Source organism: Ictalurus furcatus, chromosome 9, assembly GCF_023375685.1.
Source record: "Ictalurus furcatus strain D&B chromosome 9, Billie_1.0, whole genome shotgun sequence".
Classification (NCBI taxonomy): domain Eukaryota; kingdom Metazoa; phylum Chordata; class Actinopteri; order Siluriformes; family Ictaluridae; genus Ictalurus; species Ictalurus furcatus.
Genome location: NC_071263.1, coordinates 10,180,082 through 10,468,439, shown reverse-complemented (window position 1 = coordinate 10,468,439; position 288,358 = coordinate 10,180,082). Strand labels below are relative to the sequence as shown.

The 288,358-nt window shown below is 39.9% G+C and overlaps 4 protein-coding genes and 1 long non-coding RNA gene across 6 annotated transcripts; 3 read left to right on the top strand and 2 right to left on the bottom strand.

Moving 5' to 3' along the window:
* Positions 1-53,965: 53,965 nt before the first annotated feature.
* On the top strand, positions 53,966-229,690 carry adam12b (ADAM metallopeptidase domain 12b). Its single transcript, XM_053633490.1, has 23 exons — positions 53,966-54,047; positions 97,011-97,117; positions 101,108-101,181; positions 140,583-140,655; positions 147,572-147,648; positions 152,147-152,333; positions 157,854-157,919; positions 158,819-158,890; positions 161,442-161,611; positions 161,803-161,887; positions 166,395-166,543; positions 196,918-197,095; positions 203,601-203,690; positions 205,328-205,523; positions 206,389-206,497; positions 208,282-208,480; positions 208,608-208,685; positions 215,248-215,356; positions 216,933-217,071; positions 217,709-217,817; positions 219,255-219,521; positions 227,218-227,393; positions 228,277-229,690. The coding sequence occupies exons 2-23, from the start codon at positions 97,034-97,036 to the stop codon at positions 228,314-228,316; spliced, it is 2,727 nt and encodes a 908-aa protein (XP_053489465.1). The 5' UTR covers positions 53,966-54,047; positions 97,011-97,033; the 3' UTR covers positions 228,317-229,690.
* A 9,619-nt stretch (positions 229,691-239,309) lies between these two features.
* On the bottom strand, positions 239,310-246,683 carry fank1 (fibronectin type III and ankyrin repeat domains 1). 2 transcript variants are annotated; one of them, XM_053633541.1, is made up of 12 exons: positions 246,493-246,683; positions 245,314-245,494; positions 243,495-243,614; positions 243,238-243,362; positions 242,832-242,913; positions 241,882-241,956; positions 241,671-241,736; positions 241,373-241,538; positions 240,034-240,174; positions 239,812-239,889; positions 239,596-239,640; positions 239,310-239,498 (listed from the first exon to the last, which is right to left on the bottom strand). In XM_053633541.1, exons 1-12 carry the CDS (start codon positions 246,551-246,553, stop codon positions 239,460-239,462), a joined length of 1,179 nt encoding a protein of 392 aa, XP_053489516.1. In that variant the 5' UTR covers positions 246,554-246,683; the 3' UTR covers positions 239,310-239,459. The 2 variants fall into 2 exon arrangements, with proteins under 2 accessions (XP_053489516.1, XP_053489517.1); XM_053633542.1 differs by lacking the exon at positions 243,495-243,614 and having other exon boundaries at positions 246,493-246,682.
* Positions 246,684-255,370: 8,687 nt separating this feature from the next.
* On the top strand, positions 255,371-276,935 carry dhx32b (DEAH (Asp-Glu-Ala-His) box polypeptide 32b). The gene is made up of 11 exons (XM_053633522.1): positions 255,371-255,912; positions 256,231-256,424; positions 257,479-257,857; positions 258,072-258,305; positions 258,425-258,518; positions 258,599-258,748; positions 260,854-261,045; positions 262,607-262,747; positions 264,413-264,603; positions 267,275-267,465; positions 275,823-276,935. Exons 1-11 carry the CDS (start codon positions 255,688-255,690, stop codon positions 276,001-276,003), a joined length of 2,172 nt encoding a protein of 723 aa, XP_053489497.1. The 5' UTR covers positions 255,371-255,687; the 3' UTR covers positions 276,004-276,935.
* Positions 276,936-278,690: 1,755 nt separating this feature from the next.
* On the top strand, positions 278,691-282,256 carry LOC128612850 (uncharacterized). Its single transcript, XR_008386812.1, has 3 exons — positions 278,691-278,801; positions 280,319-280,368; positions 280,825-282,256. It is a non-coding gene; the product is annotated as an uncharacterized LOC128612850 (long non-coding RNA).
* A 1,271-nt stretch (positions 282,257-283,527) lies between these two features.
* On the bottom strand, positions 283,528-286,721 carry klf11b (Kruppel-like factor 11b). The gene is made up of 4 exons (XM_053633289.1): positions 286,511-286,721; positions 285,582-285,839; positions 284,327-285,176; positions 283,528-284,219 (listed from the first exon to the last, which is right to left on the bottom strand). Exons 1-4 carry the CDS (start codon positions 286,550-286,552, stop codon positions 283,942-283,944), a joined length of 1,428 nt encoding a protein of 475 aa, XP_053489264.1. The 5' UTR covers positions 286,553-286,721; the 3' UTR covers positions 283,528-283,941.
* Between the last annotated feature and the right edge of the window lie 1,637 nt (positions 286,722-288,358).

Sequence of the window (288,358 nt, the reverse complement as noted above, 5' to 3'; positions counted from 1 at the left end):
AGAAACAGAGAGTGCAACATGTTAGGCCAGCACACTGTCATAGTTCATTACTATGAGGCAAACTGATTTGTCCTGTCAGAGTCATACACACTTTTGCCCTTAGCTTTGTCACAAGTCGTGGTCGAGCCAGAAGCAGGTGCAGATAATGACTTTTATTGAAGCAAATGTACTAAGAAACAAAGACACTAAGACAACTTGAAACAACACTGTGGCATGAAACAAAACACTGAGACATAAACAACATGAGTCTAAGACAACTTAACATAATACTGTGGCAAAACTAAACATAAACTAACAAGATCAAGAAACATGGAACACAGCGGTCTAAGACAACGAAAGACAAACACATAGTGCAGACCAAGACTATATATACACACATGAGTGCTCATTAACCAAAACGTGAATCAGGTGCAGGTGGTCATGTGACAACTAGAGCAGTGCAGTGGCTGATGGGAAGTGGAGTCCAGAGTTTCTTGACACGTGACAGAACCCTCCCCCAAGGGCGCTACTCCCGGAGCGCCCAAAATTATACGTCCTCCATCGGGTGGTCCTGGCCCCCTGGAAAACGTGTCCCCAGCATAACCAGGAGGCCGGCGGCTTCCACAACGGCACAGGGAGGCTGAGATACTTCCTCAGCTGAACATGAAAGCGGGGCGACGTCCTCGGCAGAGCATGAAAACGGGGCGCCGTCCTCGGCAGAGCATGAAAACGGGGCGACGTCCTCGGCAGAGCATGAACGCAGGGCGACGTCCTCGGCAGAGCATGAACGCAGGGCGACGTCCTCCACGGGACAGGAGAGGGGAGCGATGTTCTCCATGAGACTTGCGGGGGGAGCGAGGTTCTCCGCGAGGCCAGGAAGAGGAGCGAGGTTCTCCACGAGGCCAGGAAGAGGAGCGAGGTTCTCCACGAGGCCAGGAAGAGGAGCGAGGTTCTCCGCGAGGCCCAAGGGAGGAACGATGCTCTCCGCAGAGCATGAGGGGGGAACGATGTCCTCCGTGGAGCAGGAAGGGGGAGCGACATACTGAGAGAAGCAAAGAAAAGGAGCGACGTCTTTAGCGGAACATGGAGGCCGAGCGACGACCTCAGCCGTGCAGGAAGGCCGAGCGACGACCGCAGCCGAGCAGGAACGCAGAGCGACGACCTCAGCCGAGCAGGAACGCAGAGCGACGACCTCAGCCGAGCAGGAACGCAGAGCGACGACCTCAGCCGAGCAGGAACGCAGAGCGACGACCTCAGCCGAGCAGGAACGCAGAGCGACGACCTCAGCCGAGCGACGACCTCAGCCGAGCAAGAACGCAGAGCGACGACCTCAGCCGAGCAGGAACGCAGAGCGACGACCTCAGCCGAGCAGGAAGGCTGAGTGACGACCTCAGCCGAACAGGGAGGCTGAGCGACGTCCTCGGCGGGGCATGAAAGCGGAGCGACGTCCTCGGCGGGGCATGAAAGCGGAGCGACGTCCTCGGCGGGGCATGAAAGCGGAGCGACGTCCTCGGCGGGGCATGATGGCTGAGCGAGATCCATAATAGGGAAGGGAGGGTGGGAGATGGTACTAGCCCCGACCACAGACTCCCCCTTGTACCCGGACTCATCCTCCTGTTGGCGTGACATGGCGTAGTCCTCCGTGAACATAGGAGGTAAGTTGAAGCCCAGATAATTCCTGGCGACCTGCTGCTTTCGTAGCGCAGCTTGGTAATCCTCCGCCTGTTGGCGTAACGTAGCAAAATACTCCACGAACATCGGTGGCATCCTGACGCCCCAGTTATCCATCCTGGCGATCTGCTGCTCCTGATTGTGGGTCTTTCGTTCTGTCACAAGTCGTGGTCGAGCCAGAAGCAGGTGCAGATAATGACTTTTATTGAAGCAAACGTATTAAGAAACAAAGACACTAAGACAACTTGAAACAACACTGTGGCATGAAACAAAACACTGAGACATAAACAACATGAGTCTAAGACAACTTAACATAATCCTGTGGCAAAACTAAACATAAACTAACAAGATCAAGAAACATGGAACACAGCGGTCTAAGACAACGAAAGACAAACACATAGTGCAGACCAAGACTATATATACACATGAGTGCTCATTAACCAAAACGTGAATCAGGTGCAGGTGGTCATGTGACAACTAGAGCAGTGCAGTGGCTGATGGGAAGTGGAGTCCAGAGTTTCTTGATATGTGACAAGCTTCACCAAACCTAATCCTGCTCTGCTATTTCCATCATCAAGCCCCTATGCACCTGTCTGCCTTCCATGTGGTTGATAATAGAATATATAGAATATATGGCAGCATGGCATCCTCTATCAATCAACCTGTCATCATTTTGCTCATTCAGGCACATGAGAAAAAATGCTCTCTGACTGAAATTTGGGGAATCTATAATTCAGGTAAAAAGACAGCCTTGTTTATGCTAGAAACAACAGGAAGGAGTGAAGTTTGAGGAATGCATTTCTATAAGATTTGGAATGTTATCCCAAGGAGGCAGCAAGGAAGCAGTGATACATCTGAAGTGGGGCATGGAGGGTGGGAGATGGTTTTAGTTGGGTCAGTAGCCCCCTCAACAAAAATTTATTGATGGGGCGCATAGCATCATGCCACTCCCGAGTGTAGGTTTTTATTGAATAAGGTGCAAAACAAACAAACAAAACTGAAAACACGAACTACAAACGTAACAATGGACACAAGGCAAAAACAACGCAGACTATGAGAGCAGCTATGGCACACACAACAACACATGAACACATAACAACAAAAACTTGACAATTAGGTGCTAAAAAAAACTAGAACTTATATAAGGGTGTTTATTAGGGAAAACACAGAACAGGTGTGAGTGATCAGTGGATCATTTGACATGGTCATGTGATGTGCTGGGGATGAGGGGTAATGTATTCAGTGCTGATTTCAGCATAACCACATCTCTCCCATACAGAGAACATGGGCAGATTTGCTGTCTTGGATTCCCAGCTATGGGATTCAAATCTCCTGATGATAAATTCAGAGTAGACAATGCACTAATGTCCAGAAATAACAAGATCTTGAAGCAAAAATACCCCGCAAATATTAAATGAAAGGGCGACCATTAATGGGCACCCTCTATATCAGACCGTAGCATCAGACGGTATGACTAGTTGTCACTGTGCTTCCTGCTTCCAGCAGGGAGGTCTTCGTGCAGCTTGTGGATGTTTTGCCTAGAGGTCCAGGACCTCATTGTGACTCTTTTGTGCATGCCAGGAGCCACGCTATAAGGATGAGGGGGTAGGGAGTTCCCTCTGTGCATGGCGGATTCCTCACCACGACTCATGTAGCTCATACTTTGCATTGTTTCCACCTCTATGTGTTTTCTTGTTTACATTGTCATGCGTGTTTTTGTATTTTGTGTCTTGTATCCACCCCTGTCTTGTGATTGGTGTAGATCCCAATTTTACTAAATTAATTAACTAACTTAATTAGTTTATATATCTATACCTTCCTTTGTTTCTCATATGACTTTCTGGTTCTGACCCACACCCATATTTACATTGATGATTATACTAGAGCTGCAACAACTATTCGATAAAATCGATAATAATCGATTATGAAAATTGTTGTCAACGAATCTCATTATCGATTAGTTGGTCTGCGTGCAACACGGGGGAGATTTACTCATTACGTTACTTCTGTTCAGAAAACACGCTTTGGAGAGTAAATACTAAAGTTTTGTCCCAAATGAAGTACTATACACTTGCACTGTGCACTCTGCACTACCATCTAGTGTGTGGATTTTAGAAAGGTAATATCATCTCAAATATATCACTAGCGGGTTTTTTTTACTAACCAGAAGTATAAGCCACTTCTAGGCGACGGGGTATGACGTCATACACACGCTAGCATTAGCAGACACCCAGATTCACGGACAATGACTTTCTTCATTTTACTTTCTGTCAGAGTTACCTCTTATTCCCAACTAGGGCTGCACAATTATGGCCAAAATGATAATCCCGATTATTTTGATCAATATTGAGATCTCGATTATTTATTATGATTATTAATTGATTTTAGTGACAACATATTTTTATCGCACTTTCACATTTATTAAGTTTTCTCATGCCACAATATAACACACAAGTAGGCATGAGAAAACTTGAGCTGGTCAATTATGACAGAATTTAGGAACATATTGTGAGTCATGACAAATTAATTTACCTTCGGATAAACTAAATGTAACATTTTCAGTTAATTTTACAGACTGCATGCAAAAAAACCATTAATCTGTTCCACCTTGTAAACAAATACAATAAACATAAATATATTTAAAGCTACACTATTAGATATTTTCCACTGTCATGGTTCTGGGCTGGAGACAGTTCTCGAACCACTCTGTATATATTGTATATATATCTGAATAATCTCATATAGGATGTGGTTGGGTGAGTTCATTTACCCGTCAGATGCATAGCGCTTTAGTTTAATGGTGTTCATTACTGATGCGCCGATCAGGATTTTTACAGCCGATACCAATCTAGATACCAATCTTTTTTTTGTTTAAACTTTAATCCGGAGGTCTATCATAAACAGTTAAATGTAAGCTCTCTGCTCATGGTCACTGTTAATTGAGTTAAAATAATAACAATGGGATACTGTTGGTTAACTGATAAATAAACAAGCATAACATATTTATTTTTAAATATCTTAAACAATAAAGAGTCCTAATTAAAACTAGACTAACACAAATTAATCCATATATAGGAAAAAGGCTAATAGCTTTCTATGGAGCTAGCGAACTAAGCTTAATGTCAAGTTGATAGTAAATGCAACCCACCGTAATTAAACATTTCATTGCTCATTTTATCTATATTTTATTAAGTTATTATAATATCTATTTTTTATAGAATATATATATATATATTAAATTATTTATTTATAACTAAGCACATTTCACTGTCTTTACATTTTAGCAGTTTTATTTTTGTTTGTTTATCCGTTTTAGATCGTTCCCCCAGTACAGTGTCCATGTCTGCTGATAATATTGTGTTTTGGGGGATTCAATAAAAACATGGAAAGTGTAGTTGACTTTTCTAGTGATATCTGGCAACCATGAGTTCAAATGAAGTGAATTAGAGTTAGTGAATGGAGAGCTGCAGCATACTGTATGTTTACAGTTTGAATAGTTGCTACTCTTGCCTATGATTGGTGAGGAAATTTTTTAATAAAAGAAGTTGGAATTAAACCCACCTTGTAGCATTAGCATTATTATTAATTTACTCCGCCTGAAGCCGCTGTCTCTACACGAGCAGGTGCAAGTTCAGGTCATTTTGCGGGATCAATAAAAGATGGCGGTTGTGAGATCGGGAAGTTGAAGCAGATGATGTACAGAGTTACTTGTCATCATTGGCTTCTTTGTAGTATTTACACACTTGTTTGGTTGACTGAGGAGATGAAAAGCAGTGTGAAAGTAACTGTTGCTCGCTGTAGTTGCATTTTGGAGTTGTCGTTTTTATTCCGATTGTATTATACAACTCCGAACAGGTCACTCACACCGGTGCAAATAAATATTTATTCACAGTCGCACAAAATACTTTTCAGTCACAAATGCGATTGAAATGGTCGCACTGTAGAGCCCTGAGTTTATCTGCAAAGTTTTTTCCCGTTCGTCGTGATGATGTTTAATGTCCCCGACAACCTCTGTAGTGCCATTTAGCATCATGTTAATGTCATGATTTCCCCTCACACAAAGTGCTGGAGCTCGAGGCGAAGCTGGCAGCGCGAGGGCTAAAAGAGATAACTCCGTTTCGGGTTTTGGCACTACAAAATGACGTCATCCCTGTGCCGCTCTATGGTGATTAGCTGTAAGTTTAGGACGCGCTTGATTTGATCTGCAGCGGAGTTTTCTATTAGCGGAGGACAAACTTTAAACATTAATATCAATCATGTTCATTTAATCGTGGGCAGTCAAAATCGTAATCGCGATCGATATTCGATTAATTATGCAGCCCTATTCCCAACAAGACCTCAGTCTCCATCAGACGGAGGTGAAATCGTCACGTGACTGATGAAGAAAATCCTCTAAGGCAGGGAGCATTTTATATTAAAGACTGTGGAGATCAAACAGTGCTGCACAAGCACAAAGTTATGTTTATATCCAAAATGCCCCACATTGTGTAAGGGGCAGGGGAAACTGGTGCGAGTTGCTTAAAAGGTTTAGTTTAGTTTAAGTTTATTGTCATCATATGCTGTATTTGCGCGCTTGCATGTAACTTCTGTTGTTTATTATAACGGAAGTGATGTATTAGTAACGAGGCCATGTTGCTCCTCACGCGCAGTGCAGACGTGGTGATACAGAATGGAGCTGTAATGTAAGATCTGTAATGTCTAATTAATACATCATGATCACATTTAAAATAATATGTCTAAAGGCAGCGAGTAACAGAAACCACAAGGTGCAGTGAAAGTGATTTTTTATTATTCATTTAGGACTGTAGTTTAATTCGGTGCTTTTTGTGCATCCATAAAAAATAATGCATAAATACTTACATACAATATAAACTAAAATAAATGAATAAATTATTTATATATATACATATATATATATATATATATATATATATATATATATATATATATATATATAAATAATTGTAGCTTGCAGCCCTAGATTATACATTATTCTCATGTAATGCTGCCCCTGCTATGAACTAGGACCATTGTTGGACTATGCTTAATAAACACCACCCTGATTTCACACACTTGCATTTTGCCTTCACACAACACACATTACAATGGCTTTTTATTCTGCTGTGTGTGACCTTCCCTGATCTCTCTCTCTCTCTCCCTCTCTTTCTGTCTCTCACTCACTCACACACACACACACACAAACACACAAAAATCATAGCAGGGTCATTTGGTCTGCCCAAAAGCGCCACTCCCTTTCTCATTCAAATTGTTATCCTGGGTGATTTTCCCCAGAAGGGGAATGTGCAACCAAGTATTGTTTTATCTCATCCTGTTGTAAGATACACAAGTCTGGTCCTTATTTGATTATTCTGTTGCATAGGAACTCCAAAGAATGCTCATGGGAATAATAAAAAAAGTGTAATAAAAAGGTTAGCGGAGACTTCCATCTACTCCCACACAATTGCATGGTGGATATATTATTTCCAACAGTCTCTGAAGTCATTCCAGCTGCATCCTATGCTTTCTTCCTCTCCCTTCACTCCACTGGTCTTCTAATTTTCTCCACCTTCGCCTTATTTTTGTTTAACAGATTTCTTTTCTATCCAGGAAACAGTAGGAAACAGTAATTGAATTTAATGTTCTGCTAAACATTTGGTTTAAATGATAATCTGACCAACAAACGTAAAGGCTACTGCTTACATGTTTAAAATAAAGCATTGAGCTAATAAAGTTACTTTTCCGTACAATACATGTGTAGAAGGCTCTGAAACTGGTCACATTTTTGCGAAATGCTGATTATTACAGACTGAAATAGTTAGTCATGCAAAGCTCATATTTAATTCATAATTGAAGCTGGGAGGGAGAATACCTTTCCAACAATTTAAGTTCACTGTTTGGAATCCTTTACATTAACCTTATAAATTGGAATTTTATTCATTCATTCATTCATTCATCCATCCATTTATTTGTTCATTCATTAATTAATTCATTCATTCATATTCAGTATCTGCTTTGTCCTGGTTAGGGTCCTGGTAGATCCACTGCCTAGCCTCACTAGGCATGAGGTTGAAGAATTCACCCTGGATGGGACACTAGTCCATGCACACACACATACACAAACTTATTCATATCTTAGAGAAATGTAGCATTTCCATTTCACCAAACATGGGTTTTTGGGGTGATAGGAAAACTGAGAACTTGTAGGAAACCCATTTGCACACAAGGAGAAAATGTCTGGGTTGCGCATGTAAGAAGGGAACGATGTTGCAAGAGTTTCACGCTGTGGAAAGTGCCCTCACGCATGACTGGTCTCTGAAGTCTGTGTAAAATCATACCCATTTATAGGTCTGCCGTGGACAGGAGACCTGGCATTTAATGGTGACTATAAAATGGGGCCTGTAAACCACATCATCAGCCTCTATTATCTGAAGCGAAGACACAATTCACAGGCATGCCCTAGTATGACAAAGCTACACAACATCTCATTCCCTTCTCAGGGAACAGGGTTACATGCGTAACCCAGACATTCCCTTTCAAAGGGAATTCAATGTTGTGTGAGCTTCACGCTGTAGGAACGAGCATACCCACTCCATCATACTGAGGCTATGGCCTGTTCAAAAAGGTCCAAACCTGAGGGCCACTGCAAGACCTTTGAGCCCGGGGTGGAATCCATGTCCAAACTGTAATACCAAATTAATTTGTGTGGCATAGACCACCCTGCCGCAACACACACATCCTGTTAGGGTACCCCTTTGGATAAAGCCTTCACGGAGGTGACCCCCCCAGTGGAATGAGCCCTTATGCCCAGAGGTGAAGTGAGACTGTGCACCTCATAAGCGATAGAGATTGCTTCCACTATCCAATTAGAGATGAAATGCTTTGTCACCGCTAAAGTAGACATTGTCGGAGCAGTGGACATAAGTACAGAGAGCTCTTACTGGACACAGTAGGTACAATTTTTCTTGTTCCAGTGTAAGGAATGGAGGAGGGAAGAAAGTCTGCAAAACTTCCGGCTGGGCAGCAGACATCGGCACTTTAGGAATATAATCCAGCCTAAGATATAGGAAGGCTTTGGCTATTTCAGGGGCAAAATCAAGGCAGGAAGGGGCAACAGAGAGAGCTTGTAGATCTCCTACCAGCAGAAGAGCTACCTTTAGAGTCAGAAGCTTCTCTGAGACTGACTCTAAGGGCTCAAATGGGGCACCTGCCAGACCTTGCAGGACCACAGACAAGTCCCAGGAAGGTATGCGTGGTCTGCAGATGGGTCTCAGCTGCCTGGCACCACACATAAACCTCTATGTTAGAGGATGTTGCCCCACAGAGGCTCCATCAATAGGGGTGTGGGTGGTCGAAATGCCACATAGACCCTAATTGTAGAAGGAGCCAACCCTGCTGAGAACCAGCCCTGTAAGGACTTCAGGACTGTAGCTATTGCACAGTTTACTGGGTCTAACTGACGTTGTTCACACCACGAAGCAAAAAGTTGCCACTTGAACTCATATATAATTTTCTCGTGGATGGTGCTCTAGTGTTCAACATGGTCTCTACAACCTCGGTATAGAGACTGGAATCTATGAGCTGGTGCCCCTCAGGGGCCAGACCCACAGTTTCCATAGTCCCGGCCAAGGGTGATAAATCAACCCTCTGGCTTGAGACAGTAGATCCCTGCAAATGGGAATCTCCCAGGGAGTGCCCTCTAGCAGGAATATTATCTCAGAGAACCATATTCAAGCTGGCCAGGTGCTACTAGCAGCAGACGTCGACGGTCTTGGTCAAACTCTCGCTAGAACTTGTAGGAGCAGAGTGATTGGGGAAAAGGCATATAGACGTGACCTCGGCCACTTGTGTACCATGGTGTCCAGTCCTAATTGTGCTGGAGGAATGAGGGCAAACCACAGCAGGCAGTGTGTTGTCTCCATATCCACTTGGCCGAACCTCTACTATACAGACTCCACCACTTGTGGATGGAGCCTCCAATCCCCGTTCCTCAGCCCCTGCCTCGACAGGATGTCTGCCCCCACATTCCAGCTGCCCAGAATGCACATTGGACTCACAAGGGAGCCAGAGAGGCATCCATTCACTTTATGAAGGTGCAAGGGTATAAAGCTAGACCAAAGGGAAGAACCCAATATTTGTACACATTGCCTCCAAAGGTGAACCTCAGGAACTTCCTGTGACTGGGCAATATTTCTATGTGGAAATATGCGTCTTTTAGATCTATCATCACAAACCAGCCCTCGAAGTGGAATCTGTGGAACGATAAGTTTGAACGTCAACATCTTGAACCTGTATGTCCGAAGAGTATGGTTCAGATGATGCAGATCTAAAATTGGCCTCGTACTCCCATCTTTTTTGCGGACCAGGAAATAACGACTGTAAAATTCTCCCTCCCTCAGAGAAAGGGGTACATGTTCTATGGCCTCTTTGTCCAGGAGAAATCTTAATTCCTGCACTAACACCAGACTCTGCTCTGTGCTGACTACTGTGGAGAACACACCTCTGAAGCGGGGGGGGGGGGGGGGGTCGATCTATGAACTCGACCCGGTAACCCTTTTCTATGGTGGAGAGAACCCATGGAGACACATTTGTCAGTATGTTCCACATTGCCAGATGGTCTGTTAATGACATTAATGTTTCCATATTCTGTTGGAGGGAAAGCATCAGATTTTCTTTGCCCTGTGACAGCTCGCTGACTAGAGAAAACTGAAAACTTGTGATGACATTGGACGACAAACCCAAGTTGGACCAATCAGCTGTGAGCAAAGTGATATATGTCTGATACACGCAAGTTAACCCTTTAGTGTTTGTGTTAGCTTTTACTAATGACCATCTGTATGAAAGATATGAATTTTGGGCAGATGGTATAGCTTATCTATGCCGGGCACACCAAAGCCACACTCTTACTGTACCACAAACTGTATGTGTCGCTTTGCGGTTCTTTGCAAGTGATACATGTCATGCGGTGGCATTATTCATGTCCTAATATATTTTCACAAATTGATATTTATTTAATTACTATTTCATTTAAAAAATTGCATTTATATTAAATGAAATGACAAAATATGTTGGAGTTTGAAATTTTCAATCCGTTTATTCCCATTGTTAGCCTGTAAAAGTAAGCTTCATCATTTACACAATCGGCTATTTTCCCGAGCTTTGGCAGATGAAACAGTGTTGCTTTTTGTGGTTAATGTGGGTTCAAATTCCTCATATTTCAGCATAATAATTTCTTGCTCTCCTTCTGGAAGTATACACAACTGCTTCTTTCCATGTTGAACGCTATTGGCTGTTTGCTGCAAATGTCTGGCTTTTATGTGCACACACACGCTGAGTAAACCTTGATTCGGGGTTAAAACCTAGTTTGACGGAAAAAGTTGATAACCAGCATCATGAAACCTGTTAACCCTAATTAACCCGGAACAGATTTATTTGGTTTTGTCAACTCAAATGTTACTTTGCAGCTCTGAGTTTGTTAAAGTCACATCATGAAACAAGCCTCAGAGGGCAACCTCGACAGAACGCTATAGACTTTTTTTGTTTGTTCATTCCATTTCCAGTTTAGAGAGTATTTAAACTACAGGAGCACCTAGATATAACGTGAAGCCTTGCCAACAGTTTACTCTTCTGTAAATCCTGAGCCATTTCTTGATAGCTATCTCATGTATGACGTTGCCTATATTTTTTTTTCCAAGTTCTCTCATTTTTGATTACCCTTGCCTTGTTTGGATACTGATATTCTCTGCACAGATCTTTGCTTGTTACTGTTATACCATTTGGATATTGTGAGTTCCTGCTTTGCCTGTGTATGCTGGGAAGTTTTATGATTAAGTGTATAGGAATATGGATTGTGTCTGCAATAAAACGTGCATTTAGCCTCACTATTTCCCCAATAATGTTGTAGAACATTCAATATTCATTCATCTAAAGTTTTGTAGCTAGAGCTTATAGACAAGTTTACTACTTATGTAACAAAAATCACAACAACGGGGATTGTTGTCTCAAACAAGCTACAAAGCTGTCCAATTATTTTTTAAGTAATTAAAAAATTAAGAGGTTCAGCTTTCAGTTATAGCATTCAGTCCCTCCCTGTTAAGTTAGGTATGGTTAGCAGCTAAGCTAGGTAGTTAGAAAGACATGCTAGTCCTGGTTTTAGGAATGGCAGGCTGTTTAACTAATTTAAGTAATGCAGAATTTAGTTTTTTAGTGTATTTCTGTGGGACACTGAACTGTGCTCATTATCGTGGGCAGCATGAGACAAAATTAATTAAAAGAAGATTTGCCTTCAAGCTGAGCGCATTGTGACACAGAATCTTAATGTAAAACAGGAGGCTAAGAGTGAATTAATAGCAACATGTTTTTGGTCAGGAGTCACACACACAAAAAAAACTGCTTTGTCAAGCAGGAATGGAACTGTTAGAGAAGTTTATCTATGTAATTTGTCTAATGGCCAGATGGAGGACCGGATGTTTGGGGGGCTGCTTGATCATAAATCTGGGGAACATCTGCTATGACCTCTGGGTAATGGGGAAAGGAAAGGAGGGAAAATACAAAAAGAGACAGGTGGAATGGTTTTTCCATTAGAAGTTCTGCCATGCAGATGCCAATAATTATAGTCAAGGGAGCAGTTATGAGCTGTCAAAAACTATGACAGAAAGACAGATAGAACAGAAAGCATAAGAAATTAGCAGAAATGGATCAGGACCAAGGTTGCCAGATTTGTTTAACTGTTTAATGACCATTCATAGTATAAAACAAACCCAATTCACTACAAACAAGTCTAACCTGTAACTGTTCCAAATGAATTATAAATCGGAAAAAAAATGTGAAATGATCAGTAATCAGCAAAGAGCAGACCTTATAAACAGAATGATCCAATTTTTTTTAGTTTCAACTACACAATTGTGTCATTGTGGTCACCTCAAATGTCAGCTGTACAGTACATACCTGGCCTTCTGACTGAGCCAACACTGTCACCGAGTAAACTGGCCAAATTGATTACAAAGTTCAACAGCCAGAGCATTACAGAAGCGAGAGATATCACATTACTACCTTAGGTAATATCAACATCCGTGCAACTACCACCAGTCTCCACACCAGTTTCTTCCCTGAGGCATTCAGATTACTCAGCAGACTGCTGCATCAAAATAATCACCTGGCCTATTCAAACACCTAACCTAGTATTTCTGCAATCGCAAAATGCTGGAGGGACTGATTTTTGCAATAGCTTCTTCTGCGTATTCTGTTCTGTATATTTATTACCCTGCACTCATCTAACACTGTTGTGTATTTGTACTTTATCTTGTATTATCTACTGTATACACTGTATACAATCTCTATAGAGGGATGACAATAAAAACCCCACTTGACTTGACTTGATTACATCACCACCTACTGGCAGGGATACCTGGTGCTAAAAGATTTCTCTAACAGCATCTCTCAGTAGTCCATTTGTGTCCCTGCAACCTGTCAACAATCAATGTACATCAAGCTGTGGCCCCAGTTTGGTACCACCTACTCCAGAAGCATTCCTTGGTGCTGAAAGGTGATAGAAGTGTTATGCTAAGGTGTACTGACCACCAACACCAGGAAGTATTTGGAAAGTCAAACTCCTGGTTAGATAATCTGCAGGGGCCTCTTATAGGGCCAGGAAAATTAGTCAGAACCCATAAAGAACCAGCAATCAAGCAGTAAGAATGCTATACAAGCTTTTATTGGGTTGGTGGACTATTATAGAAGAATTATAGAAGATGCCCTTCACGTCTCCTCCCTAGCCACACCCTTTGAGAAATAGGCAAGAAGGACCACATTCTGGCAGCTGAAGGATGCCTTAAGATTCACAACCATTTGTCCTACAGACAGATTGGAAAAGGGACTGGGAATCATAGCAGTGGGATCTGAATTGCAGTGGGATCATAGCAATCATAGCAGGTGAAGTGCAACTGGTCATTTGCATCAGTGAGAATGAGCATCCACAGAGCAAAAATATGCAGTAGTCGAGAGGAGGACCTAGTGAGTAACTGCTTACCTGTTTGATAGAGCTGCAGAGGATTCTCCAGGGATACCAACAGAGCACCAACAAATCAGGCCCATGGACAGCAACGACAACACATTTGCACATTACATGTTAAGATTTGAGATGCAACAAAAAAAAAGTGATTTTTTTTTCTCTATTTCTACCCTATTGCTTGGTGATGAGAAAGCAGGTCCACAGAGCACAGCCAGAATAACAACGCACTTTACTAAAACCTGCAAGCAAGTTTTTAATGGCACTATTCCAATGGAGCACTTCAATTCTCACTCCTATTTCTGAAAATATGCAATACACCTATCCCTGCTTCCTCAGCCATCATTATCTGAGTGTGTTTATACTTCCTTGTACCACATCACAGTACCATAACCTGTGCTTTTGGTTAATGCTCATAGATTTGCCTGCATTAATTTTGTCTGTCATTTTCTAACCACTGTTATAGACATTGACAATGGTATTGGGGGGGGGGGGGGAAGGCTCCATACGAAGGCATACTATATGATTATAGTCAGGTAATGCTTGTAGATTGCTGATAATCATTACTGATATTAAGGGAATTATTACTTCACTGACATATAGAATTGAGTCCACTAATTATCTAAAAAATTACAGCAATGTACATGTGCACACACACACACACACACACACACACACACACACACACACAGACAGAGATCCAATTATTCCTCCAAGTGATTTAATTTGATTAAATTTAACACATGGCTTATCTCTGACTTTTTTCTACATTTACAATGAGATTTTAGACGTCCTCTAGTGACCCCTGGTTTCATGAAACTTGGAAATGGAAATATATATTTGTACTCCATCAAAGCTGTGTTTAGTAATGAATGTGGCCCAGTGACTTCTACGTTATAAACGTTTTGTTGCTGGGGGTATAAAGCTCTCCAGGAAAATGTGTAAATATTCATGGATTAGGACACAAAACAGTAACGTTGGTGTTGAATTTTATGTAATGGATTAAGTTTCAATATACAGTGCTCTCCACTAATATTGGCACCCTTGGTAAATATGAGCAAAGAAGGCTGGGAAAAATTGTGTTTATTGTTTATATTTTTTATATTTTGTTAATAAAATTCACAAAAATACTCTGCTCTCATGGATATCAAAGAATTGCAAACACAATACAGGTTTATAAAAATATCTTTGGGAACTATAGGTGTGCAACCTGAATTCATATGAGAAAAATATATTTGAAGAATATTCCCATTTATATTTAACATTTTTTAGTACACCTCGGTGACAAAGGAACAGGAAATTGTTCAACCATGACTTCCGGTTTCACAGGGGTATAAATATGAGGTAACACATAGGCCAAATGCAATTAGTCATTCATAACAATAGGTAAGACCAAAAGAATATAGCTGTGATGTGCAGCAAAAGGTTGTTGAGCTTCACAAAATGGGAAGTGGCTATAAAAATAGCACAAGCATTGAAAATGCCCATTTCCACCATCAGGGCAATAATTAAGAAGTTCCAGTCAACTGGAAATATTCTGAATAAACTTAGAATAGGATCGGGTTCTATGGTCAAAAGAGCTTTTTGGCAATAAACACCAGAGGTGGTTTTGGCACACACAGAGAGGTAGCCATATGGAAAAGTACCTCATGCACACGGTTAAATATGGTGGTGGCTCTTGAATGTTTTGGGTCTGTTTTTCTGATAGAGGACCTGGACATTTTGTTAGGATACATGGCATCATGGACTCTATCAAATATCAACAGATATTAAATGAAAACCTGACTGCCTAATGCACTAATTTAAAGTTATTAATTGGCAGAATTATTAACTAGATAGAAACTAAGCATTTATTTCTAGACAGAAGAATATTTACATATTTGCCAAAAGAATATCATTTAAATATCATAAAGAAGATCATTTAATCCTTCAAATGAGTAAAAGCATCTAAAAACAAGCTGAATAATATTATAGTTTATTTATAATAATCTCATAATAAGAAAGAGCAATATAAGATATCATTTTTTTGCAGTGCATGACCTGTTACTGTAGAAAAGATAACCTATTCGAATGAGCACATTAACATAAACCTGAAATTTAAATTATGGCAGTATATCTATATGCTCTATATGTCAGCCAGTGAACATTAGCTAATAATAATCTAATTACTTCATCTTCTCTTCTTCTTCTTCTTCTTCTTCTTCTTATTATTATTATTATTATATGATTTTACAGAACACACAGAGAATACTCAGATCAGCACACATTCCAACATTAGTCACTGAGGCCACATCTCAAATGTTTAATACATTATTTAATCCACAGTATGCGGAGAAGTTGTTCTTTTTGGCTCCCTTTATCTAAAATCATTTATCTTTTATTCTTTTTTTTGTATGTGTGTGCATTTACATAATATAAAGCTACAATATAATAGTACACACTAATGATTTCTGTCAGAACAGTTGCTTTCTGATAAGAATCTGCCTCTCCTGTATTTTTCATATTCACATTAAATTTTTACCTATAAAAAGGATGTCATGCTATATTCAGCTCCTGCGCCAACAAAAGAATGACATAAGGAGACATTATGTGCTAACTGTAACACATAAAACATGCTATGTATTTGGTTTTAGGTCTAGCACTTTAATAGAGAGTCTTCCACTTTAGGCAACTTGATTCCAGGGTACATTAGTACAGTGACATGGCACTGGCATTCCTGTGGCTGTTACATTGACACGTACCACCTACCTAAACACTGTTGCAGACCAAGTACACCCCTTCATGCCAACAGTATTCCCTAATGGTAGTGGCCTCTTTCAGCCGGAAAATGTGCCCCGCCACAATGCAAAAATTGTTGAGAAATGGTTTGAGGAACATGACAAAGAGTTCAAGGTGTTGACTTGGCCTCCAAATTTCTCAGAGTTCAGTCTGATCGAGCATCTGTGGGATGTGCTGGACAAACAAGTCCAGGATCCATGGAGGACCCACCTTGCAACTTACAGGACTTAAAGAATCTGCTGCTAACGTCTCAGTCCCAAATACCAAAGCACACCTTCAGAGGTCTTGTGAGGTCATGTGAGGCATCAGAAGCGGGTCAGAGCTGTTTTGGTGGCAACTACACAATATTCAGCAGGTGGTTTTAATGTTATGGCTGATCAGTGTATAAGCCAAAAAAAAATATGATGTGGTGCTTATGTGAGTACACAGAGACCTTCTGCTTCTGTGGAAGGAAAGGAGATTGACATTATATTATTACCGTTTGATTCAGCCTGAGTGATTTAAAGAAATTCACTATAGGATCTTATTTGGTGACAGAATGAGAGACTGTTTTATAGTCTATTAAGAATTGGAACAATCTACCAACACAAAGTCAATCCTCACTATAACTGTACAGTAGGTTATTTTGTCTTTTGTTTCTCTTTTTCAATTTATTTTACTCAAGTACATTAAATGGGCCTGCATTTACATACAAATGTTGGATGTAAGCAGTTTTAGCACAGGAATTGACTTTGGAAATCTTCATTAGTCAGAGTTTATCTCAGGGCAACCATCTTTTATAAGAGGAAAGCACAGGAAAACTTTGGACTAAAATAACTAACATTTCTTACCGGAGTTGCATAATAATGCATAAAGGCCAAGATATTTTTACAAATCTCATGCAAAGCTTGTCTTTTGTAGCATGATTCTAATCACTTGACATCAGACATTCCAACCTGACATCAGAAACTCAACAAAACAAACTGAAATAAGTCTAAAAACATATGGGCCAGTGTGTATGGTATAGCCTGCACTCATGAATAAATTGAAGCCTTTGTTTGGCAGGAATACTGAAACCTGACTCACGTTCACCTGAGCCTTTACCTGAGGCTGATCAGCAGTGAGTGCTGCTTCAATGTCCACAGTCAAATAAAACTTTACAGGAGGCGAATGCTGGCAAAGAAACATCTTGGGATACTCAAGTCCAGATGGTGGACATTTTAGCCTAGAGACAAAAGAAGAAGCACATGAGGACCAGAGGAGTCAAACTTGAAGAGCTGAAAGCAGGTTTCTTGGGGTGCTGCATTGCTGATTTATGAGCATTCTTTTATACTCCAACAGAATTAAAAATGAAAGGAATCAACAGAGCAGAGGTACTGACTTAATAACTCCTTAGTGCAAGTGCAAGGGTCCATGTGGGAGTCAGTTCTCCTGCTTTGACTTTATGAGCCGAGATACAACTTGTGACGTGGTCTTTCCGCCTGAACCACTTCACCCTGACTTGAACCTGAGCTGGGGCTCTGATACAAAGCTGAGGGATTTATACAGGACCTGAAAGGGAGGTGAGAAAACCAGCACAGAGTGGACAGATAAATCCCAGGACTGTGTCCAAGTTAAGGGCAGCTCCGTCACAGAGAGTGACAGACTGTTCACCCTGCACACAATGGGGAACTGCCATCTACCAAGAGTGTTGTAGAGCTGTATCTGCCCAGGATTGAGCAAACATCCACTCAGACAGGTAAGAAGATTTTAATATAGAAGCTAAAATCTAAAGGAAGACATCTCAAGCAGAATTGATCACTATATAATCAGAAAGTATGGATGTATAGAGTGTAAATAAGGTTCAACTTTATATTCAAAATAGAGTATAAGATGAATTAAACACAACAGGGCATGCAGTTATCAGTGTTAGGGTGGTGTGATGTGGAACCTGAAATTGATTATTTTCTAATAACAGCACATAAATGAAACGTTTTATTTCTCTTATACTGTAGCAATTTGTCAACAATTTTTCATTTGTTAAAGAACGTCACATACATTTTTATCCATATATAGTTACATTTAATGTTGTGTAACATCTGTGAAACAAGTTTGTCAACAGACTGCAATTTTTTTCACATCATATGTTTGATCCTTTTATAGTAATATTTTATGTTGTGTAATGTCTATGAGACGTTAGTTCCTGTTATCACTCTATGATATAGCAGCTCTAAACAGTCATTCCCCTTACCAAGTTGATGTTAATGACACATTGTCATGTTATGTTCCTGAGAAACAAGAAAATGATCTGTCCTGAAGACATTTCCATGGCAGAAAACCTACTCACCATTACAAAGTACTGAAAGTGTTGACTCCTTCCATAATTGTTAAATAATGTGCCCTTACAGAAAACTTAACTATATCAATGATACAGTTTTTTCTTCAATAATGTCTTTTTTTTTATCTACCATTCAAGTACCTGTGAATTAGTTGTTACTATAGAAACGTTAACATATTAGAACGAGCATGTTAATACAAACCTGATGGTTTGAAGTACAGTACAGCTGGAACTACAGTTTGAACCATGCTGTTATAGAAAATGAATCAAAGATTAAACACTTTAATTCTCTGCTCATTATTGCCTTATGGGTATCTATGAAATGACATAAAATAACAGACTCTAGATACATATTTATACTTTGAATGTGGTATAAAGTGAGCCATTGCCTTTACACAACTAGACAAGCTTTATAAAACATTAGATGAATATCCTCAGAAAAGGCATTTCAGACCCCAGTCATAATATGCAGAATAATTATCAAAGAGCTTCCTCACTCAGTATTAGAACTGCTGCTTGGTTTTATCTAGCAGACTGTGCCAGGTACAAAGCATATTATGTACAGTATGTGTGCTTGGAGTAGCTTTTAACCCAATATTCACAACATTTTCAGAACCGTTGCATAAACAGTATTCCCCCTCAGCTACTGAGGGATTATGAGGCTATGAGATGTATTGTATTGCCTCTGGCACAGCGCTGCTTTGTATGTTTTTTTTGACCCCCTACAGCAGTGTGTATCTGTCATACTCCCTCTGGGAAGATACCCCTTTTGGCTTCATTTCCATTACATACAGCCAGTTTGATTATTACATATAACAAGATTCACTCTAATTTTGTACTTTGTTCATGAGGCGATTAGTGTATTGTTGTGAAAGATTGTGATTATAAGTATAATTTTGTACATGTACAATTTACAGACCTACATATATAGGTATAGATAGAGTATTGACAGTGACATAGAACTATGTTACTCATAGTTACCATTTGTATACCACACATTGTAAACCTCATGTGGACTATGTCATATTATTTTCTACAACAAAGACACAGCAGGTACATTGTAGGTGTGAGACAAATTACAGCAATGACAAATCACAGAAAACCATGTTATTTAACTGATTAAATAATTATTCAATGACAGATGAGCTTACACATCCACAATGTTATGCAAACATACATATATAAACTCAGCAAAAAAAGAAACATCTTCTCACATTCAACTGCTTTTATTTCCAGCAAATTTCTTAACGTGTAAATATTTGTATTAACATAAAACATAAACTGAACAAGTTTCACAGAGATTTGATGAACAGAAATGGGATAATGAGTCCCTGAACAAAGGTGGGAGGGGGGTCAATATCAAAAGTAATAGTCAGAATCTGGTGGCCACCAGCTGCTTTAAGTACTACAGTGCATCTCATACTCATGGACTGCACCAGATTTGTCAGTTCTTGCTGTGAGATGTTACCCCACTCTTCCATCAAGGCATTTGCAAGCTCTCGATCACATTTGGGGGAACACATGGTTACATGTAATTTTCCACTGCGAGGACAATCAGCTGTCCTTCCTGTCTCCATGTAGGCATCTTACATTACAGACATTGCAGTGTATTGCTCTGAACTCATCTGCAGTCCTCATGCCCCCCTGCAGCAGGTCTATGGCATGTTCACGCAGGTGAGCAGGAACCCTAGACATCTTTCTTATGGTGTTTTTCAGAGTCAGTAGAAAGGTCTCTTTAGTGTCCTTAGTTATTGTAACTGTGACCTTAATTGCCTACCGCCTGTAAACTGTTAGTGTCTTAAGGACTGTTCCACAGGTGCATGTGCAATAATTGTTTATGGTTCATTGAACAAGCATGAAAAACATTATTTAGACCCTTTCCAATAAAGATCTGTAAAGTTTATTTGAATTTTACAAAATTATCTTTAAATTATAGTCTCCAGAAAAAGGGATGTTTCCTTTTTGGTGAGTATACATACTCACCATCCACTTTATTAGGAACACATCATTCAATGATGTGGCAGCAGCACAATGCATAAAATCATGCAGATACAGGACAAGAGCTTCAGTTAATTTTCACATCAAATATCAAAATGGGTAAAAGTTTGATCTCTGTGACTTTAACTGTGGCATGGATGTTGGTACCAGATAGGCCGGTTTGAGTATTTCAGAAACTGCTGCTCTCCTGGGATTTTCACACACAACAGTCTCTGGAGATTACACAGAATACTCTGTGTGAAAAACAAAACAAACAAAAAAAAATATGGAGCAGAGGGTCTGCAGGTTGTTGATGAGAGAGATCAGAGGAGAATGACCAGACTGGTTTGAGCTTTAGTAATTCAAATAAGCACTCTTTACAACCATGGTGAGCAGAAAAGCATCTCAGAATGCACACATCAAACACATCAAACTTTTAGGGGATGGGCTACAACAGCAGAAGATCACATCAGGTTTCACTCCTGTCAGACAAGAACAAGAATCTGAGGCTATCATGGGCAGAGGAAAACCCAAACTGGACAGCTGAAGACTGGAAAAACAGCAGATGATTTTTCCACCTAATCTTCAACGGCCCAGTTTCTGTGAGTCTGTGACCTCTCTTATCTCGTTCGATGTTTTTCTGTTTATTACACCATTCTGTGTAAACTCTAGAGACTGCTGTGTGCAAAAATCCCAGGAGTTCAGAAGTTTATGAAATACTCAAACCAACCTATCTGGTACCAACATCCATGCCATGATTAAAGTCACAGAGATTGGCAGCAGGTGAAGATTGGATAAAGACCAGGTGATGCTTTTCCAACAATCAACTGTCTGTCCCCACCGTAGCCTCAAATTCCTGTTCTTGGGTAAAAGAAGTGGAATCTGATGTGGTCTTCAACTGCTATAACCCATCAACCTCAAGATTTGACATATTGCACATTCAGAGATTCTTTTCTACTCACCACAGTTGTAAAGAGTGGTTATTAGAGTTGCTGTAGACTTCTGGTCTACTGGTCTTTCTTCTCTGACCTCTCATATCAACATGTTTTTACTCCCTGAGCCACTGTATGTTTTTCACACCATTCTGAGCAAAGTCTATAGACTGCTCCTCCTAAATCCCTGGAAATCACAAGTTTCTGAAATACCCAAACTCAAACAAAATACTCATGGTCTGCTAACAACAATCATGCCATGGTCAAAGTCACCAAGGTCACATTTTCCTCATTGTAATGTTTAATGTAAATATAAATTGAAGCTCTTGACCTGTATCTGCATTTTTTTGTTGTTGTTGTTTTATTTTGTTTTGTTTTGTTTTGTTTTTTTGCATTGTATTGCTTCCATATAAATTATTTGACTGGATAATTGAATAAATGAGCAGGGGTATAGATGATCTGATTAACATAACTTTAATTGAATAATGCCATCAGCAGCATCCTGTTATACTTCAAAAAATTTTTACCAGAGATTTTTTAGAGCACTGTGAGTGTTCATGTGAGTGTTCATTGAGTGAATTCTCTGTTTATGAGTGACGTGTTCATTCAATGGTTAGGGCATTGGTCATTGATCCCATCTTAATTGTAATTCACTATGGATGTAAAAGCATTGACCAAATGAAAGATACAAATGTTATATATAATGTGTAAAATATAACACAAATATGTCCTTATCCAATACCCTCTTCGTGTGTTTTTATTCCACATTCCCTTCTGTGTGTCCTACTGATGTTTGTTTTTTTTATATAAGAGTGGTGATGCCCCAGCTAGTTTCTCTGGCCTTGTGGAATGATCTTACTCCATTTTCATTCAGCATACTAAACACTAGAACATAGGAAACTATCCACAAACTGCATGCTGCTCTGCACTGAATTGGCCAGAAGTGAAATGTTGGAGGAGAAATAGTTCAGTCTTAATAAGCTTATATTGCCAGGAGTTGATAGGAGTCATATCATGATTTTAAATCTTTCCCTTCTGTTTGGGTGTGTAATGTATCTGTTTGTGCATGTATAAGATCAGCAAAGTCACAAAGCTCATAGTTTCCCCCAAAGGGATTTATTTTATCTGGGGCTCTGCTCCAGACCTGCCCAAATACACGTCATTCAAAGTCCAGATATTACTTCCGCAAACTTCTAAGTCACAGCGTGAACTATTACCATAATCCCACCCAAAGGAATTCGCGAAGAAAGAAGGTGAGGCTTCTGAATTCAGGTGCCATGACGTGGAGACACAGTGTGTTTCGGTGCGAAAGCAAAACCCCTTTGTTTAGCCTTCCGAAAACGAACACTATTAGGAATCAGTGGTTACTGTTTATTTATAACGCTGTTCCTGAGCAGTACAACCCAAACATTTGCTTGTGCACAGCTCATTTTACAGAGGACAGCTTCCTGAACCTGGCAGAGTACAAGGCAGGCTACACACAAAGGCTACTCCTGAAAAGTGGGGCAATTCCCACTTTGCTCAGACAATCTTGCTGAATCAGAATCTGTAAGTGTGTTTGATTATTTTATGAAGTGTCTGCTATTAACTGTTCAAATGCAGAGTTTTGTGTTGTGGCTCAGTTGTACACCTCTGTTAACGTGCTAGCTAAAGTTTGCTAAGTTGCCTCAGTGTTGTAATTGTTTGTTTGTATGTTGGTGGTCTGACAGAGATGTTGGTTATAGTTGCTGTTGTGATTGTATCTTGAAACTTCTTATATCAATCAAATCACAAGAATCTTAGCTTTCCAAATATATATCGCATGAGTACTTATGTATACACAGAAGCTGTGTACATAACAAAATTTTGCATTGCAGACCGCCGGCGGGGCGTAGGAATTTACATCGTATCTGAAAGGTAAGAGAGTTACAAAATAAAAACTTACCACTGTGAAACGTTCTGCTCAATGTTCTGACATGTTGCTTAGGAGCTTAGAATTGCTTTAGAAGCCTTGGAGGCTGACCCAAGGGGTGTTACATTTCCGACACACGCTTGAGGTTTTTGGCCAATCACAACACAGTGGGTCAGCTGGCCAATCAGAGCACTCTGGGCTTTTTGGAAGGAGAGGCTTTGGAGAAATCAGAGTGTTTCAGGCACCCTGGGAATAGAGGTAGTGCAATAATATACAGTATGTGACAAATAATGCATTTTTTAACATTTAAGCATGTTAACCTTTTCTATTACACCCAATAAACAAAATAATGAATGTTTAAAAACGTTTAAAAATCATGATATGACTCATTTACTGTCTTTATTTCACTTAATTTATCCTACATGGTTAATGCAGCATAGGATAGTTATAAAACTGATAGTGGGTAATTTAGAGTAAAGACATAAAGACATGCATATTAATTTTCAAGGTAATAGCTACTTCTTATTAAACTAATGACAATTCACAGTTAAAAGTACCGTTGATAGATGATAGTTTCATCCAGTTACTGTTCTTTTGTGAGGCAAGAACTCTTGACAGCTAATCATAAAAGGTGCCCATATTTCTTTGACCTGTTCTGCTATAGTGGCTGGACTGCATAACCTTAGCTGTCACATAACATAGTGCTGTAGGCCTACTTCTTTACCATATGAATCAGAAGGTCAGGGCAGTAGTGCAGACTGTTCAGTCTCCTCTGATCAGCAATCTGGCATCTCACTTAGGAGAAAGAGATAGGCACAGAGAAATAGACAGAAAGAGAGCGATCTGCTATTTGTCCAAATCCCCTCACTGGTTAAACACAGATAAAGCAGAACCAGTTAAAAAAAAGGCAATGGCACAGAATCCATAATTTTCTCTTTCAGTGGAATTGTTTACGGTTGCCTGCTCCACTCTCCCACAGGGTATTTTGGTGCTTCAGTGAAAGTTAAAGTGAAAATGATGAGTTGTTTCACTGGGGATTTGGGGTGGGGGGAATAAATGCATTTGGAGTGTGTACAAAGCTCGGCTTGGCATGGGTATTTGTTTAAAGTGCATGGGTGGCTGCAGTGCAAATAATTTGTCATTAAACGGATGTCCATTTAAAAGGCAGCCTCTCAGGATATGGATTTAATGCCTGTTTAAACCATTTGTTGGGCATGACAGAAGAGGACCAGTCTGATGAAATTACAGTGTGAGGGCATTCAATAAGATTTATTTTTTGGTCCATTAGTGGGTAATATGAAATGTTGCTCCATCTCTTAGTTCAAATTGATTTATGGCAGCCAAAGGTTACTAACAATATGATATTGTGTCTTAATTAATATATTTAGACAGATGCATATTAATTCTTATACCTTGAAATATGAGACACAAGGAAAGGAAGAAACCACATAGCAGATTTCTAATGGTTATGATACCAACTGGACATCTTAGTTTAAACTGGTAACTGATGATAATAAGGCCACATGGTGGTGCAGCTACTAATGGTGCTGCCTCACAGCTATAGCATCCACGGTTACATCCTGAGCTGTCTGTGAGTTTCTGAGTATGTTCTTCCAGATTATTCCGGGTTCCTCCACAGATCGAACATTAGGTAAATTATGTTACTGGTTTTTTTTTTTTAATTATGTACAGTAACACACTACAGGTGAATATGGTATTTTTTGAAACAATATAGTGGTGCTTGAAAGTTTGTGAATTTTCTATATTTCTGCATAAATATGACCTAAAACATCATCAGATTTTCACACACATCCTAAAATAGATAGAGGGAACCCAATTAAACAAACAAAACAAAAATATTATTCTTTATCATTTATTTATTGAGGAAAACGATCCAATATTACATATCTGTGAGTGGCAAAAGTATGTGAACCTTTACATTCAGTATCTGGTGTGACCCCGTTGTGCAGCAATAACTGCAACTAAACATTTCCAGTAACTACTGATCAGTCCTGCACATCGGCTTGGAGGAATTTTTGCCCATTCCTCAGTACAAAACAGCCTCAACTCTGGTATGTTGGTAGGTTTCATCACATGAACTGCTTGCTTCAGGTCCTTCCACAACATGTCTATTGGATTAAGGTCAGGACTTTGACTTGGTCATTCCTAAACTTTAACTTTATTCTTCTTTAAACATTTTTGGTAGAATGACTTGTGTAATTAGGGTCGTTGTCCTGCTGCATGACCCATTTTCTCTTGAGATTCAATTCACAGGCAGCTGTCCTGACATTTTCCTTTAGAATTCGCTGGTATAATTCAGAAGTCATTGTTCCATCAATGACGGCAGGTGACACTATGACACTACCACCACCATGTTTCACAGCTTGGATAAGGTTCTTATGCTGGAATGTAGTGTTTTCCTTTCTCCAAACATAATGCTTCTCATTTAAACCCAAAAGTTAATTTTGGTCTCATCTTGTCCACAAAACATTTTTCCATTAGCCTTCTGGCTTGTCTACATGATTGTTAGCAGACTGCAGAAAGTCAGCAATGTTCTTTTTTGGAGAGCAGTGATTTTCTCCTTGCAAACCTGCCATGCACACTATTGTTGTTCGGTGTTCTCCTGATGGTGGACTCATGAACATTAACATTAGCAAATGTGAGAGAAGCCTTTAGTTGCTTAGAAGTTACCCTGGTTTCCTTTGTGACCTTGTGGACTATTACAACTCTTGCTCTTGGAGTGATCTTTGTTGGTCGACCACTCCTGGGAAGGGTAACACTGGCCTTGAATTTCCTCCATTTGTACACAAGCTGTCTGACTGTGGATTGGTGGAGTCCAAATTCTAGAGATGGTGTGTAACCTTTTTAGCCTGATGAGCATCAACAACTCTTTTTCTGAGGTCATCAGAAATCTACTTCCACAAAGTTCCACAATATACACTTTTACAAACGTGTTTTGAAGATCAGACTTTGATTGATCCCTGTTTTTTTAAATAAAACAGCGCACTCACTCACATCTGATTGTCATCCCATTGATTTAAAACACCCAACTGTAATTTCACCTTCTAATTAACTGCTAATTCTAGAGGTTTCATGCTTTTGCCACTCACAGATATGTAATATTGGATAATTTCCCTCAATAAATAAGTGACTAAATATAATATTTTAGACTCATTTGTTTAATTGGGTTCTCTTTATCTACTTTTAGGACTTGTATGAAAATCTGATGATGTTTCAAGTCATATTTATGCAGAAATATAGAAAATCCTAAAGGGTTCACAAACTTTTAAGCACCACTGTAGATATCACAACCAATCCTCACCAGGTGGTAATATTCTAAAAAGTTTGTTGTTGTTTTGTATTGTCACTTGTTCAAAAATGTACATTTATTTATGCAAATTAGGCTTAGAGGTCTAGATAAATATGTGCAAATTTGCATACATAATAAAACCAAAGGTCTAGTCTTTGGATGATGTTAAATTTTTTTAATATTTATTTCACTGTGAAGATGATCTAAACAGAAAGATTTTTACAGAATTGGTTGTTGGAAAAATAAAATAATCTTTATTTTAACCAAGAAAACACCATGGACTGTAATAAAAATGCAAATAGTCAGTATAAAATCAAATGTAAAATATAACTATACAACATCCCACATCACTCACAACATTTTGGGAAATTCCTCAATGATATATTTCTAAATAGGGTTATGAATCTAATGAATCCAGGCCATCTCAAAATGTAGATTTTTAGTGCTGAATATAGGACTGATTTTGAGGAAAACAATAAAATAAATAAACAATGAAACCAATAAAATGACAATAAAGTGTTTCAAAAGTTTATGATAATGGCCCAAAACTGAAATTTTCTGTTGAGTTTTGAAAGTCTTAGAGAAGTTGAGTTATACACACAATGTACTGTTTTGGTTGATGTGGTCCACCTATAATGTCTTTTCTTAAGGTAGCTCTTAATAATGAGTATTTAAACAATACTCTGTCTTCAATAGGTACTTGTCGGTAAATTTTAACATTTACCATCTGGCAAATGTACTGGTTAATAATTTATATGAGACAGATGAAAGCTGATTATAGACAATTACATAAGCTCCTGTTACAATACACATGTCTTCAGGTGAAGACAGCATTGGTGGTGTCCTGTTCTGACATACTGTGTAGTACAGAATGGTTTTTTTTTTGGACAGAGGTGTAGAAAGTGGTATAAAGCCTGCGTACTCCATCTAAGTGCATGCAAAATTAGTGTCATTTGATTTATCCAGATGGATATTGATACAGCACTTTTTTTGTTTATTTATCAACAGATGGGAAAGTGATAGAGGTTTATTGAAACTTAATGGGACTCCGAAATTGGAGATTAACGAGACAGTCCTCACCAGACATAAGTGTGGTAAGTTTCTGACAGCCTGTAAAGTACACTAGTTTCACAGCAGGCCTTTTTTGTTCTTAGGTTTATGAGAATTGTCATAAATCATTTGGCTTGTGATAAGGATAATCATGCTAGCTAACAGTGTATTTTAAAATGTACATCTTGGGGTCAGTTGTCTGAAGGAATAGTTTTTATCCCTTGACAATGTATTTGTGTTAATAAAAGGAAGTTCCAAATACAAAACTTGAGATTATTCATTTTCTGACTCCCTGAATGCTGAAAAATCCAACTGGCGCTGAGCAGCTACCATCTGACAAATCACAGAGATAGATAGATGTTTGAGATTTTCTAATTGACTTACTGTTGTGCTATTTTCATAAAATAGCTTGTATGTGATATAATGTTAGCAGTAAAAACTCAAAAACTGTATAATTTCTACCAGTATTTACCAGTTGGTAGAGATGTTTGCAGCAGCTGCATGTGATCATGGATTGTGGTGGGGCAGGGCGACATTAATAATATTAAAAACAACATAGTTTCATACAAGATCAAGTCAAAATGCTATCCTACTTGATTTATATATATCTTATATTTCTATCTATATCTATATTAATATCTACAGGCAACTATCTACTGAATTTTTAATCCATGTAATAGGCAGCTGAGAGTCGACAGCATATAGTCATCCGGACTACACTGTAGATTCATTTTGAACAGTTTGTTCACCTATATCTGATAGAGCAGGTGTGTTCCCCATGCACGAGACAAACACAGAAGTATGAATATCATTAACCAGGTTTGCCAGGCTTCGGCAAAACTTCCAGTCCGACTACTCTTAAAATCCACACAAACAAGGCCAAAAAAATTCCGCAGTGAAAAAGAGAGACACATTTTTCATCTTTTTCATTTTTCATTTATGATATGCAGATGTTATCCACTCCATAATCCCCAATTCTCCCAATCATTGCAATATACAGTGTTTATAAAACAATAACAACCCTCCATAGTGGTACACTGCCCTCCACTAATATTTGCACCCTTGTTAAATATGAGCAAATAAGGCTGAGAAAAATTGTCTTTATTGTTTAACCTTTTGATCTTTTGTTTAAAAAAAAATCACAAAAGTACTCTGCTCTCATGGATATCAAACAATTGTAAACACATGTTTATGCAAAACTTTGTTAAATATTGGTGTGCCACAATAATTGGTACCCCTATGAATTCATATGAGAAAAATATATTTGAGGTATATTCCCATTGATATTTAATTTTTTTAGTACACCTGGGTGAGTAGAAACAGGAAATTGTTCAACGATGACTTCCTGTTTCACAGGGGTATAAATATGAGGTAACACATAGACCAAATTCCCTTAGTCATTCATTACAATGACCAAGGAATATAGCTATGATGTGCAGCAAAAGGTTGTTGAGCTTCACAAAAATATATAGAATATAGCAAAAGCATTGAAAATGCCCATTTCCACCATCAGGGCAATAATTAAGAAGTTCCAGTCAACTGAAAATGTTATGAATCAACCTGGAATTGGACGTGTGTCTATACTGTCTCAACGGACAGTGAAGAGGATGGTTCGAGTGGCCAAAATATCTCCAAGGATCACAGCCGGAGAATTGAAGTTAGTTGCGTCTTGGGGTCAGAAAGTCTCCAAAACTACAATCCGAAGTCACCTACGTCACATAAGGCATTATAGGAGAAGTGTCAGAACTGTATCTTGGCAAATGGAGGTAGCCCAAAGTATTGACTAAAAGGGTGCAAATATTTGTTGAACACCTATATATATATGACAGATATTTTTTGATAAACCTGTGTTTTGTTTGCAATTGTTTGATATCCATGAAAGCAGAGTATTTTTGTGAATTTTTTGCACAAAAGATCAAAAGGTTCAACAATCAAGACAATTTTTCACAGCCTTCTTTGCTCATATTTACCAAGGGTGTCAGTATTAGTGGAGGGCACTGTACCACTATGGAGGGTTGTCATTGTTTAACAAGTTTTGCCTGTGTTTTTAGCAGCTGGTAGCTGTTCAGACCCAGTTTTATTTTTTAGCAGGACCACCGTCTTAATTAAGTCCAGAGCCAAAACACTTTGAGCTACACCCTCAAAGCAAAAAAGAAAAGAAAAAAGAAAGAAATGTTGCTCATTAAAATGGTGAAAGATCTTGGCAGCATCTTGTGCCAGACTGGCAATATAAATACTGTCTGTCACTGTTTTAGACTTTGACAAAGTGAGACTGTCTGTGAGAATGCCACCAGTTTGTTCCCACAGTAAACAGACCATATGCAGGCTGCCGTTCTCTGCAAATCAGCAACTCTCTTAAGAAAATAAAAGCCAGATGCAGGCTGGGTAGATTAATAATGCTCAGCAGGTAATGGTGAAATGTCCTTGGTTTTGATTTAAGACCTCCAGTTAGATGTGTTATGTGTAGTTGGTCATGGTGTATATAGATAGTATAGATGATGTAATGTTACTCTTTATATGATGCCTTGAGACACTAATATTGAAGCTCCATCACCTTACAGGCAGAGAATAATGAGTCCTGCCCACTCCTTCAAACAAATGCACTCACAAGATTGAGGAGTTTGAGGAACCAAAAGAAGGAGAAAGAGCGGGACATCAAGCAGTGGAAGAGGATGGCAGCCTCTCTCTCAAGTGCAACCAGTGGCAACAAACCTCAAAAAACTGAAACCAAGCCTGTCTCAATTCCTGATGGTCCTTCCATGAGCTGGACTCTGATTGACCCTCACTGTTGCAGCCCCTCATCGGGATTTATCACCATCACCATCTCCACTCGGAAAATACCAAGCCCCCTGAAACAGCCAGGCCAGATCCCATCATCCTCTAGGGTTAGCTCAGCGGTGAAGAATGATAAAGCATGCAGTAATTCCCCAGTGCCATTCAGCTGCAGAGCAACCATGGTGAAGGTGGCTGAGTACAGAGAAAGATATGAGGCAGACCAGAAAAACACTTCTTCTCTCTCAGTCTCAAAACGACCCACCTTTTCCTCTTCTGTCCACCTGGACGTTTTCTCATGCCAGTCCCCCAGCTCTACATTTTACCTGTACAAATTGCTCTCTATTCCTCTCTGCAGTCCACAAGACAACAGGCATTCTGTACACAGGTCAAGTCTTTTTCTATCCATTAGAAAACTACATTTGTCCTCCAGCTTGGAAAGACCACAAGAAGCAACGAGACGCCTGCTCAAGCCCTGTGAACAAAATATTATAGACTATAATGGAACAGTAGAAAAGACCCATCGCCTGGACATGGTCATTGTCAAATCCAGGACTTCCAGGGGTGACACCTGCTCTGATTCAATGGTAGCCAATTTATCACCATTGCCATTCAGAGCAAGGTGCCACTCATCCTCAGAGGCAATCAGAGTGAATGAAAAGGCTAATGATGTCTCGGGTACTCTGTGGAGCATTCAAAGGGGGCACGTTGAAGGCCCAGGTAGGAATCTCTGCTGCTTTTCTTGTAGCAGTCACTGCAAATTGGGTCAAGCAGAGCCTCTCTTCCTCACTCAGGCACTTCCTTTCCCTCAATTTCCATACCATCAGTGATGATAATGAGGCATTGGTCAGTCCAAACACGCCACACAATATCTTAGCCAGTGTAGTTCCACTTTAAACCCTGCCTGCCTGGTCACCTTGTGATTTGCACCTCATGCATTTTTAATGGGATGGCCTAAGCAACCTAAGTACTCTCTTCAGTTAGCTGTACGTGTGTGTGTGTGTGTATATAATGAAATGATTACCCAATATAATTGCCTGTATAGACCTCAAGAGGAATACATTTTATTTCTTATTTATTTTCTTATTTAGCAGCTATCATTCTGTATTTGAAGAAGGTTTAGACTTTGTCTTGTGCTTTGATCGAGGAGTGGAATCAATCCAATCAGCATTGCAAAGGAAGAGATGGTTATCCAGTATAAAGATAAAGATTTTATTGCTCTGGAACAGAGCAATAAAAGTAGATGAGAGTTAAGCTGGCTTTGATGGTTTGAAACGTTTGTAAGGTTGGCTAGGGTGAGACTAAACTGTACATGAGGGATGATCCTGATATGGATGACAAAAGGATTATAGGGAATGAGATAACGGTTTAAAACTTTTAACATGTTGAATTAGTACACATGTTAATTGAAATTTCTGGATTGTATTTTGTAGTAGAGGAGAACTGGTGCAATTTATTTTTTGCTTTGTGTTAAATCACCTATCAGTGATTTCTATTACCACGCTTCTCACATAACATCATGCACACATTTGCTTTTTTGCTTATCAAGTGTAAGTTTACCCACAACATCAGAAAATGCTGTACGTTTTTACTGAAATCAAAGTGAGCCCCATGTTACAACTGTAATGGAAAAGTGGCACAATTATAACATCATGTGGGTCAGTTGTAACATAATTATAAACGCTCATTACATCTTTGTAGATATCTTGGAAAATAATAAGTAAGAAGAAAGATCATTGGATGTCCATTACACACATGCAGAAAAGTGTACACAGAACAAGCACACATTTAAAGATTTATTATAACTGACAGATAATGAAGAACTGAAAACAGACATTATAATTTTTTTTTGGTTTTGTTCTGATTTTGCTTATTTATATAGCATAACCATACTTGTATGATTAGATAATTTTATGAAAAAATGAACTGCAATTTATCCAATGCAGAAATTGGCATGTGTGTCATTCTGTGCAATTCAGATTCTGTACAATTATAATAGTACCGCATGTCACCTATGCTTTTATCATTTCTAGCAAACAGAAGCAGCATGCAGAAACTCAGCATGAATACAATGGTAACCGGTAGAGTGGAGTTAAGTGTGCACAACTGCATAGATTTCAGTTTTTGAAGAATGAGGAAAAAATAATATTAGAAAAATGCTACCAGTTTCATTTTTTTACATTGCCTGGCACAAATTGATTTTTTTCCACACAAATATCTCCAGCAAGCAAGAGTGGATGATTGGGGTTTTTTTTGGAGTGTTTTTTTGTTTTGTTTTGTTTTGTTTTGATTTGTTTTCAAACAGAGAAAGAGAAGTTATGTATCTGGCTGTACTGAAGTCATGATTGCATTTATGCATATAAAAAAATGTGTTACAGTTGTGCAGGCTGTCCCCTAAAATTAATGTAATCAGTTTTGCTTTTAAATGAGGAAATGGTCAATTAAGAGATTTACACATGTGTGTGTGTGTGTGTGTGTGTGTGTGAGAGAGAGAGAGAGAGAGAGAGAGAGAGAGAGAGAGAGAGAGAGAGAGAGAAAGTATATCAAAAGAAACAGAGAAGAGGAAATAGTAAGTGGGAGGGAAATAATACAATATATGAGGGTCTGTTGATGATATTCTACATCAACCATAATGCATGATCTTCTCATTTTCTAAACCTTCAGCTTCTCCCAGCAGCAGGTTTTGGTCTCCTATTCTAGCTCCCATCCTCATTCTCTGGCTAAATAAATTCCCCCTTCTTGAGCAGAGAATAATTGGCCTCTCTGCAGTGCATTGATCTTTTGCATGCAGTCTACAGGGCATGTGACAATCTGAGTGCGTGACTGTGCTCTGGAGGGCAAACCCCAGCAATCACTGCAGGCAGGGCACAGAAAAGGACATGTCTCCTCAAGTTGTCTTTTATCAATGTATTTTGAATGTATGTCCCGCTGTGTCTTATCCTCCTCTGTCTTTCCATCTTGTCTTCCTCTGTCTCTGACATTGTCTGCTTCTTATAGTGACTCATTCAGCAAAATATCTTAACCGTAACTTTATCAGCTTTGCTTCAGATCCTGCTATAAATAAAAGTCTAAGCAGTTATCAGAAATACCTCTGCTGTAGTCAGCATGAAACGCCTTAGCCGGGAGAAAAAGATGCAAAATGGCTCAGAAAGCTGCACTCCTTCCAGCTGCACATTGTTACTGCTGCAAACATGATACAAATCAAAATAGCAAATAATAGTCTGGAAAAGGTTTAATAGAAGGCTGTATTATTGTAACAATAGTAGAATCATAACATTGTGTGTGTGTGTGTGTGTGTGTGTGTGTGTGTGTGTGAAACCTAACTTGCTTCTCATTAGTGAAGTCTGGAGTGAGGGTGAGAACCTCTTCCCTGGGCAGAGTGCCATGTACCCACACTGAAATGGTTCCTAGACCACAGGAATGTGTTGTCTCTTCGCACCTGCTTAACAACTGTACCTATGGATCCAAAGTCACGGACCAGCTCCAGCTCTTGAGCCTTAAAGTATACAGTAATATTTACATTTACATGCTGTGATTATGGAGTGCAGTGTTATTGCTGCATTATTATCATTACTGTTGTGATATTGCTACTTCTATTAGTAATTAGGTACATGCTGCCAATGATATACTATAAGCTGTCTAAGAAAAAGATGGTTATTTTTATTTATATATATAATTCATTGTAATGAAATGTAATTAATCTATTTGTAAAATCAGGATTACAGCACAATGGATCTTGTGATATCTTGACACAAAATAAAAATTGTGTAGCTAACCATAGATTACTTAAGCACATAAAAATGCAGTTTAATTTAAATTATGAGCACATTAAAGTGTTTTGTGACCTTGGATGCATGTAAATCTATTGTATGAGACCTTTAAAACAAAATTAGGCACGTTAAAAAACCATAATAGGTGCGCTTTAAAGTGGTACATTTACTCAGTTTAAACATCTGATATGTTTTCTAAGTTCTTTCTATGTTTTTATTTACATAACAGAATCCAACTTTTTTGGAATTGGGGTTTTATATATATATATATATATATATATATATATATATATATAGGTCATGTGTTCTAAGTGGATACAAATAGAGAAATGAATAGGAGGGTGCAATTATTTTTTGGAAGCTTGTCTGAAATCTGGTTGAGAGTACAGGTGTGCAGCATCTAAATAATTTTGACAAAGTCTCAAAGACAGAGCACATTCATTAACATGAATGTGAGTTGCTACGAGATGCATTTACAATGTTCATTCATTCATCCTTAGTAACTTCCTGGTTAGGGTTGTGATAGTTTAAATTAAGGTGGTAGTTTGTTTACATTTTGGGAAATAGAATCAACTAAATTTGATAGAAAATGTTGTAGGCAGGTACAAACAATATAACTGCTCCCTAGTTGAGATCAGTTATGACCTCCAGTGATGTAGCTCAGGTTGAGGAACTGTCAGAGCCAGAACTCACACATCATGCTGACAGTGCTGGCATTTCTACCTCTGAGTTGTTTCTAGTAGTTTCCATTGTTTCTGTGAGAAAAATGTTATGTTAATTCACAAAAAATAACCCACTCAGTTTAGACCATGCTTTTATAAAACCCTTGTTAAATCTGAATATACATATGGAATTTTGGAGCACAAAAAAGTAACACCCCCCCCCCCCCCACCGCTCCCCATTCCACGCTGACTTACTGTTGAGATAATGTGATCAATATTTACCTGTTGTACTTGTGTATGTAAATACCGAAAACTAAAACAATACATGTTTAAATGAATTTTTAATATGCAAGTATGCGTTTGTTTTTCTTTACAGGAGGCTTTACAGTTCTTTCGGCCAGATTTTATCCTCCACTCTCAGAGACGAGTACATCGATTGGAGCAGAGAGCCAGAGAGAGGCGGGGCTTACAACCAGGAGATTCCACAGTGTTGTTGCAGACCACCAATAGGAGGCAGAACTGCACCAAGCCACACCCACTTAGAGGTATGACACTGGCTGTAGGTGAAAGCTTACTGAAGTGGCTGTTAAATGGTGTATACTGTATACTGCACCAGTATATACTGTATATTCAGCATTGCTCATAGAAGTATGCAGAATCGTATGCACTTTGTGATAACCACACTGCCAGCCAAAACACTTTATATTTCAGCATTTTTGTTATATGACCTAATTTTAAATACATTTTAAACTCTAACCAAAGTCTAAGTGAACCAAGAGATGTTTCATGAACTGAGAAATTACTTTACTTTATTGGCGCAATTTTTATTCCAATTTAATCTACTCGGAAAAGGCCCAAATATTTATCATTATAATTAGGCACTTGCAGCATTCCACATATTTATAAGTTAATACTATCTCTGTGTATGAGTCTTTTATCTATAGGCTTAACAGTTTTAGTCTCAGTGTGCACCTGTATTTAATAAAATACTCACTTAGGGTCCCATTAAGATCTGAGAGCGACATCATTAACTTCCATAAAGATTCAATTTAGAAAATATATTTAATTATAATTGTTTATTTAATATATGAATACACTATTCTGTACTTTCCTTCTTAGGAACAAATAACACTATTAGCGTTCTAGTTTATAGTTTGTTAAGGAATAACTCATGACAGATGTGCTGTTATAGAAAAATGAATATATCAAAGATGTGTTAGTTTGATGCGAATCTGGGGTATTGCTAACACCTAAAAGAATAGTATAATTTCTTTTATATTATAGCAATTTGTCAAGTATTATATATTTTTGTTAATCAAAGAATGACGTCATACTTTTTTTAAACCAGTTTATAGTTAAATGTTAAGTTTTAATGTTATGCAATGTTATAGAACGTCCACGAAATAAGAGAGTTCCTGTTATCACTTATGTTATAGCAGTTATAAACAGCCTTTTTTCTCTCCCACTATGTCAAAAAAATACACAATTTGTCATGTCACTGAGTAACCAGAAAGAGCAAACTCCTCTGTCCTGAAGACTTTCCAGTGGTGGAAAATTTACTGACCTTTACAAAGCGCTGACACCTAAGACTCCTTCCATAAATGTTAAATGATCCTGTCCTTACATAAACTTACTTGCAGAAAGTTTCACCATTATATCAACCATTGCACTTTTTCTTTGTTAAATAACAACACGTTTAAAATGTGCATATTCTTCCTCTTCTTCTTCTCCTTATTATTATTATTATTAGTAGTAGTAGTAGTAGTACTAGTAGTAGTAGTATTGTTGTTGTTATTATTATTAATAAGTCCGTGTGAATTATTAAAAACAGCATATTAGAATGAGTGCATATTAATAAATAAATAAATAAATAAATAAATAAATAAATAAATAAATAATATACCTTTAACTTGCCTTGCACTACTGTTGGCACTATTAGAATTGAGAATTCAACAGCTCTGTGGTACAAACTATAAAAAAACAAAAGTAACTCCAGGGGTCTCATTTAAAAGTGTGTGTAAAACAAGTACCAAATTTGTGCGTAAGAGCCGCCCGTACAGACAAGAAAATTAGTATTTATCACACGTGTTCACACAGCTCTAAGCAATGGATATTTTGATAAATCCCACACATTGTAAATTGATGTGCTTGTTCATGGCTGTACTCATTTGCATAAAGAAACGCCCTCAAATTGGCATTTATGGTATATATATGTATATATTACCATAAATGCCGAATTGAGGGTGTTTCTTTATGGCCACCAGCTGCTTTAGGTACTACAGTGCATCTCATCCTCATGGTCTGCACCAGATTTGTCAGTTCTTGCTGTGAGATGTTACCCCACTCTTCCACCAAGGCATTTGAAAGTTCTCGATCACGTCTGGGGGGGGCAAATAGTTACATGTAATTTTACACTGCAAGGATGATCAGCTGTCTTTCCTGTCTCCCTGTAGGCGTCTTACATTACAGACATTGCAGTGTATTGCTCTGAACTGATCTGCAGTCATGCCTCCCTGCAGCAGGCCTATGGCATGTTCAGTCACGATTTCCCCTCGCGCTAGCACAGGAACACGCAGCGTGCTCTGAAGCTCGACGCGCCAGCGCACGCTTTCTGGGTTTTACAATGACGTTGACTTTGTTTACGTTTGATACGTGTGCATTTGTTATGATTTCTGTCCTGTCTCCGCCCCTGTATTGTCATTGGTTCCCCTTTGATGACATCATTGTTCTCAGCTGATTTGTGTTTCACCCTTGATTTCATTTAAACCCCTCTTGTCTCATTATTCATCTCAAAGTATTAGTGTGCTTTCTGTATACCAAGCATTTGTTCCTCGTTTCATGTTTCATAGTTTTGATCTTGTTCTCACCCTCTTTATTCGTTTCTTGTTTAGCCTAGTTTATGCCCATTTGCCGATCGCCTGAACTTTAGCCTGTTTTTGACCACGCTATTGATTCAATAAAGTTCTTATCTGCACTTGCATCCATCTCAACATCCATTTCATGACCGGGTTCATGCATACACATGAAGTTTGCGGAATTATACGCACATCCTCACGCATAAACAAAACTTGATCAATCCCATTCGGTGCATAGAAAAATACATATGCATGGTTGATAAATAAGGCCCCAGGTGTTGAGTGAAAGTGTATTATAATGTATGCATAATATATATATAGTCTGTGTGTGCTGTAGTTTTTGGGATGCCTGCCATCAGTGTTGCACAACACTCTCTATTGTATTATTTAGTTGTTAGCATGGAATTGAAGAAGCCTGTTTGTTACCAAGGCTTTCACTGAGTCACTGGTTGCATTATTGTAGTTATATCCAAGCTTGCTGTATCAGCTTGCATTATCAATAGTGTAGAAACACATTATTGCCAGATAATCCTTTACATTGCAGATATAATCATACAGGATTAAACTAGAGAGTATGTTACCATAGTGATAAAAAAATATTAATCATGGTACTTTTGTTTTAAGCATACTTGGTTGCTATAGCAGCCATATTGCAGTAAGGCACTAGCAGCAATGCAGCTGCAGACATTAAATCAGTTCTGCAGTCACACAAATGCTGCAGTGGATCACAGATTGGTCCGAGACATTTTTTAAAATATTGAGGCTTACCAGTGAAAACAGAACAACCAGATACAAAGCTAATGAATATATACTTATAACTTGATCCAGTCCAATGCATATACAGTATGTGGTATTTTATATGCTTTCCACATCAGTAAGTAGCCTACAACTCAAACCTACTCAAAATACTACTGATGCTGACTGATTTGATCGTTTTTATGTATTACTTGAGGCCTTCACAGAGATTAAATGTTTTGGGGTTGAGGTGAGATGTTTTGATGTGAGCTTTCTTTTTTTCTTTTTTCTTTTTCCCCAACAGTGACTGAAAAATACCTAAAGGCATGTTTAGAGCCTGTCACCAAATCAGCTGACTCATGCCCCCTGCCGGTCATCATACGAGCCTACAGCCATTTAAAACCCCTAAAAGATCTTTAATAATGATTATCTCCTTCATACATCCAGTGTTTTGTGACTATTGTTAGAATAAATAATCATATGAAAGAGCCGTGCTTTATAAAATTATGACAGTGTGGCAGATTGCTTGCAAATGATGGTATCTTAGAATATGGTGCCAAATATCATTCGAAATGATTCCCTTCTCTTTTTTTCTGAATCTGTCCTCTAGATAATCTTTTTAAACCCAAGGACAGAGTGATCTCAGGCAAGGAGATGCATCTCCGATCTAGACGGTTAGTCCATGCAAACACAAAGATGACCATAGTGTATGGCATCCACATAAGTACAGTGAAAGTGCCATGAAAAAGTATTTGCCCCTTCCTGATTTATTCTATTTTTGCATATTTGTCAGACTTGTTTTTTTTTCTGGTGTTAGCACAGGCTCAGTATTAGGATGGAAGCAATTATTAAAAAGCTATGATCATGTTCTCTGTATTCTCTTTCTCTGATAGCAGGATTTACAACAAACTGCCCGAGGTGACCAAAAAGAAAGAAGAAGAGAGAAGAAGGCTGGTACTGCAAACCAACAGACTGAGAGCTGAAGCCTTTAAGAAGGTAGAGCAGGGTTTCCCATGAACTCCCTCAAGCATTCTAATCTATTATCAGTAATAAGTTATTACACAATGTAACAGCTTCAGGGTCAATCTTGAGCTCAGGTTACAGTCTGTGTAGGTTACAGTGTCTGGTTTCAATCCAAAAAATGTGCCTGAAGATTGGCTATGTTAAACTGCCCATAAATGTGAATGAGTGAGTGTGTGTGTGTGTGTGTGTGTGTGTGTGTGTGTGTGTGTGGTGCCCTATGATAGACTGGCATCACATCCAGGATGCATTTCCTCCTCACATCCGGTTTCCGAGGAACAACCCTGTAAATATGTGTATGTACTAAATGTATTGTCCCTATCTATTAACAGCTTGCATTATTTTAGTTATATTCCTTGCTTGAGACATGGTTACTTGCTGAAATCAGAGGAAAAGAAATCAGGCACAGTGGTTAACTAATATTTGTTTGTTTTTAGATTTGCATGTGTTAATTTAACACACACTTATCCAAAACAAGTTGGGAGGAAAGTGAAAGAATGTGATCCAAATGTGATCCAAAACTCCAGAGGCAGCCTTCATCAGAATGGGCAAATATAATTGCATTAAATAAACATTACATACAATGACTCAAATTTTCCACTCAAACAACTGGAGGAATTACTTCACTTTCTGCTAGCAATCTATCTACAGTGGTGCTTGAAAGTTTGTGAACCCTATAGAATTTTATACTTTGGCCACTTATTTATTGAGGAAAATGATCCAATGTTACATATCTGTGAGTGGCAAAAATATGTGAACCTCTAGGATTAACAGTTAAATTAAAGGTGAGATTAGAGGCAAGTGTTTTCAATCAATGGGATGACAATCAGATTGTGTTTTATTTAAAGAACAGGTGTCTATCTTCCGGAGTCTGAGCTTCACAACACATGTTTTTGGAAGTGTATTATGGCACGAACAAAGGAGATATCTGAGGACCTCAGAAAAAAGAGGTTACAAAACCATCTCTAAAGAGTTTTCAAACACCACTGTGTCTGTCTGTCTGTCTGTCTATCTATCTATCTATCTAGTCTATCTGTCTCTCTATCTAAGATATTAAGATATTAGGACTTGGCCATAAATGGATTGTTTAACTAGATGATGATCTCAAACATTCACACCAAAAAAAAAAAAAGAAGCAATCATGTTTTTGACATATGTTTTCAACCCTAGTGAAAACCTGTTGGCTAAAAAATGAAGTGAAATGTAAGAATGTAAAAGAGATTGAAATGTTCTGCATGGAGGAATGTGCAAAGTCCTTCCACACATGACTCCCACCTGGTTAGACATAACGAGAAACGACTCTGCTGGCAGGATTTACTCATTTTAGTTGTTGGGGTACAGATAAACCAACGTTTCTCAGTAAACCTTTTATGTTTTTTTGTTTTTTAAAGCAACAACATTTTATTGGAATACATTACAGCTATAACTGAAAACCTTACAGCATCACCATGTGTTTAAGCTCAAAATACTGTATCACTCATTGCAGAATTTTGTGCTGCTCATTTTTATTAATGGTGCGAATAATTCTGGAGTTGGCAGTAATATTTATGTTTACAAAACCAACAGTTAAAAAAAAAGCCTCAGATAATCAGAAGCAAGCTCAAAATGGTTGTAAGGTGAACAAAGAACCATAGGTTCTAAAAAAAAAAAAAAAAAAGTTACTGTTATGATATTTAGTGAAAATGTGTCCGATTTCTACTATTCCAGTATAATGTGATACAAAGCAATATTGCAACCTTGCCTATAGCACACCACTTTATTCCAAACGGGGCACAGATTACAGTAAACTCATCTCGGCCAGGTTTTTATATAGCCTAGAGTGTAGGAGCTGTTATTAGCGCTATAAAACTTTTCTACTGTGTAAGCTTGAGTGAACTTGGAAAAGGGCACAGCTGCTGAAATGGCTTGGAAATGTGATAAGAACAAAGGCAGGGGTAAATCACAGGGCAAAATAAAAATGTAATTGTCCAGTGAAAAGGGCATTAGAAAGTCAGCTGAAATGGTGAGATCAAATTTGAGTCACTTTATTCTTCTGTTCATATGTTGTAAGGCTGCTAATTATGATAATAGCGTAGAATCTCTCAGAGCTTAAACATTATTGAGCAAACAGATCAGTAATTATTTATTTAATGAATCCTGAGTAGGGCAGTCTTGTGAATTCAGATACTCAGAGAAGTATTATGTTGACACATGACTTATGTAATTATGTAAACTGTATTTGTAGCAAACCTTCGCTTCGAGAGCAAACCTGCTGTTGTTGTGTGAGTGCCACCAGCAAATGTCTTAAGTGGATCTGAAGGGTGTGCATTTGTGAAAAGCTTCCCTTCAGATACAGACAGAAAGTGCTGAGTGGTGTTATGGTGTCTGATCTCACTTGGGTCTAATATCAACTCTGAGCTCCTTAAGGTGTTTGAGAAGGTCACCAGTTTGAGGAAGGTTGATATCTTAGGCATATCCTTCCAAGATCATTCATAAAAAATCTATTATGTGGTTGTGCCATATTCTTTGCATTTGTTAATAATGGATTTAATCTGGATTTTTTAATGGTGCTTCATCTGACTTCATCTGGATATTTTTTATAATCAAATCTTGATCAATACTTTTCCAGATTTGTTTTGATATCTCCTTGGTCTTCAAGATGCTGTTTGTTTAGGTATGTTTTCTAACAAACTTGTGGACCTTCCAGGAGCAGCTGTATTTTTATTGAGATGTTACACTTTCACATTGCAACTGGTTGTACCAAAACTACAGTAATTTAGGAGTAGTGGGGGTGTATACTTATATGATCCAGGGGTGTAAGCCTCAAGGTATGATAGCAGTTTGAGTCGATATTTGAGGATACCACTGAATCTCCTGGGATGTGATAAATGTTGTTTTCCTTTAATAGCCTCCCAGAATCTGGGGTAGGTGTCACGAATCGTGACGGAGCAGAGATAGGACGGATGCAAGTGCGGTTGTTTATTAGAAAGAGAGACAGGCAGACAAATCCAAAACGTGATCCAAAACGTAATCCACAAACATGCAAGCGGTCAGGCGATTGGCAAACAGGCATACATGGGGCAAGGCAGGAATCTAGGTCGATAAACAAAACAAGAAACGAACTATGACGAGGCACTGAAAGCGGATAATCCAGCGCGAACTAACTCTAAACATGGACCGTAACTATGACTATGATACGAGCTAAACCAACTCCAAACATTTATTAATCTTCTGCCTTGTGTGCTGGGAGGCGCGCGGTATATATGCGGACATAATCAGCGTCTAAACTGCTTGCAACTGAGAGCAATACAGACCCACGTGAAATCCCAGCCAATAACAGAACAGGGAGGAGACATGACAGAAACATAAACAAAACACACGTGTCCAGATGTCACTACGGTCAACAACGGGAAAGCAGGTGCTCGCGCATTCGCGCTTAGAGCACGCTGCTTCAAGGGGGAATCGTGACAGAACCCCCCCCAAAGGCACTCCTCCCGGAGTGCCATGAGTCATCCCATTTAATTGGCGGACCCGGCCCCCTGGACTGAATGTCCCAGGCAGAGCCAGGAAACTGCACGGTGTTCTTGGCGGCGCAGGGAAGCAGAATGATGTCCTTGGCGGAGCATGAAGGCAGAGCGACGACCACAGCAGGGCAGGCGGGCTGAGCGAAGTCCTCGGCAGAGCATGAAGGCAGAGCGATGTCCTCGGCGTAGCATGAAGGCAGAGCAACGTCCTCGGCGGAGCATGAAGGCAGAGCGACGTCCACAGCCGGGCAGGCAGGCTGAGCGAAGTCCTCGGCGGAGCATGAAGGCAGAGCGACGACCACAGCAGGGCAGGCAGACTGAGCGAAGTCCTCGGCGGAGCATGAAAGCAGAGCGACGTCCTCAGCGGAGCATGAAGGCAGAGCAACGTCCTCGGCGGAGCATGAAGGCAGAGCGACGTCCTCGACTGAACAGGCGGGCTGAGCGATGACCTCAGCTGAACAGGCGGGCTGAGCGACGACCTCAGCTGAACAGGCGGGCTGAGCGACGACCACAGCTGAACAGGCGGGCTGAGCGACGACCTCAGCTGAACAGGCGGGCTGAGCAACGTCCACAGCTGAACAGGGAGGCTGAGCGACGTCCACAGCTGAACAGGGAGGCTGAGGCTTTGAGGTCACCAGGTGAACCTTGGGCATGGGCGGAGCTTGGCTGGCCGTGTCAGCAGACTCGGGCGCGGGCGGAACTTGGCTGGCCGTGTCAGCAGACTCGGGTGCGAGCGGAACTTGGCTGTGCGTGTCAGCAGACTGGGGCGCGAGCAGAACTTGGCTGTGCGTGTCAGCAGACTGGGGCGCGAGCAGAACTTGGCTGTGCGTGTCAGTAGTCTTGGGCGTGGGCTGAACTTGGGCGACCGGGTCGGTAGACTTGGGCGTGAGCAGCATTTGGTCATTTGGCTGGGATATTAGCAGAGCTTGGTCAACTGGATCAGCAGGCTTGGACGTGAGCTCAGGGACGGGAGGCTTGGCTCGGACCTCAGGGACGGGAGGCTTGGCTCGGACCTCAGGGACGGGAGGCTTGGCTTGGACCTCAGGGACGGGAGGCTTGGCCTGGACGTCAGAGCCTGGAGGCTTGACTTGGGCTTCAGAGCCTGGAGGCTTGACTTGGACCTGGACCTCAGGGACTGGAGGCTTGACTTGGATCTCAGAGACTGGAGGCTTGACTTGGACTTGGACCTCAGGGACTGGAGGGTTGACTTGGATCTCAGGGACTGGAGGCTTGACTTGGACCTCAGGGACTGGAGGCTTGACTTGGACCTCAGGGACTGGAGGCTTGACTTGGACCTCAGGGACTGGAGGCTTGACTTGGACTTGGACCTTAGGGACTTGAGACTTGACTTGGATTTCAGAGACTAGAGGCTTGACTTGGACTTCAGAGACTGGAGGCTTGACTTGGGCTTGGATCTCAGAGACTGGAGGCTTGACTTGGACTTGGACCTCAGAGACTGGAGGCTTGACTTGGACCTCAGGGACTAGAGGCTTGATTTGGACCTCAGGGACTGGAGGCTTGACTTGGACCTCAGGGACTGGAGGCTTGACTTGGATCTCAGGGACTTGAGGCTTGACTTGGATCTCAGGGACTTGAGGCTTGACTTGGACTTGGACCTCAGGGACTTGAAACTGGACTTGGACTTCAGAAGCTTGAGACTTGACTTGGACTTGGACGTCAGAGCCTGGTGTCGGTGCCTCCCCGCTGACCTCTTGCTGGAGCTCGGCAGGTGAGCCCACCTCGTGGGGCTCAGGTTTGAGCTCTGAGGTCGCCAGGTTAACCTCCGGCTGGGGCTCTGGTGCTAGGACCTCCGACGGGCGCTCCGAGGTCACCCTGTCGATCCCGGGCTGGGTCTCTGCACGGGCTCTCCGATGGAGTTTCTTATGCTCCCGCCAGCTGCTCTTGAAGCATTCCTGAGAGCAGAAGAAAGCTTCCTGGAGGCCCAGCTTCTTGCAGGTGGGACATTGAAGCTGAGTCTCTCTCCCGCAGCCCTCGGTCATACATCTCGGAGATTTCGCCCCCGCGTTGGCCGGAAACTGAAGTGGATCGCTGGTTACTGCCCTGTCCATCTCCTCATAATAGAGGTTGAATTGTGGGTCCACCTGGGGCTGTCCATTGACTCTCCACCCCAGTAAATCAAGACCACGAAGTTGTCCAGGCTGTGAAAACTCCTCCATAAACAGCTCTGCAAACTGAGTGACATCATGGAGGGCTGGCGACCCAGCACTCACCAGCTGCTCCGCCCAGTCACGGGCCGGACCGCAAAACCTGGACATGAGGAACCTGATCCACTCTCTCTTAGTAGGCTCGGGAAACGCCAAGCTGCAGAAATACACCTGGCAGCTGAAGAGGAACTCCAGCGGGTAGCTCCCCAATCCCGCTGTCTCTGGCGGCAATTCAACGGCGTACCTTTGGGGAAATTGCACGGATGAAAAATGCGGCCAGTAATCCGAGCGTTCCCCGATGAGGTATTGTCCTACTATTTCCCTGGTTTCTGTGGCGTGACTTCTCTCTCGTCCTCGTGCTACATTCATGTTTTGGCAGAAGATTCTGTCACGAATCGTGACAGAGCAAAGATAGGTCGGATGCAAGTGCGGTTGTTTATTAGAAAGAGAGACAGGCAGACAAATCCAAAACGTGATCCAAAACGTAATCCACAAACATGCAAGAGGTCAGGCCATTGGCAAACAGGCATACACGGGGCAAGGCAGGAATCTAGGTCGATAAACAAAACAAGAAACGAACTATGACGAGGGACTGGAAGCGGATAATCCAGCGCGAACTAACTCTAAACATGGACAGTAACTATGACTATGATACGAGCTAAACCAACTCCAAACATTTATTAATCTTCCGCCTTGTGTGCTGGGAGGCGCGCGGTATATATGCGGACATAATCAGCGTCTAAACTGCTTGCAACTGAGAGCAATACAGACCCACGTGAAATCCCAGCCAATAACAGAACAGGGAGGAGACATGACAGAAACATAAACAAAACACACGTGTCCAGATGTCACTACGGTCAACAACGGGAAAGCAGGTGCTCGCGCATTCGCGCTTAGAGCACGCTGCTTCAAGGGGGAATCATGACAGTAGGCCTACCGTTAATTTGCAAATGATGACATAGACAAGGACTATTATAATAGTATCAGTGTGACAGCAAAATCCCCTGTTAAATTATTTACACATTAGTTCAAAAATATGAAATATTTTTACACACTAGTTGTTTGTACGTTATTGATAACAATTGATTTATGATCATCGCATCGATTAAATTGAATGGTTGCCTTTTAAATTCATGTATTGATCCAGATTGTCATATCATTACAACCCTAAGGCAATACAGTTTTTTTATGTATATTTTTATTTGTAAATCATTTTGCAAACTGTATTGATTGTTTGTGTGTGTGTGTGTGTGTGTGTGTATGGGGGATGGAGTTTGCATATTCTCCCCGTGCTGCGGGGGTTTCCTCCGGGTACTCCAATTTCCGCCCGCAGTACAAAGACATGCATGGTAGGCGGATTGGCATTTCCAAAGCGTCCGCAGTGTATGAATGGGTGTATGAATGGGTGTATGAATCACTGCGCCCGGGGGCCATCTTCAGTCGTCAGTCTTGCCACTTGATCATGGTGGTCACCGGGAAGTGAGAGTGAGGTCGATGCTGCGCAAGTCTTCCTCACTTTAATCCAATTCACGCACATGTCGAGTTCCAGTTTGTGTTCTCCATAATGGAGGCAGAAATGGAAACTTCAGTCTTCGTCGAAATTGACGGACGAACTCCTGTATGGAGGATGTGTGATTGTGCGCTGTGATGGCATGGCACCCCGTCCAGGGTGTCCCCAAGTTCCGTGGGGTAGGCTCCAGGATCCCCCATGACCCTATGTAGGATACGCGGTATGGAAAACAGATAGCTGGATGCATGGATGGATGGATGGATAGGTGGATGGATATTGATTCCTTTGTTCTTGATTATTTTGGTCTGTTTTCTGTAAATGTATGATATATTATGCCAATTATGTCAACTACAGTTCTATATTGTAACAGTACAAAATGTAGAAAAGGTCAAAGGTCATAAATATTTATGCAAGGTGCTGTTTATCACCAAATAAACTTATTTTTTCCTTCTTCACCAGCAGAGGTCAGTATTGCCCTCTATATGAATTCCTCCTGTCAGTTCAGACTTTGCTGTTTAGATTAATTCGACTCCAGGCGATGATTTATTCATCCATTCTTTTTGTACTTTTTAATGATTGACAGTTCTCTCAGATTTAAGGTGGACTGTGTCTTCCCGCCACTCTGTGTTGATGCTGAGTATCAGAACAGTACCAATGTTCTTGACACGGTCTGATGTACATAGTGACAGGCTCCTCTGTGGATTGATAAAGAGCATGGACTTTCTGATGGGGGCTCCTCTTGCGTCGTGGTGCTTTAATAGGTATCAGATCCTCAGAGAGCTGAGCTCTATCATACACAGTCAGCTTCACTGTCTTTCCTGCAGCCTGCTATAAGAGCTACAACTCCGCGTGACAGTGACGACTGTGTGATCACTCAAGCAAGAGACAGAGTCACCGCATCAACACCAGGCAGGAGTGTCACAAATGCCAGATCTAGGGGTGCATCAGACGTTTTCAAGTGAGACAGCTGATCTGTGAACACTGTTTAAACTTTCATATCTAAATATAGTTATAGAACAGCATGAGGGCACCATGGTTTTTCTGAGATGCTTAGAATATATTGTGATCTAGACACTCTTCATGCTCACTCTGATTGTGATTGTAGGGCTTTTACTTAGAATTGAATCAGTATATGAGTCAATTCAAATACAGACCATACTTCCAACATATACAACATGGCAGCCCAACTTGCAGGAGCACTAATGCTGAGACATGACGGACAATAGAGCCCAGTTTGTATGACTGATATATGATACATCTTGATTTTCAGTTGGTAGTACTCCTTCTATTGCATAATGTAATGGGGGAATTAGGATTTGAATAATGTAATTAATTTCATTGGAGAACTGAATGCATGTGAAAAATGTTTAGGTCAATAAAAAGACAATATGTAGATAATATTTTTTGCATAAAACAACCAGGATAAAATGGTTAATGAAGACATACATGAATGAGCCATAGGAAGTTAGTGGTCAAGTCTAATTGTGTAATTTGCAAATTAAATGCAATACAGCAAGTGGTTAAAATTGTATCAGGTATTGATGCAGTTGAGATACAAGATGCATGAAATGACAAGAAATAAACATGATCTATAGGCAGTCCATCCAGGATTTTGCTGTCACAGAATTAACGCAAAATCAAGGGCACGCCGCAATATTCGGAGGAGCTTACAATTTTTCAAATTTACAGCAGATTTTCCAAAGATTTGGGCCAAGACGCATCATGTGACATGTCACATGGAGGGCAGTGGTGGCTTGGCAGTTAAGGCTCTGGGTTACTGATTGAAAGGTCGAGGGTTCAAGCCCCAGCACTGCGAAGCTGCCACTGTTGCGTCCTTGAGCAAGGCCCTTTACCCTCTTTGCTCCAGGGACACTGTATCATGGTTGACCCTGCGCTCTGACCCCAGCTTCCTAACATGCTGGGGTATGCGAAGAAAAGAATTTCACTGTGCTGTAGTGTATATGTGATCAATCATGTCATTATCATGTGACGCCATCAAAATGCACATTCAGCCAAATCCCCTTTTGATTCATGTGTGTCGAACATGAGTACAGCTAAAAGTTCTCGCAAATTTTGAAAAAAGCTGCACCAAAATCAAGCAATTTTGGCCACAACAATGACAAAAAACTCAGCAAAATCCTGTATGGACTGTTGGGTGATTTTAAAGCTGAAGTGAGATTGTACTGCAGGCACATAGCTGGAATCAACAGTGCAACAGTAAATGAGACAAATATTTTGTGCTGCAGTACATCTAAAACCGAATCACAAGTACATCCCTGAACATTTCCCGAAGGCTACAATAAAGTTTAACTGGGGGGAAAAAACAATATTTTAGTGTTCTTGAGCAACTCAGAATAGAAGTGATTTTTTTTTTTTTTTCTGTACTCTCCTTTGGGATGTGCGATGTTCAGTTTACTGTATTATTAAACAGCAGTGCTTTGGCTGGCAGCAGAATGGGAGATAAGTGAGAACAGGGTGTCCGGCCACGAGTAAAAACGAACTCCACACTGGGGGAAAAGAAGTGATAGTGCAGCACGGTGGGTGGACTGATAGCAGGTTATCACTGCCTTTCAGGAGATAACCATTCAAGGAAAGACCCAGACAGAATTCTGGGTAAACTGTATTTTACATTGCCAGCCCAAAGAGTAGCTATCACCTGTGAACAGGAGATTAGCTATTGTAGATCAATAGAAACGTTTTTTTTTTTTTTTTGCTTCCTTCACAGAAACTTCTAGACCAGATCCTACAACGAAACAGCGACTGAGGAGCGCCTGTGCACAAGAATCATGTCCTTCATGAACTCCTTGCCTGTGGCGAAGAACTTGAGACTCAGAAGACCTCTGAAGCCCCCAACTGAGATCAGTACAGGGGTTTTGCAAACATGACTCAAAATACAAAACACGTCTTGTGGTACTTGAGTTGAATGTACATGTTCCTGCCCTGATGGTGATGAAATGGTGATATATTATAAGGCACTTTTTCAGAGAAGACATAGCTTCATCATAGCAGACCTTATGAAAACAGCATGACTGGCTGTCATTTGAATGGACATGATAAAGTTTTATAGAGTTGATTATACTCTTCTCCTAGAGCACTAATGAAGTGTCTGCCCAACCAAATGAAAGAAATGACATTCCTTTTTAGCATTTGATGTGCTCAGAATTATATGAGCGTATAATTTGGGATAAACGTCTAGTTAATAGAGTGTCCAGAAAGAGACATATGCACATACATACAGCAGTCTAATACATTATTCATTTAGTGATTAATCACTCAATTATTTCAGCCAAATGAAATACATCACTCAAATGCTTTGGGATTATATTAGAGTTTTTAGTCATTGTTCTACAGCATATTCAGTTACGTCATATTTTGAGACTGATTTTTAATGAGAAAGGTATTTCTTTGATCAATTATATAAATTACATGTGTGCATGTTTGTGTATAGCAGATAGTCTTCCTTCTCTACTTTTCTTTCATGTACCTCACACAATAACAACTAAAGAAATGTTTGCTTTCAGCATGCCTACCTCAGAAAGTGCTACCTTGATATCTGCATACTACTTGCCTGTCTGTTTTCAATGCTACTTTATTACATTGTGGCCTCCTGTATAATTCAGATATTATTCCCCTCTTTCTCACATGGCCTCTTCCAATAAATTGAGCTGCTAGAACGAAGTAAAAATGTGATCTGATGCATGGTAGAGCATGGAATGAAATATCTTCTGTTCTACAACACTACACATTGACCTGAAAGTGTCCTTTTTTTGGTCCAGAACATGGAGTTTTGTGTGTGTGTGTGTGTGTGTGTGTGTGTGTGTGGTTGGGGGGGGGGGGGGGGGGGGTATCACTAAGCAGGGAATGACAGGATAACATCATGATAGGGGAATGATTTATGACCATTATTTACAACAGATAAGATCTGAGGTGAGAAAATAATATTTTGTTGTTACTTAAAGAAAAGTGCCTGGAGGACAAAAATAACTAATTATAATTTTTGGAGTATGGTATATACAAATTCTACAAATACACCTACCTACATGTCTTGGACAGTAGAAGGAAACCAGAGAACCAAGAGAAGACCTATGCGAACACAGAGAGAAGATGCAAAGACAGAAATCTCAAGATTGAACCAGGAACCCTGGAGTTGTGAGGCTACCCACTGCACCACAATGCTGCCTGGTTTTATAATAATTCTCACATACTGTGTCTGTGACATATTCAATAGCTTACACACTGAGGAAAAAAACAGCAATATGATTTGAAAATGACTATAAATTACTTTTCAGTTTTCAGCACAATAGTTATAACAGCTGTAACTAAGACTATTCCTGGAAATCTATGTTCCCACAGATTTCAGTTCCAAGACAAACACTCCTGCTAAATACTCTGTTTAATTAAAGATACGGCTTGAACTGAATTCCAGGTGATCGCTGGTTAGGAAGGGTCTATATTATGCTTGGGGGGAAAAAATCCCATTCATACAATTAATGTCTAAACTCACATTAGGAAGTAATATTATGACACTGTGTAGAATCTACTCTATAGTTTGTAGCTTTAGATGCCATGTAGCACTACTCACTGATGACTTATCCACACTAATATGGATACAAGTGCTTTTTCATACCAAATAAAACCATACACTATATGGCTTAAAGTTTGTGGAAACCTGACCTTCACACCCCTATGTGGTTCTTCCCCAAACTGTTTGCCAAATTCTGTGGAAGCACGTAATTGTGTAGGATGTCTTTGAATGCTGTAGCATTACACTTTCCCTTCACTGGAACTAAGGGGTCCAAACTAAGGTTTGACTGCAAGCACTATGCACAGAGCCCTGAGCTCAACCCCACTGAACACTTGGGAGGAATTGGAGCATGGACTGCACCCCAGGCCTCCTCACCCGACATCAGTCCCTGACCTCACTAATGTTCTTGTAGTGAATGAGCAATTCCCCACAGCCACGCTCCAAAATCTCGTGAAAAGCCTTCCCAGAAGACTGGAGGTTATTATAACAGCAATGGGGGACAAATCTGGAATGGGATGTTCATAAAGCACATGTAGTTGAGATGGACACAAACTTTTGGCCATAGAGTGTAGAACTGATAGGAAACTATTTATGACTGAATGGTCAAGTCACCATTATGTGTTTAGCATGTTTAAAAGACAACAAGTGACTGACAGCTGCTGCTCAATACAATCGAGTAAAGTCAAACAGAAATTAAACAAAATACAAAATAACATGAAGTAAACTGATAAATTTATGAACCAATAATGAACAGAATTAATGAATGGTTTCCCTATATATAATATAACCTGAAAACATTGTTTTAAAATTGTTGTTTTTTTTGTTTGTTTTTTTTGTTTTTTTTTACAGTGGGTTAAATCCTCAAAAATGATTATAACCAAAAGTTTGTGGACACCAGAGCATCACACCTACTGTATATTTGCTTTTTGAACATTCCAATCCACATTTGCTGTTATAAGAACATCCACTCTTCTGGGAAGGCTTTCCACTAGAATTTTGGAATTTTGAACTGGTTATGGAGATTTGCCCATTCACCCACAAGAGCATTGCTGAGGTCAGGGTCTGATGTTGGGCGAGGTGGCATGGGGCACAGTCAGCGTTCCATTTCATCTGTGCAGGCCACTCAATTTCTTCCACTGCAACTTTTTCAAACCATGTCTTTATAGATCTTGCTTTGTTCACAGGGGCATTGCCATGCTGGAACAAGTTTTGACCCCTTAATTCCAGTAAACAGAAATTGTAATGCTCCAGCATACTAGAAAGGCATTCTAGACAACTGTGTGCTTCCAACTTTGTGGCAGCAGTTTAGGGAAGAACCACATATGGGTGTGATGGTCAGGTGTCCACAAACGTTATAATGTAAAAAATGTTATAGTGTATGTAACTGGACTGTAATTACCTTTTAAAATAAAACTTTATGTACCTTTCTAGGTAGAAGGTACATACAAAGGATAAAAAAGGTGTACCCTTTTAGTACAGTTTAGTACCCTTTTTTTCTGAGAGTGTATCCTATTTACTGGACAAGGCCTGAAGTTGCAAGACCACTCCTGGTAGGAAGGCCTATGTTTTAATGAGTTGTTGTTTTTAAAAGGGTGGTACAGTGGGTAGCATTACTGCCTCTCCTGGGTTCCTAGTTCGATCCTGAGCTCAGGTTACTCTATATAGAGTTTTGCATGTTCTCCCTGTAGGTTTCCTCTGGGTTCTCCGATTTCTTCCCACTGTCCAAAAACATTCCAGTAAGTGGATTGTCTGTTTGGGGGCACAGTGGCTTAGTGGTTAGCACATTTGCCTCACACCTCCAGAATTGGGGGTTCAAATCTCACCTCCACCCTGTGTGCTATGTTCTCCCTGTACTTCGGGGGGGTTCCTCTAGGTGCCTCCTCCCCCAGTCCAAAGACATGTGTTGTAGGCTAATTGTAGGCATTTCCAAATTGTCTGTAGTGTGTGAATGTTTGTGTGATTGTCCAAATCTCGTGCCCCGAGCTCCCTGTTATAGGTCCCAGGCTCCCCACAGCCATGCGTAGAATAAGTGGTACAGAAAATGAATGGATGGATTGTGCATGGTGCCCTGCAAAGGTCTCATCTCAGGTGATTTCTGCCACTTTGCACCCAGAACTTAGTACCTGCAACCCCCGACTAGTATTGAATTTACTAACTACTGAATTTAAAACCAGCCTAAATTGTATCCATAGGTCCCGGTACAAAAGTAGTTCAACTGGGAGGGTTTTTGTGAAATCTGGCAACATAGCTGGTATCTCAGTAAGAGTGCACGTGGGGATCCAGCTGTTTAAGCAGCGCGGGGATTCAGCCCGTTAATCGAAGCTGCGGTCGCTCTCTCAGCGCTACTGTTTCTCTGTGCAGCACGCGCCAATGTTTCACTGAGGATTTCCATATTGCAGAAGGAGGAAACTTTTTTGAACTCAAACCCGCCCCTCTGCATTTTGGGATTTGATCGTGGGCTTTTGCAGGAAGTCCCTTCACATCCTGTATCCTGCATCTGTGGGGTTATTAGAGCTGGTCTCTCTCCATCTCTCCGGTAAACATGATGCACTGCCGGCGCGCGGACAACTGCTCTCTCCCTGCGGCGCTCCTGCACGCGCTCGCGCTGCTGACCGTTACTCTCGCCGCTCACGCGCCCTATGGTAAGCCTTCACATTTCTCCAGCTGTCGTCGTTTTGTTACTTTCTCGTTGTTGTCAGATTTTGTAGTGACGTTTTTGTCTTTGCACTACAGTCTGGAGAACTGAAATAAATGGAAAAAGTTAGGAAGATTTGTTTAGACGCTGTGTGTCTCAGTCACTGTGACAGTTGCCAGTTTATGTGCTATGAGATATATTTCTACACTTATACGAACTATTAAAAAAAAGATATACCAAATATTTACATATTTAAGACAGAAGTTTATGTATGCATTCAGTGAGGCGGAGGAAGAAAAGTGTGACAGAACAGTGAAGAAAATAATGCAACTGGAAGAGATAAGGCAGTGCTACTGTCAGTTGTGTGTGTGTGTGTGTGTGTGTGTGTGTGTGTGTGAATGGGGGCATGGTTTTATATCTTGATGAGAGACAACATAAGGATAGGAATATCTGACAGTCTGACCTTGTGGGGACATTTGGTTGCGCCCCATGAGTAAAAGTAAACATTACAAAAAAACAAACAAACAAACAAACAACAACAACAAAAAAACCCACCTAAAAAGCATGTATTTAAAAAAAAAATACTCAAAATGTTTCCTTCATGTTAATGATTAAGGTTAGATTTAAGTGCAGTCATAGCATTAATTAGGTGCATTAATAACTGTCAATCCCTACTGAAAAAAACAACAATAGAAACCATCACAGAAATGGTTTCCACTATAAATACCATTATAAACCATCAGCTAATCATTAAAACCATTACCATTATTAGTCTTTAATGTTATCCACTAGATATAACATGCCAACAATAGAAGGCAACAAATTACGAGTAGTGACCAACAGGGACCATTTCAGTTTCCATTAAAACTAAGGCAATTCCCATTATAACCATTAAAACCAATACAGATTCTATGAGCGTTTATATTGTTTGTTTGGTTTTTTTTTTTAGCAGGGATGGGAGTTCCTCACAAGGATAGTAAGACAAATTGTGTGTGTGTGTGTGTGTGTGTGTGTGTGTGGTAATCTACTATATGTATGGATCACTGGTCTGAATAATAACTTCCATCATGTATATGTCTGCTTGAATAAGAATGAACAAAGCACAATGGCAGGAATGAAAGTGGAGAGACACTGTTTACATGGGGCAGCTGCACGCTTCCTCACTTATCATGAGGAAAGATGGTTTTGTGTGTGTGTGTGTTAGCTACGTATATATCTGTAGTTCTTTAAATGGCGCATGCCAAGACCATTCAGCAAAGTCACAAAATTAACAGTGAGAAAGTATTTGCAGAAAATACAGCTGTCGTTAATCCATCTTTGCCACAATGTGAATATTGAACACAATGTGGAAAAGTATTTGGAGATGCCATACTCATGCTTAGAGAACTTCCAGATTACTTCCTGGAGTGCCACACATCTAAGCAATGTCCATGAGGAAGAGACACTCCTTGTAGTATGGCATGTTACAGTAGGGGTCATGTGTCTGACCTGCCTGTAGGCCATGGTGATGGCATCCATCACCCAGTGGGCCAGTTTCTGTTTAGCCAGGAGAGTCTCCTGTGTCTTTCCTTTGTGAGATAAATGAACAGTTGGTCTGAGGATCTGATGACCGCTGTTCTGTCCAAATAGTACCTGTAGCATAGTGTGCATACTGGGCATAGCAAGGAATGCTGAGTAGGTTTGCCTTTATGGAACGCTCACATTTTAAGGATTGATGGAAGAGTTTAATTTTCCTCTTTATGTTGTTGCCTGTGAGTAATCCCTGCACACACTTTCCTATAGAAATGGAAATGTTGTATATTGCATATCTTAAAAAGCTACACCTTTAAAAAATTTGCACATTTATTCAGTGACATGTAGTTCATGTGAACCAATGCAAGGAATATTGATTCTCATACATACAACACCATTTTATGAGAAGAATTGGATCATAGAATTAATGAATAACTTGGCTGTGTTTAAAAAGAAAAAAAAAAACAAGTGTGTGTGTGTGTGTGTGTGTGTGTTTTTCCAGAGCTTTTGTTAATGATAAAGTATGCAATGATTTTTCACAGGTTTTCTAGAGCCACTATTTGAACATCATATCCAAAGCTCACTGAATTGGTAGAATTGATATGGACCAGGGATGTCACGATACCAAAAATCTAGTAGTCGGTACCGATACCACCAAAAGTACACGATACTCGATACCAAAGTCGATACCACGGTGCGGTATAAAATTTAAAAAATAAAATAAAAAAACTCTCCTGGAGGACATCCTCCTCTGGCTGATACTGGCAAAGGGGGGGGGTATTTTATTTAGCAAACACTGTCTGATAATGAGCAGACGTGCACTCCTAAACGAGTGTGCGCGCACACACGCATACACACACACACACACACACACACCTTATACTCACCCCTTATATTAGTTTAAATTCACTGATATGGTGGCAGACCAAAAAGATTTATTAAAAGCATGAACATTTGAATAATTATTAGTGACATTAGGCTACATTTAGCTGACAGAACACGGGCTGAATGGCGATGCATGGTGGTCCATTAGGAGGTAGCAGACATTACATGGAGCATAACGTTAGCTGGTTTCACGGCCACAGTGCCAGCTGCCTCAAACAAACATAATATAGGACTGTCTTTCAGGTGCTTCGCCAAATTCCAGACGTTTCCTCGCTTTGGTTGAAACGAACAATGGTATCGGCTGCACACCGGAAACCGATACTAGCTTTCCTCTCTTTTCCTCTTAACGAGTCGGGGCGGAGCTAAACTTGTTAAGCTAAGCTAATCTTTTGTAGCACCCGTGTGCTTGTAATTGTTGTTGTTCTTCTTCTTCACCACTTGTGGACCGACTAAAACACTTGCGCGTATTTGCTGCCCCCATCAGGTCCGGAAGAATCGCAACCTCAGTACTTTCGTTACAATCAGTACCAACGGAAATGCAGAAAAACAAGTACCGTCACGTTTTAAGAATGTTGGTACCGACTTAGTACCAAAGTATCAGTTCTCATGACATCCCTAATATGGACCATAGTACATTATAATGATAATGAGTCTTTATTGATCACATATACATATGCACAGTGAAATTATTTTCTTTGCATACACCAGCATTTTGGGAAGCTGGGGTCAGAGCACAGGGTCAGCCATAATACAGCGCCCCTGGAGCAGAGAGTGTTAAGGGCCTTGCTCAGTGCTGGGGCTTGAACCCGCAACCTTCCAATCAGTAACCAGGAACCTTAACCGCCAAGCCACCACTGCCCCATATAACTGGATCATTGCTCCTGTTTGTTACTACAAAACATGACCAATAAACATTTAAGTACACCTTTGTTTTAGATAGCTAGAGAAATAGTTAGATATCAAGTCTATACCAGAATCAGTGTCCAACTACAGAACCCTTAATACCACGTGGCCTACAAACAGGGTCACAAGGACTCTAATGGTGCGTTCAAGTCACGTCGGAAAGATCGTATTTACGAGTTGAACGCACATGAACGCCACCACAAAGTTGTAATTACGAGTGGGAAACTCTGGATTTTCTTTGAGCTCCGAGTTTCTGAGTTGGGGGCTTGTCAGTAAGAAAACGTGGTGAAATCAGTGGATGCAATGTCTGTAGTTGACGCTAAATTTGTTGAAATTGAATGTTTACTCGTCTTAGAAGCTGATTTCAGTTATTATGTGTTCAGTATATGCAGCAAGTTATTGTCAGGCTTTTTAAAATTTACAGTAAAACAAGCAAATTGCCGCAATCTTTGTTCTTAATTTTCTAGAAGTGCAGTTAAAAAACCTTGCTGTGTTTTTTTGTAGTTAATTAAGAGAAGGTACATCACCATCTTGCTCTGACCAAAGTGACTTGAATGCACCTGACGTCATAATTACGACTTCTGAACTCATAAATACTAACTTGCCATGCGGACTTGAATGGACTATTATTCTCATCACACACATGTTAAAACTCACCCAGTTACTGATTAAAAGCACCTGTTACTGACTCAGTCACACAGCCACAGTATATAAAGACTCACAGTCATTCTAGTCATTGTGAAGTACAGTATATTCCCTGTGTTTTTGTATTAGTCGTTACCAAGTCTTATATTTATTCATAGTCTCTTATGGTGTTGATCTTGTTTCTGGTTTCTTCGTCTTTGCTCTTTGCCTAGCCTAGTTTATGGCGTTCATACATCGCTTGACCTTTGCCTGTTCACTGACCTTGTTTTTGTCTCACATTTTGGATCTGTCTACAAGCTTGCTTAATGAAGCTTTTGTTTACCTGCATCTGTTTATGTACAGCATCTGCTGCCTGACAATAGATAGATAGATAGACAGATAGATAGATAGATAGATAGATAGATAGATAGATAGATAAGGGAAAACATGCAGAAGACACCTGCAGAAATAATTTGGTAAAAGTCCAAAGCAAATGATTTCTCAAGAAAAAATTTGCAGTATGATATCAACTATTGTTTATTTGTTTGTTTCTTTGCTTGTTCAATTTATATAGCACCATTCTAACATCCAAGATCATTTAACAACAAGGTAACATTAAAGAAAATGTGATTTATTTCTATGTTATATCTTTTTTTTGTATTTGAAACAACTATATTTAGATTCCTAGGAACTTTGGTTTAATTAGCAGCACAAAATGAACTCAATATTTTAAAGCGCATTAAAGCCAGAGCCTGGATTTTACAAAGCTAAAGTGTCTAAAGGTTATGAGTTGGTGTGTGAGTCTTCGGTAATGGATATTAATAAATAACTGAAATACCAGGTAATATTGGCAAATGCCAGCTAATTATACTAAATCAGAGCTGGGTGATATGGTCTAGAATTATACCTCAAATTTGCATGATGATTGTATCTATAATTATATGTAGTGCATGAAAGAAAAGCTTAATTTAACCCTGACAAAAATATTGGCACTGCATTATGTTGCAGTTGTGAGAGTGTGTACTGCTGTTATAGGATCCCTGAGAGAGAGAGAGAGAGAGAGAGAGAGAGAGAGAGAGCCCATTCATGAGTGCTAACATATTAGGGCTATCAGACGTTTCAAATGTTAACTCATCTATCAATGTGTGTGTGTGTGTGTGTGTGTGTGTGTGTGTGTTATTTAAAACCAAAAAAATTAGAGACTCTCTGTTCTTTAGAAATGGATTATAAACCATTTCTTGATTGTAAAATTGTAAGATTGTAAAAAGCCAAAATACAGAAAATGAGTCATGTAGAAGGGTCAAACAGCCAGCAAATAGAACACTACAAAAATAAAGAAATAAGCAACATTTCATTAGTGAGCAAGACTCACTAATACACAGCAAAATAAAGCCAAGATTGGGGCATAGGTGTATGCAATAATTAACTGATATCTGAACAAAGGTGAAGATAGCACAGGCACATAACTCGATCAGAGCAGGAACCACAACATGGCCAGCATGATAATCTACCCTGTGTACCTCTGGGGTGCTCTCTGTAAGGAGTACACTGATGCTATCTGAGAAATGGAAATGGACAATGAGATTGGTTACCTGCCTCCTTTAGAATGTTGGTGTCACTTATGTATATAAGTGTTTAGTTGAATGTGTGTGTGCTGTCTATATTTAACCACTTGTCACTGACACCTGATACTCAGCAGGGAATGTTGTATAGCAACTGTCTTTTGGAGTTCATAGTCATTTATCACCCTCTGTCACCCTGAAAGCATTGTAATGTATTCTTGTGTATATTCGTGTGTGTGTGTGGTTGTGTGTGAGTATTCGTGTGTGTGTGTGTGTGTGTGTGTGTGTGTGGGTGTGTGTGTGGGTGTGTGAGTATTCGTGTGTGTGTGTGTGTGTGTGTGTGTGTGTGTGTGTGTGTGTGTGCTTTAATATAAAAAATGGTCTTGTACTGAACTCATACATTTGGACATTGATATTATTATTATTATTATTATTATTATAATTTGGGGGCATGGTGGTTTAGTAGTCTGCACGTTTGCCTCGCACCTCTAGTGTTGGGAGTTCGATTCTCGCCTCCGGCCTGTGTGCACACAGTTTGCATGTTCTCCCTGTGTTTTGGGGGATTCTTCAGGGTACTCTGGTTTCCTCCCCGAAGACATGCACTGTAGGCTGATTGGCATTTCTAACAGTGAGTGTGTAGTGATTGTGTGTGTGCGATTGTGCTCCCTGGGATAGGCTCCAGGCTCCCCACGAGCCTTTATATTGCACAGAAAAATATATTTGTAGAGTAGTATATTTCATACCTAGTTAATCTTAATATGAGTAAATATCATTTAAAAAATGTATATATTATATATTACCAGTTTGATGTCAATGATGAAGTAGAAATGCTTTTGTTAGTGGTGAGTGAATGTGAGACCAACAGGAGGTTTTTTAGAGTTCAGTCAATGTTAATATGAATTAATAACATTCAATAAGTTAAGAAATCTTACTTTAATCTTCAGAATTTAGTTCATGTGTTAATGTTAATTAGAGTAATGTGTTTTCTGTTTATGAGACCAGTTACTGTGAAACAACTTGTTGAAATTGAGAGAATAAAGTTTTTATTTGCATTTCTTTCAGAGTTGTGGAATTAATTATTATTATAATTTAAAAGAAGGCATAAAAGGCAGAACTATTGGTATCGGTTATCAGTATCGGCCGATATCACTCTGAATAATCAGTTATCGGTATCGGCTGAGAAATTTAGTATTGGTGCATCTCTATTTATTATTATTATTTTATTGTTATTATTATTTTAGCTATCTAGCACAGTATATTGGAGTTGAATTAAATAATTAGTATGAGCTCAAATTGCAGATTCTCAGCTTTAATTCAGGGTATTTAAATCCAAATCCAGTGAACATTTTAGGAATTTCACCACTTTTTATTGTGATTCCCCTTTTTAAGGGAACAATAGTAATTGTACAAACTGACAGTCGTAAATACTTGGTTGCAAATCCTTTGCAATCAATGAGTGCCTGAAGTCTGAATCATCAGTAAATCATCACTAAATGTGCAGGAACCAGTTCCATTGGCAGCCGTACATACCCATGTCATAAGATGAGGTGGTATGTTTTGGATCATGAGCAGTGCCTACCTTTCTCCTTAATCTTCTGTTCCTATCATTGTAGTACAAGTTGATCTTTGACTCATCTGCCCATATGAAATTGATACAGAACTGTACAAGCTTTTTAGTTTTTTGGCAACTCTAATCTGGTCCTGTTTTAGAGGGAATAATACACACCTGGCCATTGAACAGCTGAGCAGACAATTGCCCAATTACTTTTCTTTCCTTAAAAAAAACATTTTTATATTGTGTCGCATATGAAAAGTGCTGTAATTCCTACACCAGTCACCCAATTTGGATGTAAATATCCTTAGATTAAAGCTGAAGGTCTTCATTTCGAGCTCAATTTCAACTCTAATATACTGTGGAAGACTAAAATAACAATAACTGTAAGTATTTAAATATTCATGGACCTGACTATATGTACATGCTGCCATTGAAAAGTTTGGACTCATGACATGTTTTATTCAACAAAGTTTGTCATGGTTTCATGGTTCATATCAGGCAATAATCTGATGTACTTTGCACTACTGAATTGTGTATTTAAAAGTACTGATTAAACTGCATTTCCATGTTTATGGTCATTTTTGTAATTGAATGTTAAGCCATTTATTCCCAAATTTTTCCAAGACATGAAAATATCCAAATGATGTGTCATTAGTAACCCCTTTAAATAATTATTGTTTGAAATTTTTATGGAAAAGTGACTGGTGGGATAATGTGTATACTGAATTAACAGATTTCTGCAGTCATCAAAATTCTTATATATCTCAGCCCATTATTATCACATTTTAAACTCTGTTTCATCACATTCTAGGGTTACTATAATACATAAAAATAAAAAATAAAAATCCTTAAAAAAAGGATTAAAATGGATAAAAACCCTTATACAATACTGATAGTAATACTTAGATAAAAGACAAAAAATACAACCATCAACGTATTTCAAAATTGTTACTTTATTGTAACATAACATGTATATCATAACATTAGCTGCGTTTACATGGACAACAATAATCCACTCTTAATCCGATTAAGACCATACTCTAATTAAGAAACTACCATGTAAACAGCAATTTTTACTTACCTTAATCTAATTAAGGTCATAATTGAAGTAAGCAATAATCTAATTAAGACAGGTGGAGTACTCCTGTTTTAGTCGCATTATGGACGTGTAGTAGTGACATGTAAACACCTTAATTACATTATGAACGTCGTGTGGGAGTTTTCACCGCATTTTGCGACAGGACACGATCACACACGGCAGTTTTACGTTTTACGGCGAACAAGAGAGTTCGGCTGTGTCCCAAATCGCATACTTTCCTACTATAGGCCTGTAATGGGGAAAAATACATGTATCTCGGCTACTATATAGACGGTAACTACGCGATTTGGGACACACCCACCACTTCAAGCAGTTGTCTATTAGCACGTATAGCATGACAAATAATTAACTGCACTTAAAGTGTTCATAAAAAAAATAAATAAAAACACCCAAAACTGTATACGGTACCATAACGAAGACGAACTGTATGTCGATACGTGAAATTCTGGAGGGACGTCGGACGGCGTGGCGCGGTGACGTAATTACGCGGGTTGTTAATCTAATTATGTTCTAAAACATGTAAAACGGGAACATGACAGGAATATTCTAAAAGCGACTCATGTAAACACCTTAATCACATTATTATCTTACTCAGATTAAGGTCAATATTTAGATTACTGCTGTCCATGTAAACGTAGTCATTGTTATATTAGTGCAACCAGTATTGGTTCAATATTGATGTTCAAAAACATATAATAAAACTTATTTGTAACATCTGAACTTTTTAATTTAGTGCAATATTCACTGTAACTTTGTCATTGTGACATTTTAGTGCAACCTTCACTAACAACTGCAATTGGATAGTCCATTCATATTGAATATAAAACATAAAACATTCAGCACATACATTCTAACAGAGGCCAACAAAATAAAATTATACACCATAGAGGTATGTGTAAGAACCAAGTGCACAATTAGTACATCACAATTTTGAACTACAATCAGACAATTGACCTTTTCCAAAAAATAGCACATAATTGATTGTCTTTTTTCCTTTTTTGTTGACTTCTCTTCTTCTTATTAGTGTCTGTTGTACTGCTTCTACTCACCATTTATTGACTTTTCTTTTATCTTTCTTGCATTGGTTTTTCAGCCTCTTTTCACTCACTCTTCATCTCATTTTCTACTGCCCTTGGTATATTTTGAAGCACTCAATGTGTAGTGGTACTTTGCATTTCTCACATGCATAGATAATGCGTTTGTCACAATGATGGCATCTCTGGAACCGCTTCATTGTGTTGATCGGCCAGTGAGAAGATTTGTCATATCTTTCCTGATCTTGAAGAGTAGCAGCTAGTAAAGTTCTCCTTCCACAGCTAAGAGGTTTTGTGCCAAGAGATTGTGCCACTATTCATGAGAATATATGAGCAGGTCTCACATTATGTCTCTGTAAAATAAATAGCTGTTTACGAGTGCACTGTTGAGAGACCATGAAAAAAAAGAGGGGCCACCACCACTTCTTAGTCCTGATTGACTTATTGTATCTCGAAACCTGTAGGTTGTGAAGGTCAACACCACCCATGTGTTCATTGTATCGGTTAATGCAGATTATTTTATGGATGATCCTCAGATTATTAATTTGCCAATATTTAATATTAATATTAAATGATTATTAAATTCATATTAAATTATAAATAATATACTGTAATTGTTATTTCGCCTCTGTCACCTTGAAATTTGATCGCTGCTTTTTTCGGGATATACATGTCATCATAAGAGTCTACATCATTATGGACATCCTTCACTCCCACAGGCACACGAAGAGACACAAATATGAAAACACAACATGAAAAAGTCCAGCCATGCTATTGTGTGTGTGTGTGTGTGTGTGTGTGTGTGTGTGTGTGTGTGCGCATGCACTCACATCCAGATGTTATGTCTGATGAGGAGGTGTAAATTTTGATCTTTTTTACTGGAATTTTGTTCGTGGTTTCCCAAGTGTGTGGAGTCTGCAGGCATCCAAATGACTGTTTTAACACCTACATCTGTGGCAAAACAGGTGGGAATTAGTCTTTAAGTCTATATTTCCTCTGTCAAGTGAGTTTATGCAGGTGTGTGTGTGTGTGTGTGTTTTATTCTTCAGGGATTTCAGGAATGATATTTTGGAAGGGTGTGGTAATATGACCTAGAGTAGAGTGCTACTCCACTTGTGACCTCCCTGAGCATGAGTGTGTGTGTGTGTGTGTGTGTGTGTGTGTGTGTGTTTGTGTGTGTGTGTGTTGAATAGTTACAGGAGTACTCTGCAGTCATGTGAATTACCTCACAGTGGCTTTGCCATCCATGACTGTCACACCCGCACACACAAAAGCATTTGTTTCACCTGCTTTATTTTAATCTGCTGTCTAGTCTGTGTGCACAAGCTGTTAATATATGTTACGGTCAGCGTTGATTATCAATGTCGGCAAACTTGCTGAGTGTGCAGTAACTTCCTGCTCTGTTTTTTTCACCATTTGGGCTCGAACAGTTTAGGATAATAACTATAACTGCTGCAATTAACATTTTTGTCCATGTCTTTTGGGGAGAACATATCATATTGATGCTCAGAGAAGAACAACTTGCCTCCTGAGTCCTGAATGGTCAGTCTTATCCAGCTTAGAACACATTATTATTATTATTATTATTATTATTATTATTATTATTGATGTTAATGTTGTTGTTGCTGTTTAAATATCTGTTTGGTTATTGGGTATTTCCTTATATAATCAAGATGATAAAAACTTATATATATATATGACGTGTATATATATATATATATACATATATATATATATATATATATATATATACACACATGCATATATATATGTGTGTGTGTGTGTGTGTGTATATATATATATATATATATATATATATATATATATATATATATATGTGTGCAACAATTATTGCCACCCCTATGAATTCATATAAGAAAAAATATATAGATTTGAAGTATATTCCCACTGATATTTAATCAATAAACTGCTAGCTAGTTGATTGAAAACAGTCGTACTACCATAACCATGCTAGTGAAAAATGTACCTAGTTAACTTGGTGGTTTGAGGCAATCAACTTTGTACGATATCACCTTTCCTTTTAATGTTTACAGTCAATTATTTTCATCACACAGTTATGATTTGGTTTATGGTCAAATCTAGGTGTATAACTGCTTGGTAGGATCAAATGTCGTTGTTCATATTGGTACTTTATTAAGCTACATCCAAATAAACATCTGGCAGTGTTGTTTTTTGTCTAGCTAACTTTGTTGTGCACGTTATAAGTTTATAGTTTCAGAGGATGAGAGAAGTACACCAGAGCCTCAAAATCAAAATAACAAGAAAAATCAGTTTTCAATCAAAGCTCTCCAGGCACTTCATTCTCTTAATCTTTTGTGTTGTAAGACATTGTCAGGAAGGAGGACTTTAAACAAAGCAGAGAAGCGTTTAGTTCCAAAGAATAGGGCTGTCATGATTTTGAATTTCTTTTTAATTTCAGCTTAGAAAATGATGCATTATGACTGTATTATTATTTTTTTTAGGTGGGTGCAGAACGGGTTGTCAGTATTATTTTATTGCATAATCGTTGACATGAACAGTTGATGTACAGTCTGCTTTCTTTTTACTTTTCTATTGTATTCCATCTTATTTTATGTTCTGCCTAGTGTTACCTTGCAGGCAGAAATGGTATGACCATGTGAGCACGTGTGCTTTTGATTGCGTGCGTCAAATGTGACATGCGGCGACACGACATTCATGAGTGTATGTAACAAGAGCAGCAGCAGAACTGTAATACACAATAAGGTTACTACTTTACTGGTCAAAACTTGGTGAAAGAAGGAAAACAACACCATTTCAACATTTTTAGACTCATCCTTATGGAAACGTGACCAAATAATTTGTTATAACTGTTAGTTTCATGGCATTGCTGTTAATGTGACAGCTGTTCTGAGCAACATTTTGCCTATACAATAAAAGACATTCACAACACAGAGAACTGTTGTAAATTACAGACAGTCTGACACTGTAGGTCTTTTTGTTGTGAACAATATGGTTAAATTTCTCCCAGGGCCTGTCAGTGAGTCACGTTCTTCACACATACTTTTTTCTACTAATTTCAATCTAGCTATGGGATCATTTTTAATACTTACAGAATAATATTCTGTAATGTGAATAACTGAATACTCACCCACTCATAACCAAGTAGGTGCATTTTAGGGGTATTTAGGAGGAAACTGGAGAAACCAGAGGAAACCCACATGGGAACTGGGAGCAGGAGTGGCACCACTACTCCAAATATGGTGGGGAAACATTTTTGTCTGAGAGAAGAGGTACATCTGTTGTTTGTCTATAAAAACATACAAACTAACTATGTACAGTATTTTGCTTTGAGCACTATATGGAGCCAGGGTCTGATTATAGTCTGATTATAAAACAATAACATGGCACAACACACACTTTTAATGAACATCAGATTACAGTAGTTTGTTTTGACCCCACATGCTTCATTTTGCATTTTTCTCCTCAGGCAGCTAATAACAGCAAAAAATTAGTTCACAAAGTTAGATAGCACAAGTTCTAAAATATGTTTTAAAAATCGAAGACATGTTCACGTTCTGCAGTAGGCTATTTGTCACTGGAGTAACGGTCTGTTATGCTAAACTTTTTTTCCAGAAAGCCTTACTTTATTTGAGGGATGTTCATTTAATCGATTCAGAATATGTGTGTATTAAAATATAGAAACATTAGTGGTACTGAGGCAACACACTATTATTAAGCACCACTGAGCACCAAAGCATGGTTTATCGTTATTAGTAGATCGCCTATAGGAGAAATGTCCCGTCCTGTCCCTTAACACCCCCCCCCCCCACTTTATTTGGAAGTTTTGATTGGTTTTTCAAGTGAGTCAGACTTGACTGTTATTGCCTGAAGTGCTGGGTCACCGCCCCAGTAGTTTGACAAGTGACATCTCGCCCCCATTGCTCCGGCAGCCTTGACTGGGAGAATATGTGAAACTCAGCACAGACAGTAACCCAAGCTCTGTATTGAACCAGTGATCCTGGAGCTTTGAGGTGGCAATGCTACTCACTATAGCACAAATATGAAAAATATGTACAGTATGTGTACAATGAAAAAAATGCTCAAGTCTATCTAGAAGAAATTGGTTGCCGTGACCTCCTGGACAACCAAGTCATAAATGACTTGCCGTTAAACACACTGGCACTGATGAAATCATGAGCATAGAATTGCAGGCTAAACTTTCAAATGCTATATCACTCAGAAGGTTAGTGCATACACCCCTGACAACTCAAGCAACATGATGCTTGTCTTCAACTTGCATTTATTAAGCAAGTTGCTAGTGTGAGTTGTATTGTGGGAGCATGTGTAACATTTGTCTCCCAGTTCTATCAATGTAGTGGTGCAGCATGAGCAAACAAAGAAAACAAACACTTGTTCTTTACTGTCAGACAAGCCGAGTAGTGTAAAACCTGTGTCTCTAACAGAACTGACACCTAGCTCAGCGTGTTTGGATAGTTCTGTCCTGTTTATTTTTGTAATAGTATTGATTGTAATTCCGATTTATTCCAGTCATGTCTGTTGTCAGAGGTCTACTGGAGCTGCCTGTGTAGTGCTTGAAAAAAACCCTCCTGTTTTTGTTGTTGTTGTTGGTTTTAATCCATAATACAGAAGTGTGTTCACTCTTATTGTACAATTTCTGCCTTAACCCCCAAACTGGCCAACACATTTTAAGATCTTTGAAGCTTGCTGATTAACACGCTACATAAAAGTGTCATCATAAAACAAGTTTAAGTAAAGGTGGCTGAGGGAAATAATGAATCGCCATCATTCAAACACACAAGTGACTTGCTAAGTTATTATAGTAAATCATTAATTAAGCTACAGTTGTTTTGAAGCAAACTCTAGCATTATTTCCTCTTTCCGCTTTGCTCTGGGATTAGAAATTGATAGTCCTGGGTGCCTGGATTATAGATTATGGATTATGTCCACCCTGAGTACAAATTGCACTTAGAATTAACATCCACATACAGTAAATGACATAAATTTGAACTATCAGAGCATGGGAACACACCTTGAAAAGGGCTTTTCCTCATAGAGTCTCCGTTCTAAACTATAATTTAGAATTATAAAAATTTCTCTTTTAAATTTTACAATTTTTATAAAATTTACAACCCCAAATCCAAAAAAGTTGGGACAGTATGGAAAATGCAAAAAAAAACAACAACAAAAGGGTTATTTGAAAATTCAGTTCACGCTGTACTACATTGAAAACACATTATTAACACATTATTTGATGTTTTACTTTGTGAATTTAATTTATTTTTTAAAATATACACTCATTTAAAAACTGTAACATCACCTTTTCTTTTAATAACACTTAATAAGCGTTTGGGCGCTGAGTGAAGACACCAGTTGGTTAAGTTTAGCAAGAGGAATTTTCCCCTATTATCCATTATGCATTTCTTCAGCTGCGCAACGGTACAGAATGCTAGCACCCGCACTCTCTGCTTACGCAACCATGTGCTTGTAATCCAGGCAGAATGTGGTTTGGCGTTGTCCTGTTCTGGATGGCAGCATATGTTGCTCCAAAATGTGTACATATCTTTCTGCATTAATGGTGCCCTCACAGATGGGCAAGTTACCCATGCCATGGGCATTGATACACCCCCATACCATGACAGACGCTGGCTTTTGGACTTGACGCTGATATCAACCTCGATGGTCCTTTTCCTCCTTGGCCCGGAGAACACGATGGCTGTTTTGAAATGTTTGAAATGTTGACCACAAAACACAATTCCACTGTGCAGATGAGACTGAGCCGAGAGGAGTCGGTGGTGCTTCTGGACAGTGTTGATGTATGTCTTCTGCTTTGCATAGTAAAGCCTTAACTTGCATTTGTGGATGCAGCGGCGAATGGTGTTGACAACGAAGGTTTATCAAAGAGAAAGGTTTCCGGAGCCCATGTCAGGAAATCCATTACAGACTCATGACGTTTTTAAGACAGTGACGTCTGAGGGATCGGAGATCATGTGCATAAAGAAGTGGTTTTCGGCTTTGGCCTTTACGCACTGAGATTTTACCGGATTCCTTGAATCTTTTAATTATATTGTGCACTGTAGAAGGTGAAATGCCCAAAATCCTACCGATTTGTCTTTGGTGAATGTTGTCCTCAAATTGTTGGATTATTCACTGATGCATCTGTTGGCAGATTGGCAAGCCTTGACCCATCCTTGCTCTTGAAGGACTAGGCCTTTTTTGGAGGCTTCTTATATACTATGATTAGACGATTGCCTCACCTGTTTCACATAAGCTTCTTATTTCAATTTGTCACATTGCTATTAGTCCTAATTTGCCCCGTCACAACTTTTTTGGAACATGTTGCATGCATCAATTTCAAAATAAACGTTTATGATCAAAAAACTATGCCATTGATTAGGTAGAACATTAAATACCTCGTCTTTATACGTTTTTTGTTTAAATACAAGTCAAAGTACATTTACAAATGACTCCTGTCCCAACTTTTTCTGAATTGGGGTTTAACTACTTAAGTGTACAATTATTATTTAGTTCTTGTAAGCCCCCAACCCCCCCCCCCCCACACCATTTCAATCTTAACACCATTCATTACTAGTTGTACTAATATTATAAAAGGACTGACAAACAGAAAAGAGTTTCAGCAAAAGCCTAGCTGCACATCAGTTGTTTGTGTTTGAATCAATGAGTATATGAAAGCTTCTGTCTGTTATGCTATGTGTGTGGGAAAACCGAGATTGATTAACACCAGGAGTCCATTCAGAATGATAAAGGGAATTTACACAGGAAATTGAAAGCCATAAACAACGGCATTGAATTCCCCATGCCAGACCAACGTCACAAATGCCATGAAATGTAACTGATTGTCTTTTTGATCCAGAAAAACAAATCTCAAAGAGTAATGTGATGTCTGAATAAAATTTATACCACAGTGCTGTTGAAACCTCTGACCTGATGATTAATTAAGCAAGAGTTCAGTTATACTGAATATTGGCCCAGCTGTGATTCATCACTGACTGAGTGCTGTAGCTAATATTCAGTACAACAGTTCTATAAACAAGAAATGAATATAGAGTAACTGACATTTCAGACAAAACATGGCCAAATGTTTTGGTTATTTTTGCTCCACTAGTGGAAATAGATCCCGAAAAAGCCACACTCACATTATAGCACATCGGCTAGCTGGCTATCTAGCTCACACTGATTTGTACATCCCAGTTCCACTTCCACATTCCAGTGCTTCCAGTGTAATTGACTTTCCTTCTTCCTTTTCATCTCATGGGCTTTCAAATTTTAAGTCAAAAGTTATATTAATGAATGTGTTGTGTAATGTAATGAAAAATGTTTTGTCCGCCCGTGATGTCACTAAATGTACTGTAGTAACAGTTTCAAACTAGGAAGTGTAATTTTATGTGGTGAATGCAGAATGATACACACAGTGAAACAACTCAGTGTGGTTATACTAAATATAAGCACTCTTGGAATGCCACTTGACCAATCAAATTAGTGAACTACAAATAACTGTGGTTATTAAACAACAGTTGTGACAGTAATGGCAGTTGTAATTCAAATGACAGGTTTATATCAATGTGCTGTTTTAATGTGTTATAGTTTCTATAATAACAGCTAATTCACAGATAATTCTATGGCAGACCCTCTACATAACCTAATGCTAATAATAACTGGATTAACAAAATGTGTTTTGTTACAAAACATATCAACAAATTGTTGATATGGCGATGCTTTCTGTAAGTAGACATTGATTGGTTGGGTGACCATACGTCCTCTTTTTCCCGGACATGTCCTCTTTTTCGGCCTTAAAAAGGCATCCGGTGGGATTTCTACATCTGAGAAAATGTCCAGGATTTGGCTTTAGTTTCATTATGATGTGCTTGTGGTCTAATACTGCATCATGTGAGCGCATATTTACATTGCTTTAACCCCTCTCTGTAATTCCCGCCTTCTCGCACACCAATTGGTCGATTATAAAAGGCCTGCAGCAACTATTGGCCAAATTCTTGCCTCTCAACCATTAGCCTACTCTCAGCGAACGCGCGAAGGCGATGCGCTGTTGTGTACGGTGTCAAACAGTTGCTTGACAATAGCAGCAAATGCCAGCTGTCTTGAGTCGACACAATCCCCATGGCAATATAAGGTCATTTCATGTTTTCACATTGCTTCATATTACATGGCCATTCAAATTCGCAAATGATGGTTGAAGGTACACTTGTGGCATCTGATATTTTATTTTATACAATGGACAGTCAAAAGAATGTAGGGAAAAATGTTAAACGTGGGCAGGGTGAAACTAATTTTATTTATACAGGTGCATCTCAAAAAATTTGAATATCGTGGAAAAGTTCATTTTTTCCCGTAATTTAATTTAAAAAGTGGAACTTTCATAGATTCTAGATTCATTACACATAGAGTGAAATATTTCAAGCCTTTTTTGTTTTAATCTTGATGATTACGGCTTACAGATTGTTGAAATCAAAATTCCAGTATCTAAAATATTAGAATAAATAATTTATAATACAGAAATGTCGACCTTCTGAAAAGTATGTTAATTTATGCACTCAATATTTGCTCGGGGCTTTAATCCTTTTGCAAGAATTACTGCATCAATGCAGCGTGGCATGGAGGTAATCAGTCTGTGGCACTGTTGAGGTATTCTGGAAGCCCAGGTTGCTTTGATAGCGGCCTTCAGCTCGTCTGTATTGTTGGGTCTGGTGTCTCACATAGATTCTCTATGGGGTTTAGGTCAGGCGAGTTGGCTGGCCAATCAAGCACAGTAATACCATACAGTAAACCAGTTACTAGTAGTTTTAGCACTCTGGGCAGGTACCAAGTCCTGCTGGAAAAGGAAATCAGCATCTCCATAAAGCTTGTCAGCAGATGGAAGCATGAAGTTCTATAAAATCTCCTGGTAGACGCTGCATTGACTCTTGACTTGAGAAAACACAGTGGACCAACAGCAGCAGATGACATGGCCCCCCAAATCATCACTGACTGTGGAAACTTCACACTGGACTTCAAGCAACTTGGATTCTGTGCCTCTCCACTCTTCCTCCAGACTCTGAGACCTTGATTTCCAAATGAAATGCAACATTTACTTTCACCTTCCCCATGACTGTGGTTGTGTGTACTGAACCAGACTGAGAGATTCAAGGCTCATGAAACCTTTGCAGGTATTTTGAGTAATTAGATGATTAGAGCTCTTCTCAGGTTGACATTTCTGTATTAAAAATTCTTTATTCTAATATTTTGAGATACTGGATTTTTGATTTCCATGAGCTGTAAGTCGTAATCTATCATGGCCTCCAGGGATAATTCCATCTTTGGCCACAAGAGGGCACTCTGACTGCCATTGCAGAACTTCTTCTTCTGTTGTCTCCCTCCATGTCCTGTCTTAACCATTCTCATATGTTTTCATTTTCCTGATTGATTAGTGCTCTATTTAAGTTCCCTGGGTTTTCGTTTCAGTTGTTGGAGCATTGCACCGCACCCTGGTATGGTTATTGTTCAGTTTATGCACTGGTTTTATTTAGTGTCTTCTTGGGGTTTCTTTTCTAGTTTTATTAACTTTCTGATTGCCCTGGTACCTAGTGTGTGTATTCCTTGTATGTTTCCTTGAGCCTGTTCCCTGTGTCTGTCTCCCAGTAAACAAATTCTGCATTTTACATTTGCCTCTATGGACTCACATCAGGTATTATGGCTGCTCCCCAGACTCAGTCCCCATGCGTGCTCCCCATTTTCAGCCCTGAGTCCAGCCAAAAAGAATGTTAGCTTGAAAGCTACTCCCCACTGTACCTGCTTAGTCCTGATATGCCATGCACAGGAAAGGAAACTGCTGCTCATGCCATCTAATGAACAGAATATTTGGACTGTAATTTTAGAAAAAAGTCTTGCCTCCTCTGCTTTGTTGAAAATAGAGATTTTGGTAAAATGTTTTGTTTTAAAACTACATTTTCGTTAACAATATTGCATGTTGATGTAGTCACAGTTAGTGTTTAGTGACGTCGGTGTCTTCTAATCTGAGTTGTGGAAAATAAGGTTGTCGATAAACATTTTTCGTCATAGTTTTCGTTAATGAAATTAACACTAAAGCTGTTATTGGAAAATAATCAACTTCAGGGTAGTACCAGTAACTCCGCTTTGTGTCAGGCCTCATCATACCACCTTATAGGTGATTATTTTCATTTTTTTTCTTTAGATAAACTTCCAAAAGGATAGCCTAAATTTTCTTTCACTACATTAATTTAAGTATGTGGGAATAACTTAAGTGTAATTTGTGTATTGTCAAGCCTCTGCCCTTTTTGTTTTCCTGTATACAGTGGCCAAAATTCAGTTATGATACAAATGTAGAAGGAAGATAGATAGATAGATAACCTTGAGTAAACAGAACACAAAAACCTGTATACTTTGTAATTTTGTCATTTACACAACTTAATCTGTCATGGCTGTTACAGCTACTCCCTATCTTTAAACACAGAAACACAATTAAATGATGGTGTCAGCACAGAACCATAGGCTGAACCTGAACAGGACTTTTAAATTAGAAACCGAAATGATTAAAAACCAGTTGGATTCCTCAACCAATTTTTTTCCTCAATATCTATTTATTTTTCCAAAGAAGCTTTGTAAAACTTCTTCCTTTTGGATGCCAGAACACTCATGCAGTGGAAGAGATCAAGCACTAGAGAAGAAAAACAGGTTTGGCTCTTTAGAGGCTTCTCCATATTTGTCCAGTCCATGGAAAACATCACACTCTTAAAATCACATGCCTACAGATTTACAGACATAAATCATCAGATGCATACTGCATCATCACAAATGGTAAGCAAAAGCACATAAAGGTTCTTTCGAGAAAGAAACACAGAAGTAATATATACTGTAAAACATAGCAAGCCAAACACAAATCCCAGATATCTTGACACTTGACTGGACCCATAGATTATTTTCTTTGTTGTCAACTTCAGAGAACCATCTTTTATATTTAAAATAAGAGAAGAAATGGTTGTGGCTTATGTGCCCCAAACAAAAGAAATAACCAAGAATAAAATAAGGTGACTCAATAGCACCTGCAGTTTTTGGCTTTCAACTCAACTGAAATATTTTATGAGAGTTCCACATTTTTATTCACAGGTAGTAATAGGGCTGGGCGATAAAATGGTATCGGTATTTATTGACGGTACACCTTTATCCCTAACGATAGAAAAAATGTTCGGTATGACGCTCGATAAAATGTAAACAGACATGATGTTTGGTTGCAAGAGCAACCCTCATGCGTGTACCGTCCCTGGATCATAAACAGCCTATCATATCCCTTGATAAAGGAGTGTGCTACGAGTGACAAGCAAACAGCCAATAACAAGTTGCGTATCTGTGGGGTTCGGTTACGTCATCGCCATGTGACCTCAGAACACACGAACACATGCGGAAATGAGTTCAGAGCCTGCCGAGGAGATTGTGAATAAAAAAAGGACATGTCAGCTCACCAGTGTGGTATTTTTATTTTTTTTTTGGTTTCTTTTCCTCTGACCAACACCAGAACACTGCTGTGTGTAAACTTTGCGGGAGAAAAAAACGTCCCAGCCAAGTACGTAAACACAAGCTGCGAGAGACTTGCAGTGCACATGCGCAGTACTCCGCAACATGTACAGTGCGTGTGACTCTGAACAACGGGCGAGGAAGAAAAGTGACATGGGGACTCTGGGGAGGACAGTGAGTGTCCTCAGAGCAGGCGCTCGGCTCGTCAGACCTGGACCTCAGCACGGTGTTATCCGGAAGTAAGTGTTAAAGTTGAAATTTTATATGAGGCTAGGCTAACTATGCTAACAGGCTGAGCACGGCCCAGAGCACAAGGAGTCCCATTCTGCGCTATAATGTGATGTTGATCACCCTTAAAGTTTGCCTATTACATTGCACACATTCTGTAACATTTTATTTATTAAGCTCAAGAGTTTCTTTAACGCTTATTTATTTGATCTTCATATAACATATAAGAGAAGAGATTTGTTTAAATTCTATCTTGTTTTTGACTGTAAAAGTAAATTTGTCTTGAAAAAGTGGGTAAATTAAAAATACAGTGGTTAAATTCAAACCTACTGGTCTTTGTTTAAAAAAAGATTAAAATGTACCAATAATTATCGATACCGAATGATATGAAACATTATATCATGTTAAAAATTTTCGCTGTACCGCCCAGCCCTAGGTAGTATGAATAAATACTTTAATATATTATTCAAGATAAAACATTGGGTTATAATAGCATTTACAACATGTCAACAAAGGCCTCATTATATTCCATATTTAACCGCTAAAATGTCAAACAAACACTCCTTTCATTTATTTTCTCACATTGTATTAGCTGCCAGCTGCATTCTGAGTTCATGGATATCAAAATGACCATTCATGAAATACTGGAAATTTAATACATGAGAAGAAAATGAGGAATAGATATGCTTTTACAAGATAAACTGTCATATTAATTTAAAGGTAAGCTATGGTGATTAATATGGAAAGTTTGGTTGACGGCAGATGATTAAAAAGCAAACTGGTGTTATTACGGCGCCTACTACCATATGACTTCCAGCCAAAATGCATTTGAATTTAATTATATATGCAATACAATTGCATAGATAGTGCCATGGTATCATTTAATACAGTATATTCATTTATTCCCCAGTATATGTACTCATTCCCCTACCCTGGCTATACCACTGCACTACAGGTTAAAGTATTCAGTATGCCAGCAAGCAGGAAATGCATCTCCATCCTGAAAACCTTCTGATCTGATCTTCTGCATTGCTCTAAGCTTAGTCTTGTGCCATAAGCATTCCAGGTTCCAAGCACTGCAAAATCAAAAAGAGGAAGGGTCCTTAATTTAGTAATGAATAATGATTTGTTTGTTTGCCTGCTCGCTTGTTTCTGGAATTCCTCTTATGCAGGTGAGTAGATCTCAGACAAAGGTGTAAAAACCACAGACTCATAGAAGGACTTTTATTTATTTTCCCTTTATTATTCATATTTTATTATAATATCACGAAAAAATACATACTGACTTTTATGAAGTGTACTTTGTAGTGTAGCTTCCTCAGAATAGCACACACAATGCACAACTATGTGCTGGCTACTTACCGACACACTCCATCTCTTTTCTTCAAACACACACACACACACACACACACACACACACACCTATTGACCATTTGTCCTGTATATGAAAGTGCTGAGTGGACACTTCTTAAAGTGCTATGGGAAAGCAAATGTTTTCCAGTCCTACTTTAAAAAGCTGAAATCTCTGAAGAGCAGCAGTGTAAAAATATAAATGAGTAAAACTAAAAAAATGATTGTGATGACTGCAGTGACAGAATGATTTAAAGGTTGAAAGTAATAATCACTCAGATTGCTCACTGTGGTTTGAGTGTAAAATAATGGTAGCTAATATTAGCATCAGCATTTGACTAAATCTCGTAACTCAGAATTTTCGACCTCCGACAAGGATAAAGAAAAGAAAACGCCCCCTCAATTCCAAATTCGAACTCGGAAAGTCAGGAAGTTCTCCATGTGACATCATGTCTGCATAGCCGCTCACCCCATTAACAGTAAAGAAAACATCACTTCACTACTTTAAATGAGTTTATAGCAGTGTTTATTTTAGATCAATAGTTAGCTAAATCTATAACACTTACAATACAGTTCGCTGTTTTGAGAAAGCAAATGCATAATAAACTCTATCTAATGTTAGCTGGCTAGCTTGTGCGTCCATGTTTTTTCTTTTCCGCTTTGTAGCTCGAACTTGCCAAACTGAAAAATTTATTTAAGATCAGAATTCCCACTTCCGAGTTAAGTTGAAAGTGAATGCTTTAATTAAACGGAAAGTGAATGCTGCCGAGTCAAATGCTGAAGAAAAAAAAAACAAAAACACAAGGAGTGAGAATATCAGAAAAAGAAAAACTTATTTATTCATTAAATTTGCTCAGGGAGCATGGTTTTTTTGTTTTTTTTTTAACTGTCTTCCATTATAAAATCTTTGCACCAAGTAGCTGTGTATATTCAATTAATTTCTACTTTGCCCAAAACAATTTTAGGTTCTGTATTTTGAGCAGCTATCTCCACAGACACATAATTTTCATGCACATCACGTCTGCATTGCAATATCCAACAATAATATCCTGCAGTGTGGCAGTGTAAAAAATGTGCTGATATTAAATGAAGTATTTTCTGTATTTGACTGAAATATTTGATGGCCCTCCTGCATATGGTGCGTGTGTATACAGCGGGGGAAATAAGTATTGAACACGTCAACATTTTTTTTTTCAGTAAATATCTTTCCAATGAGGTTATTTCACATGAAATTAACTCAAGAAATCCGGAAATATAAAGACTTCACAACATTAAAGTCCATAAATACAGTTATGTGTAATAAAGTGAGAGAGAGATTCACATTGTATAAAATATTTAAACTAGGGATGCATCGAATGTTCGGCAACCAAAATTATTCGGCGGAAAATAGCAAAAAATGCATTTTCGGTATTCGGCCGAATAAGTCAAAAGGCCGAATAAATTTGACCGAACAATGATGTGTTTGATGTGACGCGAAAAAATAGCCTAACAACCAGAGTGAGACGCGCGAATGTCACGACCTCGATGAGGGGGCGCGCGCATGCACGAGCTATGTGCACGAGCTACGTGCTGTCATGATTCCCCCTTGAAGCAGCGTGCTCTAAGCGCGAATGCGCGAGCACCTGCTTTTCCGTTGTTGACCGTAATGACATCTGGACACGTGTGTTTTGTTTATGTTTCTGTCATGTCTCCTCCCTGTTCTGTCATTGGCTGGGATTTCACGTGGGTCTGTATTGCTCTCAGCTGCTAGCAGTTTAGACGCTGATTATGTCCGCATATATACCGCGCGCCTCCCAGCACACAACGCGGAAGATTAATATCTTAGAGTTAGTTTAAGTTCGTATCGTAGTCATAGTCACGGTCCATGTTTAGAATTAGTTTAATTCGTATAGTAGTCATAGTCATGTTCCATGTTTAAAGTTAGTTCGCGCTGGATTATCCGCTTCCAGTCCCTCGTCATAGTTCGTTTCTTGTTTTGTTTATCGACCCTGTTTTCCGTGACCACGACCTAGATTCCTGCCTTGCCCCGTGTATACCTGTTTGCCAGTCGCCTGACCTCTTGCATGTTTGTGGATTACGTTTTGGATCACGTTTTGGATTTGTCTGCCTGTCTCTCTTTCAAATAAACAACTGTTCATCCAGCACTTGCATCCGTCCTATCTCTGCTCCGTCACGATTCGTGACACGTGCTTTTCGGATGTTTACTGTGGACAGTAAACGTGCGTGGACGTGCGTTTGTTTTGTTTCTGTTCCGGAGAATTCTGTCACGTCGCGAGACGTAAGGGAGTAGAGTACGGAAGCAGGTAAAGAGGTATGTATTTAAGGACAGGCAGACAAATCCAAATCGTAATCCAAAAAAACGTCAAGACAGGCAAAGGGTCGGGCGATCGGCAAACAGGCATAAACAGAGGAAAACCAGAAATCAAAGTCGCGGTCACAGAAAACAGGGTCAAAACAAGAAACATGAACTAGTACTATGGGCTGGGAGCAGAAAAACCAGCGGGGACTAAATGAACTAATCTATAGTTCAAACTAACTAAATCTATCACGGTACATAACATTAACAACGTATCTAACTATACTATATCTACTATAATACTCCGCGAGGTGTACAGGGACGCGAGCGGTATATATCCCGAATATAATCAGCCGTATATAACCGATTATAACCATTTTTTGCACTCTTGTCAATGTACCTTTTAATGCACGTTTTTGTTGTAGGCCACAGAGTGTTACATTCTTTCAGCAGTCAGTTATAGGCCTAACATAGGCTATTCAAGGGGGGCTCAAAGATGACCACATCAAAATATTTTTATTTTACTCATTTATTTATTTAAAGTTATATTGTGCCTTGTTGGTAGCCTATACCTGATGGAATAAAAAAAATGTTCAGTGTTAAATAAATATTTTGAAATTGTAGTTTTTGTAATCGATTTTTTCCTATGAAAAGCTAGACAAAATAGTAAAAAGCATATTTTGACTATTTAATTTATGCAATGGTGAAAAAAATGGCAAAATAAATGGAAAAAACGTGTTCGGTATTTGGCTTTCGGCCAAGTTTTTCATTATATTCGGCTTCGGCCAAGAATTTTCATTTCGGTGCATCCCTAATTTAAACAAATATTATAACTTCTTTCACAGTTAGACACACGTGTTTTACTGTTAAACAGAGTCGTCGGACAGAGGGTAATAGTGGATCTGTTACGTAATGGACTCGATGCGGAAGCAAGGGCAGGTTCACGTATTTATTCATGATTAAAGTCAATGTACACGAAACGGGAAACAGGTCTAAACATGAAACTAGAACCGAAGCATGAAACGTGAAACAGGAACAGGGCATGGAAACACTACCGCTTAGCATCTAGGTAGCTAACACATACATGGAGTTGACCATTTAACTAGAACCGAGGCATGAAACATGAAACTAGAACAGGACATGGAAACACTACTGCGTGGCACAATTACATATTTACACATCTAATACTGCGCGAAGTGCGCAACAACACGACAGTTTTAAATAAGTTTTAAATAACCAATGTAATTTACCTTAAACGCTGACAGCTCTTAACAATTAATACACACCCTCGAAAAATAGCCAATGACTAAACAAGGAGGAGACAAAACGGAAACAAACGCACGTGTCCATTGTAAACAAAGTCTCCATGGTTCCATGTGCTCGCTCTGGTTCATGCACGCGCGTGCCCTCCGGCTCTCCATGCACGTTGCCGCCGCAGCGCCATCTGCCGGCGAGATCGTGACAGGATCCCTCACAGAACAGGAGCCCCACAAAGGTATATTCATAATCCATATTATTATCATGGCAGTATTACACAGTTATAATAACATGCTGTCGGTAGGAATAAAATTTTAATTCAATTTAAAAGACTCAATTTTGCGTCCGTAAAAATTTTTAAATTTTCTTATTTGCTTTCCAGCTGTGCCCTCTAATGTACCTGTGTTAGCGATCACCCCGTCAAATGCGAAGGTGGTTTGGTCTTTTAATCCGGCACAGTTGATCAAATTCAGTTTGTGTGGAAAGGAGTTGCTGGATACAAAACATGAAGCCTAAATCGGGTTATCAAAAAAGGAAGAGGGAGAGGGAAAGAAAGCTGCAGGAGGACAGACTACTTCTGACTAGTTTTTTCAGAAGAAAGGTGGGCAAAGTCGATACTGAAAATTTTTCAAATGTGACTGTGCCAAATTTTCTGTAGTACCAGTAGAACCGAGTACCAACTTAATTCTAAACTGACTTAATTGCTATGTGGTGTGCACGGTGGCTTAGTGGTTAGCATGTTCGCCTCACACCTCCACGGTTGGGGGTTCGGTTACTGTGTGCAGAGTTTGCATGTTCTCCCCGTGCTGCGTGGGCCCAACATTATGTGCTATGCCACTGCTGTTAACAGATGTGTTGTTATACAAAATGCACTACTGCACACCAACATATACAGCGCCACCAGTGGTGGCTCAAATGCAAACTGAAAAGTGAGTACACCCCTAAGTGAAAATGTCCAAATTGGGCCCAAAGTGTCAATATTTTGTGTGGCCACCATTATTTTCCAGCACTGCCTTAAGCCTCTTGGGCATGGAGTTCACCAGAGCTTCACAGGTTGCCACTGGAGTCCTCTTCCACTCCTCCATGATGACATCACAGAGCTGGTGGATGTTGGAGACCTTGTGCTCCTCCACCTTCTGTTTGAGGATGCCCCGCAGATACTCAATAGGGTTTAGGTCTGGAGACATGCTTGGCCAGTCCATCACCTTCACCCTCAGCTTCTTTAGTGTGTTTGGGGTCATTATCATGCTAGAAGACTGCCCTGCGGCCCAGTCTCCGAAGGGAGGGGATCATGCTCTGCTTCAGTATGTCACAGAAAATGTTGGCATTCATGGTTCCCTCAATGAACTGGCGCTCCCCAGTGCTGGCAGCACTCATGCAGCCCCAGACCATAACACTCCCACCACCATGCTTGACTGTAGGCAAGACACACTTGTCTTTGTACTCCTCACCTGGTTGCCGTCACACACGCTTGACACCATCTGAACCAAATAAGTTTATCTAGGTCTCCTCAGACCACACGGCATGGTTCCAGTAATCCATGTCCTTAGTCTGCTTGTCTTCAGCAAACTGTTTGCGGGCTTTTTTGTGCATCATCTTTAGAAGAGGCTTCATTCTGGGAAGACAGCCATGCAGACCAATTTGATGCAGTGTGCGGCGTATGGTCTGAGCACTGACAGGCTGACCCCCCCCCCCCCCACCTCTTCAACCTCTGAAGCAATGCTGGCAGCACTCATATGTCTATTTCCCAAAGACGATGCTGGATATGACGCTGAGCACGTGCACTCAACTTCTTTGGTCGACCATGGTGAGGCCTGTTCTGAGTGGAACCTGTCCTGTTAAATCGCTGTATGGTCTTGGCCACCATACTGCAGCTCAGTGTCAGGTTCTTGGCAATCTTCTTATAGCCTAGGCCATCTTTATGTAGAGCAACAATTCTTTTTTTCAGATCCTCAGAGAGTTCTTTCCCATGAGGTGCCATGTTGAACTTCCAGTGACCAGTATGAGGGAGTGTGAGAGCAATGACACCAAATTTAACACACCTGCTCCCCATTCACACCTGAGACCTTGTAACACTAACAAGTCACATGACACCGGGGAGGGAAAATGGCTAGGGGTGTACTCACTTTTGTTGCCAGCGGTTTAGACGTTAATGGCTGTGTGTTGAGTTATTTTGAGGGGGACAGCAAATTTACACTGTTACACAAGCTGTACACTCACTACTTTACATCGTAGCAAAGTATCATTTCTTCATTGTTGTCACATGAAAATATATCATCAAATATTTACAAAAATGTGAGGGGTGTACTCACTTTTGTGAGATACTGTACATGTTTATCTTTAATAGTTTAAAATATAATTGTGATAGTGTAATGGACAATAAGTTGTAGCGTTGGCGTACCCTGGGCAACGTTCAGTATCATACTGCTGAGCGGCTAATCCTTCCACCACGATGGTTCCACTATGGAATGGAACCTCGGCACGAGAAGAAGAAGAAGTTGTAGCGTAACTACGCAGCACAGTTCTTTTCTATAGCCTTTGTAGGCTATAGAAAAAAATAGCTCACTTAATGTACCCTTGAAATCAAAATTGCCATTTTTGAGCCTTATGTCTCTGTCCCTTGTTGTTATGGACAATAATACTACAATAATAATATGGATAGATAGTATATCTGAAAAAAGTTGTGGAAAAGTTGTCATATTCTCCATTATTTTTTTATTTTATACTTCATCATATCAAAGAAAATGAATGAACATTTTTGAGGATGTGACAATTTGCAATCCTATAATAAAATGAGGGCTGGACATCTATTACTATCGATATCCTGCCTCGTGCTGGGTCTTGCTATACAGCAGTAGCTTGTTATCTATGTTAGTAGTAAACATGGGTTATCAGTGCATATCTTCGCGCACAATATGATTATTATCTTTTTCAAAAAGCACATTGTGCTTTAGCCCTCAGCAAATGTTTTGCCGATCAGGTTTGGTGTTTGGTGTCTTGTATTGCAAGTAGAAATATTATTTCTCGTAATAAGTCTCGTTAGTGTCTTTATTTTCTCTCTTTTGTTTTGTAAGCTAGCTAGCTGGAGATCTATTTGACAACTTTGCACTGCACTTTGTTTTGTTCATGTTTCCACATACCATCATGTTCCTGATTCTGCAACATGGGCCTGTCATCCGTGCATGCTAATTATTCCACCTAGTAAAAATCCTTTACCATAAGCCAGATCAGGTCTCGGTTGATGTGTGTACTGCAGCAAGCAGTGAGATTAAGAAGCACATGCTGTAGTTACTTCATTGATGTACATGTTGAGGTGTGCTCTTTAAAAACGCACACCAAACATGAGACATTTTATTTTGCAAAAGTCTGTATGTTTTTTGGGGTTTTTTTTAACCTAAAGTATTTGTACACCAAGCAACTATGAATAAAAAATCTAATATCCCAAATGTGAAATCCCCTTGTCTTTGTCACCCGGGGTTATTGATTTGTCCACTGCTGGTTAATCACTACATACCACTAACTATACCTGGACAATACATTGACTAATACGCTTAGACTCCAAGCATCATTTACCAAGATAAAGTTTAAGGAAAACTTGTTTCTCATATGTTAATACACTTTGTTCCCTTTCAAAGGGAACTTCAACATTGCATTTAGCATAACGCTATGGGAACGCCTCTCGTGCGCGACCGGCATCTGAAGCTTGTGAAATTCATGCCTGTTCATAGGCCTGCCATGATCAGGTGACGTGGCAATTAAGCGCGTTGCGTGATATAAATATGGCACCTGTGAACCGCGCCATCAGCCTTTATCTTCAGCGAAAGACTGCATGTCGGTTGTTTGTGTAAAGAAACAAAAAGACGCTTCATTTCCTCGCTATCTTTTCTCAAAATCTCAGAACTTTTCCATCCCTTTTAATAAAAATTTTTTAAAAAATGAAAGAAAAAAAAAAGGAATGAGCGAGAGAGAAAAATATGAGTGAGAGAATTCAGGAAGTGTGTTACGCTTGCGGGGAATAGTGCACACTTTCTGGGTGAAGTGTCTAGGGGTATAGCATGCGATGGCAGCCTCGAGCGGCTGCACATGATAATGCCTACATTAAGCAGCTCGGCTCGTGATTCGCGCTCTTCTCGGAAGCCGAATCAAGTTGGGTTTCAGAGCCTTGCGGATCTGAGCCAGCCGCTGCTGAGGCAGCTAGCCGTCTCAGGTTCAGGGGATCTCTTATGGATCCGGAAGAGGAGCCGGAGACGAGCGCTGCTCTATCTATTGCTCTGTCTTCCGGGTTCGGCTGTCCGCCGGATTTTGGAGCTCGCCTCGCGACTCCTCCTTCTGCTATGTAAAGCCAAAAAGAAAAAAAAAACAAAAACACACACACAAATAATAGTAATAATTCCTCTCTGACTCTGAGGAAAAAACTCTGTGCTAAAAACTGAGAGCAGCATATAAAGAGCTGCTTGAAGTGATTACTAAGGCTGGATGAGCCTTTTTCTCCACAGTGAAAGTAAAGCCCTCACACTGCAGAAACTCCCCTTTCTTCCAGAAGTGCATGACAAAATATCAGGTTTCTGGGGGAAAACCATGCATAAGCCGTATATATAACCCCATGATGTTGGATTATTCGGCCATTTTGGGGAATGAACAGCATAGCTATTTAGCTATGCTGAAGGTGGAGGAGGTGCTTGCGAGCTATCTTTCTCTATCGACGGCAGGTAATTAGGGGGGCCAGTTTTGCCATCCAAGCCACCGTGTAAGCCACCATGGCATTGGTGGGCAAGGCCTATGTAGTAGTAGCCTTGCTTATGGGTCACTGCAGACAATGACAGTGTTGCAGGCCTACCAAGCAGACCTGCTGAGTGAGCTCGACATATGGCGGCATTCAGCCAGTTCCTTCCCTGTTGTCTCAAGTTCACCCGGGCATCCACGAGTGGAGCCCAGGCCAGCACTAGTGTGTGGGAGACCCTGAAGGCGAGTATGGCAGCCCGCCAACCCCCGCAGACAGCCAGGGGAACCGGGTGGCCACAGTCGCGGCCTGCTACTAGGCCTGATCTGAGAATGGTCATAAAGGCCAAGCAGGCAAAGAAGAGCAGTCCTGAGGGGACGTGGAGGGACGTATCAGGGGACATGAGGTTGTTAGGGTTGTTAGTTCCCAGTGCTACTGTAGGGCCTCCCCTAGCCAAGGCGGTCCCAAGTTTTCAGTGTTCTCTGGTCAGCGAGTTGTCACAGGTCAACGAAAATCTGATGCTTTCCCTACAATAGAATGTGGAATAGTTAACGTCACTAAAAGACCATCTGGCAGCGTGGAAACTACTGCCAAATGTGTCTCCATGGGTTCTGTCTACCGTAGAAAAGGGGTTCCGGGTCCAGTTTAGAGTTCGCCCCCCCCCCCCCCCCCGGGTTCAGAGGTGTGCTCACCACAGTAGTCAGCACAGACTAGAGCCTGATGTTAGCACAGGAAGTAAGATCCCTCTTGGACAAAGAACATGTACCCCGTTCCCTGAGGGAGGGAGGTTTTTACAGCTGTTATTTCCTGGTCCGCAAAAAATAGGAGTATGCGGCCAATTTTAGATCTGCATCATCTGAACTGTACTCTTCGGACATACAGGTTCAAGATGCTGACGCCCAAACTTATCGTTCCACAGATTCAGTTTGAGGACTGGTTTGTGACGATAGATCTAAAAGGTGCATATTTCCACATAGAAATATCGCTAGCTTTATCCCCTTGCACCTTCACAAAGTGCATGGATGTCACTCTGGCTCCATTGTGACTCCAGGGCATCTGTGTACTAAACTACCTGGACAACTGGTTAATTCTAGCACGATCCAGGGAACTGGCGGTTCAACATCGAGACGTTGTTCTCGCCCACATGAAGAGCTTGGGGCTCAGGTTGAACCTCAGAAAAGTATGCTTTCCCCAGTGCAGTGGACAACTTTTCTAGGGGTTATAAGGATTCTACTACAATGGGGGTGTTTCTATCCCCAACATGCGTAGGGTCAATCCTTTCAACACTGAGCAAGATAAAGCTGGATCTTGGGACACTATTGGTGCTTATGGGCCTATTGCACAAGAGACCGCTGAGAAGTTGGGGGTTTCGTCTAAGGATGAAACCTCCTGAGAATAATCAGTGTCACGCGTCGATGCCCACATGCTCTGAGAATTTGAGTGTCCCCGGTTTCTAGCCTTGGGTCACACTCTAGGGGTGTCTCCTTAGCACAAGACGGTAATGACAGACACCTCCCTCACGGGCTGGAGCGCGGTCTTAGACAGCTGTCCAGCTCACGGTCTCTGGTGCGGCCCTCATCTGGAGTGGCATATAAAATGCTGAAACTACATTGATCTGCTATTATTACAGAACTTACTGAAGTATGTGTTATGTGGTTTTAAAGTGTGCACACACACACACACACACATGCGCACACACACACACACACACACACACATACACACACACACACCAATTTCAGTATTGCACTAATGTTCTGGATGACTTTCACATTTTTCTTCTCAAACCTGCCACACACTTATCATTGCCTTACTTGACTCTCCACAGCTCCAGTGCTTCCCATTCATCTTCCCACCATTTAAACATTTTCCCACAAATCTGTGTTCTGTGTTTTAATCCTTAAAAATGGACCCATTAACAACAACAACAACAACAACAACAATAATAATAATAATAATAGTAATAATAATAATTTAGGAATTGCTTGAAGGGCACAGTGGCTTAGTGGTTAGCATGTTTCCTCGCACCTCTGAGGTTGGGGGTTCAAGTCTTGCCTCCACACTGTGTGTGTGTGTTTGCATGTTCTCCCCATGCTTAGGGAGTTTCCTCTGGGTACTCTGGTTTCCTCCCCAACTCCAAAGATATGTGCTGTAGGCTGATTGGCGTTTTCACATTGTCCGTAATGTGTGTGCGATTGTGCCCTGAGATGGGTTGGCACCCTGTTCAGGGTGTCCCCAGCCTTCCGCCCCAAGTTCCCTGGAATAGGCTCCAGGTTCCCCTGCAACCCTGTGTAGGACAAGTGGTATAAAATATGGATGGATGGATGGAATTGTTTGGTGTATTTGCCAGGATTATCCAAGATGGAGTCAAGACTGAGTCTTCAGGAGATCAGGTCAAGATTGAATTCCAACAAAAGCAAGAACTACACCATCAAATACGTTTCAAGGTCAAGCCTTTAAATCATCTAGTTAGCTTAATTTGTGCATTGCACCACTCATTAGGCTATGGTTTCTAGAAGAAGGAATTACTTATTGTTAAACTTTGTGTGTGCAGAAAGGAAAGACAACATCAACATTAAATTCACAACCATATTTACCGAGACCAATGCTGAAGCTTGAGTCCACCCACATCTCATCTTCATCTTCCTAATTGATGGCAGCAGATTCTTTTCAAGAATCTCCTGGTAAAGGGCTACATTCATCATTTCTTCAATTATATGAAGTCTGCCTGTACCATGCGAGGAAAACAGCCCCACACCATGATGCTTCCACCTCCAAACTTCACTGTTGGTGTAGTGTTTTAGGGAGATGTGCAGTGCCATTTCTTCTCCGAACATGGTGTGTAGTATGACAGCCAAAAAGTTCAATTTTGCTCTCGTCTGACCAGACTACACTCCCCCAGTATTTCATAGGTTTGTCCAAATGAGTTGTAGCAAACTTTAAACGAGCTTTGACATGCCTTTTCTTTAGTAATGGAGTCTTTCAGGGTGAGTGTGAGCGGTGGAGTGCATTGCCTATTGTTTTCTCTGTGACGATGGTACCTGCTGCCTCCAAGTGTTTCTGGAGCTCTTTCCGAGTGGTCCTTGGCTCTTGGGTTACTCTTCTGACTATTCTTCTGACTCCCTGGTCAGAAATCTTGCGAGGTGCTCCTGTGCATGGCCGGTTGATGACGGAGTGATGTTGCTTCTACTTGCGGATAATGGCCCCAATGATGTTTACTGGAGGATTCAGAATTTTTTTAAATACTTCTGTATCCGATTCCATCAATATGTTTTGCAACAATAAGGTTGAAAAGGTCTTGGGAGAACTCTTTGCTTTTAGCCATCACGAGATGTTTTATTTGGATTATAAACCAGCTTTTTTTGTTTGTTTGTTTTGTTTTTTTTCACTTTGTGATTTATAAGACAGAAGTTAGTTGTACTTTAAACAGCAGTTGCGCAACTTTCAAACAAGTCCTTCTGACCAATCATACATTTTGTTGTTCCTTAGTGGTAGAAATGTTAATCACAGCACATACACACAGGGTCTAACGCTTCCTGTCATGTACAGAAAGCCTTTGGGGACAGAGATAGTCGGCAAAAAATGCACTCTTTTTCCTTTGTGTGTGCATGTGTGTCAGAAAAGAAATAAATGTATAAATAAATAGAGTAAAATCAGCACAGATCTAGCATTTCTCTTGCATCAGAGGGATTCTTACGGTCAGGCTGCATGTATTTAAATTTAAAGTTTTTTTAAATTGATTTTATTTTTCTGACTGATTGACATATTGGTCATGTTTGTCATCAATAAAATATTGTAAAATTTAAAATTAAAAGGTATAAACCAGAATTTACAAGAGAAACATGACCAAGAGATAAACAAAGAGACAAAATGAGGGTGGATAGCCAAACCACAAAACACACAGGAAGTAGGGTAATTTGCGTGTGTGTGTGTGTGTGTGTGTGTGTGTCTGTGTGTCTGTGTGTTTGTGTGTGTGTATGTTTTTATGTCTTGGTGGTGACCAAATTTCTCCACAAGATTTGGAATAAATGATAGTTCTGACATTGTGGGGACATTTGGCTTGGCCCCATGAGGGTTTTTTTTCCAAACAAAAAACAAAGCTTTTATTTAAAAAAACTCACAAAGCCAGAAAAGTTTCCTTTTGGTTACTGAGGTTAAGGTTAGTGTTAGATTTAGCTGTAGGTACAGCATTAATTAGATGCATTCGTATTATTAATTTGAAATATCAATAACAACGTTATTAATTTTGTTATTAATATTATCTGTCCATCCAGGATTTTGTCTATCACAAAAATAAACGCAAACTCAAGGAAACACCACAGTATTCGCAGGAGCTTGCAATTTTTCAGAACTGCAGCAGATTTTCTGCCGATTTGGGGAAAGACATGTCATGTGATGTCATCAAAACATGCCATGTGACATCATTACAACGCACATTCAGCCAAAGCCCCCCTCGAAACAGGTGTGTCACACATGAGTACAGCTTAAAGGTCTCACTTACCAACAAACATCACTGCGAAAGACAATGTTGTGCAATTGCAATTGCGACAATTCACGTAGTTTTCTGCAAAAAAGCACGAAAATCTCTGCAAATTACATTGCACATTTGTATAAAAAGCCGCAGCAAAATCAAGCATTCACAAAAAAAAAAAAACAATCACAAAATACTCAGCGACATCCTGTATGGACTTTGTTCTTACTGTGTTTAATTTATAGATATAATTTGTGTGTGTGAGAGAGAGAACTTTATTTTTAAACAGGTAGATGAACTGTAAAGTAGCCTTCTTTCATATAGCCTTCATTCGTCTTTCCTCCAGGGAATCTACATATCCTGCAGCAGTCTGCCATATGATACCCTGACTGGCCCTTTTTTTTCTAGCCCTCAGAGTCCCTCATTATGTCTCTGTAGGGCGCAGTTTCCCACTTCCTGGCTCTGGGAGCAGAGCAATGGGGAATAGGAAGCGGCTTAACAGAATCTGGCAGTGGAGGATAGATTGTGCTTAGGATTCAGGGACTGTGCTCAGCTCAAGGAATTCTGACGTGCTGAATACACGAGGTGCTGAGTGTGTGGGAGCTTAATATAGCATGAGCAATTTTTTCCACTCATGTTCCATGCCCTTGTATTCATGAGTGCTGCCTCTCAGAGTCTTGTCTAATCTTAGACTCTATGTATATTAGTGGCATGTGAGTGAAAATGGGCTCATCACTGAAAACTCATTAGAACTCACACAAGACTTTTTATACAGTAAAAGTTACAAATGGTTCATTCATATAAAATTGATATTGAAATTACATTACATTACATTGCATTTTTACATTTTTTATGAGATTAGCAAAGGCACACAATTGTGTGGCCATGTTCTCAATAGGAATGCACCCTCTGCCTAATTTTAATATTTGAATATGTATAAGAGTTAATGGAATGGATAAATGGATATTCAATTAACGACTAGGGAGGAGAAAAAACATCCTGTAATCCTGTATAATCATCCACCGCATTCAAACTTTATTCCCATTGGTTTTGGTATGCACATTTATGTGTGAAAGTAAACAGAAATAAACACCCAACTAAATGTTTACTGAATATCCGCTCAATATTTCACCCTTTAGCTCTGCTGTAGAGGCTCTGCTATACCATTTAGCAGCATACACTCTGATGTCAGTTAAAACTCGGACATAAAAGTTCTAAATTGTGCATAGTTAAAGATCTCATTGAATTCTTTAGATATTTAAGTGATCACAGCGGGAATGCGTGTTTACACTAATATGACGGTCAGTACATATATTTGCACATTATAGTTACTGAACCAGTGAATAAAAACAATTCCATGAATCTTCCACTTGAGAGTGGCATCTGGTGTAAAATGAAAAGTGCCAGGGAACAGTTGCAATGTGCTGCAAGTGCTTCTCATGTACACTGGACTTAATCTGCAAACCTGATAGCCCAAGCTACCTGATTTGTGTCCATTGTAGTTTAAGCCTTTTAATGAACAATTCTAATGAAGTATCAGAAATGTATTATCCCTCCTTTGTCCCATGAGCTACATATCTGACTGCCCACTCGTACCCACATGAGTGTAAAAATTGCCACAAGACTTTTTTTTTTTGCTCCTGATGCAACTCTGTGCATCCAAATATTGCCAGACATGGCTTTTCATTTTCAATGCCATGTTTCTCACTGGTATTTCTCATGTTAATGTGAAATGAATACACTAATAGTGGTTTCAGTATTTCAATACTGGTACCTCAAACAGTTAACCATGCTTGGTATGTGACATCTAACATACACTATATGCCCAAACATTTGTGGACACCTGACCATCACACCCTCATGTGCTTTTTGAAGATCTCATTCCAGAGTTAGTCCACCGATATATCCCCTTTTCTTGTGTAGTAGCATCCACCCTTCTAGGAAGACTTTCCACTAGATGTTAGAGCATGGCTCTGGGGTTTTGCTCATTCGGCTACAAGAGCATTAGTGAGGTCAGACACTGACATTTGGTGAGAAGTGAGAAGGCCTTGAATTTAGGCAACACTCTAATTCATCCCAAAGGTGTTCAGTTAAGAGTTGAGGTCAGTTGTCTGTGCAGGCCACTTGAGTTCTTCCACACCAACTTGGCAAACAACTGGCTGTATGTATAAAGCCTCTCAGAGTAAAATATTAATTTTAAGTGTGTCAAAATTCCAGGAATTATATAATTTTAGTCTTATTCCGAGACTTACGAATAAGTGTATTAAAGGTTCCTATGTGTAAGACGAGGTCTCAGCTCTTACATTATTTAAGACTGCTGAAGAGGTATCCTAACCATTTTAGGAGTAACAAGTTGGCAGATGAGGGGTGGACCATGCACTTTCCAACAAAGAAAAAATTTGTTGGAATTATATGGTGACCGGGTGTTGATACAGCAATACAGGCTTGATCGTCGAGGTATTCTTTTTATTACTGACCCAGTAAGAAATTCATTAACTTCTCCCACTCTACAATGCTGTAGAAATGAAAGTAATAATGACTCTGCGTTTTTTGTCGACTGGAAAAATGCAGCATTGCACCAGTGATGTCTTTGGTCCATCATAGTCCACCGTAAGCAGGGTCTTAAATACCACTATTGTGCCACTAACCACAAACAGTTCATTGATTTCCCAACTGACCTTCAAACCTTATGTCAAACGCAAGCTGCTTTTATGAGTATTGTAGTCTTCCCTGGAGTTGTTGGAGCCATCAAGGGAACTCATGTTCACATTATTGCTCCAACTGGAAATGAGGAGACATACATCAATAGAAAAAAATTCCACAGCATCAATGTTCAAGTTGTGTTTGATGCCAATTACAAGATCCTGGATCTTGTGCCAAAATGGCCAGGGTCAACACATGATGCTCGAGTTCTTTCCCAGAGTGGCCTCACTGGGTTATTCAAACAAAATTATGTTCGCCCTGTATGTCATCTGCTGGATGACTCAGGATATCCTTTAAAACTCTGGCTTCTCACCTCTTACAGATGACCACAAGGAGAACAGCAGCTCAATTTTAACAGGTAATGGGCTGCACTGAACTGTAAACAAAATACCAATTTTGTTCACTGAGTGCATTCCTGACTTATCTGAGCTATGTACATTTATCCTTTTTTTGCATCATGAAGAGCATACAAAGTAACAAGAGCTGTGGTGGAGAGAAGAATTGAACAGCTGAAAAGGAGATTCCATGTTCTTCATGGAGAGATTTGACACTCCCATGAGCGTGCTAGTTGCATTATTATGTCTTGTGGCATTTTACACAACATTTGCAAAGCTTGTAACCTTCCACTGCTTGGTGATGATGATGATGATGATGTTGATGATGTAAAAGTGCTGGAAGAACTTTTAAAGCAGAATGTGCATGTGACACTGGCCATGAATTAGTACTTCAGGCCTCCATGTTCTACTACTTAATAAGGATGTGGACAGATATTCCTGCCTGAGATGTCAGTATTTGAATACTGAAATCACTATAGATTATGGATAGATTATGCTCAGTTCCACATGAAGTCAGTGAGAAAATATGAAAAAGAAAAATTGCATCAGTCAAGATAATGATGCATAGAGCAGTACGATCAGGGTGTGAAAGCTACAGGTGTGCATTTTGGGGGAAAAAATCTTGGGAATGGGCAGATTTTATTCTGGAAAGTGGTGGCTCAGTGGGTAATATTTTGGGCTATTGATTGGAAGGTTTGCATCAGACTGTCTGCTCTTGGGCTGAATTTGAAGGGACGGCCAGTCCTGGACTAATTTGCAGTCGTTTGACATCTGCACCACTTGTAGATGATTTTCTTTACAGTGGAATGATATACTTCAAATAATTTGAAGATCTTTTTAAATCCCTTGCCAGACTCATAGGCATCCACAACCTTTTTTTCTGAAGGCCTTACAGAACTCTTTAGATCTTGGCATGATGACACCACACACCTCAATAACAAAGGGAACACCATTTACATTTACATTTATTCATTTAGCAGATGCTTTTATCCAAAGGGGGGTGCTGTTCCAGACAAGGTCTTGTACGTCAGCATCAAGGCCTTGAATTTGAAATGTGCAGCTACAGGAAGCCAATGAAGGGAGATGAAGAGGGGTGTGACATGGGTTCTTTTGGGCTGGTTGAAAACAAGGTGTGCTGCTGCATTCTGAATCATCTGAAGGGGTTTGATGGAGCTGGCTGGGAGGCCCGAGAGTAGTGCGTTGCAGTAGTCCAGTTTTGAGATGACAAGAGCCTGGACTAGTACCTGTGTAGCCAGACACTAGATATGAGAGGAGTATAAATAAGACAGGTCCCACCTGCACTCCCTAATCAGGTTCTAATCACTGGCACCCAATCTTGAACACCTGGTTCTAATTTTATGGATTTCAAGGTGTGATAAATGTACTTAGTGTACTTACTTTTTCCATGTGACTGATCTGTTTTTATTTGTTAATTTAAATAGTTTAAAATGTACTTTAAAATGTATTGTAAAATTATTACAAAATATTTTATTATTATAAAAGAATATAATTATTATAAAATATCATTTTGATGCCATTTGATAGATTGTATCATCTTTATTAATAGTCACTGTTTCAAAGAGGATTAAATGTTTGCTTGTCCAAATATGCCAAAAAAGGCAGCAATTTCCATGAGGTGTACTTGCTTTTTTTCACATGACTGTATGAGGACTTTTTCACTCACTCTTTGAGAAGTAGACGCTCCATTCCTTGTGTTTGTGAAGATACCACGCCTGTTTATCACTCTGCTCATGTTTCTGTTCTTGACCCAGTTATACCTAGTGTTTTTTGACATTGTCTTGCATCTGATATTCTGTTTGTTGATTGCCCGACCATTGCCTGTTTTCTGGAGCTGATTATTGCATACTGTTTTGGATTTGTTTGCCCTGATCTCAATATGTCACGTACCAAGACGTAAGGGAGATCAGGACAGATGCAAGTGCAGTTAACAGGTTTATTAAAGGAGACAACGGCAGACAAATCCAAATCGTAATCCAAAAACGTAGTCCAAAAACATGCAAAAGGTCAGGCGATCGGCAAACGGCCATAAATAGGGTGAAACAATAATCAGGTTCGAGAAACTATAAACGAGGTCAGAGATCATGAAACAAAACGAGAACAAAGGACAACCGCTTGGTAAGTGAGTTAAACTCAATTCTACGCAAACTCATAGTGTTTGAGCAGTCTCTTATATACTGTGGTGTGAGTATGTGTGAGATTGTGTGAGTATGTGGAAACAGGTGTGTGTGATTAGTATTCCGAAGAAGGTGAACATGTTTGTGTAGGAAGGTGAACATGTTTGTGTGGGAAGTGTAGTCCATGGCGACCATGTTTGTAGGCCACTGTGCATGTGTCCACAGTAAACAATGTCACGGTTGTCAAAATCCGAAGAGCATGCACTTGCTGAGCACTCGTGCACGTAGCTTGTGCATGCGCGCGCCCTCTCATCTCTCTGAACGCGCTGCCAGACGGGGAGATTGTGACACAATAAACTCCTCTACCTGCATTTGGAACTGTCTGCCCATTCATTACATGACACCATCAAATTAATACGTGATGCTGCTGAAGGTTCATTAATCCAATGAGACTTATGCTGAAATAAAGCTTTGCTCCTGTTTAATATTTCTGTTCACTATTTCTCCATATAACGTCTGTTGAAAAATCACAATCACAATCAGTGCGCTGCCACAGAGAGGAGGAATGTTTCATGTCAGTGGGAAAATTATACATGATTGCACCATATTAATGAAGCATTTAATTTTTCCCTCCCTTTTTGTAGTTAACCAAAAAAAAAAAAAGAGTTAATTAACTCTTACAGATGTTCATATATTGAAATTAGGCAGAAGGACCATCCTTACTACTTCTATTCAATCCCTACATCCCTACTATTCGGAAACATCTGTTTCTACAGTATCATTAGAGTAAACTAACTTAATAGTGAAATTAACCAACTATTATTAATTATTAATTAATTGACTAACTTAATAGTGAAATTAGGAACATAAAAGACAGAAAACAATAGTTTTTGGTTTGAAAAGGCTGTTTTCATCAACCTTGTCTAGGGCAGTGCCTTTGCAGTTGCCTTTTGTTACATTATTGCATCAAGAATAGTAAGGCAAATCAAAATCCATATTCCAGTTAAACATTTCTGTCATGTTCTCCTTCTTTATATCTGTTATGAAACGGACTTGGACAGGAAGCAAGTGCATTTCAAAGTCTTTATTTGCAACTAAAGTCAATATACAAGAAATGGGAAACGAGGTCAAAACATAAACAAGAATTGAGGCATGATACATGAAACTTAGAACAGGACCTGGGAACACTACCGTGTGGCACCATTCAAACTTTTAAGCATATACTCATCTATCATTGAATTAGAACTAAGGCATGGAGCACGAAGCTAGAACAAGTCATGGAAACACTACCGCTTAGCACATTTACACAGTTACACATTAACTAGAACATGAAACCAAACATGAAAACCTGAGCAGGGCATGGAAACATTACCGTGGGGCACCATTACACATTTAACTTCGTTAAACCTTTAACATCTATAATACTGCACGAAGTGCACATCAACGCGAGGGGTTTAAATAACTAATGACATTTAATTTAACCGCTGACAGCTGTTAATAATCGAAACACACCCTCGCACCACCGCCAATAACTAAACAGGGAGGGGACAGAACAGAAACCAAAACAAGTGCAAGTGTGCATCGTAAACAATGTCCTATCGTCCATGCATACTTACAGCACGTGCACGCGTGCGCCCTCCGGCTGTCTGTGCACGTCACCGCCGCAGCGCCATCTGCCGGCAAGATCGTGACAATATCCTCTGGGAATTCCAGTCAACAGCAGCCAGGTCTTGGTGTAAGGAAAGCAAAGAGTCCTTGTTCCATAACAGTGCAAAAAAACATAACATGTGCAGTAACTGGACACATTTGAATGTCCAAGTGTTGTTATTATTATTATTATTATTATTATTATTATTATTATTATGTTCTTTGGTCTTTAAGCAGAACAGCTATTGTTTTGAAGAAAGGATAGAGGGAAAAAAATAGAGGTGTAGGAAATAATTGTGCACATAGTTTTTTGTGTTTGTGTGTCAGAGAGAAAGATGCTTGCAGTGCTCTGAGGAGCAGAAAATAATGCACTCGGTCGCCTTGCTTGCTTTCTGGTCTCAGAGCTGTTGCACTATTATGCTGTAACATATGCCTCTTTCATTCATAATGGATGTTGTAATGGATGGTTTTGGTGTTTGGAGCAGCCTATTGGGACTTAATGCACTACCCAAAGAAACGAGAGGAAAATTTTGATTAGGTTGAAGTAACAAGGTACTAGTATGTGTGTGTGTATATATATATATATATATATATATATATATATATATATATATATATATATATATATATTTAAACAGTGCAGGATTGCAGTAGTATTTCCATATGTAAATTCACATAATTCTCATAATTCACTGCGAATGGAGTTTTTTTTTAAACCCAAACATATAGTGCTCTTTTTTCTTTAATCCAGTTACATGAATCACTTGCTATTTGTCAGAGCAGAGGTGCAGTGAATCATAAACTAGGAAGGTAGGCGTGTGTGGAACAAGTATGCTTGTGCCTATCCTTTTTTTGGTGTCACATTCAGAATTTTTTTAAATGTAATTTTGCTTTGAGGTTGAGGGTGTTAGCATTTTCAGTTTGCAGTGGGAGATGTGGGGTGATCCTTTCTCTCTGGTTATGCTGATATTAATTTATTTCACCCTCACTGATTTGATTTGATTTAGCAGAGTGTTTTGACTGGCATCCAGTTCATTTTCTAAACTTCTTTTATGTGCCAATTTATTCTCCTGCAAAACAAAAGGTACATTTCTTCTGTACTTTTCACAGGGAGGCTTTTGAAAAGTGGGGTCATGAAGCTGGAAGAGTATGAGACTACGGTACCACTGCTGCTGGATGGAAAAAAGCAACACCCAATCAGCTGGCTTCGCTCTAGGGTAAGACCAATCAATATAAGACCAGCTAGTGCCAGTAATTACGTATATGGCATGACATATAAAACCCACAATCTAAAACCCATCTGAAGCCATATAGCAGCATGTTTGTTCTAGCGGCTCTGTATATGTGTGTGATTATTGATTTTTACATAATTGCTTTTCATTTCTGAACCAATAGGATGAGTAATTCTCATACAGAACATGTACACTATTAAGACAGATGTGTTCAAAATAGCACATCATGTGTTAATTTATAACACACCTGCATGTCTAGTTAAGGACAACACATTTTGTGTTGCTTTAAACGCAGTCAGTGTGTTAGTACATGTATCACATGTTGTGTGTCAAAGGCTCAAAGCAACAAACATTCACTTTGAGGCGAGTTCAGAGTTGAATGATGACGTCAGCAGTGCAGTCCGTAATGGGATACTTTATGTTGGTCACTCGTGTGAATGTTTTTTTTAAACACATTTATTGGATAATTTAATACAACATGTGTTGAAATAGTAATAACACAAAAAGTGTGTAGGATATTAACACATCCTTTCTGAGAATGTTTGTTTTTCATTAATAAAGGCATCAATACACGCATTGCTGATACTGGTCAGAAAGTTACACAGGTCATCTGATGCAGCACTGTTGTCATCCATCGCTTCTTTCTGTATACTTCCCTGTATTTTTACAGTATAGTTCTCGCTCTAAATCTGTATATAGCCGCTTTTCCACCGAAATTACCCGGAACAATTAATCCTGGGAACTTTTTTCAAGGGACCATTCGGCTCCTCCAGACCTTTGTTGTCTGCGTTTCCATTGTGGTCTGAAGTACCGTGAAGATTAGGCAAATTAGTCCAGTGATGTATATGATTGCGTGCGACAAGCCCTTGGTGAGGATATGAAGCCTCAAAGTATGCTACAATCAAACTGATTATTGACACAAAGTAAGCTGATTTTAATGATGTAATAATATAAAGTGTTTGCTCAGCCTATAAAAACACGTAGCAGGCTCTGATTGGAACAGAAAAATTTGAACAGTAACAAAAGAGTTTGCTGTGACTAAACCGGTGGTCAAGGGGTTAAGCTTCAGCCCGGGTTCGATTCCTGTTCATGGAATGAATTGCATTTTTTAAAATCTTTGAATAAATGTTCGTGTTTTAAAAACGGACAGTCTATTTTCTGGAATCGGATAATGACACTGCAACAACAAGAACAATAAAAAGCATGGAGGAGATTCAAGCTGTGCTTCTCTTGATTTTGATGTACTGCTTTGCTAAAGAGGTAATTGAGAAAATGCTGGACAAGAGACAAGCAGTGGTAGCAAAGCGAATTCAGAATGCTCGTAATGCTAGACTTAAAGTAAGCAAACGGATTTTATCAGCTATTGTTGAGATGACGGAGACGAACGCGCACGCACGAGCTTCTCTCTGCACTGTTTTCCTGTGTGAACAACGCTCAGCTTGCTTAACCCACTTGATATTTTCAAGTACACTTTTTCATTGCAGGTCGCCGTTTCCAGTTACTGCTGTATTTCGCCTTCGGCATAAATACTTATTAAGGTCTGAACCTTGTCGTCGGTCCACCTGTCGTATTTTTTAAGAAACTCCATTGTGTTGATTCGAATCGCAATAAACAACTGTAGCTGTATGCACCACAACAAAGTTTTAAAAATGGTAGTTGAAAAAATGCTGCGTGCATTCAGCCAATCAACATGTTCAGTACCCAAGTCCCACCCCCCAAAGTTCCTGGCTTTTGAAAAAGTACCACCTCCCGAGTAGGAACTTTGCAAGGGCTAAATATTTTACCTGGAACTTAATTTAGACCCATGTCCCTGCTTTGGAAACATGCATAGTACCTCCAAAAGTCCCTAGTTCCTGGGGAAAATTCCTGTGGTGGAAAAGCAGCATATGTCATTTTCCTGCACAAATGATCAGTGTGTGGCACAGAACTCCTAGTTTTAAGGTAAGTTTAGACCAAGCACATTTCTGAAGTGTTTTTTTTAGTTTCATGTACAATACCATGTTACAGATCCAATGGTATTCAATGGCTTCAATTTTAACCGTGTTTCAACTCACACAAACTTTGTGAGGCACATAATTTGCGCATATCAATGCAACTTCATCAGTTCTGCTGTTACTGTGTTGTTGTTGTTTTTGTTTTATTTCCATGTGTAAGTAAAGTGTATACTACTATTATCTAGTATCTATTTGGTTAGAGTAGTGGAAATTATCAAAATTATCATTATCAAAATTATTATATTTATTATTGCTTTATCAATACCCTTATAGTTGTCAATTCCCTTGCATAGATTAGGTAGTTACTCCAAAACTGGGTAGGTCTATAAATAATGTCACCTTGCACCTAATGTGTTTTATCAGATGAATGTTCAGGAAATTGAAAGCTCTGTGGTGTGAATAAATAGACAAGATGGTGTGCATGTATGCACATTTTAAATGCATTTAAATAATGTTCATGGAATAACTCTGTGCTGAGAAGATCCATAGAATTTATGGCTGTTTAAACCCCTGCTGTAATTTCTAAAACTGCTTCTCATAACTCACGACAAAAATGTGGAGTTGGTTATGAAAGGGTAAGGGATAAACCTCTATTAATTACTGTAATTTGCTGGAACTGTTCCTTATTATAGGGTCCATTTGTTTTCTGTTAACATTCAGCCTTGTATTAAGTCAGGAAAGGCTCTATTGTGTGGTGTACAGTGTGAACAATGTAAACACTTCCTTTACAGTCATGTTGTAAGATGGCAGAAGTTTATATTAGTTCTCAGCAACAGTCTAATTCCCTTATGTTAGTTCTCTCTTCAAGAGTTGTTGCATTTCTTTAGAAATTCAATTACGTCACATATTTAGTATTCAAATATGAATGAGCTAATCATTTTATGCTGCAGTAATTAGTGCAAATATGTTTTGGGGGTGCACGTGTTCAGCACTGAATTTATTTTAGATGTCACACTCCACAGTAGTGCTTAATGGCTTATATGAAAGTAGACACTCAGGGCTTTAAGAATTTGCAGGATTTAAAAAAAAAAAAAAAAAGTATTTCATTTTTCACCTACTGTAGCCTACTGGGATTAAATATTTGATAATAATTTGATTGTGGCAGTTGTGTATAGTGTTTTACTATCAAAGAAGCTTTAGTTGTGCTGTCCATTTTATCTCTGTACTGTACCAGTGTTATTGTGGAGAGGTGTGAATTTGTTTGCCCAGCTGTGGACTTACACTTCTTCCTTTTCCCATCGCTCTGCTCACCAGCAGCTAAACACAGAGTCATGATACATCACACACAGAAACCCAACAGTGTCCTGACTAATCTTAGACAGACTTGCAGTGGCTAAATAATTCATTTGTTCATTCACTGATTGAAAATATCTGATTTCCATTCTGCCAGCATTTTGGCTACCCAAAATCCTTATAAGTCTATGCCATCCCACACACAGCTAGACCAAATCCAAAATGGTTTCCTATTCACTATAAATGGGGACTACATAGGATGTAATGACCCTGAGTACATTATTTTTCCAAATTTGAGATTTGTACAATATGAAAAAGTGACTATAATATAACTGCTTTGTGTGCTTTTACTTACTTAGAAAACTGATACAAAATTTAAATAATTAAATAATAAAATAAAATAAAATGTCATAATTGAAACCCATTTTACATGCATCCAAGGGTCACTTGATGTAGACAAAGGCAAAACGTTTAGGAAGCAGCATTTGACAGGCTTATGTTGGGTTACTAAAAGTGAAATGTGGGATCTTAAATTGCATCAATATTAACGCATTTAGCATTGACCTGATCTGCCACATGTCCTTGTGGAAAATGTCAGTTGAAACTCTCCCTTTGGCTCCTATAAGGACCATCTTCAGATTTATACACCTTCAGGAACTTTTAAAGTAGATTTGGCAGATTTAAAGTAGAGAGGATTTGTGGAGAAAAGGAATATGAGGTCATGTATTTTTGTTTGTCTCTTCTCCAGAGTCCTCCAGCTTTACTTCAGATATTGATAGAGGCAGGAGGCCAGCAGTTGATCCTCTCACTGAAGAAGAATGAGTAAGTGCAATCCAACACGTTATAGCCTTATTTAATATATAACGATATATGAAATGTGTGAAAGTGTCTACATACAGAAGCAGCGTATATAACATATAAGCTGAGATGTTCTGCCATTGGTCAGAGATTTCTGATAGTTTACTTTGTTCTGAACTACTAGTCTAAACCGTGTGAAATGAGAGTGATGTGTGCAGCAATAGGATGTGTGTGTGTGTTCAAGTTCAAGTGGCTTTATTGTTTTTTCAACCATATACAGCTGGTACAGTACACAGTGAAACGAAACAACGTTCCTTCAGGACCATGGTGCTACAAAAAAACACACCCTCCACATGAAACGACAGAGAACTAAATAAGATCTACACATTTTTACATGAAGTGCACATGCAAACATGTGCTAACAACACAAGACAGTACAGTACTACTAAAATAGGACAATAGGTACAGTAAGTGACAGTGTAGCGCCGACCAGTACACAGTTCTGGTGTGGGAGTATCTAATATAACACGTAGTGCAAAAGATACTTGCCAAAGAGTAACAATATCATTTAAAAATGGTATAAATGTGAACATAACATGCTATGACTCAGTCTTCTGCAGATTAGCTTATACCAAACAAGGACATAGCAGTTATTGCAGTAGCAGCCAGGTAAACTGTATAATAGTGATAATAAAATAAATACTATATTTTGATAATACAGTAGCAGCAAAAATGCAACAGATTCAATGCAGGAATGTGCAAATATTGCAACGGGAGTGGGGTGGTGTTTAGTTCAGAGATTGTGTGTGTGAGTGTGTGCGTGTGTGTCAGTCCAGTCTCTGAGTATTGAGGAATCTGATGTCTTGGGGAAGAAGCTGTTACACAGTCTGGTTGTGAGGGCCCGAATGCTTCGGTACCTTTTTCCAGATGGCAGGAGGGTGAAGAGTGTGTGTGTGAGGGGTGTGTGGGGTCATCCAAAATTCTGTTGGATTTGCGGATGCAGTGTGTGGTATAAATGTCTATGATAGAGGGAAGAGAGACCCCAATGATCTTCTTGGCTGTTCTCAATATCCACTGCTCAGTTTTGTGATCTGATAAGGTACAATTTCCGAACAAGACAGTGATGCAGATGCTCAGGGTGCTCTCAATAGTTCCTCTGTAGAATGTTGTGAGGATGGGAGGTGGGAGATGGACTTTCTTCAGCCTTCACAGAAAGTAGAGATGCTGCTGGGCTTTCTTGGCTATGGAGCTGGTGTTGAGTGTGTGTGTGTGTGTGTGTGTGTGTGTCTCAAGATTTAGAAGCAATAAATTACAGCATGTTGGCACTTTTCACAAACAGCGACACAATTAAACAATCACACAGAGATACAAAAACCTCTGTGAAAAGACACTTCGCTATTAATTAAGAACTAATAACCCTAATAGACCTGGTAAAATAAATTAAAAGCTTTTAGTTAGTGTATATCTCTTTCAGAAAGGAAAACAAAACATCTAAGGACACTAACTGACAAGTGAAAAGCTTTTTTTGGCACCATAAATAAGCCATTCTCTGTATGTTTTGAGTTCAGGGAGTTCATTTCTGCAGTTGCTATCCAGGTCCTGCTGGTATAAATGAGCTAGTAGGGCTACGTCCCTCTGTCTTTGAAAGAAAATAAAAAATAAGGCGTAATTTTTGCATCCACATCGTCTTATTTAAGCTTGAATAAAAGCACCACCAATGGCTATACTGTAAGTAAAAATACACAGAATGGTATATGATTTCTTTCTAGTCCACACTGTAGATTCATGCAGCCTATTAGTTTGTTTCAAGGTACAGTATAACATCTGGTGAATTGCCCCCTGGAGTTCATGTGCATTGAGCAAATTTTTAAAAGCCTGTGTCGATGTCGAAAACATAACAAGTCATTAGCAGTGATCGCGAAGACGCACGTGAAATACAATAGCGATAAAAAACACAAATGAATCGGTTTGCTGTCCCAATCAATGAGTTTTCAAAATGCATTTAGAGAAACTAGAAGTGAGTAGACTAAGCTACCATTGTCCAGTCAAAGTGCAAATTACATGAAGGGACAAACCACAGAACGTTCAGTGAGGTTTATAGTAGTTTTATGCCTGTGAAGAGGCCACACGCTCAACCGTAAAGGTTTCATAATAGCAACGCCAAGCTATATAGCTGAAATACAGAAGAATTTCTTAGCTCTCCCATTCAATGATCATGACCAGTCTTATTTCAGATTTGTCAGCTAGGTGTGTGTGTGTGTACACTTTTGTTTGGGGGGCTTTTTCCGGATTTTTTGTTTTTTGTTTTTTTTTTGCTGGGCGGGGGGGGGGGGGGGCTAATATATATCACTCAATGTAAGACTGATGTTTTTTTTCCTGTCATTTTAATCTTGATCATTCAGATGAACAAACCTGAGATATCAACAGATACATCATTGCGTTATTGCTTCATACACTAAAATGGCAGATTTCAGAATAGTTACTTTATAATGTATTAAAATACCTTTTTTTTTAAATAATATTTGCTTTAAAAAAATCAATAGGCCGGAAAAAAAAATACATCACTGTAGGTTAATAATGTATGAACAGACATTCCTCAGTGTGTGTGTGTGTGTGTGTGTGTGTGTGTGTGTGTGTGTGTGGATACTCACAGATTAAAATCCTTTTCCTGCTATAGTTAAATTGGACGTGACGTGACATTTTGTGCACCTGTTGAAACTCTGCCTGTTACCATTAAACTCGATGTTATTAATTATGACTACTTACTGAATAAAGTGATTGATGCAGTGAATAAAGGGATGGTGACTCACTGCATCTGAACGATGGTGACTGTATCTGAATGAGGTGTGAGGGCATGGAAATCTTATAGAATGACGCGTTCCTCCAAGAGCTGCACTCTGCACTCAGTGGAAAACTTGCTGCATGAAAATCACATGCATATTTTACTTTGATAAGTAACATTTATTTTTGCTATCCTATAATTTGTGCGAATTGAAAATATGAAAGTATGTTTAAATGAAATGGAAGACCTGATGTGTTATATCATCTGCTTTACTCATTGGGAAAACTTGCTCAGCGCTGCAGTGAAATTTGGCTTTGCAGAAATGGATTTTGTGATGTAATTTTATATTTAGAAGAACCACAGGGGGATCTAAGATGGGTTGCAACAGTGGACTTGTCACCTCTTGGACCTTCCCAGACCCACTCCTTATATGTCTTACTCTTTTTATGCGCTTTAATGGAATTTCTTACTAAAGTGCTCATGAATTCTCAAATCTGATTGGCCAGAAGGACTTGATTAATTTTCAATAACAGCAGCTCTGACAGTACAGCTGTCTGCAGGCAAATCTCAGGATTATTTTAATGTGCTTATTCTAAGATGCTCTTGTTTCTATAGTAGCAACTTACACAAGTGGAAGTGCTGCATAATCGGATTACAAACGTGTGCACATGGTGATATGGTGAAGTTTGTGTGAGGAGAAAGGGAGTGTCAGGGTTTTGTAGCAGTCAAAGGTAAATCTATAATTTTAAGTTTTCAGACATGGGAAAGTTTCTCCATAACATGAAACTGCTTCTTTTTTTTTTTTTGGTCTTACCACTTCAAAACGTCCGGGTAACCCTGTTCCCTGAGAAGGAAACGAGACATCGAGTTCCCTTTGAAAGGGAACAGAAAAAAGATGCTAGTGAGGAAATGACTGTTTATAGCTGTTATAACATACACTATAAGGCCAAAGGTTTATGGACACCTGACCATTATGCCCATTACACCCACATTACCCCACTGAACACCTTTGGGATGAACTGGAATGCTGACTGCACCCCAGGACTCCTTGCCCAACATCAGTGCCCAAACCCACAAATGTTCTTGTGGCATAATGAGCACAAATCCCCACAGCCAAGCTCCAAAATCTAGCATAAAATCTTCCCTGAAGAGTGGAGGTTATTATAACAGCAAATGGGTGACCAACTCTTGAATGGGTGAAATGGGTTTCAGATATGGATATGTAATTGTGAGGCATACACATACTTTTGGCCATATAATGTACGTGATACAAATGTTCCATGGACATTACACATGGATATACACAATGGATATAAATTATGACGTGTTTTTCTTTAATAAAACATAATTGCAGCCTTGGCAGTGGTATAAGTGGAATAAAACACTTCAGGTTGTGGCGTTATTGGAAAATAATCAACTTTGGTGTTGACCATTTTCCTGCAACAGTCTGTCACATGTTACTCAATAAATTTACAACAGTAGGCTCAGTATTCAGTCATTGATACATTTTAAAAGTATTCTACCCATTCTTGCAATTGGCAGCTACTTCTTATGATAACACCACTAAATTATTATATCGTATGATGTAAATGAGATGAAGACTACACTTAAATACCAGTAGTCCTAAGTGTACAGGAGTAAGTCATTCCAATCTATTATGTACCTTTGACACATTAATAAGAATTGATGGCTGAATAACTTGCAGTAATTGCTATTGTATAAACTATAATGCCAACAGAAATAGAAGTTGAATACGTTACATTTTAACTCATCTTTTAAAATGCTTATAAAGTGCCTGGGACCCATAATTGCTTCTAGAATGACAGCTGTGACATTTCAAACATTTTTCTCAAACATTGCATCTGTTCTATGAATAAATTCTACCTATCAAACTTATCCTGTCATGCATCCTCTAGTGATAAAGGAAGATGTAGTGAGTTATAGTCATTGCCACAGATGTCACTGCTATTAAGGAAGAAACAGAGATTGTGCCATACGAATTCTTCCTCTCATTCAGCCAAACAGGAAGAAACACAACGGAGGGATACAGAAAACGTCAGTACTGCAGTCACTCAAAACATCTCCGCAGCAGCCAAGGCTGTGTGTTCGTGATTGGGAAGGTGTTCGGGTTTGTTCTTGCCAGAATGACATCACGTGGGCTTCAAGATCTAATAATACTAGATCTGCTACTCTGTTTAACCTTAAGACACATACGCACACACACACAGACACACACACACACACACACACACACACACACACACATCCCCCCCTTGTTTTTTACTCCACACAGTAAAATAGACAAGTACAGAATGAAAGGAATGAAATAAATGAATAGGTTTGATAAAGATAGTAAGGCTGATAAAAAAAAAGAAAAGCTAAAGATTGAAAGGCTGAAGATCATGTTGTCCTAACCTCACTTTTAGATAGCAGCAAGTTCGCTAGACATGTGTGATGGCAAATTGGCAAATCTGTCAGTGTCCAAGAAAAAACAAAAACCGAGTAAAGTACAGTGCTGTGAAAAAGTATTTCCTGATTTCTTCTGGTTTTGTGTATAGCTCATACTAAATTGTTTCAGAAATGAAAACAAAATCTAAGATAAAACAAAGGCAACCTGAATAAACACAAAATACAGTTTTTAAATGATAATGGTATTTATTGAGCAAAAACGTTATCCAATACCAACTGGGCCTGTGTGAAAATGTATTTGTCCCTGTTAGTAATTAGTTAGTAATTCCACAAATCTATAAAACTGCATTCATAATGGTGTTCAGCTGGACTGGACGCAACCAGGCCTGATTACTACAAACCCTCAACACTTAAATAGAACTTCTTCAACAGCTTGAAGTTGGTTAAAAGGTCTTAACCCAGTAACTCATTATGCCAAAATTGAAAGAAATTCCAGAAATGATGAGGAAGAAGGTGATTGAAATACATCAGTCTGGGAAGGGTTACAAAGCTATTTCAAAGGCTCTGGGACTCCAAAGAACCACAGTGAGAGCCATTATCTCCAAATAGAAAAACTTGGCACAGTAGTGAACCTTCCCAGAAGTGGCCGACCTTCCAAAATTCCTCCAAGAACACAGCAACTACATTTCCAGAAAGTCACAAAAGATCCAAGGACATCATCAAAGGACCTACAGACCTCTCTTGCATCAATAAAGGTCACTGTTCATGACTCCACTATCAGAAAGACTCTGGGCAAAAATGGTATCCATGTAAGTGTGGTGAGGAGAAAACCACTGCTAACCCAGAAGAACATTAAGGCTCGTCTAAATTTTGCCAAAACACACCTTGATGATCCTCAAATCATCATGATCCTTTTGAGAGAATGTTCTGTGGATTGATGATTCAAAAGTGGAACTGTTTGGAAGATGGTCCCATTACATCTGGAATAAACGTAACACAGAATTCTACAAAAAGAATGTCATACCTATGATCAAGCATGGTGTGGGGATGCTTTGCTGCTTCAGGGCCTGGGCAACTTGCAATAATTGAGGGAAACAAAAATTAATTCTGCTCTCTACCAGAAAATCGTAAAGGAGAATGTCTGGAATTAAAGTCTGTAAATTAAAACTCAAGTGCAACTGGATTGTGCAGCAGGACAATGGTCCAAAGCATAGGAGTAAGTCCTACTCCTAGAAGTAAGTAAAACACAGATGCTCCAGAAGCATTTGGTTATAGTTATTGCTGCTAAAGATGGCACAACCAGATTTTAAGTTTGAGGGGGCAATTCGTTTTTCACGTTGGTGTTGGATAACTTTTTTTGCTTCAATAAATAAATAAATAAATAAATAAAAACTGTTTTGTGTGTTTACTTAAGTTGCCTTTGTTTTATGTTGTATTTTGTTTGAAGATCTAAAACTATTTAGTGTGTGTCACGGTTTCCCCTTTAAGCAGCGCGCTGGAGAGCATGTGGGCGCGCGTGCATGAGCAAGGTGCGCGAGCACCTGCTTCTCGTTTGTTGACAATTGTGACATTGTGTACATTGGACATGTGCTTTTGGTATGTTTCTGTTATGTCTCCTCCCTGTTCTGTCATTGGCTGTTGTTTTACGTGTGTCTAGATTGGTGTCAGCCGTCAGCAACTGACGCTGATCATGTTTGTATATATACTGTGCGCCTCCCAGCACACAGCGCAGAATATTAGATTAGTTAAGTTTAGTTTTGATTTGATTTGTTACCATAGTTAGTCATAGTCATAGTTAGTATCCATGTTAGGTTCCTTGTTAGAGTTATTTAGGTTAAACATTAGATTTAGTCCACGCTGGTTTCTCCACTCCCAGTCCCTCGCTATTGTGTATGTTTCTTGTTTTGTATATCGACCCTGTTTTCCGTGACCACAACATTGATCCCTGCCCTGCCCCTTTTATGCCTGTTTGCCGATCGCCTGACCTTTTGCATGTTTTGGATTACGTTTTTGGATCACGATTTGGATTTACCTGCCTGTGTCTCTAATAAACTGTTAAACTGCATTTACATCCGTCCTATCTTCGTTACGTCTCGAGACGTGACAGAATGAGATATACACAAAAACAAAAGAAATCACAGCACTGTATGTACAAAACCATTACCAATAGTTCTGTCTTGGAGTTGCCTTCACTCGGACCATCAGATCTGTTTGTTTCCTTAAATTGCACAGGACTGTTAGTAACAATAGTTCATGGTATGGAAAAACTTCCTGAGATGGCATGAGGAAGAAACCTTGAGAGGAACCGCATGCAAAAGGAAACCCATCCTTTTCTGGGTGACACCTGCTAGTGGGATTTCCATGCCATTCTACAAACTTTGAAAAGTTGTTCTGTATAAGAATATTGTGAATAAATGTCCTGGCTTTAACATGGGACAGTCGTTAATTATTACAGCAGCAGTTTTATTCAGGTGAGATTATCCACTGAAGCAAGAGTGAGACTTGGGTATAAACTGTACCCATTGTAGATCATTCATAGCAGCATAAGGTGAGTCACAAGTGCAGAAAGCTTCAGGCAGGAGTAGAGCATTAGGATGAATCAGACAGGTCTGAAAGGAGGGGAGTGAGGAGTCACAGCAGGGGAAGTATGTCAGGATCAGGCACTGGCAACACATCAGGCAGCAGAGGAACACATATAGTCGAGTCCATAAGCATTTGGACAGTGACTCAACTGTCATAATTTTGCCGCTGTACACCACCACATTGGATTTAAAATGAAACAATCAATATATGTTGGAAGAGTAGACTTTCAGCTTTATTTCAAGGAATTTAACAAAAATATTGCCTTAACCGTTTAGGTTAATAATTATAAATATAAGGATTTTTTAAATACTTGAATGCAAATCCTTTGCAGTCAGTGACTGCCTGAAACCTGAAACCCATGGACATCAACAAATGCTGAGTTTCCTCCCTTGAGATGCTTTACCAGGCCTTTACTGCAGCTGTCCTGTCAGTTTTGCAGCATTTGTCTGAATCTGAGTATTAATTATAGCTCTATGCACTTAAGAATTCATCCTGCTACTTCAATCAGCAGTCACATCATCAAAAAACACCAATGACCCAGTACCATTGGCAGCCATGCATGTCCATGCCAGAACACTTCCTCCACCATATTTGACATATGATGTAGTATGCTTTGGATCATGAGCCCTTCCTTCAAATCCATTGTGGTGGTGTACAGAGGCAAAATTATGAAAATTGTGTCACTGTACAAATACTTATTTCTTGCATTTAGAATATGTGCTGTCAGATTAACATTGTCAGGTTTTTTTCTTGAAATTGTTATTATGGTTTTTGGCTATTGTGTTATTAGATGAAATTTATGGAAAGGCCTGTTTAAAAATCTGCTTCACAAACATCAAGACTTTTAATTATAGCCATGTCAGTATGTATAAAGCATGCATAAAAGGACGACAAAGAAAAAAGGAAGCATGAGCGAAAAGGTTATTATGGGTTAATGATAAAGTCTGTAGTTTCACAGTGAAGGTTTCCAGGTGTACATGAACTTTCCCTCTTTTGAAAATTACTCCTGCACAAGGCCGTCGGGTAATTTGTTCATCCAGGAGCAGAAATTAATAACAGACTCCAGCATTAATGTGTAATCAGGAGTTCTTCAGAGAGCAAAACTTCAATAGGACAGAGAAATAAGAGAAAATTATAGCATGTTTCAACCAGTAAGACACATCCTTGACAACAGTGTTAACAATAACCTTTTACATGGCCAAAAGAAAAACATTCCTTTGACTTCATATTTTTTAAATCATAATCACATGCCAGGCCATTTCATCCCTCCTAGACTAATTCTTGGGAAATTAATAACTTTTAAAGCATTGTATTTTATTTTTTTACCTTTTCTCTCTGCATCTCTTCCCTGTACACCTCTCACATTCTCCTTGTAAATCTCTTAGGCTGTGACTTCTGACACATCTCACCTGCTATTTTTGGTGTCTGACATTACCTATTACATACCATAGAGAGTATTGCCTCTAAAGCAATTCGCTCCTATCCACCAAGCCTAACATCAAATATGATATCAGCCTGAGCTCTGCTGCTTTTAACCTCTCAAATGGGTTACCTGTCAAGAGTGGGTGTCTACATAACTAGAGATGTGGCTACACAAACATCAGTGATTTCTGTCTAACTACATGTGTCTGTCTATGATGAACACAATACCTACATTAATTTGCTGGAAATTGCGAGAATTGAGAGACATATAGGTAGAGGAAACATTAAACTAATAAATTTTCCCTTCCTGTTTATGAGATATAGAAATATCACATTGATAGGCTTGGCATGAGCTGGGTGCTAAAATGACAAAGTACAGAGTGTTGCGACGGAAGGAAATGGAGCATATCCATGTGCATGATAAATTATGTATGGTAAAATAATGAAGCATAATGTTCAGATGAATCCATGTGAACCATTTTATCCCTGTCTTTTATCTCAAAAACCAAAAACATATTTTCCCATTTTGCCAGAATAGCATCAGATTCTTATACGTGTTTATGCTCCATGAAACATGCGGTAGGTTCAGCGCATTTTGTGCACACTGCAGTTTGTCAGATTTATAATCGCGAGATTTCTTTCTGTGGTACTCAGTCTGTACATCACAGTCTGTAAAAAAGAAGACTGGAAGTTTGTGTTGCGTGACATAAACTGCAGTCAGAGTGTCAGGATGGTGGAGAGTGCAGAGCTTGTACTCGAGGCTGTTGTCTCCTCCAGTAGAAAACTGAAGTAGCCCCCCTGCCCCCAATTTCTTGCTGTTAGCAGTTGGAAACTATGGTTCAGTCCATTTGTTTTTCGTATTTTGTCAACATGCTGAGTTCTAAGAATTCTGTGCGTTGAAAAAATGTATGACACCCCAGGCTGAAGCATTAGTTCCTTAGGATAGTTTCTCTGCATTGCATTGTGTTATTATTATCCATCCACCCATCCATCCATTTTCTATAATGCTTATCCTTCAGGGTCGCAGGGAACCTGGGGCCAATCCCATGGAGCATTGGGCACAAGGCGGGGTACACCCTGTACAGGGTGCCAATCCATCGCAGAGCATAATAACATACACATTCATACACCAATTCATACATTACAGACACTTTGGACATACCAATCAGCCTATTGTCTTTGTCTTTAGACTGAGGGAGGAATTCGGAGTACCCGGAGGAAACCCCTGCATGGGGAGAACATGCAAACTCTGCACACACTGGGCAGTGGCAGGAATCGAACCTCCGACCCTGGCGGTGTGAGGTGAACGTGCTAACAACTAAGCCACCATGTGCCCTATGTTATTACATCACATCATATCATGTAAATATGATATGGCACATGGATCAGTATCAGGCCAATACCAGCCCAAATAGATCAGATATTGGAGAAAAAATAATTAATTTAAACCAATCCTCTGGAATTGGAATTCCAAAAAAATTGGATTTTGAAAAAAGTATTTCATAACTGGAAAATCTAAGTGATTTTTACAATATCGAATGGGTATAGATGTCTGATGAATACAGTACACAAGTATTGGTAACAGTAAAGACATAGTGGTATTGTGCTTTTCTATTCTATTCCTCCCCATTTCCCCACCCCCACCATATCTCCAACCACCCCAGTCATCACTATCACAACCATACAGGTGAGACGACAGCTCACTAAGACCTGGATTAACAAGGTCAGATGTTGACCTGACAACATCAACATCTGTGTGCAGAGCAGCTGGCAGGAGTGTTCTGGTATCTTTTTAACCTCTCCCTGGGGCTGAAGAAGGTACCTAAGATCTGGAAGACATCCTACATAGTCCCTGTGCCCAAGAAAGGACGTCCCAGTGCTCTCAACGACGTCAGGCCTGTGACCTTAACTTCAAGTAATGAAGAACCTCAAGAGGTTGGTTCTGCAGCACTTCAGGCCCATGGTACATAACTGCCTGGATCCGCTGCAGTTTGCATACCAGGCTGATATTGGTATGGAGGATGCAATCATGATGGGCCGCAGTGTCAGGCTGCAAGGCTGCTTGTCATATGTGGTGACTAGCAACACTGGAGAACCCCAGGGAACTGTACTGTCTCCATTCTTGTTCACCCTCTACACCTCTGACTTCTGTTTCAATTCAGGAACGTGCCACCTACAGAAGTTTTCGGATGATTCCTCCATTGTTGGCTGTATCACAGATAATAAGGAAGAGGAGTACAGAGACCTTATCAAAAGCATTAAAAAGATGGTGCAACAAAAACTACCTCCAGCCCAAGGAGCTGGTGGTAGACTTCGCCCCACCACCCCTGTCACCATAAGAGGGGAAAGAGTGGAGGTAGTGGATACCTACAAGTTCCTAGATGTGCAACTCAATAACAAACTGGACTGGTCAGACAACACTGGGGCGCTCTATAAGAAAGGACAAAGCAGGGTGTTCTTTCTGAGGAGGCTCAGGTCCTTTAATGTGTGCACTAGGCTGCTATGGATGTTTTACCAGTCTGTGGTGGCCGGTGTTATCTTCTTTGCTGTGGTGTGCTGGGGAGGTGGCATTGGGACTTGTGGTGCCAACAAACTGAACAAGTTGGTGAGGAAGGCCAGCTCTGTGGTAGGGATGGAACTGGACAGGGTGGAGGAAGTGACTGAGAAGAGGATGAGAGGGAAGCTGAAAGCCTGGACAATCCTTCTTATCCTCTCTATGCTGAGCTGAGGAGGCTCAGGAGCACATTCAGTCACAGATTCATCCAGCCTCATGCCTCAAAACATCTGGGGGGCCCTTTCCTGCCATCTGACATCAGACTCCACAATGCAGCAATACCCACTACCTCCTACCCCACTGACTGAGTCTCACAGAAACACACACTCAACAGTTAATTGCCATTTCATAGATCTTGCACATGTATATGAATACTGAGGATATTGCACATGTACATATTCAAATAGAACTCTAGCATATGTACATACACACAGATCTGTTTTATTGTTTCTATTATTTCTATTGTATAGGTATTTATGGAAATCATTTTCTTTCTTTCTTTCATTCTTTCTTTATTTCTTCCTTTCTTTCTGTCTGTCTTTCTTTCTTCCTTCCTTCCTTTGTTGTTACTCATCCTACTTGTGCTGCTGTGTCAATTAGAATTTCCCCTATGGGGGATCAATAAAGGTACATCTTATCTTATTCTATTTTATTCTATTCTACCATAGCACAGTTGAATTCTGATTGGTGAGAAGGTGCTGATTAGTTTTCTATACACAGGTTTATATTAATGCACTCGTTCTAATACGTTATTGTTTGAATAGCAACAATGTATTCACAGGGACTTGCATTGTGGACAGTCCACTTAATCTATTAGAAAACCTGCTCTTATTTAACAAATAAAAACATGTAATCATTGATATGGTGAATTTTGGAGAGGTTTATTTAACTTTTATGGAAAGAATGTCATGGTTACATGCTTTGTAGCAGTCAGTAAATTTTTCTGCCAGGACATGACATTCTATGTTTTCTTACCTTATTAACTTCAAGAGAGAGAGAACAAAGTGGTGAGCGAGGGAACGTTTGTTTGTAGCTCTTCTAATATAAGTGTTAAAAGGTGGAACTTGTTTCGAGGGAATTCCATAATATTAAATGTAACTACTATAAACACTCAAATGGTATGACATACTTTTATTTGATTAGTACATACTGTAATCATTGGGAAATACTTTGAAACATGCTGTTGTGGGAAAATAATTACATTTCTGATAGTTACAGTAGTTCTGCTTCAAGTTGGGCTGCATCATACCACCTCATTATTTTCCTATAACAGCACATCTCATTGTATTTTATACCTTACAGATTAGATTAGATTAGACTCCCCTTTTAAAACTTTTAAAACATGAGAGTCTTCCCTATTTGTAGTCGTGTACACTATTAGGCACATGTAAAAATCTGTATAGCAACAATTCTTAGCAAATAATGAAATTAAAGGTTTCTAAATATTCAAAATTAATCTATATAATAGAGCAGTAAACAGCAAAATGACTCAGTATTTGGAATGAGCACACTTTGACTTTAATAATGTATCAATTCTCTCACACAGTTTTAAGAGGGGTTGTTCCAAGCATCTTGGAGAACACTGTTCTTCTGCAGAGTTGGCTCTCGCTTGAAACTGTCTCGGCAAGTCCCAGACAGCCTCGATAATGTTTTTATACTTTCTTTAACCTTTAACATCATCTTAAAAATATCTCTAAGATTGAATGTTTTTGGAATCTAATAGTTGGAAATCATAAATGTGCTTGTTTTTCTACAAGCACAGTAATGCAGGAGACATAAAATTCTGAAGCATATAAATTAAAAAAAGTTATGGTGCCTAAGAATTTTGCACCATTATTTATTTATTTATTTATTTTGCTTCTACAATTAATTTTAGTAGTAAACAATATGTTTGAGATCAGCTTTTGTCCAAGAACACCAAAGCTAATAGGTTAGTATAACAAAAACTGTCAAAGTCACAGTTTATTGGCAAAGCTCATGAAGGGTGTTTTTGTTCAAAACCCTTAGAGAGTAATGTAGTTGTGGCTAAAACATACAGTTAGAGACTTTAAGAATGCAGGATTTGGGTTTATTTGTACTGGTTCATGAGTGATGCATTGTATCTGCAACAACTTCATGAACCTGAAGTATTTATCTCCACAATACATCCCTCAAAACTTCTGTGAACGTTGGGTAAATCACTGTTATTGGCACTATTTCTTTAGTGATTATTTCTCCCAAATGGCCTATTCATAGACTGTAAGTCTGACTGTTCTACATTTCAATACTGACCTCATTTCCTTGTTCACTGGCAACTCTAGAACTGTTAATAAGGTGACACTGTCATAAAAAGAGCAAGATCTGTCCCTTAGAGAGAATAAAGACTGTTATGCTTTATGATATACACCTTGTTTAAACTTTAAATAGCTTGCTGCAGAATAACTTTAATGTTTGTGTGCTTCTGGGAGCAGCGTAACGTTTGCAGTGTGTATTGGACTAAATCATGTACGATTAATTAGTTATAATTCAGATGGATGGTAGATGGGCAATCCATGAGACTTGTAAAAATGAGGTGTGTGTATATCTGAATGAGTAGTAAACCCTTCAGTATGAATTCAGTGATGGTATAAAGTTTAATTCTTCTTAAAAGCATGATATCATAGCTCTGGATAACATAAATTTACTTTCATCTGGGGCTCTAACTACAAATCCTGCATTTATGTTTGTGAATGTACAACATATCTGTCTTAAATCTTCTAAATTACATCCCTTTGGCCATTTTTTTTATTTTGCTGCTCTCACTATTTCTGACTGAAATACTTGCCCAAGTCCCTCAGCTTTAACAAAGTAGCTAAGCTTGACATAGGACTAGAATTAATGTCTAAGGTGCTTAAAATAACATGGGAGAAACATGTCAAACATGCCCAAAAAATTAGGTACAGTAGCAGGCTGCATCTGCCAATGAGCAAATATGTGTAGCCTTAGACTGTGCCAAAATCGGTGATGCAGATATGCTTGGGCAAATTGCCAAATGGAAAAGCAACATGTCAAAAGAAAGTTTTTACAAACCAAAAAGTAAAATCAGATATATGCTTTTGTAGTAATCATGCTGTAGTTTTTCCTCAGTCAGCTGAGACTTTAAATTGTCGCTCTCACAGTCTCACTTCCTGTTCCCAGCATAGGCTTTGACCCTAATGACCTCATCACTGAAGGTCAACAGCCAAACCAGGAAGTGAGTACCCTCTTTATCAGGCAAACATGATAATGGCAAAAACATAGGAAATACACAGTGAAGGACAAGGGGATTTTGAGAGAGAGAGAGAGAGAGAGAGAGAGAGAGAATGAAAAGACAAACATTTAACAGAGCAGCAGGTCCAAGCGGAAATTTTTCAAAGGAAGCTACAGCACAATAAGTGCGATGTTTGATGTTGTGTGTCCACAGAAAGAATTTAGGTTTTTGAGATTTGGTGTGTTGGACCTACTTGTCCAAAATGTATTCAGGTGTGATAAACTAATTAATGTCACAACACTAAACACACTTGTGTTTTTTCTGTCTTTCTTGCTCTTTCTCTCTATTTTCTCCTGTAATTGTCCAACAGAGAGCTGACTTTACACTCTGTTAGTTCAGACATCTGGTTAAGCTAATAGAAAATGCATTGAAATTGACTACGTTGGCTCTTCTGTGGCGTTACTCACAGATGCTGAAGTAACCACACACAATCATGTTTATGTTGTATGCAATAATCAGTACACAACTGACAATGGAGTCTTGTTTTGGGGAAGAAAACTTTGATCAAATGCTTTTATTTTGTCTTGTTTTTGTGTTTTGTCTGTTTTTTTTTGCATTAATGACACAAGTTTTAAACATGACTCAAAACTGTCAGTAGTTGCCGCCTGTCTTTTGACTCTCTGTATGTCCTAGTCCACACTAATCACTCACATATCCACAGTAGTGGAATGAGTCAGGACACACACACACAGAACGAGAGAGAGAGAGAGAGAGAGAGAGAGAGAGAGAGAGAGAGAGATAGATCAGACCTGTGCAATGAGCTGAGGAGTGATGGATGAGGCTCCATTAGATTAGCTGAGAATTATTAGCATGGAGAAAGACAGAAAAAAATAAAGCAGTTAATGATGTGAAACTGACTGATGCCATGCACGAAGTGGAGAGGTGTTTCCTATTCCTAAATCAAGGAACCAATTATCACAAAAAGTTTTACAAACATATGAGAGAACATGATGGCATTCTCTGCCCAGGGATGGCACCACTACTCCAAAAGCGGTGGGGCAAAATTTTTGTCTGAGAGAAAAGAGGTACGTCTATCATTTGTCTATAAAAACATACAGACTAACTATGTATTTCGCTTTTAACGCTATATGGAGCCAGGGTCTGATTATAATACAATAACAGGGCACAACACACCTTTTAATGAACATCATAGTACAGTAGTTTTTTTTTTTACCCCAAACGCTTCATTTTGCATTTTTATCCTCAGGCAGCTAATATCAGCAAAAGATTTGTTCACAAATTTAGATAGCATGAATTCTAAAATATGTTTTAAAAATCTAAGACATGTTCATGTTCTGCAATAGGCTGTTTGTCTCTCTGGTAACGCTCTGTTTCGCTAAACATTTTTCCAGCAAGTCTTACTTACTTTATTTGAAGAATGTGATTTGAGGAATGTTCCTTTAATCAATTCAGAATACAGAATATATGCATACTTTATGTCACTTAAAATATTGAAACAATAGTGATACTTATTCAACACATGATTATTAAGCACTAGTGAGTACCAAAGCATGGTTAACCCTTTATGGTTCAAAGTTGAATTTATCTTTGCAGCTACACTGTAAGATTGTAATTACCTCTGTGACCTTTGCTGTGTGTACTTTCCCCCCAAATCTCTAAACTGGGTATGGATACCAGGGTCACGATCCCAGCATGTTTCATCAGGAGGAGAAAATGGTTATACTCTTAATTAGCTAACTAGTTTACTTTTGCAAACGTTAACAATTCTTGCTGCTGAAGATGTACGTAGTTAAGTGTATTTGGGCAGTCTTAGTATACGTGAAAATGAATCTTCTTAATGAAAGACAGTCACAATAACATTGAAGCTGTCAGCCCCCTACTCTACACTGACATTATACAGTCTGACATCACATGAAATACTAGGCTATTTGGAATAATGTCAGTATTAGCATTAGCAGTATATCTCCCCCTGCTGTCTTTACTGAATGCAGCTGAAATGTAAACCTGGTGACTGAATCTATAGATTCATATAGACTATAGATGCTCCTTTTCTTATAGGTAAATATAAGTTAAATTCTTCTTAAGTTCTAATCTAACATAACTAAACTGCTCTTATGTCAATATCAACATCTCCTACTTGTCAGGCTTTCCAGAATTATGGATTTATACAGCTTATACAGGATTTAATTATTTATTTCTTTATTTAGTACCTAGTTTTAGGACAGCTGTTCAGTTTCCTTCTTAGCTGGAGAGATGGATCTGTTTCACTCAGTGTTGTGGCATAGTTACTGGTTGTCAAAAAGTGTATAGTGGCTTGTTTTCTAATAAAATACTGTTCCAGATGAAGAGAAGTTATACAGTTACATTTAAATTTATGGCATTTGGCAGACGCCCTTATCCAGAGAAATGCTTTGAAGTCTCTATCATTCAATACATCCTGATACTGGTTCACTAGGTCACTGGCAAAGAATACTATCAGTCTATAAAATTAAAAATAAAAACTCTGTTGTGCAGGTAAAATATTAAGAAAAGCACACAGACAATACAATTTTTTGTTGTTTTTAGTTTAGACATCTAGATGAAGTTTATTCTGGCACCTAAGTGCCAGAACACAGAGGAGTCTTGATGAATGCCTTACTTGTACCCTGAGAGATGGTGGGGCCAGTCAAGCAGTGATAGAGGATCAGACTCCTGGTGCAGTGCGGGGTATGATAAGTGCTTTGAGGCAAGTGGGTGGATTTGGCTTTATAGGAAAGCCTCAGTGTTTTAAATCTGATGCGGGCAGCTACAGGAAGCAAGTGGAGGGACCGTAGCAATGAGTAGATGTGGGAAAACTTAGGAAGGTTGAAAAGAAGTTGTGCAGCTGCATTCTGGATCTGTGTCAGAGGCTAAATGGTGCTGTGCCAGGACTAAGTTGCAGTAGTCCAGTGACTGAGGGTGAGGGCCTGAACAAGCACCTCAGTGGCCTGTGTGGATAGAAATGGACGAATCCTACTGATGTTGTAAAGGAGAAATTAGCATGAGCATGCCAGATTACCAATGCGAGAGGAAAAGGACAGTTGATTGTCCATGGTTACCCCAAGGTCGCGTACAGTGATGGAAGATGAGGTCTGAGATATGATAGTTCAGGGAGATCACAAGATCCTGACTTAGGGATGAATCACCTGGGATGAATAGCAGTTCAGTTTATGCCTTGAAAAAGCAATGAATGTCTATGACTTAGTGACAGTGTATGACTTTACTGCAGCCATAAAACCAGATGCAAATAGATCTATAAACAAGTCGTAAAATGTTTTTAAATAATTATTCTAGTAAGTTTTCTAAGAGGGAAATTTAATAGCCATGCCACAATTGATTTGCATATCTAATGCTATACTATTTCCAAGGTGAAGCAGATCCACAATTTTCTCCTCACCCCAAAGACATGGTGTCTGAAGTATTAAACTGTGCAAACTGCATATCTAAATCATCACTTGAAGTCATCAATCACTTAAAGTAATCTCAAATAGACTTGCCCATGGGGTTTCTGACACTATGGCATACTGGTGTCTAAAATATGGTTATAAAAAGTCTGCACATCCCTGTTAAAATGGTAGGTTATTGTGATGTAAAAAAAAAAAAAAAAAAAAAAAAAAAGAAAGAAAGAAAAAGAAAAGAAAAGACACTGAGATAAATATTTTCCCACCCATAATGTGTAATTGCAAAGTGTAGAAATAAAGTGAAAAACAATCAGAAAAGAAAAGAAAAATAAAAAAAAAGGTACAATAACCTAGTTGCATAAGTGTACATACCCCTAAACTAATACTTTACTGAAGCACCTTTTGATTTTATTATACCACTCAGTATGGCACTCAGCATGGCACATCTTGATGTGGCAATATTTTCCCACTCTTTGATAACCAATGATATCTGGACAGAGATTAAACCCTCTGTCCAGTATGTATGTTTGCTTTGCTCTCCTGCACTGATCAGCATTCAGACCCGTTCAAATGGTTTGAGCAGTGAATCAGTAATGCAGGACTAGGCAGGGGGTGTCAGGTCTACTGTATCATAAGAATCATTTTCATGTTGTGCTACAGAGTGACCCAAAAGTTTCCAAACATATAGGGCAAATTATCATATAGGGCAAATCATTCTCATGGCTGGATCGGGAAGTTGTCACAAGGTTGTGATGGACTTTAACAGGGAGCATGACAAGCACATCACACATGACGCTGTGTAAATTTATTAACAAATTCAAAAAGACTAGAAGAGTTGCGGACCAACTAAGAAGTGGACTTCCATGAACATCCACTGATAATGATAAAGAGTCTTTATTGATCACATATACATTACAGCACAGTGAAATTCTTTTCTTCGCATACCCCAGCAGGTCAGGAAGCATGTCAGAAAGCGCAGGGTCAGCCATGATACAGCGCCCCTGGAGCAGAGAGGGTAAAGGGGCTTGCTCAAGGGCCCAACAGTGGCAACTTGGCAGTGCTGGGGCTAGACCTTCCGATCAGTAACCAAGAGCCTTAACCGCCAAGCCACCACTGTGCCACTGATGAAGGCACAAACAGACGTGGTGCTAGCAGACATAGTCCCCTATGTATAGAGCCTTTTGGGACACCATAATAGTTAATAAGAGATTACATACACACTAGGCAAATGGAATGACTTCAACAGTTTTTATGTGTATATGCTGCAGGAGTTTATATAGCCTATTGACAATTACACTTTATTAAACTGTATTCAGAGCAACTGAGCTTTACTCAACTGCATCCAGACAAACCATGCCAGGTGGCTGGAGGCGCAGAAGGAAGTCCCCACATAAGGGAGGGAGCATGTGGGGAAAAAAGGACATTCTTTCAAATGGACAGAAATGAACTTTTTCCCCAGTCAGGATGATGACATATGTATTGTGATGAAATGTAGCTACGACATGTTGGCGATAACAACTACAGAGGACTACTGCTGTTGCTGAGTACCATGCAACTACAAGACAATACATATATGTATATACTGTGTGTGTGTGTGTGTGTGTGTAGATATGTGTAACCAGGAACCTGTACTTGAACCTCAGCATACACAGTCTTACACTGGCTCCATTATGATGTTATTTCATCTCAGCTGGTTGTAGCAGCCATGTTTAAGAGCTTAAACCTGATTATCCCAAAGGTACGCGGATGGTCTGCTATTTCCATAAGATTTTCAAAGTGTGGATCCATGGACACTTTTTCAACTAATAATGCCCACAGCTCCTTGCTCAAGGGAGGAGGATTTTTGTGGCGGTTTGCTTTGCCGAATTCAAGCACGTGTGAGAGAAGTAAATGAAATAGTATATAGTATAAATTCTATAAGGAATAATGAATGAAGAAAAGCTCAAATGCCACAAGTTTGTTTACGGTGATTGTGTGCATAACTAAGCAACAACGTTGCCTCCCGTTACATGACATGTTAGCATGTCCTTGTACTTCCATACTCTTTTTATATGCTCTTAAAAGTATATACTCACAATAAAGGTACATACTGTACTTTTAGTACATAGTATAAATATGCCAATCGGGGCACAGGGCTGGTCATAGAAAAGGAGAAAGTAGAAGAGAGAGAGTAAAAGCATTCAAGCTAGCTCGCAGTGGGATGACTGAGTTTGCGCAACCTGAAGGATAGACTTGATGAATAGATGTTTATTTGTGTGTGTACTGTGAAAGAAGCTGAATCAGTCTTATTTTTTTCTCTAAGAACCAGGGTCCTGCACTCTGCTTGTTATGTATGTATTTATTTATTTATAATCATTTTATTACTAATGTACCCATAAAGGATGTTGCTTTATATTTTCCAATTACGGCAGTGTTTTTCCGTGTGTGTGTGTGTGTGTGTGTGTGTGTGTGTGTGTGTGTGTGCACAGAGAATCGGCACAATAAAATACCGGGCTGCTTGAGGAGCCATTTTCAGTACTTCTTATATATTAACAAATACAGTAGGGATTAAGCAGAGAGCTGAAAATTAAAGCTATTTAGCAATGTTTGCCTTCTGTTCCTACACACCATTAGCTTGCTTAATTGCGCAACCTGGCACTTTGTTCCAAAATGTAATTATTGTTGTCATCATTTGACTTTCTTTGGGTAAAAAGTGGCAAAGTGAATTATGCAGCAATATAGTGTAGTCTGAAGTAGTGCTTATACTGTAATTAACTGAACATTCACCCATGGACACAAACCTATACAGTCAACTCCATAATTACAGGTGCCTTTCAAAACAATGAGCAAAAATGATTCTATAAAATAATCATTAAACACAATGTTTCAAATTTTCCACTCTAGTAACTGGAGAAATTATTCACCTTTGCTTAAGCAAAGTCATTCTCAGAAGAACATATTAAAAACAGAGATTTAGAGTTCATGTGGTATAGTTTATTCTTGGGGTTGTCAGATTTCAAAACCCAGATTATAGATACCACCCCATAATCACAAGGGATGCACAAATTAAGCCCTTCCTGAGAGAAACCCACAAAATGCAGCACCTTCACCAACTTCACCAAGGGTCATTGGACGGGTCACTTTAATTCTAATCATGTGGTGTTGTCGCATTACACCAAAATCGAACTTTTTGACACGCAAAAAGTGGACTGCATACAATCTGATACCCACTGATCCATGTTGGTGGATTTTTGATGCTTTGGAGCTTGTGAAGCTATATAATAAGCTACTTAAGCCAAAAACCTGGCTGCTGCTGGCATTTTACGTTTGTAGTACAAAAAGAGTCACTTTTGATTGCGTTAAATCAGAACAGACAATGAAAAGGCCTAGAAAAAGAGTGGTGTGAAAAAAAGAGGTAAGAGGAGTAGGATAGTTGGAATAAGAGGAGGTAGGTTAGTTGGAAGAGGAGGAGGGCAGAGGACGAGGACAAGTAGCAGAGAAGTGGAAGAGTGGAAGGGGGAGAATGAGGAAGATAGAGATGACAGTAAGAGTGGCAAGGAAGAGTACAAAGATAAGATTTCAAATAGGGTCCATTGTAACTGATTATGTGCTCAAGCATGGGCTTTCCCAGAGTCGTGTGAGACAGAAAATACTGTATTAAGAGTGTGTTTTGATAGCTGAGTTAATTGTTTTGAGAGCATTTACTTTAGTTTGGAGAAATGTGCCATTGATTGGATAACTATCATGGTGCAGATCATTTTGAAGCCAGTATTTTACAGAAAAACCGCACTGCTTTAGAAAACTTCTGCTTGAAAAATGTAGTGCTCAAATAAAATTATACTGCGTCATATATTTAAGCACAAAATATTACTTATTTTAATTTAACTCTTAATTTAGTGCATTTTCATGAAGGGGGCCAATAATTGTGGAGCTGACTATAGACAACAGTATACAGTGTCAGAGAGAATAAGTGCTGGAAAAAATCTACAAAAGTAAATATGAACAATTACTATAAATACATTAATTAATCAATAAACCAAATAGCAAATGAACGAAAGCAGACTTGGTGTGAATTTTTTTTTTTTTTTTAATTTGTGATGCAACTATTGCAGTTTTTTGTACTTTTTTGCAGAAAACTACTTGAATTGGCAAAATAGGAAATGCGTGAAATTGTTCTGCACAGTCTTTCACAGTGATGTTTGTTGGTAAATGAGACTGTACTCATGGTTGACACACGTGAATTGAAGTGGGCTTTGGCTCAATGCGCATTGTGATGATGTCACATGATGCGTCTCGGCCCAAATATACGGAAAATTTGCACAATTTTTTAAAAATTGTGCAAACGGCGTTTGCTTGATTTTGCATTAATTTCTGTTATTGCAATATTGCTAAATCCTGGAGCGGCAGCTGTTCGTAGCTGTCGCCAAACATGCATTCACTAGTGCCTTGTTTTAACCTTTTTTATGTCCTAGACACTCAGCTTGGCAACAGCTAAACTCAAGTAAAAGTCTTTTTTACTTTTGGTAATTCATTGTAAACCCATCTGACTCACATCTGTATTACACTTAAAGGTTTTGATTTCGACTTGCCATTATGCATTTTTAAGCAGGTATATACTACATCCTAGTGGGTTTTTAGCAGATTTATTTTAGCTGTTTATGCCTGTATATTACACAGACTACACCTTCTGTCAGGTTAAATAAGTCTTGGCATCTTTTTTTGTTGGCAGTGGGGTTTTGTTTGTGGTTGAGTGTGCTGATAATGCCTGAAAGGTCAACAGGCTTGCAAAATTACTTGAGAATTGGATATCTTGTTATATACTGTATACACACACAGCATGCACTATATTCAGATGGTGGAAACGTAGGAAAATATTTGCTCACCTCTGAGGATTTCACCCCACCACCCGCCAGCAGTGTACAGATAAAGAAGGTAGAACTGGGTGATGCTGTATTCAAATCAGCTGGAATTATGGAAGTGTGTGGAAATAGAATTAGGATTTTGGAGCAAGCAATAAATCTGGGTAATATATGTGTGTGTGTGTGTAGGTTTAGTGGTAGAGCATATGTAAATCACCGACAGAGGGGGAAAGCTGAAACTAATGAGATTAGTGTGTGTGTGTGTGAGTGTGTGTGTGAGAGAGAGAAAGAGAGCGAGAGAGAGAGACAAGTTTCTGAGGGATGTTGTTTAAATGTCTAGTCATGATGGGTTTTGTGTGTGTGTGAGAGAGAGAGAGATATTAAAAAAAAACATTCATCAAGGTCTTGGTAAATATGTTTCCATTATCAGTCACTGTAATGGTAGAAAGTGTGTAGCTTTGCAAAATATCACTTCATAATAATATTCTGGACTTTTTCCCATATTTCTCCCTCTCTCTCTCTCTCTCTCACCCTCTCTCTCATGCTCTCTCACTCTCTCTCTCTGTGATGCTATACATTTATCTCGACTCATATCCAAACTACAGCTACTCCTGACACAGCTGACATTTTTTCCAGTGAGTGTTCAGTTAGTAGTCTTGCAGGTGTAGCTCAGAACAAACCAGGTATGTGAGGTTCAGAGCAGCACATATCTCACAGAGTAGGCAGAGGTTTAACGCTGGAGGACATTTTAAGCTCAAACCCACCTTCCACCAACTCATTACATTTCATCGATACAACACTAGTGCTAAACATACATGCTTTATGAGGAAATGTTGTATTAAGACAGACCATCAAGCTAAAGCTGAGCAGGGCCTGTTACTTTCCATTAATGGCAACCTTTTAAAATATTTGTGTCTTATCCTACCTAGCCAATATTTCAAGCTGATGATATTTTGCACTCACTACATGTAGAAATAGCTTTCTGTGCTACATCCACATTAATCCGGATGGATCTGAAAACTGCATTTTCGGTTTAAAACGCTCTCCATCTACACTGGTGTTTTCAAACGTTTTCCAAAAATGAAACCTTTGATAACTCTTGCATCCCTATACTGCATATGCGTAAAAACATAAAATGTAGCTTTGGCCTGCATCATTTCCGTCAGGTGTTTATTTAAAAATGCAGTCTGATAGTTGTACAAAGTGACATTAATCTTTAAAGCGCGCCTATTATGGTTTTGAAACATGCCTAATTTTGTTTTAAAGGTCTCATACAATAGATTTACATGCATCCAAGGTCAAAAAACACTTTCATAATTTAAACTGCAGCATTACCTTTTTTCCCCCCAGTGTGAAAATGACTCGTTAAATGATCCGTTCTAAATGAATCATTCTAAACTCCTTTCAGAGAGAATACTCTGCTCTGATTGGTCAGACGTTCCAGTCTGTTGTGCTTGGTCTACCGCTGTCGGCGTGTTTCAAAAAGGAAACGCCCACTAACATAACGAGTTTCATCCCCGTCTGTTCCCGAGCAGCCGATGAAAACTATGGGTGGGGCTTTTTGTTACAAACCTACGTAGGTTAGTACAGGAAGTAAGTCTGGAGTCACTAACGACTTGTTTCAGCTGTTCAGAATCGCTTCCTTCTGTTGGGAGTCAATAACTCTGTTTTTCGTGTGCTTTGATTTTTGATACTTTGCAGACTTTTTACATTCACAAACAGCTCTATAACACCAAACATGAAAGGTAATATCTGAAAAACCATAATAGGTGCACTGTAACGAAGCTATCAAACTGGATAGCAGGCACAACAACTGCATTACAACATCCGTCTCTTGTCTTGTTTGTTTTGTGTTGAATGGGTCACACGACTCTGGTATGTATGAATAAAATACTGAAGTTTACTTTGATATGTAAATAATGGGAGGAGTCATGTAGGATGACGAAGTGATTTGCTCCTAGAATGGATGTGCAATGTGAGCATTAAAGACGCAAGTTATGTTGTTCCTGAATCGGTATTCCCGACTCTTCTTTAGCGTCCTCTGTCTTAATGAATGATAAAAGGAATACATGACAGACTCCGTCACATGACTTAAAATACCTCATCGTTTTTGAATATCTCCCTTATCTTAGTCCACACTGCAACGTGAAAACAGCCTTTTCAAATTTCTTGCTAGTCAAAATCACCGTCTCAGTGTGGACAAGGGGCCAAAACATAGAGAAAAAGATGCATTTTCAAATTTATCTGGATTAATGTACACATAGCCTGATATAAAATACTCTAATTGTAATCTTACAATCCCTCTTATTTATGTGGCCCTTTGATCATATACCATGACTATCTACTGTACTTGAAAAAATACAAATGAAACAAAAAGGATTTATTGTTATTTTATTTATTGTTCACTTTGAGGAGTTATATTTAGGGCATAACGTTATACCTACTAGTGTGTAGGTTTAAGTTTGAACTAAGTTAGCTTATAACTTAAGCCTAGGTTAAAATGTCACCTGGTGCAACTGGTAATATTTAGTAGTTCGTAAACTTGACTGCAATGGCCATTTACGTTCAGACTAGGCTACAATAGACCTTATGTTCTACTGGTGCAACTGACTTCAATGACAAATTCATCCTGGACCCAAACCTCCAAATCAAAATGAAATAAATGGAAGAATGACCTTTTTTTCTGCCAAACTTCCATCAGGTTATTAAAGTGATGTCTGTGAAAATACGTGTGCACAATGTTAGAACAAAATGAACCATTTCAACTGTTCTGAATGTTGATTATCCAAGCATTTTCAAATGTCTTTGCACTTTTGCTGCAGGCTTGTCCCTCAGTGACAGAATACGTCTAGACTGAGAAAGAATTTCCAATATTGTTAGTGTGTTCCAGACTTCTCCTGACAACCACCCATGAAGTCTGTGATTTAGTTATGTAAGAGGAGGCAGACTGGATCAATTTTTACCACTTAGCCACACACACGCGCCCACACACACACCTCCACATTTGTCTTACTTAACCAACCAAAAGTAAACCCTTTGACTCATTTATTTTTGTTTGTTTGTTTGTTTTTAAATAAAATCTTAAAGAAAAAAAAAACTGTATATGTACCCACATGGTGAGACTCCCTTCTAGTGCCAAAATGTATTTTCCTGATTTCAAATGAAGGCATGTGTCCAGTTTCCTCCAGGAGATTTTTGTGGATATGCAATATTTATTTCATTATACTCGAAATATAAACCGAGCGGCCATAACGTTAAAGCCACGTGCCTAATATTGTGTAGGTCCCCCTTGTGCTGCCAAAACAGCTTTGACCCAGTGAGGCATGGACTCCACAAGATCTCTGAAGGTGTGCTGTGGTATCTGGCACCTGATGTGTAGCAGCAGATCTTTTTTGTCCTGCAAATTGTGAGGTGGGGCCTCCATGGATCCTGGACTTGTTTGTCCAGCACATCCCACAGATGCTCAATCAGATTGAGATCTGGGGAATGTGTTGCACAAGTCAACACTTTGAACTCTTTGTCATATTCCTCAAACCATTCCTGAACAATTGTTTCAGTGTGGCAGGCTGCATTATCCTGCTGAAAGAGGTCACTGCCATTAGGGAATACTGTTGAAATGAACGGGTGTACTTGGTCTGCAACAATGTTTAGGTAGGTGGTACGTGTCAAAGTAACACCCACATGAATGCCAGGACCCAAGGTTTCACCCAACGCACACGGACCTGGCTGTCCATATGATGTAAAAGAAAATGTGATTCGTCAGACCAGGCCACCTTCTTCCATTGCTCAGTGGTTCAGTTCTGATGCTCACGTGCCCATTGTAGGAGCTTTTGGCAGTGGACAGGGGTCAGCATGGGCACTCTGACCGGTCTGTGACTACACAGCCCCATATTCAGCAAGCTGCGATGCACTGCGTGTTCTGACACCTTTATATCACACCCAGCATTAAACTTTTCAGCAATTTGTGCTACAGTAGGTCTTCTGTATGATCGGACCAGATGGGCTAGCCTTCACTCCCCATGCGCACAATTGAGCCTTGGGTGCCCATGACCCTGTCGCCGGTTCGTCGATTGTCTTTCTTTGGACCACTTTTCCTAGGTATTAACCACTGCTGGGAACACCCCACAAGACCTGCCATTTTTGTAGATATTCTGATAGGTAATCAAAGAGATAATCAGTGTCATTCACTTCACCTGTCAGTGCTTTTAAAGTTATGGCTGATTCGTGTATAGGCCGTTTCACCCAACTGCTAAATACATCTGCATTAATGAATCTGAAAAAAAAAAAAAAAACAGACCACAGTCACTTCGTGATGTAGAGTTTTATGGTTGAGCAACCAATTTGGCAAAGTTGTCAGTTAGCTATCCTAGGTAGACAATGGGTTTTCATACAAACAGAGTGTTCTGACTATTTTAGCAATTATGGTGGGACTCTATTCTTCTATTGTATGGGAAACTTCCAGAGCAGAAAAAAAAACAGAAGTTTCCAAGGTACCACATTTACATTTTTTTTTTTTTATTGAATATTTCAGAAATACCAGGATTTGATGGTTTTGATACAGGCTTTGACGACGAGGCTAAATAAAATCTACCTACCAAAACAAATACAAAAGCATGTCGATTGTTATTGTATTGTAGTTATTGGATATGTGAATGCCAGTGCAAAACGTTTTCCTCACCTCATGGCATTAGCATCTCTAATTTTTCTCCACCCACAAAATTTACAATCCCATAATGCCGTGTGATGTGACATCAGTTCCCAAGTCCTTCATACTCCTCTGTGATCATATTACTTATTTTTACACTTGCATTGTGATAACACGAACAGAGGCTTTTGTGTATTACAACTCAAGACTTTCGCTCAGGCTCAGTGAAAACTTTCATTTGTTTAATCTAACCTTTTATACACACACAGAGGCACAGTATGTTTATACGGTGATAATTATTCTTCACACTCCAGAGCTGTTTGAGCAGAGACCATCTGTCTATTCCCACTGGCTTTATCACGCTCTGTTTCATGAGCACTATATTGTCCATGACTCGATATACTATGATTTTATCAACTCGCGGTCGAGCTCGGTGCTGTTTCTTTAATTTTCCTTGATATGATATCCAGCAGATGAATCGGGTTTACATTTCTATCATACCATATTCCATAATATTGTAATATTAATATCAAATAAATATATCAAATAAAAAAAACAGTTTTACAGTGTATAACTTAGGTTTTTATTTTATATATATATATATATATAAAAAATTGCATAGCATATGACACTTATTGTATATCTGGTTTTTTTCCCAGCCATTTAAGCATTTCTGTGACTGTACAGTATTTAAACATCACCTATTCTTAAAACAAATCTTATCATGGTTGGGTTTTGCGTGGTGAGGTGGCATTCCCATCTCATCTGCGTTTGTGTTGAGAGAAGTCACAGCAGTTTGGGATTTTAGATTTGGGAGCCGTGTCACAATAGCTGCTCTGAGAGCACATCTGAGCCTTTCAGGAAGTGCTTTTGAAGAGGCCTTAAAACAACATGCTGCTCTTCCTTCACCAGCCCCATCTAATGGAGAAGAATGGGAATCAGACCACTAGAGATATTATTACTGAAGCCTAATGAAATGAAACTGAAGATCATTCTTTCTACCCTGAATGATCACGGAAGGAGGAGTTCAAGTAAACAAGGGAATTTAGCTGGTCTGAGGCTTAGATCAAAATGTGGCTTTGCTGTTGGGAATGCAATTACATATTTACATGACTTAGTTTGTTTAAGGATTCGTTTTATGTGTCTGAACTTAATTACGGTTTGGCTGGAGTGAAATCTCTACTGTTAGGACATGATGAATGCCTCAGTGCAAAAACAAGAAAGTCTGATTATTACAAAAATTTTAATTAACACATATCGTGAAATGACAACCAAGTGGCAGTTCAAGGGTAGACAAATCATTACTCCATTAACTTGCTCACTAGGCAAGTAAAACCTCCTTGTCCTTGACCTGTCCTCTGTTTTGGTTGCCAGTTACCAAAATGTCTAGTCAAAAAAGGCATAGCTATTGTACTGTAATAACTTATGGAAAGATACTGCATCCATCCGACCATCCATACATCCATTTTCCATACCATTTATCCTACACAGGGTTGCGAGGGAGCCAATCCCAGGGAACACTGGGAACAAGAAGCGGGACACCTTGGACAGGGTGCCAAACCATTTCTGGGCACAATCACACACACATTTACAAACTACATCAGCCTACAACACATGTTTTTGTACTGGAGGAGGAAACTAGAGTAACCCTTGAAGCATGTGGAGAACATGCAAACTTCACGTAAACACATGGAGGTGGTATTTGAACCAGCAATCCCCAAAGGTGTGAGGCAAATGTGCTAACCACTAACCCACGTTGGGTTTGTTAAAAGGTCAGAAAATTAAATGACTTAAATTAAAAAGTCAGGGAACAAAGTCACTCCTGTTATTCAAAACCATGTGGACAGCCATGCTGGGTCTGACTGTCCTACCACATGTTGGTGGGATCTATGGAGGCTTAATCACAAGAAAAGAGGTGAAGATGTGGTACGCCTCACTTAACAAACCATCATGGAGGCCACCCAATTCACAGAAGATGCTGTGGTCTCACTGGGACTCTATGGCCTGCAGCTGGCACTGAAACCCTAAGACCAAAAAAGACTAGAGTGGACATATATGTAATTAACATGCACTGGTAGGCACATTATGACTCTTCATGGCCACTACCACAAATACGCCTGTAACCATATTCAAGTGAATATATGAATTAAGTCATGTCAGCTGCTTGACTAATGAATTTCTCAAGTATGAGGATTAATATATTCACTAACATTTAGCTTACATCTCTGCTGGCTTTGTAAAATAAAATATTTCAATTATGATTATGATCTTATCAATATCACTTGTCTTTTAATAACATTTGATTTCTTGTCAGTAAAAATGACTAAATTTCCACTACAATTATGTATGCATGAATGATTTTGTATCACTGAATCAGCTTTTGTTTGTATTTGTTCCAAAAAATAAAATAATGTTGGCTGAAGAAAAAAAAAAAATTAAAAAGTCAGAAAGTCATTGGACAAAGATTTGGCAATTAGCTCTGGTGACTAGAATGTGGAAAGTGTGTCCGTATGTTTAACCATGAGGCAACTGTATGTTGTGCTAGGAGAAGTCTTATATGGTAGCTTTGAGGTGAACTTTATTTTGCTTGGTATTGTCAGTGTTCTCAGGGGTTGCATGGTCTAATTCAGAGGTTCTTAACCTTTTGTAACTAAAGACCCCCCAAGCCTCCCCTATCATGTGGTGTGTGTGTGTGCGTATTTATTATATATATATATATATATATATTAGTATATATATATATATATATATATATATATATATATATATATTAGTATATATATTAGTATGTAATAATCTATAATCTGTTTTTGATAGATAGATAGATTTTTTTCTTGCTTTTGTTTATTTGTACTTTTTTAATTACTTTTCATAACTTTTATTATTTAAAAAAAATAACTTTTATGACTTTTATAAAACTATAAAAACGGACAGGTATGGAACATGAATGATCAAAAATGTTTCTAAACACTATGACTACTTTGAACAAGAGAACTAGGCTGTAATAACGGACTATTTTACATGTAAAACATGTTGCATTACATGCGTGTTACATTCTAAAAACATTCGCATGAGAATGATGTAAATTTGGATGAAGGGTGCGTCTCGTTATCCATGACATTGTTAAACCTCCATCTCTGAGCTCCTCACTGAACAGAGCAGTCACAGAGAGAGGTGTGAGTGCAGCGGGAAGGCAAGACCTCGCACTTGCAGGACAGTACTGGCCACATTTGGAAAGTTGCTAAGTTTGTCCAAAAAGTCACTAGATTTGTCACTAGTCGCTTTTTTGGCAAAAAAAAAAGTCGCTAAAGGGGTCTGAAAAGTTGCTAAGTTGGCAACACTGGTCTGCACTGACAGCTAGATAAAAAGCAGACTAAGCTCCTCCTCTCCCCAGCAAAAAGAAAATACAGAGGGAGAGGGAATGCAGGGTTTTTCCATTCATGCAAATTCTGTTTGAAAAGTAATAAAATACACAGAGTACCCAAATGATGCCCAACAATTTGCGCCCCCCTTCCGATCTCTCTGTGCCCCCTCAGGGGGGGAACACTGGTCTAGTTGACTAATACATTAACTAATCGCCACTGTGGGGAGTTTTAGACCAGGAGGTGGAAATTAACAACAAAGATGATGATATCAAAAGCAGCTAAAAGTAACTTAGCTGTTAGTCTGAAAATATTTCACACAAGATGAAGTAAATTCTACAGACCTACTGAACCAGACTCCACTGGAAAAGGTTTTATTTTTTCTTTTAATTTGCTGTCGCTTTAATGGGTAATTAACACTTTGCTATCACTTGGCATGAATTGCAGAGGTCTGCACGAGACTGCATGAGGCTGGAGTGGATCATGGTGAAAAAAACCTCCCTGATGCTGCTGTAGACATTAAGATTTAACAGATTTCTGTGCCATGCTGCACGCTCAGTTAGTCAGTGATTTCAGCTGAGCCACCAGTTCATGGTACACTTAAATATTATAACATTATTATTTTGCATATTTATTGCACAGATTTATTTACTTTCATTAGTCCTCATTTATCAATCTTTGAGTAAAGTTGTATGTAAATGTTTGCGTAAGCCAATCCAAATTAATACAGGGTTACAGGGTTTTCATGAATACCAATTTTTTTTGTGTAAATGCTCCTATGAACGATTTACGTGTTAACAATCCGCTGACAAACGGTCCATTGTTGGCAGTGTAGCCTAAAAAACAAGCATTGGAGCTGGAAATGCCATTTGTATGGCTGCTAACTGAAGTTCTTTGCTGCACAAATAAAACAGTCTGTAAAATTTTGTGATGTCCTGAATCTTTGAAAATGCTGAAAATTAATTTGCTGTTGCTTTAATGGGTAATTAACACTTTGATATCACTTTGCATGAATTGCAGAGGTCTGCATGAGACTGCATGAGGCTGGAGTGGATCATGGTGAAAAAAAGCTCCCTGATGCTGCTGTAGACATTAAGATTTAAGGGATTTTTTTTAACAAAAGTTAATTTGTAGTCATGCAAACCTGTTCCTCATTCTGAAAAATAAAAAAACACCTGTCATCTGTGCATGGTAAATAATCCACCTAGTAAAAATAGTCAGTCAGATGTGTCTATCCAGTGTGTTTAGAGCAGCAGGTGGAGGGATTTAGAATGAGTAGCACTCGATATAATTACAGCATGGAGATGCTTTACACCACTGGGAAGTGTGTTATGTTTAAACATAGCTACATACCAAATGAAAGCATTTTGTTTTGAAAAGTCAGTAAGGCGGATGTACAGTGGCTTAGTGGTTAGCACGTTCACCTCACACCTCCAGGGTCGGGGGTTTGATTCCCACTGTGGCCCTGTGTGTGTGGAGTTTGCATGTTCTCCCCGTGCTGTGGGGGTTTCCTCCGGGTACTCTGGTTTCCTCCCCATGTCTAAAGACATGCATGGTAGCCTCATTGGCATGTCCAAAGTGTCTGTAGTGTATGAATGGGTGTGTGAATGTGTATGTGATTGTGCCCTGCGATGGATTGGCACCCTGTCCAGGGTGTAGCCTGCCTTGTGCCCGATGCTCCCTGGGATAGGCTCCAGGTTTCCCCGTGACCCTGAAGAGGATAAGCGGTATAGAGGATGGATGGATGGAAGTCAATAAGGATTGTTGAACCTAGTTGTCTGCTAGTCCAGACATGAAATCTGCTTTTCATGGTGCCCAAGCTACTGAGTTGTCCATGTCTGTAGTTACATCACCGATACACCAATAAAGCGTATCTGAAGAAAAAACAAAAGCTGTGCAGTTTTGCAAACTGCTTGTGTCTGCAGCAAAAACAACAATTTGAAATTCATGATGCTACTGTCTATGGCGTGCATTGAATATAGGCCAAGATCTACAAAGTTTCAATTATTTATGTTTATATAGGACACTTTCGCTGCAGTATTATTTGCACAGAATGACAAGAATTGGGACACAGTGTTTCCTGAGCACAGGAATAAACAAGCAGCATGGAACTCGAACAGAGATTAGCACAAGTATATTTACACACACATGCACACACACACCGTGCATATTTGCCTTACCGTCATTATGAGGACCTTCAATTGACATAATTATTCATCTAGCTAACTAATGTTATGCCTACAGCTAAATCTAAGCGAAACCTTAACCTTGTTGGCTCTTTAAATAAAATCGGCAGTTTGTGTAAAATTAAATTTTTTTTTAAAGCAGTGTGTGTGTGTGTGTGTGTGTGTGTGTGTGTGTGTGTGTATGTGTATGTGCATCAGAGGTAGCAGCAACTCACTTAGCTCTGGAGAATATGTATAAGTGTTTTATGTTTGGTAATGCTGATGGATATGATGAAATCATAATGTAATCACCTCAGCAGTATTAACAGGTGGCCCTACTGGGATTGTCTGTATTTATGTGTGTGTTTGTGTGTGTGTGTGTGTGTGTGTGTGTGTGTGAGTGAGTGAGCGAGAGAGAGAGAGAGCGCGTGTGGTGCTCTAGTTTCATTTTACCGCAGAACTGTTTAGTTACTTTATAATGCAATCCAGAGTCATTAAACTCAGGGCAGAGGTACACCACCACCTGTAGTGAGTATGTAGCACTACAGCCCTGCTCAGCATTTTTTGATTCCAATCTATTTGCTTTTTAATTAACTTCATTAATTGTAATTTAAAAATTGTATTGCTTCTTTTATTTCACTAGATATTATTTCACTAGAGATTCGCTACATATTAGTGTGATTTTTATGCCTTCTACAGCACTTCTCTTTTTTTCTCCATTTTTTTTTTTTTTTGTGAAATTTTCAATCTTGACCTAAATACTGTGGCCATCAGGTTTAAATCCATGGTTTAATACTATTTAAAAAAAAATAAAAAAGAATGCAACATGTATAAAACCAATGAAAAGCTCACAAGTGTAAAAGCTCTTAGATGTGCTTTGTAAAGTGTTTAGACAATTCAGAACTCTTTTGGAACAATGTACTCAGGTTAAATGAAACAAAAATACATCTCTTTGGCAGTAATTCAGCTCATCATGTTTGGAGACAGGGTATCATGATTAGGACTGATTTTCAGCAAAAGGTAAAGAGGCATTACACGTCATCAAAGGAAACATGAATGGAGTGATGTATCAGGATATATTACAGGAGAATTTAATATTAGTAGCCAAGAAACCAAATCTGGGAAGAAGACAAACATTTCAACCAGACAACAACCCCAAAATAACTCAAGAAGATCATTCATGGCCAATCTCATGTTTTGAACCCCATTGATAATTTATGGCGGATTTTGAAATTTCGAGTCCATTAGAGAGACCCTCGCAACCTTGGAAAGATGAAGATGAATTGCCAAGAGGACTGGACCAAAATTGAACCACTATGCTGCAAAAAGCAAATTACTTCTTACCTTAGACATCTCGAAACTGTATTTGCCAACAATAGCTCTGCAACAATATACTAATGTTGGTTAGTTGTGGTGTCCAAACAAACATACCCTTTGTTTATGCTTATTAATAATGTATATGTAAATTTGAAGTGGATATACGCACTGAAAGTATATTAAATAACAAAATCTAAGGTGCCTTTATATGTACATTGAGGGAAAAAAGTATTTGATCCCCTGCTGATTTTGTACGTTTGCCCACTGACAAAGAAATGATCATTCTATAATTTTAATGGTAGATTTATTTGAACAGTGAGAGACAGAATAACAACAAAAAAAATCCAGAAAAACATGTCAAAAATGTTATAAATTGATTTGCATTTTAATGAGGGAAATATGTATTTGACCCTTCTGCAAAACATGGCTTAGTACTTGGTGGCAAAACCCTTGTTGGCAATCACAGAGGTCAGACGTTTCTTGTAGTTGGCCACCAGGTTTGGACACATCTCGGGAGGGATTTTGTCCCACTCCTCTTTGCAGATCTTCTCCAAGTCATTAAGGTTTCGAGGCTGACGTTTGGCAACTCGAACCTTCAGCTCCCTCCACAGATTTTCTATGGGATTAAGGTCTGGAGACTGGCTAGGCCACTCCAGGACCTTAATGTGCTTCTTCTTGAGCCACTCCTTTGTTGCCTTGGCCATGTGTTTTGGGTCATTGTCATGCAGGAATACCCATCCACGACCCATTTTCAATGCCCTGGCTGAGGGAAGGAGGTTCTCACCCAAGATTTGACGGTACATGGCCCCGTCCATCGTCCCTTTGATGCGGTGAAGTTGTCCTGTCCCCTTAGCAGAAAAACACCCTCAAAGCATAATGTTTCCACCTCCATGTTTGATGGTGGGGATGGTGTTCTTGGGGTCATAGGCAGCATTCCTCCTCCTCCAAACACGGAGAGTTGAGTTGATGCCAAAGAGCTCCATTTTGGTCTCATCTGACCACAACACTTTCACCCGGTTGTCCTCTGAATCATTCAGATGTTCACTGGCAAACTTCAGACGGGCATGTATTCTTGAGCAGGGGGACCTTGCGGGCGCTGCAGGATTTCAGTCCTTCACGGTGTATTGTGTTACCAATTGTTTTCTTGGTGACTATAGTCCCAGCTGCCTTGAGATCATTGACAAGATCCTCCCGTGTAGTTCTGGGCTGATTCCTCACTGTTCTCATGATCATTGCAACTCCACGAGGTGAGATCTTGCATGGAGCCCCAGGCCGAGGGAGATTGACAGTTCTTTTGTGTTTCTTCCATTTGCGAATAATCGCACCAACTGTTGTCACCTTCTCACCGAGCTGCTTGGCAATGGTCTTGTAGCCCATTCCAGACTTGTGTAGGTCTACAATCTTGTCCCTGACATCCTTGGAGAGCTCTTTGATCTTGGCCATGGTGGAGAGTTTAGAATCTGATTGATTGATTGCTTCTGTGGACAGGTGTCTTTTATACAGGTAACAAGCTGAGATTAGGAGCACTCCCTTTAAGAGTGTGCTCCTAATCTCAGCTCGTTACCTGGGAGCCAGAAATCTTTCTGATTGAGAGGGGGTCAAATACTTATTTCCCTCATTAAAATGCAAATCAATTTATAACATTTTTGACATGTGTTTTTCTGGATTTTCTTGTTGTTATTCTGTCTCTCACTGTTCAAATAAATCTACCATTAAAATTATAGACTGATCATTTCTTTGTCAGTGGGCAAACGTACAAAATCAGCAGGGGATCAAATACTTTTTTCCCTCGTTGTATTTCCCATGAATGTAGACAAAACAGCCCATAGCACCCATTCACAAGCTTTTTGGTGGATGACCTACAGTTATGTGAAAAAATAAGTACACCCTATAGAAATTGTTGGCTTTTTTGACATTTGAACAAGCAAATATTTGATCCTTTTTGAAACAGTATCTATTAATAAATTTGATATACTTGAACAAAACCACAAACAAAAATATCAATAGATGTGTCCACCAGTCTCTGACATCGACTTGCTGGAATTTTTTGACGACTCAAAAATCGACCATGCAATATTCTTTCAGTTGCGAGATGTTTGAGGGTTTTCTTGCATGTACTGCCCGTTTCAAATCCCCCCACAACATACCAATTGGATTCAAATCCGGGCTTTGATTAGGCCATTCCGTAACCCTCCATTTCTACTTTTTGAACCATTCCTTGGTGGATTTGCTTGTGTGCTTAGGATCATTATACTGTTGAAAGGTCTACTGTCGGTTCAACTTCAACTTTCGGACAGATGGCCTCACATTATCTTCAAGCACTCTTTGATATGATGCAGAATTCATAGTTGAATCAATGAATGCAAGCTGTCCAGTCTCTGAGGCAGCGAAGCAACCCCAAACCATAACATTTACACCACCATGCTTCACAGTGGGTATGAGGTGCTTCTCCTGAAAAGCTGTCTTTGATCTGCACCAATCATGTCTGCAGTTACCATGGACCAAATAATTCTATCTTTGATTCGTCTGTCCAGAGTGTATTATTCCAAAAGGATTGGTATTTGCCTATAGTCTTGGCAAACTGTAGTCTTGCAAAAGCTTTTTCCTGGCATGCCTCCCATGCACGTCATACATACAGTTTCACACTTTACTGCAGTTACATAGTAAAGGTTTTGCTACAGTCATGTGAAAAAATAAGTACACCCCATGCAATTTATTTATTTATTTTTACATATTTGGACAAGCAAGCATTTGTTCATCTTTGAAACAGTGCCTATTAATATAGTTGATATACTTGAGCTTTTTCAGTCATTTATTCAACAGAAATATCAATAGATGTGATATTCTTCTGTGGAAAAAATAAGTACACCCTTGGCCTCAAAAACTAGTATTGCCCCCTTTAGCAGAAATAATTTCTTGTAGGTGTTTTGCATAATTGTCCACCAGTCTCCGACATCAGCTTGCTGGAATTTTTGACCACCCTTCAATGCAATATTCTTTCAGATGTTTGAGGGTTTTCTTGCATGTTGAATCAATGAATACAAGCTGTACATTCCCTGGGGCAGTGAAGCAACCCTAAACCATAACATTTCCACCACCCTGTTTCACAGTTTTTATAAGGTGCTTTTCATGAAAAACTGTCTTATGTTTGCTGTTACAATGGAATGATGTATTTCAAATATTTTGGAGATCTTTTAAAATCCCTTTTCAGACTCATAAGCATCCATAAAAAGTCTTACAGAGCTAAATCTTTGATGATGACACCACACGCCTCAGTAACAAAGGGAACACCAGGCACTAGACGTGAGAGTTTTAAAAAAGACAGGTTCCACCTGCACTCCCTAAGCAGGTTCTAATCACTGGGACCCAATCTTGAACACCTGATTCAAATTTTATGGATTTGAAGGTATAATAAATGTAGGCGTGTACTTACTTTTTCCATGTGACTGATCTGTTTTTTTTGTTAACTTAAATAATGAAAATTATCACAAAATGCCGATTTGTGTTATTTAAGTGTGTCAACTTTCAATATTAATTCAACTGTCTCAACATTAATATGCACTGTTTCAAAAAGGATCAAATGTTTGCTTGTCCAAATATGTCAAAAAAGCCAACAATTTCCATGGGGTGTATTTATTTTTTTTATATGACTGTAGGTAGAGTCACAATTGTGCCATATTTTTCCCACTTTTTAATAATGGATTTAATTGTAGTCAAGGGCATATCCAAAGATTGGGGTTTTATTTATCACCAAACCCTGATTAAGCCATTTCCAGAACTTTGTCCCAGATTTGTTTTGATAGCTCCTTGATCTTCAAGATGTTTGTTTAGGTATGTCCTACCAAACTCTGGGGTCTTTTAGAAACAGGTGAGATTGTGTGACATTTTAATTGCACACAGATGCACTACATTCAACTAATTATGTGACTTCTGATGGGAACTGGTTGCACCAGTACTAATTTGTGGGTTTCACAGCAACAGGGGTAAATATTTTTGCAATCACACCTTTAATTTTTTTTTACTGGTAAATAATTTTCCAAAATATATTGATCCTTCCCCCACCTTATTGTTATGGGATACGTTGTGTAGATTCATGATACGTAATATATCAATTAAGTCCATTTCAGTTACACTGTATCACTACAAAATGTGGGAAAGTACAAGGGCATGAATACTTTTGAAAGACACTGCATCTTTCTTTGTAAAATTATATACATGCACATTTTCCCCCTGTTTTCTCATAGAATGTCAAAATAGCAGACATTAACGCAAGCCAAAAAAACAATGCTTTTAAAAGTGCATCAGGTAATATTAGTCATTTTTTTCAAGTTAACCTCTCTAATGGTTAAGTAGATATGTCAAATGTTTGAATTTGAATTCCAGCCCGTGTTCACAAAGCTCCACCCCCAGGATCTACAGTGGCATGTAGAGTTAAGGGTCTATAAAATGACCAATGGGGGGCTCATCCAAACATAAACAAGCATTCTGGACCAGAAGTCAGTTTTCCAAATTGGTTTTCTCAGCCACATAGTAATTTTGTTCTCAGCCACATAGTAATTTTGTCCTGAGGTTATGTCTTAAGCCATTATTTTTATTGTCATGTTGTACATATTTTGCAGGTTATTTGTACAAGCAAGAAAAAAAAATACAATCGATTATTGCACCTTTAATGTTTGTCTGCTCTTTGTGCTCTTTTGCAGGGGTCTCTTTAGCAGCAATTACAGTGAAACCCACTATAGAGAGGATGGACAAACAGTCACTCATAAATCTATGGTAAGGGTCTTCACAGTCATAACTACTATTACAAGTGAATGTGTATATAGTGATTATACAGAAGATTATATGGAATATTTTCAACGTATAATATTTCCCACTTATACTTCCTGTATGAGAAAGCACCATGCATATCATGTGGAGGCAATTCTAATGAGTTTTTAGGGTTTTACATTTTGTAGACTGTTAATGCTTGAGCAAAGAATTTAATATCATTCTATGATTATACAAAAATAGAAGTTAATAAAGAGGGATGAGATGATTGACAGTTCCATTTAGGAAAGCTCCAAAAGCTATTTGACCATCATTCCTTCTTCTCTTCTTGTTAATATAGTCTGAGCTCTTAGGACATAATGGAAATATTTTTAACTCTGCTTGCCAGTCACTGTCCAGAATTGGAGCCCTACTGCTCTCTGATAGACACTTGTTCTCCAAAGACATGGCTCCTGTGCTGACACATTTGTCAGGCCTCGTTTGGGTCAGCGGGATCTTACAGAGTTACATAATTAAGCAACAGTTGACAAGCTTGACAACATGTTGTCTTCTTCCTTCCTCTATCAAATGTGCCATCTGCATTTTCTCATCAAAAACAGAATATGTATGGCCTTTTGTCCACAAAGCACTGACAGCAGGGCTTTTGGTGAGTTATAATTAAAATAGCAGTTTGGAAATTGATGTAACAAGATTTGCACTGCATTTTATTTTATTTTACTTTAAACCATAATTTCTATAAGTGCAGTGAGCATAAGACTAACTAAGCTACAACTCTAAAGATAGATTTCTGATTCAGACATGACAGTTATTTTAAATACAAGTTACACAAGGAAGTTTAATTTCGTCTTGTATTCTGAGTTTCCTCTTCAAGTGTTAAGTGCATTTTATCATAAGTACCAATTAGGTTAGTGGTATTTTTTGCGTGTTTCCCCCGTCATTTTACCTTGGCTGAATATTTGTTGCAAGTTGCGGTTCTTTTGTCCTGTCCAGAAAGCTTGCAAAAATGGGGCTTAAAATTATCGGTTGTATAATCAGCTGTAATTACAGTATCACACAGATACTAATTAAAAGAACTCCATTTATTGACGAATTATATATTGATGGCTATATGTCCTGCAGAACTACATGTATCCATCAGTATGCCCTAATGCTCAGAATGCCCAGTCTTTCTGGAAATAAGAACACAATGAAAGAAAGATGATTGGGTTATTAATACATTCCCTGCAGTACTAGTGCATTATTTTAGGACACCATTACTTGAGTCACCTGCAGATATTTTCAGTCCTGGACATGAGTGACTTCAGTAGCAATGTGTGTGTGTGTGTGTGTGTGTGTGTATTCATCTGGGTCTGGGCCTGGTACTGTGCCAGGTATAATTAAGTGATTTTTGTCTTCTCTGTAAACCAGTGCAACAGACACTCTTCTTGCTGCCAAAGTCAGTCTTCAGGAAGCTGCTGCATTAAATCCTGCAGTACTTCAGATGCCATGCAGGCCATCCGTTAAGCACACTGACCAGCTGGCCAAACGTAATAAGCATTGTTCTGTCGTATTACTAAACCTTGAGCTTCTGACAAGTCAATAAAATAGATCATGAACTTTCAATCAAATTCAAACTTTAAAATAATGAATCACAATTAATTACAATTCAAATAATCACTCAGTACGTTTACATGGACAATAATAATCCGATATTAACCGATTAAGACGATACTCTGATTAAGAAACGAGCATGTAAACAGCGATTATTAATTACAGTAATCCGTCTAAAGTCATACTCGAAGTAAATACAAATGGAATTAAGACATGTGGAGTATTCCTGTTTTAGTCGCATTATCGAAGTGCATTATAAACATGTACACACCTTAATCACACTATTAACGTCGTGTGGGAGTTTTCAGCGCATTTTGTGACAGGACACATACACACACGTCAGTGCTCAACCGTTTGACAGCAAACAAGAGAGCATGGCTGCATCCGAAACCACGTATTTACCTACTATATAGTAGACGAAATACACGTATCTCAGCTACTATATAGTAGGTAAGTATGTGACGCAGCCCACGACTTCAAGCAGTCGTCTGTTTGCTCGTACAGCATGACTAATAATTAAGTGCACTTAAAGCTTTAGTGAAATTAAAAATAAAAACACCCAAAACTCTATACGGTACCATAACGAAGACGAACTGTATGTCGATACGTGAAATTCTGGAGGGAACGTCGGACGGTGTGGCGTGGGGACGTAATGACGTGTGCCATTAATCAATCTATGTTCTATAACATGTACAACAGGAACATGAAAGGAGTATTCTAAAAGCGACTCATGTAAACAAATTAATCAGGATATTGTCTTATTCAGAATAAAGTCAATAATTAGATTATTTCTGTCCATGTAAACGTAGTCAATGTGTACCCAAAATCTAATCAGATAGAACCTTGACTTTCTGTTTTCATGTGTACAGTTTTATTTTTTAAAGAAGCTTTTTTAAGGTAAAAATGAAAAGGAATGACCATGATGAAACTAACTTTTTTCCCCATAATATATTGAAAAGGTTTTTTTGTTTGTTTTTTTGTTTTTTTGTTTTTTTTACTTTTTGCCTTTAGGCTATATGTGGTTCTGTCTGCTCTCTCTGTCTTCATGCAGTGCTGCATAGTGATGTCATGTCAGGTTTTTTTTTTTACCATCCTTATATACAGTACAGTAGACTAATTACAATGACATTGTATTCTGAAATGTTAAACTTGTTAAAGAAGTGGACTGCACAAGGTAATAAAGGAGTAATTCGAGTTTGTTTAGCACAGTTGCTTAATCAGGCTACTACAGTATATGGCCAAATATATGTGGACACATGACCATATATGCCTTAATCCGTCTTTCTTTTATGATAACCTCCATTCTTCTGGGAAGGCATTTCACTATATTTTGGATTGTGGCTGTGTGGATTTGTGCTCATTCAGCCACAAGAGCATTAGTGAGGTCAGATACTTTAAGTGAAGAGGCCTGGGGTGCAGTCAGTGTTCTGGTCAGGGATCTGTGCAGACCATTGGAGTTCTTTCACAAACCATGTCTTATTGGACCTCGCTTTGTTCTCAGGGGCACTGGCATGCAGGAGAATTTTTTTTAAGTGATTACCTCTATGTATTGGCATTGCAAAATCACCAGGTGCTTTTATTATTATTTTACTGGTTTTAACTACGTCGGCTATAGATAGCGCTGTGGTGTTGTTTCCCCTGTGATAAAAGCAGTAAGTGACTTCTGAGCTGTAGTCATTTACTGCTTCCATGTCTAAGAACAAGAATCTGCAAAATATTTATGCTGTATATGTACAGTGAGGGAAAAAAGTATTTGATCCCCTGCTGATTTTGTATGTTTACCCACTGACAAAGAAATGATCAGTCTATAACTTTAATGGTAGATTTATTTGAACAGTGAGAGACAGAATAACAACAAAAAAATCCAGAAAAACGCACATCAAAAATGTTATAAATTGATTTGCATTTTAATGAGGGAAATAAGTATTTGACCCCTCTGCAAAACATGACTTAGTACTTGGTTTAAAAACCCTTGTTGGCAATCACAGAGGTCAGACGTTTCTTGTAGTTGGCCACCAGGTTTGCACACATCTCAGGAGGGATTTTGTCCCACTCCTCTTTGCAGATCTTCTCCAAATCATTAAGGTTTCGAGGCTGACGTTTGGCAACTCGAACCTTCAGCTCTCTCCACAGATTTTCTATGGGATTAAGGTCTGGAGACTGCCTAGGTCACTCCAGGACCTTAATGTGCTTCTTCTTGAGCCACTCCTTTGTTGCCTTGGCCATGTGTTTTGGGTCATTGTCATGCTGGAATATCCATCCACGACCCATTTTCAATGCCCTGTCTGAGGGAAGGAGGTTTTCACCCAAGATTTGACGGTACATGGCCCCGTCCATCGTCCCTTTGATGCGGTGAAGTTGTCCTGTCCCCTTAGCAGAAAAAAACCCCCAAAGCATAATGTTTCCACCTCCATGTTTGACGGTGGGGATGGTGTTCCAGGGGTCATAGGCAGCATTCCTCCTCCTCCAAACACGGCGAGTTGAGTTGATGCCAAAGAGCTCCATTTTGGTCTCATCTGACCTCAACGCTTTCACCCAGTTGTCCTCAGAATCATTCAGATGTTCATTGGCAAACTTCAGACGGGGATGTATATGTGTTTTCTTGAGCAGCAGACCTTGCGCGCGCTGCAGGATTTCAGTCCTTCACGGCGTAGTGTGTTACCAATTGTTTTCTTGGTGACTATGGTCCCAGCTGCCTTGAGATCATTGACAAGATCCTCCCGTGTAGTTCTGGGCTGATTCCTCACTGTTCTCATGATCAATGCAACTCCACGAGGTGAGATCTTGCATGGAGCCCCAGGCCGAGGGAGATTGACAGTTCTTTTGTGCTTCTTCCATTTGCGAATAATCGCACCAACTGTTGTCCCCTTCTCACCAAGCTGCTTGGCAATGGTCTTGTAGCCCATTCCAGACTTGTGTAGGTCTACAATCTTGTCCCTGACATCCTTGGAGAGCTCTTTGGTCTTGGCCATGGTGGAGAGTTTGGAATATGACTGATTGATTGCTTCTGTGGACAGGTGTCTTTTATACAGGTAACAAACTGATATTAGGAGCACTCCCTTTAAGAGTGTGCTCCTAATCTCAGCTCGTTACCTGTATAAAAGACACCTGGGAGCCAGAAATCTTTCTGATTGAGAGGGGGTCAAATACTTTTTTCCCTCATTAAAATGCAAATTAATTTATAAAATTTTTGACATGCATTTTTCTGGATTTTTTTGTTGTTATTCTGTCTCTCACTGTTCAAATACAACTACCATTAAAATTATAGACTGATCATTTCTTTGTCAGTGGGCAAACGTACAAAATCAGCAGGGGATCAAATACTTTTTTCCCTCACTGTACCTTGTAATGTGCTCTAGAGATCAGTTTTTATTCCAAGGAGCTAGGACCATCCTGAGCGGAGATATTGAGGTTTCTGTAAAGGGCTGTATAACCAACAGTTGTTGTGTGCTATGACACAAAGATGGCCACTGTAGTAAAAAAAAAAAAAAAAAAATTGGTGGTTTTGCAATTCCAATACATAGAGGTAATCACTCAAGATTTTTATTATTATTATTATTAAAAGCGGTCAAACAACTAACTCTGCAATTATTGGATCTCCTGAGGTGGAATGGCCCTATTTCATAAAGTCATATGTGTATATTTAATATTGCTATGATATTCCATAGATGTAAGTGTATTTACATTGCTCAGGATATTCATTGTTGAGTTAAATATTGTGGTTACAACAAAATGTCGGACAGTGGCACTGGACATATGCTGGCCTTAAACTGGACATGGTTATAGACATGGCTCTATTATAGACAAACTCCATTCAGTGCACCCAGATGTCCAGTACCTCTTAAGTCCTGAGGTCTGATTATCAATGTCTGCAATTGTGGCATTGACTCCTTATTAGTTCTGCTTAACTCAGTTAACTCACTAGTTAAGTAGTTAAGTATAGTTAAGATATATATATATATATATATATATGTGTGTGTGTGTGTGTGTGTGTGTGTATGTAATATTGTACTGTTGTCCAAAGGTCTTTCGGTCCAGTCCCTGAGGCAGCAAAGCAACATTTCTACCACCGTGCTTCACAGTTGGTATGAGGTGCTTCTCCTGAAAAGCTGTCTTTGGTCTGTGCCAAACATGTCTGCTGTTACTGTGGCCAAACAACTATCTTTGATTCGTCGGTTCAGAGCACATTACTCCAGAGGGCCTGGTCTTTGCCTATATGCTCTTTCACAAACTGTAGACTTGCTTTAATGTTCTCTTTAGACAGCAAAGGCTTTTTCCTAGCTCGCCTCCCATGCAGGTCAAATTTGTGCAGTCCTTTCTGATTGTAGAAGCATGTACTTTGACACCAACAGTTGCACGACCTACTAGCAGATCCTGTGATGAAATCTTACTGACTACTTTCTGCATCAGACAGTCTGCTCTTGGGCTGAATTTGCTGGGACATTTGAAATCTGCGCAATTTGTAGATGATTTTCCTTACAGTGAAATGATTACTTCAAATAATTTGGAGATCTTTTTAAATCCCTCGGCAGACCCATAGGCATCAACAACCTTTTTACTGAAGGCCTTACAGAACTTGTTAGATCTTGGCATGATGACACCACACACCTCAATAACAAAGGGAACACCAGACACTAGATATGAGAGGGGTGTGAATAACACAGGTTCCACCTGCATATGGGCACTGTTTCAAAGAGATCAAAGGTTTGCTTGTCCAAATATATATATAAAATAAAAAAAAAGTTTTAAAAAAGAAATTCCATGGGGTGTACTTATTTTTTCACATGACTGTATATATGCTAACGTAAAGTATGCAGTTAAGTTTGGGCCAATTGGCAGCACCCAGTAAAGATTTAGCAATTTGCCTTAGATCCATCCAGTAGCTGGGACATGACACACTTCACTGCTTACATCTCGTGCTTTCAGATGTGTTAGCCACACATGATTAGCATTCAGCTATAGCTGCTAGCTTGAAAAGATATGGTAGCACCCAGGATTCAGCAGTCAGTGATGTGCACTGGCCTTTTCTCTCCCACATTAGTCAGCTGTAGCAAGATTAGAAGAGCAAGATCTATTCTAATAGTAATCAGCAGTGACTAAATTACTTGCAAAATTTGCTTGATTTACAGTACTTAAATAAGATTCATGAACCAACATTTTGCCATAGTTCAGTCTATTGTATGTTCATCCAGTACAGTGTTTTTATTAATAGGAATGTCTGAGGTGACACGAGATGCAGTCATTTCCTGGCTAAATTGGTGAATCCTCATCAGCAATTAGCTAAGGGTTATTTGACTTAGGTGGTTTTTTTTGGGGTGTGTTTTTTCCCCAGGTGAACTGCTATTATCACGGCGAAGTTGAAGGACACACGAATTCAGATGTCAGCCTCAGCACTTGCTCCGGTCTCAGGTATGAAAACCTCATCCACCACTTCAGAGTGCTAATTTTCAGCCATTTTGAACCAAAGGTCTATATAACAATTTGGATGAATAAATAACAAAGGTGTATGCTCCTGTGAGAAAAGCTATTCTGAACCTGCAACCATTAAACCTTTATTTTTTATGTTTATTGGCTCACATTTTGTCTTCTATAGTCATTTTGTTTCTCACCCGGAAAGGTGAATTTTGTGCCCATAAACCTGACAGAATGAATTAAGCCATCGATAAAGTCAGTAGCATCATCCTCTGCTTAATCACTCGTGCTGGAAGTGCACATTGTGATAAGAAGTATTTAACATGTCATGAAAACTTTCGACGATGCAGTAAAGTGTAATTACCAAGGGACATTTGGTTGTTGTAAATTTGCCATAAAAGGCTGACCGGCTGAAAAAAAGTAAACATTAAATACAAGCCTCAAGAGTTATTTGGTGACAAAGCTCACTCTCCAAGGACATTTCTCTGTTATTAGACAAACCTTTTTAATGAAAGCTCACCAGGTCCAAAACCGCCCGAGTCTGAAATCTCCATGAAGACGGATGTGAAGGCCACACTTCATACACTGTGTTCTGATGAGGTTTAAGGCTGGCAGAACGCTTGTGGTTCAGGATTTTAGTGGTTGCAGTCATTTTCTGTGGTGTGAAGGCCATCCATGAAACTTTAACCTCTAAAAGACAGTACTTAATAATAAAGAAACATATTGTTCAAATATTTCCACTAAAACCCAGAAAATTCATAGATATCTTAGGTCAATAAATGTAAACGCTGGACTTTGTAAAGCACGTTTTCCAAGTTTAAAGATTATGGTCCAAGATAAAAATTAAGGACTTGCACAAAATGTTCGATTTGATGAATGATCCAGGTTCTGTTCCCGACTTGCACCCAGTGTTCCCGGGGATTGGCTTCCCCTGCTACCCTGAATAGGAGAAAGCAGTTACTGAAGATGAAGGAAGTGAATGTATTAGAGAACAATCTTGTTGAAATAGCATTTTACTAGGCAAATGTGCTACATAAGTCTAATAAAGGACAGATTTTTTTTTAAATGTATCTTATTTCATTTATTATGATATTATTTTAAATAATTTAATATAGGAAAAACATATAATATTTGATATGGTAAAGATTTCTGCAAGAAGGCATTTATTTAACATTTATAGAAGGAGTCTTTGAAGGATATGTCAGCGCTTTTGCAACTGTCAGTAAGTTTTCCACTACGGATTCTCGGTAATATTACAAGTTGTGGTTTTGTTTTGTTTTTTTTGTCTCATTAACTTTAAGAGAGAGGGAAAAAATGGTGATGGAATGACTGTTTATAGTGATTATAACATACTGTAAGTAATAACAGGAACTAACTTGCAGACCTTCCACAGCCTTAACTGTAGCTACAGTATCTCACAAAAGTGAGTACACCCCTCACATTTTTGTAAATATTTGATTATATCTTTTCATGTGACAACACTGAAGAAATGACACTTTGCTACAATGTGAAGTAGTGAGTGTACAGCTTGTGTAACAGTGTAAATTTGCTGTCCCCTCAAAATAACTCAACACACAGCCATTAATGTCTAAACCGCTGGCAACAAAAGTGAGTACACCCCTAAATGAAAATGTCCAAATTGGGCCCAATTAGCCATTTTCCTTCCCCAGTGTCATGTGACTTCTTAGTGTTACAAGGTCTCAGGTGTGAATGGGGAGCAAGTGTGTTAAATTTGGTGTCATCACTCTCACACTCCCTCATACTGGTCACTGGAAGTCACTCATGGCAAAGAACTCTCTGAGGATCTGAAAAAAAGAATTGTTGCTCTACATAAAGATGACCTAGGTTATAAGAAGATTGCCAAGACCCTGACACTGAGCTGCAGCATGGTGGCCAAGCCCATACAGCGGTTTAACAGGACAGTTTCCACTCAGAACAGGCCTCGCCATGGTCGACCAAAGAAGTTGAGTGCACATGCTCAGTGTCATATCCAGAGGTTGTCTTTGGGAAATAGACATATGAGTGCTTCCAGCATTGCTGCAGAGGTTGAAGGGGTGGGGGGTCAGCCTGTCAGTGGTCAGACCATACGCCGCACACTGCATCAAATTGGTCTGCATGGCTGTCGTCCCAGAAGGAAGCCTCTTCTAAAGATGATGCACAAGAAAGCCCGCAAACAGTTTGCTGAAGACAGGCAGACTAAGGACATGGATTACTGTAACCATGTCCTGTGGTCTGATAAGACCAAGATAAACTTATTTGGTTCATATGGTGTCAAGCGTGTGCGCGGCAACCAGGTGAGGAGTACAAAGACAAGTGTGTCTTGCCTACAGTCAAGCATGGTGGTGGGAGTGTCATGGTCTGGGGCTGCATGAGTGCTGCCAGCACTGGGGAGTTACAGTTCACTGAGGGAACCATGAATGCCAACATGTACTGTGACATAATGAAGCAGAGCATGATCCCCTCCCTTCGGAGATTGGCCCACAAGGCAGTATTCCAGCATGATAACGACCCCAAACACACTTCCAAGATGACCACTGCCTTGCTAAAGAAGCTGAGGGTGAAGGTGATGGACTGGCCAAGCATGTCTCCAGACCTAAGCCCTATTGAGCATCTGTGGGGCATCCTCAAATGGAAGGTGGAGGAGAACAAGGTCTCTAACATCCACCAGCTCCGTAATGTCATCAGGGAGGAGTGGAAGAGGACTCCAGTGGCAACCTGTGAAGCTCTGGTGAACTCCATGCCCAAGAGGGTTAAGGCAGTGTTGGAAAACAGTGGTGGCCACACAAAATATTGACACTTTGGGCCCAATTTGGACATTTTCATTTAGGGGTGTACTCACTTTTGTTGCCAGCGGTTTAGACATTAATGGCTGTGTGTTGAGTTATTTTGAGGGGACAGCAAATTTACACTGTTATACAAGCTGTACACTCACTACTTTACATTGTAGCAAAGTGTCATTTCTTCAGTGTTGTCACATGAATAGATATACTCAAATATTCACAAAAATGTGAGGGGTGTACTCACTTTTGTGAGATACTGTATAAATGATTATACATAGCAATTGTATTTCATTGATAAACTAAAAATTGTAATCATTAGCAAATTGCTGTGGTATAAGAGAAATAAAACACTTAAAACACTTGTGCTGTTATAGGAAAATAATCAAGGAGAGGAGTAGTGGGATGCGGCCAGAAACAAAGTGCACAATTTTGTCATGTGTTATTCCTTACACAATTAAGTTCCATTATGTATTTCCTCTGGGGGAACACTTGAGGATCTCTTCACATTTAGGAAGCTAAGGATCCTTCAAGAAACCAACAGGAGAGCCAGATTCTTGCCTTTTGGAACATGTCTATGGCATCTAGATACATTGTTTATGGAAATCTTTACATCCATAACTCCTTAGTGTGTGGAAAGCATTTCTAGTGTCTTCTATGCACAGTAGAGTAGCAACCTTCTAAAATGTTGTGCTCACATACATAGCAAAACTTTAATTATGAACATTTCAGCTTTCTGTGTTTCTTCACACTAAATGAGTTCAGCATATACAGCATTACATTGATCACTTATGCATAGCCTTTTTAACATTCCTTTCTGTTGGCCACATTTTTCTACTCATTAGTTTGCTGATTCATGGGTATTGAAGTGGATTTGTCTGTGATCTTTGTTAAAAATGCTTACGCAAACGTTGTGGAACTCTAAATGTTTTGCCCTGTTTAAGCTTCCCAGATGAGTAATGGGGTGTGGGGATACTGGGAAGGACAGCAATATGAAACTCACCACAATTCTTTCCACATCCACCCACATGTTCCAACAGAGAAGAAAAAGACTAATTGTTCAATGGTCTGTTTGCCGGTTAGCCAATATATTTGGTCTGCCTCCGTGCTGGAAATTTCTGCTTTCAATTTCCACATGAAATATTATCCATATATTTGCATGGATAGTATTTGAACTGAGTTGATGAGTGATCTCATTTTGTTCTTCTGTCATGTCAACCATCTTTGCAGAATGTACATCGACAGACTCATCAATCCCAGTTAAAGGTGATATAATGTTACAGTTTAATAAGTAGCTGAAATCTCTTAAAACACTGAATGTTATGTCATATATTTTATAAGCAAGTTTATGGCTTTTAAATGTGCAGTGCGGTTTAAATGTCCCAGGAGGTGAATTCCAATCACAAATAAAAATGATATATAAGTGGCAAAAATAGCAGTAATGTTAAATGTCAGAAACCCTCAGATTCCATCAACCTCAGTACTTTTTCATTGCTTCCTCATATATATATATATATATATATATATATATATATATATATATATATATATATATATATATATATATATATGAATGTTCCACGTCTGGGTTATCTGTGGTCCCTGTGAGATCCTATTTTGTACCAAAATCTCCATATAAGTGTGATTACAACATAAGGTCAGCATTGTTATATTAGCCTTTATTTCTTAATATTGTTTAATGTATGCTTGATCCACAGGGGGTTCATCTTACTTACAAATGAGCTGTTCATGGTGGAGCCTGCTTTTGTGCAAGAGAACGGTACACACTTATTTTACAGAGGAGAACATTTACGATTCCCTTCTGGAACCTGTGGTCATGGGCACAACATGTCCACCATCAACCAAGGGAATGTCCGGGAACTGTTACAGTCCTTCAACACCAGGGTCAGAAGAATTCTCTCTTTTTTTTCCATCTGTTTCATCTATAACATAAATTCTCTCCAAATCTTTCACCAGCAATTATTAATTATGAAAATAAGTACAGTACATAAGTTTAAATACGCCTTGCAGAATCTGCAAAATGTTAATAATTAAAAAAAAGAGGTAGCATAAAACAATTGCATTTTGTTTCTGTTGTTTATTTAGTTCTGCCCTGAATAAGCTATTTCACATAACAGATGTTTACATTAAGTCCACAAGACTATACAACAATAACTGAATTTACACAGTATGAACTTGTTAAAATTTTACATACTCCAGATTCTTAATACTGTGTGTCATTACCTGGATCATCGACATCTGTTTTTATGTTTTGTGATAGTTGTTCATGAGTCCCTTGTTTCTCCTGAGCAGTTAAACTGCCCACTGTTCTTCAGAAAAATCCTCCAGGTCTTGCACATTCTTTACTTTTCACATATTTGACCCCTTTCCAACAGTGACTATATGATGTAGAGATCCATCTTTTCACACTGAGTATAACTGAGGGACTTGTACACAACTATTACAAAAGGTGCAAACATTCACTGATGCTCAAGAAGGCAACACGATACATTACACATACAGTGAGGGAAAAAAGTATTTGATCCCCTGCTGATTTTGTACGTTTGCCCACTGACAAAGAAATGACAGTCTATAATTTTAATGGTAGATTTATTTGAACAGTGAGAGACAGAATAACAACAAGAAAATCCAGAAAAACGCATGTCAAAAATGTTATAAATTGATTTGCATTTTAATGAGGGAAATAAGTATTTGACTCCCTCTCAATCAGAAAGATTTCTGGCTCCCAGGTAACGAGCTGAGATTAGGAGCACACTCTTAAAGGGAGTGCTCCTAATCTCAGCTTGTTACCTGTATAAAAGACACCTGTCCACAGAAGCAATCAATCAATCAGATTCTAAACTCTCCACCATGGCCAAGATCAAAGAGCTCTCCAAGGATGTCAGGGACAAGATTGTAGACCTACACAAGTCTGGAATGGGCTACAAGACCATTGCCAAGCAGCTCGGTGAGAAGGTGACAACAGTTGGTGCGATTATTCGCAAATGGAAGAAACACAAAAGAACTGTCAATCTCCCTCGGCCTGGGGCTCCATGCAAGATCTCACCTCGTGGAGTTGCAATGATCATGAGAACAGTGAGGAATCAGCCCAGAACTACACGGGAGGATCTTGTCAATGATCTCAAGGCAGCTGGGACCATAGTCACCAAGAAAACAATTGGTAACACAGTACACCGTGAAGGACTGAAATCCTGCAGCGCCCGCAAGGTCCCCCTGCTCAAGAAAGCACATATACATGCCCGTCTGAAGTTTGCCAGTGAACATCTGAATGATTCAGAGGACAACTGGGTGAAAGTGTTGTGGTCAGATGAGACCAAAATGGAGCTCTTTGGCATCAACTCAACTCTCCGTGTTTGGAGGAGGAGGAATGCTGCCTATGACCCCAAGAACACCATCCCCACCGTCAAACATGGAGGTGGAAACATTATGCTTTGGGGGTGTTTTTCTGCTAAGGGGACAGGACAACTTCACCGCATCAAAGGGACGATGGACGGGGCCATGTACCGTCAAATCTTGGGTGAGAACCTCCTTCCCTCAGCCAGGGCATTGAAAATGGGTCGTGGATGGGTATTCCAGCATGACAATGACCCAAAACACACGGCCAAGTCAACAAAGGAGTGGTTCAAGAAGAAGCACATTAAGGTCCTGGAGTGGCCTAGCCAGTCTCCAGACCTTAATCCCATAGAAAATCTGTGGAGGGAACTGAAGGTTTGAGTTGCCAAACGTCAGCCTCGAAACCTTAATGACTTGGAGAAAATCTGCAAAGAGGAGTGGGACAAAATCTCTCCTGAGATGTGTCCAAACCTGGTGGCCAACTACAAGAAACGTCTGACCTCTGTGATTGCCAACAAGGGTTTTGCCACCAAGTACTAAGTCATGTTTTGCAGAGGGGTCAAATACATATTTCCCTCATTAAAATGCAAATCAATTTATAACATTTTTGACGTGTTTTTCTGGATTTTTTTTGTTGTTATTCTGTCTCTCACTGTTCAAATAAATCTACCATTAAAATTATAGAATGATAATTTCTTTGTCAGTGGGCAAACGTACAAAATCAGCAGGGGATCAAATACTTTTTTCCCTCACTGTAATACTAATTACTACTTTAAAACTGTAATCTGATTACTGCATGTAAAAAGTCATCAGATTACTAATTACTTTCACGTTACTTTCAAAACCTATCAAACCTACAAAAATACACTACTAAGTGAAACATATTTCTTTCAGTAATTTTAGCATGTGCCAATGTATGACATGATCAGAAAAAGTTGGATTTATCATAAAACATGCCTCGGGTGTTGTCACTGTGTGTAGGACTACCAGACCGAGAAAATATATAACTTTTCTAACTAGGCTCGTTTGTTGTCGCTAGACAAGGGGAGGCACAACTAAGCTATCGTTGTATGGGTTGCAAAGTACATTATCTTCCCTTATGCTCTGCTCATATCATGTTAAAATAAACTGGAAGCCATATAGACATTTACACTCTTTGTTTTCCTGCTCAGCATCAGAGGATGTTAGTGTTTCATTTTCAACCCCTTTACTGAATTTTTTTTATGTATATCCATTTTTCCTCACACTGATTGTGTGAGCTAGCGTTTGGCAGAATTGAGAGCTGTCAGCCAATAAGACACAAGTGTTTCCACATATTTTCCTGTAAACCCTGTCTGATTGGCCTCGCCTCTGTTCACTGAAGATATAACGTTACAGGCAGTCTTCTTTTTCTGATGTTCAGTTATGTAGTGACAAACCACTCCAAGTGGAGAATTATTTGGGGTTAAAGATAAAATCTTCGGGGCAAAACGTGATTTATTTTAAAAATGCATAACACTTATAAAATAAAAAAATAAAAAATATATTGTTTTCTTAAGAATAAATTAGTAATGCAAGTAAGGGAATTTTGTTGACATCAGTAACTGTAATCAAATTACATAAATTTCAAATGTAACGCATTACATTATTGCATTATCAGAAAACGTAAAAAGATTACAGTAACGCGTTACTTTGTACTAACATCCAACTCTGGTTGTGAAAGTAGAAGAGTTTTCACTTGGTAGGGAGCAAGACTGTTTCATATGGAAGCCATTACTACTGTTAATGTTACCCTGTGCCACCTTAAAATGATGGCATGATGAGGCAAGATAACAGTCTATAGTAGAGTTTATGGCTGTGGCTGGTGGATGAGATTTTTTTAGAGCGGTATTGCCACAAATACGGAGATCTGTGTTTGTTATTTTTTTGTTGTAGCAATTAATACATATAAATATGGAAATAAGTACAATGCCAGTACTGGAAATGTGGTAATGGTAGTACATTACAGGGTCTTTTAAAGGGACGCTCCAGGCGTGAATGGGGTGCAGTGCTTTCTAACTGGATGTATGGGTGCTGGGTATTGAAATTATTCTACACTGTTGAGTGAAAACAGGAAAATGATACAAAATTATGAATTCTGTTATAATTCTGACACTATACGATACAATACTGTGCAACAGAATACTACATACCATGATAAATACTATATTCAATTAAATTAGTTTTATGTCCAGAATGCTCCTTTAACATTCCAAGCACATTCACTTTCAAGTCTTTTCACGGTGCATTATAGCAGTGGTTCCCCACCTGTGGGTCCAGGTTCACAGAGGGGGTGCGTGATCTCATTTGCTTTAAGGTCAAACATGCATAAAATGTTCCACTATAATTTAATTGTAAAATGAATACATTTTAAAATGTTTTTAAAAATCATATGCTTGCAATGCAAAGGCCAATCAAAAAAAAAAGAATAATAAAGGCAGAGAAACTTAATTCCGCAAAAATTATTCCTCGGCAATTCCCCGAAAAAAGATTTGTGCACATGATTGACCGTGCTCAGTCAGTTTTAGCTAGCAGCTCATTTTTCCTGCAGTCTGAGCATCACTATTATGAATGAAACCACATGTCTAAGAAACATAAAAGTGCTGATGACTCTAAATCAAAAAGGAAAGTAAGGCTATATCTCGAGAGTTATCTTAACTTCGGTTTTATTGAAGGACAGGACAGAACTCAGGCAGAATGCGTCATTTGTGACGAGAAGCTAGCTAATGACAGCATGAAGCCAAGCATTGCCCAGTAAAAAAACTTTTGGAAGACCTTAGTATCACCCTGACAACTGTTGTTGAAGTTGGAAACTTCATTAAGGCTCTCCTTACTAACAAGAGACTGTTTACCCAGCTGTGTGAGGATGAAGCGCATCAAACACTGCTGTTACACACTGAGGTATGCTGGTTGTTGCGTGGACAAGTGCTTGTGTTTTTTATGGAACTGCAGCAAAAAAAATAAAGGAATTCTTGCAAGATCACAATCGAGCGCTGTGCGAACAGCTGACTGATGCATTTTGGATCAAAACAGCATACCTAGCAGATACATTCACTCACTACAGTGAGACAAACAAGCAGATGCAGGGTCCTGAATCAAACGTCATGGAGTGCAAAGATGCTCTCGACGCTTTTGTGTGGAAACTGTAGAGTACAGAGTTGGGAAAATGTCAAAAGTGGAGCTACAACAATTTCAACTGCTGATGAAACAGTTTGGTGGCATTGTGCCTGCACCTTTACGCACTGAGTATACCCGGCACATGAATGTGCTTCGGGAGGAAATTAAATCCTGTTTTGCTGATGTTGACAAATACTTATCAAAGGAATCGTGGGTGATGGACCCTTACTTTTACAGTCTCGAGGACATGGAATATCTCGGCTGTAAAGATGAGCTTGCTGACCTTCAAGCCAATTCTGTGTCAAAGAAATATTTCCAAGAGAACGGATACAAAAACTTTTGGACTGTCAAAGGACACGCTGTTGCACCCAGACTGGCCAAACACGCAGCTACAAGAGTTATTCTACCCTTCAGCACTACGTACCTGTCTGAGACGGCCTTCAGCACACTTGTAACATTAAAAAAAAAGCCCATAACAGGCTCGAGTTTACGTCAAGTAAAAAAGGTTGGGAACCACTGCATTATAGCATGTTCTTTATAACAGTGCATCCTGATGCTGAAATCCTATACTCTGGTGCTTAAGCCATGCTTAAATCTATGGCAGTACATTGAACACTAAAGCAAATCATTCACATCCTGTATTATTTACATGGTATAAACTGCCATATGTCTTCATTTAGCTTGTATGCAGGGGTGGACAAATTAGTAGCCCAGGAATTCCAGGACAAATGGATTTCATGTCTCGGCTATTCATTTTATTTAATTTGTAGTTGACTGGTGCACAAGTAGGTTTAACACCTTGAGAAAGAAAACAAACATCCCACTGACTTTTTGCCAAAAGTATTTGGGGTTTTTTTCTCGTTTTTTGGAAACATGATGTGTACAAAGAGTAACGTGTTTAACTAACCGTCTCTTTTCACGTTTTCTCTCTTGCAGCATAAAAGAGATGCACAGAAGACCACCAAATATGTGGAGCTCATTATTGTGGCAGACAACAGGGAGGTATGTTTTTCCAGGTTAGCCGTAATGTCCGTGGACAACAGATGGCAGTCACCCGTTGCCAGGGTGTTTGAGCCCATAACCCATCTAGGGTTAAAGGATAGGCCATGGATTTACAGGCCATAACACGGAACACAGTGAAGGTCTAGTTGTTGTTTTGGCTTGCTCCAAAATCAGGTCAGAGTGGGGGTTTACACAGGAAGTGGAATAACATTTCCTAGTGGCCAGGCAGGAAACAGGAAGTAGAGTGCTGGTCAAAAATGGCCATCAGCTGTAAAGGAAATGATGATTATCAACAGTGTGTGTGTGTGTGTGTGTGTGTGTGTGTGTGTGTGTGTGTGTGTGTGTGTGTGTAAGAGAGAGAGAGGGAGAAGTGTTCCTGCTTTCAATATTAACATTTACTTTAACAGTAATTGAAAAACAATTCTTATATATGCTTATTAAAAACTTTTGATGACTTTCCTACTGAGCAACTGAAGCAATTATTTGAATTGTACATTATTATTATTTAAATTGTGCCTTTTTTTATTTCCTCCTCAGAGTATTTCTCATGACAGTATTACAGATCTTCTTTCTACACATGTACACTTTCACTTGTTTGTAAAGTTGTGTGTAAGCTGAGGAAAAATGTAGATTTAGACAGTCAATAATCAAGATGAAATTGAATAACAAGATTTTTACCCCTTTTTTACTTTTTCTTGCATATGATTTTATGGAAGAAAAAACCAAAATGAACTAATTGCTAATATAGTTAGGATTTTTTTTTCCCTGAACAATTTTTAAATGTTTCTATTGATCCGTTCATTCAGTTAACCTGAAAAGCAAAAGCATGTTCTGGGGTTTTCTCATGATGTCATGATGCTTCTATCGAAGTATTGATGCATCCCTCTCTCTTTCTCCAGTATCATAAACATGGAAAAGATGTAGAGAAGGTGAAGCAGAGGATGGCAGAGATTGCTAATTATGTGGACAAGGTATGATGTACATCACAGGAAACAAATAGCTGACTTGCAGATATACACTATATGGCCTAATATACAATATGAGGACACCTGACCATTACACACATATGTCAACCTTTGACAACTGTTACCACAGTGTTGTAATCACACAATTGTATAGAATGTCTTTGTGTCCTGTAGTATTGCATTTTCCCTTCACTGGAACTAAGAGACCCAAACTTGTTCCAGTATGACAATGCCCTTGTGCACAAAGCAAGTTTCAGGTAGACATGGTTTGCCAAGGTTGGTGTGGAAGAACTTGAGTCCTGACCTCAACCCCACTGTACAGCTTTGGGATAAATTGGAATGCCAACTGCACCCCAGATCTTCTCACTTGACATCAGTGCCTGACCTCAATAATGCTCTTGTTGGTGAATGAGCTCAAATCCCCACAGCCACGCTTCAAAATCTAGTGGAAAGCCTTCCCAAAAGAGTGGAGGTTATTATAACAGTAACTTCATCTTAATGCCCATAGTGTTGGATTGGGCACATACTATATGGGTGTGATGGGCAGGTGTCCACATACTTTTGGTCATATAGTGTAGATAGGAGACAGAATATTTTTAGATTGCCGTGTAGATGAACCGCTTGGCTTGGTGTGTAGACGGATGTGCTTGTGTATTCAGAGATAAGTGTGTGTAGTGAGGATTTAAAAGTGAAACAGTCACGTTTAAAATGTCTCACTAGTACAAATAACCTGGAAAGTATGCAGAACAAATATATATATATATATATATATATATATATATATATATATATATATATTTGGGGGTTTTTTTTTTGTTTTTTTTTAATTATTATTATTTAAGGCAGGGCCTACAGTGAGGGAAAAAAGTATTTGATCCCCTGCTGATTTTGTATGTTTGCCCACTGACAAAGAAATGATCAGTCTATAATTTTAATGGTAGATTTATTTGAACAGTGAGAGACAGAATAACAACAAGAAAATCCAGAAAAACGCATGTCAAAAATGTTATAAATTGATTTGCATTTTAATGAGGGAAATAAGTATTTGACCCCCTCTCAATCAGAAAGATTTCTGGCTCCCAGGACTTTTTTTTGCCACCAAGTACTAAGTCATGTTTTGCAGAGGGGACAAATACATATTTCCCTCATTAAAATGCAAATCAATTTTAAAACCCTGTGTAGCCAGATAACTCTACTGTGAGCAAAAAAAAACATGTTGCGCTTCGAACAAACTTAACAACATGAAACACAGTAAATCTAGATTAAACTCCTGTGCAGCTAATGCTAACAATGCTAACACCAGAGCTTAAAAGCTCATGAGAGCTCATTACACAGAAAAACAGGACAGTGACAATACACTTGACCATTCTTATAAATCATTATGAGCTGAATTCCACGTGTTTATAGTGTTATAACTTGCTTTCAAGCAGTTAAATGGCCAAATGTGCATCTAACAATGCTAACACTAGAGCTAAAAAAGCTCATGAGAGCTCATTATGAAAGAAAAACAGGACAGCGAAGGCGCTCTTGACTGTTCTTATAAATCTGCATGAGCCGAATTTCATGCATTTATAGTGTTATAACTTGGCTGTCAAGCTCCTGAATAGCTGAACATGCTAACGCTATTTGAACTCGAGCCGCTAGGTTCTGGGGGCCGAGCTTTGTGTACAAGGGTAGGAATGAGGTTTAGGCTTGAGGAGTACAAAAATCAAATCATTCAGATGTTGTCATTCTCTACTTACTTACTATGTTTGCAGATGTAATTGTGACTAATTCTGACCAAACATGGCTAATGCAGTTTTAATACTGAAGTTGGACTAGGGTGACCACACGTCCTCTTTTTCCCGGACATGTCCTCTTTTTCGGACCTTAAAAAAGGCATCCAGCCGGGATTTCTACATTTGAGAAAATGTTTTGGATTCTGCTTTAATTTCATTATGATGTGTTTGTGCTCTAATACTGCATCATGTGAGAGCATGTTTGCATTGTTTTAAGGCTTCTCTGTAATTCCCACCTTCTCGCACACCAATTGGTCAATTATAAAAGGCCTGCAGCATCTATTGGCCAAATTCCTGCCTCTGAACCATTAGCCTCCTCTTAGCAAACGCGCAAAGGCGAAGCGTCGTTGTGTATGCCGTCAAACAGTTGCCTGACAATAGCAGCAAATGCCAGCTGTCCTCAGTCGAAACAATGCCCATGGCAATATAAGGCCATTTTTAATTTCATGTTATCACATTGCTTCATATACATAGTCAAATGTGACTATGTGTAAATGTGTAAATGTGTCAAATGTGTAAATGATGGCAGAACTTACACTCATGGCAGCTGATATTTAATTTTATTCCATGGACATTCAGAAGAATGTAGAAAAAAATTTAAAACGTGGGCAGAGTGAAACCAATTTTAGGAACTTAAGTGCTACTTAGAGAGTTGTGTGAGAGTTGTGCACGAAGCTGAGAACTACATGCAGGTAATTTACGTAATCTGAATGGGGAGCCAGAAAATCATCTTTTGAACACGGCAAAATGTACATACTGGAAGTTTGTGTGTGTTTCAGTTTTACAGGGTTCTAAATATCAGGGTAGCACTGGTGGGGCTGGAGGTTTGGAGCGACTCTGATAAATGTTCAGTGACACAGGACCCATTTACCACACTGCACGAGTTTCTAGACTGGAGAAAACTCAAACTGCTACCTCTCAGACCTCATGACAATGCTCAGCTTATCAGGTACACTTACACCAATCATAAAAACACATCTGTGCCACCTATATGTCAGTACCGTACAGAGAGTTTCGTACTCATCATGCGACACACACACATATGTGCATCATACATGCATAGTGTACATACTTTATTATAAAATTCCTAATAGAATGCTGTCTATAATAATGTGTGTGATTTCTGCATTTGTGTTTCAGCGGTGTGTATTTCCAGGGTACCACCATTGGCATGGCCCCCATCATGAGCATGTGTACTGCAGAGCAGTCTGGAGGAATTGTCATGGTGAATATTTCTGACAGATCTGTGCTGTAAAACACATGAACTAAGTTAATTCTAAAATATTTTTGACGTGCTTCGTGATTCCAGTGCTAATCTAAGCAGAGGTTGATATTACTAGTGCAGTTACAATGGCATTTATTAACAAGGGGGAAAGAATCTGCAATCTCAAACATGAGGTATAAGCTTCGTTTGTCACTTTTTGAATGATGATCAATATTATCATTATCATATTAATGAGAAATCCAACATAGCGGAGACAGCAAATATTGTACTCAAGTTCCAGAATGCAAAACAGGTATACAACACAGTTGAATTGTTACAGCAGAGACTTGGTTCAGAAGTTGTGATCTTTGAGATGATGAGCACATTGGTATTGATGGTGGTATTCGCATGAATGTTAAAGTATTGGAAGCTGTTTTGTTTGCGCAGAGAGTACAGATGAGGATGTGTGAGAGCTGGACAGACTAAAGGACTAAAGCACTGCTGCATCACTTTCTTAAGGTAGAGATGAAGCGAAGTCTAAATGCCCCTGGCACTATCAGCAGGGAGCCGAATAGCATCCTGGGTCCATCCGTCTATCTATCCACTCATTTTCCATACCGCTTATCCTACGCAGGGAGCCTAGAGCTTGTCCCAGGGAACTCAGGGCACAATCATACACACAATCACACAACATTTCACACACTACGGACAATATGGAAAAGTCAAACAGCCTACAACGCATGTCTTTGGACTGGGGGAGGAAATCGGAGTATCTGGAGAAAACCCCCAAAGCACACCGAGAACATGCACAAAGGGTGGAGGCGGAATTCAAACCCCCAACCCCAGAGGTGTGATGCAAGTGTGCTAACCACTGAGCCACCATGCCCCCTGGCATTCAGGTTTCCTCCCACTGAGTACATTTGAAAGTCATTCAAGGTGGATTTTTCCTTTGCTCCATATGTACGTAAATGTTAGGACTTGCTAAAATCATTTACCTTTTAGCTATAACTAACATCAGTCTATCATAACACATATGATAAATCTAGTTTAGATCCACATTTCAGGTGTTATTAGTTTAAAAAAAAAAAGATTAGTGTCTGATTTACTGAAACAGTTATTAGTTAGACTTCTAGCTAATACCAACATTACCCAAGTTTCCATTTTATGCACTTATGGTATACATGTGTATAAAATGGAAACTTAAAGTAAGATATGTCACATTTTTGACCATTAATTCTTTTTTGTTTTTGGTTTTGCGTCTTAATATGTCGTTCTGCTCACACATTTCCTAAAAGATTTTTCTGCTTGTGCAGAAAATCCGACTGCTGTATTATTTCGAGGACATGATATTGAAACACTTAAACCAAATCCATCATTTTCCTTCTTGATTATTGCTATGGTTCTTGCGTATTTAAGCTATTTTACTACCAGGCTTCTACTGTTCACTTAATTTACAAAATCTGTCATTCATTCAGCATTTAGTGGCATTTATCTCAGTGGGTTAGGAAGGCGATTGTGAGAGTAAGTTGATTCTCTGCAGGACACGAACAGCTTAATGCACATGGACAAAAATTGTCTTATTGAAATCCAATTGAAATTTTAAAAAAAAGGTTCTTCAAAACACATTTTCTCCTTCTTTAATGGTTTATTCATGACTTCCCATAAATGTCCCACATTTAGAAACACTTGTTCTTTTTGTGTAACATTTTTTTTCCTCATAAGATTGGCTCTATTATGCTGCCTTGGGCTGTAGTGAGTTGCGCTAGGTGAACCACATGTGATTTTGACTTGTAATGAATCTAATTAAGTGGAACACTGTAGGAGCTCCCCAAGGTCCTTTAGCAGCACCTACATTCTCTTCACCCCTCAGCAGTCGCCTGTCAATCCGGAAAAATCACCTGTCGTTGCAAGCGGGAGCTAAATACCACACATTTACATTTTTATTAACCCAGATAAATCACTTGCACTCCAGGAATATGTCCCATTTCGGGTGTGGCAAAAGTTCCTGTCTTTTAAATTCACTGGAGTCTCTTTGGGGAGAAGTGATTAGGAGTATGTGATAATTAAAAAACTGCAGCTGTCTGCTGTGATAAATGGTGCTTATTATTTGACTTGGTGGTTTCAGCAGATCAGCCACCTGTGAAGAAAGAGAGAGTTTGAGAGTTTTTTTTCTTTGGTTGGTTCGAGGTTTTCCATAGATGTGTTCCTTCCATCGCCATGTTCTGTTTTTAATAGGCTGTTTGACTTTCACTATTGAAACATATATATTCAAAGGATTCAAAAGATCTTGCATGGTGACTGTAAAATCCAAAATGCACCTCTTGTCTCCCAGCTCCTATAATCAATATAATCAAGACACGAAATCATAAACGGGTTATAATAAATGGTACTGATTGTAAAATCTTTTTTTTTTTTTTTGGAGAAATGTGCTTGTTCAGCATCCCATTCCAACACCATGGGTATGGGTTTAATACAGAGTTTGCCGTTATAATTCCGTCCATTCTTCTGGGAAGGCTTTCCACTAGATTTTGGGGCGTGCCTGTGGGAATTTCTGCCCATTCAGCTAGAAGAGCATTAGTGAGGTCAGGCACTGGAACATGTTTGGGCCTCTTAGTTCCTGTGAAGGGAAGTCATAATTGTACAGCATCCAAAGACATTCTACATAAATGTGTGCCTCCAATTTTGTGGCAAAAGTTTGGGGAATACCCACATACTGTATGAGTGGTCAGTTGTCCACATACTTTTGGCTACAGTGGTGCTTGAAAGTTTGTAAACCCTTAGAATGTTCTATATATCTGCATAAATATGACCTAAAACAGCATCAGATATTCGCACAAGTCCTAAAAGTAGATAACGAGAACCCAATTTAACAAATGAGACAAAAAATATTATACTTGGTCATTTATTTATTGAGGGAAATGATCCAATATTACATATCTGTGAGTTACAAAAGTATGTGAATCTTTGCTTTCAGTATCTGGTGTGACCCCCTTGCACAACAATAACTACAACTAAACAGTTCCAGTAACTGTTGATCAGTTCTACATATCGGCTTGGAGGAGTTTTAGCCAATTCCTCAGTACAGAACAGCTTCAACTCTGGGATGTTGGTGGGTTTCCTCACATGAACTGCTTGCTTTAGTTCCTTCCACAACATCTCTATTGGATTAAAGTCAGGACTTTGACTTGGCCATTCCAAAACATTAACTTTATTCTTCTTTAACTATTCTTTGGTAGAATGACTTGCTGCATGGCCCACTTTCTTTTAAGATTCAGTTCATGGACAGATGTCCTGACAGTTCTATTTTGGTCTCATCAATCCACAACATTTTTTCCAATAGCCTCCTGGCTTGTCCACATGATCTTTAGCAAGTGCGTGCAGACAGACAGCAGTGTTCTTTTTGGAGAGCAGTGGATTCTCCTTGCAACCCTGCCATGCACACCATTGTTGTTCATTTTTCTCCTGATGGTGGACTCATAAACATTAACATGAGCCAATGGGAGAGCGGCCTTTAGTTGCTTAGAAGTTACTCTGGGTTCCATTGTGGCTTCGTGGACTATTACATGTCTTGTTCTTGGAGCGATCTTTGTTGGTTGATCACTCCTGGGGAGGGTAACAATGGTCTTGAATTTCCTCCATTTGTACACAATCTGTCTGACTGTGGATTGGTGAATCCAAACTCTTTAGAGATGGTTTTGTAACCTTTTCCAACCTGATGAGCATCAACAACTGGAGGTCCTCAGAAATCTCCTTTGTTCATACCATGATACACTTCCACAAACATGTGTTGTGAAGATCAGACTTTGATAGATCCCTGTTCTTTAAATAAAACATGATGCTCACACAAACATGATTGTCATCCCATTGTTGGAAAACACCTCCCTGTAATTTCACATTTAAATTAATCTGCTAATTCTAGATGTTCACATACTTTTGCAACTCACAGATGTAATATTGGATAATTTTCCTCAATAAATAAATGACCAAGTATAATATTTTTGTCTCATTTGTTTAATAAGGTTCTCTTTATCTACTTTTACGACTTGTGTGAAAATCTGATGATGTTTAGGTCATATTTACACAGAAATGTAGACAATTCTAAAGGGTTCACAAACTTTCAAGCATGACTGCATATAGTGTATTTATGATTTTTTAGAAATAATAAAAACAATATGACAGGTGCACGTACAGTAAGAAGAAAAGTAGATGTGGAAGTATTGATCTCAGCTTCTCAGCCATGCACATAAAGGAATGGGAATCAGAAAAAAAAATGAACTTAAATAGGAATTAATGCATTTATCCCATTGGTACCTTTTATTCATGCTTTGATTTTTTAAAATATATATATATATATATATATATATTATTCATCCTATACATTAAATTGTCCAGACAATACATATACATACACCCTAAGCATGATTAATTCCTAAAACCAAAATACCTCACAAACTACTAAATATTTTATTGGGTTCATATAAATCCCTTCAGTTCAGTTATGTTGTTTCATGTTTTTCACTCCATCCAGGATCACTCAGACAATCCACTGGGAGCGGCCGTAACCTTAGCTCACGAATTAGGCCACAACTTTGGAATGAACCACGACACTCCAGAGCGGGGGTGTGGCTGTGGGATGACAGTGGAACGTGGAGGCTGTATCATGACACCATCCACAGGGTGAGTTGCCTAAATGCAAGCTGCATAAATGTCACCACAGTTCAAGTTCTAGGTCATTATCAGGTTAGCCTTCAATAATAAATGACTATAATATTAATTATAATTGTGACTGCCTAGGGCGTAAGCTCCCAAATGCAGAAGCTGCTTGTTTGGGACTGTTTTGTTTCCTTAATGTTCTTTTTTTATGTGCTGTCCTTATGTAATGTAACCTACAGAGATCAAATTAGCTAGTTAAGTGCAGGACTTTATTTTGCTCAGTTTCTTCAATGTTTCCACCTGCGTGTTCCTGATTCTGAAAAGATTGTCAAATCATTGTTCTACCATCAGCTACACTGTGCTATGTGTGTAGTTCAGGAGGCAGTGAAATTCTAAACTAGTAATGCTTTTGCCAGGTCTACAGCTTTATCAGATTTACTGATTTCGTTTTGAAATTGTCTATTTATTGATACATTTCTATCAATCTTACATTTAATCCAGTATGTCTTCCACAACGCTAACCCATGGTTAATAACCCTAACAGTAAGACGAGCACACACACACACACAGTGTGCTTCTGCATCTATGTATGTCTAAATCCCATCAGTCTTCAGAGAAAACTTGGTGGGTAAAAGCTCACAGGCTCAAAAACAGGGTGGAAACTCAGGAGAAAAAAATCTGTTTTCTTCACGGCATCTGGAATGTGGTGATAACACTGTTGCCAGGAGTGACGGTTAATGTGACTAGAGACTGGCATGAGTAAACATCAGGTTGATAAGGTGAAGACACCTCAAAATGGGAGAGTTCTCTCTTCAGACTGATGCCAATTTGCTCTTATCAGATGATGAGTACAAAACACATCTACGTGTCGTTTGGGGAATGATTTTGCTGACTTTCGGAGAAGAGAGACGTGCGTTTTCTCCACAGGGCTTAAGGATACTAGACGACACTGGCATGCTTAATGCACACTAAATGATCCCACATCTGAGCCAGAGAAGATCATGGGATATCCAGTACATAAAAATATTATAATTATACTAAGGCTGAAACACCATCACACTGACTATTAAGGCATCTCTAGTCAATCAGTAGGTTTACATGGACAACAATAATCCGATATTAACCCCATTAAGACAATACTCTGATTAAGATACTAGCATGTAAACAGTGATTATTGATGACCTTAATCATCAATACTAAAGTCATACTCAAAGTAAACACAAAACGAATTAAGACATGTGATGTATTCCTGTTTTAGTTGCATTATGGAGGTGCATTATAGACATGCAAACACCTTAATCACACTATTAACGTCGTGTGGGAGTTTTCACTGCATTTTGTGACAGAACACGTACACACACAGCAGTGCGTTTGACGGCAAACAAGAGAGCACGGCTGCATCCGAAACCACATACTTACCTATTCGCGTACTATATAATAGGTGAGATGTGTATTTCGGCTACTATATAGTAGCTAAGTATATGGTTTCGGACGCAGCCCACGGCTTCAAGCAGTCGTCTATTTGCACGTACAGCATGACCAATAATTAATTGCACTTGAAGCTTTCGTAAAATTTAAAATAAAAACACCCAAAACTGTATACGGTACCATAACGAAGATGAACTGATATGTGAACTTCTGGAGGGAACGTTGGACAGCATGACGTGGGGATGTAATGACGTGTGCTGTTAATCAATCTATGTTCTATAACATGTAAAACGGGAACATGAAAGAAATATTCTAAAAGCGACTCATGTAAACACCTTAATCAGAATATTGTCTTATTCAGAATAAGGTCAAAAATGTTATTATTGCTGTCCATGTAAACGTAGTCAATGAAACTGTGTTTCTATGCCAAATTGTGGGATTTGACTATTATAAGAAGATGTACATTAATTACTACTACACCATGATAAATATTTGACATCTTTGATATTTGATAACATCTGTACAACTAGAGCAGTGTTTCCCAATCCTCATCCTGAAGTATCTCAATATGCACATTTTAATGTTCATCCTTGTTTAAGCTTGGTAATGAGTTGAAAACCTACCAAAATATGTAGTCAGTGTTACTCCAGGACTAAGATTGAAGAATGCTTACACCAAGTTCCCAAAAAACATAGTCACTAACTATTGCAACACATCTTGCAATTCTTTGGTAATGTTAACATAATAGCTATTAATCAACCACATGGGACAAAATAAGACTTCTATCTATTTATTCATTCATCTTCAGTAACCACTTTATCCTAGTCAGGGTCACAGTGGATCTGGAGTCTATCCTGGGAACACTGGGTGTAAGGGTGGAGAATTCATGCCAGTCCATCACAGGGCATCATGCAGAAGCATGCATCTTGGACAGTGGGAGGAGACCAGAGAACGCAGAAAAAACCCATGTGGACATGAGGAGAACATGCACAGAAATCGACAGAGTCAAACCTAAGGGCCCTGGAGCAGTGAGACAGCAATGTTATTGATTGTGGCACCATGCCACCCTCTACAGTGCTGTGAAAAATATTTCAGTTTTCTTCTGTTTTTGTGTATATCTCATACTAAATAGTTTTAGATCTTCAATCGAAATATAACATACAACAAAGGACACCTGAGTAAACACACAATACAGTTTTTATTTATTTATTTATTTATTTTATTGAACCAAAAATAGTTATCCAACACCTATCACCCATGTAAAAAAAAAAAAATAAAAAAAAAATTGCCCCTTTAAACTTAAAACTAGTTGTGCCACCTATAGCAGCAATAACTGCAACCAAACGCTTCCGATAACTGGAGATCAGTCTTTCACAGCACTGTGCTGGAATTTTGGCCCACTTTTCTTTTCTTAAACTGCCGTTTAAGGTCCTGTCACAGCATCTCAGATGGTTTAAGTCAGGACTTTGACTAGGCACTCCAAAACTTTAATTTTGCTTTTTTTAAGACATTCAGAGGTGGACTTACTCCTATGCTTTGGATTATTGTCTTGCTGCATAATCCATTTGCACTTCAGTTTCAATTTATGGACTGAAGACCGGACAGTCTCCTTTAGGATTTTCTAGTAGAGAGCAGAATTCATGTTTTCCTCTATTATTGCAAGTTGCCCAGGCCCTGAAGCAGTAAAGCATCCCCACACCATCACACTCCACCACCATGCTTGATCGTAGGTATGATGTTCTTTTTGTGGAATTCTGTGTTTGGTTTATGCCAGATGTAATGGGACCCCTGTCTGCCAAACAGTTCCACTTTTACCTTAATGTTCTTTTGGGTTAGCAGTGGTTTTCACATCGCCACTCTTCCATGGATGCCATTTTTGCCCAGTGTCTTTCTGATAGTGGAGTCATGAACAGTGACCTTTATTAATAGGTTATGGTTTGGGTTAGGGTTTGATCTGCACTTATATAGTGCTTTTTTAACCTTAGCAGTTCACAAACACACTCACACACCAATGGTAGCAGAGCTGCTATGCAAGGCGCTAACTTGCCATTGGGAGCAACTTGGGGTTCAGTGTCTTGCCCAAGGATATTTTGGCATGTGGAGTCATGTGGGCCAGGAATCGAACCGCCAACCCTACGATTAGTGGACAACCTGCTCTACCACAGCCACCCCTGTCAATTTGGTCTGACAAACATATTTCTGAACAATTATCAAAAATGCATTAAAAAAATTCTATTTACAAGGTGTTTAGCAAGCTTCTAAAGGAGATGGGCTTTAATCAATCCGTAGAACATATAAATTAGATAAATTATTGTAAAAAAGAAAGCCACAGTAAGCTCACAGAGCTACTGATATCCATCTTGATGGATTACTGCTATGGGCAGAACCCCGGAACATAAACAGGCGCACTCCGACCAATGAGAGGACAGTTTACTCACACGTGACTTGCATAAACGCATGGTAAGCTTTAAAATGTTGCCACATGAAAGCGAAATGAGCCCAGGAGAAAATGCAACAGTGTAACAATTTAGAGAACAAGATCTTCAGATCTGAAAATACCCTGAAAGTAAATTATGCATTTTTCTAAAAATCAAACAGTTTGCTTTCTTTAATTTGCAAAGTACGGCAGCAAAACAAAATACTAAGACAACTACATGTCATTTTACAAGGAATACGCTAATGCAAGATGAATTTAAATTGACATCCACGGTTTATGCAACTGGCAGAAGCGTAATTTCTATATGCCAGTGACATCCAAGAGTGTTAGTTTCTCATGGCTGGACTTGTTCCCAGCAGATGTGCTGTCATCCTCACCCAGAACACACTGACATGTATTTCACTGCATAGAAATGTAGAATTATATGTGATATAAGTGGACACATTCAGTGCACCAGTTATTGATGTCATTTTAACGTCAACTCTGGAAAGATCTAGTTGGTTGCCTTATAATTCATATTAAGGCCAGGCGTTAGTCTAAGAGGCGCGAGAGCAGCAGTCACTCTTTAACTTTCAGCTGTGACCAATTCACAACCTCTCGGCTACACGTTCCTTATCTCTCAGTGTGGTGTTTGTGTTGGACCTGCGACTCACTGCTGGAGTGCAGCCACAACAAAGAGAGCAAGCCCATTCTCTTATTATATACTCATAGAACAACATGGAAGCATGCCAAAAGGAAAGCAGGCACTCTAGGGGCCCTCAGTGAATGTAAAATAGAAGGTGAATGTGAAGTCCCTCAAACAGGGGAGTGAATGAAATTTGCCTTTTTACTTTATAAACATCATAAAAAAGGAGCGTGCCATCATTCTTTAGCCTCGTTGCTTTTTCTGTGCAGATTTTTCACCTTTGAAACCCGTCAACCCTGGAATGCATAAACGCTTTGCTACACTCCAGCATCTCACTTGAAAGTGAGGGTTGTATTTTTATGAAAGTAGCCATCAGTGCACTGGTCTGTCACTTCATCACCTTCCAAAATACACTCACATGCAAGGATGCAGTATCTCGATGTGTGAAAAGTAGCCTGTTATATGGTGGAGTGGTGTGATGTTGTCGCATTGGTGGACACAGGGATTTTGTACTAGATTAGTTTCATACATTTATGGCATTTGGCAGACACCCTTATCCAGAGCGACTTACATTTATCTCATTTATACAATTGAGCATTTGAGGGTTAAGGACCTTGCTCAAAGGCGCAGCAGTGGCAGCTTGGTAGTGTTACTGAATTCATACAGGTTGCTGTTTATTGTACACTGATTGTATGTATTTATTGAATAGCTAATTCATTAAAGTTGTTTGCGCCACAGCGTTGAATTCTGATTGGTTGTTAATTTGTTGGTACACTCTTAGAAAAAGTTCTTCAAGGGTTCTTTAAGGGATTATTAAGTGTTCTTAGCTTCCGAACAAAAAAGGCTTTTTCAGAGGGACAACCAAAGAACCCTTAAGGTTCTACATTTTCAATCAAGGTATACACTGATCAGTCATAACATTGAAACCACCTGTCTAATATTGTGTAGGTCCCCCTTGTGTTAACAAAACAGCTCTGACCCATCAAAGCATGCACTCCACAAGACAGCCTTTTTACCTAACCGTAAGTGTATCTGACACCAAGAGGTTAGCAGCAGATTCTTTAAGTCCTGAAAGTTTCAAGGTGGGGCCTCCATGGATTGGACTTGTTTGTTCAGCACATCTCAAAGATACACTATTGAATTGAGATCTGGGGAAGTTGCAGGCCAAGTCAACAACTTGAACCCTTTGTCATGTTCCTCGAAACATTCCTGAACATTTTTGCTGTGTGGCAGGGCACATTATCCTGCTGAAAGAGGCCACTACCATTAGGGAATACCGTTGTCTTGAAGGGGTGTACTTGTTCTGCAGCATAGTAACATGCACACGAATGCCAGGTCCAGTCTTCATGCTTTGTCACAATCAGAGGTAAAGTTTCTCATGCCCTGTCAAAGTCTTCAGAATAGACTGTTTTGAGCTTTGTGGTTTATCAGTAAAATGACAACTGTGGGGTTTAGAGCTACTCCAACTAATCGATAATAATCGATTATGAAAATTGTTGTCAATGAATCTCATTATCGATTAATTGGTCTGCGCATGGCACAGGGGAGATTTACTCATTACATTACTTCAGTTCCGAAAACACACTTCGGAGAGTAAATACTAAAGTTGTGTCCCAAATGACGTAGTATACACTTACACTATGCACTCTGCACTACCGTCTAGTGCAGTGTTTCTCAACCTGGGGTCTGCGGACCCCTAGTGGTCAGTGGTGAAACTGCAGGGGGTCCGTTGGAAAGTTTTTAAAATGTTTAAATAATATTGTGTATATTTTTTTTGTTAAATGTATAAAAACATATTCAAATGAGATGTTTCAAAATTAATCAATTTGGTTATTCGCAAATGTCACGTTAGCTGAGCTGACGATCGTTCATTGATGGATTTATTTTAAGTTTATTTACAAATTAAATGATAATTTGCAAAAACCTATGAGTGGTAGACAAGTTCAAGTGTTGCATTGATGGATAAAATAAACAAAAGATAATTCAGAGAGTCAAATTAAATGTCACACCAACAATAAAAATAAATAAATAAATAAATAAAATAAATAAATAAAATCTTGAAATGTTTTGATTCAATTTTAATGTTAATATTATTAATATTAAATATTAATTAAAAATAAAGCAACATATATAGAAGTGACTGTTTAATATATAGCCTATAATTGTTGTGGAGTGAGGGGGTCCTTGTGGATTGTTCGAAATATGCTATGGGTCCAAAGCTCACAAAAGGTTGAGAACCACTGGTCTAGTGTATGAATTTTATAAAGGTCATATTGTCTCAAATGGAACACACTAGTTTTTTACTAACCTGAAAGTTAGTAACCCCCCCCCATCCCATTAATCGAAAAAATAATCGGCCAACTAATCAATTATGAAAATATGAAAATAATCGTTAGTTGCAGCCCTAGTGGGTTTTTTTTGTCTTATTAACTTCAAGAGAGAGAATAAAGAGGCTGGTGAGGGGATGTCTATTTATAGCTGCTAAGTGATAACAGAAACTAACTTGTTTTGCTTAGGTTCTACGACGTTAAAGGTAACTATAATCTGATGAAAAGAACAATTAGACTGTATCAACTTTCATAAACAGACATTGCTTAGCTTTTGCAAGTTGTTGCTATAAGTGGAATAAAACACTTTGGGATTTTGTCTGAACAAGTAACCACATGCACAAAATAGCATCATACAGATAATGCGGAAAACATTTCCTGACAGGCTGGGGTATGCGAAGAAAACAATTTCACTGTGCTCATTATTATTAGTATTATTTTAATCACAACTCATTGTTATTAATTTGTTACACTCAGATATACACACTGTCTAACCAGACATGTAATTGTATTACATTTAATTGTATGGAAAGATGAAAATACAGAGTCATTTGGTGAAATTGTAATACAGTAATACACAACCTCTCTAATCTAACGAACACATGTGCTAGTTTCCAAAACACAGTGGCCCATGTGTTTGTTCAATTAGAGAGGTTGTGTGTTACTGTAGTCAGGAAAATAACACCATATTTTTTCTCCACTTCCCAAAAGAGAGACACAGACATCCTTACTGTATTCAACCATAAAAGCAACAACACATGCACATGCAAAGACATACTGTATAGGTATGTAAACACAATAGGGATCGAACCAAATAGGAACACATTATTTGGACAGAAAAAATAATGTGTTCCAAATAACTATGAATACAAGTACAAATGAGAAATTACAAATAGGAGAAGCTTTGCCAGAGCACATCAGACTAAATTTGTGCAAATGGACTGGAATCCCACAGGACAGAACAAAAAAGCTGTGCAAAGATTGATTTATTGATGAAGGTTTAAAGCTAAATTCTTCACCAAAATTTCACCTCAAATACAACACAAAAAGACTTAAAACTTGCCCAATATGTTTGGTTATAGGAAAAGGTAGATATATTTCTCTTATTTTTTCTATGGGAAACAATTTACCAATGGTGCACACGCATTTCTGATTTTCAGTATCTGCAATACGCAGACACTTGCAAAATGGCAACCTTGTTTGCAAAATCCATCAAGTTCATTAATATGACACTAATAGGAAATATGTTATGCTTTTTTTTTTCATCAGTGCCTTGCTCCAGTAGCCTGACCTAAATACAGCCTCACTGAGCTTCAAAATAAAACCATAATTCTACCATATTTCTATACAAACAAAAGATATGCTTAATGTATTGAGCTGTCATTTCATATAGCTCATGAAGACCACGTGCTGTGCGCAAGGCAGCATATATCTGCTGGACTCTCCAAAAAAATGACAATTTGAATAAATTTTTTGAAATTTTTTGTTTGTTTGTTTGTTTTTCTTCAACGATCCTTCTCCATCGCTATTAAAAGAAAATCGTCTTGGAAAATCATATCATATCATCATAATCAAATGCTGCTTAAAGGACCCCATTTTGACTCACAGCAGCACTGTGTTTCAGCTTCATAGTAGATTCTGATATTGTGTCCAGTGAATCTTTCTGAAATGTAACAACCCCCAAAACTAAAGAAATCTATAAAATACAGTTTTAATAAACTGTAAATATCATTGCATCTGTGCGTGTGCGTTGCTTGCCTGGGGAAGAGATGGCACCAGGATGCACTATGGGAAGAAAGCAACGGGACTAGGCAGGGTGATGCTCTGGGCAATGTTCTGCTGAGAAACCTTGGGTCCTGGCATTCATGTGGATGTTACTTTGACACATATCACCTACCTAAGCAAAACAAGTTCGTTTCTGTTATCACTTAGCAGCTATAAATAGACATCTCCTCACCAGCCTCTTTTTTCTCTCTCTTGAAGTTAATAAGACAAAAAATAAAAATAAAAAACACAGTTGTCATGTTTCTGATAAACCACAAAGCTCAAAACAGTCTATCCTGAAGACTTTCACAGGGCATGAGAAACTTTACCTCTGATTGTTACAAAGCATGAAGACTGGACCTGGCATTCGTGTGCATGTTACTATGCTGCAGACCAAGGACACCCCTTCATGGTAACGGTATTCCCTAATGGCAGTGGCCTCTTTCAGAAGGATAATGCGCCCTGAAACACTGCAAAAATGTTCAGGAATGGTTTGAGGATCATGACAAATAGTTCAAGGTGTTGGCTTGGCCTCCAAATTCCCCAGATCTCAATCTGATTGAGCATCTGTGGTATGTGCTGGACAGACAAGTCCAATCCATAGAGGCCCCATCTCGCAACTTATAGGACTTAAAGGATCTGCTGCTAACATCTTGGTACAGATACCACTGCACACTAACACTGCACACCGTCTTGTGGAGTCCATACCTCGATGGATCAGAGCTGTTTTGTCTGCACAAGGGGGATTTACATAATATTAGGCAGGTGGTTTTAATGTTATGGCTGTTTGGTGTAACTCTATCTATAGAAATCTATGTACTTTCGTTCTAGAAAGTATGCGAATGAAAGATTGCTTTATATTCAGCCCTGGTTTTTCAGTCAGGGTTAATGTAGACCACACCCACTTCCACACCCACATACACACATATATACAAATATATACACACTTTATATTGTATGTGTTTGTATGTAGATTTATACAGTATCTCACAAAAGCGAGTACACCCCTCACATTTTTGTAAAAATTTGATTATATCTTTTCATGTGACAACACTGAAGAAATGACACTTTGCTACAATGTAAGTAGTAAGTGCACAGCTTGTGTAACAGTGTAAATTTGCTGTCCCCTCAAAATAACTCAACAAACAGCCATTAATGTCTAAACCACTGGCAACAAAAGTGAGTACACCCCTAAGTGAAAATGTCCAAATTGGGCCCAAAGTGTCAATATTTTGTGTGGTCACCATTATTTTCCAGCACTGCCTTAACCCTCTTGGGCATGGAGTTCACCAGAGCTTCACAGGTTGCCACTGGAGTCCTCTTCCACTCCTCCATGATGACATCACGGAGCTGGTGGATGTTAGAGACCTTGTGCTCCTCCACCTTCCGTTTGAGGATGCCCCACAGATGCTCAATAGGGTTTAGGTCTGGAGACATGCTTGGCCAGTCCATCACCTTCACCCTCAGCTTCTTTAGCAAGGCAGTGGTCATCTTGGAGGTGTGTTTGGGGTCATTATCATGCTGGAAATCTGCATACTGATCATGCTCTGCTTCAGTATGTCACAGTACATGTTGGCATTCATGGTTCCCTCAATGAACTTTAGCTCCCCAGTGCCGGCAGCACTCATGCAGCCCCAGACCATGACACTCCCACCACCATGCTTGACTGTAGGCAGGACACACTTGTCTTTGTACTCCTCACCTGGTTGCCACCACACACGCTTGACACCATCTGAACCAAATAAGTTTATCTTGGTCTCATCAGACCACAGGACATGGTTCCAGTAATCCATGTCCTTAGTCTGCTTGTTTTCAGCAAACTGTTTGTGGGCTTTCTTGTGCATCATCTTTAGAAGAGGCTTCCTTCTGGGACGACAGCCATGCAGACCAATTTGATGCAGTGTGCGGCGTATGGTCTGAGCACTGACAGGCTGACCCCCCACCCCTTCAACCTCTGCAGCAATGCTGACAGCACTCATACGTCTATTTCCCAAAGACAACCTCTGGATATAACGCTGAGCATGTGCACTCAACTTCTTTGGTCGACCATGGCGAGGCCTGTTCTGAGTGGAACCTGTCCTGTTAAACCGCTGTATGGTCTTGGCCACCGTGCTGCAGCTCAGTGTCAGGGTCTTGGCAATCTTCTTATAGCCTAGGCCATCTTTATGTAGAGCAACAATTCTTTTTTTCAGATCCTCAGAGAGTTCTTTGCCATGAGGTGCCATGTTGAACTTCCAGTGACCAGTATGAGGGAGTGTGAGAGCGATGACAGCAAATTTAACACACCTGCTCCCCATTCACACCTGAGACCTTGTAACACTAACAAGTCACATGACACCGGGGAGGGAAAATGGCTAATTGGGCCCAATTTGGACATTTTCACTTAGGGGTGTACTCACTTTTGTTGCCAGTGGTTTAGACATTAATGGCTGTGTGTTGAGTTATTTTGAGGGGACAGCAAATTTACACTGTTACACAAGCTGTACACTCATTACTTTACATTGTAGCAAAGTGTAATTTCTTCAGTGTTGTCACATGAAAAGATATAATCAAATATTTACAAAAATGTGAGGGGTGTACTCACTTTTGTGAGATACTGTATATATGTATATATATATATATATATATATATATATATATATATATATATATATATATATATATATATATATTACACACAATCTACATACAAACACATACAATATAACCAGTCAGACATACACATTTCTTTCTTCTTTCTTATTACGTCATTTGTGCAGCTGCCTGTGTGCATTCAACCGATCGCACCATTCAAACTGACAGACAGATTCACGGCCAATAATGCACCTTATCACATTGTGTGAGAGAAAGACAGGTACAGTATGGGCCCAGATGGCAGGAATGACAAAAAGATGGGCAGGTAAAGAAGCAGACCCACATAGAAAGAGAGATGAATGAATAGGTTAGACAGACAGACTAAGTGAAGGAGACAGCTAAAAACAAAATAGGGAAAGATGCATGAGTGGATAGACAGATGGATACAGTGGTATGGATAGGGAATAAAAACAGGAAAGAAGATGAAAAAAGTGAGGACAACTTTGAATTATATAATGATTGCAGACAATACCTGCATGGTTTCCAGATCTATGGGCAGAGAGAGAGTGATGTACAGAAGTTAGGGGAACAGGTGAACAGAATAATTCCTCTGCTATTCAGTGACCATTACTCTGATTACACTGATACATTGTTTTGAGAGGATTCTTTCTTCACATGGATATAATGGCTTTGCCGGGCATCTTGACAAGGCCCACTAGACCACTAGCTGCAAAGCATCAGTGATCCATCAACGTATTTTGCACTTGGCATTGAGGCTGTTAACCAAACATGCCAATGGTTTGTAAGATTCAGGTGAAGAAAACGTTCAGGTGGTACATCTTGTAGCTTGCCCTACAGGAAGAGGTTGCAACCATTTAAAACAGTTTGTTGTATTTTGTAGACGGTGTATAATAAGTGATTTTAAAATTTGACGAGGTCAACAATCAACCAAAGTAACACTGAGGCTGTAATCATTTGAGTTTTATTTGCCTCCCTTAACATTCCCTAAACTCTAATTTCAACTCTTGATTGTTTAGTGATAATATATTTTTATGAGTTATACATGACACTACTATTTTGTGTTGAAAGCTTTTTGGTTTTCCACAATATGATGGAGAAGCAAGTGATTTTAAATGTGTGCAACCCAAAGACTGTACATACTGTATGTATGTGCTTCATAACAGGCTGGAGAAGTGAAGCCAAATTGTCTCTGAGGCCCTCCAGCGGCTGGCTACATTACAATTTTTAACCTCGCCCATGTCCATGAATGGAAAACAAGACAAATGTACATATTCTTATTGGACAAGCTCATTTGACGTTGATATCTCTCACAATATTTTTCTTACGATAAATACTTTATAGGAGTTATTTGATGATAATTAAAAGGACATGGTTGAAGGAGTGATGTAACTTGAGAGTTACACACACTTTCCAACATGCACCTGAAGCCATTAACAGCTCTATGTATAAGCCATGTTCTGCTGTAAACTTTTCTAACAGACACTCAGCAGGGAGTACTTTGCTGTTATTCTGGTATGTTACTAATTTGGATGTCTAAGCTAGCTTGTACTGATATTATAATTAGAAAACCATCATGAGTGAATTACTATTAACTTGATGGCCTTAGCAAACACTCAAAGTAGCAAGGTAAGGTTAACCAGTCACTACTTTTTAAATGCACAGACAGAACGAGCAGAGCATAAAAGAAAGCACTTCTCCATTCAGATGGGTAATTACTGCAGGTGTCAGAGCTAGATGAAAATCATGGAGAGCAGCAATGTTTTTTCTCAAAAAATAGGCTTTGTTGAGTGTAAATATTGACTGCTGTTTACCAGTATCAATGCGCCCATCTTAAGTTGCTCTTCAGGTAATAGCTCACGCACCCAGCATGAAGAGGGGCAGTTTCCAAGACCAATATGGGAGGGTGAGAAGCAGACACACTGTCTGTCTGACTGTATCCTTTGTGAATGCTCTGGCTCCAAGGTTTCTACTGTGCAGACACAATTCCACCAAATTTAAGCTTCTGCACAGTGCAAGTCAGTGGTGCCATGCTGTCAACTCATCAGTGAAACCTCATATTTATAGTCCAATGAAATAGCACAAGGTTGAAAGCACAATAGTTTCATTTATGTATAGCATTTTGGGGTGGCAATAATTTTTCTACATCTGTCCTTGAGAGAAAATACTATTTCTTAAAAATCCATTTTCTCTACCACTTATCCTACACAGGGTTGTGGGGAGTTTATCCCAGGGGACTTGGGGCACAAGGCGTGGGACACCCTGGATGGGATGCCAATCGATCACAGGGCACAATCACTCACACACACACACTTTGTAAATGCCAATCAGCCTACAATGCATGTCTTTGGACTGAGAGAGGAAGCCAGGGTGCCCGGAAGAAGCCCCCGTAGCAGGGGGAGAACATGCAAGCTCCTCATACAGAAGACGGAGGCAGGAATCAAACCCCAAACCCTGGAGGTGTGAGGCAAATATGCTAAGCACTAAGCCACTGTGCCCCCCTATTTCTTAAAACTGATTTTTTACTTTATATTATTTTAAATTATTTTAATAAATGTCATGGGTGTAATGGCTATTTTCCCGGAAAAGTGGAATGAATGAATGAATGAATGAATGCAGCTGTGCATATACAAACCACAGGCTAGTAAAGAATAAAGTGAACCTTCTACTAGGCAGGTTGCAGTCTGTTTGCAGACTGTCTGAGGACTGAAGCATTGGATGTCTTGTGATTTGTTAGCGTCTTGGGTTCAAACTGTGAAAGTGGTCACAAATGTTCTGTATATTTTGGGCGTGCATGCACTGCATTGTGAATTTGGATCTGTTTGGATCTGTAGTTGTATACACAGTTGCTTTTTATAGTTCTGCTGTGTATTGTTAAAACAGTTTGGCTGTTTAAAGGCTCGCTGTGGGTATTTTGGTTTATTGCAGATGATATCATGTGAAAGGTGATGATTACCCAAGGTTGGGCTTATTTACTGTGATCCCCATTAGAGATTCCATCAGACATCCACCTGGTTCAAGCTCATTGTCAGACCACATAGTGGTCTCCAGGTTCCTAACGAGCTGGGAAAGAATAGAATTTCACTGTGCTGTAATGTATATGTGACAAATAAAGTCTTCTCCTCTTCTTCTTCTTCTTCTTCTTCTAATACCAGGTAGAAATACAGTTTAGATTATGATGTACCCTGAACACTTTCTGTACTCACCGTGAATGAGAGAAGCAAATGTGCCTGCAACACGAAGCGTGTCAGATGGCATTTGGAGAGAAAGCGCATCTGATGCTATCACAGAATGTGTATCGCTTTGGCCTTTTATTGCTATGCCTGCATACCTAATCACAAACTGCTCTGTTATCGCCACAGCAATGGCCAGCACAATGGCGTCCTGATTCCAGATTGGTACGTGCTACTAAACAGCACTGATTAAATGACTGTCTGCTTCCACATTTCACACACAGCACTGTTATCAGAACAGTGCTAATAAGGTCACTTGGTATAGAGCGCCAAAAAGGCCCTGGTGTAAATTGGGCTAATCTAATATCAATCTTTGCAGTACTTTGTCTTTCGGTGCTAACAGAGGTGATAGATGTGTATTCGTGTGTGGAGTTGTATGTCAAATAGGAAGAGATTCAGTGAATGTACATGTGGATGTTAGAGAGTGTGAATGTCTGACTGGGTTTTTATATCAGACGTGATGATGGCCTGTGCTGGAAGACTAAAGCTCCCAAAAGAAAGTTTGATTAACATTGTTGGAGTTCTGGCCTGGTCAAGAGGGCATTAAGCTAACATCATCCAGTGGAACACCCAACCTCTTCCAGGAACATTCAGGCAACACACAAGCTCAGCTGAAATAATAATCAGCTGTGTGTGTGTGTGTGTGTGTGTGTGTGTGTGTGTGTGTGTGTGTGTGTGTGTGTTTTTGTGTGTGTGTTTGAGAGAGAGAGTGAGTGAAACATAGACAGGCAGGGAGAGAGCATGTACGTTTTCCTACAAATGACCCAGGGAGTCAAGTTGACCTGCTGTCTAGGTGAATTATAAAGAATCTTTTCAGGATTTGTGCTGCAAAGCAGTTTTTTAAATGTATTTATTTATTTTCTGCAACCAACAATTTTATATCGCTGTCTCACTGTCTCACTCACTCTCTCTTTTTATCATTTGTTTTTCATGATCAGTCTGATTCCTGTCAGTTTTGCTTACTTGCTTGGAAAGAGCTGGCTTTGCTTTAGATCTGATCTCACTTCTTCCCACTAAAAAAAAAAACCATTTAAGATGTCAAAAGCATCTGGCACCTTAACAGAGGTCTGCTCAGCATGATGTTTGTGTCACGATTCACCCTTTAAGCTGCGTACTCTAAGCGCGAATGCGCGAGCACCTGCTTTTCCGTTGTTGACCGTAATGACATCTGGACACGTGTTTTGTTTATGTTTCTGTCATGTCTCCTCCCTGTTCTGTCATTGGCTGGGATTTCACGTGGGTCTGTATTGCTCTCAGCTGCTAGCAGTTTAGACGCTGATTATGTCCGCATATATACCGCGCGCCTCCCAGCACACAAGGCGGAAGATTAATAATACTTTAGAGTTAGTTAAGTTCGTAGCGTATTCATAGTCACGGTCCATGTTTAGAGTTAGTTTAGTTTGGATCATAGTCATAGTCACGGTCCATGTTTAGAGTTAGTTCGCGTTGGATTATCCGCTTCCAGTCCCTCATCATAGTTCGTTTCTTGTTTTGTTTATCGACCTAGATTCCTGCCTTGCCCCGTGTATGCCTGTTTGCCAATCGCCTGACCTCTTGCATGTTTGTGGATTACGTTTTGGATCACGTTTTGGATTTGTCTGCCTGTCTCTCTTTCTAATAAACAACTGTTCATCCGGCATTTGCATCCGTCCGATCTCTGCTCCGTCACGATTCGTGACAGAATCTTCCGCCTCAACATGGATGCAGCACGAGGACGAGAGAGAAGTCACGCCACAGAAACCAGGGAAATAGTAGGACAATACCTCATCGGGGAACGCTCGGATTACTGGCCGCATTTTTCATCCGTGCAATTTCCCCAAAGGTACGCCGTTGAATTGCCGCCAGAGACAGCGGGATTGGGGAGCTACCCGCTGGAGTTCCTCTTCAGCTGCCAGGTGTATTTCTGCAGCTTGGCATTTCCCAAGCCTACTAAGAGAGAGTGGATCGGGTTCCTGGTGTCCAGGTTTTGCGGTCCGGCCCGTGACTGGGCGGAGCAGCTGGTGAGTGCTGGGTCGCCAGCCCTCCATGATGTCACTCAGTTTGCAGAGCTGTTTATGGAGGAGTTTTCACAGCCTGGACAACTTCGTGGTCTTTATTTACTGGGGTGGAGAGTCAATGGACAGCCCCAGGTGGACCGACCATTCAACCTCTATTATGAGGAGATGGACAGGGCAGTAACCAGCGATCCACTTCAGTTTCCGGCCAACGCGGGGGCGAAATCTCCGAGATGTATGACCGAGGGCTGCGGGAGAGAGACTCAACTTCAATGTCCCACCTGCAAGAAGCTGGGCCTCCAGGAAGCTTTCTTCTGCTCTCAGGAATGCTTCAGGAGCAGCTGGCGGTAGCATAAGAAACTCCACCGGAGAGCCCGTGCAGAGACCCAGCCCGGGATCGACAGGGTGACCTCGGAGCGCCCGTCGGAGGTCCTAGCACCAGAGCCCCAGCCGGAGGTTAACCTGGCGACCTCAGAGCTCAAACCTGAGCCCCACGAGGTGGGCTCACCTGCCGAGCTCCAGCAAGAGGTCAGCGGGGAGGCACCGACACCAGGCTCTGACGTCCAAGTCCAAGTCAAGTCTCAAGCTTCTGAAGTCCAAGTCCAGTTTCAAGTCCCTGAGGTCCAAGTCCAAGTCAAGCCTCAAGTCCCTGAGATCCAAGTCAAGCCTCAAGTCCCTGAGATCCAAGTCAAGCCTCCAGTCCCTGAGGTCCAAGTCAAGCCTCCAGTCCCTGAGGTCCAAGTCAAGCCTCCAGGCTCTGAGGTCCAAGTCAAGTCTCAAGTCCCTGAGCTCCAAGTCAAGCCTCACGTCCCTGAGGTCCAAGTCAAGTCTCACGTCCCTGAGCTCACGTTCAAGCCTGCTGATCCAGTTGACCAAGCTCTGCTAATATCTCAGCCTAATGACCAAATGCTGCTCATGCCCAAGTCTACCAACCCGGTCGCCCAAGTTCAGCCCACGCCCAAGACTACTGACACGCACAGCCAAGTTCTGCTCACGCCCAGTCTGCTGACATGCACAGCCAAGTTCTGCTCACGCCCCAGTCTGCTGACACGCACAGCCAAGTTCTGCTCGCGCCCCAGTCTGCTGACACGCACAGCCAAGCTCCGCCCGCGCTCGAGTCTGCTGACACGGCCAGCCAAGCTCCGCCCGCGCCCGAGTCTGCTGACACGGCCAGCCAAGCTCCACCCGCGCCCGAGTCTGCTGACACGGCCAGCCAAGCTCCGCCCATGCCCAAGGTTCACCTGGTGACCTCAGAGCCTCAGCCTCCCTGTTCAGCTGTGGACGTCGCTCAGCCTCCCTGTTCAGCTGTGGATGTCGCTCAGCCTCCCTGTTCAGCTGTGGACGTCGCTCAGCCTCCCTGTTCTGCTGAGGTCGTCGCTCAGCCCGCCTGTTCTGCTGAGGTCGTCGCTCAGCCCGCCTGTTCTGCTGAGGACGTCGCTCAGCCCGCCTGTTCTGCTGAGGACGTCGCTCAGCCCGCCTGTTCTGCTGAGGACGTCGCTCAGCCCGCCTGTTCAGCTGAGGTCGTCGCTCAGCCCGCCTGTTCAGCTGAGGTCGTCGCTCAGCCCGCCTGTTCAGCTGAGGTCGTCGCTCAGCCTCCCTGTTCAGCTGTGGTCGTCGCTCAGCCTCCCTGTTCAGCTGTGGCCGTCGCTCAGCCCCCCTGTTCAGCTGAGGTCGTCGCTCAGCCTTCCGGCTCCATGGCAAACGTCGTTCCCCCCTACTGCTTCGAGGAGACCCACGCTCCTCTCCCTGGCCGCATGGAGACCCACGCTCCTCTCCCTGGCCTTACAGGGGACTTCGCTCTGCCTTCCAGTTCAGCTGGGGTCGTCGCTCCGCTTTCATGCTCCGCCGAGGACTTCGCTCAGCCTGCCTGCCCGGCTGTGGATGTCGCTCTGCCTTCATGCTCCGCTGAGGACTTCGCTCAGTTTGCCTGCCCTGCTGTGGTCGTCGCTCTGCCTTCATGCTCCACCGAGGACTTCGCTCAGCCTGCCTGCCCGGCTGTGGACGTCACTCTGCCTTCATGCTCCGCCGAGGACGTCGATCTGCCTTCATGCTCCGCCGAGGACTTCGCTCAGCCCGCCTGCCCTGCTGTGGTCGTCGCTCTGCCTTCATGCTCTGCCGAGGACTTTGCTCAGCCTGCCTGCCCGGCTGTGGATGTCGCTCTGCTTCCCTGCGCCGCCAAGAACACCGTGCAGTTTCCTGGCTCTGCCTAGGACATTCCGTCCAGGGGGCCGGGTCCGCCAATTAAATGGGATGACTTATGGCACTCCGGGAGGAGTGCCTTTGGGGGGGGGGTTCTGTCACGATTCCCCCTTTAAGCAGCGTGCTCTAAGCGCGAATGCGCGAGCACCTGCTTTTCCGTTGTTGATCGTAATGACATCTGGACACGTGTTTTGTTTATGTTTCTGTCATGTCTCCTCCCTGTTCTGTCATTGGCTGGGATTTCACGTGGGTCTTTATTGCTCTCAGCTGCTAGCAGTTTAGACTCTGATTATGTCCGCATATATACCGCGCACCTCCCAGCACACAAGGCGGAAGATTAATAATACTTTAGAGTTAGTTAAGTTCGTAGCGTATTCATAGTCACGGTCCATGTTTAGAGTTAGTTTAGTTTGGATCATAGTCATAGTCACGGTCCATGTTTAGAGTTAGATCGCACTGGATTATCCGCTTCCAGTCCCTCGTCATAGTTTGTTTCTTGTTTTGTTTATCGACCTAGATTCCTGCCTTGCCCCGTGTATGCCTGTTTGCCAATCGCCTGACCTCTTGCATGTTTGTGGATTATGTTTTGGATCACGTTTTGGATTTGTCTGCCTGTCTCTCTTTCTAATAAACAACTGTTCATCTGGCATTTGCATCCGTCCTATCTCTGCTCCGTCACGATTCGTGACAGTTTGGAGTGATTAGTTCTCTGAAAGCACTAAACTTCAGAGAACTTCTGATGTTTCGACACACATTATAAAAATAAATAAATAAATAAATATTTCACAATTTTAATGCACAGGTGTCAAACACAAGGCCCAAGGACCAAGCACAGCCCGTTGCCTCATTTCATTCGAGTGTGACCTTGCAAATGTAATATTGTGACAGCATGTAGTACCCACCACTCAATATTTTTAAATTAACTAGAATTCACAGCAAACCTGTAGCATAGCGACTGCCACTGTCCAGCACATATGGGCTCACATCTCAACATCTCAACATCTCACAGGGTTAAAACACTGCTTAAATCTAATGAGCTGTTGCGTTTGATGCAAGACAGACCAATGGCTATAACACAAGTCAGAAACATCTGGTTTTTGCCTTAAGTGTAATTCTGTGACTCCAAATCTTAAAACGTAACACCCAATGAAGAGAAAACTTGATAGAATATGAAGACAAGAGAGATAAGCCCATGTGCGTTTTTCTTAAGTGTTTTTCTTAATGTTATATAGGCTAGCATTGATATTTGGAAAACAGATGCCGTATACATTAACACAACCATTTAATCAGTTAAATAAATGCTATCATCTAGGCCTAATAGTGTATACAGTTGAATAGTTCCTGTTAGCCCTTCTTTTCCCCTAGAATTGTCTGGTTCTGCTTTCAGAGTCTATGATATTGGTGTTAATTGATTGAGAGTAGATATGTTAAAAATGAACAGCTTTAGTGCACTGAGTTTGCATGTTCTCTCTGTGCTTCAGGGTTTTCCTCTGGGTATTCTCAGTTACTCCTCTGGTATTCTCCCCCAGTCCAAAGACATGCATTGTAGGCTGATTGGCATTTCCAAATTGTCCGTTATGTGTGAATGTGTGTGCCCCCCCACCCCCACCATGTGCCCCGAGTCTCCTGGGATAGGCTCCAAGGTCCCATGCAAACCTGTGTAGGAACAGAAAATGGATGGATGAACAGCCTTACTGTCTTTCGGTTGAAACTTTAAACCGAGGTCCTGACTCACTGTGGTCATTAAAAATCCCAGAACACTTTTCGTAAAAGAGTAGGGGTGTAACCCCGGTGTCCTTATGAAATTCCCTCATTGGCCCTTCTCTATCATGGCCCCCTAATAATCCCCATCTCTGAATTGGCTACATCACTCTCCTCTCCACTAATAGCTGGTGTGTGGTGGGCGTTCTGGCGCACTATGGCTGCCGTCGCATCATCAGGTCGATGCTACACACTAGTGGTGGTTGAGGAGATTTCCCCCCAATACTATGTGAAGCACTTTGAGTGTCAAGAAAAGCGCTATATAATTGTAAGGAATTATTACTGTTATTATTATTATTACATTACTGCCCTCAAAGGGCTCCCAAAATTACTGATGTGGCCTGGGCAGAATTTGAGTTTGCCACCCATGTTTTAATTTGATGAGTAACCTTTACACCCATCAGTATGCGGATGCGCAAATCTCCCCCAAATAAGGACTAACACAACCATGGCTGCCTTCATATGTTTTACTGCAAACTGCAACATACAGTTATACGAGAGGAATCATTCAATTCACATTCAGTTCATCACAATATTCTGTTGTTCAGATGTTTCTTCAACTCAGAAGTATTAGCGTCAAGGGACGTACCAAAGAGCAAACGGGAGGGGGAAACGTTCACACCATCATTTATCACTGAGATTCTTTCTCTGCCTTGTTTTTAACCCTAAATTATGTCAGTGAATTTCTACTTTTTTTCCACAGCAATTGTAAATGGAAGTAACAGTTCCCTTTTTTCAACCAGAGCTTTTGCAGTTGCAACCAGCCCATTTAAGGTGGTATATTGCCAGACCTGGGCTTGTTATGGTGAAATGCACCATAACTTCCTAATTTACCACAAATTAAATACAGTTAGTTCCAGAATTATTTGCACCTTCTGTGAAAGTAACCAAATTGACCTTAATCTGTGCAATTATGAAACTGTAATGTTTGGCTTCTTCTTGGCTTACCTCACCATCCTACTTACAGTGCGAAGGTGCAGTATGCGCACACTTCCTACCGTTAGCACATTTTCAACTGCCCCACATTTTTGTTCTATGACCATGAGATTTTGAGTGCTTATATATGTTTATATCATTTACCTAAGTTATTCAAGTCAGCATGCAGCTTTGCATTTTGTTTTGAAACCGCAACATAACAAGTGACAAATCCACATGCTGATGGATGAGAATGTGCTTTTAAACAAATTACATAACCTCATTTGGTCAATGTGACATTTGTACAGCATTTGGTCAAAGCCAAGAATAACATTTTACATAAATTGAAAATTCTTTAAGAAGAAAGGTTTGTTTATTTACTTTTCTGATGGCAATAATTTTGACAAATAGGGTATATTTTGAAAGAAAAATATTATCTATAAAAGAATTTTTGAGGGTGATTTTTTTTTGTTAGAGAAAACGTAAGCAGTTTCTTTGATTGAGTGGAAAATTTTAAATGTATATTTTAACATTCCTTTGCCTTTTTCTTGAAGAGTGGAAATAATTCGGTCGTTGGACTCGGCTGTATAACATTGATGCCTTTGAAAGTCAGACAGCTGATTTTAAACTAAACTGTATTTGCTATAAGCCGATGTCTTTTCATCCCTTTCTCTGTCCTTGGAAAATGAGCAAAAGAAAAATATGAGCTGCACAAATTTGAGCTTTTTGGTGGTTTGAGAATAACATTACTGGGCCTAGGGTTTACTGTGAGGATTTAGTGGACCAAACATGGAAGTGAAGTGTGATTCTGGGCTGAAGGATTTGCTGGGCACTGAGATAGTTGTGTGAAGTGATTCCAGAGGGGAGGTTTAAGGGGTTGCACAGATTGTGGCTAGGAACAGAGGGATCAGTTTGGTTTGGCAGCAGAGAAGAGAGCGAGACAAGGAGAGAATCCGAGAGGGTCTGAGTGGACACGCACACTTAACTTGTGTGTGGTGTGTGTGTGTTTTCACTCGTGTGTGCATGGCTGGCTTTCCTTATCTGCATACTTCCTGCAGCATCACTGGAGAGTGCACTGGCAGGGAAATGTCACTCATACACACTTTACAGCTCAGTTTTCTGAATGCTGTCTTATTCTGGCTCTCTGTCTTGCTGATTCTAGGCTCTGTGAACCGCTCTGACCTGCCACCAGGCCTCCCAGCTTTGCTCCATGCCAATTGCTCCAAACTCCCGTTACTCCTGAGCCAGGTTTTGGTGCCAAATACTTAACATGCCAAAAGCCCTTCTTGCTCTTTCCATTAATATTCCACCCCTCCCAGCACAAACTGGGTCCAGCTTCTTGGGCTTTATGTCATTATTCACACTGGGCCTTATTCAGAGTTGATGACTTAAGTATCCAAAGTGTATCCAAAGATACTGGGAAAGTTCTCTGTATTCAGAGGTGATTTATGCATGTGCTTAAGTTGTAAAGTATGTAGTTCATATATCTGATTATACTCTATTGTTCTTGAGTAGAGGTGTCAGAGATGTTTTTCTAAGCACTGAGGTGCTTAGTGGTCAGCACATTTGCCTTGCACCTCTGCAGTTGGGGGCTCGATTCCTGCCTCCACCCAGCATATGCAGAACTTGCATGGTCTTCCTATGCTTCGGGGGATTACTCCGGGTACTATGAATTCCTCCCCCAGTCCAAAGACATGTGTTGTAGGCTGATTGGCATTTCCAAATTGTCCATTGTGTGTGAGTGTGTGTGTGTGTGTTTGATTGTGCCCTGCGATGGGTAGGCACCCCATCCAGGGTGTCCCCCATGTTGTGCCAGAGTTCCCTGGGATAGGTTCCAGGCTCCTCGCAAACCTGTGTAGGATAAGTGGTATAGAAAATGGATGGATTGATGGATCTAGACCACAACTTTTAAACATAAATTCTTGCCTTAAGCCTGAAAAAACAAGCAGATCAAACATTGCCAACTGCAATATGATGTAAAAGCAAGATAATAGTCCAGTATCTTCCTGATATATTGCTACATGAGTAGCAGTAATTATAATTATTACATTAATCACTCCAAATTTGGTTTAACAACATGACTTACCTAATTCAGCAGCTTATAACAGATCCTATTATATGCATTTTGTTTTTCTGTATTGTGCAACAGCAGTTACTCACACAACTTAATAAAGCCAGAAGTTATAACTTGCATGTTATTTGATCATGCTTTAAATTTGAATTTTTCAAGTTAATAAAATAAGTTGTTGTTGTTGTTGTTAATTTGATGTGTACTCCTATAAAGAAAGCCTGCCCATAGTTTGAAGTATAAGCTGACTGAGAACTTATCTGCTACATTACAGTTCACTTTATGCAAGTGTAGTTGGAGGATTTCAAGATTTTATCACAAAAAATTTATTTAAAATGTATTCCTCAAGCTAGACAGTGCCTCTGATTAACATGCTTTTCCCTCCAATGTCCTCTGTGTGGAAAAAAAAAAAAAAACATTAAAAAACTGAGCCATGGACTTAAATGGATAATGCATTAATTATGTGTTTAATATTGGTCTCAAATGGCATTCCATAGTTTTCTAAGTGAATTTACAGCCTGAAACATACATTTCAGCATGACATATTATGGTTATATCACACTGTCAGACAGTGGCACTGGACTTAATACTGCTCCTTGCTTAAGATGATAACACACAAACATACCTCCCACACACAACTGAATACTGATATGTGCAATTCCAGTATTTACTTTCTACAAACACTCAACCTAACTCATATAGCCCTATGTACAGGTGCATCTCCAAAAATTTCAATATCATGGAAAAGTTATCCCCCCCCCCCCGTAATTTAATTCAGAAAGTGGAACTTTCATATATTCTAGATTCATTACACATAAAGCGAAGTATTTCAAGCCTTTTTTTTTTGTTTTAATCTTGGTGATTACATCTTATAGCTCATGGAAATCAAAAATCCAGTATCGCAAAATATCAGAATAAAGAATTTATAATACACAAATGACGACCTGAGAAGAGCTCTAATCAGCTAATTGACTCAAAATACCTACAAAGGTTTCCTGAGCCTTTAATCTCTCAGTCTGGTTCAGTACACATAACCACAATCATGGGGAAGGTGAAAGTAAATTTTGTATTTCATTTGGAAATCAAGGAACCAGAGTCTGGAGGAAGAATGGAGAGGCACAGAATCCAAGTTGCTTGAAGTCCAGTGTGACGTTTCCACAGTCAGTGATGATTTGGGGGGCCATGTCATCTGCTGGTGTTGGTCCACTGTGTTTTCTCAAGTCGAGAGTCAATGCAGCATCTACCAGGAGATTTTAGACCACTTCATGCTTCATCTGCTGACAAGCTTTATGGAGATGCTGATTTCCTTTTCCAGCAGGACTTGGCACCTGCCCACAGTGCCAAAACTACTAGTAACTGGTTTGCTGACCATAGTATTACTGTGCTTAATTGGCCAGCCAGCTCGCCTGACCTGAACCCCATAGAGAATCTATGAGAGACACCAGACCCAACAATACAGACGAGCTGAAGGCTGCTTTCAAAGCAACCTGGGCTTCCAGAACACCTCAGCAGTGCCACAGGCTGATTGCCTCCATTCCACAGCGCATTGATGCAGTAATTCATGTGAAAGGAGCCCCGATCAAGCAAATTAATGTACTTTTTAGAAGGTCGACATTTCTGTATCATAAATTCTTTATTCTAATATTTTGAGATACTGGATTTTTTATTTCCATGAGCTGTAAGCCGTAATCTTCAAGATTAAAACAAAAAAGGCTTGAAATATTGCACTTTATGTGTAATATGTGTAAAAAAAAAAAATTTTTTTTAATTACTTTTCCACAATATTCTAATTTTTTGAGATGCACCTGTATGTTTGGATTTTTATTGCCAAGTGTTATGGCCATTAGTGCTTCAGTACTGATTTCTCACTTCTACAACAATGTGTCATTAGCATTCCATCCTCTGTCAAATAAATAAATAAATAAAAGTAGTCTGACTGCAACATTGGAAGGACATTCCTTTTTCCTCATATATCAACATAATTTTTTTTGTCAGCAATGAGGTTATAGAAGGGGGTTAAGCAGGAGGAAATGGGCTTGGTGTGAAGGTAATGAGGGACAGGATGCAATGAAATTGCATCCCATGGAAATTCCACTTCAAAGAACTTTTCTTGTGGTTTTTCTAAGTCGTACAGGTCATGTTGTTAATAACATTTTCTGTCGTGAAAGGAAGGCAAAATTTTGTGAACTTGTTTTTGGACTTAGGATTCAGAAGGCAATGAATATAAACAGGTCTATATGCACACACACACACACACACACACACACACACACACACCCTCAGACACTCATACATACCCAGGGGCAATTATAGAGAATAGAGAAGGCTACTGTCATGTTTTTGGGAGGTGGGAGGAAATCGGAGAACCCTTACCAACACAAAGAGAACATATGAAATATGTGAGAGAATACATATAATTATAAAAATGAAAGGACATATTCAATTTGACTAAGAAAAATTAAGAAAATGTTTTTATTGCACCTTGAAGGCTCTGTAAAGAAACTATATTATTTACAACCATTGTAATGGACCACAAAGCGGTTCTTCATTTACTAGATGCCAACCTATTTTCATACTGCTGCATATATACGAGGTATATAAGTGGGGCCTGGCTCGCAGGGATCCATGTAGCATAGCCAGGGGGTCCATGTTTTTTTATTACTGTTGTTGTTATCAAAGTTCTTATACTTATAATTGAGGGTTTTTTTAAAAAAAGTTATTTACCTTTTTAACAGGTCACATGAACTGAATGTGTTTAACTTAAATCTTAAAACCCCAAACCAGGTAGGCTTATAAATAACGTCAACTTGCATCTGTTTTGTTCTGTAATTAAGTAATTAGCCTAATATATAATACATAATTGGATTGTATACATAAAAAATACTGTAAATCTGTACTGAAGGGGTCTGTCAAATGTGGTTTACAGGTAAAGGGGTCCCCGACTGCAAAAACATTGAGAAACCCTGCTTTTATGGAACCTTTTTTTTTCACCCTGGATAGTGTAGCTTGTCCCATAACCTCAATTTAGTTACAGTACATAATGCAAAATTTGAAAAGATTTGGGGTTTCACGATTATTATATATATATATATATATATATATATATATATATATATATATATATATATAGTTGTATCTGCCTGGTAATACTAAAATACTTCAATTTCTAAAGTCGTGCACTATTCATTATATACTATATGGCCAAAAGTTTGTGGATATCTGACCATCTCACCCACTGTGGGGATTTGTGCTCTGTCACGATACGAAGTTGAGACGGATGCAAGTGCAGGTTTTTAAACATTTAATACTAAACAAACAAAATACAAAAGGCTCTACAACTAGGATGCAAACCACTGTGGCAAAGACAAAACACGGCAGCAGAGACAAAGGTATAGTTAGACGACGTAAGCCAAGGAAGCTGGGCAAACAGTGGCTATATATAGGAGTGCTCGTTAACCAGAAAGTGATTCGGGTGCTGGTGGTCATGTGACTGATGAGTACGGTGCAGTTGCTGCTGGGAACTGAAGTCCAGAGTTCCTTCCCTGATACATGACATGCTCATTCAGCCACAAGAGCATTAGTGAGGTCAAGAACTGAAGTCGGATGAGGAGTCCTGGTGTGCAGAGTTCTACTTCATCCCAAAGGTTTTCAGTAGGGTTGAGGTTAAGTTTTTCCACACCAAACTTGGCAAACCATGTCATGGACCCCACTTTGTGCACAGGGGCATTGTCATGCTGAAACAAGTTTAGGCCTCGTAGGTTCAGTAAAGGGAAATTGTAATGCTACAGCATACTTTGACATAATATACAATTGTGTACTTCCAACTTTGCTGCAACAGCTTGGGGAAGAACCACATATGGATATGATGTTCAGGTGTCCACAAACTATTGGCCATGTAGTGTATTTTGAGGCTTATAAAGGTTGTAAATTGTATTATATATGCAAAACCAACAATATCAGCCATGAGTTGATATTGTTATGCACACTCTACCCATAATTACAGAATTGTTTGCGTGTATTTTGTTAAGCTAAAGTATATTGCAGTGGAGGCGGGGTGTGAACATCAACCCTACACCCCCAAGGGAGCACAGCTGTTCATAGCCAACGTTTCCTCCTCCTAGTTCCTCCCTCCGTGCCTCACTCCTTCTTTCGTCTCTTTTATTCATTATTTTTTGTTTGTTGTGCTTTGCTAGCACTGGTGACAATCATTCCTGACTCAGGGAGGTTTGATTCCCAGCACTGTTCTCCTGCTTCCTTTCCAGAGTAGCATTAAAACCTCTGACTGAACTTCCTCTCGTAAGAGATGAGGCCTTTTCAGCTGAATAGAAGGACAGGGATGAGTGGGCAGGAAAAGGGAAGGGTTAAAGGGATGAGGTTATGTGGGAATGCTTCAGAGTCCAGTATAAGGGCAAATTGAAATGGTTGTGTCATTAGCTTCAGTGTTGCTACTTGCCCTCAGCCAGCTAGTTTCCTCAGTTTCCTGATATCTATAAACTTGCAGTCCATTGTTCCATGGTTGTATTTTGTTCTCTAATCAAATAGTTCAGCAAATAGTTCAGGCAAGTTGCACAAACTATTTTTCAGTGCATCCTAAGAGGTTGTGGCCAAATATCTTCTGTGTAGACATTAAAGGTCACATAGATGAAATAGCCAGCATGGTGGAAACAAAAAGTGATTCAGATTCGTTAGTCTGAATATATATATATATATATAATATATATATATATATATATATATATATATATATATATATATATATATATATATATATGCAATAATATATAATATATATGTATATGCCTTAATGGACCATCAGCACATTGATAGTGATAAGCTAAGTAATGTTTAAATAATATCCATACATTGTGCTTTAGTGAATTCCATTGTGACCAGCACTGTGTGAAAGAGTACTTGCATGTTGGTAGGTTGCACATCGCTATTCACGCCCACTCAGCTGGAGTCAGACAGGCGACGCATGCCAGCTCCAAGCTGCTGATCCACTCTCATTTTCAGCTGAGCATGGCAGAAAAAACTCCCATAGACATAGACACGCTATAGACATTGCATCCTCCAGACATGAAACTATAAGCTATAAGGAGCTTCTAGTGGTACATCCTTAAATAGTGCAATATGATACACAGATTTATTATATTGCACTGGTTTATTTATTTTTGTTGTTAAAAGTGTAGCCTAAAAACCTCGACACTGGAAATTTAATTTGCAGCTTGTGTGTGGATGTTAATTGAATGTGGTTCACGTATTCTTTGCTGCACAATTAAAACGGCCTAAAAAATAGAACTGAAACAGTTTTTGCTTTATGGAAAAGATTAGAGGAGTCAGCTCCTTTTTTGCATTACTACTAGTAAAAAAATAGCAGCTGTGCAACCCCTAGAGGAAATATCCAAATAAAAGGAGAAATACTGTAATTACAAAATTTGTTTTTAGTTATAGCAAATGTTCACTGTCTAATGCACTATAAGATTTGTGTTCTTTCAAGGTTTAGGTTTGCTGGCTTTTAAATCCTGTGGTTAGACACTCTGTGAGTCAGAAACATTAAATACCATATTTTGGCTTTAAATATCTTGATTGAAGAGACAACATAAAATGCATATCTGGTCAGGGTTACTGTGACCTTACACATACTGTCTGTGTGGCAATTCTTTTATGACGATGTTGAAAATTTGTCGGCTTGCCAATTGCTCAACTCCATGAAATATGTATTCATAAAATCTCCATTTTGATCAAGAGTCAAGCTGTGAAAAGAGCAAATGTTACTTACCTGCATGTTGCCTTGATGATTAACCTTTCTGTTGAACTAGCTAGCTCTCTCTCTCTCTCTCTCTCTCTCTCACACACTCTCTCACTCTCTCTCTCACACACACACACACACACACACACACACACACACACACACACACACACATTTTCAAAGAGCATGGAAAATTATTTGATCATTTAATTATCACATTTTGTAGATGAAGGAAATGCCTAATGACTAATACAATCAAGAGGAAATTTCACAGTTATTCATTGTGTATTATTATATTACAGCATTTACCCAGACACAATGAAGCTTTTAAAAAATAAACAGCATGTAGTAAATACCCAGTGGGTTGGTGCTAAGCCCCATTACCTTTATGAACATCAAAATTTTACTTTTCCCTCCCCTGAATTCAAGCAGAGATCTCACTCAAGATCTACTAACTCAAGGCCATGTGTTTGCAGCCTAATGTTCGTGAGTGTGCTCTGGTGTTTGGCTTTTTCATTGCCAGTTTTAGTGTCTTAGTGTGTCTCTCTAAGGTGAACTTTTTAAACACCCATTTTATATGGAGCAGCCTCAAAAAGAGACGTAAACTTGAAACAAATGAGCTCATCTTGTTCTGCTCTCAGATCTTTCTGCTCTCACAGTGTGGCTTCGTTCCAGCTTGTCATGAGTGACAGCTCTTTGACCGAGAGAGATTAACTGATGCTCAGGCTGCCTGCTTTGGTTGTTAGAGTGCTATGGTCAAGCTTGATTCAGAAACACACCTGGTTTTGTGTATAATCATTCTCCTAGTGGCAAATCATAAGAAATTTAATGAGCATTTCCACCATGACCTTTTACCATTTAGACTTATGCTGGCTGAGTTTGAATATCAAAGAGTAAGAATATAATTATACTGATAAGTGTTTTGCTTTGCTTAAGTGTTTTTTATATATAAAAGACATGGCTTTGTTAAATTTTGAAATTTTCTCAGGGATCCTGTCTTAGAAGCAGCTGATAACACCTTAAGGCTACATTACAGGCACATGTGAATTCATCCAAAAATACCATTCACATGAATCAATGTTCTACAGAACCCAGCACATCCAAATAGATTTAGACTCAGATTTGGATTCTGGGCAAAAAGCTCTCAGCCTCTCACCAACCAGATTTCACTGTGCAAGGAAAAGAGGTCACCTTGTAAGCCTCATTCTGTACGCTGCATATTCACACCATATGCACTTAGCTAGAAGGACAAAAATGAATAGACTTTTGCATATATCTATGTCATGTTCGTCTCTCTCATTCTCAGGTACCCATTCCCCACTGTGTTCAGCACATGTAGCAAGAAGGATCTTGCAGCCAGTCTGGACAAAGGAGTGGGGATGTGTCTTTACAACATTCCAGAGGTCAAAGTGCTGTATGGAGGACAGAAATGTGGCAATGGTTATGTGGAGGAGGGAGAGGAATGTGACTGCGGAGAACCAGAGGTACGATTTATACAACTTATTGATTATTCAACTAGCTCTTATACTGGTTGCTTAGTGAGTCATTTTGAAATTGTTGTACAGACCTAAAGTATTCAATACAAAGAGATGATAAGATATAAAAATTTTCACTGATCAGCCATAACATTAAACCACTAACAGGTGAAGTGAAAAGCATTGATTATCTCGTTACAATGGGGTGTATGGTGGTTCTCAAAGTTGATGTGTTGGAAAGAGGAAAAATGGGCAAGCGTAAGAATCTGAGTAACATTGACAAGGGCCAAATTGTGATGGTTAGACGACTGGGTCAAAGCATCTCCAAAACAGCAGGTCTTGTGGGGTGTATGCAGGGGTTAGTACCTACCAAATGTGGTCCAAGGAAGTACAGCTGGTGAACCGGCGAAAGGGTCATGGGCTCCCAAGGCTCACTGATGTGTGTGGGGAATATAGGCTAACCCGTCTGGTTCGATCCCACAGAAGAGCTACCATAGCATAAACTGCTGAAAAAGTTAATGCTGGCTATGATAGAAAGGTGTTTTAGAATACACAGTGCATCTCAGTTTGCCGCGTATTGGGCTGTGTAGCCGCAGACTGGTCAGAGTACCCCGTCCACTGCCAAAAGTGCCTACAATGGGCATGTGAGCATCAGAACTGGACCATGGAGCAATGGGTTCACATTTTCTCTTACATTATACGTGTGGATGGCCGGGTGTGTGTGTGTGTCGCTTACCTGGGTAAGAAATGGCACCAGGATGCACTATGGGATGAAGGCAAGCTGGCGGAGGAAGTGTGATGCTCTGGGCAAGGTTCTGCTGGGAAACCTTGGGTCCTGGCATTCATGTGGATGTTACTTTGACACGTACCACCTACCTAAACATTGATACAGACCAAGTACACACCTTTATGGCAACGGTATTCCCTAATGGCAGTGGCCTCTTTCAGCAGGATAATGCATGGCAGATACCACAGCACACATTCAGAGGTCTTCTGGAGTCCATGCCTCAATGGGTCAGAGCTGTTTTAGTGGCACAAGGGGACCTAAACAATATTAGGCAGGTTGTTTTAATGTTATTGCTGATCGCAGGTTTATATTAATAATCACAGGTTTATATTAATGCACACGTTATTGTGCATTAATGCACACATTGCACACGTTATTGTGCATTAATCACAAATCACAGGTTTATATTAATGCACACGTTATTGTTTCTATATTAGTAAGTGTATGGTGGACGCTCCACAATAATCTAAGTCTAATAATTTTATTAGGAATGTTGTTATTTAACAAGAAATTACAAATAATCATTTGATTTGATTTATTAGACAAAAAAAAGTAGTGAAATACACTCATTTGTCAAGGATAGCACAATAAAGATAAAAACTTGTTTCCCTTACAGTCCTTGATGTAAAGAACAAACTTCACTCCTAGTGACAGGTTACTATGGCATTGCTTACTAAAATACAAACCTACAATAAGTTTCTACATTGGCAAAATTTACAATCACAATTTAACATCCACACAATACACAATACTGCAGCCTATCTAATAACCAACTTTTGACTTTCGAACTAAAACCAACCATATTTGAAATACTTTTAATATCCAGAGGCAACTTATTCCACACTTGAGCCCCTGAGTATTCGAAAGACCTACGACCTTACATAGTTTTAAAATGATATAATATAATATCCATGAGACTAGTATTATAAAAATGTCTCTCACTTACCCTAGAAAAATATGTATTAAAATAAGTAGGAGCTCTTTTATTAATTATTTTGTGTACCATTTTTAGTTTAAAATATGCTACTCTGCTTTCTATAGGTAACCAATCAAGATGTCTAAAATGGCATACATCAACATGTGTAAAACTACTAAAACCTAAAACCAACCGTATTAATTTATTTAGAGATTTCTGTAACTTATCCAACCATACACGAGACAGATCAGACATCCATGAAATGCATGCATTGATATGGAGAAGCTTAGTTTACTGAGTCTCTAATGTCAGAGCTTTGTAATAGTTAGTATTAATTTCTCAACCAATGAAGAGTCTTCAGGACAGAGGACTTCTCTGTAACCCGACAAGGAGCTTTTTTGCTTTATTACCTCATAGAGAAAGAAAAAAACAAGAGACTTTAAGAGTGAACAGAAACAGGAACTAGCTTGTTTTTAGGATGTTCTACACTATTAAATGTAACTATTAATAGACAAAAATGTGACGTCCTTTTCTGTGAAAATGTTTGTGATGGTAATTGTAACTACCCTTCACATGACATCAACCAGTCACTGATTATTTTCCTGTAACAGCAAAGTCTTGTTGTGTTTTAATCCTGGCCAGTGATACTACCGTCAATGAATAACTGAATAAATTAATGCATTCTGTTACACAGATGTATTGCACTGCAAAAAAATTATCATTATGTACGTCAGTAACTTTGCCAAGACAATTAAACCAATTGTGTACATGAATTGGTGAAATGAATTACATCCAATTGGAAATCACATTCTGCTGCTGAGGATGGCCCCACATGGACATCCTGAAGATCATTGAGATTATTGAATATGGTACTACTTAAAAACCATAAAGATGGCTTTCGATCGCAATGAACAGTTATGCTATGATGGCTTAGGACTGCAATTGCCATGAACAGTTCTGCACTCAAGTCTCCATCAGTGAACAGTGGAGTTCAACAAAACAGACTTCGTGTGTAAACTGTAATGAATTTCCTAGTTCAACTGCACTTTTTGACCATGTAGTACAGAGTTATAGAAGGGATTTATTTATAATTGCACTATCCTGTGTCACTCAGATGGCGATGGGTTGCTTTTTGAGTCTGGTTCCTCTCATGGTTTCTTCCTCATATCGTCTCAGGGAGTTTTTCCTTGCCACTATTACCTCTGGCTTACTCATTAGGGATAAATTTATCAATTTAAACTTTACATCCCTAATTTATATATTTTTCTGTAAAGCTACTTTGTGACAATGTCCATTGTTAAAAGTCCTGTACAAATAAAATTGAATCAAATTGAATTGTTATTACTTTTTGCTCAGAATGACAGTGTAAGCAATGCACACAATTCCTTCATGTGATCTACTTTGGGTATTCACCAAAAGCCTGGATGGTCTTGAGAGTTCATCTGGTTGACATTTAGCAGATTGTTCTGTTTGGTCAGATTGATCAAAGTGTTCTATATACAGTATAACACACCAAAACTTGACAAGGCATTTAACAACACATTCACACATCTGGAAGTATGCAGAGAATACAAGCCAAAGGAAGGATGAATGCTCAATAAAGGGACTTTATTGGATAGCCAGATGAGGGACCTCCACCCATTTTCACTCTTTCCATGTTCTGTCCTCATGCACACACAACAGGCTGATGTCAGACTGCAGGGGAGTAGCCAGGTCTGTAAAGAGATTCCGATCTCAGCCAAAAGAGATCAAGCCTCACCCGGCGTTCTGTCAACACAGGACCAACATATCGGGGCCATGTTAAAGGGAAAAAAAGAGTGAATTAGAGGAAGTAATAGAGAGACAGAAACAAACCCTTGGCATAATTGCAACCCTTGTGAAATCAACTCGATGTCCTAAATGAGTTCTACTAAGGAACAGACACCTGGTGTGCGTCCAGTCAATGTTTTTCTGTTAAACCACTTCTGCAGTTCTCAGGGTTGTTTCTTGGACTCTTGTCTTTCTGACCTCTCTCTCTCTTTTTATGGTTGAAAGGCATCTTGCCTTTCCTTCAATTGTGAAGTGTTGATGAAAACCGGATCTTTTCTGGCAATAACATACACACATCCTGGTTACACATTTAATTTGTTTCAGCATTTTTCCCTCTGATGGGTATTTAAACAATCACTACCCCCAAACCCCCTGCCGCCACACACACACATACACACACTAACACACAAACACAAGTACAATGTAGTTGAGGGACTTTTTACAGTATGTGTTAATCTAAACCATGTGTTAACACACACCTACAGAAAGCTTGTTTTTTTAAAAGCTCTTTTTTCTGTTTTAATGTTCCTGTGGTGTTGTATATAAGACAAGACCATGTACACAGTGCTTTGCATAAGTATTTGTACCTATATTAATTGCTTGTCTGACTAATACTTTCCATCTTCCATGAGATGTTCAAAGTACAAGTTATGTATATAAAGTTTGTGATATATATATAACATACATATAAGTTATATAGATTACAGCTCTTCTCCTATAATGCCTGATGAGGTTGGGGAACACAGTATAAACCTTGGGGTCTTCCAGGAACAGGTGAGTTTAGACTGATATCATGTGACATTTTAATTGCACATAGGTTGATTCCATTCAAGTAATTATGTGACTTCTGATGGGAACTGGTTGCACCACAGCAAGAATAGCTTGGGGGTTGGTGGGGTGTTTTTTCATGATTTGGTTGTAAATAATTTTGCAATCTATATTGACTTTTCAGCTACTTTATGTAAAGTCATGAAATAATCCAATGAAGTCCATTTCAGTTGCAAGTTGGTGAATACTTATGCAAGGTACTACGTATATACAGTGGGGGAAATAAGTATTGAATGCATCAACATTTTTTTCAGTAAATATATTTCCAATGAGGGTGTTGCCATTAAATTTTCACCAGACATCAGTATTCACTCAAGAAATCCACACATATAATGAATTCACAACATTAAAGTCCATAAATAAAGTTATGTACAATGAAGTGAAATGACACAGGAAAAAAGTATTGAACACACTGACTGAAATTTATTTAATACTCAGTGGAGAAGCCTTTGATTGTAATGACAGCTGCAAGACACTTCCTTCATGAATAAATTAATTGGTCGCAGTATTCAGGTGTGATTTTGGCCCATTCTTCTAAACATATTGTCTTTAAATTTGTTCAATTGGATTGAATTATATGTGTGGATTTCTTGAGTTAATACTGATGTCTGGTGAAAATTTCATGTGAATATCCTCATTGGAAATATATTTACTGAAAAAAATGCTGACACGTTCAGTACTTATTTCCCCCACTGTATATTTTTTGCAGTTCCAGAGTCTCATTTCTGTTTTGGCAGTGTAGTTAATTTGTTTGCCATTTTACAGTGCATCCGGAAAGTATTCTCAGCGCTTCACTTTTCCCACATTTTGTTATGTTACAGCCTTATTCCAAAATGGATTAAATTCATTATTTTCCTCAAAATTCTGCAAACAGTACCCCGTAATGACAACATGAAAGAAGTTTGTTTGAAATCTTTGCAAATTTATTTTAAAAAAATAAATAAATAAAAACACATGTACATAAGTATTCACAGCCTTTGCCATGACACTCAAAATTGAGCTCAGGTGCATCCTGTTTCCACTGATCATCCTTGAGATGTTTCTACAACTTGATTGGAGTCCACCTGTGGTAAATTCAGTTGATTGGACATGATTTGGAAAGGCACACACCTGTCTATATAAGGTCCCACAGTTAACAATGCATGTCAGAGCACAAACCAAGCCATGAAGTCCAAGGAATTGTCTGTAGACCTCCAAGACAGGATTGTATCGAGACACAGATCTTTGGAAGGGTACAGAAACATTTCTGCAGCATTGAAGCTCCCAATGGGCACAGTGGCCTCCATCATCCGTAAATGGAAGAAGTTTGGAACCACCAGGACTCTTTCTAGAGCTGGCCGTCCGGGCAAACTGAGCGTTCGGGGGAAAAGGGCCTTAGTCAGGGAGGTGACCAAAAACCCGATGGTCACTCAGAGCTCCAGTGCATCTCTGTGGAGAGAGGAGAACCTTCCAGAAGAACAACCATCTCTACAGCACTCCACCAAACAGGCCTGTATGTACAGAGACATCCTTGATGAAAACCTGCTCCAGAGCACTCTGGACCTCAGACTGGGGCAAAGGTTCATCTTCCAACAGGACAACGACCCTAAGCACACAGCTAAGATAACAAAGGAGTGGCTACAGGACAACTCTGTGAATGTCCTTGAGTGGCCCAGCCAGAGCCCAAACTTGAACCCGATTGAACATCTCTGGAGAGATCTGAAAATGGCTGTGCATCGACGCTCCACATCCAACCTGTTGGAGCTTGAGAGGTCCTGCAAAGAAGAATGGGAGAAACTGCAAAAAAATAGGTGTGCCAAGCTTGTAGCATCAGATTCAAAAAGACTTGAGGCTGTAATTGGTGCCAAAGGTGCTTCAACAAAGTATTGAGCAAAGGCTGTGAATACTTATGTACGTGTTTTTTTTGGTTTTTATTTTTAATAAATTTGCAAAGATTTCAAACAAGCTTCTTTCACGTTGTCATTATGGGCTATTGTTTGTAGAATTTTGAGGAAAATAATTAATTTAATCCATTTTGGAATAAGGCTGTAACATAACAAAATGTGGAAAAAGTGAAGCACTGTGAATATTTTCCGAATGCACTGTATAACAAAAAGTTAACATGTCGAGCATTTATTTGCTATGTGTTTTTGTGTGTGTGTGTGTGTGTGTGTGTGTGTGTGTGTGTATTTCAGGAGTGTGTGAACCCATGCTGCAACGCAACTACTTGTACTCTCAAAGAAGATGCTGTATGCGCCCATGGACAGTGCTGTGAGGATTGCAAGGTACTCGTTTGATCTGTGTCTGTCTCTCTTTTGACACACTCCCTACTCCTCTGTCTCTCCTCCTCCACATACTCATTCTCAGAGGAAAAAAGGGAAAGCGTGGAAAACGCATTCTCTTTGCCCCATTAGTGAGAGCAACATGAACTGTCATTTATACTCCAAAAGTGCACGCCGAATTTCCTCCAAGGGCTTCAGACACATAAATCAGTCAGCATAGTTCACTGACTGAACGAGGACAGAAATACTGAGCTGGCTTACAATCAGCAGTGCTTTTTGGCTGGCAAGGTCACACAGATATCTTTTGGCTCACAGCTTGGCTGACACAATTTGGCATGTGTTTTGTTGACTGTAAGCACTCATGAAAAAAAACATCTTGGAAATTAAGTCCAACAGTTGCAAATTCCTTAGTTTCTTTGTTTTTGCTATTATAGTATTTGTAGTTGAGGAAACACTCTGTAGCTCTATGGTTTGTGCCACTGGTGCTACTAATGGTATTTCTAATGGTATGTGTGACACTTCCTCTTGGTCCTTGATGTGTTTTGTGTTGTAGTGCTTGTATGTGTGTTTGTGGTCCACGGTTTTCCCTTTGTACTCTTACTGAAGATGGAAAAAAAAAAAGTCTCCAGTTAATTGTATATGTATATTAAAATACATTAAAATCTACAGTCAACAGAAATTCTTGAAAGTCTTGTAAAAACTAAATTGACTGTGTGACCATTACAAACACTTATTGGGGCAGTGGTGACTTGGCAGTTAAGGCTCTGGGTTACTGATCGGAAGGTCGGGGGTTCAGTCCACCGCATTGCCAAGCTGCCACTGTTGGGCCCTTGAGCAAGGCCCTTAACCCGCTCTGCTCCAGGGGCTCTGTATCATGGCTGACCCTGCGCTCTGACCCAAGCTTCCTAACATGCGAGGAAAAGAATTTCATTGTGTTCTAATGTATATGTGATCAATGAAGACTCATTATCATTATTGTCATGGAAAAGCCCAACAAACCCTAAAACTTCTCAGCATGCTCTAGCAGCCTTCAGGTGATCTCCTATTATATTATGTGTGTGCATGTTATTTTATGAATCCATCATGTTGTGCATCAGTGAATTTATCAAGTCATTCTTATAGCTATTCTTTATTTTGTAAAAATATGATACCAATTTAGCATGTTTGCCTTGTACCTCCAGGGTTGGAGGTTCAGCTCCCCCATAGTTTGCATGTTCTCCCTGTGCTTTGGGGTTTTCTCCGGGTACTCTGGTTTCCTCCCACAGTCCAAAGGCATGCATTGTAGGCTGATTGGCATTTCCAAATTGTCTGTAGTGTGTGAATGTGTGTTCGACTGTGAACTGTGATGGGTTGGCACCCCATATAAGATGTCCCCCACCTTGTGCCCCGAGTTCCCTGGGATAGGCTCCAGGCTCCCCTCAACCCTGTGTAAGATAAGCGGTACAGAAAATGGATGGATGGATGATATTATTGGCAACAATCATTATGTTGGACTTGGAAAAAGTAATGTATAGTATTTGGGGTAGATGTTATGTTTTGGTATTGGGCTTCTTTTGAGACGGAAACCTCGCAACCCTGGTATGTATGTGTTTCTGTGTGTGTGTGTGTGTGTGTGTGTGTGTATGTGTGTGTGTTTGAAGTTGAAGCCTGCCGGAACCCCATGCAGAGAGTCGAGTAACTCATGTGACCTGCCTGAATTCTGCACTGGTTTGAGTCCCCACTGCCCGGCCAATGTCTACCTGCACGATGGGCACGCATGCCACGCCATTGACGGCTACTGTTACAATGGCATCTGCCAAACCCATGAACAGCAGTGCATCACACTCTGGGGTCCAGGTTAGTCCTGAGCAGAGCTTGAATGAGAAGAAAAAGCTATACGCTATTCCTGAAATTTGCTGTAGCCCCTGTTAAAGCTCATGCTGTCCTACATTAGTGCATAAGTGTAGTCCTTGCTAATACTGCTACTATTAGAACCACCTTCAGTTTGGGTCCCAATGACCCATTTAACCTCTGAAACTCCAGCAGCAAGTTTTGGGAGGTCTTGGTGGCATGAAATCACATAAAATCTTGATTTTGTTCATTTCGTCGCAGACATTTTGACAGTATCTGATCAACTGGATTGATTGGTCTTATGTCTATTTTGCTATCCAACTACTTGATAAAAGCATGACATTTAATTATCGTGTGAGAAAAACATACTTAGCTTGCAAGATTTTAGCCATTTTTAGGTAGACAGACTGACTTTCACCAAATTTCCTTACCATTTCCATGTTTTGTTAAAATATATTTATGCTTTCTTAAGGTTAAGGTGCCATTGTATGTTATAGACATACACACAAATAATAATAACAACAACAAGAACAATAATAAAAATGTTACTAATAATAATAACAACAACAACAATAATAATAATAATAAACACATTTGGATGCTTATGCCATTCATGCAGCTAAAGATTGTAAAATACATTGTGGGATATATTGATAGACAGAGTTATATGTTGCCCATATAACATCCACATCATGCAGTGTTGTTTATTCCACTGGCTACTAATGTGACACAGGGCACAGTTTGAGACTTGTTTAAACGGTATTCCCTGCTGTCTGTTTTGAATTAAGAAATTGACCAAAAACCTAGATATTTTGTTAGTGTCATTCTGAATTAAGGATCAGAGTTAACTGTGTATTTTCTCTCTCTCTAGGGGCCAAACCTGCCCCTGGTATCTGCTTTGAAAGAGTGAACTCAGCTGGAGATCCCTATGGCAACTGTGGCAAGGATTCCAAAGGCTCCTTCGCCAAATGTGACGCACGGTATACCTTGTTCACGACACACACCACACAGCCAGGAATAGGGTGATGGCTTCATGGCATGTCTCACATGCTTAAAATAATGTAATATTACTAAGAAGTGGAAACAGTTGACCTGATCTGGTGAACTCACTCTGGATTTATACTACAATCAGACACAGAAGTGTTTTGTACTACTGTATATGAGTAGCACAGGCAGCCTTTCTGTCCATTTCACACACTTCCAATTCACTTCCATTCCATAAGTCACACTTTACGAACCCAGGTCTTGGAGTACCCCCTATCCTGTGCATTTTAGTGTACACACACTCACGTCAACTCAGGAAGGACTGGTAATTGGCTAATTAGTTAAATTAGGTATGTTGGGAACCCGTGCAAGCAGTCGAGGCAGTAATAAAACAACAGCATGCTTCACTTTTGTATCAAAAGCTATCTTGGAACAAAACAACAGTAATTATAATAGAGCTCTGTATAAAGTGTGATGCGAGACAGTAGGGCAATGAACAGACAGGATATTTGTGAGTTTTCTCATTGTTGATGTTTTACTAAGTATGACTTGGCTTCTATGCCTATGCAAAAAGCCAGTTTAACAAGTATGGCTGTAAAATCAGTCTTATAGATGTTTTAGTTGTTAAATTGCTAGCTTCTTCACACAGTTAATGTGATGCTTTGATCAAGTTGTTGGTTATGTTTTCAGCTGACAAATTATCCACAATGGACATGCACTGTTGCTTACACTGTAGACGTGGCAGCAGACAAGGTTTTAAAATGTTTAAATTTAGACTTTGGGTCGAACTGGGGTCCCTGTGTACCCACCGAGCCACCATGCTGTCCTGTGGTCATATTTAGTTGGAATGGAAACTTTAATTCCAACTTTGTCATTTTCATTTTTTGGGAATAACCAGATTTCAAAATAAGGTCTGATTGCAATACATGCAAATGGGAAACATATTACATTTCAGGAGAGCCTTAGTTTGCAGAAATTCATATAGTAGAAAATGTCAAATGTTCACCATGTGAAGTTATTTCCCAGGCCATAGCAGATATAGAAAGTAAGAGTGTGTTATTACATGATTGAAGGGGTGATAAATGGGGGGGAAAGCACACATAAAAAAGCAAATGGAATTGTATTTTGACAAATTAAAATGTGGATTAAAACACTGGTTAGAATGGAAGCATATACATTATATGGCCAGACATTTGTGGACCCATATGTGGTTTTCCCCAAACTGTTGCCACACAGTTGGAAGCACACAATTGTGTAAGTTATTTTTGTATGCTGTAAAATTACAGTTTCTCTTCAATGGAACTAAGGAAGTCAACCCTGTTCCAGCATAACAGTGCAACCTGTGGACAAACAAGCTCCATGAAGACATAGTTTGCCAAGGTTGGAGTGAAAGAACTTCACCTTCACCTTCACCTTCTGTGAAGGGCCTTCACAGAGCCCTGATCTCAACCCCACATCCTTTAGGATGAATTGGAACACCGACAGCACAAAGGCCTCCTCAGCCGACACCATTGCCTGACCTCACTAATGCTCTTGTGGTGGAATGAGCACAAATCCCCACATTCACACTCCAACATCTAGTGGAAAGCCTTCCCAGAAGAGTGGAGGTTGTTATAACAGCAAAAACTGGAATGGGATTTTCACCAAGCAAATATGGGTCTGATGGGCAGGTGTCCACAAACTTTTGGCCATATAGTGTATGTTCTGTGATACATGTCACTAGAACAGATTGATATGTGTGTGTGTGTGTGTGTGTGTGTGTGTGTTTGTTTTGAAACAGGGATGCTAAATGTGGCAAAATCCAGTGCCAGGGTGGTGCAAATCGACCGGTAATTGGAACCAATGCTGTTTCCATAGAGACCAACATCCCCCTGCATGAAGGGGGGCGTATCCTGTGTCGGGGGACACATGTATACCTCGGGGACGACATGCCTGACCCAGGACTAGTGCTGACTGGCACCAAGTGTTCTGAGGGCATGGTATGGCTCTGTAAAGCTTCAGGAAATGTTTCCCAAGCAAAGTCAATATTTAATCAGCAGAGTTGAAGTTTGAAACGAACATGTACTCAGTGTCGCATTCTCTGTGGATTTTTCCTCTCTATTACAGATGTGTTTGAACAGACAGTGTCAGAATGTCAGTGTGTTTGGAGTGCACGAGTGTTCAGGGAAATGCCATGGCAGAGGGGTAAGTAACACTAGCACACATGGGTAATCCAGAATGTTCCTTATATAACCTGCTTATGATTCTGAAAAGCTAAATGGCGTTTTCTTTTGCAGTATGGTTGAATGTAGAAGTTTGCATATCCATTGGTTTCTCAGTTTAAAAACAACAAAACAGAAAACATAAAATCTTTTTCTTTAGTAGCCTTTTTTTGTTGTTGTCGCAAGCTGTCATGTACAGTGAGTGGCAACGGATGCAAAAGCGGTTAAAGGCGTTTAATTTAAAGAGCAGGCAGGCAGACAAGTCCAAAGCATGAATCAATATCAGGAACAGGGAACAGGCAGAGGTCAGGTGATTTACAAACAGCATTGTTGGGATAATCCAAAAGCATAAACCAGGAAACAGGGCTAGATCAAGTACACAAGAAACATAACACTGAAAAGAAGTCTTGGTATGCACAGGCAGCAAAACACTGAACAATATTTTGCTCAGAACAAAGATACGTGAGGGTTTAAATACACAATCTAATCAAAGGGAAAACTAAGAACAAGTGTGAGTGATAATGTCATGTGAGGAGACAGGACAAGGGAGGAGACAAGACATTAAAAAAAGCAAAACACATGTGGCAAAGTAAACAAAACATGAAAAGACGGAAGTGAGCACTGTACCACTTCTGGCTCTTATGCATGCTGAGCGCTTCTGTATGCAGTACTGGGCGCAAGGGAGAAATCCCTGACAGATCCTCCCCAAGGGCACTACTCCTGCAGCACCTTCAGACATTCCCCCCAGTGGTCCTGCCCCTCTGGGCAAAATGTCTACACAAAACCTAAGGTCCCAAGGTAGACCTTAGCTCTCTTGTGGGCTTTTTCCAGCAGTGCTAGGAAGCACACATGGGCCATCTTGGTGGGTAACAGGCAGTGAGGTGGTGACAGGCTCGCCGGGGTCAGGTGGCGCGGGTGGGACAGGCTCACCGGGGTCAGGTGACAGGGCTGGGAAAGGCTCACTGGGGTCAAGAGATGGGGCTAGGACAGGATTGCTGGGGTCATGAGGCTTGGGAGGCTGCTTCGTCTGCCTCTGGAATTAATGGGTCTTGGGAGGCCTCAGGCAGGAACAGAACTTGGGAGGCTATATTGTTTGGCCTCATTGGCCTCAGGCGTATGTCTTGGGAGGGCGCCCCATCGGCCTCAGACGTGAGTAGGACTTGGGAGGACTCTGGAGGTAGTGTGCCTGAATACTGCAAACCCTGTTCAATCAAAACACTTAAATAGAACTTTTTCAACAGCATGAAGTTGGTTAAAAGGTCTTACATACTAACACACTATGCCAAAGTTGAAAGAAATTCCAGAAATGATGAGAAAGAAGGTGATTGAAATACATCACTCTGGGAAGGGTTAAAAAGCTATTTCAGAGGCTCTGGGACTCCACAGGACCACAGTGAGAGCCATTATCTCCAAATGGAAAAACTCAGCACAGTAGTGAACCTTCCTAGAAGTGGCCAAGCTTCCAAAATTCCTCCAAGAACATAACAGCTACTCATCAAGGAAGTCAGAAAAGAGCCAAGGACGACATCAAAGGAACTACAGGACTCTCTTGCTTCAATAAAGGTCACTGTTCATGACTCCACTATCAGAAAGACACTGGGCAAAAATGGCATCCATGGAAGAGTGGCGAGGTGAAAACCACTGCTAACCCAGAAGAACATTAAAGTTCATCTGAATTTTGCCAAAACACACCTTGATGATCCTCAAACCTTTGGGAGAATGTTCTGTGGATTGATAAGTCGAAAGTGGAACTGTTTGGAAGACAGGGGTCCCATTACATCTGGCGTAAACCAAACACTGTATTACGCAAAAAGAACATCATACCTACGGTCAAGCATGGTGGTGGAAGTGTGATGATGTAGGAATGCTTTGCTGCTTCAGAGCCTGGGCAACTTGCAGTCATTGAGTAAAACATGAATTTTGCTCTTTACAAGAAAATCCTAAAGAACAATGTAACTAAAGTGAGAATGAAACTAAAGTTCAAATGGATTATGCAGCAAGACAATGCTTCAAAGCATAGGAGTAAGTCCACCTCTAAATTAAAAAAAAAAAAGCTAAATTAAACTTCAATCAAATGAAATGCTGACGAAGTCTTTTTAACTACTGCACACATATTTAGCTATGGACCAGTGAAGCCCCACTCATGACATCAGTTTGCCAGGTAGGAGCAAGTTGACAAAAAAACATCTACTATGACTTCTCTTTAAAACTTGGTACTTTAATCTGCTCTGTAAAAATTCTCATCATTTTGCTCACTGCAGTAAAATGTTCTGCAACGTACAATCAATAACAGATCAGAGCTGTACCTAATATTATTGCTTCCCAGTTATAACCACATGCTCCAGTGGCTTCCGACAGCTGCTATGTTAACTTTAAATCGGTCTTCATTCCCCCACTACAGTTAAAGCACTCATATTTAATAGCTTTATTTATGTTCTACTTAAAGCACCATTCATCATCATTTGGCTCAGATGTACACCATGTTTGCCAGCAAAGCACTGAAATGTGAATACTATACATCCTGGCCAAGATCCGCCCCTGCACTGTCATCCACATCCCACATTCCCCCTGGGGGGTTTTATTTACATACGGTTTTATTTATTACTTCTTATTCCACTCTGAAAAGCAGGCACTTGCTCAGTGTTGAAGATAGAAAGATTCTTAGAAATTCTGTGTTTTCTGTCCATAAGCTGAGACAGATAAGACACATGCCAGGATCTTATAAGAACTTTTTTGTTGTCTCTTTGTGTTGTGTTTGAACAAATAGAGTTTTGTTGACGCAGGGAATTAGTGTTGCTTGTGATTAGTGATGCATGATGGGATGGAGTGTAGCAGTTGAAACAAACTAAAAGCTGATCTTGACGTGTTGCACTCCCTGATTATGCTGCTGGTATGGACCAGTGGACACCAGGACATAATGATGTTAGAGTGTCTTTGTGTTTGTGTTTCTTTATCCCTGAATCCTCAATCAAGCTCACTGCTCATATAGCTAATGAGTAGTGCTTTTCCTCAAACATAGAAAAGTGCGTGTGTGTATGTGTTGTATGTGTCAGGGAGTGTCTATCGAACTATAGTTCTCTTAACTCTCTTAACTTATAATTACTTTAGGCACTGACACACATGTACCCATACACTTTTGGGTGTGTCCCCCCCCCCCCCCCGACTTTTCTGAGATTTCAGGGTTATTCAGTCCCCTCTGAAACTATTGGAACAGTAAGGCCAATTCAGTTGTTTTTGCTGTAGACTGAAGACATTTGGGTTTGAGATCAAAACATGAATAGGAGAAGAGAGTTTAGAATTTCAGCTTTTATTTCCTGGAATTTATAAGTAGATTCGTTAAACAGCATAGAACATAGAACATTTTGGATCAGAGCACCCAATTTGTAGACAAGCAAAAATAATGGAACATGTGACTGATAAGTGTTTCTTGTTACCCAGGTGTGTCCTTTTAGATTGATTGTTTAAACAATAAATAGCTCTGAACATCTAATCTTGGGTTTAGCCTCCAGTTTCACCGGTGAAGACTGTGTATGTTGGATAAGCCAACACGAAGGCAGAGATCTGTCTATGCTGAAAAGCAATCCATTTTGAATCTGAGAAAAGAGGGAAAATCAATCAGAGGCATTGCATAAACATTGGGCATAGCCAATACAACAATCTGAAATGTCCTAAAAAAGAAAGAAACCATTGGTGTACTGAGCAACAGACACAGAATGGGTCAGCCAAGGAAAACAACAACACCAGTTATAGAAACACTGTGAGAGCTGTGAAGAAAAAACAAAAAAGGACTGTCAGTGACATCACCAACAACCTCAACAGGGCAGGGGCGAAAGTATCACAAACCACTGTTCGATAGCAGAAGTATGGAGGCCATACCACATTAGATGCAGACCACTCATCAACAGTAAGCATTGAAAAGCTAGAGTTACGGTTGGGGGGGAGTGGAAGGTTTTAGACTGGACAAGTTAAACACCTTACCTTAACCCAGTTGAGCATGCATTTCACCTCCTGAAGAGGAGACTGAATGGAGAAACCCCCCAAAACAAACAACAATTGAAAGAGGCTGCAGTAAAAGCCTGGAAAAGCATCACAAAAGAAGAAACCAACAATTTGGTGATGTTAGTGAGTCACAGGCTTGATGCAGTTATTGCAAGCAAGGGATATGCAATCAAATATTAAGTGTTATTTACTTTAATTTACTTCAAAGCTTATGTTCCTATATTTTTGCTCGCCTAAAAATTGGGTGATCTGATACAAAAGCTTTTATGTTTTATGCTGTGTAACACATCTAGATGTGAACACCAGAAATTAAGGCGGAAATTCTAAACTCTCGTCTCATATTCATCATTTCACCACAAACCCAAATGTCTTTGGTGTATAGCACTAAGAAATTAATTGGCCTTGCTGTTCCAGTAGTTTTGGGGGGACTGTATAAAGGGCTATACAGAGTATAACTTTTGCTGTCAAATTCTTAATTGCTTAGTTCCCTAGTGGTGAAAACATCACAAAGTGCAAAAAACACATAAGGCATGTAAGACACAAGATATAACATGCACAACAGTGCAATAGTACAACAGTACAAGACAATACAGAGCAGAGACAATGTCCTAATTTGGTGTGTGTGTGTGTGTGAGAGAGAGAGAGAGAGAGAGAGAGAGAGAGAGAGATGTGTGTGATGTGTGTGCTGTTGGAATGAGTGATATGATGTAATAGTCCAGTTACTCACAGATGCAGGTGTGTGTGTGTCCATAAAAAGGAGATAAAGGAAATTATGCCTAATCAGAGGTCCCATTCAGAGCCCTAATCACTTTTGGAATGTAGCTCCCCCTGGCTTTACCCTTTCGGTTTTGAAAAAGAAGCGCATCACGTTTACAAAAACTCTTTAATTTATAAGGACTATCTTGGTGATCCTGACAAGGTAAGATATCTCTGTCTGTTTTTGTTTGGGTTTTTTTTGCTTGTTTTCCTGTATAATCAGGACACACTGGTCCTGATATTTCACTGTGAGTGAACACACACATACAGCTGAGACCCATTACCTCCTGAAACCCCGAGAATGCTCTCTGAAGCCTGAGGTGAAGCGTGACCTGTCCTCTGTATGTTTTAAACATCAGTGGCCGCTCCTAAGCCTCTCAGCATGACCAAGGAAATGCATGAAGTTCTGAAAACACACATCAAATGCAATGGAATACACTGTATTGCACTTTTATGTTCATGCAGATTTTCATACAGTGCTGTGAAAAAGTATTTGCCCCATCCTTATTTGTTATGTTTTTGTGTGTCATACATACAAAATTGTTTCATTTTTTATTGTTTCATTTTATAAATGAAAACAAAGATAAAACAAAGGCAACCTGAGTAAACACAAAATACAGTTTTTAGATGATAATGTTGTTTATTGAAGCAAAAAAAAGTTATCCAATACCAACCCCATATTTATTAATTCCACAAATCTATGAAACTGCATTCATAATGGAGTTCAGCTGGACTAGACACAACCAGGCCTGATTACTGCAAACCCTTTTCAATCAAATCAACACTTAAATAGATCTTTTTCAACAACATGAAGTTGGTTAAAAGGTCTTACCCAGTAACTCATTGTGCCAGAATTGAAAGAAATTCCAGAAATTATGAGGAAGAAGGTTATTGAAATACATCAGTCTGGGAAGGGTTACAAAGCTATTTCAAAGGCTCTGGGATTCCAAAGGACCATACTGAGAGCCATTTTCTCCAAATGGAAAAACTTGGCACAGTAGTTAACTTTCCCAGAAGTGGCCGACGTTCCAAAATTCCTCCAAGAGCACAGCAACTATTCATCTCGTCTTTAGTCCATAATTTGAAAATCAAGCACAACTGGATTGTGCAACAAGACAATGATCCGAAGTATAGGAGTAAGTCCCAGTCCTAGAAGTAAGTGAATCTCCAGTTGTTATTGGAAGTGTTTGGTTGCAGTTATTGCTGCTAAAGGTGGCACAACCAGATTTTAAGTTTAAGGGGGCAGTTCCTTTTTCACATTGGTGATAGGTGTTGGCTAACTTTTTTTTCCTTCAGTAATTTTTTTTTAAATAAAAACTGTATTGTGTATTGATTGCCTTTGTTTTATGTTGTCTTTCGTTTGGAAAAAACAGAAGAAATCCTTTTTCACATCAAATACTTTTTCACAGCACTGTACTTCATTAGATCTTATAGTGGTTCTTCATTGACAGTATGGGAAAATTACACCACTGTGTTTACAGATAGAATGTGATGACGTTCCAATGAACATTTGACTTAACAGCAAAAGTAGCAGCAAGGTGATTAGTGAAAAGTTGAAAATTCATGCATAAAATTCCAGCACCCCCAATGTAAAATTCCTTTCTTCGTTCCTGGGGTCATATTAATGAGGAACCCAGTATAGAAGTAGTGGAGACAGCAAATGCTGGATTCCAAGTTCCAGAATTTAATCAGAAAATAAATCTTTTGTCACACAGTGATTATAAAGATTGATGTGCTAGTTGTTCAAGGTGGATTTTGTCCTTTAACCCCAGTCTGCTTTGTGTCTGCAGGTCTGTAATAATAAGAAAAACTGCCACTGTGAAGCTCATTGGGCACCTCCATTCTGCGAGACGACAGGGTTTGGTGGCAGCGTGGACAGTGGACCAATGAGATTGGCAGGTAGAGTAGTGAACAGTTATTATACGCATCCTATACACAATATGCAACATGTAACTACCAATGCACTGACTTTTTTCATTTTCAAAACCAATAATAGAGCTGTAAGAATCAAAACCTAATACTGGTCTGATTCTTCATAATCAAAGGCAGCTGTCTGCAAGCTTCTGTTGTTAACTGTTATGTGAAACAGCAGATGAATGATAATGTAGTTGGTGAATTTTATGTTCAATGAGAGAAATGCGCCATGTCAGTAGACACTACACTCTTTTACAGCATGAAAAAGTCACTGGATGAGAAAAATAAATCAAATCTGATCCAATACAGATCCAACTTTTAGAAGTTCATGCCTCCCTATATGTAACTCAAGGAACTCTCTCTCTCTCTCTCTCTCTCTCTCTCTCTCTCTCTCTCTATATATATATATATATATATATATATATATATATATATATATGACATGCTTAAAGTTCAATTTTGCTCTCTCAGCATGTAATGTTTGTAATGTTGTATCTGCAAAACTAAAAATAAGTCAAGAAACATTGAGGACTGCTTGTGCAAACTAACGTGATTTGAAATCAGTCCACCACTGACCTGACCATTTTAAATCATCAGTCTATTAATAATATTCATTTGTGCCAGTAATGATTACTAATAGGGTATAATATGAGAAATAGGCCTGTTCTTTTCGCTGTGCTTTCTTTGATTGATGAGCGACTATTTTTAACAAGGAATATGTAAGACTTTTATGTTTGGCAGTTTGGCCAAAGTAGAGCTGTAGCCATATTTCCATTTAACTTGGCAGCTTTTACATAGCAAATACAATTCCTGCATAAACTAATGCTCAGGCATGGTCAATGAATAAGTACTTATTTTGTCAAACCTAATCTAATGTAATATGTGATTGGCACAGATTAGAATTACAACACAGATAAGAATTAGAGGAATATTCCAGTGTTTTTCAAACCTCAACTCTATCTGGGCTGATTACAACTGACAGAAATTTTGACGCATTACTCTGTACTGGGAAAAGAACTGTAAAATCAGTTTATGTGAAACTTATAATGGAATTTTAAGAGCAATTGTTGTGGCAGTCAATAACCTTTTGTTCATTTCTTGGTACAGAGAAATATGTCAATTTCTGTCAGTGGTAATCACCCCTAGGCTACAGATGATTGAGATAGAGGAAAAACACCAGAATATTCCACTAATTCCCTTGAATCTCATGCCTGTATTATTGTGTGTAAAAGTCACATATTCTTACATCTTCCCTTTTTTTTATTCACACACAAGGGGCTAGAGTTACTTATGGCAAAACCAATCAAAAAAGGCTGGTCTGTTGGCGGTCCAGTGCACAATTGTCACTGACTTTCTTGCACTGATGTACAAGGCCAGCCTTTCAATTAGAGTATTTAAATAACTGAGTTTCTTGATGTCAGAAAATGACAATGAGCAAGTGTAGGCGAGTTTTGAACCACCATTGACTGGTTGCATTCTGTGTGTCTCCCCTCTGTGCCGTTCTGTACCTTAGATGTGCGTGTGTGTGTATTAATGTGTGTATTGTCCTATGTGATGTCAGCTGATAGTCGGCCCGTCACCACAGGCGTGCTGGTCACTGTGTTCTGCCTGTTTGCGGCTGGCTTGCTCATCTGCTTGAAGAGGAAGACTCTGCTCCAGCTGCTCTTTACTAATAAGAAGAGCACGATTCAGAAGCTCAGGTATGGCCAGAAACATGGCAAAAGGTGTATCATTCAGCATGAACTGAGCGCATGCTAATTATCCACAGCCCACATTTTGTAATGTTACAACCTGGATCTGAAATGGAATTGGGAAAATATGTCATGAAGCTATCCCCTCAGTGAAACATTGTGGTAGTATCATGTTGTGGGGATACTTTTAATCAGTGGGGGCTGGGTTGAGGGCCAAGATAGATAGAGCCAAATACAAAGAAATTCTAGACGAACCTGTCCCAGTTTGCAGGAGACTTGAAACTGGGGAAGAGGTTCTCCTTCCAACAGGACAATAACCCTAAGCATATTGCCAAAGCTATAATGTAGTGTTTTAAAACCAAGAATCTGAATGAGTTAGAATAGCCCAGTCAAAGCCCATGTAACCTTACAGAGCCTGAGCAATTTTGCCAAGAAGAAGGGGCAAAAATATCCAAATCCAGATGTGCAGAACCGATAGAGCTATATCCCAGAAGACTTGAAGGTGCAATTGCCGTATTGATATATTGTGCAAATCAAATGGTAAAATTCACAATTATAACTACAAAAATTTGTGTGTTGGGGTGGGGGTTACAGAGATCAAGGTGGTTACTCTTACAGTTTCTGTCCTTTTTCTGTTATTCTGTAGATCAGTGGGATGGAGAAGATCGGCCAGTCCATCACACTCACAGCCTGTGTACAGAGACTCTCCCCAGCACAAATCCCCATCTGGAACTGCTAACTGTAGGTTAGATAAGGTACGTAGGATTAATTCTGTACACGCATCCATACATACTCATACACATGCACACAAAGACCAGTTTCATTTCATTGTACTTCTGTATCTCCAGTGTTTTTGGGCTTCGTGAAATTAGTGGAATTATCCAACCTAATTTAGATAAAGCTTATTGTAATAAACAAGATGCTGTGAAGGTGTATCGCTGATTTATTCTCTAGGTTTTTTCCAAGAAAATGTCTTTAACCTATGCAAAATGCACATCTCACTGAAGTAGCACCTCTAGTTCAATTCACTGTAAAATAGATAGAATTTTTTTTTTTTTTTTTTTTTTTTTTTTTAAAAACAGTTTGTTTTTATGACCATAGCATGCTTAAAAATGGGTTTCTCTCTGATTTTCTAAAAATGAACTTCTGTAGCAGATCTCTGTTGCACTGCAATCACATGCAATTATGTAAATTATTTAGCTGAAGGCAGCTCATTGGACCAGAGACTACCTACAGGGCTAGAGACTTTAGAACATGAAGAGAGACTTGCCAGACTTTCATAGACTTTTTTCAGTCAGTGACTAAAATAGAAAGGTAAAAGACAAATGGATAGAAAATATCCTCCTTGTGTATCGTTTATTCAAAGTCATTGTCTCTAGTCAAAAGTGGTAACATGAAGTGTCACTACAAAACAAACCATAACCACTTCAAATTGCTTTATTTATAGCCATGAACTAATCATAGATGGTTAAGGTAACTCGTGTCACCTTTCAGTCATGTTAGTTGCTTATCCCTCTACTGCATTAATTATTACATTTATATCAAAATGTTTTTATAATTTTTTATGTTTTTATGTTTGTTGGTAAATTGTTGCCATATGGCAACAGTGTGCAATGGTGGAAAGTATCATGTAGTCAAAAATAACACAAAATGTATGAGATTACAATTCCAATAACAGCATTTTCCAGACTATAAGTTGCAGAATTTTCCAGTTACATGGGAACATAGTAGTTTTCAATTATTGCCTATCAAAAAATTGGAGATAAATTAATTATTGGCAACACCATGCAATAAAGAGTTATGCTAAACTTTGCAAGCAAGTCATTCCGTGTACCTGGACCTTCACAAATTTGAGCTGAATACTCCTGCCCTAGAATGTAATTTTTTTGTATGTGTTTGATTAAATAGCAGTGTGCTATAATATTCATGTGTGCATGGCTGACAGAGAGACAGATAAAATGTGTGCTGACTCATTCATACACAAAGCAGTTGAAGTACATGTTGAAGTGTTATTGTTGAAGTGTTACTGTGGCAGAGGCACACACAAAGGTTAAGCATCAGAAAGCAAAGTTCAAATGAACTATACAGAGAGATGGCTTTATATGGCAAAACAGAAATGCTAACAAAGTATAGCATTCATCAGATTCTCTCTCCCCATTTCTCTCTCTCATGGCCTCATTCTCTGTCTTTAGCCCTGTCATCTCAGTGCCGAGCCTCTTCTGCCTCCTACTACATTCCACCCTCACAGTCTGCGACGGTTTCCTCACTGCCCTGCTCAGTGCCAACCCCTCCACATCAGCCACCCCATTCCAATAACGCTGGGTCTGGGTGTGACTGCTGGTCTACTGGCTCCGCCCCCCGTGCCTCCCCACAGGCCTCTGCCCAGACACACTCAGTCTCCCGTGAGAGCATCTCCTTTCTTTACCCTCCCACGACAGCCAGTCTTCATGGCCAATCAGGTGAGCTCTCACATGCACTGAAGCATGAAAGTTTTATATTTATATGCAGCACTTTAGACCCTGTACACACAACGGCCTCAAGGCAGATGTACACAGGACACTGCCAATAGCAGTTGCCATTCTGTCACCTGTCATGCTTAGGAACCTTAAAAGGTTAAATACGCAAGTGTTAACAGTTAATGAAGGCAACGGTAAATGATGTTTAAGGTTCATTTGCACAAGGTTCATTTGAATTTTTGAAAGAAACTCACTCTGTAGAAATACTGCTGCTGCACACCATTGTCTAATGTATCTGACAATTATTGTTTATCCATATGCAACTATAAATTTTTGAAGTGCACAGTTGTTTATAGAACTGAGAATGCATAAAGGCCCCCAGCAGTGCCAAAACATATTAATGCTTAATGTTTTTTATTTTATTTTAGTGTATTCAACATTTAAAATGCCAAAATGAAAATAAAAAATGTGTCTACTTGTGTACAGTTCTCTCTTCATCCACAGCAGTAGCAGAAACTTCAGTAGTTTATGGTCAGACATACTGTATATAAACTTATTATTTATGACACTACCAAGATTTAAAAGAACAGCACTGCAAATATTCATAGGCCAGGGGCAGGCAATCAGCCAGAATACCATCATCATTTAATTAAGCATAGGTATAGCTAATTAGCTACCTTTATGGAGGTTATAGCATTGCTAAAATCTCTTTTTAATTAGTCAATAGCTATGTTTAAATCCATATATTTTTATGCAAATTTTAGGATATTGCATTAAAAATACGCTGGATGGAAACACCAGATGCAAATAAAATTTACATTTACATATGCCATTTGGCATGTGCCCTTACAGAAGTGCTTTGAAGTTTCTACTAATAAATACATCCCGATACTGATTCATTAGGTCACGGACTAAGAATACCATCAGTCTTATAACTCTGTTGGGAAGTAATATAGTAAGAAAAGCACAGATAACAATAATATTTTAATGAAAAATGCTAATTTGAGTACTTTAGGAAGCGGTAGGTCTTTAGACGTCATTTGAAGACCAACAGTGACTCAGCTGTTAGGGGAAGTTCAAGTGCTAGAGGTTCAGAGGGAGCATGGTGCAGTGCGCGGTGTGATAAGTGATTTGAGGTAAGTGGGTGCTGGTCCATTTTTGGCTTTGTAGGCAAGCATCAGAATTTTAAATCTGATTCAAGCAGCTACAGGAAGCCAGTGGAGGGAGAGTAGCAATGGGGTGGTGTGGGAGAACTTATGAAGGCTGAAAACAAGTCAAGCAGCTGCATTCTGGATCACTAGTAGAGGTTGAATGGCACTCCGAGGCAGACCAGTCAGGAGTGAGTTGCGGTAATCCAGTATCGAAATAAGAAGAGCTGAACCGCCATCTGAGTGGCCTTATGTTGTAAAGAAAAAATCGACCTGAGCGTGTCAGATTAGCAGTGTGAGAGGAAAAGGACAGTTGATTGTCTATGGTTACCCCACGGCAGTATTCGACAGAGAGATTAGAGAGGTGTCCAGAGAGATCGCCAGATCCTGACATGGTGAACCGCAGTCCAGTTTTGCTGGGATTAAGTTTCAGCTGATGAGCTGCCATCCATGATGAGATGTCTGCCAGACATGGTGAGATATGAGAAGAAACAAGAGGATCTGAGGGATGGAAAGAGAGGATGAGTTGAGTGTCATCCGCATAGCAGTAGTATGAGAACCCATGTGAAGATATGACCTCACCAAGAGATCGAATATAAATGGAGAGGACCAAGTACTGAGCCTTGTGGGATACCACAGGAGAGTCTGCATAGAGCAGATGTGGATCACTTCCATGTCACCTGGTATGAGTGACCTTCCAGGTAGGAAGCAAACCACTGCCATGCTGCACCATGAATTCTGAGACTCATGAGGGTGGACAAGAGAATCTTGTGGTTGACTGTGTCAAATACTGCTGAAAGGTCGAGGAGAATGAGGACTGATGACAGTTTGGCTGATTTAGCAGCATGTAGCTTCTCAATGACAGCCAAAAGTGCAGTCTCTGTGGAATGTGCAGTTTGAAGCCAGACTGGATAGGATCTTGGAGGTTGTTCTGTGAGAGGTAGAGAGACAGTTGATTGTAGACAGTGCGTTCAAGGATTTTACAAAGAAAAGAGAGAAGCGATACTGGTCGGTAGTTATGGATGTCAGAGGGATCCAGAGTGGGTTTCTTCAGAATGGGAATAACCCTTGCTTTCTTGAAAGCAGTCGGTACATGACTAGACGATATGGAGCCATTGATGATAGTCGTGATGAAGGGGAGGAGGTCTTGTGAGATGGTCTGGAGCATTATGGAAGGGACTGGATCCAATGGGAAGGTGGTAGGATTGCAGGACAAGATGACCTGCAGGATCTCTTCTGTTGCTAGATTAGAAAAATGTGCCAATGAAGGAGAAGGGGAATCCTCAGTGGGTGGTGTAGGAGTTGGGGTAGAAGTGAAAGTCTGGCAGATTATTTCAATATTCTCATCATAAAAGGTGGCAAACTCTTCAGCAGTCAGGGAGGACAGAGCAGGAGGAGCTGGTGGGTTGAGTAGTGTAGAAAAGATGATGTGGAGCTTGCAAGGGTCTTGTGTGTACTTTTCCAACTTTTCCTTGTAGAAGGCAGTCTTAGCAGATGTCACTTCAGATGAGAATTTGGACAGGAGAGAGCGGTAAGAGGCAAGATCTGTGTCAAGTTGGGATTTCTTCCACTTTCTCTCTGCTGTTGATAGTTCTCTCTGATTGCTGCATAACACATCCCACAACCAAGGAACAGGGTAAGAAAGCTTCCTAGGTTTAGAGGATAGAGGGCAGAGGAGGTCCATGGATGAGGAAAGTGAAGAGAGTGTCTGTAGCTAACTGCAATGGTAGGGAGGAAAAGGAGTCAGGGACTGAAAGGGGTGATGGGGTGCAGGAAACTATGGAGGAAGGAGGGATAGAATGGAGATTTTGATGGTAGGAGAGAAGTATTGATAGCTGATTTTAGGCAGGATAGGGAGGGTGATGGTAAAGGATACCAAGTGATGATCAGAGGTGTGGAGTGGGGTAACATTGATTTCTGTAGCTGGAGAGCGGTGACTGAAGACCAGGTCCAGGACATTTCCTCCCTTGTGTGTGGTTGGGCAGCTATTGAATATCAAGGAGAAGGAATGCAGAAGAGGGAGAAGGCAAGAGGACTCGAGCTTGTCAAAGGGGAGATTGAAGTCTCCAAGGACTGTAAGAGGGGTGCTGTCGGTAGGGAAAAGACTCCATTTCTTCAAGAAAGTCTCCTAGGAGACCAGGAGAGTGGTATATGACATTGAATAGAAGGTTGATCGGGGAGGTAACTGTAACTGGATGGAATTCAAAGGATGAGATGTTGAGATGAGACTGGGAGAGAGCACCATCTCCGAGACAATAGCAGACCTGTACCACCACCCCTGCCAGTTTTTTGTGGAGTGTGAGAGAAAACATAAGCAGAGAATAGAGAAGCAGGTGTAGCAGAGTTCTGTGGAGATATCCATATCTCAGTTAGTGCAGAAAGTCAAGAGAGTAATGGGAAGCTAAAGCTTAGATGAAATCAGCTTTCTTTACAGCAGACTGGCAGTTCCAGACCTACCACTAACTGTTTGAGACTGAGACAACAGAGGAGGGTAGATGAAGTTACAAGAAGTTTGGCCTGTGGTTTATGGATGAGAGCTTGAGGTCTGAGAGAGCTGACAAAAGAGATAGGTTTGAGGCACATGTCTAGTCTTTATGCGTTAACCGCTACAGGATAACCTGCAATATATCTTAGTAACACCTGCTCACAATTCAGAACTTAAGGGAGACTGAAATTACTCTTGTTTAACCACCTGAGAGAACTAAGTAGTATAGACTAACAAACACTTCCAAGCAACACTACAGAATCAACAATACTATACAATACAGCAATTCCAGTGGCAAGAATCTAAATCCAACTGAGTCAAGGAAATCGTACACAAAAGTCAGAATCCTTTTACCTGTAGAGAATAAATTCAAGATTCAACAACTTAACGATACTCCAAATCTAAAATCTCCAAAATGCACATAAAACACTTATAGTTTATGTGCATGTCTTCTTATCAAATAAAAAAAAATCCACCTCAATTGAGTGCATAAAAAACTTGTGCTCAACTGAGGAGGATAATTTTTTTATTCGATAAGACGTCGTGCCTAAACTATGATGGAAACACATTTACCAAATTAAAAAATATATATATGAAAAATGCATGTGACTTTGCCTCAACAGATCATATGATTGGATATTTGGCTCAGAAAAGTAAAAATGGGAGAAAGTGAGAAGTGACAATTTTCCCTAGAAGTGACAATTTTGTTCTCTCTAACACATTGGATGGAAATGGTGCAAATGTTTTATGTGATATTCCAATTTTTTGCACAAATTAAATTCGCAACTTGGATGGAATCATAGCTATTGAGACATGGCAAATATTTTCATTTTTGTGTATGTTTCAGCCTGCTGCTTTTACAAGAATTGAAAGTCACCTCTGCTGCATACCAGAGTACATTCACCTTAAACCAGACAGACAGTCTTACAGTACAGTAAAGCTAGTCCTAAGATGTTTGAGGCTGACTGTGGCATGGCTCTGCATGAGCGTAGGTCTCTAATTGACATGCATGCTGTGTTATGAGGCATGTATTTCACAGCCATAAATGCATAGCCAGCCTCCAAGGCTTCCCTGGGGGAAGAATGCAAATGTAAAGCGTGGGAGTTGTAGACAAGAGGGTGAAAATTCTGAGTGGCTTTATTTGGGCTTTTGTTTTAAAAAAAAATGTTTTCATCAAAACAGAAGGAATTGGTTAAAGGCATAGACAGGACGATACATGACAGACAAACAAGAGAGCAAACCTGGAAAACATTAGAATTATGAATAGAGACAGACAGGAAATATGACTCTGTGATCTATAAGAATTGATTCTTAAGTCAGAACACTTTTTGCCATTTTTGTTTCCTCCAATATTGACAGCTGTTGATGTAGAAAGCCAACTTCAAACCAAAATGTGTGCAGATGGTAAAATAAGAATGATATTTAGAGGATAATTGTGCGTAATAATGATCTTATAAGAGCTTGTGTTTGTGAAGCCACATGGCATGTATCAGAAGATGGTGAACACAAAGTGGGACATAATGAATTTGGTGTTTTTATTATAGTTTTTTTTAATATCCTAAATTGCACACAAATGGTCATAGCCTCACATTTAAGAAGAACCATTTCTGAATCTGAAGTGGTTTTACCCACTAGCTGTGCTGCTGCAGTGCTCCTGTCTCTCCTACTGATTCTCTGAGCACGCTCTTATTAAGACTTAAATCAGCGTGAGCAGTTCCGAGAGTGCCGCCATGACAGAAGAGCTAAAATGACTCTCTTAAGTGCTCAGTATGTGTGGGAAGCTGAGACCAGCACTGTCCAGAGGGCATTCATGCCAACTCAAACGATCCTGCTGAGGCCGTAACCACCACCCACCCCATGGGGCCTCTGCTTTTTTTAAAAGTAAAAATCAAACAAGCAGCATGAGCTGTAGAGGTACTTTGCTGACAGCCAGGCTGAGATTTAATATATTTCTGGATTTAATATTTTTCCAAAGACTTAAGAGACTGTGTAGAGATTGTTTTGTAGTTATATCAGTGTGGGCTCCCCAGTGGGTTCCCAGAAACAGCAATGAGTTTAGGATTCATTGCAAAATTGATTTGTAAGTACTGGTCAGTGTGTGACTGTGTTAGTATTGAATATCCCACCTTGCCTTAAAGTACTGTATTAAAAGACATCCCAAGGGATATAAAGAAAGCATCACCAAAACTGTGGGATGTGACTTCTGTACTGAAACAATAGTCATAATAATATGCTCTCAGATTCATCACAAAAAAATAGACACTGCAAAATTCAGCGTGTGCTTTTCAAGTAATGTCTTATCTATATATGTCTGTCACTTATTTTGCAACCAAAATGCTTGATTTTGTGGCTTTAAAAAAAATTTGTGATGTAATTTGCAGAGTGTTTTGTGCTTTTTTTGTGGAAAACTACTTGAATTGACAAAATTGCAATTGCACAAAATTGTTTTGCACTGTCTTTCGCAGAGATGTTTGTTGGTAAATGATACCGTTTAGGTGTACTCATGTTCAACGCACATGAATCAAAGATGGCTTTGGCTGAGTTTCTGTGATCTCAATATCCTGGAGGGATTGATAATAATATCGCTATTTTAACAAACTGTTTCAAGAGTATGCGCTAGAACTCATCAGCAAAATTACTTGGTCTTTGATGATCTGGTTAGTAATGATGATCCCATTGTTAGCTTGAGTACCAAGCCACTTGTGTAAGCAATAATGCGAGCACATCAGTTAACTTGGCTGGTTGACCGAATCACAGTTTACTGTGAGAGTCCCAACATTTCTTTAGGTGGTGCTGCAACACACACGACTAACCACTCCCATAATGCTTTTGTGACCTTACAATCTCTGGGGAAGAGCCCTGCTCAGGCAGGGTTAACATTAATCACTTTCACACCCAGGAGAGGCTCATTGGCTCAGAGAAAGACCTAGGGCGCTATTTATATCATCATAACCCAAGCGTTAAATAAGGCATAAGATCATGGCATTAGTGTATGAAAGATAGATTCTTTGTAATTTTGTGACAAAATGGGTTGTTGTAGAATGAATGTGTGCACTGATGTCAAATACAATCAGATCAGCTTAGCAGAGTGTTCAGTGCATTGGCATTTTTTTTTTTTTATTGGTTTAATAGATATTTAGTAGTGGAAATAGCTGGCTTGGAAAATTTGCACTTCACCACAATTAAATTTTGTTATTTGTTATGTAAAATTGTTTAGTCAGTTGTGTTTAGTTATAGTTGGGTGGAGTAGCTTTTATATTAAAGTGCGATTACTTAAATAGTGAACATCCACAAAGATAGGTTGTAACATATGTGTGTATGTGTGTGTATATATATATATATATATATATATATATATAAAATAAGATGAGGCAGGAAAATACAGTTTTGAGATCGGTTTGTGTGGACTTTAAGCCAGCAACAGAAATGCAATTTTAGACAAACAAAACCAAACCAAAAAAGGTTGAAAATACCAGTGCAACAGCAGATTTTGAAAATTGCACCTGTAGTGCATCAGGTACAGGCACTTTTATCTCTGTGAAAATAGCAACTCAGCAAGTACAGGAAACAATGACTGGCTTGTGCCCAACCAAAATAACAATACATTAGTGAATGCACCAAAACAGGCCCACTAGTTTCTAATGTATAACAAAAACAAATTTCCTATGAATAGATTAAGAAATTATAAGGCTAATTATATTTTTTTTAAAATGACAGTCCTTCTGTCATTCATACACAATGCAGCATGAATGACAGTCTTTCCAAGTCATCATGCAGTTGCCTCCCCTGTCATTACCTGACCCTTGGAATACATTAGCTGCATAAGATAACTTCTTTATTCAGAATATGTCCCTAGAACTGCTGGTCAGGAAGCAAACACAGCAGTTCCAACTTGATTACGATACAAGAGGCAAGGCAAGGAGTCAGGGCTCCTGTAATAGACAGCAACATACCACCATCTAGTGGTTATGTATGTCTGTTTTTTCTCATTAAATGCAGATTTTAAGGTTTAACTGTACTCTAAAAGATTACAAAACAGGACATTATTATTTTGTGTTGTATACAGGACCATGAGAAGCCCAGTCCTCCCCAAAAGCCACTGCCTGCAGACCCCCCAGTTAGAGGTTACAGATTGGCAAGGAGCACATCAGCAGTTGGAGTGCATACATCCAGCACCGGTGCTCTTTCTATTCCAATCCCAACTGTACCACGGCCCCCACCTGCTATACCACAGCCAGCAAGGTCAGTAAAATATTGTCTAAATGTTTCTAAATCCTTCAGACTATATATAAAATAATATTTGTGCCAAAAGTATTGCATGTAACTTTTCAAGAAATGAGCAAAAATATACAATGAGAGAGAAGAAAACACTCTGAAAGTGAAAACAGTAAACTACAGTGGCAAAAATTGAACATGATCTTCAAATAAACAGCATTCTTTGTTGACAGTCTTCTAAGCTTCATTTTCGCTAATCATGGTTCATGAATGCGCTCCAGAGTTTTCACTACGCTTCCATTCAGGTACAAATCTTGTGTGGGTGGGCTTAAAACAGCGAAATTGAAATTTATTCTCATTGGCTAGTGCTATTTGGATCGACAGCTCAAGTGTTCGGCTGAGGAGGAGTAGGATGACGTTGGTGATGATGAAAAATTGTCATATGAGACTACCAAAACCTATAATATTGATTACGAACTAATATACTGACTAAGTAAGCAATTTCCACTGCAAAGTACAAACACTGTAACTTTACAGAGATCCACGTCCAGAATGCTCTCCAAAATTCGCACCACTGAAGTCTCTACTTGCTGGTCAGGGAGTTGTCAATCCAAATCTCACTAGCCAATGAGAGTAAATTGCTGTTAAGCCCGCAGACATGAGAGATTTGTGCCAGAATGTAAACTTGTGGAGCATAAAACAAAAACCCTGGCAGCACATTCATAAACCATGATTAGCGAAAACGATACTTAGAAAACTGTTAACAAACAATGCTTTGAAGACCATGTTAAGTTTTTGCCACTCAGTGTTTTTCTTCTTTCTCATTGTATATTTTTGTTCATTCCTTGAAAAGTTATGTTAAATACTTTTGGCACAAATTTAATTCCATGACTTTTGGATTATACTCTAGGCCAACACCAAGGTTACCACCGTCTCTATATGAACGCTGACACGAGCTCCTGATAAAATCAAGGACGAATTCCACCAGCGAATGGACATTTTTATTTGCACTATGAAAACTCGAGTGGACCCACTGCACACCCCTGTGGAACTCCTTAGAGTATCTTTGAGAAAGAAGTGGAACTGTGCTAACTTCTTGGTGCTGTGGCTCACACAAGGTGCTCAGCGTCCTCACTCAGGTACTGTAGAAATGAGATGTATATTTATTGTCATACGAACACAATGCACTGTGGTCAACACTTTTTCTATGGTGGTTATTATTGTGACCTTTTTAATACCATGTTTGTGCTTGTCCTTTTGTCAACACTATGGACACATTGATTTCGAATCATGAGACTGTTTTATTCAAAGTTTTATTCAAGTTAGTCTGTACTAAAGCAAAAAAAAAAAACCTGTGATGTTCCTGTAAATAAAAATATGAATGGGTGTTGTAAAAGTACTAGATCTACGTACGCTCTGTGTGGCATAGAAACTGGAGTATGAACAGAACATACTTGAAGTTTGAAGGTGTATGTACATACACATTCAGCAGAGATTTCAAACATAAAACATTTCTCTTGAGGCATATTTTAGTGAAAACATACTTGCAAGTAAAAAATTGGACAGACGTTATAGTGACTATATCAACGAGCCTGCAGTATATTTTAATACCTAGTTGTTCTAGATCCACTAAGAAGGAACTACAACTAAAAACATACAGAAATAAAAATGGATTGTTATCTTGCTCAGTTTTGTTTTCAGCTATAATGCTGGCTAATGCAGACTGGATGCTGTAGTACTTCTGTTGATGTCCCACCAGGACATTATTTAAATGTAAGTGAGTCAACAAGTACAGATTTTTGCTTCCTGTCCTATTTCATTAAACTATACTGATTCAAGAAAAACTGGCACCTCTCACAGCTACTGTCTTTTTAAGCAACAGGAGGTTGCTTTTACAAGGTTTTAATTACAAGCTGGTTTACATTTACCATTTCTTTCATATATCTTGCTGGCATCTTTAGTACTGTTAACTTCACTGTTTATATCGATGACTCAGTGCTGTATTGAAATGCATTTGCCTTTTCATCACATTGTCACAAAAAAAACAACAAAAAAAAAACATTTGTGTGTGTTTGTTTTCTGTGTAAGTGTCCATGGCACATTTTTGTCAGCCTGTAGATTGTGTAAAAGAAGCCAATTCTTTGGCATTGAGATATTTCCTTTCTGTTTCACTCATGTCATTGTTTTATACACTGCAAGCAAATTGGTGTTGAAGATGTGAAATTACAAGTGAACTTGAATTGTAATTGTGTCTGGGGTTATTCAAAGATTGAAAAGTTAAATAAATAAATAAATAAATAAACAAGACTACTTTTCAGCACTGAGTTATGTTTGGGTGTTCTGTGTAAATTGTTTAATGAATCCATCCATTTTTCATACTGATTATCCTACACAGGTTTGCAGGAAGCCTGGAGCCAATCCCAGCAAACTCGGGGCACAAGAGCAGGGACACCCTAGACAGGGCACCAACCCATCGCAGGGCACAATCGCACACACATTTACACACTACAGACAATTTGGAAATGCCAGTCAGCCTACAATGCATGTCTTTCGACTGGGGGAGGAAACCATAGTAACCGGAGGAAACTCCTGAAGCCTGGGGAGAACATGCAATCTCTGCACACACAGGGCAGAAGCCGAATTTGAACCCCTAACACTGGAAGTGTGAGGCAACCGTGTGGTTAGCACATTTGCCTTGCACTTTTGGGGTTGCTCCACTCTGCGTGCGCGGAGCTTGTATGTTCTCCCCGTGCTTCAGGAGTTTCCTCCAGGTACAGTTTTCTCTTCCAGTCCAAAAACATGTGTTGTAGGCTGATTGGAGTTTCCAAACTGTCTGTTGTGTGTGTGAACTGTGTGTGAGATTGTGTTCTGCAATGGTTTGGCACCTCATCCAGGGTGTCCCCACCCTGTGCCCCGAGTTCCCTGTGATAGGCCCCAGGCTTCCTGCAACCCTGTGTAGGATAGGTGGTACAGATAATGGATGGATGGGACATCCTGTTATAAGAAAATCATCAGTGACAGGGGGTTATACAGTGCCCTCCACTAATATTGGCACCCTTGGTAAATATGAGCAAAGAAGGCTATGCAAAATTTTCTTTATTGTTTAACCTTTTGATATTTCGTTAAAAAAATTCACAAAAATGGTCTCATGGATATCAAACAATCGCAAACATAACACAGGTTTATCAAAAAATATATCCTTGTTTAATATGTGTGCCACAATTATTGGCACGCCTATGAATTCCATCCATCCATCTTCAACCGCTTACTCCTTCTCAGGGTCGCGGGGGGAACCTGGAGCCTATCCCAGGAAGCATCGGGCACAAGGCAGGGTACACCCTGGACAGGGTGCCAGTCCATCGCAGGGCACAATCACATACACACTCACACACCCATTCGTACACTACGGACACTTTAGACACACCAATCAGCCTACCATGCATGTCTTTGGACCCAGGGAGAAAACCGGAGTACCCAGAGGAAACCCCCGCAGCACGGGGAGAACATGCAAACTCCGCACACACATGGCCCCGGCAGGAATCGAACCCCGGACCCTGGAGGTGTGAGGCGAACGTGCTAACCGTGCGCCCTCCCTATGAATTCATAAGAGAAAAATATTTGAATTATATTCCCATTGATATTTTATATTTTTCAGTACACCTGGGTGACTGGGAACAGAAAATTGTTCAACCATGACTTCCTGTGTCACAGGGTTATAAATATGAGGTAACACACAAGCCAAATTTCCTTAGTCATTCATCACAATGGGTAAGACCAAGGAATATAGCTGTGATGTGCAGGAAAAGGTTGTTCAGCTTCAAAAAATGAGAAATGGCTATAAGAAAATAGTACAAGCATTGAAAATGCCCATTTCGACCATCAGGGCAATAATTAAGAAGTTCCAGTCAACTGGAAATATTATGACTCAACCTGGAATTGGACGTGTCTATATTGTCTCAACACACTGTGAAGAGGATGCTCCGAGGACCTGGACATTTTGTTAGGATACATGGCATCATGGACAGATATTAAATGAAAACCTGACTGCCTCTGCCAGAAAGCTTAAAATGGGCTGTGGTTGGATCTTCCAGCAGGACAATGATCCAAAACATACATCAAAATCAACACAAAAATGGTTTACTGACCACAAAATCACGGTCCTGCCATGGCCATCCCAGTCCCCTGACTTGAAACCCATAGAAAACCTGTGGGATGACCTGAAGAGGAGAGTCCACCAGCATGGACCTGAAAATTTGAAGGATCTGGAGAGATTCTGTATGGAGGAATGGTCTCAGATCCCCTGCCATGTATTCTCCAACCTCATCAGGCATTATAGGAGAAGACTCAGAGCTGTTATCTTGGCAAAGTGAGGTAGCACAAAGTATTGACTAAAAATGTGTCAATAATTGTAGCACACATATATTTAACAAAGATATTTTTATCATATAAACCTGTGTTTTCTTTGCAATTGTTTGATATCCATGAGAGCAGAGTATATTTTTTAACAAAAAAATCAAAATGTTAAACAATAAAGACAATTTTTCACAGACTTCTTTGCTCATATTTACCAAGGGTGCCAATATTAATGAAGGGCACTGTATTTTCCTATAACAGCACACCCTGAAGTATATTACCTAGATCAATTTGCCATTCTTAAATTTATTTACTTTCTCCCCCCAAAAAATTAAGACACTGCAATGCCCTACTTCCAAATACTTCCAGTGTTTACAGCTTTTCTTCTCTCCAATGCTGACACTGAAGACTCCTTACAAAAATACAAAAATAAACATCTGAAACAGAAAACATTACCATTTCAGCTGTTATACATGTTTTATAATCCATTAATGTAACGCATCTGCCATAAAAGTCCTAGTGTGAGTTACTGTAGAAACAGTAATAGATTAAAACAAGTGCATTAATATAAACCTTACAGCTGGATCTATTGTCAGAGCTGCTGTTATGGAAAATTAATCAACACGTTCATCTCATTATCAACACTGGTATAAGTATACATAAAACATAAGAATGCATTCACAAATATTCAAGAAGAGGAAAACAATAGTGTTTTTGTTTATTTTTATTTAGAGCTGGCAAAATGGTTCAGATATCCGAGAAAAAGTAACAAATGGAAAAGATTGGAATTTCGTTTGGGGAAAAAAACATTCCTGGAACTGAACATGTTTACACATAGAAAGATGTAATTTTTTTAGGATTGGTTTTTATTAAATTTATTCTTTATTATTTTGCAGTGTAAGTGATTTTGTGTGAAAGCTGTGTTCCCTTTCAAAGGGAACTCGAGGTTGCATTTAGCATAACTGTAAGGGAGTGCCCTTGCGTGCGCGACCGGTGTCTGAAGCTTGTGTAAAATCATGCCTCTATTTATAGGCCTGCCATGATCAGGTGACATGGCAATTAAGCGCGTCGCGTGATATAATTATGGCACCTGTGAACCGCGCCGTCAGCCTTATTATCTTCAGCGAGACTGCATGTCGGTTGTTTGTGTAAAGAAACAAAAGACGCTTCATTTCCTCTATATCTTTTCTCAAAATCTCAGAACTTTTCTATCCCTTTAAAAAAAGAGAAGAAAAAAAGGAATGAGCAAGAGAGAAAAATATGAGTGAGAGAATTCAGGAAGTGTGTTACGGCTTGCTCCCGTTTCATCACAGGGAATAGTGCACACTTTCTTGGTGAAGTGTGTAGGGATGGAGCATGCGATGGCAGCCTCAGGAGGCTGCGCATTGTAACGCCTACATCAGGCAGCTCCGCTCGCGACTCGCTCTCTTCTCAGAAGCCGAAGCGAGTTGGGTTTCAGAGCCTCGCGGTTCTGGGCCGGCCGCTGCCGAGGCAGCTAGGGGTTCCAGGGAACTACCGGTTCAACATCGAGATGTTGTTCTCACCCATATGAAGAGCTTGGGGCTCAGGTTGAACCTCAGAAAAGTATGCTTTCTCCAGTGCAGTGGACAACATTTCTAGGGGTTATAAGGATTCTACTATGATGAGGGCGTTTCTATCCTCAACATGCGTAGGGTCAATTCTATCAGCATTTATTAAGATAAAGCTGGATCTTGGCATCCCCTCCAGTCTCTATGGGAGACGATTGTAGCTTATGGGCAGCCAACGTCATACCATTGGGCCTATTTCACAGGAGACCGTTTCAGTGGTGGCTGAGAAGTTGGGGGTTTCATCCAAGGACGAAACCTCAGAGTAATCAGGGTCATGCAGCAATGCCTACGTGCTCTGAGAACTTGAGTGTCCCCAGTTTCTAGCCTTGGGTCACACTCTAGGGTGTCTCCTTAGCGTAAGGTGGTAATGACAGACACCTCCCTCACGGGCTGGAAAGCAGTCTTAGACAGTTGTCCAGCTCACAGTCTCTGGAGTGGCCCTCATCTGGAGCGACATATAAATTGCATAGAAATGTGGGCCATATTTCTAGCATTGAAATTCCTTCTTCCTCAATTGAGAGGTCACCATGTGTTTACAGACAACACAGCGGTGGTCTCATATATTGACCACCAGGGAGGATTATGTCTGCGCCCCCTGTTCAGGCAGGCGCAACTAATTCTTCTCTGGACAGAGGGAAAGTTTTGTCAGTGAGTGCAATGTACATTCTGGGCAACTGGAATGTGGGGGCAGACATCCTGTTGAGGCACTGGCTGAGGGTATTGGTGGCTCCATCCACAAGTGGTGGAGTCCATATGGCAGAGGTTTGGCCAAGCCGGACTGCATATGTTCGCCTCCGAGGCGACAACACACTGTGGTTCAGCCTCACTCCTCCCACACAATTAGGGCTGGACGCAATGGTGCACAGTGAAGGTCAGGGGCCTTGACGGACCAGACTTGGGTGGCAGAGGCTGGCTCTGGAGACCTGGAACGTCACCTCTCTGTGGGGGAAGGAACTGGAACTTGTGCGGGAGGTGGAGCGCTACCGGCTAGATCTGGTGGAGCTTACATCTACGTACAGTCTCGGGTCTGGAACCGTACTCCTGGATAGGGGATGGACTCTATTCTACTCTGGAGTTGACCAGGGTGGGAGGAGCCGGGCGGGTGTGGGGATACTCACAAGTCCCCGGCTGAGTGCCGTTACGTTGGAGTTTACACCGGTGGACGAGAGGGTCGCCTCCTTACACCTATGGGTTGTGGGGGGGGGGGAACTCTGACTGTTGTCTGTGCATATGCACCGAACACCAGTTCAGAGTACTCGGCCTTCTTGGAGACCCTGAACAGAGTCCTGTATGGGGCACCAGTAGGGGACTCCATAGTTATGCTGGGGGACTTCAACGCGCACATGGGCAATGATGGAGATAACTGGAGAGGCGTGATTGGGAGGAATGGCCTCCCTGATCTAAACCCAAGCGGGCATTTGTTATTGGACTTCTGTGCTAGTCATGGACTGTCTATAACGAATACCATGTTCGAACATAAGGAGGCTCATAAGTGTACGTGGTACCAGAGCACCCTAGGTGCATCTGATCTGAGGCCGCATGTTCTGGACACTCGGGTGAAGAGAGGGGCGGAGCTGTCAACTGATCACCATCTGGTGGTGAGTTGGATCAAGCTGTGGGGGAAGACTCTGGACAGACCTGGAAAGCCCAAACGGGTAGTGCGGGTGAACTGGGAACATCTGGAGGAGGCTCCTGTCCGTGAGATCTTCAACTCACACCTCTGGCGGAATTTTTCTGGCATCCTTGTGGAGGTTGGGGGCATTGAACCCGAGTGGGCAATGTTCAAAGCCTCCATTGCTGAAGCTGCGGCGGAGAGCTGTGGTCTCAAGGACTTAGGTGCCTCAAGGGGCGGTAACCCTCGAACACCGTGGTGGACACCACGTGGTCAGGGAAGCTGTCCGACTGAAGAAGGAGGCCTTCTGGGATGTGTTATCCCGGAGGACTCCGGAGGCAGTTGCAAGGTACCGACAGGCCAGAAGGGCTGCAGCTTCTGCCGTGAAAGAGGCAAAGCAGTGGGTGTGGGAGAAGTTCGGAGAGAACATGGAGAAGGACTTTTGGTCGGCATCAAGATGTTTCTGGAAAACCATCCGCCACCTCAGGAAGGGGAAACGGGGAATCATCCAAGCTGTGTACAGTAAGGATGGGACGCTGTTGACCTCAACTGAGGAAGTAATTGCACGGTGGAAGGAACGCTTTGAGGAACTCCTGAATCCGACTAACACACCCTCTATGGTAGAGGCAGAGGTGGAGGCTGATGGGGGATCATCGTCAATTTCCGTGGCGGAGGTCACTGAGGTAGTCAAACAACTACACAGTGACAAAGCCTCAGGGATTGATGAGATCCGTCCAGAAATTCTGAAAGCTCTGGGTGTGGAGGGGATGTCTTGGATGACAAGCCTCTTTAACGTTGCGTGGAAGTCAGGGACAGTGCCCAAGGAGTGGCAGACCAGGGTGGTGGTTCCCCTGTTTAAAAAGGGGGACCAGAGAGTGTGCGCCAATTATAGGGGTATCACACTTCTCAGCCTCACTGGTAAAGTCTACTCCAAGGTGCTGGAACGGAGGGTTCGGCCAATAGTCGAACCTCGGATTGAGGAGGAACAATGCGGATTCCGTCCTGGTCGTGGAACAACAGACCAGCTCTTTACTCTCGCAAGGATCTTGGAGGGGGCCTGGGAGTATGCCCAACCGGTCTACATGTGTTTTGTGGATCTGGAGAAGGCGTATAACCGGGGCCCCAGGGGTCTACTGTGGGAAGTGCTGAGGGAGTATGGGGTGAGGGGTTCCCTTCTTAGGGCTATCCAATTGCTGTACGCCCCAAGTGAGAGCTTTGTCCGGATGCTCGGCAAAAAGTCGGACTTGTTCCAGGTGGGGGTTGGTCTCCGCCAGGGCTGCGCTTTGTCACCAATCCTGTTTGTGATATTCATGGACAGGATATCGAGGCATAGTCATGGTGGGGAGGGGTTGCAGTTTGGTGACCTGAGGATCTCATCACTGCTTTTTGCAGATGATGTGATCCTGATGGCATCATCGGCCCATGACCTCCAGCACTCACTGGATCGGTTCGCAGCCGAGTGTGAAGCAGCTGGGATGAGGATTAGCACGTCTAAATCTGAGACCATGGTTCTCAGCTGGAAACCAATGGAGTGCCTACTCCGGGTAGGGAATGAGAACATAACCCAAGTGAAGGAGTTCAAGTACCTCGGGGTCTTGTTCATGAATGAGGGGACATCAGAGTGGGAGATTGGCCGGAGAATCGGAGCAGCGGGAGCGGTATTGCAATCGCTTTACCGTACCGTTGTGACGAAAAGACAGCTGAGCCAGAAGGCAAAACTCTCAATCTACCGGGCAATTTTCATTCCTACCCTAACCTATGGTCATGAAGGTTGGGTAGTGACCGAAAGAACTAGATCGCGGGTAAAAGCGGCCGAAATGGTTATTCTCAGGAGGGTGGCTGGCCTCTCCCTTAGAGATAGGATGAGGAGCTCGACTATCCGAGAGGAACTCAGAGTAGAGTCGCTGCTCCTTTGCGTTGAAAGGAGACGGTTGAGGTGGTTCGGGCACCTGGTAAGGATGCCCCTGGGCACCTCCCTAGGGAGGTGTTCCAGGCAGGTCCAGCTGGGAGGAGACCTCTGGGAAGACCCAGGACTAGGTGGAGAGACTATATTTCCACACTGGCCTGGGAACGCCTCGGGATCCCCTAGTCAGAGCTGGTTAATGTGGCTCGGTAAAGGGAAGTTTGGGGTCCCTTGCTGGAGCTGCTACCCCCGCGACCCGATTACGGATAAGCAGTTGAGGATGGATGGATGGATGGCAATGGTGCACATGTGGCCGAGGTCACATCTGTACGCTTCTCCCCCAATCGCTCTGCTCCCACAAGTTCTAGCGAGAGTTCACCAAGAAAGTCTATGTCTGCTGCTAGTAACACGTTATTGGCCAGCTCGAATATGGTTCTCAGAGACAATAAACCTGCTAGATGGCACTCCTTGGGAGATTCCCATCCACAGGGATCCACTGTAGACCCAGTGAACTGTGCAATAGCTACAGTCCTGGAGTTCTTACAAGAAAGTTTCTCAGCCGGGTGGGCTCCTTCTACAATCAGGATTTACATGGCCGCCATTTCAGCTAGCCACGTCCCTGTTGATGGAGCCTCTGTGGGGCAACATACTCTAACTTCGAGGTTTATGCGTGGTGTCAGGTGGCTGAGGCCCATCTTCAGGCCACGCATACCTTCCTGGGACCTTTCTGTGGTCCTGGAAAGTCTGTCAGGTGCCCCATTTGAGCACTTAGAGTGGATCTACTGTCTCAAGCCAGAGGGCTGATTTAGGATTTATCACCCTCGGCCAGAACCATGGAAACTGTGGGTCTGGCCCCTGAGGGGCACCAGCTCATAGATTCAACTATGGTTGAACAGCTCATAGATTCAACTATGGTCTCTACAACTGAGGTTGTAGAGACCATGTTAAATGCTTGAGCACCATCCACAAGGAAATTGTATGCACTCAAGTGGCGGCTTTTTGTCTTGTGGTGTGAGGAATGTCAGCTAGACCCAGTGAACTGCACAATAGCTACAGTCCTGGAGTTCTTACAAGGATGTTTCTCAGCGGGGTTGGCTCCTTCTACAATCAGGGTTTACATGGCCGCCATTTCAGCCAGCCACGCCCCTGTTGATGCCCTCTGTGGGGCAACATCCTCTAACTTCGAGGTTCATGCGTGGTGTCAGGCGGCTGAGGCCCATCTGCAGGCCGTGCATACCTCCCTGGGACCTTTCTGTGGTCCTGGAAGATCTGTCAGGGGCCCCATTTGAGCCCTTAGAGTCAGCCTCTAAGCTTCTGACTCTAAAGGTAGCTCTTCTGCTGGCCCTGACATTTCTCAAGCGAGAGATCTACAAGCTCTCTCTATTGCCCCTTCCTGCCTTGACTTTGCCCCTGGATTAGCCAAGGCCTTCCTGTATCCTAGGCCGGATTATAGTCCTAAGGTGCCTACATCGGCTGCCCATCCTGTGGTGTTGCAGGCTATCTGCCCTCCTCCGTTCATCACACCGGAACAAGAGAGGATGCACCTGCTGTGTCCAGTAAGGGCTCTCTGTACTTACGTCCACCACTCCGGCTAGTGGTGTAAGTCGGAGAAGCTGCTGGTCTGCTTTGGCGGCGACAGTAGATGTGATGTTGTGTCAATGCAGCGCATCTCTAATTGGATAGTGGAAGCAATCTCTATGGCTTATAAGGCGCCTCTGGGCATAAGGGCTCATTCCACTAGGGCGGTCGCCTCCTCGAAGGCTTTGTTCAAAGGGGTATCCTTACAGGATGTGTGTGCTGCTGAAGGGTGCTCTACGCCACACACATTCATTTGTTATTACAGCCTGGATCTTCATTCCACCCCTGGCTCGGGTGTCTTGCAGTGACCCTCGGGCTTGGGTCTTTTTGAACAGGCCGTAGCCTCAGTATTACGGAGTGGGTATTCTCGTTCTCATACTGTTATGCTAAACGCAACGTCAAGTTCCCTTTGAAAGGTAATGTCTGGGTTACGCATTTAACCCTGTTCCCTGAGAAGGGAACGAGACATTGCGTAGCTTTGTCATACCAGGGCAGGCCTGTGAATTGTGTCTTCACTTCAGATAATAGAGGGTGACGGCGCAGTTCACAGGTGCCATATTTATATTACACGACGCGCTTAATTGCCAGGTCACCTGATCATGGCAGGCCTATAAATAGAGGCATGATTTTAAACAAACTCCAGATACCGGTCGCGCACGTATAGGCGCTCCCATACTGTTATGCTAAATGCAACATCTCGTTCCCTTCTCAGGGAACAGGGTTACATGCGGAACCCAGACGTTTTTTTTGTAAGTTTTTAGCAATGTATTTTTCCTTGTATTTTTAAGTGCTTCTGTTAAAAAAATTATTTTAAGGCTTAGTAGCCTTAGTAGTTTTTACAATAAGTAACTACTGGTATTTAGAGTATCAATTATTAGCTGCCAAAAAAAAAACAGTAAATCACTACATCAGTATTGGCAAAAAAAAAGTCATCGTGCCATTTAAATTTATTTACATTTATTCATTTAGCAGACGCTTTTATCCAAAGCGACTTACGAATGAGAAAATACAAGCAAAGCCATCTCTACATTAATACTGTTCTCTCTTTGATGCCAATTCTAAAGAGTCTTCCTTCCCTCCAACAAGTCGATGATGTTCTAGAAAAGAAATGTTGGGAAATTTCTTCTTAACAAAATGCAAAAATGGGGTGGGGTGGGGTGGGGGGGGGGTAATATTTTTGTTATATTAACTTACCTGATTTCCAAAAGCTTTGGCCATTTCTGCTAAACCTGATCCAAACTGGAATGAGATATATATATATATAAAAAAAAAACAACAACCTTAACACACTAGAAAAGAATAAAAGAAGTGTTTGTCGATATTACAAAAGCTTATTTAGTATTTGTCAACTTCTTCCTATATAATTTAATCAAATGCATATTGTAAAAGACACTATAATTAATTTTTTACGTCATTTTTCACATGCCGGTCAGCGCCACTATCCAGCAGGAGCTTCACCAGCTGCTCATGATTGTTTAGCACAGCTACCTAATAGAGAGAACAGAGCTTTAACAGAGAGCCTGTTTCTTTCATTCTTTTTTTATTTATTTATTTTTTACATTTTTTTAAGTGGCGCCTTAAGAGGCATATCCTGAGAGCAACTCCTTTTTACACATAACCAATTTGCAGTACCATAAGTGGTGTCTTTCCGTGTTTGTCTCGGACATTGACGTCAGCTCCGGCCTGGATAAGAAGTGAGGCCACGGCGGCGTTTCCGGTCACTACTGACACTCTCATGAGAGGAGTCCACTGAGACACATCCATCACATCCAGCTGACACAGTGCATACACAACACACATGAAAATGTGTACATACACACAGCAAGCACACGGACAAGCAGCTAAAAGATTTCTGTAACATTTAGGCCAAAGAGCAGGACAGCCTACAGAAATACTACAGTACAAAAATGGTACAATACATACAAAAAAATTTTTAAGTGTACTTAATTGTGGCTTACTAATCAAGACTATATTAATTGTAATTTTAGCAAATATATTTGAGAGAAATCGAAATGTATCTAAATATCCAGTGTACTAGGCTTTTTTTTTTTTTAAACTTTCCCCTGATTTTCTCCCTAATTTTTAGTCATGGTCAATTCCAGCTACCAACCAGGGAGGGAAACAAGACATGTGAAGCCAGCTGACCACATATTTTCGAACTGCAGTGTCAGGGGGCAGCAGAGGGTTGGGGTTAGTATGACCTCACAGAGGCCCATGATTAGCTAGTATCACTGTGATCGATAAGGGAGAGAGAGTACGCATGAGAGCACTGCCAATTTTGCCCTCTTGGGCTCCCGGCCAAGGATGGTTGTGGCATCATTGGGATTCGAACTTCTGAGCCTTATTCTCTCAATTTGTACAGTCTTGTATACAGTCCCCTCTGAAACTACTGGAATGGTAAAGCCAATTCATTTCTTTGCAAAAATATGGAACATGTGACTGACAGGTGTTTCTTGTTACCCAGGTGTGCCCTGTTTGATTGTTCATTTAAACAATAAATAGCTTTGATCATTTACTCTTGGTTTTAGCTTTCAGTTTCACCAGTGAAGACTGTATTTAAAAGGATGAGCCAACATGAAGATCAGTGAGCTGTCTATGGGAGAAAAGCAAGCCATTTTGAAGCTGAGAAAAGAAGGAAAATCAATCAGAGGCATTGCACAAATTTGCTGTTCCAATATTTTTCATAGGGGACTGTATATTATGTGCTTATTTCACAACCGTTAAGTAAAATAACAGTGTATGATTTGTATTAATGAATAGTGCTGCAAAAGCATAATTTGATCAAATTGGAGTAGTGACATTTTTTGGCCCTACTGCATTTCAGTTTCAAAATTTAAGACAAATGTACAACAAAAAGTGACTAATTCAAATCCTGCACATTGTAAGGTGCTAAGAAAGTAGTGTTTCAAATATTAAAGAACCACAAACTTCTACTAAACCGACATACAAATGGAAATCAATTGATAATAACCTCACAGCCATCCTGAATCATGTAGTCTATGACAGGAAGATGTTCCCCATCTGTAGCCCAGTGGAGAGGAGTCAAGCCACACATGTCCCGAGACTGCCATGTAGCCCCAAACTCGCGCAGGTACTTCACAATATCCAAATGCCCAGCAAAACAGGCCATCATCAGGCTGTCAACAAAACACAATATAACTTTGGAAAGATTTATAAAATACCTCATTTGGATGTTCCTGAAGATTCAAAGACTAATCAGTTGCTATTCTATTAGACAGTCTCCAATCAAACAGCAAATCCAAACTCACGCGTCTTTACCACTGCCATTCTTCATGTGAATATCAGCACCGTGCTCTACCAGTTTATGGACCATCCTACAAACATAATAATTACACAAAATTGATGCAATCAGTGTTTTTATTTGCTCCTAATGCAAAACAACTTGACAAGAGGTTGATATGCAAGTGGTTAATATATCAGATATGTTTACACTAATTTCCCATGGAAAAACACGTCTACCTGCTAAAACCTTTCTGGGCGGCCACCATGAGAGGTGTGAGTCCCAGTTCGACACAAATATTCACATTCACTGTCCTGATGAAGGTAAGGCATAAGAGAAGATTAGTGCCTGTGTAAAATACTACTAAAAATAAAAGAATGAAGAAAATCTTTGGTTTGAGGATTTCATAAATTCACTAATCTCCTTGGATTTTCACATTCATCAGTCTGTAAAGTTTACACAGAATGGTGTGGAAAAAAACATTGAGTGAGCAACAGTTCTGTGGGTGGAAAGAGAGGTCAGAGGAAAATCGTCAGATTGGTTCAAAGTTTCCAGGAAGGATATAGTAACTCAAATAATCATTCTTTACAACCGTGGTGAGCTGAAAAGCAGCTCGGCATGCACAAAATATTTAATCTTGAGGTGGATGAGCTACAACATCAGAAGACCACATCAGGTTCTACTCCTGTCAGCCAAGAACAGGAATCTGAGGCTAATATCATGGGCACAGACTCACCAAAATTGGACAGTTGAAGATAAAAATCAGTTGAAGAAAAAAATCACCTGGTCTTCTGCTGTTGTGGCGCATCCACCTCAAGGTTTGATGTGTTGTGCGTTAATGCTTTTCTGCTCACCATGGTTGTAAAGAGTGCTTATTTGAGTTATAGACTTCCTGTCAGCTCAGACCAGTCTGGTCATTGTCCTCTGATCTCTCTCATCAACAAGGTATTTCAGCCTGCAGACTCTCCTCTCACAGGATGTTTTTTGTTTTTGTGTAAACCACGTAGCATGTTGTGTGTAAAATAGCTGCTTTAAGTGCTATACAAATAAAATCATATTGAATTTACTTGTTACTGTAAAAATCATAGATATAATGTGTTATGAATATTAATAACATAAATGCTGGATCTCGCTGTGATGTGTACTTCTCATAACAGGCCATTTGATCAAGATGGAGTTACTCACTTACCCAGACTGCAACACTTTGCTCAGCTCCTCTTCATCATTCCTCTTTACAGCTTGGTACAGTTGTTTGCCATACAGTGGCTCCCCTGAAACAGATACACTCGGTTTCAGTTAGGAAGTACATAATAATGATGGAAATATTGATGGCTTTGCTTTGCCATGCTCTTGACATTAAGGCCACTATAGTAGCTCAGAACTACCATAACTGTCCATCCCAACCAAAAGAAATTTGTGGCACATTTTTGACCCTTTTTATTACAATAAACTAGTTACTAGTACTTTTTTTTCTCCAAATACCAACCATGCTTCTACTTGCTAAACACAGTCTCATTCTCCAATTCCAATTTGACTCCATCTGAAACAGAGCTGGAAACAGAACTGTAGAGTTAAACTGAAAAGAGCAGACTCACTAGACGTAGAGGCTGAGACAGCCGGGGTGAGACAGCACTCCCCGTTCGGTCTGCTGATCCTCAGTCTGAACCGATACAGTGTGCACGGCTCTAATTCCTCCACAATATGATGAGTGCCGTATCCTCTGGAACAACGTTCAGAAAATCAAAATTAAACTGTTTGCAAAAAAAAACTAACTAAAGAAAAATACAGAAAACTGCAACACATAATGAATTACTGCAGAGGTTAAGTGTTTATGATAAAACTGCACTTTAACTGTTTTAACTGTTTCATCCATCCATCCATCCATCCATCTTCTATACCGCTTATCCTTTTCAGGGTCACGGGGAACCTGGAGCCTATCCCAGGGAGCATCGGGCACAAGGCGGGGTACACCCTGGACAGGGTGCCAATCCATCGCAGGGCATAATCACATACACATTCACACACCCATTTAACTGTTTCATATGTTGGGCAAAATGTGAGAGAATCTTGCAATTGAAACAATACAGCTGTCTGTGAATTATTGCTGTTGTTATTGTTGTTGTTGTTGGTGGTGGTGGTGGTGACGTGTTACTTTAATCTTCATTTCGCTCCATGAATGGATGTTATTTGCATTTATACAACAGTTCGTTCCGGTCCGCTAATTTGATTGGACAAGCATTATCTAGTATAACAGCACTGGTACATCTCACTGTTTGCATCACTCCACTTGTCTGTGTTCACTACATAAACTTCCAATTCTAGCAATAGTTCTTTATACTGGAACTGTTGCTACACTTACTACAGCCTATCAGCCAGTCTGTGCGTTGGCATGGCAACACACAATGCTCTATCCAGCTGTGGCTTCTTTGGGAACTATTTTTTGTTGACAGAGCAAAAATAATAATGATAATAATAATAATAATAATAATAATAATAATAAACCATATTATGTCTGAAATGTCAGTTACTCAATATTAATTTATTGTCTATGTGCTGTTGAACTGAATATCATCACAGCTGTTATGGCATGCGATTACCTATGGCCGAATATAAGAGTACCATGCGTTTAAAAATCCTTTTGGGGAGGCTGAAAAGTGCAAGACAATGATTATATATATGTATATATATATATATATATATATATATATATATGTATATATATATATATATATATATATATATATATATATATATATGTGTGTGTGTGTGTGTGTGTGTGTGTGTGTGTGTGTGTATATATATATGTGTGTGTATATGTAATAATCATTATATATATATATATATATATATATATATATATATATAAAATAATCATTATATATATATATATATATATATATATATATATATATATATATATATATATATATGTGTGTGTGTGTGTGTGTGTGTGTGTGTGTGTGTGTGTGTGTGTATATATAATAAAGTGTTATTTTAAGTGCTTGGTGAAGAGGTAGGTCTTTAGTCTTCATTTGAAGACAGCCAGTGACTCAACTGTTCAGACAGCCAGGGGAAGTTCATTTAACCACCTGGTGCCAGGACAGAGAAGAGCCTTGATGCATGTCTTCCTTGTATCCTGAGAGATGGTGGTGGATCCAATTGTGGTGAATCCTGGGGTCTGATATGTGCTTTAAGCTAGGTGGGCTCTGGTCTGCTGCTTTGTATCAACAAGGTAATAATAAGCATGCAGGTCACTTTAGGTAAAAGTCTTAAGTCTGCAGAAAAGATTCCATTCATCCATCCTCTGTACCAATTATCCTACACATGGAGGCTGGGGCTCAACCCAGGGGACTCGGGGCACAAAGTTGGACAGGGTGCCAACCCATTGCAGGGCACAATCAATTTAGAGATGCCAATCAGCCTACAGCACATGTCTTTGGACTGGGGGAAGAAACCAGTGTACATGGGTGAAACCCCCGAAGCACAGGAAGAAAATGCAAGCTCCAGGCACACAGGGTGGAGGCAGGAATCTAACCCCCAACTCTGGTTTTAGGAGGCAAATGTGCTAACCACTAGGCCACAAAACAGTTATGCAAAAACATAATGTAATGGGTGTTTATAAATTGTCTTATTAATTATAAAACTTAGTGCATGTAACAGAACACACTCACATATATATGGTGCTATATGTGTTAGTTTTGGCATCCATCTGTTCCACAGCAAAGCGGGTCCAGTTTTCATTAGGGCCGCTGCGGTCCTCCTGTGCCGTTCTCCAGGTCAGCTCAATATTATGATGACTGACCTTCTCAACCACAAGTACTTCAGGAGACACGGGGTCTCCAATGACAGAATCTGCATCAAAACACAGATGATCAGTGAAAAACTTTTACCCTTCACAAACCCATAGCCAGGTCCAGACTTATATTCCTCACTCTTTAACTACATCCACTACAACTCATTATGTTTCTTTGCAGAACCATTCAACAAAGAGTCTCCTTGTTCAAAAAGGCTCCAGCTCAAGCCTTTAGAATGCTAAGAACCTTTGCAAAAAATATTTATTTATAATAAATAAATAAATAAATCTTATTTATAATAATAAATAAATCTCTCCAGCTTCTCAAAGTTGAAAATGTATTTGTGAAAAGGCATTGCTTCTATAACAATTGGATCCCAAATGAGGGATGGAGTGTGGCGAGAGAGAGAGACAGACAGACAGACAGACAGACAGACAGGGACCGGGACCATTACAGTTTCCATTAAAACCAATACAATTCCCATTTTAACCATTGACACCATTACAAATTCTATGAGGGTTTATATTGATTTGCAGAGGATTTTTTGTTTTGTTTTGTTTTGTTTTGTTTTTGGGGGGGGGGGGGGCAGAATGGGTCTATGTCTCAATCCACATACTATAGTACTAAATATATGTTCAAGTACCACTGGTAATGTACTTAACAATTTCACTTGCTACTTAGTAAGGTATTGAAAACCCTATTACGTGGGGTGACATGATCACCTGTGATTGGTGGAATATACACCAACGCCAATACCGAGAGAGAGAGAGAGAGAGAGAGAGAGAGAGAGAGAGAGAACAAATGGGATACATTTAAAATGAGACTCGATCGGATATTTCAACACTTAAACCGAACCAGACACCTAGCAGTGAGCCGCAGTGGATGATGGGTTTTCATTAATGACTGTGCTCTCTCAATATACCTTATAACACAATATATTTAACATTGGTTACCTAACAAGCTCATTTGCTGACGTTTTTTAACTAGCTACCTGTTCCAATCTATCATCTAATAACATATTATCTGATTTCTGTGACAATAAGAAATAAGCTTTACCTGGGTTCATCGAAGATTCTTTATAGTGTTTATACGTTTTGAAAGCAGATGTTTTCTTCATTATTAGCTGGGGTTTTTTGCGTGCTAAAGTGAGTCAAGAGCTGGTAAACTTTACCGTACAGATGTTAACGTATAAGCGTGCTGTTACACCCACAGAACTGTTTCTTTTTGAGTGTACAGTTGCTATGGGAACAGCGCGTGAGTGTTTACTTACTGAGCCTTTTTCCAGGTTTAGACAAAGTGCAGAGCGTTCCCTAGGTTTACTATAAATAAAATATAATCTTATTTTTATTATTATTATTTTGGATTATTCGGGTTTTACAGTTGCTAAAAAGCATTTATTTCAGTGCGCAATAGGCTTTTCAAAGAGCTTTAAACTCTTCACGCAGCACAACAGCGCAGTGTGTGGAATAAACTGTAACTACATTTTGCATTACTGCTACGTGCACGAGCGCTGGTGTACGCGCTTCCGGGTTTGTTTGCCAGTCGATCTCCAACTGGGTTAAAACTGGCTCCAGGGGTGGTGGTGGTGGTGGTTGTTGTTGTTGTTGTTGTTGTTGTTACCTTTTTATAGTTATTTTCAGTGTTTGAAGTGGGAAAAAAGTGCCAGTACTCCCCTTATTCACATGTTGGTGTGTGTATCGGCTAATCATTAAGTATTACATCCTGAATTTCTAGTGAATAAAAGACACTAGGAGATATCGCTGATGTTCACATAATAAATGTATTTACTCAAAGGCGCAACCATCTGCCAAACTATTAATTGTATAATACAGAATAATAATATATAATTTAATAATGTAGTATATTACTGTAATAATATAATAATGAAAATCTGTATAATATACTCAGCAAAACAAAAAAAGAAACATCCTCTCACTTTCAGCTGCTTTTATTTCCAGCAAATTTCTTAATGTGTAAATATTTGTATGGACATAAAAACATTCAACAACTGAGACATAAACTGAACAAGATTCACAGAGATTTGACGAACAGAAATGGGATAATGAGTCCCTGAACACGGGGGAGAGGGGGTCAATATCAAAAGTAACAGTCAGTATGTGGTGGCCACCAGCTGCTTTCAGTACTACTGTGCATCTCATCTTCATGGACTCTACCAGATTTGTCAGTTCTTGCTGTGAGATGTTACTCCACTCTTCCACCAAGGCATTTGCACATTCTCGATCATGTCTGGAGGGACACATGGTTACATGTAATTTTCGACTGCAAGGACGATCAGCTGTCCTCCCTGTCTCCCTGTAGCACTGTCTTAGACGTCTTATATTACAGACATTGCAGTTTATTGTTCTGAACACATCTGCAGTCCTCATGCCTCCCTGCAGCAGGTCTATGGCATGTTCACACAGGTGAGCAAGAACCCTAGGCATGTTTCTTCTGGTGTTTTTCAGAGTCAGTAGAAAGGTCTCTTTAGTGTCCTAAGTTATTGTAACTGTGACCTTAATTGACGACCGCCTGTAAACTGTTAGTGTCTTAAAGTCTGTTCCACAGGTATCTGAAGCTTGTGTAAAATCATGCCTCTACTTATAGGCCTGCCATGATCAGGTGACGTGGCAATTAAGCGCATCGCATGATATATATATGGCACCTGTGAACCATGCCGCCAGCCTTATTACCTTCAGCGAGACTGCATGTCTGTTGTTTGTGTGACAAAAAACGCTTCATTTCTACTCTATATTTTCTCAAAATCTCTAAACTTTTCTAGGCCTTTTTAGAAAAAAGAAAAGAGAGGGAAATAATGAGTGAGAAAGATTTCAGAAAGTGTGTTACGCCTTGCTCCCGTTTCATCACGGGAGGAGACGGACACACTTTCTGTGTGAAGTGTTTTGCCGTGGAGCATGCTACAGCAACCCTCGAGGGGTCTGACTGTCAGCATTGTGAACATTTCACGATTAGGCAGCTACGCTCTCAGCTCGCTCTCTTCTCGTCCGAAGGGAGTTGGGTTTCAGAGCCTCGCGGATCTGGGCCGGCTGCTGCCGAGGCAGCCAGCCGGCTAAGGTCGTGGGGTTCTTGTATGGATCTGGAAGAGGAGCCGGAGACGAGTGCTGCTCTATCTCTTGCTTTGTCTTCCGGGTCCGGCTCTCCGCCTGACTTTGGAGCTCGCGTCGCGACTCCTCCTTCCCCTATGGAAAGCCAAAACACCCTCGCTGACTCTGAGGAGTCGGTAGAGGGTGCCATTGCACCAAAAACCGACAGCAGCTCTCAAGCATATAAAGAGCTGCTTGAGGTGATCGCTAGGGCAGTTGAAAAGTTGAATGTAGACTGGCCCGGGGAAGAGGAAGTGGCTCGTAGCAGGCTGGATGAGCGCTTCCTCTCCAGTGAAAATAAATATAAAGCTCCCTCACATGCAGAAAACTCCCCTTTTTCCGGAAGTGCATGATGAGATATCACGCTTCTGGAGAACACCATACACTAGCCGTGTTTATAACCCCGCGACGTCTGATTACTCAGCCGTCATGGGGAGTGAGCAGCACGGCTATTTACTGATGCCAAAGGTGGAGGAGGCGCTTGCGAGCCACCTCTCTCCATCAATGGCAGGTAATTTAGGGAGGCCAACTTTACCTTCTAAGCTATGTAAGGCCACCTTGGTGTTGGTGGGTAAAGCCTATGCGGCAGCGGGTCTTGCTTGTGGTCATTGCATACAATGGCAGTGTTGCAGGCCTACCAAGCAGACTTGCTGAGTGAGCTCGATACTGGGGAGGGAATTGGGCCCGAGGTAGTGGCAGAGCTGTGTCGTGCCACAGATTTATCTCTCCGGGCGACCAAACAAACGACCCGTCATATCAGCCATTCAATGGGTAGCCTGGTTGTGGCGGAGAGGCACCTATGGCTCAACCTCTCAGGGATGGGAGACAAAGATAAGGTCTCCTTGCTGAACGCCCCTGTTAAACCTTCTGGCCTGTTTGGCAGCGCGGTTAATGCCATCCCCAACAGGTTTTGCGAGGCAAAACAGCAAACGGCGGCGTTCAGCCAGTTCCTTCCCCGTCGTTTCGAGTTCACCCGGGCCTCCATGAGTGGAGCCCGGGCCAGCGCTAGTGCGATGGAGGCACAGAAGGTGAGTGGGGCGGCGCGCCTCCCCCCGCAGAAAGCCAGGGGGATCGGGCGTCCACAGCCACAGCCTGCTAAGAGGCCTGATCTAAGAATGATCGTAAAAGGCTAGGAAGGAACGGTCCTGATGGGCCATGGAGGGACATATCAGGGGACATGAGGTTGTTAGGGCAGTTAGCCCCCAGTGCTACTGTAGGGCCTGCCCTGGCCAAGGCCATCCCATGTTTTCAGCCTTCTCTGGTCAGCGAGCTGTCACAGGGAGACGGAAATCTGATGCTTTCCCTCCAATGAAATGTGGAAAAGCTAACATCACTAAAAGACCATTTGACAGCGTGGAAACTACTGGCAAATATGTCTCCATGGGTTCTTTCTACCATAGAAAAGGGTTACCGGGTCCAGTTCAGAGCTCGACCCCGCCGGTTCAGAGGTGTGCTCACCACTGTTGTCAGCACAGACCAGAGCCCAATGTTAGCGCAAAGGAGACATAGAACTGGTACCCTGTTCCCTAAGGGAGGGAGGTTTTTACAGCCGTTATTTCCTGGTCCGCAAAAAATTCAATTCAATTCAATTTTATTTGTATAGCGCTTTTTACAATAGACATTGTCTCAAAGCAGCTTTACAGAAATATCAACACGGTATACAGATATTAAAGGTGCGAATTTATCCCAACTGAGCAAGCCACTGAGTGGCGACGGTGGCAAGGAAAAACTCCCTAAGATGTTTTAAGAGGAAGAAACCTTGAGAGGAACCAGACTCAGAAGGGAACCCATCCTCATCTGGGTAACAACAGATAATGTGAAAAAGTTCATTATTGACTTATATGAAGTCTGTATGGCCTTAGGAGCAGCCGTAGTCCCAGCAGTCTGGAATTGGAGAAGATTTGAGCTCCATCCAAGAAAGATGGGAGTATGCGGCCAATTTTAGATCTGTGTCATCTGAACTGTACTCTTTGGACATACAGGTTCAAGATGCTGACGCTCAAACTTATCGTGCCACAGATTCAGTCTGAGGACTGGTTTGTGACGATAGATCTGAAAGATGTATATTTCCACATAGGAATATCGCCCAGTCACAGGAAGTTCCTGAGGTTTGCGTTTGGAGACAACACATGCCAATTTCGGGTTTTTGCCTTCGTGCTAGCTTTATCCTCTCGCACCTTCACAAAGTGCATGGATGCTGCTCTGGCTCCCCTGCGACTCTAGGGCATCTGTGTACTAAACTACCTTGACGACTGGTTAATTCTAGCACGATCCAGGGAACAGGCGGGTCAACATTGAGATGTTGTTCTAGCCCACATGAGGAGCTTGGGGCTCAGGTTGAACCTCAAGAAAAGTATGCTTTCTCCAGTACAGAGGACAATTTTTCTAGGTGTTATATGGGATTCTACTACGATGAGGGCGTTTCTATCCCCAACACGCGTAGGATCGATCCTGTCAACTTTGAGCAAGATAAAGCTAGGTCTGGGCAACCCCTCCAGTCTCTACGAGAGACTGTTGGGCCTTATGGCAGCAGCAGCCAACGTCATACCGTTGGACCTATTGCACATGAGACCGTTTCAGTGGTGGCTGAAAAGTCGGGGGTTTCATCCGAGGATGAAACCTCTGAGAGTAATCAGTGTCACGCGGCGATGCCTACGTGCTCTGAGTATTTGGAGGTACCCGCAGTTTCTAGCCTCGGGTCACACTCTAGGGGCGTCTCCTTACCACAAGACGGTAATGACAGACGCGTCCCTCACAGGCTGGGGTGCAGTCTTAAATGGCTGTCCAGCTCACGGTCTTTGGAGCGGCCCTCATCTGGAGTGGCATATAAATCGCCTATAGATGCGGGCCGTATTCCTAGCACTGAAATTCTTTATTCTCAGTTGAGAGGTCACCATGTGCTAGTTGTGCCAGACAACACAGCGGTGGTCTCGTATATCAACCACCAGAGAGGGTTACGTTCACGCCCCCTGTTCAGGCAGGCGCAACTAATCCTTCTAAGGGAAAGTTCTTGTCAGTGAGTGCAATGTACATTCCGGGCAGCCGGAATGTAGGGGCAGACATCCTGTCAAGGCAGGGGCTGAGGCCCGGGGGTTGGAGGCTCCATCCACAAGTGGTGGCGTCCATATGGTGGAGATTCAGACAAGCGGAAGTGGATGTGTTCGCCTCCGAGGAGACAACACACTGCCCGCTGTGGTTCGCCCTCACTCCTCCCACACCACTGGGGCTGGATGCCAAGGTGCACACGTGGCCGAGGTCACGTCTGTATGCTTTCCCCCCGATCGCTCTGCTCCCACAAGTTCTAACGAGAGTTCGCCAAGACTGTCTACATCTGCTGCTAGTACCACCTTATTGGCCAGCTCGAATATGGTTCTCGGAGATAATTTCCCTGCTCGACGGCACTCCTTGCGAGATTCCCATCCACAGGGATCTACTATCTCAAGCCGGAGGGCTGATTTATCACCCTCGGCCAGAACTATGGAAACTGTGGGTCTGGCCCCTGAGGGGCACCAGCTCATAGATTCTGGTCTCACAACTGAGGTTGTAGAGACCATGTTAAATGCTAGAACACCATCCACAAGGAAATTGTATGCGCTCAAGTGGCGGCTTTTTGTCTTGTGGTGTGAGGAACATCAGCTAGACCCAGTGAACTGCGCAATAGCTACAGTCCTGGAGTTCTTACAAGAACGTTTCTCAGCGGGGTTGGCTCCTTCTACAATCAGGGTTTACGTGGCTGCCGTTTCGGCCAGCCACGCCCCTGTTGATTCAGCCTCTGTGGGGCAACATCCTCTAAATTCGAGGTTCATGCGTGGTGTCAGACAGCTGAGGCCCATCTGCAGGCCGCGCATACCTTCCTGGGACCTTTCTGTGGTCCTGGAAGGTCTGTCAGGGGCCCCATTTGAGCCCTTAGAGTCAGCCTCTGAGAAGCTTCTGACTCTAGAGGTAGCTCTTCTACTGGCCCTGACATCTCTCAAGCGAGTGGGAGATCTACAAGCTCTCTCTGTTGCCCCTTCCTGCCTTGACTTTGCCCCTGGATTAGCCAAGGCCTTCCTGTATCCTAGGCCGGATTATATTCCTAAAGTGCCTACATCGGCTGCCCACCCTGTGGTGTTGCAGGCTTTCTGCCCTCTTCCGTTCCTCACACCGGAACAAGAGAGGATGCACCTGCTGTGTCCAGTAAGGGCTCTCTGTATTTACGTCCACAGCTCCGGTTGGTGGCGTAAGTCGGAGAAGCTGCTGGTCTGTTTTGGCAGCGACAGTAAAGGTGATGCTGTGTCAAAGTAGCACATCTCTAATTGGATAGTGGAAGCAATCTCTATGACTTATGAGGCGCGCGGTCTCGCCACGCCTCTGGGCATAAGAGCTCATTCCACTAGGGCGGTCGCCTCCTCGAAGGCTTTGTCCAAAGGGTTATCCTTGCAGGATGTGTGTGCTGCTGTAGGATGGTCTACGCCACACACATTCATCCGTTATTACAGCCTGGATATTCATTCCACCCCGGGCTCGAGTGTCTTGCAGTGACCCTTGGGCTTGGGTCTTTTTGAACAGGCCGTACCCTCTGTATGACGGAGTGGGTATTCCCGCTCCCATACTGTTATGCTAAATGCAACGTCGAAGTTCCCTTTGAAAGGGAACATCGGGGTTACGCATGTAACCCTGTTCCCTGAGAAGGGAACGAGACATTGCATAGCTTTGTCATACCAGGGCAGGCCTGTGAATTGCGTCTTCGCTTCAGATAATAGAGGCTGGCAGCATGGTTCACAGGTGCCATATATATATATAATGCGACGTGCTTAATTGCCACGTCACCTGATCATGGCAGGCCTATAAGTAGAGGCATGATTTTAAACAAGCTCCAGATACCGGTCGCGCGTGTAAAGGCGCTCCCATACTGTTATGCTAAATGCAACGTCTCGTTCCCTTCTCAGGGAACAGGATTACATGCGTAACCCCGACGATTTTCAACACTAAAAACTGGAAAATGAGCCAGGCATACCTCTTTCCAACACCTCAGTGAGAGTTTTAGCCAAATCAGAAAAATAAGGAATGTATACATGACTGAAATAACAGATCTCATTCCGGTAACAGTGGAGGACTTTGGTAGGATAGTAAAAGCAGTCACTCTCTATAGGAGAAAGTGATTTATCCAAATACTTGTTTGTGCAGCACATCCCACAGATGCTTGATAGGATTAGGATCTGGGGAATTTGGAGGCCAAGTCAGCACCTTGAACTCTTGTCATGTTCCTCAAACAATTCCTGAAATTCTTTTGCAGTATGGCAGGGCCCAATATCTTGCTGAAAGAGCCCACTGCCATTAGAGAATACCATTAGGTAGGTGGTACGTGTCAAAGTAACATAAACCACATGAATGGACCAAAGGTTTCCCAGCAGAACGTTGCCCAGAACATCATACTGCCCTAAGTGGCCATGCATTTTTTTTTTCTATTCTTTTCTCATGATCTTGACATAACAAAACCTTTTTTCTCATGATCTCGACATAACAAAAGTTGTTTTCTCGTGATCTTGACATAACAAAAGTTGTTTACTCGTGATCTTGACTTAACAAAAGCGGTTTTCTCATGATGTAATTTTTTTCCTGAGAAAATCTTGCGCTTTGTGAATGGCATTGGTGTTACATGCACGTTGGCATCTTCACCATCATAAATGTAATAATTGCCCCCTGTAGAGATGGACTTTATCTCCACATTAAGAGAGAGGGGTGTCCCCTTCTCAAGACTTCCACTAATGTGGAAGTCGTCAATCCTGCAGGGATGACGTATTTTTAGGCCACCCTGGAAGTTAGCATCACCCTGGTTCCCTTGAAAAAAGCCAATAGGATTTTTTCCATTGGCTTTTGGATCACAATTAAACTCTGTGACCAACAAAAGTTTATGATTCTTACATGTTTCGTTCATTATGATAAGACTCACAAGATTTTGAGGCCTATACACTTGCCAGAAGTAAAAAGCTAAAGCTGGGCTATAAACAACCTACATGACAGTCGCATGACTTCAACGGCACCACTGCTACGCTTCTGACAACATTTCAATCTTTAAAAAACAATACAATTGGAAAATACTGTAAATTTATAAATCTACAAGTTGGAAAGTTTAAGTTGGAATAGTTTGCAAGAGCGCAAGTAGAAACACAACAAGGCTGTAGTAGATGAGATTTCCTGTTCGGTGTGATGACGTTTAATGTCCCCGACAACATCAGTAGTACCATTTGATAGTAAACATCTTTTGAAGACACGTAAAAGTTTTTTTTTAATCCCGAGTGGGGTATTACTGATGTATTTTATGGCGTAGTACAAAACATGAACATATCTTGAGCTTGTGTTAACCACAGACCTTATTTCAGCCATTTAACCAAAAACCCCATTGACTTCGGGACTATGGATGTCCAGTACACAGGACGATTAAGTCGAGATCACGAGAAAACAACTTTTTGTTATGTCGAGATCACGAGAAAACAACAGAAAACAAATTATAATGCACGGCCCCTTAGGGCTTTTGTAGCCATTGTAACGAGATTATCAGTTATTCACTTCATGTCAGTGGTTTTAATTCTCTCTCTCTCTCTTATATATATATATATATATATATATATATATATATATATATATATATATATATATATATATATATATATATATATGAGAGAGAGAGAGAGAGACTGACTGACTGACTGACACTCACTCTGAAGTCTATATTGAGATGTGTTTTTAGTATTTTAATTGTTGTCATGTTGGTCATGCCAAGCTGCGTGTTTGTTCAGCAAGATGCTAGGAGTAGAAAAAAAAAAGGCAGTTTTGAAAAAGGGACCCTGGAAACGAAGACATTAAGGATATTAAAACTCTTCATAGCGTCGCCATGGTTTTTTTTTTTTTTGCTAGAAGAGGATGGAGAGGTCACGTGACCAAGTCTCCACTTCATTCAGTGGTCATCTGTTGAAGTGACGAGCCTTTCAGGTCGCGCGAGTTTTTGCCAAGTTATCGAACTATATATAATATATTTATTTATTTAGTTATCTGTAGTAAGTTATTAGTTATCATTGTAAGTCATGGCTAGGCTATAGCTGGTCATTATTGTTGACCTTTTTTCGTCTCTTTAACCACAACGGCGCGTGGAGAAATTAAGGCGCTAGATATGGAGGGAACTGCGGACATGGCTGTAGATCAGGACTTGGGCTGTGATGATGTTCTCGAGTTCAACCAGTTCGACGGTCTTCCCTTTTCCTCACGGTATTATAACCTACTAAAGGAGAGGAAAGCTCTTCCAGTTTGGGGAGCTAAGTGTGAGTTCATGGACTACATCACCAACAGCCAGCTTGTTATTGTTAGTGGCACTGCGAAAACTGGACAAAGCACTCAGGTATGTTTTCCCCTTTATTTATTTATTAGATTATGTTTTTATATCTTAAAATTAACTTGTAGCCTACATCTACAACACAGTCTTAAGCATTTGGTCTTAATCATTTTCTGCGTATTAATGAACTGATATTTCAAAGATCAGGGCCACACAGAACTATGAGCTCTCAGAAATATTTTTTACTTAAATCTGTTAAGACTAAAATGCACCACGGGACTCCTAGTCAGTAAATCAGACCAAAAGCAGTTCATGTGAGCTAAAGAATGTTTGCCAGTAAGCTGAGATTATGTGTGATGAAGTGTGTCCATGTCCCTGTTGCAGATCCCACAGTGGTGTGCAGAGTTCTGCCTGTCTGTGCAGTACCGGCACGGCATGGTGGTGTGCACTCAGATCCGCCGGCAGAGCACAGTGGATCTCGCCCTGCGTGTGGCCGATGAAATGGACGTGAACATTGGCCATGAAGTAGGATACGTCATCCCTTTCCAAAACTGCTGCTCCACCGACACTGTGCTTAGGTACTTAACTTTTTTTCGTGCTTTTGTCCCAAACATGCTTTTGGTCACTTTTCTGACCGACAATACACTTTGCCCTGCATTTATTCAGCAGCGTCCCCTTCCCCCCTACACACGTCCTTTCATAGACGGCTGCCTTGCTAAGAAAAGATAACAAAAGGCCCACAGGCTTGATTTTGGGGTCCCCTTGAACAGCTGCCATGCCCCAATACAATCCATATGCTCCGTAGGTGCCTTTAGAGTGGCCATTAGTCAGTCTGGCGAACAAAGACCATGACTAGAACAGCTGAGAGGAGCGGACTTAATTACAACACTGACCTCAGTAATTATCTGAGTAAATTACCATCAGAGAATTCCCTGTCTGCCTTCATTAGGTTCATTTTAATGTCAAGTGCTTGGAGGGCTTTGCATTTGTTGCGTTTTTACTTTGCAGGTTTTTTTTGTTTGTGTTATTTATAGATTAAGGTTTGCATAAAGTCCCACACATGACTTCTCTGGTTTTTTGTTTTGTTTGAAAAAAAATAATTTTAATGATTAATTAATGATATTTTGAAAATATGTAAAATTTTAATAAATGGGTGTTGAAATAGGGGGGTGGGGCATGTTTGCCTCGCACCTCTGGGGTTGGGGGTCGATTTCCACCTCCGCCCTGTGTGTGTGGAGTTTGCATGTTCTCCCCGTGCTTTGGGGGTTTCCTCCAGGTACTCCGGTTTCCCCCCACAGACCAAAGACATGCATTGTAGGCTGACTGGCATCCCTAAATTGTCCGTAGTGTGTGTGTGTGTGTGTGTATGAGATTGTGTCCTGCGATGGGTTGGCATCCTGTCCAGTGTGTCCCCCTGCCTTGTGCCCCTAGTTCCCTGGGATAAGCTCCAGGCTCCTTACGACCCTGTGTAGGATAAGAGGTACAGAAAATGGATGGATGGGGTATTGAAATAACGAAAAGAAGACATATTATATGGTACCACAGTGTGGATACACACCAATATATCATTTGCTGTTATGACATCAATAATAACATATTAATTGTACGTTAATGTAATGAATACCTTTTTAGGTACTGCACTGATCACATGCTGCTTAGTGAGATGATGTCCGACCCACTCTTGGAGCAGTATGGTGTGGTGTTGATCGATCAGGCTCAGGAGCGCACGGTCAGCACAGACCTCCTACTCGGCCTGCTTAAAGATGTGCTGCTGGCGCGGCCTGAGCTGCGTCTGGTCATCCTCACTGCACCTCGATCCTCCGACAAGCTTCTACGCCACTACGGAAACGTGCCCCTGATCCAGCTTGAGGCAGAACGACCTTCTGAAATGGTGTATGGCACTGGGAGGGGAGGTGTCAAAGACTATTTGTATGCCTCTCTCCAACTGGCTTTGGAAGTCCACCAGTCTCAAGAGCATGGAGATATTGTAGTGTTTCTGGCTACTGAACAAGTAAGATGAATGTTGTCAAAATTATTTAGAAGCTCAAGTATTGAGCATCTGTGTGTTTGTTTGAGCTTCATTTGAATGATGAGTGAAGAATGAACAAAAATGAGTGTAAGTGAGCAAGCAGAATGTGTGGTTTATAAGTTGTGCCTTGAGTGCAAACAGTCATATTGTCATGTCAGTCTCCTCAACCCATCATTCCTCCTTCTGTTTCTCAAAGGAGATTGAATGTGCTCGTGCCATCTTGCGGAGGGAAGGGGCTGGTGTAGCTTCATCACTAGGTGAGCTCATTCCCGTGTCAGTCTGTCCAGAGCAGGAGCACAGTCTGCCTGTACTTACAGAACCGGAGGGTAGGTGCAGGAGGGTCTTCCTCACGTGTGGTCCAACTGAAGACTTATTCTGGGCCATGCATAGCATTCGCTTCATCATTGATGCTGGAGTACAAAAAAGATATGTATGTAGTAATTTCACAATGAAATTATTGTTGACTTTTGTAATTATGATTGTACATTGATTTGGTTGATATGTGATTCATTTTTGATGTGCTAAGATACAGACATTTATATTTCACAGGTGTACAACCCTCGAATCAGAGCCAGCTCTATTGTTATTCAACCAATCAGCAAAAGCCAAGCTGAATGCCGCAAACAACTGATTGGTCCAACAGGTGAGTGAATAAAACAATTAAAAGTTGTGAACCTCAATTTAGCTCTTATTCTTGTGTAATATGAACGGTGTTGATTTTAGGGAAGTGTTTCTGTTTGTACCTGGAGAACACGTCCCTTCCCACTGAGAATGTGCCTCACATCTTGGAGTCAGACATCACTTCCACGGTGCTTTTCCTTAAGAGGATGGAAATCGCTGGGTTGGGTCACTGTGATTTCATTGATAGGCCAGGTGAGACACACTCTCAGCCACACACACTCATAAACACTGTACACCTGTAAGTAAGAAAGCCCATGATGCATCCGTAGATCAAGTAAATTCTTTCTACAGATGTTCCAACATCTGAAGTTTAGCAGAAGCATTTATGATTTTTGACCCTATTGCTATGGTGATGCAAGAGACATAAAAACGTAACTTTTTTGCTTTCTCGGCTCAACAGAAAAGCCAGTTTACTGAAACAGAAAGGACGCGGGTTGTACAAGACACATTTTCAAGACACAATGAACTTTTTGTAGGTGAACTTTGACTTGACCTGTTAATTCACAAACCTCAAGCCAATGCAAAACCAAGAAGGCAAGATAGTGGACTCTTCAGTTGATAAAAAATGGAGTAGCCACTAATTACTAAAGTCCCCACATTAAAGTGCCTTGATGCATTATTCGATGTGTTGACGTAATTTCCACTGAAACGGGAATCAGGGAAATATTGAGTGACCCCTCCCCTTTTTTAAATAGCCAATAGCATTTAGCTTACCTCAATGCCCAGACTAAGTCATTCTTGACAGTTAATACCTTGGATTTTTATAATGTTGGGGGTGGGAGACTTCAGATTCTAGCTTTTGATTGGACAGAAAATCTGATGAGACGATGAAGTGCAGAATGGTGTCATCAAAAGTGTTGATCCATACTGGTTGTAGAGAAAGACTGTAAATTGAGTGCAACAATCTTGTAAATGTGAATTTTGTTACTGTTTTGGAGCACACTAGGTTATAGACAACCTTAAGGCTAACATATTCATACTAAAAGCCACAAAACTTCACTTTCGATTTCATGGGGACTTTAAGTAGCAGTTACAGCAGGCTTTAGCCTTTACTGTTGCTTTGTATACATCCGTGGAAATTTTTTTTTACTTAAACATTCTCTCCAAGATCACACCAGCCATAACCAACATACTGTTGATGAGTAGCTTGACAGGATCATATGATCAGTTAGTCTACTATCATAAAAAATCTATCTGTATCTACATGGGAGATATTGAAATAGATTAACTGTTCAAAAAGGTGGAATGTGCTTTTTTTTCTCTCTATAAAATAGTCATTTAGCATTATTGAACCAGCAGAAAAGCTGTTGATGGTAAACATGCTGCGTTTCACCATTTAATATTTTCTTTCAGCATGTCTAGTTACTATCATAATTGTTTTTTTAATATATTAAGTATGTTTTGTTCCTATTTGAGCAGACACATTGTTTTTATTTATTTGCTATTTTTCCTTCATGACAATAAGAATAATTTTTATACTGCAGTGATGCTCAGATCTATAAATGTCTACAAATAAGACAGTATATTAACAGTAAATATATCTTACTACAGTATATTGACTGGGCATACACTTATGTTCATTTTGTAACACGTCTATACAGTAAACCTTCTCACTCAGCTAGTTGCTTATGAATCCTAACATTTCTGCAGTAAATTATCGGTTCTACCAATACATGTTTTATTGAATATGCTGTTAGCATAAAGCCGTCCCATCCACTGATATACGCTAAGGTTCTTGTGGTAAAATTCTGGGCATTTTCTTGCTGTTTACTCACTGAAAAAAAAAAGCTGCTTCTGTCCATCAGAGTTCAACAAGAATAAGCTGATTCCTTCCTTCAGCATGTGCTAGCTAGGGTCAGCCAGGTTTCTCTTGGCCCACAGATCGGGCACAGATGGCGCCAGCTGCATTACTGGGTTGCAAGCTGAACTAAGAGCACTCTCACTGGCCTCTTTGTTCCAGAGATGACCTGCTTCTGAATGCCTGGGGCTCTAGGAACATCCATACGCACATCATTAGTAGAAAGAGAGACAGCAGAAAGTCTGTTCAAACAGTATGTAGTAATGATGAACTGGAATATTAGGAGTTGTTTTAGTTAAAATTGAAACACTGAAGCTGCAGATAATTTACTGTATATAATGCAAGTTCTCGTTCATTTTCATTCTCATACACAGAGCAAAAGATTTGCTCATTGAGTGGTTTTCCATAAAGAAGTAGCTGCCCTGTTCGAGGATTTGGCAGGATATAGGATAACTCTTCGGATATAATTTCTTATAGAACATTTTTGATCCACTTGCAGATCCTGAGGGCCTCATGCAGGCTTTAGAAGAACTGGACTACCTGGCGGCTCTGGATAACGATGGTAATCTGTCTGAGATTGGAATAATTATGTCTGAATTTCCTCTGGAGCCCCAGATGGCTAAAACACTTCTGGCTTCCTGTGAATTTGACTGTGTGAGTGAGGTGCTCACAATTGCTGCCATGCTTACAGGTAATTTCATCTAATGTAGCGAGGCACAAAGATACCAGAAATGTTTCTTGTGTCTTTGTTTTCCACACCCCTTTTCTGGTTCTGCCCTGTCCACACCCTATACTTATTACCTGTATACTGCTACCTGTTTTTTTCATCATTAATATCATTGTGTTTTATTAGACAACATACAGTAAAATCCTTTGTATTTCTGTGAAGCATTTATCACAGTTGGGCTGCTTAAGACTGAAATGTAGCATAAATCAGATGCTAACTTGCCATATCTCATCAGTCCTTTGTCTCTGTAATGAACAGGGCATGGGAGATTCTATGTGCAGAAGGTTTATCATTAATAAAAATCCAATCCAAAATGAGAGTCGGAATGAGGCACAGAAATTCAAGAATAGTTCAGAAAAAGAGCAAGTTCAAAGAGTAGTCATAGAACAAGACAAAGGTTAACAACATTGAAATAGCAATTACAAGATTTAAGTTTCGCAGAGGTTGTCAAGGCTTCGCAGTGGCTGAGAGTTTGAACTAGCTTTATATAGTCTGTAAACAGGAAGTGGAGCATGGTGAAGCAGGAGTGGTTAGTAGTCAGGGCCCACAGGGGGAAATCTGTTGGGTGTGCCAATCTGATATGTATTTTAAAACCACAGAAAATTTTATTGTAATTAACAAAGATAACAAATATTTCTATGCTACACATTTTGCTAAGTAAGGAATGAAACATCACCTTGAAATGCGTGCTGTTATAGCAAAATAATCAATGAGTGGGTGATCCCAAAATGTTTTATTCCCCTTTGTGTGGCTTATTGCTTTAATAATATGGCCACAAAAATAATATAAAATCAATGAATAATTCAATTTATTATAAATGATATCCAAAGTAAACAATTATTTTGCCACACAATAAGCTTTGGTTACATTACAGACAATGGTTAGGGAATTCTATGGACAGAACAATGCATCCATCCATTTTCTGTGCCGCTTATCCTAAACAGGGTCATAGGGAACCTGGAGCCTATTCCAGGGAACTAGGGGCACAAGGCAGGGAACACCTTGGACAGGGTGACCACCCATCACAAGGCACAATCGCACACACACACCCATTCACACACTATGGACAATTTACACATGCCAGTCAGCCTTCAATGCATGTCTTTGGACTGGGGGAGGAACCCGTAATACCCGGAGGAAACCCCCAAAGCACAGGGAGAACATGCAAACTCCACATGCGCAGGGCGGAGGCAGAAATCGAACGCCCAACCCCGGAGGTGCAAGGCAAACGTGCTAACCTCTAAGCCACAATACTTTATTAATTTCACATCTTTTTTTAAAAAAAACACAAACATCATATTTTTTTTAATCATTATGACCTAAGTGTGAGTACGAGTGTAGATGTCCGTGTGATCTGACCTCTCTTGTAGATTATTGCTATGACTTGTGGAACTCAATAAAGTCTAAAGTACATCAGTATGCTTCCAACTCAGATGGGTTACATAGTGCTAATACTGGAGATGTATTGACGCACAGATGATTGTCGTGATAATGATTACTAAGTGATATTGTGTGTCTGTCTCAGCTCCAAGTTGTTTCCTGGTCCCTCCTGTGGAGTTCAAACAGCAGGCCTTAAAGTGCCATCAGAGGTTCCATCACACAGTAGGAGACCACTTCACCCTAGTCAATGTGTACAATGCCTACAAACACAGCCAGCACAGCTCAAGTAAGTCATGGCTCATAACAGCAATGCAAATATGATAATATAGTTATCATGTATTCAAACCTGCAGACTAAATCAGGTAGTAGAGACACAAATAGCATTTTGTTCATGACATGATCTTGAGTCATTTCAATCAGAAAATTTGAAAAAAATCAAACAAACAAAAACAGGTCTAGTCATGTTAACATAATTTTTGTAAGAAATAATACACTCCAGACTGTGCGGTTATACATGCATGTTACCACCCTGAAGTGGATTATTTTCATACAACAGCATCGTCTGGAGTGTGTTATTCCACTTATAACATAGCGATTTGCCAACAATTACCTCTTTTTTACCAGAGGCCAAGAAATGGACTTTACATGTTACACTGTTATATTATTTGTTACAAGTCTTTAAAACTTAAGGATATTATATTTGTTATTGTGCGCAGACTGTTTATCAGACTTGAAGTCAGTAGGGGCTTTTTCTCTCACTGGAACTTTTTGTCTTGTTAATTTTGTTGGTTAGTTCAGCTTACTCTCCAAGTTGTTTTCACATTATGGACAACTTTTGGTTATTTTGGGAAACACTGCTGTCTCATTTGTTTTATGGAGACTTTGGGTGTGTGTGTGTGTTTGGGGGATTGTGAGAGTAAACAAAACATGCCAATGCTTTGAAGGATGTGAATTGGAACAGAGTAATGTTATTCAATTGCAAATCTCTTTTTAGAGGATTTAAACCTAATATGGTGAACAAATTATATTATGGAATTTAGGCAATTTTATTGGGGTTATCTCATAGTGTGGCAAGTAACAATCTGGAAAGACTTTTGTAATATCACAGTCTAAAACTGGATTTAAAGAGAAGTAAATCAGTAAATGAATCACATGTAAATGAATCACATGTTAATGAATCACATGAAAATGAATCACATGTAAATGAATCACATGAAAATTAATAAATAAATTAAAAGAAAAAAAACGAAATGGAATTTCTGACTGTTTTGGTTGTGCCTGTGCTCAGCATTGAATTTATTCATCACGCAGTTACTGGCTCAAATGAAAGTAGCCACTCAGGGTTTAAGGGTTTGCAGTTTTTCATAAATGTTTCTTTTTTTACCTAGCCTACTAGGATTAAATGTTATGATTTTATTGTGGCAGTTGTATACAGTGTTTTGTGCATGAATGGTCATGTGACATGCATATTCGGTCGTGTAGTGTGGACAGAGATCGTTTCTGAAACTAAGCGGAAACGCCAGTGTGGACAAGGATTGTTTTCATTTTAAAACGAAAACGCACTAATGTAAACAGAGCCACAGAGTCACGATACTCTACACACAGAAACCCAATGGTGTCCTGACTAATCTTATAACAGAATTTCAGCGATTAGAAAAAAATAATAATTTATACTGATTTAAGATGACCAATAAGTCAGTTTCCATTCTGCCGGCGGTATAACAGTCAGAGAAACCACAAAGTGTAAACTTTTCAAAGCTCCATGACGGTTACAAAGCCCTGACAGTCGACACGCCTCATAAATGTTAAATAAATGTCTCCCAACCAAAAACATCAACACATCCAAGGTTGTACCTTTTTTCTTTGTTAAACGCGTAAGCAAATACAGAGCAGTATCCTTGTGATTCACTGGTGAATAATTTTGGACTAACCAGTTTGATTTGTCCCTCAGATTGCAGCATCGAGCGCTGGTGTGATGAGCATTTCCTGAGTTTAAGTGCCCTTCAGATGGCCGATGCAGTTCGAGCAGAGCTCACTGAGATCCTGAAACGTTTAGAGCTGCCAGTGTCATGTTCAGCCTTTGGCTCAAAGACAAACACACTGAACATCAAACTGGCTCTGCTGGCTGGCTTCTTCATGCAGGTACAGCCTTCACGATCAGCCTGGCTCTGATTAGATCCAGTACCAGCTTCTCTAACTTTAACCTTTCCTGCTGTTTAAAGATATAACAGGGTCTTTTGACTGTTCATCGAGGTTTTTTTTATGCTTATGTGCATAAAGATAATAGTTATACAGCTGACATGAATCTACTAGGAATTTTCTAGCTGATGAAAAAAGTGGTATAGAATGTTAATCAAGCATGATGTGAAATTCTGGAAAACAAGATAAGGATACAATTACTAAGAAGCACAGTGAAATTTTGAAAAATGATCACTTCCAAAAGTACTTGGACATAGGAAAAGTACTTACATTTTTATAGATTTTTTTCCATTTTTAATTAAAATACTTACTCTAAAAAAAAATTGGTGAAGTATTTTAACTTGAATTTAAACATTATTGTTGTTGTTATTGGTATACACTGATCAGACATAACATTAAAACCACTGACCAGTGATGTGAGTAACATCTCATTACAATGGCACCTGTCAAGGGGTGGGATTTATTATGCAGTAAGTGAACAGGTCTCGAAGTTGATGTGTTGGAAACAGGAAAACTTGGCAAGCATTAGCATCTGTGCGACTTTGACAAGGGCCAAATTGTGAAGGCTAAATGACTGGGTCAGAGCCTCTCCAAAACGGCAGAATTTGTGGGGTGTGGACACAGTGTGATGCTCTGGGCAATGTTCTGCTGGGAAATCTTGGGTCCTGGCATTCATGTGGATGTTACTTTGACACATACCACATACCTAAACATTGTTGCAGACCAAGTACACCCCTTCATGGCAACGATATTCACTAATGGCATGGCCTCTTTCAGCAGGATAATACTCCCTGCCACATGCAAAAAAAATTCACTTTGAGGAATTGTTTGAGGAACATGACAAATGCTGACTGACTTGGCCTCCAAATTCCCCCGATCTCAATCTAATCAAACATCTGTGGGATGTGCTGGACAAACAAGTCCGATCCATGGAGACCCCACCTCGCAACTTACAGGACTTAAAGGACTATTATGCAAAACTCACTTTTAAATGGTGTTTGAACATAAATGTGTGTCGGCAGAGTGTGTACTCACCCACCCTAGAATGGTAAAAATCCGCCCTGGAAGGGGAAAACTCCCCGCAGTCCTTTTTAATATTCCCAATAAATCATAAACAGTGTCTCAAAATGAGCTGTTTTCATTTTCGCCCTAACGTGATGTCACATTGGACGGATCCCCGCCCTATTAGCATAGATCCTCCCCTGTGTGAGCTGCACACAGTCCAACATGTTTTCTGTGCTGGAGCAACTACAGTGATGAGCAGAATGTGTCAGCTTTGTAAGCTTTTTAAGTGTTCTGTTGTTGGCTGTAAGAGTGAAAATAAGAGTCTTCATGTCCTCTGGGCATCAGAGCCACTGAAGACGCAGTGGAGAAGTTTTATTTTATAAAAAATAAAGGAAATTAAAAAAAAATACCTTAAATCATTTTACACCAAACTGCTTTGGGAACGAGGGTCAATACAAAGCAGGATTTGCTAAAAACTTGATTCTCAATCATGGATCAGTACCAACTGTTCGTGATCGAGCTTCATATCCAGAAGACGTAAATATCATATTTTATATTTTGTGAATGTTTTCAAATCGCCTTTCCGAATGTGCTTGTTAGCAGATTCCATGGCTAATGCGGCAAAAGTTACTATTGTCTCTGATTATATTCACCAGAGCTATGTCGGCATTTTTATTTTTAACCCTAAAACACTTACTGGCTGTATAATTCGTAACCGCACCTTTTATTATGCACAATAAAGTAAGATGATTGTCTTTTTCAAAGCTGTGTACATTTCGAGCGAATCATTTTAGTATGTGAAGCACGAGCTGTAAAGGCACATTCGCTGTAGTATTTGAAGCAGGAGCTGTAAAGGCAGAGCCCTCTTCCGGAAAGGGGGCGGGGAGCAGCAGCTCATTTGCATTTAAAGAAACACACGAAAACGGGGTGTTTTTGCTTCCACCCAAATGGGGCCTTTTCAGCATGGTGTAACAAATGATCCGTGGAGTATTTTGAGCTGAAACGTCAGCCACATTCTGGAACACCTGAGACTTATATTACACCTCGTAAAAAGGCTCAAAATAGGTCTCCTTTAAAGGACCTGCCACTAACGTCTTGGTGCCAGACACCACGGCACACCTTCAGAGATCTTGTGGAGTTCATACCTCGTCAAGTCAGGGCTGTTTTGGCAGCACAAGGGGGACCTACACAATATTAGGCAGGTGGGTTTAATGTTGTGGCTGATCGGTGTATATTAGTATATACTACTAATACAGTATAATATATTTAATCACAAATGTTGCTCATAAAATGAAAACACAAAGTGAATTCACATCTGCTTGTTATTTAATTAATTAATTTCAGCTGCAATAATTCTTGACTACAATGTTTTTTATCACAGGGCATTGTTACATTTAACCAAGCCACATGCTTGCCCTTGATGCTGAGCTTTTCCTTCTAAATAAACCTGTAACTTTTTTTTTCAAATCCCAGACTAATATATGAAAATTTAAGTTAGCAAATCAGTATTTGATTTTGTGTGCCAGTATGACTTTCTGGTCAAAAGGTTCTCACCCACAGCTGAATGATTATGTTTTACACTTATCCTCTGTACTGTCTGATATCTCAGGTGGCCAGGGACATTGATGGGACAGGGAATTACTTCATTCTTACCCACAAGCATGTTGCTCAGATCCATCCTCTCTCTGTCTATGGAGCTGAGTCGCCCAAGCAGAACCTTCCTGAGTGGGTTTTGTATCATGAGCACACACTGTCTGAGAATAACTGCATCAGAACCGTCACCCAGATTTCAGCACATGAGTAAGTACAGCTGTATTCCTGTTTGCATGTAATGGAGCAGTTGTTAGTAATATAATCAATATTTTTTTTTACATGTGGTGTTACTTGCTTCATTCCTAGTCAGTACTCGCAACAATCAAATTGTTTCCATATGCCCACTTTTCACAGCTTTTTATAGCTTTGTGGCTTTGACAACTGAATTAACATTTAATTTCTTAAGCATGTACTACATTCTCTGCATCAGAGAACCGAACTCAATGTATTATTTGAGCATTCTTGCCGTCTGTAGCTAGAAATATTGCAGTGGGGTTAGGAAAGGTACCCCACTGCAACAGCAACAAAAGAAAAGAGGCGTAGCATAGTGGAAGCCACCTTATTTACACAGAAGATGCATAGTGAGGGAAGCTTATATTTAGAGAGGTAAAGATTCTGTCTGTTAAAAAAGTTGCATCAAAAGGGTCTAAAATGAAAACTGATTATCTATTAGTGTCTAGTTTCTAGTGTAGCAAGAGTAAAATTAGAGTTTTGTTGTTAGTCTTCTTTCTTTTTGAAAACTTACATTTCCATCAATAATACTCAAGGCTCGAAATTGTGACCTTTTTGGTCGCAATTTTGGCATATATATATATATATATATATATATATATATATATATATATATATATATATTTGGGGGCATTTGTGGGAGTGCAGATAATTATTGTGGTGTGACCTGTTTTCATTTCTCTACAAAACGTTCGCTGATTACTGCACAGTATGTGCCTGCTGTGAGCTGATACAGTGACCGGTCCTATCCAACATTACATAACCAATTAAACAACATCTTTACATTCTTCACTTTAATGCAGATTTTAGATTGGTTAATATTAGCTGTCAATCACTCCCTTTATCATGTAACAGGGAGCTAACTATCATGCAAAATGTAAAGAGCTGATGAGAGAAGATGAAAAGAACACAGAGATATCTTTTGTAAGCCCCCTAACGTTACAGATAATGTATTTCCTGGAGTTGGCGATGGCAATTATATGGTGAATGTGGCTCCACTAGGGCTGCACAATTAATCGAATATCAATCGTGATTGCGATTTTGAATGCCCACGATTACATGAACATGATCGACTGCGATATTGACGTTTAAAGTTTGTCCTCCACTCATAGAAAACTCTGCTGCATATCAAATCAAGTGCTTAATAAACTTACAGCCAATCATCATAGAGTGGCACAGAGATGACGTCATTTTGTATGCCAAAACACGGAAACGAGTTAGCATTTTAGACCTTCCGGTTCCACCCCAAAGTCAGTGGGTTTTTTGAATCGGTTTTTTGAATGGGTTTTTGGTTAAAAGCCTGAAATAAGGTCTGTGATGAACACAAGCTCAGAATATTTTCACGTTTTATTCTACGACATAAAATATGCCAGTAAAACCTCACTCATGATTTTTTAGAGCTTTTACATGTATTGAAAAAGGCGGTTGCTAATGGTCACGTAATGAGGGTTTAGGACGGATACAAGTGCAGATAAGAGCTTTATTGAAGAGAGGCATACAAATCCAAAATGTTGAACAATAGCGTGGTCAAAAACAAGCAAAAGGTCAGGCGATCGGCAAATGGGCATAAACAAGGCTAAACAAGAACCAAACAACGAGGTCGAAACAACTATGCACAAACGCTTAGTACACGGAAAACTCACTCAGTACTTTGCATCGAACAATGAGACACGAGGGGTTTAAACGTAATTAAGGGACAAACGTAATTAAGTGTGAACACAAAACAGTTGAGACTAATGATGGCGCATAAGGGAACAACCAGTGACAATACAGGGGCGGAGACAGGACAGAAATCATAATAAATGCACATGTAGAAAGTAAACAAAGTCCGTGTCACTAAAAGACATGGCCGCGAGCTCCAGCGCTTGCGTGAGGGGAAATCATGACACTGACATGTTGCTAAATGGGACTACAGACGTTGTCGGGGACATTAAACGTCATCACGCCGAACAGGAAAACACTTGTATTATTTCTGTTAGTTTTATTTCTGCCGATTGTATTTAGGCTTCAGACTTCATAAAAGTTGTGTTCATTTGTGAAAATTATCTTGATGGAAAAAACGTGTTAGTATTGTAAACTTTTGTTGAGCATAGAGCTTTTTTTTTTTGCAATAATCCAAAAACCTGTGTGAAAATCCTGTTGGGTTTTTGTCGAGGGAACCGGCGTGATGATAACTTCCGGGTTTCAGTACAAAATGACGTCCCTGCGTCACTCTATTGGGTGATTTGGCTGCGTCTCTCCTCCTGTAAACATTGTTATTGCCTTTTCTGCATAGGCCTGAATTGCTTTCATTTGGTTGCGTATTGTTCTATTTTATTGCATATTTTGATTTGGTTGATGGTATTTTTATTTTTACTTATCCTATATTTTGGGTACAATTTTATTTATATTTTGCTTCTACGAGATGATGAACTTTATGGACCAGTCTAATTTGATGCAAAGATTTGTACATTAGCTGGAATGTAGCACAACATGGAGGTGAAAGCAGCGGTCTGTTTATTTAAATTAGGGCTGCAACTAACGATTATTTTCATAATCGATTAGTTGGCTGATTGTTTTATTTTTTTTTTTTCAATTAATCTATTGATCAGATGGGACATGGCAAACTTTTTTTTGTTTGTTTATTTAAAATAAAATCCACAAACTGAGTGTTACAAATATAAATTCAGACTAAAACTTTACACAACTGTTTGTCCAAAACAGAAAAAAACCCAACACACACACAAGAATATATTATTAATAGATAGATAGATAGATAGATAGATAGAATAATTTTTATGGATGCACAAAAAGCACAGAATTAAACTCCAGTCCTAAATTAATAATAAAAACTCACTTTCACTGCACCTTGTGGTTTCTGTTACTCGCTGCCTTTAGACATATTTTACTTTTGATCATAGTGTTTTTTAGTTAGACATTTACGGCTGCAACTAACAATTATTTTCATAATCGATTAGTTACCCGATTATTTTATATATACAGTCTTATATAATTAGACAAACAGTTGTGTAAAGTTTTAGTTTGAAATATATATATTTCAAACTAAAACTTTACACAACTGTTTGTCTAATTATATAAGACTGTATATTTTTAATTATATATAATTATATATATAAACATATATATATGTGTGTGTCTGTGTGTGTGTATATGTGTATTATATATATATATATATATATATATATATATATATATATATATATATATACACACACACACACACACACACACACATATATATATATATGTTTATATATATATATATATATATATATATATATATATATATATATATATATAGTAGTATTTATGCATTACTTTTTATGGATGCACAAAAAGCACTGAATTAAACCTTGTGGTTTCTGTTACTCAATGCCTTTAGACATATTATTTTACTTGTTTACTTTTGATCATAATGTTTTAATTAGATATTACAGATCTTACTCGCGCTCCCTCTCTGTATCAGCGCGTCTACACCGAGCATGAGGAGCAACGCGGCCTCGTTACTAACACATCACTTCTGTAATAATAAACAACAGAATTTACACAGCGTGTGAGGAGCAACGCGGCCTCGTTACTAACACATCACTTCCGTTATAATATACAACAGAATTTACACAGCGTGTGAGGAGCAACGTGGCCTCGTTACTAATAGATCACTTCCGTTATAATAAACAACAGAATTCACACAGTGCGTGAGGAGCAACGTGGCCTCATTACTAATAGATCACTTCTGTTATAATAAAGAACATAAGTTACACTGATACAGCATATAATGTCAATAAACTTAAATTAAACTAAACCTTTTAAGCAACTCGTGACAGCATCACTGTCATGCTCGTGCTTCACAAACTGCGCTTTATAAAGTTTATAAATCTTCTCTGCGGTTTTTAATATAAAATGCCCAACTGTCTTAGAGGACCTGGAGGTCGCACATTTTCTTCCTCAGTCACTTGATGATTTCGCCTCCGTCTGATGGTCATTGAGAGAAAAGAAATTCATGTACGGTGACTCTGGGTATTAGGCTAAAGCTAGCACCGTCGCATTACATGCATATGACGTCATGTAGGAAGCGGCTTATACTTCCGGTTAGTAAAAAAAACGCTAGTGTTCCATTTTAGATCATATTACCTTTCTAAAATCCACACACTAGATGATAGTGCAGAGTGTAATTGTATATTACTTCATTTGGGACACAACTTTAGTATCTACTCTCCGAAGCATGTTTTTGGAACAGAAGTAACGTAATTAGTAAATCTCCCCCGTTTCGCACGCAGACCAACTAATCGATAGAGATTCATTGACAACAATTTTCATAATCGATTATTATCCATTTTATCGATTTGTTGTTGCAGCTCTAATTTAAATGTGAAAGTGCAATAAAAATATGTTGTCCCTAATATCAATTAATAATCGTGATAAATAAATGTGATCTCAATATTGATCAAAATAATCAGTGATTATCATTTTGGCCACAATAGTGCAGCCCTAGGATCCACCAGCGGAAACGAAAGCTTAATTTTCGGAGAGAGAGAGTAGCTGAAAGACTTCGAGTGGCTCTGCTATGAAAATGGCTCAATGCGCTGTGATCACTGTAAAGCCTTTGGGACAGAGGTTGCAGGTAATGCTGCATTCGCCAGCTAATCCACACATATTAAGTGCGAGTGGTGGTGGTGTGTAGGTACTCCTAAATTTTTGCCAGTGCTCCTAACTTTTTTAAGTTGGTTGCACCAGTGCTACCAAGTAAAAAAGCTAATTTCGAGCCCTGAATACTGTTTAAGTGAGTTAATTTTTTAAAATATAAAATCTAGAGAAATTTGTGTTGAATTAATGAAGAAAGAACAGTTTTCAGTAGAGATGCACCAATACTAAATTTCTCAGCCGATACCGATAACCGATTCAGCGTTATATCTGCCATTACTGATAACCGATTATTCAGAGTGATATCGGCCGATACCGATAGTTCTGCCCTTTATACCTTCTTTTAAATTAATAATAATTAATTCCACAGTTCTGAAAAAATGTGAATAAAGTTTTTATTTCATGAAGTTGTTTCACAATAACTGGTCTCATAAACAGAAAACACATTACTCTAATTAACATGAACTAAATTCTGAAGTTAAAGTAAGATTTCTTAACTTATTGAATGTTATTAATTCATATTAACATTGACTGAATTCTAAAAAACCTCCTGTTAGTCTCACATTCACTCACCACAGACAAAAGCATTTCATTGAGCATCAAACTGGTAATATATAATATCAACTTTTTTATATATTAACATTAACTGGATATGAAATATACTATTCTACAAATATACTTTTTTGTGAACTCATCTTCAGTGAAATATTTCAGTGGTACTGGAAATTTAATTCAGCGCAGCAAAAAAAAATTAGACACGACGCCGAAACTCCCGCTTCACTGCTGCAGCGTCCGGTGTAAAATTTTAGCAGTGCAGAGATTAGAGTTTATAAATTGCAGTTTTATCTTCATTCCATGCAAGAGACATCATCTTTACACACAGCATGAAATCAATGTGATTTCCAGCCCTCTTTTGATTGACAGGATATAATCGGCCCTGATAATTTTTCCATAGCGTGATAATAACCTGATAATTTTTCCATAGCATGAAAAATAGCCTTCTAGATAATCAGTAGATAGATAATTGGTATTGGCCGATACAGCAGTGCATCTCTAGTCTTCAGGTAGTTGCATCATTGGGCAATAGTGGTATCAATGCTTTTACCAAAGGTTTAGATGGACAACAGAGATGAATGTTAAAATCCCCAAGAATCAGCAATCTATCATAGCAAGACACTAAATCAGAGAGGAACTGAGAAAATTGATGAATGAAGTCTTGTGAAATTTGGGGGGGGGACTGAAAAGTCTCAGTCACAAATTAAAAAATCTAATGACTGTGAAATAAGTCATTTAAGGTAAAAGACTTGTTAGAAAGCGAACTAAGGCCAATTTAATTTTCAAAGGCTCCGTATTTTTTGATGTACTTAAAGTACATAAACGAGATGGCGAGATGAAGACCAGATTGCTGGAAAGAAATGAGATTCTGGGGAGACAGCCGATATCCTCTTGAAACGATTATGGGGAGATCCTCAGTGAACATACAGTGGACGACGTCTAATTCCCAAGGCTGCACACTGCTTGTAGATTCCAGCTGGGAGATGAGAAGAAACCTTCAAACGATGTTAGAGCAGAGATGAATATTTGAGCACCATGTCCAGAATATTATCAGAGCATAAGACTGTAATCGACCAGCAGATATTCGTCCGCCAGTGGGGAAAATCGATGATAGAACTCCAAAAAACCAGAGCGAATAACAAAAAAAAACACTAATCACCCTTACAAGCTCATCTAAAAGGTATAAGCCAGCAATGCATGAGAAAGTGTTGAATTCCTCACAAGAGTGATGGCTATTGTACCATTTAAAGTAGTGAGGGCTTGCTAGGCCAGGAAACATTTTAAATTGCACCAAGAAATCAGTAAACCAGTCCAAGGTGCCCCAAAAACACATAAAGAAAAATGCAAACATGCCTAAATGGTTTCACGGGAGGTCGTTCCAAGAAAAAAATGTAAACTCCAGAAAATGTTTTCTACAGGCTACAGATGGCAGGAATGCTCAAATAATACATTAAGTTAGGTTCTCTAATGCAGTACGTGCTTAACCCTTGTGCGCCGTTATGGACATTTTTGTCTTTTTCTTTTTTTTCTTTACTATCATTTTGTCTGTGTTAATGCAAACAGCATACATTTAGCAAAAGGTGTGTATTTTTATTGGAATTTTAATATTTCACCCTCATTTGCTTTCATAAAGGTATTTTAACCTAGGTACACAAAATAGTTACACTCAGGACCTTAAGGACAAAAATGTCCCCATTGAAACCCATTCAAACTGCAATATTTAATACCATGACATTTCAAAACATTAAATTTTTTTATATATATATTTTCTGAAATGTGTACTATTTTCTCAGGTTTAGTCTCTGGGGAAAATACATGCTTTTCCTTTTTTCTGATTCTCCTGTATTATATAGCGCTGCAGACCAACTGAATAAATGATGTAGCGATCATTGTGTGGGTGTGTTTGTATGGGTATCAGAGATGTGGTTTGTGTGTGTGTGTGTGTGTGTGTGTGTGTGTGTGTGTGTGTGTGTGTGTGTGTGTGAACAGTTTGAAAGAAAGAAATTATATTGTATTGGAAATCACAAATCACACCCCATGTATATGAATCAAAGAAGGTTAGCGAGCTTTGAAGATCTTTCCCTTATGTAAAGAAACTGGTGTTTAAAGGGTTAAAATTCTGAAACTGAATGAATGTTTGATAATTATGATCAGAACTGATGCTGGTTAAAAAAAAAAAGGACATTAGTGAAAGTGGGGGGAAAAAAATATATAATATTTTTATTACAGTTTTTGGACATGGACATTTTTATCCTCTATGGACCTATGTGCAACTTTTTTTTAATTCAGTTTTCAAAGCTATAAAAGCTGAAAAGGTGGGCATGTGGAACAATTTTGATTGTTGCAAGTATGTTCATAATCTCCTTAAGGCAGAGCGTCTCAACCTTTTGTAACTAAAGCCCCCCCAAGCCTCCCCTATCATGTGGCACGATTCCCCCCCTCCCCCAAATATTGGAGGAGACCAGGTATAACGATTATCTATTCTATATAAAATCTGTCTATATATAACCTAATCTATAATCTGTTTTTGATAGATGGATAGATTTATTTTGTGTTTTTGTACTTTTTTAAATTACTTTTCATAACTTTCATGAATTTTTAAATAACTTTTCTGACTTTTATAAAACTATATAACGGACAGGTATGGAAGCTGAATGATCAAAAATGTTTCTGAACACTAGAACTACTTTGAACAAGAGAACTAGGCTGTAATAACGTGAACTATTTTACATGTAAAACATGTTGTATTACATTCGTCTTGCGTTCTAAAAACATTTGCATAAGAATGATGTAAATTGGGACCAAGCACGGGTCTCGTTATCCATGACATTGTTAAATCTCCGGCTCTCAGCCACTCACTGAACAGAGCAGACGCAGAGAGAGGTGTGAGTACAGCGGGAAAACAAGACCTCGCGCTTGCAGGACAGTACTGGCCACATTTGGAATGTTGCTAAGATTTGTTCAAAAATACTCTAGATTTGTTGTTAGGCGCTTTTTTGGGGTCTGAAAAGTTGCAAGGGGTTTTTCATTTATGCACATTCTATTTGAAAAGCAATAAAATACACTGAACCACTGCCTTAAGGGTTTCGATTTCTGGGAGTTTTTTACACTTCTGTGTGTTCTTGTATCACGACCAGGCTCATCCAGATGACTCCTCAGTATTTCTTCTACAACCTGCCTTCTAGTGAGAGTAAAGACATACTGCAGTATGTTATAAAGCATGGCTCAGCAGCACCGGGTCAGGACGAGAGCAAAGCGCCGACCCTCAACAACATCGCCAGTGAAGAACATTCCTATGAACGCTGTGTCATACAGTGACCATGGTATATCACACCATAGCCTCAAAAAAACATGAAAATGAACATGTAAAAAAATTAACAGTGTTTAATCACTTGTGTAACGATGCAGAACAGTGTACTGAACGTGGTTTGAAGCTATAATATATGGACCTCTAGAAATAGCATCTTAGTTTAATGTAATGCTGAGGGATTAAGAAGTAAGTATAAGAAATATGTATTTGAATACTGCTGTGCAGTAGCTGCAGCCATTGAGCTGTAGGTCAAAATTAGTTGTTGTTCACTAGTTAGCTAGGTAGCTACTAGTTAGCGTTTGTGTACTCTTTTTGCATAAAAACTACAATATTTCTGTCAACAGTATTACTGTAGATGCAGGGTTCCCTGTTGATGACTCTAAAAATGTAGGTTTAATTAATGTGTGTCATATGTTCTGTCAATGCGTTTATGTATTTATCTGCTCGGCTAATACGTTTGTTTAATTGCACTATAATAATAAACCAGTTATTGTTATTATTTTGCCTTCTGGGAAACATGTAAATATCTTCTGTGGCTTCTGAAGGGCAGTACTAAATCAAAAATATAAAGATCTTTAAACAAAATAATAACAATTTACACTGATCATCCTGTTCAAAAGTTTACACCCCTCTGGCTCTTAATGTATCGTGTTGCCTTCTTGAGCATCGGTGAATGTTTGCACCTTTTCTAATAGTTGTGTGCGAGTCCTTCAGGTCAGTGTGAAAAGATGGATCTGACCATCACTGTTGGAAAGGGGTCAAATATGCAGAAGATGCTGGAAAAGCGAAGAATGTGCAGGACCTGGAGGATTTTCTGAAGAACAGTGGGCAGTTTAACTGCTCAGGACAAACAAGGACTCATGAACAACTATCACAAAACATAAAAACAGTCATGGATCATCCAGGTAATGACACACAGTATTAAGAATCCAACGTGTGTAAATTTTTGAACTGGTTCATTTGTGTAAATTCAGTTATTATTGTCTTGTGGACTTTATGTAAACATCTGTTATGTGAAATAGCTTATTCAGGGCAGAACTAAATAACAAACAACATGGGATTTTTATGATCTGTTTTGGGTTTTTTCTTAATTATTAACATTTTGCAGATACTGCAAGGTGATTATAAACTCATGACCTCAACTGTATGTGTGAATGAGTGTGGGAATGTGTGTGCATGATGCCCTGTGATGGACTGCTGTTCTATCCTGGGTGAATTCTCATGCTTTGTGCCCAGTGTTCCCAGGATAATCTCCGGGTCCACCAGGACCCTGACCAGGATAAAGTGGTTACTGAAGATGAGTGAATGATAATTGGAACTAACTTTAACACACAACATTAAGCATAACAGATAGACAGATTTAAAAAAAAAAAAAAAAAAAACAACCCAAAAACAACATGATGTGTCAGTGTTTAATTAAACATATTGTAGTATAAGAGGTACAAAATCAACAACGGGGGAGTGTAATGTTGATTATTTTCCAGTAGCAGCACATAGTGATGTGTTTTATTGCTTTTATACTAGATCAGTATTAAAATGCTTGTCTTCAAATGTTTACAATCTTCACATTGATTTTACAGTTTGTACTAATCCAAGAGGATTGAACTCACTTCATAGAAAGTGGTTTTAACATTAAGCACAAGCTTCTGAGTCTTTTGACACAGTGGAAGTGATTTGGCTCAGTGAATAGCAGGTTAGAAATAATAATAATAATAATAATAAAAAGCTTGTGGCTTTGTTAAATAAATATGATGCTCATGTGCTTAATATTTGAATAGCAGGATTTTATTTCCCACAACTACATGGTTTTTAAGTCATTGGCTGCAAAATGTTTGCATCAGCCAAACAGATGCTCCATTTTATGGGGTTATCTGTTGGAGCCTTTGAGTTTTTATATCTGGTGATCTTTTAATACCGTGACACAATATTTTCATAGAACATGACAAGATTTTGAGCTCACTGCAAGTGTTTTCCTTCCTTCTCCATTGCGCTTTAGAGTTGTGCATGCATGCGTGTGTGTGTGAGGGAGAGAGAGAGGTCTGGTGTTGTGTAACTATAATGTTGTGCACAGCTGCTCAAACACACACACACACATACGCACACACGCTCAGATCTTATTCACAAGCACGCATCCAGATGGCTGAGAGGGGAAGGCAAGAGAAGAAAAGCCACATCTGAGTGTACATCATGTTCACATTTTCTTGGATGTTGATCTCTGAGCATCTGAACGACTTCGGTTTAACTTTTGAGTTCAGTTTTTTGACAATTCTCCTGAATCCTGGACGTGTTTTTGTTTTGAGTTTGCATGGAGAGGATAAAGTGTAACTGTCTGTGCGGGTGGCCAAGCTAAAAAATGACAGCAATGCTCTGCTCTGTAGTCTAACGTTTTAACACGACCATGGGGATCTCTGGGAGCAGAGGGAAAAAAGTGGCACCTGCGTCTGTGAGAGAGGGAGACCCAAGCTCCACTGTTAGTGTTTCTTGGAAAAACATTCAGAAGGATCGTCTCAGCAACAGGCAAGTCACACAGTTTTCAACGGATGGTAGAAACCTGGCAGGGGAAGTGGACCGAATTCTCAAGGAATGTGAAGACACGCAGGACGCGAAGAGAGGTTTTCCGAAAAGTCCGTTGTACATGTGCGAAAATTACACCTTCTGTTATAACCAAAGAGATCAGCATGACACAGACGTTGAGAGCACACACACTGCTGATATTATTCTACCCACTGATCTACTCAAGCCTGGCAGATTTGAAGACAAAAAGGATATCTATACCTTCAATAAACTAAACATGCCCCGGAAACAGGTGATTTTTAAGTTTGTTTTTATGATTTAAGTACTCACAGTTCAGTGGAATTAACTCCCAATATGGGATTTGTGATGCTATCAATGTCATAATGTTTCTACAGGTTATTGTTGCAATCGTAAAATTTTGATACATATAGTGGTTAGCATGTTTGCCTCACACCTCCAGGGTTAGGGGTTCGAATCCCACCTCCACCCTGTGTGTGCGGACGGAGTTTGCATGTTCTCCCCATGCTTCAGGGATTTCTGAAGACATGCGTTGTAGGCTGATTGGCAATTCCAAATTGTCCATAGTGTGCGATTGTGCCCTGCAATGGGTTGGCACCCCATCCAGGGTGTCCCCTGCCTTGTACCTCGAGTTCTCTGTGATAGACTCCAGGCTGCCTGTGACTCTATGTAGGATAAGCAGTATGGAAAATGGATGGATGGATGTATTTCACAAAGGAATAACAAAGTTGGAAGGAGTAGTCCTAAGCATTTTTTAAAACTGCAATTGTAATTCTAAAAATGTTTCTGAGACAGGGATTCTTTGCACTGTCTGTCTGATGGAACCCTTGAAAGTGAAACTTCTTGTAGCAGTTCTTGAAAGATAAAAGAATCCCAATTTCAGCAAGTTCCCCAAAAGTTATAGTACATGTGAATTTTTTTTTAAAGGGTACTAAACTGCACCTGTCCTTGTCGCTTGTACCTCGTGTAGATATAGTGTTCCTTAAGGTACATATTTGGATTGTAATTACCGTTTAGAGTAATAATTTAAAGCACATTTTTAAGTAGGTTTAATACATACGTACATACTAAGGTTTACAAAAGGTGTATGCCCGAGTTCCCATTTTTCTGAGAGTGCATATTATCTATGCTGAAGAAAGAATGGAATGGTTTTAGGACAGTTAATGCCTGCCTTAACAGCTATCTTATTGGGTCAACAGAATTTTAAATTCTTGTCTGTTTCAAATGCACATATACTACAGCTGCAGTGCATGGAGATGACATTTGAACAATGCTGGAGTAGTATTCCTTTAACCCTTTCTCACAGTACACTGGCGAGCCATTCTGCTGGGGGAATGGAAATCGACTTATCTGACATTTTCAATCAGTATGAAGAAATAAATTATTTAATCGCTGCAAGACTGTTATACGATTAGTCAGGACATTGTTGGGTTTCTGTGTGTAGGGTATGGCGACTCTGTGTTTAGTTCCTGGTGAACAGGGTCGATGGGAAAGGGGAGGGGTGTGAGCCCCCTGCTGAGCAAACAATTCACACCTCTCCACAATAACATTGGTACAGAGATAAAACAGACAGTACACCTAAAGCTTTTATAATAGAACACTGTATACAACTGACCAAATAAAATTACAACATTTAAACCTAGTAGGCTAGAAAAGAAAAAAAAACAAAAAAAAAAACCCCTGCAAATTCTTAAAGCCCTGAGTGTCTACTTTCATATGAGCCATTAATAATAGCTAATGCTGAATGTTATAAGAAATGTTTGTATAAAATTGTATAATGTGTCTCCACAGACTGCAGTGACAGCACTGAGAGCAGATCTGGTGTACACAAAGACAACACAGTAAGTAGCTTACACTTCCATTAATTATTGATCTGTCACACACACACCACACACACACACACACACACACACACACACACGTTGCTTCTGACAACAGCCTGGTCTTTGGATAATGATGCCTCAGGTCTGACGTGGCCGGACCACCATGCTCGATTTCCTTGATATTCAGTGCTGCCTTTCAGAAAAGTCTGAAGGTTTTAGAAACCTAATGGATGCTCAAGACCTGAGGGCTCTAGCTGGAGAATCCTGGTTCTGATGGACCTGAACAACTCAGGTTGTTTTATTAACAGTTATTCTAGCAGCCAAACTCTGCTCCATTCCAGCACTCCATGAATCTCTGATCTTTAATAATGTCTCCTTAGTAAAAATACGCCATACTTAACATCCTGTCTACTTTCACATGATTTTAACTATTCATAAAGTCCACTGAACGTTCATCTGTTTCTTCCTCTACAGTGTTCCTGGTGTTTGTGATGACATTTCGCTGGCTTTGCCTGTGTCATATGATGCTTCTGAAGAAGACTTGATGAGTGCAATAGAGAGAGAATTTGGATAGCATAATAATGAGGCAGTTTATCTTGGATGCAAATTTGTAAAGCAAATACTTGCTTTACAAAACCCAAACAGTATCTTATTGCAAAAAATACAGATGTCTGTTTTATATAAATCCTGCTCTCTGTAAATTCTGGCTTTAAATATGTCTTTCTATTTGCCAAAATGCTTGTTTTGTACTTGTATTGTACTGTGTTGTGTTGTATTGTATTATATTGTGTTGTACTTTTTTTTCCACTTGGATGCAAAGCCTTCAATCAGATGAATTCTTTTTGATATGCATTACACAGGAGATAGAATTCAGTATTTCCATGGCCACAAAATAATTTCAGGGGAAAAAATGTGCGTGTCTGGAATGTATGTTTAAGTACCATTTCCTGGCCGCAGTTTATGTGGAGCTCTCCACCCCTCAGTAGTGGAATGCACATCGACATGGTTTGGGATGTAGTTCCTAAATGAAGGCCCCTTTTCTCCATCGCAACTGCACTGTGATGTGAATCACACATTGATACCAAAAACCCACCGATGTGGTTATGGGTAGGAATAAATCATCCAAGTGAATCTTAATAGTGGAGCTTCAGTTCGAATTATGCTCACTAGTATAGTTTATAGTTTGTTTTTGTTGCTGGTAGATGAAATTACATTTTATTTAAGCTTTGATGGATCCTCTAATGATAGCCTTTAAACAGGTATTTTGATTATTCCGTTTATACAGTAAGACTTACTGTAATGTTTAGTTACATATGTCAAATTGATATTATATAAATGGATAAAAGCAGTTTACTCACCCACATACTCTCTCAGACATGCACTCAGGTCAGGACTGTAGATTAAGAATGCAACATACAGTATAGCTTGCTTGCTTTCTTTCTTTCTTTATGATTTGATCTCATTAGGACATTTCCAGTTCAAACTGAAGAAGATATATTTTGCTGCTTTATTCAGAAGGATTTTGCTACTCAGTTAGCTGGTCGAAGAGAATCTATGTATGTATGTATTTTTACTTCTTATTTTTCAAACATTGTTATATGTAGTGCCCTGGTGATATAGAGCATACGGTTAGCTTTGTATTTCTGGAGATTGTATTTAGACTTTAAACGTCATAAACGTTGTGTTCGTTTGTGAAAATTGTCTTGATGGACAAAACATGTTAGTATTGTACATTTTTGTTGATTACATAGACTTGCACCCCGTCCAGGGTGTCCCCCGCCTTGTGCCCCATGCCTCTTGGGATAGGCTCCAGATTCCCCACGACCCAGTAAGGATAAGCGGTACATGGATGGATGGATATATAATATTATATTGTTATTACATTATATTATATACTTATATTCTTCAATTATATTATATACTTTGATTATATTATATACTTCGATTATATTATATTGTATACTTCGATTATATTATTATATACTTCGATAAACATTTTTCCACACTTTTCAAATTCTTATATTATGTACGTGTGAAATAATTAGTAAATGTCCTTAAGTGAGTAAAATGAGTATAGAGCACAGCACGGTTTAGTCCACAGGGTGTCGCTGTTCCTGGACCGCTGACCGGTACTGTAGTAAACACGGCGAGTAAAAGGCGGGGGGCGGGGTGTCGCTTCTGAAATCTGATTGGTCGCGCCTCTCAGCGCTTCCGTAAACCACGCCGGTCAATTGGTCTGTAAATAACGTCGTTACTGGGTGTGTAAGGGATTTACCCGTTTTCTATACCGAATATAAAGTAGAGAAGAAAAGTCTCTTCAGCCTCAAAATCTGAACTCTGAGGAAGTGAAGTGTCTAATATGATGCCTATATAAAACAGTGACTATTTTTGGTGGCTTTTTTTTTTCTTCCAAGACACTACGTGTGAATAAGGTTTATTTGTGAATTGAATAATTTAGTGTTTGCACTTTAAGTGATGTTTATAAGGTTTATAAAGGAAATCGGTGTATATAAAAATGAGACGGACCTATATAACCAGGGGGGGAAAAAAGCTTTTCAAGGATGTAAAGCTTTCTTCAAAAGGTTACTAACTTTCAGACATAATTGAGTGAAATTAATGTTGTTTTTTTTTTCTGTTGAGGTATATTTTTATTGCCACCGTTTGCACAAAGACTGAAAAATAAAAAATAAAAATCTGAAAAATGACATGACCAAAACATTTCTACCTGCAGTGCCTTGTTTGAACCATTCAATAAGTTATGTGGTGTGTGCAATTGTGTTTTTTTTTAACCACCGTATAACAATATAAATCGTAGATTCTAGGCTATTTTGTAGGATTGTAACTGCGATATGAACTATTTTGACTTACTTGGCAGCTGTGAGCAAAGTCTTTAATCTGTATCTGTACTGAATGTGATACAACAGGTCTTCGGTCCCAGACTTCACAAAGCACACAGGAAACGCTCCGATCAGCATCAGCAAAACTGAACAGGAAGAAACATGATTGACAAGAAAGGTGGGCATCACAGATTATCTACTCAAGACCTTGTTGTCACCGTGAATGTTTTTTTTAAAGCCTAAACTTCCTGTTTGAATGAGAATTGTATTTAGGTGTCAGTTTCATTTGTTTGACTACCAGCACAAACACTCACAAGTAAATAACAACAAAAGCAGAATACTGATTTATCAGTGTTTACTGAAAATGAATATTAAATAAAAGAAAATTAAATCATTACACAGTTCAGATAATTATCCATAAGTAGATCCATGAGTTTTCATAATTTTCCTGTATTTAGGCAGTAAGGAACAGGCCATTTTATTCCAACAGAATGCAACTGTAATTATACATACATATATAATTAAGACAAAACAGAGTACAAAGACTTTGGCAAAAAAAAAAAAAAGAGTGCATGAATGATTATAACAAGTGAGTAAACAAAACATTGCGTTCATTGCAAAATGTACAAAATGAGCAGAATGGAAAACGAGAGAGTCCAGTGCACGTCAACGTTTGTCCATGAGAATTAGCAGCTTTATCGTTCCGGACAAGAGTCTCTGTATGACAGAAGTAGAAGGTTTGCTCCAATCAGATTCAGTTTGAGGCCGGTAACAGCATGCTGAGTGGCAAAGCCTTGGCTGCCGTTATCTTGTTGAGATTTCGAACCTCTGTTTGCCAGGAGGGGATCTTCTTGGTGGTCATGTGACGGCGAGCATGCTTAGTAAGGTGGTCACTGCGCATGAAGCGTCTGTCGCAAACAGGACAGACAAACTTTTTCTCGCCGGTGTGTGTTCGCCGGTGACGGGAGAGTTCATCAGATCGTGCAAATTTTTTGTCGCAGCCCTCCCAGTTACAGCTGAATGGCTTTTCACCTGCAGGAACAGAGAAAAACACGGTTCGAGAAATGCTAGCCACTTCGCACCTCTTATAAAAACAAAAAGGATACTTAAGTAATTCAACAAACCTGATTCTTCCTTACCTGTGTGAGTTCTAAGGTGTGCCTTGAGGTGAGAGCTCTTGAAATAAGTCTTCCTGCAGCCAGGGAAGCTGCAGACATAGTTGCGCCTACGGGAGAACTCTGATTGCGTGGTGCCACTCTGCCCTGAGGGTAGGTAGATAGGTGCTGGTGCCAGAGGCAGCAGTTTGGTGTTGCCCACAGTCACAAGTGCCTGCTGCGAGCACTGCGGAATCTGAGCCACCGATGCCCGAGGCATCACCAGCATCACAGTACCTTGTGGAACTGAAGAACCAACAAAAATTGGCTGTGGCAGGATAGACTTTGGAGCTGGGCTCTGGATAAACGCTGCTGAAATAAGTCCTGGTTGTGCCATTGGGAACATCTGGCATATGATGGGTGGACTGGCTGTGGAAAGCGGCAAATTGGAATAAGATTTGGAAGGGATGTTGTCACTGGAGGACTGGCTGCTGCTGTTCGGACACGTTTCTGATGCGGCGCTGGATGTGTGGGATTGGCAAGGTGAAAAGGCTGGTAAGGGAACTTCCGGCTGTGCAGATTGTTTTGGTGGTTGAATGTGTGTGGGGATTGATTGTTGACGTTGGACAGCGTGCGGAATGTTCTGGTAGACTGAACTGTCAGCTGTGTGCCGGATGACACTGGTAGCCATGGCCCTGCAAGGATGGGAGGAAGCTTTCTCAGTGCTGGGAAACCACCTTGGAGAAGACTTCTCAGCACTGCATGTCACAGCAGGTTGCTGGAGTCTGAGACTGAGGACACTGGTGCAAGGTTTTTTCAGAGGGCAGGGTGAGGTGGGCATAGAGATGTGAGGGGTGGTCTCAGCAAAACTGGGACTGTGAGGTGGCGTCATACACTGAAGAAAGGGAAAGATGCAAAATATAAACGAGATATAGGCAACAAGGTATTCAATATGAACACACATGGTACACTGCTATCTAACAAAAAAAAAATTTAAGTTTTTATTGCCCATGTTTTATCTTCCATGGGCCAAGTAATTAATTGCACACAGACAGTCAGGCTGAAGTTCATCCAGCAGATGACGCTTATCTATACAACACCACATGTCTGGGCTATCATAAAGCCTTCTCACTGAGTTCAAGCAAACAAATTGACCCTGTGAAGATCCCTACTCCATACAATCGCTAGGCCACATGTTACTCTTTCACCTCTGATGGGAAAGTTCTGAGTTTAAACAAAGTTCATAAAATGCTTGTAACCTAGTACTGCTTTCCTTAAAACTGACTTTGAGCTTCCTTACCAATGAAGAGAGTGAAACAAAGTCTCCATGGGTCTCTGGGGATTCGGGATGCAGGAGGGAGTCGCAGGAATCAGAGGCAGGGGTCAGAGGACGAGGTTTCAAGCTGCCGGGTCTTTGGGACGACTGAAACCAGGAGCTCATGCAGACGAGGGCTTCGGCCGCCTCCAGATCGTTGGACTCTGGCATGCTGCATAAAGACTGCTCACTGTCGTGCCTTCTCCTTTCCATATATGGTCTGGGAATGTCCATCTGAGCTCCCTGAGAAGAACAAGAATACTTAATATAAGCTTAAATAGGACTTTCGGGATGCTCATGTGAGAAAACGCTGCCTGAAAAAAAGCCCTTTGTGCAACAGGAAGCCAACTATTCCCGATGTGTAAAACAGTTATGATTCACATCATGCCCCTCCCTATCTCTCTCACTCACACACACACACACACTACAGACAAATAACCGAAAAGTTGTTTACAGACATGCTGCAATTATAAGAGATTTCAGCTTAGTCTCCACATCAAATCTTTTTCTACTACAGTTGTGTAAAACCACTTTTAGGATCCATCTACTACCCTCCCCTTTGTCTCGCTGGTGGAACGCTTAAAGGTTCTATGAAGAACCTATGACCTATATCCGAGGGTTCCCCTAAGTAGAACCCATTTAGAAAGCTAGAACCATCTAAAGAACCACTGAGGAACCTTTTGTTTTTGTAAGTGTGTAGGCTCAAATTCATACACTTTAAAATGCAAATACAAAGTCACTAAATAAAAAGTAGCCAGAGAGGGGAAAAAATACAAAGTAACACCAGCATTAGTTTATGTTAGAAGAATGTTATGATGTTTATTATAAATCTAATGTGGGCTCTCTGGGTGAATCAACAACAACCATCTATTATACCGTTAATAAAAGGTAAATGTGTGTATGTTTGTTCTTACCTGAGATAATTCGTCCATATTCGGAAATAGTCGCGTTGACATGTCTTTAAAATGCGTGTGTATATATATTTATATATATTTTTAAAAAACACTTCTCGGATAACAGAACAAAGGAGTCTCTGCTACTAACGCCCGTGTTAGTGACGACTGAGACCGGAATTCAATTCGCTTTTACCACTCAGCTCTTGTCTCAGCTGAGTAAAACAAGTCATGGGGGAAAAAAATAGAAAAACAAAATTCACAACAGACTGGCGGGTGGCAACATGCTTCCAATGAAAAACGAGCATGTGTGGCCGCTCGACCAATGGCGTGCGAAAGGACGCGTGATCAGCGCATGTCAGCGACGCGATTGGAGGACGTGGAGTGCGCGGCTGTGGGTGGGCGTGTCGGGGGAGTCAGCGGTGTCAGAGCAAACCCGGTGAACCGCGTGCCGGGAAACTGGGCGAAAGGTCACAACAGCCTTGAGTAAATCGTTAAAGTAGTGAGTAATAACACTAAGATGGGCTGGCCGGGTCAGCTGTGACAGGAAAAGCATGGCTCCTGTTTTTAGTTTTTCTCTTTACATCATCTGTGGGAGCAAAGTGAAGCTTTATAATGAGCAAAGGCATATGTCTTAATGTATTAATTATTCGTTTAATATAGAATGATATAACAGCCTAGCATATGGAGCTCAATGATTGTTCGTCACATAGGGATGACATCACTGGGGGGGCCATGGTAGCTTTGTTTGCCTCACTCCTCCAGTTGGGGGTTTGATTCCCACCTCCACTCTGTGTGCGTGGAGCTTGCATCAGGGGTTTTCTCCAGGTACTCTGTTTTCCTCCCCCAGTCCAAAGACATGCATTGTAGGCATTTCAATATAGTCCGTAGTGTGTGATCGTGCCTTGTGCCCCGAGTCCGCTGGGATAGGCTCCAGGCTCTCGACCCTGCGTAGGATAAGTGGTACAGAAAATGGATGGATTCACTAACCATGTTATACTGGTCAGGGTCGAGATGGATCTGGAGCCTATCACAGGGAACACTGGGCACAAGACATTCACCCTTAATGGGACACCATTCCATGCACACACACATTCAGACCTAGAGGCAAGTTAGCATAGCCAACATGCATGTTTTTGGGATGTGAGAGGAAACCCTGTATGTGAGAGGAAACTCCATACAGACAGTAAGTAAGACAGTAAAACTCAGGATCTAACCATGGACTCTGGGGCAATGCTACAGCTGTGTCACTCTAGAGATCTGTACAGCACAGGAATGAGGAAGACGGATCCATTAGCAAATTATTAAACATGCACATATTTTTTCGCCATAAAACAACCCCACAAACATTTATATGGCCAGCGTGTATCAAGAAATCCAGTGTTGAGCTGGCATGACTATTTATCTATGCATTTAGGGATTCTGTACTTAGTGTGCAATCTCAGTTTAGGACACAGAGCTAGCAAATATGATAAAGGTAAGGGAAACGAGTACCTGGCAGCAATATACTTTATGACCCTAAATTGAGCAGCATATTCTTCATTACATAATGAAATACCTAATGAGGTAAAAAAAAAAAAAAAAAAAAAAGAATGAAAAGAAAAGATTCTTTTGTCATAATTTAAAATGAGTACTGTAATTATTGCAAGTTTTATGATTTTCTAAAGCTCTCAGTTCTGTTGGTGCTGTTGGTTAAAGCACTCAGAATGGATGATATCTTGAATCTTGACACACAGCACTCCAGCACCAGTATAAAGTCATGGTAATGAAGTAAGGCATTAAACATGACAGGAATTGCTGTTATAGAAAAAGAATTAATACGGGATGGTGTGCTGCGGCCATTACCCCTCTGGAGTTGATTGTATTCCT

What these genes read in the sequence shown, in the direction of transcription:
- klf11b (XM_053633289.1), bottom strand. Translation starts at nt 286,552, where the DNA reads ATGTCAACGCGACTATTTCCGAATATGGACGAATTATCTCAG. An exon ending in ATATGGACGAATTATCTCAG is followed by an intron (nt 285,840 to 286,510) that starts GTAAGAACAAAC and finishes TGTTCTTCTCAG; the next exon opens with GGAGCTCAGATGGACATTCC. An exon ending in ACACCTTAGAACTCACACAG is followed by an intron (nt 284,220 to 284,326) that starts GTAAGGAAGAAT and finishes CTGTTCCTGCAG; the next exon opens with GTGAAAAGCCATTCAGCTGT.
- adam12b (XM_053633490.1), top strand. Translation starts at nt 97,034, where the DNA reads ATGAAGCTGGAAGAGTATGAGACTACGGTACCACTGCTGCTGGATGGA. An exon ending in CCAAGTGTTCTGAGGGCATG is followed by an intron (nt 208,481 to 208,607) that starts GTATGGCTCTGT and finishes TCTCTATTACAG; the next exon opens with ATGTGTTTGAACAGACAGTG. An exon ending in GGAAATGCCATGGCAGAGGG is followed by an intron (nt 208,686 to 215,247) that starts GTAAGTAACACT and finishes TTGTGTCTGCAG; the next exon opens with GTCTGTAATAATAAGAAAAA.
- dhx32b (XM_053633522.1), top strand. Translation starts at nt 255,688, where the DNA reads ATGGAGGGAACTGCGGACATGGCTGTAGATCAGGACTTGGGCTGTGAT. An exon ending in TGTTTCTGGCTACTGAACAA is followed by an intron (nt 257,858 to 258,071) that starts GTAAGATGAATG and finishes TGTTTCTCAAAG; the next exon opens with GAGATTGAATGTGCTCGTGC. An exon ending in ACACAGCCAGCACAGCTCAA is followed by an intron (nt 262,748 to 264,412) that starts GTAAGTCATGGC and finishes TTTGTCCCTCAG; the next exon opens with ATTGCAGCATCGAGCGCTGG.
- fank1 (XM_053633541.1), bottom strand. Translation starts at nt 246,553, where the DNA reads ATGAAGAAAACATCTGCTTTCAAAACGTATAAACACTATAAAGAATCT. An exon ending in ACGGAAAGACACCACTTATG is followed by an intron (nt 239,890 to 240,033) that starts GTACTGCAAATT and finishes TCTCTCTATTAG; the next exon opens with GTAGCTGTGCTAAACAATCA. An exon ending in CCAAAGCTTTTGGAAATCAG is followed by an intron (nt 239,499 to 239,595) that starts GTAAGTTAATAT and finishes TTTCTTTTCTAG; the next exon opens with AACATCATCGACTTGTTGGA.